The 284,735-nt window shown below is 39.5% G+C and overlaps 3 protein-coding genes and 1 long non-coding RNA gene across 17 annotated transcripts; 3 read left to right on the top strand and 1 right to left on the bottom strand.

The window, feature by feature from the left end:
• Window positions 1-82,685: 82,685 nt before the first annotated feature.
• On the top strand, window positions 82,686-108,594 carry LOC308070917. Its single transcript, XR_013930924.1, has 2 exons — window positions 82,686-84,761; window positions 104,399-108,594. It is a non-coding gene; the product is annotated as an uncharacterized lncRNA (long non-coding RNA).
• On the top strand, window positions 96,068-108,594 carry LOC308070908 (uncharacterized protein; the record flags this gene model as incomplete). 2 transcript variants are annotated; one of them, XM_080405627.1, is made up of 4 exons in its annotated part: window positions 96,068-96,167; window positions 98,404-98,940; window positions 99,452-101,383; window positions 101,895-108,594. In XM_080405627.1, the coding sequence occupies 3 exons, from the start codon at window positions 96,068-96,070 to the stop codon at window positions 100,120-100,122; spliced, it is 1,308 nt and encodes a 435-aa protein (XP_080261753.1). In that variant the 3' UTR covers window positions 100,123-101,383; window positions 101,895-108,594. The 2 variants fall into 2 exon arrangements, with proteins under 2 accessions (XP_080261753.1, XP_080261754.1); XM_080405628.1 differs by lacking the exon at window positions 96,068-96,167 and having other exon boundaries at window positions 98,848-98,940.
• Window positions 108,595-109,940: 1,346 nt separating this feature from the next.
• Window positions 109,941-156,132, bottom strand: AP2A2 (adaptor related protein complex 2 subunit alpha 2). Of its 4 annotated transcripts, none has more exons than XM_080405580.1 (23): window positions 155,941-156,132; window positions 142,202-142,270; window positions 132,814-132,956; window positions 131,991-132,184; window positions 128,130-128,259; window positions 126,993-127,094; window positions 125,773-125,881; window positions 125,120-125,270; window positions 124,521-124,689; window positions 123,265-123,402; window positions 121,985-122,167; window positions 120,839-120,936; window positions 120,439-120,670; window positions 119,375-119,548; window positions 117,323-117,486; window positions 115,561-115,638; window positions 114,585-114,667; window positions 113,719-113,808; window positions 112,768-112,891; window positions 111,877-111,993; window positions 111,619-111,688; window positions 110,868-111,002; window positions 109,941-110,092 (listed from the first exon to the last, which is right to left on the bottom strand). In XM_080405580.1, exons 1-23 carry the CDS (start codon window positions 156,005-156,007, stop codon window positions 110,015-110,017), a joined length of 2,898 nt encoding a protein of 965 aa, XP_080261706.1. In that variant the 5' UTR covers window positions 156,008-156,132; the 3' UTR covers window positions 109,941-110,014. The 4 variants fall into 4 exon arrangements, with proteins under 4 accessions (XP_080261706.1, XP_080261707.1, XP_080261708.1 ...); XM_080405581.1 differs by having other exon boundaries at window positions 125,120-125,267; XM_080405582.1 differs by lacking the exon at window positions 115,561-115,638 and having other exon boundaries at window positions 155,941-156,131.
• A 147-nt stretch (window positions 156,133-156,279) lies between these two features.
• CHID1 (chitinase domain containing 1) lies at window positions 156,280-284,530 on the top strand. 10 transcript variants are annotated; one of them, XM_080405621.1, is made up of 14 exons: window positions 156,280-156,656; window positions 161,260-161,334; window positions 164,769-164,911; window positions 166,319-166,468; window positions 167,251-167,383; window positions 168,356-168,400; window positions 169,680-169,786; window positions 171,230-171,291; window positions 180,582-180,674; window positions 211,656-211,757; window positions 214,141-214,296; window positions 279,748-279,828; window positions 283,120-283,162; window positions 284,263-284,530. In XM_080405621.1, the coding sequence occupies exons 3-14, from the start codon at window positions 164,786-164,788 to the stop codon at window positions 284,359-284,361; spliced, it is 1,197 nt and encodes a 398-aa protein (XP_080261747.1). In that variant the 5' UTR covers window positions 156,280-156,656; window positions 161,260-161,334; window positions 164,769-164,785; the 3' UTR covers window positions 284,362-284,530. The 10 variants fall into 10 exon arrangements, with proteins under 10 accessions (XP_080261747.1, XP_080261746.1, XP_080261743.1 ...); XM_080405620.1 differs by lacking the exon at window positions 156,280-156,656 and having other exon boundaries at window positions 159,739-161,334; XM_080405614.1 differs by lacking the exons at window positions 156,280-156,656; window positions 161,260-161,334 and adding an exon at window positions 161,400-162,086 and having other exon boundaries at window positions 164,774-164,911.
• The last annotated feature ends 205 nt before the right edge of the window (window positions 284,531-284,735 follow it).

The raw sequence follows: 284,735 nt of genomic DNA, 5'->3' as shown, positions 1-284,735 counted from the left end.
TAGAGCTGCCTTGTCAAACATATGAATTTATTCCAAATCACAGTATCATTTTTAGCAATATTAAATATTTCTAAGAGCTATTTTCTTCCTTGATGCAACATGCACTAGAAAGGAAAACAGCTAGGAAACCAAGGTACCACTCCTAGTCTAGAAGGCAAATAGATTAAATGTTACAAAAGGATTTGTGTACAACAGGAGTTTTTATTGAATCCTGTCTTTTCCTAACAGAAGTAGTGATTTCTCTTACTAGAGAACAGAAATTCTTTAGAAGATAGGCCAGAAAATAACCATAGTAGGAGAAAAAAAAATATTTTTTTTTGCAATAGCAAAAGATGAAGATGATGATATTTGTTCCCTTCCTATCCACCTATACCAACAAAAAATAAAAATTAACAATGTCTGATAAATATCAAGATGCTGTAGATTAGGGGTGAACATAAAACCTGAGCATACTTGGGAAGCTTGCCAAGGTACAAAAAGCACACATGCCACACATCTTCACAAGATTTTCTTGCAGTGTTTAATTTGAGAAAGCAAAACTACCAAGGAGACCTCTGCTTTATTGTACTTTGATGGTATCAGCCATACAGATACATCCAGCCAAACTGGTATGCTTCTCTCCCCAGAAGGAACACTACACAGAGGTGCTCCCAGGGCTCACAGCTGGTATCCCAAATGCAAGATAATGCTTCCTTCCCATTGCTGAATTCAAGATGCATCAGACCAAACCCAAAACCAATACCCCAAACCTGATCACTGCCCAAAATTCATCAACTATCCCTCAAAAAAAATAGTCAGTAAGAGAGCTCCATTTTAACACTTCAAAGTCGATAACAGTAAATTAGTTTTTACAGAAGGATTATTAACATCCTGAATGACAAATTGAGCTTTGTTCAATGTTACTACACACACTTTTGAAGAAAGTATTTATGTCATTCCAAAGTAACAAAAGGCACAATCATCCACTTTCTTCATTGCTGTAACAATGAACCTCCCAAACTCCTATAATTGCTTTCTGCAAAGTAATCGACATACTTAGGAAAGTATCAACACATGGAAAGAAAAGTAACACTGAAAATATTTTCCAAGCACATCAAACTAGAGATTAACACAGTAGTTATAGGTATCAATCTATCCAAAGACAGCAGTATCTACCTATGTTGGCTGAGCCATGTAGCCTCAGTATTTGAAAGTTTAAGAAATTTAAGGTACATTCAAACCCCAGCGCATTATTTAAATGCACTGCCTTCTTCTACCTCTGCAGCAGTATTTTAATTCTCTCCTCCTTTTACAGGAGGCAATCTGCTATCATTTAATTTCTAGAGCTTACCTTTTCTTATTTCATTTGCATAGGAAAGAGCCAGCCAGAGTAGAAAAAGGCTGGCAGCTCTTAGCCCCATGGTGGCTAAGGTGGGCGAACTAAGAACTCTGCTAAAAACTTTTCTTTATATAGTATCCGCTGATACAATTGCTTCTATCACAGGGGAGGACGTACAAAGGGAGGAGGAAAGAGGAGGGGTAAAAAAATAGGCGTGATATTTACAGAAGATAAGAAGTAAACAGACAGGTATTTTTCACCATAAATGAAGGAATTCAGTATACAGGAAATAGTATAATATTGATTCAGTAATCATGCAATTTTTTATTGCTCTGTATCACCTACAGGATGCTATGCTTTTAAATCTTTTTCACATGCTCATTCCAAGTTTAAACCTCAGTAACCCCTATAACAAGTAGTGAATTTTGGAATGGGTGAACAAAGAAATCCCTTGAAGGAAGTTTAGGATGAGATACACTCAAACAATGGCTTCAGACCCAAAGGATTTTTCATTTTTCACCATCACAAGAATGATTTCTGCAAAAACGAAACGATGCCTGTGAACCTCCTTGTAGACAGCAGTAACTCTTGCAAATAAAAATTATACAACACCTTGTATAGTAATATTATTTTGCAGGCAATTGTTGGATTCCTTTCATTTGTAAAGCTTTGGGGAGCATTTAAAACAAGGTAAGCCCATACTGCATATTGCGCCCAAAACATAATTGAGATGGGCAAAATGAGATAAGGCAAGCTTAAGGAATTCACAGCAAAAGAGATGCCCCATCAAACATTGTCGTGGTGCAACAGAAAGACCATTCAAAAGGTTGTAGAGGCTTTCACAACATATTAAGCTTTAGGGGGGGAAATAAATAAAGTTTAAATAAAAATAAAAGAAAGAAAAAGAGGAAAACATTACTGTCCACACTAAAAAACAATTGTTTTCAGACACACACGCACACACACAACCCCCAATAGTTCAGTCTTGCCTACCTTCTATGTGAATAAGAAATGTGCAGTCTACTGTCCCACATCAGATCCCACAAAAGCTGGTAAGGTCAGCTTTGTTTCGTGCAGAGGAAGATGAATATGGTCTGTGAGAGAAGAAGAAAGCAGAAAACAGAACCAGGAACCAGTTCAGAATGCTGCTTCAGAAATACAAGTTTTCCACGTGCATTCTACTGTACTCTGAAAGATTCCTTTGAGAAGGTGTTTCTGCATCTCTTCAGAAGATAAAACACAGGCTCCTTCACGTAAAATACACTTATTTCAACAGATCTTTTATCACATCTGCTTCATAGCACTAACAGGGTTTACTTCTTAAAACTCCCAGGCCAGGCTCTATATTTTCTCATCAAAAGATGCAGTGTCTAGAAATCTCTAATCCTCTTAATTGTTCAGAGTGTTCCTTACTTTCATTACTCAGATTACAAGTAGAGCTTTTATATTTTGCAAAAGACCAACGAAACTCTTCACTTAGCCCTTTTGGCTGCTCTAGTCAACTAGAAACACCCTTTTGTCACAAAGGCATGGTCTTTAGCTGTTGTTTTCTTTTATTTCCTATTTTTATCTCAACTACAGTCTAGCCTCAACCAGAACATCTTCCTGTTTTCCCTCACCAGATCTCAAAAGGTTTTAGACTTCCTGCTTTTCCTATTTGAGGGTACAGATTTGCACTTCTCTCCCCCTTACACAGAGTATTATTCATTCAACATTTAATGACTGAAATCAAGTACTCACCCTTTTCTCCTTTGAGGGTCTATCTCTGGAAGTACATAGAACTGATTTTCCTTCTTGGAAAATAAAAACAAAAACAGTATTAACCAGTTAGAAAAAAAACATTTAGAGAAAGAAGAAACGCTGTCTACAGACACCTCTCCCTGATGGATACTTTAGTGGATCAAACTTACGACACCTCAGAGATATCTATTTCTTGGAATTTATCTGTATTTTATGCCACCAAAACTCTTAGTTCAGAAGTGTTTTATACAACTACTTAGGAGATTCCTGAGGGACTTTATTTTGAGCTTTTCTTTTCCTCCTTGTGTTTTTCCAGATAGTGTCCTGTCTGGAACTCCCATTGCCCAAGAAGAAAGAGCGTCCATGGCTTAATTCATATAGAGCCTTTGCAAACTGTGACAGCAACTCCATGTACACAGCAGACCTGCCACCTTTATAGAATAAATTGGATGTGTATGCTCACAGGTGTAAATTGAAAACTTGCATATTTTCCATTCATATTTCTTTGCCACAAGACTTCCAGATTTGGAACCAGCCTCATTCATTTGCTGGGACTGTGAAAGGTAATCACCCTCCTTCACCAAAAGATGTATCATCCCTCAGTTCCATATGCTGGCATTTTTCTCCTGTGCAGGTGAGAGATGCACCTTTCTTTGGGTTATATGGATAGGTCTAAGCCCGTGAAGAGCTACTCTTCGCCAAGCATTGCCACATTTTAGTGACTGATTTTCTCTGCTTCAGCTCTGGCCTGCAGGGCCATGGTCCTACCATGATCCTACCGGGATCATGATTCCTTCTTGGGCTATAAAGTTAAAACAGAACTATTTTCCTTCTCCAGCTTTTTCGTCTCAGTGACCAACAACTTCTCATTGTCCCTTCTTCTGACATACAGGAAGCTGCGGCTCACTGACATCCCAAACTGGAGACTAAGAGAAAGCATCATAACTTTGAGCATTGAGACCACTCTTACAGAATTTGCACCCAAGTTTACATGGCTGTGCTGATCTGAGGACAGCTGAGTACAGATCTATATCTTGACAATCTGTAAGTACTTTTGCTAGCATTAGAAAGTGTCCTAAACTATACCATCTCTGTTTCCTTATTGCCAGAAGGTAATGATCCTGTCTACCAGCTGCTTTATATGCCTTTCAGAAATAATCAGTCTTTGAGGTAGACATCATAGCCTGTTGTATTTCATGCTCAGCTACCTTACAGTTTATTGGATTACGCATTTTAATCCAGAAGAATTTTACTGATAATGCACAGATAACTCTGCATCTCTATGGATGCATTTATTTATTTATTGTGAATTGTTTCGTAACCTGAAGTAATCAATGCATTTTGGAACAAAGATAATTCTGCTTTAGCATTAGCATCTTTGCTTTAAGCTTACATCAATTCTCTACGTCTGAGCTGACCTGTCTTTGGAACTTTACGCCATTCCTTGCTTCTGGTCATCATAATCAGAAGTCATCTTCCTTTTTCCAATGCCAGGTGTTCAATTGCCTTTAATACCAACAATACTTCTCATAACTCTGCACGCACTTCAATCTTCTCCCAAGTAAGGACAGTACAATTTAAACCAGATGGAATCCTAACTGAGTAAGTTATCACTGTGCAAGTGCCACAACCAGAACAAGTGATGAGAAGGTGTGCTTTCATATTTAGGTCCCACAGCTTAACAGAAGGATGTTTTTTAAAGTTCCTGAAGACCATGCATAAGAAATGCAAGTTCCCATAATCTTTCAAAATATGCCTGACCTAGGAGCCCCAACACCAGTGCTAAAACAGCCAATGCAGAAATTCAAAGTTACAAAAAAAAAAAAAGAAAAAAAAAAAAAAAAAAAGAAAAGTTGACTGCATGGCAAGTGTATTTGTTATAGCAGCAGATGAAGGACAGATAAAAAATGTGTTTTGAGTCATAGTTGTGTCAATGCATTGAGTGTTTTCCTACCCTTAAACTTTTATGAGATGATTTCTTATCATTCCATCAGTATAGCTAGCTTTTAATGTTCATATCAATTACAGTATACATTTATTTTGTAGTATACTTTCTGTTAAAAAGAAAACATACAATGAAGATTATCTTCATTCTGACTCACACTGCAGAAGAAAATGGCCTATATGGAAAATGTATATTACTTTAAGATAAAATAAAGCAGAGACCTGGCTAGGTTTATTGTTTTAGGAAGAATAAATAATTTTTCAGGAACCTGGGGTCTGTTCCTATCCATTAACATACCAAAAGGAAATTTCATTTCAGTCTTTTCAGAGTAATCCCAGGATGACCACTGTACAAATACCTCAGAAAGTACAATTATACCTGGTGACTGAAATTTTTTCCATATCTGCTTCTGTATTCCTGCTTGCCCCTGATCAGACTGTCAAACCAAGAAGCAATGTTCTGTCATTGACATTGCTCTGCAGAAGTAGCCATGGGAAATTTTTCTGCTACTCTTCTACCTGTTAGCATTTCACCAGAGCACACAAAGCTTTCCAGATGAATATCCAACTGCAACAATATACGCATCACCCCCTTTTGTCCAAACTCCCTAGCCACCATTCTGAAATAGCTCTGGCAAAACATAGGCAGATTATGAATTAAGAGATATTTGACAAGCAGTCACAGTACTTCCTTGACCAAGACACCAGGACGCACTCTATAGCACACCTTGACAAAAAACTAAGGACAGACAAGCAGCAGAAGGCTGAACAGCGTATGAAAGAAACTGTTAAAGCGATGACATAGAAGTAATGGAGGTACACTTCTTTTTGATATGTGTATCACATGATATGTATACTGTCAACAGATTCACCTAAAATTATCAACACAAAAGGAGCCAGTATTTATATGGATGTACAACTGGTACAAAATTGCTGAAATTATTGATTTATGGGGTTTACGTTAAAGAACTAAAAACAAGTGGCAAAACCCATGGCCATAACCAACTTATTGCTCTCTCAGACTTTCTAATGGGGAGTCACTAGTTACTGCTTTTACAGAAAGGACTTTAATACACAGGATGTCTATTTACATGTATTCAACAGTCAAGCTTTTATTTAAGGAAATTTTACAAAAAACTGCATACTTTTGATTGATCCTAGGTCAATCAAAATCATGTAATTAACTATCCTATCATTTTACCCTAAGGTATTTGGTTTCTGATTGAACTAATCTCAGCTTTACTACTAATTTCATCACTATGACCTTGAGCAAGTCTTTGGGTCACAGGCATTCTTCTTTATTCAACAAACACAATAGTGTAAGGTATCTGCTGATGCTAGATGGAGTATAACATTCTCACACGGCCTTCCTTAAATGATTTGTCATAGAAATTTTAAGATTAGCATCCAGTTTCCACTCATAATACCGCTTTCTTTTTGTTGGTAGCTCATACTCTAAGACCAAGGTTGCAAAATATTTCTTTCTCTGCCAGTTAAGTACAAATGGGGAAAAACGTGTGACACACAACTACTGGAGATTAGGAACAGATGTAGCAAGTAGTAACATCAACCAGTAAACTTTTTGGCTAACACTTACCTTCTAGAAAATGTGTGTCTCTGAAAATTCTCAGCACAACAATTCTGTATCAATATGCATAGAAAAATACTTGACAATTAAAAAAAATATTAGAACAGTTCTCCTTTGCTCAAGCATTTGTGAGGTTTATTACAGGGAAATGGACAGAGCCAAGAAGAGATGACATAGAAAAGGCATCAAGGGAATTACACTCCACATTCATTTCTCTCTGGCAATTTTACCCCAGTGGAGTGGGATTTTTCAAATCTTTTATTTTCTCTCTAGAAAACACTGGGAAGAAAAATACTGGCAAAATATGCATTATTCTTTTTCCTTTGTCCTCTGAAGAAGATTTTTTTCTGAAAATACAGCTCATCTAAACATGTGTTCTCCCAATAGAGCTCACATACCAAGGAGATGTTAGAGCTTGAACAAGAAGGAAGGTGAGCATACTTGCTTTAATTGCAATTTTCCTCTACTAATATTCTCTACCATCTCCTTGCCTTGAAATTCCTACTGACACTGAGGGTGGAACTGAGTAAATTTGCATTTACTTAATATTTTCAGGTGCCATATTCAAAATCAGACTCACCTTACTGTCACAAACAAAACTAGAGAGCAAACCTTTAACTTTCCCCTTCCTTTTGGCGGCAGTATACAGATACAGCTTCCAGGTCACCATTTGCTACAAGTTATTTTTTAGCTTTCAAAACCAACATTTTTGAATGACCCTCCAAATATTACACTGTATGCCTGATCAGTACAGTATATTCTCCTATTTTACAAAACATCCAGTCCAGTCACTTGGATGATAGATCAGACTTTTCCCATCTTGATAGAATGGCTTACTCAATGGATGTAGTCAACACTTCTGCTTACCTGATAGAATTTCTTAAATGTAAGATTTAACATCAAATAGCTGAGCTAAACAATATTCTGAGTTATTCTGTAACTATGATGATGGTCCCACAGGACACTACAGAAACTTGAGTTCATTTGCATGAACATTGAGCTAAGAATCTTTAGTCTTCCTCCTCCTCCCATCAAATTTTAAGATCCTGCTGATACAATTTACTTCAATTGCCATAGTTACGGTAAACTTTAACTGTTTTCTGTTATGTAAATAAACATTTACGTAATTAACAGTTCCTTCTGTTGCGTGTTAGAGGGAAAAACTGTCAAATGCAAGAATACATCTGACTCATACCCAAGTCTTCCAGCTGCCATGCACATTTTCTAACGACTTTATAATTAACTTTTGAATCATCACAAAGACAACACTGTCAATACAGAGTGCTGTATCACAGCAACATTGTGAATATAACAGTTTATATTGAAGATCACTTTAAGAGCTGCTACCTCCCACACAGCAAGGGACAGGGAAGGATGAATTAGACAACCTAAGAAATATTTTCCTTCACACACTTCCATGACTTGTTTTGCACTGTTTGTGTTTATTTTCCATGCATTTTCAAAAATTGTGTATGACCATTTGTTAAGGTGGCTTTTGAAAGGGAAGGAAACAAAGAACAAAACCAGGAGGTAAACTAAAAAATAATTTTGAGCATTCCTTAATGCTTCGCAGTTACTGCTTTTTTAAATGTCAATTCTCAGAAGCAGATCACCATAAAACACTAACAGTGAGACTGACAGTCCATGCCATTCAGTGATGCATTGCATTTAGTAGCATTGCTTACATTCAAATTTTGGAAAGGCTGAATAAAAACAAATTTGAAAAAAATAATCTGATTATAACTTTAAATTATAGGTAACTGATGTCCAGAAAACTGTTTCCAAAAGTGTCAGGATACCTCACAGTTTTGATGCATGTGTCTTCACAAAACTCCTGTCCCAATACTTACAACTGCAGAATTAAACACACAGGCAGCGATACAGAACCACGTAAGTACTCAGGCAATATACAACAAGGGCTCAAAACAAGATGTACACATCCAGCATTCTGAACAAGGAGCTGCCTGGACCAGGCAAGAGGAATGTCTAAATTTTAACTCTTTTCTGTGGATTGTGACTAATACCTTCATAGGTATGACTCTCTTTATGAAAATGAGTGCTCCATGCCTTTTAAAAAGTAGAGCCTTTTCTCAAAATTATGTCAGAGGAGGATTCTTCATTCTGCAGATCACTGAGTACTCATTAAGTGAGGGCTGACATACCTAAATCTTTCCTGGGGCCTCCTGTTCACACCTGTGAGAATGTAGTTGGACTAGGTGATTGTTGTAGGTCCCTTCCAACTGAACAATTCTATTCTAATACCTGAATCCCTGGGCTCTAAGGCTCCCTCCTCCTTTTGAAAGGTTTTGACTTTGCACAGCATACTTAAGAGTTTCATTGTTCCAAAGACAAGGAAAGCAGGAGTAAGCATGATGCTACAATGCAGAAATTAGAGGGACTCGCTGATGAGAAGAGGGAGGAGGGGCAGGGTCTCAGTTAATCCAAACATTTCATATAAAATATAGCTCACAACCTGAGAATAGGAACTTTGGTATGGATATAAGCCTAAATTGTGTAAGGTGATTTATGAAGATGTTTCTCAGTTTATGCAAAGAGAAAAATTAATAAAAATTAAATAATTTTACATTATCTTGACCTGAAGAGTGTGACTTAGTTGAACATACCACAGCAGAAGGTTGCTGATGTGTAAGGGCATGCAGAATGCGAATAACAGAGTAAAATAATCTTTCTCTGCCCAGTCTGAAGAACAGTTATTTTTCCAGCAATGCTTCCGTATGTTAGAAACATTACAGAGAAAAAGTATTTCATAACAACCTGTAAGAGATGTTTGCTGTAAGCAAATAGCTTAATAAAAAGGCTAAATCAAAAGCAGGTCCAGGAGATAAGTGATAATATCTTCTCTGTACTTCCCCAAGACAGAGGTCAGAGTAAATTTTCCAGTTCAAAACAGTACTTCATCAATAGTGCATTAAGTGTTGCTCTAGTCAGGCAAACCTGTAATTAGATAAAAAGAGTGTATTTCCTGCTGTGGTGGGTTAAGGTTGGCTGGCTGCAAACTCTCATCCAGCAGCTCTCTTAATAAGATGTTTCTTCCTCCCTCCTCTCTCTCACGGCTACACAGCATTTTACCCTTTCTTAAACACATTTCCACAGAGGTGCCACCAGCTTGGCTGATAGGCTCAGCTGTGCACTGTGGTGGGACTGCTGGAGCCAGCTGGCAGCATCCATGCCTGGCACAGGGCAGTCCCAGTCTCTTCTTACAGAGCCCCCCCCTGCAGCTCCCCTTCACCAAAATCTTGCCACATAAACCCAATACACTTGTATGTAAATTATTACAGAAATATCTCTTTACCATCTCAGAGAGCCACATGTTCCAAGAAGGATCTTCTTCTAGTATTTTATCCCAGACTGAAAACGCTTGTCTATAAACTAACAATACAATTAGACATTTACTCTACAGGTATTGAATCGAAATGCTAGCACTGTCTGACAAGAGGGAAGCATCCTTCTGTAAATCATCCATAATTCAAAAAAGGTGTTTAAAACAACTAAAATGGTAACAAATGGTCAACTTTTAATGCAGATTTATTAAAAAAGTGCTCAAGGTAACAGGATATTACGGCAACCGGAAGGCTTGAGACAGGCACATGAGCTCTTGAAGAGAACTATTATAATAAAACAAAACGTAAATCATACCTCTAGCCATCACCCAAAAAATTGTTTTCTGTTATTGTTACTTGCATTTGGGAGTAGAGCTCTTCTCTTTCTTTGCAAGAGATCTATGGAATACGGGTATGTCAAAGGAAAACCTATTTTCCAACTCTTCTCTTGTCCCAATCTCTTTGTTTTCATTTTGTCATCACAGGAATCTTTTCAGATTGCATCATTCAAATCAAAACAAAAAATCCCCCTGAACTGACCAAGGATGTATGAGATTTTAATATGCTACTAACTATACAAGGGACAGTATTGATTATACACAAAACTGTATCAAACACACAGAATATTGAACTGATTAAACATGCAGATCATGAAACATGGATTATCTGAGTTTTAATAGGAGCTACTAGCTCCTGTAGGAAAACTCGCTCTTTTGATGAAACCACCATTTTCATGTGACCCTGAACTTTCCAGGTCTCTTTCATGTAAGCTACTATGTGGAACATAGCCAAAAAAAACCCCTGTGAACAGGAAAAATCATTTTTAACTGAGGGAAATTCAGTGAACTTGGAAAGAGCAGCTCACCCCAGCCTAAACAGGGATGCAGAGATGAGATTCACATGCAGGTTGCAAGCAGCAATTTTGAACTAAAAGAATTTAGTTTTAGAAAGCTAAACAGTATTTGTATAGCTCTGTATGTTATCTTGACTCCTGTTATATAAATAATGTTAAGCACACCTGAATGAACTTGGAAGTGATTGATGCCTAATTTACAGCATTTACCTTCATAATAAGCTCTCTAATTGAATAAGAAGGTATATCCTCTTCATGTGATTCCTGAGAAACTACCACACACTCTGGTAACTCCCATTTCACAAAGTAAATCTGAAAAATATAAAAGGAGTCTGATGTGAACAGATTAGTGTATACTACTGAGTAACTGAGCCTAACTTAGGTAAATGTATACGCGCAGTCTATGTGAGTCTCAGTAAAAAGCTTTCTTATTTGATTAGCTGGAAGAGAACAAAATAGAGGCAAGGATACATTTCACATAGTGAAAATGAAAATAATAGAAGCTTTCTATATAAACAAATATCTGCATTCAATCCAGGACAGGTATGTCAGAGTAACAATTGCCCAAATATTGTCATTTGAACAGAAAAATGCACTGGGGTTTATTTCCTTCATATCTTTCATCGCCACCATTCATATTCTCTTTCCCTATGCCCCACGCAGTAACCACACGCATCTCACAAAAGCTACTTCGTGTCTGGAACTGCTTCAATACAAATATCACTCAACAGATAGGAGTCAAGAGCTGCAACAGAACAGTAAAAAATCAAAAGCTAATAAAAAAAATAAATAATCTGGTCAGTACTGAAAAATACCATGAATCATACAGCACTCAAGTTGCATTTCTGTTGTGGTTTAACCCCACCCAGCAACTAATCCCCACACAGCCACTCGCACACTCCATCCTGGTGGGATGGGGGAGAAAATCAGAAGGGTGAAAGTGAAAAAACTCGTGGGTTGAGATAAGAGTTTAATAGCAAAAGCAAAAGCCGTGTGTGTAAACAAAGTAAACCAAAGAATTAATTCACTACTTCCCATCAACAGGTAGGTGGTTCAGCCATCTCCAGGAAAGCAGGGCTCGATCATTCATAATAGTTACTTGGGAAGACAAAACACCATCACTCCAAATGTTCTCCCCGCACTTCCTTCTTCCCCCAACTTTACTTTTCTGACATGATGTCATATGGTCTGTAATATCACTTGGGTCAGTTGGGGTCAGCTGTCCCAGCTGTGTCCCCTCCCAGCTTCTTGCGCCCACCCAGCATATTTGCTGGTGAGGCAGTGTGAGAAACAGAAAAGACCTTGACTCTGTGTAAGCGCTCATTAGTAGTAACAAAAACATCCCTATATTATCAAGACTGTTTTCAGCACAATCCAAACTACAGCCCCACACTAGCAATCATGGAGAAAATTAACTCTATCCCAGCCAAAACCAGCAAATTTCCCAGTAACTTTTTTCTTGACTCTGGGGAAAACCTAATGAAAATATTCAAATTACCCTAAGCATTGCTAGTTGCAAATATATTTCCATGAGACACAGCCTGATCTTTCTCTAGCTCCCCAGTTCTATGACTAATTAGTTTGCATAACTCCTCCGTAACTTAAGTCACAGAGACACAGTATTCGAAAAGACAGATCTGGAGCACCTACAGGCCTAACACCTCTATCCATATGCTGCACATCTACTTCAGAAAGCTGACTCAGTAGCCTCTCTCTGTTGCAGGTTTATGGATTATCCTTGTTGGATATAGATTGTTCAACTTCTACAACAGCAGTCATTTTGAGTCAAGGAGTTATATTTATCTACATAATCAACATGTCTTTTTAAAGGTGACTTTTTTTGCTGGGTAGATTCACAAATTCTACTGTGGCACATTTATAATGTTCATTTATTTTTCTTTAAATGTTAGGAGGCAAGGCCTTTTGGGATGATTTTGGATTGCTTTTCTTGCACATCAATGTGAAATAAAAAATGTAATGGAGACTTGACCGCAGTGTCTGTTGTCCTTTACTTTGCACACCAACAATCCTGGCAAAACCTAGCAAAACTTGGTATCCCACACTTGATGCTTGTAGCTGCAGATGTGTATGCAAGGGGAAAGGAGTGAAATTCAGGGGAGGAGGTATGGAAGATGATAAAATAAAGTAATTTAGAGATCTTGTAAGTAAGTATCACTCTCCCATAACATTCCACATTTAATTTTATTATGTAAGTTCCCTTATAGTGTGATATGCCTCTGATTACAAACTGGGAGCAGTTGACGAGAGTTAAGAAGACCTTTTTAATACCTGTGATTCAGAGGCAGAAAGAGAAGCACAGTCATACACAACCTTTATATTATTTATTCACTCCCTGAAGCTAAACTACACCTTCGGATTCAGTTTTTATTTTCTTACACTTACTGTGTTTTTCTCATATTTGGAATATGTTTCCTAGAATAAACATTTGAACGCCTAACTTGTGGTGCTGAGGAACAAACCAAATAAGACACCACTGAAAAGGACATGACTAGTTCCTATTAGGTCTGCTTTAAAACCTGCAAAAAATCAATAACATCTTTCACTTTGATTAGGAGATTATAAATAATGCTGCAATTTACCCTACTTGCTGGCAGATCTAACTTACAGGAGGCACTAACGTGCTGTTAATGGGTGACTATCAGGAAGAGGAGGAAATTAAGCAGTTTCATGCTTGGCAAATCTAGCTCACCATATGCTACTGATCATCTATGGAAAGTACAGCCAGCAACATATCCATGGTAAAATTATTTTCTATTAGAAATGATTTATAAACTTGTCTTGTCTCTTCTGTGTCCCCTACCTTGTGCCCTGGCCGTGGTGCTGAAAACAAAAACTAGTTCAGGCAAATGTTCTTCAAGAGTGGAGCATAAATTCCTCACCCAGGGAGGTGCGGTGCCAAACTCTCAACCAAACTAAAATGGTAAAGTTCATTGGAATTAAACCATTCCATAACATGCTGCCTTCAAAGGCCTTAAGAACATTGTTCTGGTTTTGGCTGGGATGGAGTTAATTTTCTTTTCAGTAGCTGGAGCAGTACTGTGCTTTGGATTTATTATGAGAATAACTTTGATAATACACTGGTGTTTTTAGCTGTTGCTAAGTAATGTTTACACTAAGTCAAGGACTTTTTGGTGTCTTAGGCCCTGCCAGCAAGAAATTGGGAGGGGACACTACCAGGACAGCTGACCTGAACTGGCCAAAGGGATATTCCATACCATAGAACATTATACTGAGTACATAAACTGGGGGAGCTGACCAGGGCCTTACAATCACTGCTCAAGGGACTGGCAGGGCATCAGTCAGCAGGTTTTTGGATTTTATTCCTCTCTCCCTCTGTCTCCTTTTCATCACAGTTGTTGTTATTATTATTTTTATTATTATATTTTATTTCAATTACAAAATTGTTCTTATTTCAACCCACAAGTTTTACCTTCTTTATGATTCTCCTCCCTGTCTCACCAGGGGAAGAGGGGAGCGAGTGAGCAGCTGTACGGTGCCTAGTTGCTGGCTAGGGTTAAACCACGACAAACCTATATTAAGCACATGCTACTAGTCTCTAGTCAGCATTCTTCTGAAGGAAAACTTCAGAATGATGAACTGGCACCTAAAGAATAATACATTGCAAGAACAGAGGTAATACAACACACTCCAAGTACCCTATCTTGGCCATTTCTATTTATGCCAGCCCCACAGCCTCTCAAGAAAGGTGGTGATAAATATGGACACCCTAACAGGGTAACATAATATTTGAGACAGTCCTATCTCAGATAACAATGAGTTTTTTTGATCAATATTCCTTTCATCAAGTCTTTTCCTCTACAAGTCATAATACAGAATTGCAGTGTTTGCAGTACAGTCCCACAGTTAGTCTGACTGGCTTGAGAACCCAGCAAGTAGGTGAACGCGCCGCAGAAAGCATGTTTAGTCAGTAATTCATTTTTTCAAACTAATTTAAAAGGGGTTTATTTTTTGGGGGTGAGCGCAGGTTTTTTCAGGTGCATGTTTTCAAGAGTCTATTTTACCATCTTCGGAAAAAAAAAAAAAAAAGTGTGAGAAAAAAACAGTGCCAGTTCTTCTGAACATGTAACTGCCATGCATGTACACTGCTAAGGTGACATATACTCTGTTCTCTCAGACCTACCTGCTCTCTCTTCTTCTGACTCCTTACTCCACTTCCGTCTCTTCCTATGTTACTTGTATAATCGAAAGGGCATTAAGACAGTCCTAACCAGCATCTTCCCTAAATCAGGATAGGATTCTGTGTTCACAGCCAGTTCAGTGATTTCTTCTCAGTTTTAGACAGTACAGAAAAAGTTCTGAATTCCTCTTTGGGATTATTAGAAAATATATATTATATAGGAAGGGGAAAATACACCAATATTCAGCACTTTCTGCCAAGATCGGATATAGAGAAACAAAACCCCCAATTTGCCCCACAATTAGAACTACCAACCAATCCTCTCACTGAGGGCCTGACTGCCTATTACTGTCTCTTCCTATCAGTTTTGCAGTGACATGTTATGTAACATGTGAGTACTTGGTAGACTTCTTTTACAGGGTTCATTTCTTAGACAAGACTTGCCTTTTCACTTCTATTTACCTACTTCATTTAAATGTATTCTTTTTACAAACTAAACTGCTTATGTACACAATAGTTTTATAGATGTTAGTGCTAGTTCCTTCTTACGTCACTAAAGCTATTTCAAGCTATTGCAAAAAAAAAGAGTGACAAATAAAAGCCACGTTAAGAATGAGTGAATATAAATCTATATTTGATCAATCATGCACATGTTGATTTTTCCAGTCAAGGAATACAGACAAATGTGATTGAAAGATATTGCCTAATTTATTTGAATGACACACACTTATATTTATTGTCTCTGCTCTTTGCAGACTTACTTGCTTTCCAAAGTACACTTTTTATTTTCTTAAATCTAGCTGTAAATGACTCAAATGATGTAATTTCCAGGAGCTTCCACTATATAGTTTCCTTATTTTTGAATTCAGAAATAATTTATATTCCACTTCTTGACATCTATAAGCTTTGAGTAAGTGTGAGCAAGTGTTATATTTTCCTTGACAGCTATCTACAGTTCTGATTTTTCCTTATTCATGAGTTAATCATGTTGGTACACTGAATAGTTATGTCCTTCTTAAATGTATGGACATCTTTAGTGTGTGATAAACATGCACATTTTGACAGCGGCAAAACTAATAGGTATTGATAATGCCTGCATTGCAATAGATTGTCACAGGCAATCTAATATTCTTCATCAAAAAGAGAAGGAAAAACATTGATGACTGAACTACAACAGGATAGTTATAAGAAAGAAGCCCTACAGAAAGAAGCCCTGCAATCATTATATATGCATTTATATGCACATATTACATATAGATTGACCAGTCCCTTCACATTTGGTATCACCACCTGCCTTCTAGCCCATTGTACTGACCTCAATTTTTTAAAGCAACAGTTGAGGGGGAAGCAGAGTTTAAGGGGTAATAAATAAGAGCATGTCATTACAGCTTAGCATTTTCCTTTTATATGCCATCTTAAAGTCACAATAACATCACTGCACATCCAGTTTGAAAAGAAAACTTCACAAGTATGGCAACTTTTCTAGTAATCACACAAAAATGTAAGCATGATTGGAAAAAAGGTTAAAAGATAAACGCCAAGCAATGTTGCACATAAGAGCAAAAGCAAGAAGCCTGAAACGGGTATCATGATTTGCAGAGTACTGTACACTGTAGACCATTAATCTTCTTAATAATTGTTAATGAGATTCAGAGTGTTTTTATATCTTGGCCAAAAACTGAAAACAAACTTAGATAATGGTACTGAGGAAAAATCAACATACGCCTATGGAAGTGCTGGGTTTTTTTTCCTGGCATTCATCTGCCCCAAATCATAATCAAATGCAGCAAACATTCACATACTTTTCATTACTGCCAGTGGTCACCCTGCATCTGCAAAACTATGATGAGACAGGGTGAAGCAACACAAACTGGTACTGACTGTGTTGTATCAATTCTGTGGTTATATTAAGTGCTTTATGCCCCCAGGTGTAGACATTTCTTCTTTTCCTTAAGTACTTTTTTCAATTTAAAAATACATACTTTAGACCATGTTTCAGTTCATACATTTATATTCAGAACAGTGAAAATTAGAAAATGCACTGGGCATTCTTCCAATCCCACAAATACAGGCTGCTGCTTGTACAACTGTCTTACCAAACACCGTAACTCTATCCCCAGTGAAGGATTTCTGCCTTCCAGAACTGTATTGTAACAAGCTGCACTAACATGCGGCTCAACAGGTCAATGATATTTCATTCATCACGAACACAGATATGCACTTCCAATTTAATTGGACATAACACACTTATTTTTCATTAACTGGATTCTCAGTCAAAAGATAAGGCCATTAATAATCAGTGATTGCTCTTTGTGGAGCAAAGAGAATCTTTCAGCATCTCTGAAATTGGATCACTTTAGTACAGAGAAAACTCAGACCAGCTCTGGGGAAGAACAGTGAAGAGAAGCTGATGGTTATTAAGAAGTAGCTCTAAATTCTCAAAACTGAGATTACCATAGTCATACTGACATACTGAAAATGAAAACTCCTTTTTACAATAGAGAACGAACAACGCTCTCATTGAAGTAGCTGCCAGGCCCAAGATAAACACTCAGTGAGGACAGTCATATTTAACCTACCCAGTTTCTGAAGGGAACAGACAATAAATGTTCTGGGAGGAGCTGAAAAATTAACAACAGCTGCTTGCCATAGCTGATAAAAAAAATAATGATTATGAGATGGCATATATGTGGAGTTTGCACCCATTTTCACATTTGTGACTTGACTTATGGCAAGTTCCTGGTGCAAGGCAAGGGCATTCCGGTTTTGTAAACCAGTGCCCTTATGACTGTATGAATAAAGGATTCCACTAACCATTTCCTAAGAAAATTAGCCTCTTCCTGTAACATAAAAATAGACAGTTCTCATGTGTGATAACATAGTGATATTATGTCATGTTTGTATGCAAAAGAGCATGTCAATGAGTTTTGACTGTGACCATAGGTTAAAATGCCACATATTCTGTTGCAGTTATAATCATCATACTAAAATGAAGTGCCTGTTAAAGCATCTAGATTGAAAATGGGGCCACAAACAGAACTTTAAAAAGTGAAAAAAAACCCAACATTGTTTAGTTTATGTTTCTACATTTAGGCTCAATAGCACAATTTATTGTCTGCTTAAATACATTTTAATTAATATACTTAAGCATGTAGGTGTATTTTATTTCTCAACATTTACATGCCTTATTATTACTTTAAAATAATTTATATTATTAAATTTAGGGGAGATTTGCCATTATTTTTTAATGAATGCTTTGTAACTACATCTGTTGGGGACAGACTTAGACCAAGACAAAGAACTTTTAAAGATCTAACTTTCCCATTTTATAGCAGTAGCACATATCTGTCCACCCAGACATGAACCTGTTGTGCTAAGCACAAAATAAACTTTTATTCAATTATATTCCTCAACTCAGGGATCTTTTAATTCTATGTTTAAGTTAATGTCACATTTTAATTATAAATGTGAATTAATTAAACTTACGGCAAGTATCACCACTGATTAAAAAGAGATTTCGTATATTCCAAATACTCCACCAAAATTCTTATCTTTTTGTAGCACTGTTTTGCTGAAGTAGGAACAAGTGCTGTATTTTGCTTAGATCTATCTAAGGGATTTTAGCTGTTGTGGCCAAGACTGCCAGCTGAGAAACTTCATAAAGGATTCAGGATTAAAACAGCAAGAGAAGAAAACTGGAAATTCAAGGCCCTGTAAGGAGCTGTGGTAGCAATCTCCCTAACAAAAACACAGTGTATTTTGGAACTTCTCACATCTTATACAAAAAGAGCATTTGTCATTTGGAGGAGTAACAATTTTGGCAACCAAATATCCTCTTGACAAGCCATACACTGATTCTAACGCTTCGTTTCACCGCATTTTTAAAAAAGCTGTCAGTGACATTTTCAAATCTTTCTGCTACAGAATTTGGCATGAGATAGCATAATAGATAATTAAAATTCAGAGTGTTTGCATGCAATGTTATGAAATACCCACTAAAAAGGGCCACAGTAAAGTAAGTCTTACTGTTCCACAGCTATGCTTCTACTAAAGTCCCACTCAGGTGGGACACAATTGCTTTCAACCACCCAAAAAGTGTAATGCTAAATGCAGAGATCTAGTATGATCAAGAAATGCATTCAAGCTAAAAGAGAAATTAAGAAAGCTGTTTCAGATTATTTCTCATAAATCACAACGTTGACAGTTCAGAGTCACTTAGGCACTTGAAGTTATTGTGCATTACATTACTCTCACCAGGAGGGGTTAGATCCAAAAAACAATGTAAGCTTTGTGTTCAGGGTCTCCCCAGCTGACTGAGCCCTGTCTTTCCTATCAGGGCTCCCTCTGATTTACAAGCTGACTTTCTCACAGTTATTTAGCCTCAGCAGGAATTCAGGGATATCCACCACCACATTCCCACAATTTTGGTCATGAAGACACTCAATTTTTTTGTTTAAACTTTCTCAGGCTGCAGCAACACTTTGGAGTCCGTGTTCAGCCCAAGTCTGACTCACCAGAGTCAGATGGAGTTAGGCATGTTCAGAGCATGCCAAATACACCAGTCACTTCAAGGAGTTCAAATGCAAAGTCACTTATTTCCTAGTTTTATAGTGCCAAGGAAGGACATAGGACATGTAGACATCTTAAAGCAAAGTCACTGATTATGAGGCACGTAAGTAACATATCTTTAGATGTAAGTAACATATCTTTAGATCTTTAGGATGGCTGCAAAATAAATGACTCTCCAAACCACACAGAAATAAGGTGAATTGGATTTTAAATCAAGAGCTTTTAATATAAAATTAGGTTACAGGAAGTAACCTAGGTTACAGATGAGTCTGCCCTAGGATTCAGGGCACCCAGCTTCCTGTTAGCTCCCTCCCCCCCACGCCCCAAGTTTTAATTCATTCCTTTTGTGTTCACTTCAGCCACTCCATCCCCTCAAATCAATTATACATGCTTTAGCTTCCTGCTCCAACTCTGATGCATGTTCCTATTATCCTCCTCCAAACTCAAAGACCATCCATCCTTCTCCTGGGTCTAGGTATGAAATTGCAGGAGACAGCTTTGTCCCTCAGCTAGATCCAGGGCATCCCTTTTCCCCTTTCCCTTTCTGCTGTTACAAAACTGAGAGAATGGAGAAGCAATGGTAAACCTGATCCAGTTTCAACTATGTGGGGCAGGGAGAATTAGCTTTCTGTTTCTGCATTAATCTTTTTTTTTACAGGAGGTTTGACAAATACTTTCTCTCTAGTATACGCTCACCCAAACACTAGTTTGTTCATGAGGAGAATGTCAGATATGCTCTGTCATCTGCAGCAACCCTAACCAGTTGCTTCTTTCTGGAGATAGGGAAGGAAGAAAGCTTTCAATTCACACAATGCCTGCAAGTCATGCAAAGGCTGAGCTATGAGATCTCTCAAGATCTGGCCACACTGGCATCAGCATAGGCCTAAAGTAAAGAGGGTTCTTTTCAAATTCTTATCATGTTTCCTTCTTCCTCCTTCCTTCTGCTTGAACTTAAGCAGAGTTTACTACAACTTGGCCTTTAATTGCCAAAACCCCAGGAAGTCAGAATCTTTTCTCTCTAGACACCTGTTCTATTCTCATTCACCGTCCTGTAAGACAACCTTACCAGAAAAATAAGATAATTTCTATGTTATGAAAAGCAACTGCTGCCTCTAGTCCACAGCATTTTACATCCAAAACCAAATAAAGCACTTCTTAATAGCCTTAGCATAAGACATAGCATTTATTTACACAGAGGAGAAATTCATAGCATTCCACTTCCAATCAAAATGCACCATGCTTCATCCTGCAGTTGGTAAAGATGAACAACATCAGAAATACTGTTCTTTTCCTGAGAGAGTGGTGTCACATCACACACCCTTCAGAGCCCCTATGTGGTTGGTTACTCAAGAAAATGCATCCCCAGAGCCTTCAAAAGGCCTGGGCTTTCAACCACTGGCATCCTGTGACCTACATAAAATCTGTAAAATTAAGCAAGGTCAAAACGGGAAACTTCCTCCATCTGTCTCCTCAGGATCAGCAGTTTTCAGAAAAGCAGAACAGTATCTTCTTTTTTTGAAGACAAAATACAATTACTTTGTATTCACAAGGCAGAAAGCAAATAAGCCAAATGAGCCTATAATAATGTACAATGTTCCAGATAAGGAGAAAAGGCTGTTTACAAATCTTAATCTAGTAGCTCCTTTTCTTTTTAATATAGTTCTTCCTTCCAATGTTTCTTCAGTCTTCAATGACCAAAATCAATGAATTAAATGGGGATGGGGTGGGGGTGGGGTGGAGGGAATACGTGTGTGTGGTGTATGTGTAAGGATTTGTATCTCACCAGAGGAAGACACAAGCTTTATCAACAGGATCTCAGATCCCAGAAGAGGCCTATCCTCTGCCGGTAGATGGCATCATTATTTCTCTTTAGGAAAAGGGATCAAGGAAAAACATCTGTGTTACCAGCAAAAGCTATGGCCACTGCATAGATATTTTTGCTCGTTTATTTTCCCATAAAACAGAATTTTTTGCCTTAGCTGCTGTTTTTGTATTCCAGAGGACAGTGACAGACAAAAGTAAGGCCATACAGAACCTGACCACACCAGGAGGCTGACAGAAAGCAACAGAGAATATTAAATCCTACTGTAATGGCACACTAAAGGTCTGGTATTCTGTGCCTGTGAAAAAAAGTGCATAGAGACAACTTACAGAGACATTCCTGCATCTAATTCCAAAAGCATACAAACTTTTACATACTTAATAATTCATTACAACATTTTCACATACAAAACCTGTTTTTTTTTTTCTTTTAATCCTCCTGTGCAGATGCCCTGAATCACAGTATTTTTAAACTCCTCTTCTATTTCCACAAATAGGTGGTTAAGTGATGCATTAATTCATTAATAATCCCATTAAATAAACTACAGCCCCTACATAATACATATGGTATGAAGATGTGTCAAGGGAAGTTCAGATTGGACCTTATATTCACTGAGAGCGTGGCTGGTCACTGAACAGGCTCCCCAGGGAAGCGGTCATGCATATCAAGCTGGTCAGAGTTCAAGGAGCTTCTGGATGATGCTCTCAGTCATATAGTTTAGTTTTAGGTAGTGCTGCAAGGAACACACAGTTGAACTTGATGATCCTTATGGGTCCCTTCCAATTTGTGATGATTTTATGATCATATTTTTATCATAACATTCTTTTAAAATAAAGATTGAGGTTATTATGATTTATGATTCTATGGGATGCATTAATATCTATTTAATATGTAATAATACATATTAAACAACTACAGCTCTGCAGCTGAAGAAGGTGGCAACTATCTTCTAGTATAGGTTAATTTTAATTGGAAATGTCTAGGTTTGGCTCTGTATAAAACAATATTTTATAAAGAAATGCATGCTAGAAAGTATTTTTGGAAACACAAATGACACTTCAATAGAATGCATCAATGAAATAAAAGGACCTCAGAATCACTTGGGTAAAAAAACGTCTATAGTGCATAAAATACTTCATTGTCTCATTGGTTTGGAGTTTTTGGCCTAAAATGTTATGCTACTTACAGAAGACGTGGTATAACTGCAGATTTTAGAAGAAAGGTATTTGCCACTCAACCTGAAACTCAAAGATTTCTTATACCTAATAGATAGCAATTCTCTAATCTGTCCTAGGCCTTGTTCTGTACAATAGTATAATAGACTATTTAAAGTTGGCATATTGTACACAAAGCCATATTTTTTTGCACCATTGCAGAATCATTAGTCTGTTATTTCCTGTTTTATACACTATACAAAGTTAAGCAGACTTTAGTGATGTTCTGTACCACACCTTCAATATTCAAGTCCATAATGACAACTAAAGAAAGAGTAAGAAATATACTTGATTTGTGAGAAATAATAATCCTAAACTATCCTTGTAACCAGTGATTAGAGAAAAACGAACTATTTACAAGCTAGTGTCTGGGGTGGGGGAGAGAAGGCCCCACTTTTTTTTTTTCACTTCTCCACAAATTTTTGCATTCTGATTTTAAAATCCAGTGTCTCAACTGCCTTATTTTCAGCACCTACCACATCTACAGACCATCAGCTGACATTTTTTCCTGAGGTCCTTAGAGTTCTGATGTTTTATCCTGTATGTCAGAAATGACAACAGAGGATGACCAAGCCAAACACAGAGAATAACTGATGTCTTGTTTGGGACATAGCTTTACAGTATTCCTGCAGGAGCTGCTCCACAGCATTGCTTAAATAGCAAACATACATTGCTGCTTCTTACTCCTCTCCATCTCCAAGAACAGAACCCAGTGGAGACTAGCACATTTTTTACTACCTTATATTTAATCTTTCTCTAGCATAGATTGATCAGAGAAATTACTGGACCTGAGCCTGGGAAAATACAGAAAACCATCCTAAAACAACTGACAATACTGTTCTGAATCTGTTCCAATACTTGGCTAAGAGGTGTGAAGACATGGGCCTGCCAAATTCCCTGAAAGATAGAACAAAAACAAACTAGTAAGCCAGCCTGGATGAAAAGAGGGTGGGAGAACAATGCTTTTATGTCACACTCCGAAGAAAAAGATTTTGTATTAATGCCTGCATCTAATTTGATCTGATACAAACTACCAGACAGTTTTCTGTTTTTCAGCACTGAAACAACTTCTCAGCTGTACAATAAAGAAAAAGGCTGTACGCATGCATGCAGCTGAAGAAATGTACTTCCAAAGCTGGATGCACACAGCTGCAATGAATCTTTTTGCTTACTATGCCCCAACATTGGGTGGGGCCAATAAATTAAGCTACAAGGGAAATCAGAAGTCCTTTTTAGATTAGCTCCTTGATTACTTTTTTTACTTTACAAGTATGTATATGTATACATACACATATATTCCTGCAGAGATGTTAAGCGAAATCCATTTATGTACTATCTTTTCTCCAGATACCCGGAATTCCTCCAGTAGTACTGCAGCCACCACTTTTTCTTAGAAATACTAGGGTAACTATCAAGAAGGAAGACAGAATATACTGAAAAAAATCATGCTAGAAGTAATTCCTGTATTCTAAAAGGATTATCTACCCACCACTGAAACATAGTTAGATCTAGTATGAAGAGTCCAAGCTATTTAAGCCTAAGGAGCAATAATACAAAGAAGTTCTGGCAGTAATAAGAAAACATAGAGTCATCTGCAGGGTTAGTTCCACAGAAGAATGTAATGCCCCAGAAGACAGAATGCTACCAGGCTTATTTTTCACTACAGTGGGACCAATTCACTACTCGGAGAGAAAACATGTTATTTGTGATGTTTAATGATCATTCCAGGCCAAAGGTGCTTGAGCAATCAGTTCCATCTGTCTCCGCATACCAGAACTGGAGTATCTGCAGCTCCTCCACAGACTTCCTGGCTCCAGCGCTGAGCCACTTGAAGAAGGAATGGTTCTCAAAACCCATGCAGCCTCCCGACTTGCAAACTGAACTCTCCTGCCACTACCCTGGTTTCCCTCTGCAAACTGAGAGGACCCACACTGCGCAGGCGGAAGCAAGAACTGGGGCTTTCAATCCTGCTGAATAAGAACTAGAAGTCCCTCAGCAACTGCAGCTGAGCAAAGGGATCGTCATGTGTGGTCCATAAACGCCACGGTTTGCTGTGAGTAGCTGTGCTCAGTTCACCAATTCACTGCGGCACTGTGTGCTGCAGCAGCTGCTTCCAGCTTCTCACCGCGACAGCGCTCACTCCATAGACAGCTTTTCAGTCACTTCTGCTCCATTATGCTTTTCCATCTCTGCCCCCCACACCACCGGCAAAGCACAGATGCTAGGTGACAGGATAAACTGGTGAAGCCACAGTAACTGACCGATAGAACGGGCAGGTAAACCACAATAATTTATACAGGATCATAATTTATAAAGTAAATTCTACAAATTATGCAGTATTTTAAGCTAATCTGTTTTACCTTGCATTGCCTCAGACTAGAAACATGATCTTCAAAGATCAGCTGATGTGGGCAAATACACTAAATTGCTGAAATTATAGCCTTATTTCTAAAATGTAAAATTACAAAGAAGGAAGTTCTTCCCAGCTTGGTATCTAATCTCCAAGACCCCAGGTCAAGCAGCAATGTCACCTGATACACTCCAGCACTTACGTCTAGCAGCCACCTACTTTGCAGTGTACATGCCTCATGTCAATAGATACAAAGAAAGTGAGAACATGGAGCAAGTGAAGATGGAGAAAAAGGTTGACTGGAAGAAGACAAATACCAAAAGCATCAATGTAGACAGAAGCCTTAGTTTCAGCAGAGGATTAGCCGTGTCAGCCTTCTGGGGATGGAGTTGGTGGGTGGGGAGAGGAGGAGTTTGAAAGGGTTACACCACTATTTCCCTAAAGAAAATGTGAATTCCTTTCCTATAGTTACCGTTTTCAGAGACAGTTTTGTAGAGGTCTTTCTCTAGCAGTAATGCCAAGAAGCTTTGCAATCTTGGATGAGTCACTTCTCCATTTCTTACAGCAAAATCAACACCACTTGCCTCCCTACCCTGTGAGGAAGTGCAAGTAGCAGACAGCCTTTCTACTGCATTCCAAAGCTGAAACCATTTGAGTAAACATTAAGCAGTAGTATCCTCTCAAAATTCCCTGGCAACATATGGGGGGCTGAAAAAATATAGACATTGCAGAGGAAATGGAAAACAATAGGAAGGACCTTCCCCTGGTAGGAATTTATTGACCAGGGAAAGGAGGAAAGGGCAGGAAGTCTGCAAACAGCAATACCAGTCTCTCTTCATTATCATGTTTGCTCCCGTTATCCCTGGGTAAGCCGAAAGAATACAGACCCAAGCTTGTTCCCATAGGAGGGTGAAAGTTGCCAGTCTCATGCCCTGTGTGACCTCTAATTAGCTCCTTTGTCACCCAATAGTGCTGCCCAAATTCCAGAATACTGGAAAAAAAAGCAATAAAACAGTCTGTGACCTCCAAAAGGTTGCTATTTACTTTTCTGGAGCAATGTACATGAGCTGCTGGTTTCCCAGTGGCTTTTCATTGCATATGTTCTAGCATACTTCAAAGGGGGCACTCAAAACAAGACACTGTGAACTACTGCATTGTAAGGCATGCACCATGATTCAGGTCACTCACAATAAACTAACCTGAGAGCACTGTAACTTATTAACCAACTTTCTCTCCTGGCATTGTTCACAGTTCCACAACTACAGAACTGCTGAGAGCCTGTTGAAATCACCAGCAACCAGCCTAACCCAGGAAGTTACTCCGGGGTACTACCTGTAGGAAAAGCTGGTTTACACAGATTTCTTTGAAATAGAGTAACAGGATGGTTTCAAATATGGCCTATTAAGTATCCAGAATTAAACTTTTCAGATACTTCCCCATGCAATTATCTTTCAGATTCGGTGCCATAAGACACCTAATTAGCATTCATTGCGGATTCATTATCTAATTTGGAGTGTTTTCTTTAATTATATTGTTTAAGTTAATCCAGTGCATTTTTGCCCCAGATATATGGAAGAATAATGATGACTAGAAGGTTTTAAATTTCTTCTTCTACCTGACATAGTAGGCAGAAATACAGGATAGCTGTTTCCTAGAGAGGCGAACATGCCTCGGGGGAAAAAAGGAGCCATCAAACTGTAAAAGGAAATAATCCTTATTGTGAAAATTATGTGATGCTACTGTACTTATTAAAGGTGAGACTGACTTTGCTCTAAAACAGGAAAGAACTGCTACTCCCAGAGGTAAACAAGCAAGGGGTTTACTTTATGGAATCATGACATGGCTGTAGCAGTAACTCAATGACAATTCTAAAAGGGCAGAAACTCTACTGCCACCCAGTGAAGTTATAATTAAAAAGCATGAGAAAATTAGAAGCAATGTGAGCATGCAAAACTAGCTCAGAGAGTGAGCTGTAGAAGGCAGCAACATAGCTGATCTGGAATGAAGATGGAAAGAAAATGACATGAAGACAACTTTCTACCACACTTTTGCATATGCTGCTTGCCCTGCCTGGCATGTTACAGGCAGAAGTCACAGACATCACAATGGGACTATTTAAATAACACAGAACAAGATAATGTATTACGCGTAACTATCAGGAATAAGTTTTCCTTTTTGTCAGTCAGCAAAATCTGCCATGACAGAATCAAGATAACTGCACTGATTTAATTACACTCTTCATTTCTTACAATGTAGCCCTCAGAAACCTGAAGTTCTGATTTCCTGAGGTAGGGATTGGTGGAAAACAGACATGCACATAGAAGTAAACACTGCCTCCATTCAGGATCATCCACAATGAAAAAATGTCTGTAAACACACCTTCAAGTTATTAGCTTCAGGTTTTAAGCACTGAGATCTGTAAGCATTTAGCTTTTCTGTTTTTGCAACAAACACAGGAATATGGTCATGAACCTTGTCAAGGAACCTCCCTAGCATGATGTTACGCAAAGTCCACCAGGACATACAATTTAATCCTTTTTAAACTGCATCCAAGAACGTGTGAAATTATTATAATGCTGATGACAGTGTAACACAGACAGAAATTCCACAATTACTCCTGCGTTTAAATGACAGTTTAATATAAAATTACCAAACTAGAATTTTGCAGGGTCAAATATATAGATCTTTCTACCAGCCAAATGAGTGCCCTATCCCAGGAAGCCACAATACTGTGCTCCTTTTTATTTGCTTTATTTCTGCTCCCATTAGTCTTGCTCCATAGTGCCGCAGCATCAATAAGACAGGAAAAAGGAGTATTGCTGCACAGACTAGGAGGCAGCCTAATGGTGATCAATGCACCCTGGTGAAATGTAAGAGATGCGAATTTGTACTCCCACTGAGAAGGGAACAGAACTCTTTTTCTGATAAACTTCTTCAAGAAGACAGGAGTTCCTCAGATTTGCTTTTGGACACAAATCATTCAGCAAGGAGAAATTATTCAAGAGGCGTACTGAGAATTTATCTAATGCCAACATATGTACACCCTCGCAATTGTAAATGACAAGTGTTCCCATCAGTGAAAAACCAACAGAGTTATTCCATGCCCCAGAACAGATTGCCTGGCATTGCTTGACACTACAAACAGTCATTCTGCTCATCTATTAGGGGTACTTACAGTAATTGCATAAAATGATCTTTCTGTCTTTTCCTGCATTCTTTTTATTATTCCCAAACTACTATTGCATAAGAAAACAAGATGCTGGTGTGGATTACTGGCCCTACTAAACCACAGACAGGAACAGCAGCATATTGTTACTTTCATTATTCAGAAATAGTATTTACAATTAAAAACCTGTTCAGCTGAGCTGAAGTTAACATCAAAATGGTTTCTAGTCAATAGGTAATAGCACAATTCTTACTAGCTGACAAAAATCTACAGTCTACATTTTTCAGAGACTGTAAACTCCCATTTTTTAAAATGCCAAGTAAAAAATGCAGAGCATCTTGCTTGGTTCAGACTAAGTTTTCCCCATTTATTCCATGCCTATGGTACAGAGAAAAGTGTTAAAGCACATCTGTGACCTTTCTTTTCTAGGTACAGTAGGACTGCTCTTGGCCTAAATTTGGGAGTTTCTTGTTGTAAATTCCTTCACCTGCATTTCCAGCTCTGATAAATGAGCAGGGTATTTGCTGATCTGCCACATTGCTTGGCAGGGGAGAGCCCATTCCCTTTTTCCACAAAAGCATGCCACATAGAGTGTGCTCGCTCCAACTCTACACAGAACAAGAGTTTATCCATAAAGCTTTATCACTACGAAAACAAGTACAGTTCTTACATTTTCCTTTTTCATTTTTTCTATACATTACATCAGAGTTTGCAGGCTAGATGGCCAGGCTGATTAGGGATAACTGAAGACTCCTACCACATTGAACTCCAAGATTACAGAATGGTGCTTTCTGCTAAAGCGACAGAAACAAACAGGTAGGGAAGGGGTTAAAACCCTGTCTCAATATCAACTCCATATACCTAGTGTTTTTAAACTCTTGAAATGACAAAAAGAAATGCCTCACCCATGAGACTACTAGCATATTTTAAAAAAATAATTAAAAAAAAAAAAACACCAAGCCATATTTCTAGCTGGCATTCTTAATGCAATCTACATCTTGTAACACATGCCTTAATTTATGAACAATTACAAAGCTACAGAAAACCAGATATTAAAAATTTAAGAGCATGTGTTTGGAATCTAGCCAGGTTATTATGAAAGACCTGCTCAAACTGTGAAAAATGCTAACACAGAAACTTTCTATCTCCTGCATGATGGTGTGTACACTGTATTATAGACACACAAGTCTTCATTACTCAGTACTATGCAATTGTCTAGAACATACTTCATCCTATCTAGATAGCATTATACTGCCATTCTCTGATTTTTAGCCAAGAATCTAACAAATTCACCATGATAGCTCTGTAGCCCAGTTTCTGACAGGTTAGAAAGAAAAAGTAATAGGCATTTGGGTTTTCTTTTTAAAGTACACGTAGGCTTCAACAACTATTACAGTGGCTCAAAATCAGGTTTTATATAGTTGTTCTGCAAAAACAATTTCAGTGCTCCCTAAAAGAAACTTTTCAAGCACTGAAAAATCAGATAGAAATTCAGTACGTTAATATGACTTGCTTAATTAACATTATCATGTCTGCAATTCAAAGAGTATTTTTTCTACCTGACTAATGGAGATGATCTACCAGAAGTATATGCCAGCTTCTCAGGGCACTTTCTCACTTCATACTAAATGAGGTAATATCTGTATTCTACAACTAGTCATACACACATCCTTCCTGAAAAACAATGCTTCCTCAGAAACAGAAATTGCATAGGAATTTCCAAAATACAGTTGCCACTCTATTTGAATGACTGTGATTTTCTATCCCATCCCAAATAGAATTAACAGTCACCCTATAAACCCCATGCTATTTTAATACACTAGTAGATATAAAATCAGTAAATGGAAATGTTGCCTTCCTTTCCTTTGAGCTGACTGAGAAAAAAGAATATTTTCTTCTAAAGAAAAAAAGAATATCAAGATACTTTGTCAGTAGACAACTGACCCATTAAGTATCTTCCTAGCATTTGTTTTTTCCCAGGAACGTGAAGAAAAGGTTTATGCTTCTTCTGTTTAACTAGTTTCCCAAAAGTATATTATGACTTCAACTTTTGCATTCAAGTATTTAAGTATGCGATATTTCTAAGATTTGTTTAAGGTCTCATGGTTATAATTATGGTTTTGTTTTTGAATTAATGCTCTAAATTAGATACTGACTTTAATTTTCATCTGTATTTAGTCCAGGGAGGCAATGGAGAAGACACAACTGTTTTAAAAAGATAAGGCTAGCACCTTGCCATAAATGAACATTCTAGCCTCAGCATCTTTTATTTATGGTGGCATTTCATTTTGATTTGTTATTGCGTTTTGGGTTGGTTGTTTTTTTTCTGTATGGTTGGAAGATTTTGCATTACTTTTTTAAGCTCTACATTGTTTTACTTGTCTCATTCACTACAGTATTTTAAAGATGTTTGCTAAACATTTTAAAAACAGACATATCTAAATGTGAACAGAGGAAAAAAGTTTGTTAAGGTCATTCATTCTCTTAACATTACCTTTGACAAATTCTGATCCTCTGTTTCTTAAATTCACCACTTCCTCCTTTATCATCACCATTTGTCTCACCTTTGCTGTAACCATAGTTCTCCTTTTACAGCAGTGGGAAATCACCCTGGATGCTATTCATTTTGAGAAGGTAGTGGATTTATGAGAGCAAATTATGTACACCAGCAGCTGGATTTTGCCTTGATTGATCCCTCTGCCAACACAGTCCAGGCATGTGAGCTATCCTACCTGTTCATTATCCCAATGAGGTGACTGACCAGTAACTACATTCAGACTTCTAACTTCTGCTTGATCCCCACACTGCATTCATCAGTGTAGAGGCGTTTCAAAGAAGCACCCAGCCATGCCAATTCTTCAGAACAGGCAAGACAGCTTTAACCATAAGGCTGCTCTGCAGTCACTTTTTTCTTCACATGTCTAAGCTCGAGATTCCACTGCAGATTTGCTTTGTTGATTGCTATGCACCTTTAATTGCCACCACCTGGGCCCTTGGCTTGCCTACACTGTCCCTAACTTCCTTAGCTGAGCTTCTTTCCCCCATTGTTTCCAGTTTAAACTTCTGCCTACCAAATTGTCCGGCTTGCTGGGAAAGCCTTTTGCCTCATTCAGTCAGCTGGGTCCCATCCCTTACAAGCTGCCGTGGACCCTCGGGTACCACTGAAGTCCTGCTGCCTACACGAGCTGTGCAACTAGTTGTTAACCTGCAGAATCCATCGAGTAATCCTCAGACCCTTCCCCTCACTGGCAGAATCAAGGAGAACACCACCTCCATCCCCATGCAACTTGATCACTGGCCCAGTGCTCTTCAGTCACACCTGATACTTCCCAGGTCACCCCGGCAGTATTTTCAGCACCTACGCAGAAAAGCAGCAGTAGCTGCAGTGTGAGGTGAGCCTTGGTAGCTTCTCCACAACATCCCAAATCCAAGCAGCTGGCAAGCAGCAAACCTCCATAAATGACAAATCAGGTCAGCAGATGGAAACCTTTGTCCCCTGCACGACAAAGACTCCAATCATGATCACTTGCCACTTCCTTCTAGTGGTCCCAAGTGGCTGAGGGTCAGCCACTGGAGATGCTTCATCTGATGGCACTCCCAGCTCCTTTTCAGTTATGAGGGCAGCGAACCTATTCTGTAACTGCAAGTCATGAGGTGGAGCTGGAGCCTTCCTCCTGGTGTGAGGAGTCACCAGCTTCCAGCCTTTGCCTTGATGGGGGATTCCACCTTCCAGTCTCTCCGCTACAGATGAAGGTTGAGGTTTGTGAAGGTGCAGTCTCAGTGAAGCGTCAGTGGATTGCTTTCTCATCCTTTTGGATTCTACACAGTTTTCTGACCTCCTCCCATAGCTCTTTCACTTGGAAGCACAACTCCACAACAACCCCACAGCTCTTGGCAGGCCAAACCAAGTGCCCCAGCCCCAGACACCCTGTGCTGCCTTAGACTTGAGAAGCTTCATCCTCCTTTTGAAGCTCTATCTGGGTCCAAGAGTCCAATAGTGAAGGGACAGTGACTCCAATATTTGAATTTGGAAGTAAAAAAAGCCTTGATTCAATGCTCTTAAGTTTCCTTTTTGAAATTCCAGATAAAGAAACATGGGAATATTAAGACAACATTTGCTAAAATTATAATAGATCACACTAAGTATCTAAAATCTTAAAACACAGGAAAAGATAACTTTCACTGAAATTGTGTATTTGCTTTTCTTAAAAATAATTAAAGCAAAATTTTAAGAGGATTTACTTTTTCCCCCAACTATTTGTTTCCTTTTATCACCTGATTAATAATGGATACATTTAAATTAAGTAAGGTGAATTCGTTGAGGGCAAATTCAGTGATCTGGTGGTTAGATTTCTACAGATAATTTTCTTCATCACAAATAAGCAGGAATTCAAAAAAATCCAAGCACCTACCACTAGGCACATCTGCTCTTCAACTGCCAATAACACACAGAGTAACCTCTAGCTTACTACTTACTCATCAGGAACATACCAGTCATGTTCATGCAGTTCTTACATCAACAAATCTATCAATATGCATAAATATATTTTTACAAGTTGATAAATGTTGCTGTGTTACACCTGTGTAAATCCAGGGAATGACTCCCACAAAGTGGTAGAGCTTGTCTATGTATGTCAGCTCCAATTTTGTCCTGTGAAATGTAAAGCCAAAAGTGAGAACTTGTGAACCTTTTTTTCTAAATAATTAATTTGTATGTGGATTGAAGAATTATTTGTCTTTTAAACTCAGAAATGCCCAAATGACTTTGCACAATGTGTATGAAATATGGGTAGTGCTGTTACTGAGCTGTCAAATGTGACAGCCATTCTGTACTCAGCGATATTTCAAACACCATCCAAATGCAACCATACAAATGTCACCTCTGCCTACAGAACTTTATAAATGAAGCAATATTAATCAATTAAGGGACAGTGAAGTGCATGCAGAAGCAGCCAAGTCTACCTGAGAATTACAATAGAGAGTTCTGGGTGGGCAATCAAGTTTAAACCACAGAATTGCCAAGGCACACGGATTCTCTGTGTGATAAAACGGATTTCCGGTCCCACACTGAGGGAAACTGAAAAATCTTTGCCTATGGTTAGACACGAGAAAATGTTGCTATTACACCTTTTCCCAAAGTTTTTTACTTCTGCTAACAGAAATATATGATTAGGTATGTGGGAAGTCATCTACATATTTCCACTCCAAATTTGTGAAGACAGCATGTTCATATGAATTACCATGACAGAATGATACTTGTCTCCTAGGCTGCTTGGTAAGGGAAAGTGCTGTCCAAGACATTCAAGCAGAAATAAAGACCCCCAAACACATGAACTAATGTGAATTTAAGAGTCATTAAGTACCATTTTAATTACATATTTATCTTGTACCAAACAGAGCAGAAAAGCATTTTGCCCCTTTACATTCTATGTACTTGTGATCCTTAATTAAAGGATTTTTTTCCCATATTACCTCCTTGTCTGGTATATCGAATCTCCTACCCCTGCAGTTTTAGGGGTTTTCCTTTCATGAAGAGGAAGCAGCTGTACAGTGTTAAATATTCTTCAGAGGGGATGCTTTTCAGAGGGGGCAGCGCTCGCCAAATTAATTTCTTTCCATCCTAGCCTTCCCATACTGTGACAGTTTATAAGATGTGCAGTGCTCTAATGATATCAACCTTTTGTTATAAACTAGCCCCAAAGAAACAGGATAATAGGCTGCCATTCCTAAATGTTGTTGTTCAAAATGGCTGCCAGCCTCCTTATCTTTAAAGGGACCAATCCTCAAAATGATCAAAATTTCCTCAAAGTTGTTACCACATATGAAGATGTGGGAATTATTTTCTACAAGCATAAAGTTGTCCTCAAGACAAACAGCTGCAGCTCTGTGGTGCTTACTCAGCCTAAACAAATGCTTACACAGCAGAGATGATGCAAAGGTACACCGAGTAGGTGACAGAAGCAGAGCACTGGAAGAAACTGGCTGCTTAATCAGAGTTTGCTCTTGACATTGATAAAGCAGCTAGTCACTCAGAGTGACAGATTTTTAAAGTGAATAAAACAACCATAGACTCATATCTAGCTTTCTATAGTACAGGCTGGTGCAAAGGAAGTAGTTGGTTTGTGCTGCGGAATTGTTGTTAGGGGTACCCTGACAGACACAGGTCCTGCTATAAACTCTTTTCAGTCAAACCACCAGTAAAACCAGATGCAGTGCCAGTGCTATCTCCTCCTCTACTAGTATCCTCATCTTTGGGTTGGCACAAATAAGTTTCTTCCTGTCTGGCAGAACAGTGTTAACCATACGCTGCTTAGGAAGTACATTAATAATGGAAGTGGGGAAGAGAAGAGATTGAATGATAACTCCCTACTGTAAATAGAAGTCATCTTGCTGTGAAACTCATGGGAAGGCAGAGAAACCAGATCTTGCAAATTAGTCATAGCATTTTAGGTTTTGCAGGAAAAGCTCACCGTAACAGAAACAACCACTGTACCCCATCATTTCAGAGCTATGAACCCAGTCTAAGATCTGCAGGAGACCTCTAGGCCTGAACCTTCTACAGAATGCTGTTTACCACCTCTGACTGCCTTGAAAGTTTCTGTCCCTTGGACTAGAGAGATCAACTGTTCCTAATCGCTAGCCTCCCAGTGATCCCAGTCCTTCTGCCTGGCATTTGGGCAGAGCACTTGCACAGCAGGCAGCAGCAGTTAGGCCTTGGCACGTGAAAGGGATGAGGAGAGGGGACAGCTGAGGGAAGATTGCTGGGATCTTGGCCAGAAGTCATGTCCTCAGACAGCAGGAAGAAAAGATCACTAGAATAAAAAGCAATTAGTTTTAGCTATTTGAACAACCAATATTTACTAACTAAAAGTAATGATTATCTTTAAGGAACTACTTTTGTTATACTTACTGAAGAATACAAAGACAATTGACAGGAAGCATACAAAGAAATCAGAGCAATTTAATATAATTCCTGAAAAGTTTTGAATGTTGGAGATGCTAGTTTTTTAAGCAACACTTAAGGAATCAAAATTCTCCATCAAGCCACAGAAAGAGAATTTTAGGGGTTAGGCTTTTTCAGTAGTAAACCAAAGGTTAGCAAAATTTATTTGAAGTAACTCTTTGGAACTAGTAGGAACACTTGATATACAAGGTGAGAACTTGGTACTTCCTGTAAGGGAAGCTCCCAGGAAACTAGAGGCCAGTCAGACTCACCTCAATACCTGGGAAGGTAATGGAGCAACTAATCCTGGAAGCCATTTCCAGGCACGTGAAGGACGAGCAAGTCACCAAGAGTAGTCAGCATAGATTGACCAGCAGGAAGTCCAACTTGACCAACTTGGTAACCATCTATGATTAAATTACTGGTATGGTAGGCAAGGGGAGAGCAGTGGATATTGTGTACCCAGACTGCAGTATGGCTTCTGACACCATCTCCCATAAGATACTCATAGACAAGCTAACGAAGCTGGCACAAAATCTAGTTGGAAGCCAGTAACTAGCAGTGTACCCCACCGGTCAGTGGGTCCAGTCCTGTTTAACATCTTCATTAATGATCTGAATGACTGGGCAGGTGACACAAATCTGGAAGGAATGGCCGATACGCCAGAGAGATGTCCTGCCATCCAGAGGGACCTGGACAGGCTGGAGAAGTGGGCTAATAGGAATGTCATGCAGTTCAACAAGGGGAAGCACCAAGTCCTGCACCAGGGGAGGAACAACCCCAGGCACCCATAGGCAGTGGGGACCACATCGCTGGAAAGCAGTTCTGTAAGAGACCCAGGGGTACTGGTGGACACCAAGCTGAACATGAGGCAGCAATGCAACATTACAGCAAAGAGGGCTAATGGTATCCTGGCCTGCGTTAGGAGAAGTATTGCCAACATGTCAAGGGAGGTGATCGTTGTCCTCTGTTCAGCACTGGTGAGGCCACACCTGGAACGCTGTGTCCAGTTCTGGGCTCCCCAGTACAACCGACACACTGACATACTGGAGAGAGTTCAACAAAGGGCCACAGAGATAACTAAGGGACAGGAGCATTTCACGTATGAGGAAAGACTGAGAAAGCTGGGACAGTTTAGCCTAGAGAAGGCTGAGGGGAGATCTTATCAATGTATAAGAGGGGAGATCTTATCAAGCTGAAGGGAGTGTGTTAAGACCACCAGAGCCAGGATCTTTTCAGTGCTGCCCAGAGGCAATGAGCATGAACTGAAGAACAGGAGGGCCCATCTAAAAATAAGGAAGCACTTTTTTTTTTTTTTTTTTTTTTGCCATAAAGATCAGTAAGCACTGGAGCAGTTTGCTCAGAGAATTGGTGGACTCTCCATCCTTAGACATATTCAGAAGCCATCTAGACATGTGTAGAGGAATGAAGGCAGCGAGTTGCAAGTTCTCCTGCTTGTCTCAGCTATGTTGGGCACCAATTGTTGTAGTTGGAGCCCAACTCAGCCTCACACAGGGCACCAATTGTTGCAGCACAATCAAACTAGTAGACTGCAACAAAGCTTTACCGTAGGTCAGATTCTATTGTCTGTGCTGTATCTCCTTCCTCCAGAGGTCAGACCACACTACTCCTCCTCGGTCTGACACCACACACACCCCACCCCCCAATCCTCAGGGCTATTTAACCACTTAGCTGGAACAAGCTACACCTGCACATCATTCATGTCAATCAAGCCACTGCCTCTGAGGCAAAGCCACAGCTGCATGTTACCAATGCTAATCAACCCACTGCCTGCATTCCTCTACAGACATGGTCCTGGACAACCAGCTTTAGGTGGTCCTGCCCTAGCAGGGGAGTTAGCCCCCTTCCAAACTTTAAGATTCTGTGATTCTTAGGCAGTTTTACTCACCTTCTAGCATTACTTTTATAGCCTTTATAATAGGAAGGAAATGAAAGTGAAAAATATGAAAAGAGGAAGGAATGAGACAAGCTGAACTGAAATGAAGAAAAAAAATTGAAACCACACTGTTTAAGATTATTCACTAAGACCTATTTAGATAGCATGTTCCAAAGAAAATTTAAGATCATTCTCACAGCAAAGTGATTTTTTTAATCCCACTCATAGAGAATGGATCCCAAATATAAGCTTTCTGTTTGCTGTAGAAGAAAATGAAGTTTTCATCCTCACAAATCTCATACTAATTACTAGATAATGCCTGATAATTTGTAATATATATATAATACCATTATTTTTTTCCCCACTTATTTTTAAATGGAAGTAGAGACAATGCTTGGAACCAAAGAGTCCAAGTTAACTGGCAAGACCTAGTAAAAGTACCAAAACCCTGACACTTTAATTAGTTTTGTACCGGGTTTGCATGGCAAGCTTTTTTTTTTTTTGCTTTTTTTTTTTTGGGGGGGGGTGGGGTGGTGGAGGTGGGGGGCAGCCTGCACGGGTGGCTTCTGTGAGAAGCTGCTAGAAGCTTCCCTTATATCCAATGGAGCCCATACCAGCCTGCTCCAAGTCAGACCCACCACTGGCTAAGGCCAAGCCCATGAGCAACAGTGGTTGCACTTCTGGGGTAACATATTTAAGAAGGGGGAAAAGTTGCTGCACAACAGCAATTTCTGCCAAAGAGGTGAGTGAGAATCTGTGAGAGCAACAGCCCTTCAGACACCCAGGTCCATTCAGAAGGAGGGCAGGAGGAGCTCCAGGCACCCAAGCAGAGATTCCCCTGCAGCCCGTGGTGAAGACCCTGGTGAAGCAGGCTGTCTCTCACCCCACGGAAGTCCAGGGGGGAGCAAATCCCCATCTGCAGCCTGTGGAGAACCCCACACTGGAGCAGGGAGGCGTCCAAAGGAGGCTGTAACCCTGTGGGAAGCCTGTGCTGGAGCAGGCTCCTGGCAGGACCTGTGGCCCTGGGGGGAGAGGAGCCCAGGCTGGGGCAGGGTTGCTGGCAGGGCTTGTGACCCCGTGGGGGACCCATGCTGGAGCGGGCTGTTCCTGAAGGACTGCACCCCATGGGAGGGACCCACACTGGAACAGTTTGTGAAGAACCGCATTCTGTGAGGACACATGTTGGAAAGTTCACGAAGAACTGCCTCCTGTGTGAGGGACCCCATGCTGGAGCAGGGGAAGAGTGTGAGGAGTCCTGGCCCTGAAGAGGAAGGAGTGGCAGAGATAACGCGTGAATAACTGACTGCAGCCCCCATTCCCATCCCTCTGTGCCACTGTGCAGGAGGAGGCGGAGAAAATTGGGAGTGAAGTTGAGCTGGGGAAGACAGGAGGGGTGGGGGCAAGTTGTTTTTAAATTTTAGTTTTATTTCTCTTTACCCTATTCTGATTTCATTGGTAATAAACTAATTTTCCAAGTCAAGTCTGTTTTGCCTGTGACACTAATTGGCAACTGATCTCATGCTGTCCTTATCTCGATCCATGAGCCTTTAATTACATTTTCTCTCTCCCATTCAGTTGAAAAGGGAAGTGGTAGCTTTTGGTGGGCACCCTGCCACGGTCAACCCACCACAATTTCTTACTTCAGATAGGCAACACTTGAAAGCTCTCCTATAGAAGTTCAGTAATTGTCCCAAAGAAATGCTGCCAAAAGATGTCAAGCAGCTATTTTCTCCGTATCTGCTCTGCTTCAAACAATTCAATTTGGTCCTTTGAACAAAATCTATACAAATAGCCTGAAAATTTCTTTAGATACCATAGGTACAAGGTGTTAGACCAGCAGTGTAAAAGAACCTGTATGGAATTTGCAGAGATACCACAATCTGGTATTAAAACCATCCTTGCTGAATACAAATACCAAATAGTGACTCACTCACTGCTAGTAATATGTAAACATACTCTATCTATTGATTGCGTAGTTAAAGTCCTGGAAACTTCGTTAAAAGTAAACATTTTAAATTTTATTGGATTCCTTGATATAAAAGTGATGCTGGAGATTATTAACGTACTCAGAATCCTGAATTCCAGAGATTCCAAAGTGCCTGTTGACCCTTTAAGATTAAAACAATAATATTTACAACCAACAAAAATTAAAAATCAAACACACATACCCCCCCTCAAAACCCATTAATTATTACTGATTTACAAAATGAAAAGCATTTAAAAGAAAAATATCCTATTATTCAATTTCCTGGTTTTGGCCCAGAACATATGAAGTGAACTTATTTTCTTAGCATGCTAGATTTAAATTACATCAAAAAGATGATGCTTTTTGACACCTCACTGGCAACTGTATTTTAAAGGAAAGCTTATATCCTTTTTAATAAATTACAGTAAAGAATTTATGAAAAAAGAAGACTGAAATTTGAATAATCCAAACAGACTAAATCAATCTCATAGCTGAATACAGTTAGATAGACTGCATCTACATAAATGACTGTTGTGCTTTATTGGTTTTTCTTTTATGGTGATGTACTTCAACACAGAGTTTCAAAATTGCACACTACAAACAAAGAAAACATAGGTTCAAATTAAACTGGAGAAACAGGGCTGGGAGAACTTTTCACTTACACGCAAGAATATTGTGTCCTTCAAAGTAAGGATAGCTGTAAAGGCAACATGATCTTTCATAACTGTAATAATTTCTTTTCCACCAGCAGATACACAATGTTTTCCAAGTGCTGGGGTTTTTATAATCATCTAAATATGCTTATTATTCACAATATTATTATTTTAAAACCACAGTAGTAAAATTTGGTGTTAAAAATCAGCCAGGTTGCCATTCTCTGCAGTGGCAACATGCCCAACACTCAAGACTGAATCTATTTTCAGGCCTGAAACAAACTCCATCAGGTTCACACACACCAACATCACTAACTTTTATATTTCAGTATAAAAAAAAATCTGGTATTGCACATTGCTTACATGCCATTCCCACTTTGCTGCATGTGATAACCAGCCAGCCAGGGTGCACCGAGTTCCACCACACACTCCTTAAAGCACTTACAGGAAATGCCCCTTCTGAGTGATGGTTTCAGGGAGCGCTGTCAGACTGACCACAGCTATTGGGGACCACAGGGTGCTGCCTGACTCCCAAAGAGGCACCTGAGGAATACGCGGGAGGCCACGGCTGCAGGGAGGTTTCAGAAGATGGCTGCCCCATTCTGCTGACAGGGGAGAGCCTCACTCACCCTTCAGCGGCCACAAACTTCCTTCAGCGACTGGTGAAGGAGGCTCATGTTCAGGCAGCTCCCCGTTTCCTAAGAAAACATAAACCCTCCCAATGCAGAGGCACAGGAGGTAGATTTTAACACTAACAGTACCCCTGCTCATATCCCCAAGCAGCTCACCATCCAGGCTCTCTCTGGTATTTGCCTGACACATCACAGAACACAGCACATGCCACATCAGCCCATCTCCCCACTTCAAATAAAAGGGCTAGTACACATGTTGTCCACTTGCCTGCAATTTAGTGCGTATTTTATAGTATTTCGCATTGAAAGAGAGGAGGTGAGCAGTAAAGGAGAAAACCGCCTGCTGTTTCCTCACAGCAGAGCCTCTCGCTGGCGGGGCAGCCCTCCGGCAGGGCGGGGCGGGGCTTTCCCTGAGGGCGCCAGGGCTCGCTGAGGGGAGCGAAGGTTCCAGGCGCGAAGCGGGGCGGGCTGTAGGCGAGAGGCACGCCAGGTGCTGTGAGGAGGGCGGCAGTGCAGCGCGCCTGGCGCTGTTGGGAAAGGTAAGGAGCAGGTATTCCTTCCCAGCAGCGAGAGTCTGAGAACCAACACGCAGGGGATTGTGCACAGGGTGGCTGAAGCCGTGGAGGTTTGCTGCCCCAAGTTAACAGGCTGTGCTGTGAGTGGGCTGTGAGTGGAGAGCTGTGTTCTCCCATTCCCCCCCCCCCCCCCCCCCCCCCTTTATTTTATCAAAAGGATTCAGTGCCCTATTGTTAAAACACTAATTGTTCTAATCGGTTTTTCAGGAAAACTCAGTTTTATTGCGAAATCAGCTCTAAGGCCTCCCTGTAGTCTTGATTCCACTTACCACAGTGCAGTGTTGAAGGCTCAGATACATCTGGTTTTGGTTAAATTCCTGAGTACAAGAGGTGAAAGCACTCCAATACTACTAAATACACCACCCTATGAGTCACAAACAACTGCTGAAGGATGAGGAATGTTACAGCAGATGTTTGCAATGACACTAAATTCGTAAGTCATTTCTAGAAAGACCATGTTGCCAGGAAGCTGAGGTCTCCCCCGCCTCTAAAAAGAGCCTATGAATAGTCTAGAATTTGTAAAAGATCTTTAATCACATGATTTGGATCATTTTGTAGAGAAATGCTTAAAAGTTAAGTGATGTCGCAGCATCTTGAGAAGTAATTTTGTTTGTAATTTTCTGTGTGTTTGCAGTAGTTCTGAGTTGCTAGACATAACTTTTGGCTAACAGTTTCAACTTGCATGGTAGCTGGATGTGCTGCTTTTAACACCCTCCTTCAGCATAGCCTGCCACAGAGGTATTTCATCATGAGTTTATGAACTAAAATACTTTGATCTCACCAGATGGTTTTCTTAATCAGGCATCCCCTTCACACCTGCATGAGCCTACATTGCTGTTGGAACTTTGAGAGTCATTTTCAAGGCCAGAGTCTGTCTGAATATGCTCCAACAGAAAACACAGCACATTCATGATTGATTTTCTTTACTTGTAAGTAAGCCTGTAATGAACGATTGGTATTTAGTATAACATTCAATAGCATGAGGGGCTATAGATGGAATAGTTAACTAGTTGCTGGAGAGAGAGAGAGAGAGAGACTCTTTAGCACTGTATTTCACTCCATACAAACCACAAACAAGCCACTACTGCCATAATTACACGGTTAGGTTTGTTGTTTTGGGTTTTTTTAATTCCACTGATGAATGCTTCTGTTTCTGCTTCTGTATATTTTTGTTCAGTTAGCATCAGTGTTACTGGATAGTAGGTTTTCTGAGAACAGGTCCAATGTCATGTGTCAAAATGTCACAGATAATCATTAAAAGTCTTGTTTTGTCATATTAGAAAGAATAGAATCACATCTCAGTAACTTTTTACTGGTTTTGAATGCTTCTGCCTATTTTTTCATTGGTATCCATAGACCTTAGTATCAGAGAGGTAGGGGAGAACTTCAGCATGTTTTTTGTAATTCGAAATAGAAACCTGGTAAAAAATGAGGAATCAAAATTAATATACAAGCCTAATGTTCGGATTTTGTCTCCAGGACATTCATTATGAGTTGAGTTTATCTGATGTACTCTCAGGTAGATGCCGTATAGCTCCAAACTTCTTAAAGCTGCTCAGAAGTTTCTTTCTCAGATGATCCCAAAGTAAGGATATATATAAAGGATTGTACCATATAGGATTTTGGAAATCAGATTCCATGGAGTACTGGAAACAAAATCCTAGCTAAAATGGGAATTTTGATTTGGAGGTGTCTGTCTCAGACTCATGATTTCTTGAGCGTCTGCAGTGTATTGATGGTAAGTTGTTGGCATATTTGGACACTTGGTCCTGGCAAAAGCAATAAGAAATTGATTTGTTAAGATCACAGGTCACAGATACTTTGTAATTACCTGGTTAATAGAGCCTTTATAATTTCCACAAACTTATGCTGTTGTTCTGCTTTTGTATTGCTACATTGGATACTGTGAGTACAGTACCATTTTGTGTGGGTGATCAAACAGAAGTTCTCTGGTTCAATGCAGTATTCCACTCAGTAGAAATCTTTAGCCTCCAGTCTCAAGGTATGTTACTGGTCTTTATGCAGCTCATCATTATTTTCAGTTCCAGAGTTACCTTGATTATCTTTTATGTCTCTCAATGCTGCAGAAGACAGCTGCAGAAACATGTCTTTTTAAATCCCTCTTCTTTAATAATGTGTACAAATTAGATGCTGATACTTAACAGTACATACTTGAGTAATGATGAGAGTTTCTCATCCTTCCCTCCTTGCCAGTAGCCTTGAGTGAACATTTCCTTTGGCAGAACCAATAACCTGACTGCTCTAGATCCAGATGCTTCGCAGTGCACTAAATACATGGAAAGGCAACATGAAAAGAGCAGATAGGTTGCATCTTCACTGAAAATAAGCAATCAAAAACCTGGAGTCAACTTCCATTTGTATATTCTTATATTTGTATCCGTTAGAGAATGTTGCTGTAAATATTCCAAAGCCTCAAAACACTCAAGGATATCCTGATATGGTGAATGATGTTTATGTCATTCTTGGGATACCTGTTGAGTTTGATGCTTGCTGGCAAGAATTTTAATCATGGTCATTTAATAGCTTCTGCCAGTCTCTTTAAGATTTGATTCAGCAAGTAGACAGTATTAAAGTGCTAAATCTTGAACATCATACACAGTATGATTTTTCACATGTTGTTAAAAAAAAATCTTGAGCATTATAAGCTCAGTGGTGCAACTCTGTAGCTGTACATACAACAGTGTCCTAAGTGTTGTGCTGCTTTTATCTGTGAAACTGGAAAGAACTTTCATGCAGGGACAGGGTGTATGGGCAATAAATGTGCCTTCAGCAATCCAGTGGTTTCCCTGTCTGGCTTTTATGAAAGCAATTGTATATGAATGATCATATAAATTATGAATGTTCTTGGCACAGATTGTCAAGAGAATGGCCAAGATTGTTTATCTTGTTTGCTTAAACATAAAGATCTTTTCAAGTAAGAATCCCACAATGCAGGTTGTCTTAAGTGAGTTCCTCGATGTATTCTGGCCATATGAAGTTGTAGGAGGTGAAGGCTTTCTACTATTTTCTAACAGCAGCTGCTCCACAGTTCTTATTGCTTACTCTCAGTGCTCACACCCTAAACAGGATATGAGGAGAGAGATCTTAAACTGCATTCAAGTTTAGCCACTGTAAAAACTGCTGGAAAACACCATTTCCTCTCTCTCACCATCATTCATCACTGTTGCAAGCATAACAAAATAGCAGAAGATACCATTAGTACTGGCAAAGCCAGCAGAAGTGTTTTGACAGTTACTAATGTATTTCAGCTTAGTAACATTTCAATATAATTGTAGCTCACAGCCCTTTTGAAATTTTCCTTTCTGCAGAAAAACTACCACCCTTTCTCAGTATAGGCTGTAATGCATAAGTATTCTCAGATAGCAACTATTGGCTCCAAACAATTCTTTCTGTTGCCTCTCATTGAATATAAGGATATTAGGCTATTAAACATCTTTCCAAACCATGATGTGGGCTTTTTATTGCTTGGCTGGAAGAAACAGGTTATATCTGGACATGAAGTTTTCACTGTATGGGAAACAGCAGCCAGTGAAAAATGCTGCAGAGCACCTTCTCAAACAGTCCTTTACATGTATAGCATGTTTGTCCTTTGTTATCTATGCTGCCTTCCCACACAATTTCAAATCCAGTCCCAGTCCTTATCTTCAGCAGACTCCCTTATCTGAATTCAGTATTCTGAAGTCTGTTGAAAACGCTGAAAAAAAAGGCTGTAGTCATCAGCAATGCTCTTCTAGCAAATTGGTAGTCTTTTCAATAAGCTAACCACTAAGAGGAACAAGCTTACCTGAGAGTCAGAAGGACTGCCATAATGCTCACTACTTGTCATGCATCATGTGCAAGGCATTGACCTCAACATTTCTTTTACCTGTAATGGTGTTGATGTTTTATAAACTCTTTTAAAAAGAGTGCAGCTGCATACATCTTTCTCACCTTAGTGAAAGAATAAGTGATTGAACCAGTACCAGGCAGACGTGTAACCTTGTTTCTCAGTACGTTACTGGAAGAAACTTGAGCAAGATCATTAATGTGATACAACAGAAGATAGGTATAGCAGTAGTAATTAGTACAAATGCAATATACTGTTTGAAACTGAATTTCAGTCCTCAAAATAGATCTGTGTGGGAAGCCCACCTTCCTATATGAAGCCTAGCAGAAGTCAGTAAGGATGCTCCGAGAATTAAATTCTCTTGCACCTGTATTTGTGGTTCTTGCAGGAGAATGAATGGTAACACAAAGAAGGTCATTCCATTTGTTTCTGACTCTGTATGAAACATCTGACATTACAATGTCTGCTGCTTATTGAAAACCCCAAACCCCAGAGTAACCAGAAGTGTGCAATTCCTCAGTGAGGGCAAGGAATACCTGACCTTTCCTTCAAGCTGTTCATTTACATAGGCACCACTGCACCACATAATGAGGGGGTTGTAGTAATTCATGAGAATATATGTAAACATCGTAAGGTCTAGCTTTTCAGGTAAGATCAATGAAACACAAATAAATTTAGTTTTGCCTGGAAATGTATGGAAGAAAGATTAAAATGGTAAAAGAAAAGCTAAAGTTTCACTATTTTTAAATTGCCTCTACATTCTGGTGCTACTCAGATATGAATTTTCCACTGCTTTTGAGATTTGGGGAATATTACCATTAAAGTACATAAGAGTTTTATCATAGACGTCAGCAACTGCCAGCATTTATGAGTGTGTTGGTTTAGTTTAATTAAAAATATGTAAACACAGGAGCAGTTCAACTTGCCAGATTTCCCACGGGCAATTTCAGGTTCCCATATACTTTATATTCTCAACAAGCAAGTACTCCACTGATACTCTGTTGAGAAACTAAGGTAAGTATACTATATACAGCTCATCAGTCACAGGCTTTGGAACAACTGTGACATTAACTCGAATGGAATTACTGACACCACACCAGAATTACATCACTGAAACAAAACCTGGCCCTGCACTTTTTTCACATGCTTTGGTCCACGTTAAGTGCTTTGATTGGTCAAAGTTTTCAGTTCTGTGTAGAGTTGTCAGTCTGACAGCAGCATGGTTCTCTGGACTCACCAGAAAAGGACAAAAGAGTATTCATATATGTACAAGATGTATATGTATATACATTTGTATATGTGTAATATACATACAGTATGTGCATACATTTACATACATGGTAAGCATTATGGTGGAAAATATATTGAGACTTGTCAGAAAAGTGAAGTTGAATTAGATGCATTTAGCAATGTATGGTCTGACTTCTTAGGAAAATAGCATATTGTACCTTAGATAAAATATACATTTGGGGAATATCTTGTTTATATTGTATTGTAGGGACATAACATATGTACATGTTTTTGTTATTCCTCCCTCTGCCTGTTCTTAAACTGAAAAATGAGAAACTAGAGTTTTCAAGTCAATTATTGAAGTAGTGAAACGTATATCTGAAAGGAAAGAAAATCTAGAATAAAAAAGGTGGAGAGTACCTACTACTAATTTAGTAATCACTTTAACAAAGAGGACAAGGGAGTAGTCATACTCACAAGTACTGAAATTTAATTTGCACCCTACCTAAGCATTCTGAAATAGTTCTTTATATTTGTCCTGTACATATACATATAAGACACCCACTACCTGACTCAAGGGGAGAAAATCCAAACTTGAAATATTAAAGATATAACTACATGGCACAATGCAGCAATTCAGTGCTGTGTTATGCTTAGTTTAAAAAACGGAAAAGTGAAACTGCCAAATAAAGGCAACTGAATATTTAATTCTCATTTTCCAACTGATTCTTCATACCTTATTATTTTTAATCTTCCTTAGGAACTTTAGAGTGTTAAAAGTGCATGTGTGCTTAATTAAACAGAACTTTCAAATAGTGGGGTTTTTTCCCCATGAGAAAAACCGTTCTTACTGTAACAGTGTGACTGATAATAGCATATAGGTTTGATTATATTTAATCACACGGAAGTAAAGAGCTTTCAGGTCTGAATCTGTAGCATATATTAGGGTGAAATTAGGACAAAAATGTCAAATCTTTGTGAGAAAGCATAGTGCTGACAACTTTATTCTACATGAAAATAAACACAAAATGGCTGCCAGTGTCTCCAGGCAGTGAAGTCTTAACACATTAAATGATCAGCTGACAGAAAGAGACATGACAGAAACATAGCTGTCTGGACTATGAGGCAAAGCAGCCGTAAATAACAGTCGCAAGTTGCAGCTGCAGTTCCATTGTGTTTATACTAGTCAAAAGTAGAGATTCGCAGAAGTGATGCAAGTTGTTCATTTTTGCTGCAAGAGAATGTATGATCTCTGTGTATGCATTCTTCCTACGATTCTCTATATGTAGTGCTCTCTGGCCATGGAAAAAAATAGCCACACTCTCCTTTGTTCTTAAAACTGTATGCACAGAAACTACCTTCATTAATCCCTTCATACTTTTCACACCTTAACTGTGTTTCATTCTCTCAGTAACTTCATTTCTTTAGAACCGGAAACAGGTTTCCTAATTTCAGAACAAGATATAAGTCATGCTTTTCAAATTTTTCCTATCATGATTCAGAATTCTAAGGGGTTTGGCAAAGTGAGTATCTCTTTTGTAGGTTTTTGTTGTTGTTTCTAAAATCCAAATCAACCAAAATGCCTAAAAAAGAAAAGGATCAGAACGTATCAAGTAAAGGGTAAAAAGAAGTATATACTTGACTGTATTATCTTAGCGGATATGTTATATTAGCATCAATTGGAGACTATCTGTTCTAAAATGCACACACAGTAAAGGGCAAGTTAAACGTGATTGCCACTGACTTCCTGTTCCAAGATCTTAATATTTGTGTAAATACAGGTTTTATTTTACTTTCTTACCAGTAGAGGTCAAAGCCTGTACTTAATGGATTCCTGTTTCACACAATGTATTTGCTTTTCATTCTATATCTGGTAATAAAATCCACCTGATTATTAAATTAATAGACCTATGATGTAACAAGGGGCAAATAACTTTATTTTTTCTAAGTCCGGTTTGAACATTAATGAGAAACTACAAATTTGGCTCAGCTCAGCTGCATGGCGATTGTGAATAGAGCAATTAGGAGAACCTAGGCTGTTTCCTGTTTGTGTGACTCAGTGAACTAAGTTCTAAGCTAGAAACATTTGAGCCACAGCTGCTTTCATGTGTAATTCTTTCCATTTGTTTGCTATACTGCATGGAGTCAAAATGCATACTTCCCAGAAGAACTGTTGACATGTAATTCAGGTTAATTCCTGAACTTCCCTTAGAGAGGAAATACCAATTAATTGTTAAAGCCTAAAAGCTGGGGAAAAAAATTGGCCTTTGCTTTCCCAAATTTTTGCTTATAGGATAATTTCTCTCCATGCTAATACAGCCTGGGGAGGGGGAAAAATATTAGGAATTTTAAAAAATAGAATAATTTGGTATCAACATTTCTATTTGGGCAAAAAAGGAGTAATCCAAGTTTGGATTCAATTCAAAATGAAGTCTAACCTGTCTCTAGACTTTGATATGAGATCATTATGAATAGTCAAGAAATAGCAAGAAGGAATACCTTTACTCTCTCTGCTGGAAGCAAGTGAAAATGAAAGAATCAATGTCTTCCTCTACAGGCTAATTAAGCACTGGAAGATAAATTTGGCCTTAAGAGATACTACACAGATTTTGTGCACAATTACAGTGTTTGAGGGAAATTTTAATGGAAAAGGTCATACTCGAGTATCAAGAGAGAGAAGACAGACATGAATAAAGGACACATTCCCTCTATGGTTTCTCTTTCCTCCATTGTATCATCGGGTTCTTTTCTGTCAGCACTGCAGCTAAAATGACCAGGATTTAGGAGAAAGTGTTGTAGAACAAGCTGTGCAGTCCAGACTGCTCCAGAGATCAGCATGCAAGCCAATTTGAGCCCAGCATGAACAACACAGAATTCAGGATCAGGAGATGAGAGCTAACAGTTTGCCTTCCCTGTGTCTTGTGCATGGGAAGGACAACACAGTATCGTGTGTGCGAGCACACTCACGGTGGCAGGCCTTGCTGTTTGTGTAGGGCATTTGTTTTCACCCATGTTTTACTCCAGAAGTACTTCAAATATTTTGTCCAAGTTTGTCTTCGGGGCAGCAGTTATGCTTCAGAGAGCTGTGGGAGTAGCAGGCTTTCTCAGCCTCTCATGTTGGCAGGATACAGAGCGAGAACGACACCAAGCGAGGTCCCCACAGCTGTAGTATTTGAGATATTCATCAACGTGAATGCCAGAGGCATAAAGCCAACACGGGGAGGTCTCAGGCCATTGTACCCAACAAATTATAATTAAAAGGTAAGTGCCAGTTAATGAAGTATTTACCACTTTCAGAGCCATGTGTTTTAAATTTTTTTCTACATTATTTTCTTAACAAGTATATAGGAAAGGCTTGACTTTACAGTCATTTAAGTACAAAAGTACTTGTGGAACAGTGAAAGAGTGCTGTTAGTTATTTCTTAGTTTATATTCTTTTTCCAGCTGTATGCACTGAAAAACAAGAAATTAAATCCACCATGACACCTATAGCCCCTGTATCTCTGTATGTTGCAACAAAACATAATTTACATTGTTAAATGAAATTTTACATTTAAATAGCTGTAGTCAGATACTCAAGGACAGCAGAGCTGGCTCCAGGTGAATGACAGCCCTAATAGTCTACTCAATAGCATTTCTTCTGGTAGTGTGTGAGCTATCTTGTCTATTTTGAAGACTGTATCTGATAAATTTCAGAATTATGGACCATTTCCTAGGTGTTGAGAAAGAATTCTCTTTGGTTTGGTGACCAAAAGCAAAGGATGAATTATGGATTTCTACTAAAACCATAAGGTGGATTATTTAGTGTCTGATGGCACAGTCACACTGGGCTTTTAAGTACTGTTTGGGGAAGGAGATTTAACGGTACAAAAAGTATGAAGAGGTGGGTAGAAAGGCACACAGAATGAACATAAATATCAGAGGATTCTAAAGGTGGGACATAGGCTGAGGACAAGGGCCTAGCTAGTTATGGGGTTTCTTTTATTTCTCAGCTGAAAATACGGTATTTACCACAATTGGAACATTCTCAGAATATGTATCTGATTTACTGTCAGTTTCTTTGGAAAGCATCTTGGCAGCAGGGGCAGCCAGCTGGCTATGTGGTGGTTGCCTGCCAGCTACTCAGACAAAAAGGCAGGAGCCCCTGGTGCGTGCAGTGAGCTTAGCCTGGAGAAGCAGCAGTATATGTAATCCTTAGCTTCCTGGTTAAATTACCTGAAAGATAACAAATACAAACAAGCAGACAAAATGGGAGCTTGTTTTCTTACGTTTAGCATAGTAATGCCAGTTATGTTGACCTTTGGTTTATTTTGATAGTGTTATGGTAATGAAATAATCTTTTGCAAGGTGAAGCACTAATGCTTCCCCATTTCATTCTGACTTGACTAATAATTGCATCCCTCTTTTCCTTTCTGTCAGCTATTCACAGTACTGAATTTTCTGGCCCTTATTGAAAGTGTTTTATATAAAATGCCTAATATTGACTACTTGCCTTTCTTTCTTTAGTTTTTCACTCTAAGCTGTTTTTGTGAGAACAGAAGACCAGGACATAAAATATTCAGTATGTGTTACAGCATAGGAATAATTCCTTTTAGCTCCTTTCCACTGTAGGGGAGAAATCAAAAATACTCCATTTTATTCCACAATAGTACAGAGAAAAGATTACTCGGCTCTTTTTTTGGTTGTCCATGTCTCATTCATTTATTCATTGTTTAAAGCTTTGCACAGTCTGAAGCTGAATTCTGTTTATATTAATTACTTGTAAATTTTGCATGAGAGATGCAGTCAGCATATATTCAGTTGTGCCTATAGGAATTTAGTGGTTTTGCCTTATATGGCAGAGATACCACTGTTCAATGAAAATCTCGAGTTATGTGGACGTGCTTCTGCTCTTGTCAAATGCAAAATTCATTAAAGGAAGTGAGATATTTCTGATGATCTTCCCCATTTGTTACTATTGCACCCCACAGTATGATCTTACTAAGATTTTAAAATGGCTTAGAAACTGAAGGAAACATTCTATCATACCTGTTGTGAAATTTCTAAGGTAAATTTGCAGTGATCTTTTGAACAGGATACTGGATAAAAATTGGCCTGAAATCTTCATGTGGCAATCCTATCTTCCAGTTTCATGTTTGAAGGATTTCAGACTTCTTTCCAAGTCTGTGTTCATACCTGACATGTTAAAATACACATATAGTTAAGGTATACTAATAGAAAATAAATAGTTACTTTGAGACAGTCTGTACCAAAAAAGCCCCACAAATTTCCCTGGAATGTCAAGCTTTCCTACTGAAATTCTACAGTTCATTTGATTGCAGATAAAAACTGAGATTTCCCTGCCAGTCATAGTGGATGTCTCAGTCATAAGGAACAAAGATAATCCAGTTGTATTCAAGAGCCTCATTTTATCTAATTCTGATACAGCATTTCTAAGATACTAAATGTTATATTTATTGTACATAAATGATGCTACCATGAATATTCTAAAACATTTGTTTGAAGGCCAGTCATCTACAATAATCTGGAAGTTAAAGTATATATGATTTTAATAGTCTCATGTTAAACCAGTATATCTTACAACAATTTAAAACTTGAGCAAGACAGAAAATCAAATATCAGAGCTCAAAGAAAAAAAACAAAACACCAGATCAGCTGTTGTGTCAGATTGCTATCAAGCTGTAGCTAGTATCTTTATATAACAGAAGGAGCAAAGGAATCTTAGAGGCACAAGCTTCAAAGGTTGGAAATTACTTGAACACCCACAAGACATAGGGCTAATCAAATGTTGTATTTTGGTTTGACTCTTTATAAAGATATGTAGCTATTTGTCCAAATATATGCAAGGCTGCTAAAATCATACACAAAGATGGGGTATATTACTGGAAGTGGAATATTTTCTTAGGGATCTTTGTAAAACCATCAAAATATTCTATAATTCATACACCTGTAATTTTCTAGATGCATTAAACTGTGCAAGATGGTCTGTTACTTAAAGTGTTATGACTCTCTCAATATGCGTAATTTCTGGCTTAATATAAAGTCCTTTGAGATTTCAGAATCTTCCAGAAGTATTATACATGATCCTGGAAAGTAAACTATACCTTAAATACTGAGAAATTTTTACTGAATAATGTAGAGGGCCACAATAATCTCTGCTTAGGTTTACAATGCCAGTTTGTGACAGTTAATGATGTTACTAAGTCAGTTATAATAATTACATAGAAAAAAACCCCATTAATTAGAGGTGTCATTCTTTCCCTACAGCTGGATAGACAATTATCCAGAAAGCTTTTCCACATAAAATAATTGTCTGTGTACTGCAGACTTAGTCACTTCTCATAGACCTGCAGCAAATGCCTTTTTCTTGGTCTTGAGTCCTGACTTAAATGTAGTTGTAGATCAATGCTTTTGATTAACTGTATTTACGTCATCATTGTATGTCCTTATAAAATACCAAGCTGCCTGCTGAATTGTAAGTATTTAGGCTGATTCAGTGAAATTCTTTCCAGGATAGCTGAAGGTAAAATCTTCTCAGATAGAATGAGTGTTAGTTAAGAACATTGCTACAAATATGGAGAACTGAAAACAATATTTTGGATAAGTATTTGTAGTAACTTTTGCTACTATTTGCATTTAATGAGTTCTTGTTAAGGTTCATATAATAAAGACATAAAAGGTTTTGGTAAACGTAAATGCTACAGTGAGATGCTTGAAGGCATGGTAATGGAAGAGCAAAGGTAGCTGTTAGGTGCTATATAAAGGCTTTAGGACCTTCTCACGCGTTGACGGTGATCTTAATGCCATGAGGTGTCAGTCTGGTACCTCTGATAGCAAAAATGTTGCTTTCAGGTGCCCAGCTGTGGAAATGAGCAAGTCGTGGAATGTTCATTGATATCAGCTATTTTAATTTTTACTACTTGACAGAAAGATTATGTAAATACGTAACAAACAAAAATAAATACCTATTTGACAACAGTGATGGATTTTTTTTTTTTCATTTTTTGTGTCAGAGGAAGGTAAATTTCTGCATGACATTATTAGTGATCAAGTTTGAATTGTTAGGGAGCACTTCAGTTCCTGATCTTCACTGAGCAGTTATTTCTTAGAAGTGTGAAAAATGAAATTCTGTTTTGGATTTCATTAGTAAGAACTTAGAGGTGATTTGCCAGACATTAATGTGATATATACAGTTGTGAAATCTTAGTAATTATAGATTTATTGATCATCAGTCTAATTATTTTGCCTGTTTTGAGGACTTAATATTTTTGCATTTTGATCCAGATTTTCAGAAGTCATGAGGGATATGGGTTATTTGTGGTCACACCTTTTGGGAAAAGGTACTGTTTATTCAGAAAGTGCTGAGCAGTTATGATGCACTTTTAAAGTATATGAACTCCTGCATCCAAGAAGGGAGCTACATAAAAGTCACATAAAAGTTTAATTACTGGAGTCAAATAGTAATTCTCACATTATTACATTTAATTTTAAAATTTCTATTGTTTTAACTACATTAAGGTGAAATCTGTGAAAAGGTTCTGTAAACAAAAAAAATGTTGCATCAACTGTGACAGAGTCAAAGGTGATGAGATTGTTCTTGTCTTGTGGAGGTTTTTAGTATTAAATTTTCACAATCCAGTTGAAACCATGGGATATGCTAATGATCAGTATGTAGATGCATAAAATTCTTTCTTAAGTGTCTGAGATTTAACTAAACAGATTTTTTTTCTCACTGAAAATTTTTCTCTTGATTTTGTTCATTTACTTTCTTTTGTTAGAAGGCAGATGCAGATAATTTTCAACAGAAGTTTTGGAATTTAGGGTCACAATTCTTTTATCAACAACTGTATATTTACCCCTTAGTTGCCAGGGGTCAGGCATGGGGGAAGGGAAGAAAAGGCAAAATAATTAAGACAGACCTCAATTTCAATTAAAATTTAATGTTTTTATTTTAATCACAACCAAGTAACCAAGTTGAGCCAGGGCTTAAAATACATTAAAGGATGGTCACTGTCTCTCCTGTGCTTCTTCCCACTACTCAGAAGGGGTAACTCTCAGAACACGATGAGGAGCCAGTTTTAAGCAAAGGTGATACCAGATAATATATATGGTATGATATATATGGTAATGATACCAAAGAAGGATGAAACAGTAGGAATCCAGGAATATAATGAATTACATAAAATAAGTATTGCATAGGTGAAACAGAAAAGGCTGAAGAGATTCATATGGAGAGGTAATCCATACCTTTTATATTTTATGGGGAAAGTTGTCTTCTAATTAGACTTTTTTCCTGAAGTAATAAATGTGCTAGTGAAAAATGACAGGATCAAGCAAGTGAAGGTCTTAGGATCAAGCAAGTGAAGGTCTTGTATTGTGGCAGTGATACAGTGAACATATTCAGTGCATTCAGCTTTTAACCTCTGATGTGGAGAGAGCCAAGTGTTGTAACAGAACTGGAATTGATCTTTTGGTATGTTGGTGAGATGGTGAAGATCAACTTGTCAGAGTTGCAGAAGTACCGCAGTGCAAGAGCCTTTCCTGTTTCATAACACGGATTGCCCTGCGCGCTTGGCAGTGCTAAGGTGGTAGGCAAGAGCTTACTCAGCTTCCTTGCAAACTGAGGAAAGAAGCTGTAACATGGACAGCCCTTTTTGCTGAGGCACAGTTTATCATTTCGCATAAAAAGTCACACAAGGGAGAGATTAACACAATCGTTCAGAAGAGTAAATAAAAGTTAATGAAAGAAGATTTAATAAAAATCTGTGATCTGTAGCTCTATTCATTCATCCCTTACCATCTTTTATCCACATGTTCTTCCCAGCAGTTCCAAAACTACTGCACTTCATTCTTCCACTTTGTGTACAGGTCAGACATTAATCCTCTCTTTATCAGATAGTGATCATAATTTGTGTATTATTTGTCTTTTTGCGTATTGCTTTTGCATATAATAACAACTTTCTTCAGTAAACGAAGTTAAAAGTGTTTGAGCCGTTACAAACAGAAACCATCGTAAAAACCTTGTAAGAGTGATAATGAACTGGAGGACAGTTGTATTTTCTTTTTTCTTTTCTTTTTCTTTTTTTTTTTTTTTTTTTTCTAAATGGCATTTAAGAGTGTTGAACTTGATGAAGAGGAGATCCTGTTTGGCGGGCACTGCTGTTGCAGTTTCTGAAAGCCATGGGAATGAGGGAGGGCATTGCAATTCTATATATAAAGCATTCAAGCTTGAAGAGGTAAGCCTAGAAAGTAGCAGTAGCAGCACTGCCCATTTGGAACAGAGGAGAGTACGGAAAAACCTCTCCAGTTAGGACATGCATCATGTTTCCGATAGTAATACTGCTCATCTGCAGTTTTCTGCAATCAGCTGGTAAGTCTTAATATGCCTGTCTTCCTCTTGGTATATGATTTGAAGGAAAATACACATGTATTGAAACGAAGTAGGTGACTCCATTGTAATATTACAACCCATGAGGTTCAGGTCTTGTTCTCCTTTCCCACAACCATCAGCATTAAATCTACACATTTTATTCTCCCTCACTGCATCTTGAAACACAACTGCCTATTTAATAACATGACTGAAATAGAACTATTTCTTCTTAACTGTTTTTAGATATGTGGCTACTGATTTGTTGGATGTTTCCCTAAAACTGGTTCCCTAGGTACAAGGAGTATTTTTTAATGGACTTTTGTTGTGTTTCCATGCTGCTGAGTGCCTTCATCTTTCAGATGTTTATGATCTAGTGATGTGGTGATGTCATGGTGGAAGTTGTATGTCTTATGTGTAGAGTGATGATCAAAACCTTTTTCCTTTGTTACACAGACTGCAAAAAGTATTAAGTACCATCTATGTGAGGGCATTATTTTTTTGAGGAATGATGTAATAGAAAGAATCCTGTGCTGCAGAAAAGGCAAATTATTCCAGTCTAAAAAATTAACATGACTCAAAGTATTCCTCCATATATTATTCAGTGTAGTATAATTTGAATATTGAATATTCAGTCTTTTAAAGAGCTCTGTCTTCACTTTTTTGATCCAACCCATCTGACTATCAGATAAGTGTAATTTTTTAAAAAAGACAAGTTAATTGACTCTGTAGCTACTCTGCCTTCTTACTTATTCCTCTTCCTGTAGTGTTTTCAATGGATTATTTGAGAGTGAGCCTTTTTTGCCAAGGTTTGGCATTGCTTGAGATAATGGTTTCTTTTTATCTCTTCTGTGTATTCTCTGTAATTAGTTGTTACAGTTCTGATTTCAAGAACAGGCTGCAAGCTGATAAAAAGCATACTTCACTTGCTTTCATTGGAGAAAAGTTAAATATTTCTTCTGTATTGTGTTTACTACATTTAGTTGAAATTGGACGGACATGCATTGCTCTTAAATCACTGACTTAAACTTTAGCATTAAAAAAATTGAAGTCTAAGCAACTCAACCCTTTTGTATACTCTCAGAGCCAATTTCTGATCTCAGCTGTATTGTTATCAGGTATTACTCCATTCACTGTATTAGCACTATTGTAAACAAGATCAAGTCAAGTACCTGAACATAGGTCCTAACCCCAAATGTAGATGCCTGCAAGTTCTTAATCTACATGGCTTTATATGTTAGATAAGTGGATGTATTACTATAAACACTAATATTCACAATCAAATGGAAAATTACTGTTGACACCTACTCAGCCACAAGCTTTATGTATGAATTTGGCAGTTACAAGTAGGGCCTCATCTATAAAGTACTGTATTGTCTCAGATGGAACTTCAATTGGATTTTAACATAAAAAAAATAAAGTAGGATCTAGAAAATTCTTACAGAACAGTCTTCTCACTTTGGGATGTATCAACATTTTGGGGCCCTGAAATGCCATGCAAGATTGGAGACTGAAAACATATAAGAGTTTTCTTTCTGTGAAGTAAGATTTTGAAAGCAGACAATTTTTGGAGGTATATCTGAACAGTAAGAGGTTGATCTGTATGTTCTAAAACTGGCCAACAGGCAGGATGCTCATTGTTTCGAACTCTAGACCCAGGTCTTCTCTCTTCAGAATAATTTAAATCAAAGCAAGGACTGCAGTTCTCTCTTCATGGATCTACATTTCAGTTCTGTGCCTTGAGCCTATCTGTAACTAGAAATGTAAATATTAATTGTGAAGATATACATTTGGTGAGAAGTTTGCTGGAAACTGGAAGACCAGCTTCCTCTTTCCCTTGATAACTCAAGAAAAGCAGAAAACATGCATTACCCTGATTAAAAAAACTTACAGAACTTTAAGACCAAATTAAAACTCTTAGTTCTAGCTTTTACTTAGTAACAGATGCTGATTCCTTGATTAAATTGATGCTTCACCACTTCAGCTATTTCAATAGTCAAAACTGTGCGTGGATCCTTAAGAGACGTTTCTGTCCAGTCATGATATTTTTTTCTTACAAAGTACGCAACTAGAAAGTTACCTTGATTTATCCTGTTGAATCATCTTGTTTTGCAAGTGACAAAGGGAGTTAATTTCATATTGAAGAGAAATCATTGTGAAAATGTGCAACTATTACAGCTATGACGGTAGCACTACCCTTGCTGTTAAATTTCATTTTAAGCTTATATAATTTATTTTAACGATCTTTTCCTTTCCAGAACTTCTGACATTTCAACATTTCTTTTTGTCTTAAATGAGAAGATAAAAAGTGAACCCTTTACAGAACAGAAATCCTAATTTTTTTCTTTGGAAGTACACAAAAGGTTTCATTTCAGTGTTTTACATCAATCAGAAATGTTTTGTTTTCATTCATTTACTAATGTGAAATACTTTGATTGAAGTCATTACAACATAAGATTGTATTTTCCCATAGGGATATCTCATAGTAACTGTAGTATAGGAACAAAATTACTTCTTTCTTCACAGTAAGTGAGGTTTCCTGTCTGGATTGTATTATGGTCATGAACAAGAGAGGCTAACCATCCAGAAATTGCACTTTGAAAGATCTAATTCTCAAGGAAGTCAGGCCAACTAGAGCAGAGTAGGAATTGAAAGTAAAACTTCCTTTATCTAAGAAAAGTGAAAGTCTGTTTAAAGTTCTGTGGAGCTAATTAAAAATCAAGTATTTCATGTCAACTCAAAATCATCCTATTTATCAAAGGAAACCAGAATACTTGTAGCAATAGTAAAATGGCAGTGAGCAAGAGTTCAGTAGTTTAGAGATCTCATTTACCACTAGGATGGCCTTTCCAATGGAAAATTCCTAAATGGTTGTCAGATACAACTTCTGCTTTGGGGCCATAGTGCTTGCTGCATATATGCAATCTGCCATTTCATGTGGTTGTGAATGGTTATTAATATTGCCAGGATGATTTTACTAATCTCTTCAGAGTTAAGTGTGAGAAAAAGAATGTATATGCTGAGAATAATTACCATACTCTAATTAGTTTAATAGTTTGATCTGACAGGATACAGACTGGCAGATAGTCAGCAAATGGCTTTGTATTTCACTAGCTATTATTTGAGCAAATTGGTAAAGTGAGTTTCATATCTTTAGTTATTTTCAGCGTAACTTTTGCACACCTTCATGTAATCCAGGATGATTATTACCTTCAATTTTTGAATCTAAATACCAATCCTGGAGCATTTGTAATATTTTGTAAATGTTTGGCATGCTTAGACTTGTGAATTTTGAGTTTGAAAAGTTTACAGATAAGGTTTGTAAACCAAATTGTCTGTTGTCATCTAAGATACTTGTGCATAAAGTATTAGGCTTTTTGTTTTACATCAACCTCTCTAGATGGATCTCACTTGAAATGTTTTGGGTATATCTTAAATTCCTGCAAGTGAAATATCCTCTGAAGGCAGATGTTACACACTCTTAGATCCCATTACTGTAGTGTTTGTAGTTCGGGGTTAAACTGTAGTGATTGGAAAACATTTAAACCAACAATAACAGGTTATTGAACAAATAGAAATACCAAAATCAAGGGGTTCAAAAAAGGCAGCAGCAACTCTAGGTGTAAAGAATGTTAGCTTGATAGCCACACAAACTGACTCTTACTACGTTGTGTGGTGTACTTACTGTGATGCGTGGGTTTTTAGGAACTTGAAAGGACAGAGGAAGAAGCATGCTATTCCGCAGGTGCCTGCTGAGTTGCAGGCTAACTGTCGGGGTAGTATGGAAACGCTGGCAAAATTTCAAATAATTGTTAGCCAGTAATGACCAATTACAGGGGACAAGGCAGCGTGAGTAGCATCTACAATGATTTTCTAATGAGTGTGTCAGACAGCTGTGGAAGTTGAAGTGCTGGTCATGCAGTGAGTATAGCAGCTTGCAATTCAGCAGCTAATGAGATCACTTCATACTGTTTCTTTCTTGTGGAAATGTTCCTGTTTAGTTTATCAATACATTGTTATGCTGCTAACTTACTCCAACTTCAAAAATCTGTGCATTGCACTCTTGAGTTTCATTTTTTGTTTATAGAGCACCGTCCCATTGAAACAGACACTATCTAGGAAGCAGGATAGAGATAATACATCTCACTAAACTTCTGCCTTGGCATTTACACTGCAGATAGTCACCTAAGGTTTCCGCTACACCAGTGGAGAGAAAGAAATTTTTTGTGTATAATCCATTTTTTTGATGTTAGACACATATTTTGCAAATCAAATTGTACTCAGCGAATTTGTATTTACTTTCACAGCCTGTGAAAAGGGTCTTGACAACTGGCTGAGATGAATGTCATTTAAAGCTATTAGAACAACATTTGGGGTGGGAGCACTTCTGTCACTGAACTTACATCCTTGATTTATTTCTCTTCTGTCTAGATACTCATTGTATACAATTCCACCAGTGTGTAGTATTTCAGCTCTTAAAAGCGTAGCTATGTTTATCCAGATAACGTCTTTTTCAATAAGTATTATTTTAGTGAAGAACTGAGGCATGGACTAATGAGGAAGTTGGAGATGTCAGATCCAAAGCTGAAACTCTTATTCTCCAAATTGCCCCCTTGTGCCTTAATCTAGCCTCACATAAAAGGCAGAACCTCCCCTGTTTACCTACCGTCCTTGAGATGCAACATGTTGCCTCACATTCAGCAGCACAGCATAGAATTGTCTGGGGAGTCAATTACAATTGGTGAGCTCCTTAGAGGCTTTTACTCTCTTCAGTATATAAGAAAGCAACAGAAGCCTGCAGAGCTGTAGTGTGTGTGTGTGTGTATATATATATATATATATATATAAATATATAAGTAGACTTGGCCTAGTTTATATGATTAAAGAAACCTTCTGACATAACATTTTCTCTGTTGCAAAATATCCTAAACGTATAATGGGGAATTACATGTTTTCTACAGGATATTTGTTTCTACTATCTTAAGAAATACTGGACCAGACAAACTTTGAAAATGAGTAGCACATTTCTGAAGCGCCTGGAGTCCTTTTTCTTACAGCTTGCTTTGGTTGTTACCATCCAGCTATTGACTCTGTGAAAGCACACTCCACGAATGCACCACCTCTGTCCCTGCACAGCGCTCACTAAATGCCCTTTCCAACATCTTCTCTCTCTCTCATTGCACTTTGGGCAGGAAGCAAGTTGCTAGGTGGAAGAACCTTTGGGTATACATGAACACACAGTGCAGTTGTGCACATTGCAGTAGGGCTGGGCTTGTGACAGGAGAGGGACCATACTGTACTCCACATTTGCTAAACGTTCCTTGGCTTCACGTAACCAGAACAGGCTTTGTGAACAGGTGTGTGGAAGGGAGCAGGTAACAGCTTTCATCATTCTACCTTAATATGAGTAGCAAAAGCAACAACTAGGCCTGGGGATTTCCTGCTCTTCAGCTACGGATTCCATGATTCTTGTGAAGAATACATACAACATTTCTTTTCCTGTATTTTCCCAGTTTTGACTGTTCCCTCCACTGCTTCTTCCCTCATGGTGGAATAAGAATTCAGAAACGTGAGGAAAGATTTATCCCACATTTTTTTAATGAGGCACATAGGATGTGAGGATGAAGTACAAGAAAGCCCATATTGCACAGGATTTATTGCAGGTTTTGGTAACATTCTACAAGTTGCAGAAGAATTTTTTATTACAAGCTGAAGTACATGGTTTTCCACTATAATTTCCATTCAGTTCTGTGTGGCATGACACGAGTAATCTGTGTGGACCCTGCTTTGACTTGTACCATGTTTAAAAATAAACAAATAAATATACAAATACTCTACTTCCTTGCGTTCAAAGAATAACTTCTACCTGTTGTCTTTTTCCTTTCACAGCTTTTGATGGAAATTATTGGCCTCACTTTTTTCTCCAAAAACAGAAAGAATCTCTGCAAAAAAGTAAGTGCCTGACCTGGTGTTTAATGTTCATGTTGAACTGTGAGTAACATTCAGCATCAATTCTATATTGCAGAAGACACCACAAAGCACATAATAAAAATAAATCCTTGTCTCAAGGAGCATATATTTTTAAAGCATTACTTTCGAAAATTCAAAATGAAGTTTGCCTATAAAAAGATGGTAGAATATGTTGTCTCACTCTGGTAAGTTTTACATTAAATGGAAAGCGCTTTAGTGTGCCATGCTGATGTTTTGATGCCTAAGGATAGAAACTGTGAGCAGTTTAATAACCATGTAGATAAACCATGTAGAATAAATAAAATTCCACATGTAGAAATTTGCTGTTGAGGTCATTTGTGTGATCTTTTAGATTTTAATTCCTGCAGATCACTGCTTAATATTATCTAAGAATTTAGGAACTTGATTATTTGATGCTGCAGAATTCAGGAAATGAAATAAAGCTGATTCTCCATATAGGCTAGGTCTATGAGATTATTTTAAAGATTTCAGGTTAAAACAAATCTATGTGCAAGGGGAAGATAAGAATATGGAATAATTCTTCTTAACCTTTATAGCTAGCAGCCAGTGGGGAGTCAGGGTATGGATAGATCTCTGCTTCAACATCCTGCTGTGCCAGCTGAAGCTGTTGTTGCCACAGTCCTGTGGCAACAGTTACCCAGAAATTTTCCCTTAATACCTAAAATGGCTTGTGTACATGCACCCAAATCTATAAGCAGAATTAACTCCAGCCACCTACTTGCTGCAATTTTTTTGCTAGTCCTGAGTCTAAGAAATACAAAATATAGTAAGATACTACTGTCTTACTTGTGTAAAAATGTCATGCCAAAGCACAAAATAATTAGCATATTCTAGCTTCAGTGCTAGAAGTATTAGCTATTAGAAGTACTGTTAGAAAGGCAGATATCATTAAAATATTAACTCAAAGTGGTAGCTTTTGACAGCAGTGATTGTAGTATTTTCCGTTACAAAGAAATTTCACTTCAGTTCAAAAGGAGGCTGCACAAGTACTTGGAAGACAGAGCACAAGGAGAGTAGGCAGACAAATCCCAGTAGCCTCGCAAAATCCCCTGAACTGAAAATAATTGGAGACTGAGAGCGTATCTGTGGAAGAATACATGCTTGTCCTGACGGTACTCTTCCCTTGGACAGTCTCTTAACAATCACTGCTGCAAATAAAATGCCAAGCTACATCAGTGCTTGGTCAGAGAACCAATACCACTTTTCACACATCCTTTTCTGAAGAAATAAGAGGCATTAGCTTTTCAATTTAAATTTCATTGATTAAACATTTAGTTTTCCACATCCATGACAAGAATGAATAAAAGTCATCATGCTAAGACATGCTGTTCCTCTGATAAGACAGGATACAGAAGGCTATAACCCTTCTGAAAACATACAGTTTTCACTAGATCCTTTCTAAAATAAATATGGATATCAGTCCTAGTATTTTGAACATTTTTTCTGTCAAATTATATTTATAGTCATTCTTCTTAGTAATCCGTAATCTTGTTTTACATTAAAATACTGTGCTTTCCTGTTGCACACTGTTAAAAAGCAACTCTGTATACTCCAGAAGTTGCTGCATTTCAGTGGCTGACAATGAAATTCTTAGTCTAGTTTGGGGAAAATGCAGAGGTGTAGAACAATAAGAATGGTCTAAAATGCATATTTATTATAATGACAGGTATTTCTTTAGGCAGCAGAAGTAGAGTGTGGCTTGAACTGGGTGAATTCTCATTCAATGTAAGCATGAAAATTCTACATAAATTCATTCTAAAGGTTCAAACAGCTGAGTGCTTGTGATCAGCAAAAAAACCCCAAATTCAGTTCAGCAACTCACCTCTGTCTTCTGTCTGTTCTTACAACAAGGGGAACAGTAGGGCATGGATATACACAAATGAAAATAAAATCCCTACGTATCACTTAATAATAACTGAACTCAAAAGTCACTATATAATCCAGTTTTAAACTTTCTTGAGTTATTGACAGTCCCATCTGTTACTTTTCTCTGCTAAGATTTAAATAAAAACAAATACACTGAAGGCATTCCCGTATTTACAGAAAGGGGCACATATTGCACTCTGACCATTGCACAATGCCAAGCAAAAGCTGGGGTTTGCTGGTCAGTATCACTTAAACACAATATATTAAAGTAGCTGGAATTGGGCATGAAGAACCAATGGTAGCAGTTAGCCAATTCCTATTTTCCAGTCAGACATTCTGGACAGCACGGAGGTATGGAAGAGGAGTATTTTTTGCTGACAGGTAACAGCTCATTGAGAAACAGTATTTTCTACATGGCTTGAATAAACCCAGTATTCTGTAGTCATTTGATTGCTCTTTAAGAGTAAAAAAATGTTTTGGCTTTAAAGCAGGGAATATAAATTGCAGTTAGACTTTGCTAAACTAACCTGATACTTTGTGCTTCTAAGGTACATTCTTAGATACCCGAGCTTCATATAACTCCATAAGTGAAAATAATTTAAAAATGAAAAGTGGTGATCTGAGTCGGAAAATACATAACAAAGGACATGTTTTAACTTCAGCAGTTCTGTCAACTTCAGAGGGACTGTTCATATGCTTTAAGTAGGTATAGAAATATCTAACATTAAGTGCTGGAGTTGCATCCCTTTTTTATGATTCATTTCAACCTCCTAAAATCTGTCAAATCAGATAAAAATTGATTACTTTTTGAAAATGAAAACTGATTAAAACATTTCATGTATTTACAAGGCTGGCTGGAACTTTGTCACACAATCACAGAGCCAAAAAAGTGGGGACTTGCAAGTTAGGCTTTGAAGACTGTCTGTAGGTACGTAATGATCTGACTGTGCAATGAATCATGATGCAGTAATGCCCTAGCTGGCTTCATAAATGCTGTGCCTGAGATGTTGAAGGTCTCTCTAGTAGGAAGCTGTCACAAACAGATTGAGCAGACTGAATTATAAGAAAGTAAACCTTTATGTTACCCATGAAGGAGATGGAAAGGTGTTTCCAAAGCTAGAAAGCTAAGGAGCTCTCCTCTGCTTACAGGAAATAAGAACATTGCTCTGACTCTAAATTTTGTTTCACTTCCGAACTTCAGATAAAATTTTGATGTTACAAAAAAAAAAAAAATGTAGCTAGGATGTTGTTTACATAATTAGTCTGAGTAGAAACTTAGTAGCTTTTCCTGCTATTTATATTTGAAATAATGATCAGAATAATAGGAGACCTAAATCCATTTTTCTCTTTCACTTCTATAGTTTTGAGCAAGGATTCCTGTTCTACCTGGGGTGGAGGGCATTTTTCAACCTTTGATAAGTATCAGTATGACTTCACTGGGACCTGCAACTATATCTTTGCAACTGTATGTGATGAAACCAGCCCAGACTTCAACATTCAGTTCCGCCGTGGGCTGGACAAAAAAATTGCGAGGATCATTATTGAGCTGGGACCTTCTGTTATCATTGTCGAGAAAGGCAACATTTCCATCAGGAGTGTTGGGTAAGATTCTGTGATGAATGGGAAAAAAGTGTTTAAAGAAGGCAAGCAGTTGCACTAAAGATTAGTTTGTATCAAAAACGAATTAACAGATTACAGAAATTGGCACACGTAACTGGACTCTACTCCCATTTCTTCCCGTCAAGTATTGACACTGTCTAGGTGAGTATTTCACCTGCATTTATTTAGCTTAGAGTACCTTTGTGTAGGCAAAGGGATAAACTAACCTCAGCCCAAAACAGTGCTCACATTGAAACTGCAGTCTCCTAGATACTACCGGTTTGCTTATGCTTCTCTCTACTATGAGCACAGATGAAACAGCTTATACCCTTTAGTAGATATGAGCTGAAATTCCTGTGTTTTGCTTGAGTTCATTTGATTTGAGAGTTGAGTAACTGAACCCTCTGTGCTAAAGGTAACACCTGTATAGGGTAGGAGAGAGACATTTTGAACTACACAACCAACAGAGAAATATTGGAGGGTCTTACGAAGAAGTCCTTGTGCATGAGACCACTGACTGTTCACATTTCAAGGATTACTTTGTCCAGAAAATAGCTGTTTTACTGCCGAATTACACTGATGGGAAACTGAGTCCTGCATCATTCATTCATCTAGACAAATTGCTCCTATACAAGGAAATTTCTCAAGGGAAGTTTTCCGTATTTTTATCAGGTAGGCAGCATTGAATTTTGGTCTGTGAGTACATGCAGATACGGGAAACAATTCACTCTGAATCAACTGTATCTTATTACTCTTACCTGGGTACAATAACCATCATGCCAAAAAGACAACTTGCAGCTATACATTAATTTAGCAAACTGTATTTAGAAAAACTTCCTTTAAAAATTTATGTTCCAGGAAAATTATATAAATCCGTGAGCCTAACCCAATGAGCTGCATTTTAAGTTTTTGTCTTCCATTCAGTAGACTCAAATTCCATGACTGACCTGGTCTAGTGTTGACATAGCCCTGCTTCAGGTGGAAGGCTGGCCTGGGCAACATCAGAAAGTCCTTTTCAACCAGCTTTTCTATGGTTATGTCACATACTGAGTATTTAGCAAAATATATTTGTTCTTTAACGTTGTTAGTTTGTAGCATTAGAAGTCAGCTGCAAGGATGAAAACCTAATTCTGGCACAACATTCCCCTTACAAGTTTCTGTTACCTTGTCAGTTTTCAGTCATAGCAGTAATTCCTGTATTAACAGGCTGTAGTCCATAGAAGCTTTCCAGGGTAATCAACAATAGTTCTACCACACAAACTGTATTTTACAAGTTCTTGAAACATATAACTATACCCTAATAAAACCAAACCAAGTGAACATGCATTTTCATCTGCACCTGTGCAGACATTTTCAGTAGTATAATCACTATGCAACCATGTCCTGGTGATTCTTCTAAGAAACTGCTGACATTGATTTTCAACAGAAATTTTACTGTATCTTGAACTGTTAACAGTTACAAAGGAAAAAAATTCTATTTCATGTTGCTGCAAGTACTGAAGTTGTATGTGTATTATATCCCCAAAAAGGTAGCCAAGACCTGCATAATATTGGTATGAGAAGGTCAGTTTCTCTTCTCACCTTCTTACAGTGTCGTTAAGTTGCCTTACACCAGCAATGGGATTCAAATAGCACCTTATGGCTGCAACATCCGTCTGGTGGCCAAGCTGATGGAGATGGAGCTAGTTGTCATGTGGAACAATGATGACTATCTTATGGTTAGTAAAATGTTCTCATAAAGCAGAAGAGACTATTATCACTGACTTACTGAATTTACAAGCTCTCTTTAGACTTAGTGGGTAGGTTTTGTATTTGTTTACTATTGGATATTTATTCTTTTCCTGCTTCATCCCTTATTCTTGAAGTAAACAAACTTTGTTTTTTATCCCTACATGTTCCTTTCACTTCCAGCAATAGTAGTTAGCTAAAGCCACCAATGTTGACGTTTATGGATGGTTTCACAGATTTTAAACTTCCCTCAGGCTTTTCCAGCAGCTACAATGTTTTGCTAAAGGGATGTTGTAGTTGTGTAGGATTTAGTAGTGTGTGCCATAGTTTTGTCATTTTCACTGTGCTTTCCCTGGACATCTTTCAGTTTCAAACATACAGTGCTCCTACCAGCTCCTCTTTCTGATACTTTTCATGTTTTCCCTCCAAAATCTCTGACATATTTTAGAGAAGGAGATTACATTTTCTCATCATGATCTGTATATTAATGCCACAAAAGACACTGATTTCTAAATTGGTAAGTTTGCTAAAATAGGGGAAATTGTTATGCAATAAATTATCTGGGAGATTTACGAGCATTACTATCAGAGATATAACAGGAAATACTACTATGATGGGTACACACTGTGCCTCTGATCTAAGGTTTTAATAATAATTCATTGATTTTAGCCAGTAATAATATTATCGCTTTACTCTGCAGAGCAATAGATAATTGAATAACCTTCTGAAAAAAGCCAGATTTTCTTCCTGTAACTTTCAGTTTCTTAAGAGAACAAACCTGAAGTTCATGCTCTGTCAACAAAGATGTGATCAAGGAAACAGCATAATTTCCTTTTCTATTTTTTCTGGCTACTCAGAGTATTATCCACCCTCAATTCTTTGCAAAGTCTTAGAATCTTATTCTTTTATTAAATCAAAAAATCGCTACAATCACTATCACCTCCTTGGGAAAAGAAGTGACTGCTTTCAAAACTTTTCCTCCAGTCAAGTCACTTAAATTAATGAGAAGGGTTTCCTTTAATTGGATCCTTGAACTGAATTTGTTTGGGAAAGGTAATGCTATATAGATAATTTTACTTAGGGTGATCCTTTTAAATGTTTTGTTTTATTTTAGGTTTTGACTGAGAAAAAGTATATGGGGAAAACCTGTGGCATGTGTGGAAATTATGATGGTTATGAATTGAATGAATTTGTGAGTGAAGGTAAGATCTATGGACAAGTCAGATGGAAGGAGAACTAGTTAAACTAAGTCAAGGTGGAAATTTCATACTGTACTAACGTTGCTCTGACTGGTCACTCCGTTTCAGGATTAAGCACTCCCACAGGTCACCAACATGCTTATTTTATCACTATGCTACACACTATTATTTGCTATGATGACAATATTGTGGGTTCCTCAGACAAGTGATAAGGACTCTCCTATATTTTAGAAACAGGTGGTAAGGATCACACTGTCACCTAACTTTCAGAACAGTCTAGGTTCGTAGCAAGGCACAGTTAGGGAAATGATTGCATTAAGCAGAAGCAAGAATGAGGCTATAATAAAAAGAATATAGTGGACAAAAACATTAACAAGTAGTGTGTCTGAATAGGGGTGGATCTTTAGAACAAAATAGTTGGTGCTGAGGACCTGACATCTGCACTATATATGGTTTGGGGTGTTCAGAGTCACTCTAATCTGGTCTGTTGAACTAATGCCCATTAGCAGTTGGAGCTCATTACACATGCTCTTGGAGCACATCTTCTGGCTTAAGATCTTAAGCACATCTTAAAAGAACTCTGTATACCAAGACCACTCCACAAAGGAAATAAAATTGTACAGAGTGGAGAAGGTTGGAAGATGTGATTTAGAGGCACGCTGCTAATCTAACCTACAGTGCTAGTGTGGAGACATAAAATTGCACAGTACACTAATCGCAGATGAACACAGCCAGATGCAGTTTTCTATACACATCACAGAAGAGAGTTGTAAAAATAATACCATATATTTTGAGTTGTGATGATGAATGTAACCCCACACATAGGGGAAAATGTAAGAATGGGGGGTGAGGAGAAGAGGCACAGATTAGCTGGCAAAAGATAACACAGCTGGGAGCAAAACAGTAGCAGCTGGTCTCATGTAAGATAGTAGATGTGGTAGATAAGGAAATAGCTCAGAAAAATGATCAAGGTGATAAAAGTATGCTGTACTGAATAGAATCCAGTTAAAGGGAAAAAGAGGTAGCTGTTATCTGAAAGATTAAATAGTAGGGCCTTTCACAGTCAGAGTGGAATCTGAGTTTTGCTACATCACGGCAACAAGTAAAAAAATCCATGTGGACTTATTTGTGACAAATAACCCTTCAATTTACAGGTAAAATCCTGGATACATATAAATTTGCTGCATTACAAAAAATGGATGATCCATCAGAGATCTGCCTGTCTGAGGAGATACCAATTTCCACGATTCCTCACAAAAAATACGTAAGGAAGATCTTGGTTTTTCTGCAGCATGACTCCTAATAGAGGTGGAAAGATAGAAACCAACACAGAAGAGGCTGTGGTTTTATAAAACTGGCTTCCGTGAAAATGCATAAAGTAAAAATTTGTATAGCATGACATGGGAAAGAAGAAGAGTTCTTTGCATTAAGAATACATTTTTAAAAAGGCCCATGGTCATTTTTGAGGCTGCATTTATATTGCTCATATAAACCTACCAGTATTTAGCTCACAGCTTTCCTGAAATTCTGTCCAGGTCATCGTGGAAATGAGTGAAGCTTTAAAGAACTTTTTATTGATCAGCTAGGGACCTGGCGTTGTAAGCTGTACAGGCTTGAAGACATTTTGGTGATACTTAAAACAATTGCCAGATTGCTTGAAGACATTTCAGTGATACTTAAAACATATTCAGATTATGAACAGCATTCATAACAGGGCCAATCAACTGCTATCAATTCCAGTCCTAGATGAAAAGAAAATCAGCGTACCTGAAACAGGATGCATCCATGGTTGAAAGACAAAGCTTGGTAGCAGCAAAGAACAAAAGGGCTTCTATTTCTTAGATTTTGCAGATACAGGAACCAAATCCTAACTAAGATGATCCTGTTAAGTGTACCAGAGAAACTCAGATTTTGCATTCCCACAGAGATTTTACAGAATCACAGAATGGTTTAGCTTGTAAGGGATCTCTTTAGATCATCCAGTCCAACTCCTCTGCTCAAGCAAGGTCAGCGCAACTTGTCCAGACCTATGTCCTAGTAGGTTTTGAGTATCTTCTGGGAAGATCTTCCAGGCTAAGGAGCTGGAAACTCCATAGTTTCTCTCAGCAGCCTGTTTTCTACCTAGGAGGTCATAAAGTCACCATATACCTAATGGCAAGTATTCATTGCTGTACTCTAAAAAGCATTTCACTTCACGTAGAATGGTCATGCTCTTTGGTTGCATTTGTACTTCCTCACAAGAACATGATCTTACTTTGTAATTCTCATGTAGTTAATTGTATACAGTGTATAGGTTACAGAATGCTTTAAAAGTTTTCTCTTGAAATAGATTTTTCTTTACTTGTTTCATTTTATTTTTCTAGCAACCCAGGAATCTTAGTTTGAACATAGAAACCATTCCTCTTGCTAAAAAGTTTAGCTTTCATGCTAGAGGAAGAGGCAGCTAGAATCCTTCTGAGATTCTCCTTTTCCCAGAACAGAAAACCAGAGAAACATTAGTTTTGTAGCATCCCTTTAACACGAAGAGCAGGAATAAAGAATAGGAGGTTTTGTGGGCCCTCTGAGGAAGATACTTTCAGAAGAAAAGGGTTGTAAATATTACTTGTATTCACACTGAAAAATTACTTTGATCTGGTGGAGAACTTCTGTCGGCTGGGAGTTTTAACCTTTTTAGGTTGTTTCTCTTTGAGACCTACACTGCAGTAGGCACCATAGGCAATACGAATGCATCAACTGTTTGCTCAGAGGGGAACAAAGTGTTACCTTCATATTGGGGATGTTTGTCCTGGGACTGAATCTCCATGAGAAAATATATTCCCTGCCTGTAATGTTCTCGGCCATTTTTAGGGGGATTGATGGTACTGAAAGAATTACTTAATTGTCAGCTTAATGAGGAGCGAAACTAATTCAACATATCCAGATCCTTCTGTTATACAATGGACTTATATTCCCTTCTATTTGTGAATTTCTTATGCATTTTGACTTAAATACATATTACTAAATTGTAGGGGGAAAAAGGCAAACAAACCAACGAGAAAATGATAACTAGTAGTGAAATTCTATTGTGGTTTTCACATGAGGGAAACACGACTAGGAACAGTTTTCTTTCTTTTTTTAATTAGGTTATGATCTGCTCTCAGCTACTTAACTTGGTGTCACCAACCTGCAGTGTGCCGAAGGATGGGTTTGTCATTCGTTGCCAGCTTGATATGCAGGACTGTAGTGAGCCAGGACAAAACAATTGCACTTGCTCTACACTGTCAGAGTATTCAAGGCAATGTGCTATGTCCCATCAAATGGTGTTCAACTGGAGAACGGAAAACCTCTGTTGTAAGTTCAAAGGTTTTATTTATAGCAGATTGTACTTAAACCTTGCTGTATCTTACACAGAGGGAGAATGATGATTAACTGGAGTTCAAATCAACTGATAGAAAAGTCTCCAGTGTCTTGAATCAGACAATTTATTTTCTTAAGAGAGCAACAGTGGTCTTTGGTAAAGCATTGGGGAGAGTATAGACATCTCAAAGGAGAAGAAGGAGGCATGAAGTGTAGCTCCTGCATCTTGATCAGTGACCATAGAAGAGAGAAACATCCACCAAGTGAAAACTGTTGAATTTCTCTGACTTCCAACAGGAGGCTGCTCTCTCTTAGTAAAGCTTTTTCATTATTGTACTTAACAAATTACCCAGTGAAGAGAGAGAACTTTTAAATGGCCTCTGAAGTCTTTGAAGCTTTTTGCCAACAAGTGCCATAGCCCCTTTTAGTCACAGGAGGTTTTCAATAGTCCATTTTCAGATGCTCAACCCCCTTAAATACAACTAGGGATTGGAAGTAAATAGGAAGCAAGCCTTCCATTTCTCTCCAAGCTGTACGTGGTTAGGCACACTTTTTCTCAAATGCCTGCCTGTTATCAAAGCTCTGGTTTGCTTTTTGTAGTCTTTTTGAATCCACCTGAAACTTCGACCTGTAGTCAGTGTTATGTAGCAGGATTATAAAAGAACGTGCTGATAGTAAAAAAAAAAAAAAAGTCAAAAGTAACTTAAATTGATGTTGTTATTTCTAAACCAACTCACACACTAAATTATCAGAGATGCAGTTCATGTCAAAAAAGAGGAGCTTTCAAAATGACTTTGTTTCATATGGTAATGTCTTTCAGAAGCATATAATTTAATCATGTTTTTATTTATCCTTTCTATGAATATATGGTCATGGGTAGCAAATTCATAAAATAAATTGCTTTGACAGGAATATATTTCTCCTTATCCTTTGATTCTTATTCTGTTACAAAAATCTGTAATAGCGCTACCATTTAGATTTTAGCATAAGAATAGTGAAATCCTAGTTGAATTATATTCCTGAAATCATTGTTTAACTTGGCATAGTGTCATCATCTCGCCATTGCTACTTACAAGGCTCTGCATGACTTTTCCTGCCCTGCATCTCCGGTGCGATATTCTTCTACTCTCCTCTTGATCTTCACATACTGGTGCCACTCTTCATTTTTTGTTTTGTATTTAACATTGAGTTTTCTTTCATTCTTTTCTCATACTTACTGAAAACCTTTCCTACAAAACTCCATTATTATTTGTGACACTTTAAAATTGTGCTTCTTTCTAAAATAATTTTCCCCTTCCTCTTCTCCAAGGTTATCCATCTTACATAAATTGGTAGCCCATTTTCTTCTTTGGTTGGTCTGCAATTTGTTTTAATCCTTCAAAATTATAAACTCCTTGTGCATTTTATAGATTCAGATAAATACTAGTAAGGCACTGTGTGCTTTCACAGAACTGTATAATAACTCTTACTAATCACAGTAAAATAACAGCCTTGTTTTCTCCAAATCATAGCAGTTTTCATGTTGCCAGTAGACCTTTATTAGGAGTGGTAGTAAAGTGATAAAAGCTTAAAAAAAAAAGGGGGGTGGGGGTGGAAACCCTTGTTTCCCCAAAAACCAAAGCTGAGAATCTAAGAAATTACAAATAAATGCCAAATATACAAAGGTAATGAACTTTTATAGTCTTTATTGTTTCTTTCTTTTGGATGTGGCTTTGAGCAACCTGGTCTAGTGGAAGGTGTCCCTGCCCATGGCAGGAGGGTTGGAACTAGATGATCTGTAAGGTCCTTTCCAACCCAAACCATTCTATGATTTGTCATCTCTAACTATCTCTGTTTCCCTATCTGACTTACTTTTAGTCTTTCAGATAAGGAAGAATCTCTGCTGGAATTTGTCACACAATAAAACATGTTCTGAGTTCCATATATTAGAATTGCTAGGTAGCTGCATTCTGAAAAGCAGATAATGACTGAGAAGCAGGAGCTATACAGAAGATCAACAGCTATATTCTTTAAATCCTTCAAGTGCTACACAAAATCTGATTTGTGGTATTGTATTAGGCTGCAGCATAGCCTGTTCACCATTCTTCAGGCTTCTGGAAGGAGTTTCTAATAAATAAGGCATTAAAAAATAATAAAAACTAGAGTGAATATGGTGGTAATGATGAGTAGTCAGAATAATGAATTGAATGTTGAGGGAGGATAAGAGAATGTTAGTGCCAGAAATCACAAGGTCTTCTCCATCCTGTGTGGTAGATGTTAAGATTTTTGAAGTGTGAACAGAATCTCTCACTTTCACTGTTTGTTGCAGCCGTAGGAAAATGTTCTGCTAACCAAATCTATGAGGAATGTGGTTCTCCATGCATTAAAACCTGTTCCAACCCAGAGTACAGCTGCTCCAGTCACTGTACCTATGGCTGCTTTTGTCCAGAAGGTATCGTTTCTGTATTCATCATATGCTAAATGGCCCATAGAAACATTTTTGGCATATATCCAGTCAAGTGGCATGGACTTCTTAACAATGAACTACCAGTGCATTTCAGGGCCTTGTACTGCAAGAACTGCCATTTCTTGGATAACATCATATAACTGGAGTCCTAAATAGTCATGGTCCTTAAAGATCCTCTTTGCAAGAAGAGAACTGTGAAAGCATTTTCCTCAGAAGACTGTGATATGTTGAACTTGATCTTAAAAGTCTTTTCCAACCTAAATGATTCTGTGTTTCTATGCGATGGGGTATTTATATGCTGCCTGCTTGAAGTTCTATACTATAATATAAGTTGAGTAAACTTCATGAATTTCCTATCCCAAACAGGTATCTAGCCTTTCAGGACACAGCAAGATGTAGTTTTCTAATAATAGTAATTACAGAGAATTTATGCGATGTTATGAGCATTTTGTAAAATCCCTTTTAGTTCAAGATTAACTTCCTACAAAAATTGTAATTATTACTATAATTTGCATCATGTCTGTTTTTTCAGAACTGAAATATCCTCCAGGGTTACTGTGATGTGGGTATTTACATCAGCATCATCGCCATTTTACAGTAGTCCAAAGTAATGTGTTCTGAGCTACATATTTAAAACTAGACAGTATTCTAGGACATAGAATATGTCCATTCTTCAAAATTCCCAACTTAATTAGTGTCCTAGAAAAAAAAATGAAAAACTAACATTCAAACTTGTTATTTCAAATTGGGTTCAAATTTCAAATGAAGGCAGCTGTCTGCACTTTCATATAACAAAGTAGCCAAACATTGTTATCACTTGTAGAGTCCATTTTTTTAATTAAGAGAAAATGTCCTCCACATTATGTTGCTAAGTATGGGCACTGGCTGTGCAAGAATAGCATTCTCAAGCTAATTTTGGAAGGCATTCAAGCTACAATAACTTTAGTGCTAAGTAAAGACATGGAAAATAATTTATTTTGTTTGTCGTCTTTGGCAGGAACTGTTCTTGATGACATCTCAAAGAATCGAACGTGTGTTCACATTAAGCAGTGTCCATGTACACTGAATGGAAAAACATATGCTCCTGGTGAGGCAATGAAAGCTGCATGTAGGACCTGGTGAGTAGCAACGGGTACTTTCGTGAGAGGATGGAGAGTATCCTCGCCAAGTGACTGGGAAATTTAGTCTAACTTTTCAGAGGGTAGCTGCAGATGTGTCATACCATCTCTGAGGCCACCTTCTTTGAGTGCAGCAAATCATTAATTTATAATTGAAGATGTACATGTCTCATTTCCTGATTAATCTGTACAAATATAAATGCTCCTTCAGGCCACACAAAACTTTGTGGTTTTATTTCCTCTGTGAAAGCAGAGGTAAAATTAGTTCAAAACAGATATCTAGTATTTACAATTTCTTTCTGGCCATCTCAGCATTACTCATCATCAAATCAGTACTGAAAACTAAATTTCTGTTTGGAAACAGAAAATAATGACTTCAGACAATATTTTTTTAAATTGGAAATTTTTTCAAAAAAAAGGGGGAATGATGTATTTGTGTGTTACATGTCTTGCTATTCTAATAAAGAAAATAAAGGATAAATAATAGAATTTGATCCTCAGAACTGTAACAATGAATGCACTTTTCATGATTAATCTGTTCAGGAGGGTTTACTGACAAATCTTCAGCAGCCTTGAATTAAGATGAACAACTTCAACTGATATACACAGACAAAGAAAATCAAAGCATAGAAAGTATAAGGGGAAAAGTGATACAAATTACATCTTCCTTTACTAGGAAGTAGCTGATTCCAAAAAGTAGCTGAGTCTAAAAGACTGTAAAGAAAAGAAATTTCAAAGCAGTGGAAAATAAAATTCAGAATGTGTATGTATATTACACTGTGTTCACTAAGCAGTTTTGCATGTTGACCAGCTACAGCAAAACCCCCAGGCAGGAGGATCAAGTTGTTTGCTGATCTATAGTGCCTTAGTATGAGAATAACCTTACACAGTATTTCTTGTTTTCCTCAGTAAATGTACAATGGGTCAATGGAACTGCAAAGACTTGCCCTGCCCTGGAAGGTGTTCACTGGAAGGAGGGTCCTTTGTTACCACGTTTGATTCTAGATCATACAGGTTTCATGGGGTTTGCACTTATGTTCTTATCAAGGTAATTTCCTGCAGTTTAAAAACACCCAATACCAAATCGATATATTTCAGTCTGTCCTTGGTTTCCTATTGGAACACAAGCTGAGGTATTCCTATGCTCTGTTTACTCTACAAATCATCGTTAATTTGTCACAGACTTCCCTTTTTGCTATTTTCCTCCAGAGTTCCAGCCTGCCACACAATGGAACCCTAATGGCTGTATATGAAAAGTCCGGTTATTCTTATTCTGAGACATCACTTAGTGCTATAATTTACCTCTCTGCAAAGGCAAGTATTCCCTCCACAGGTTCTATCCAGCATTTCAGTAACCAGTTTAGCAAGTAAATACTTAAAGTCATTGCTACTAGCCTGAACTGAAAAATTATGGGGGATAGATACTAAAGGTATGTTCCAGTTCATGCATACACTGTAAAGATCTCAGTTGCCACATCAACTCGGGAAGTTAAAGTATTTTCAAAGTGAAAACTGAAAGCAGTGTGGAATAACATGTGAGAAAAAGCTTGAATCAATGTTTTCCTGTTATATAGGTCATTAACAATATAGTTCCTGAATACTGTATACTGAATAAATATAGTTCCTGAATACTGAATACTGTATAAATACCGACAGTACAGATATGTCTTTTCTTACAGGACAAAATCGTGATTTCTCAGAATGAACTCCTTACTGATGATGATGAACTTAAGCGGCTACCTTACAGATCAGGTAAAGAAAAGGGAACATGCGTAAAATCCAAATGACATTAAATGTCTGCTTTACACAACCCAGCATCTTTTCTCTTGCAACTGGCAATAGCAGAGGTTTTATAGGAAGGTTAAAATCTTTCCCATTGCATCTGTCCCTCTGTGGAGAGTTGTGTGTGGAAAGAGAAGACTTGTAGACAGAATACTGGAACACTTATATCTGCATTGAAATCATGACTTTGCAATATCCTATGTCTCAAAATCTCAAAATCTCTGTTTCTAAATTTCTGTGTTCTTTCAGGAGACATCACTATTTTCAGACAGTCCTCAATGTACATTCAAATGTATACAACCTTCGGGCTGGAACTTTTAGTTCAAACATCACCTGTGTTCCAGACCTATGTGAAAGTGGGATCACAATTCAAAGGCAGAACCCTAGGTAAGAAACCTAGTGACCATACAAGGGAGAAAATGTATGGAGTGTAATTTTGAAAGCTTAGTACTCATCCTTTAAGGAATAAACTTCCTTCTTTGGATTCAAGGGGGAAAAAACCCCAAGAAAAATGCCTGCATTGGGAAATTGATGTGCTAAGAATTTGGGGTTTTGCTAATAATTTTAAAATGACTCAAAGAAAATAGATGGGTGACATTTTTCATGTGTAATACAATACTGTTCTTCACATGTTTTGTGTGTGCCTTTTTCAGTATGTGCTTTACTACACAATGAAGGGGCAATAAATTAGCCTGTGTGGTCTCTGCATCTTGGACGTAGTTCTTGGAATGCAGTGCACAATCACTGTAAATGCAACGAGCCTAAGAATCTAAAGGCTTCTCAGCTGATAAGCACCAGATGGAGATGTTTATGTTGATTGCAAAGCAAAGTTAGCCACAAAGGCATATCCTACATTCTAATTATCTATGGGGAATTACAGAGAGGTTTTAGCTTTTAAAAAAATGTAAATGTCATTATAGACTTTATATACATAAAAAAACATGTAACTGCAAAAGAATTTCATGGCCTTTCTGTTACATGATTTCAAACCACCGAAAAAGTCTTTTTTTCTAAAAACAAGACAAAAACTTCTGTATGCATTTTTCATTGAATAGAAGTGGACAGTTGTAACTTGAGAAGGTGAAGGCTCAGTGACCGAATGTGCACATGATCAAGATTCTCTGGGTGTCTGACCTATAGTTTTCATTGACACCATGTAGAATGTTAGAATCAATTTTCTCACTGTTACAGAAAGAAACATAGACTATGGGATACACAATCTTTAATTTTCAGCCATCCCTTGCATTTCTGATGTTAGGTTTGTGTGGCAATTATAATGGAGACACTACAGATGACTTCATGACTAGCATGGATATCACTGAAGGAACAGCCTCCCTGTTTGTCGATTCCTGGAGGGCAGGAAATTGCCATCCCGCTTTAGAGAGAGACACTGACCCTTGCGCTTTGAGTCAACTGAACAGTAAGTAGATGATCCTGGTGTAACTGATCTCTCCAGCTAGTTTTGTCTGACACTTCCATAAGCCTATACCAGGGGATTGAAAGAGTTTGAGAGAAGCAGAGACTGAAAGGATTGAACATCACAAATTCTGTCACCAACAAGGCATTTTTGATTTCTAGAATACAAATCTAGTAAAAGCTTATCAGATCCCATTCTAGAGATCTGGGATTGAGATGATGAATGACAGGGTTTTGGTGGTATTTCCAGTGAAATTGCAATGTTCATGGATGTCTTAAACTTGCCCAGCAGCTCAATGGTGCTGTGACTGATATCCAGGCTTTGCCTTCTTAAGCCTCTATTGCTAGTGGTCTTTAAAAAAAAATGTTTGAACAAAAGTATAGTCTGAAGCTAACAAGCTAAGACATTGTCCTTTTGCTCAATTCATCACTGCAAAAAGCTCACCTAGAGTAATTTTGTCCAGGTTTTTTTAATTTCTTTTCCATTTTTTCATTTCTTTTTCCTAATTTTCTCTGTTTAATGTCCATGATTTACTTTCATTAGAAATATCTGCTGAGACTCATTGCTCCATTCTTACCAAGAAGGGTACAGTGTTCGAGAAATGCCATGCTGTGGTGAACCCTATTCCTTTCTACAAGGTAGGAAATTATGGTAGATGCTGTACAGAGGGAGTCCAAATATGGACCAGAATGTACTTGTATACAGGATCCCACTCATTTGAATCAGCAGTGCATAGAAACTAAGGAACAAGTGTGGTTTTGTAAATTGTGTCTGCACCACAGTACAAGTCTGATTGTTCATAGGCACAGTCCCATCCCTATGAATCAGAAGTTATTTTTGCTCTTGCTGCAGTTCTCCATGTCAACAACTTCCTATGCAAAGGATTGATTTTCCCATGTGCATAATTGAGCTCATCATATTTGCCAGTCTCCACAGAACATTTTGAAAATTAAAAGTGAAAGCAATGAATAAACAAACACAATTTTAGGTACTAAGTATATTTTATTCGTCAATCAGGCATTTAATCTGATTTTTTTCATCAGTTTTAGTTATGCAATAATATATGTTTTGTATGATTTACCCCTACAATTCAGCATAGAGTCATAGAATCGTATAATCATGTAGGTTGGAAAAGACCTTTAAGATCATTGAGTCCAACTGCAAACGTAACGCTGCCAAGTCCACCACTACAGCTTTTAAATATTTCCAGGGGTTAGCACCTCCAGATGTCTGCTTCCCAGTAACAGTACACTCTCCATGTATTGGGTTTCAGAGATGTGTCTACCAAGCCTGTAATTACGAAGAGACCTTTCCTTATATTTGCTCTGCTCTGGGATCATATGCACGAACATGCAGTTCAATGGGTTTAATCCTTGAGAACTGGAGAAACAGTATGGACAACTGTAGTAAGTAATTAAACCAACTTAATAGTCTTAATAGTCTGCCGTCAGATGAATGCATGCATATGGGTCTGTCTGTTTCCATTTAGAATATCCCCATGTTTGATTCACCCACGACAAGGCTGAATAAAAGCAAGAACATATTTTAAAACTACTTGTCAGTCATTAGAAAATAAGTACATATTTCTATCAGGCAGGCCAACCAGCAGGTATAAAAGCCATATTCCCAGGAGCTGCTGACTTCACAGATGTGTCATAACACAACAAAAAATGTAAATGGTAAAGCAATATCCTAAGCATTGTCCAAATAATCTTAAGAGTAATGCGGGAATTAGGGAAAAAAGAGGAAAGCAGAAAGAGAAAATTTGAATATTCATCTAGTCTGTTTCAGAAAAGGATAGTTATTTTAAGACTACGTGGGAAAGATTACTCATAAGCTTTAAGGTGAGCATGTGGATGCTTCCAGAACTTGATAATTAAGTGATGGAATAGATAGATAAAGCTATACTGTACCATAACATAAGAAATGGGAAAACCTCTGGCTGCAGATGTGATTTTGCTATTATGCAACTTAGGCATAGGTGCAAGTTCACAGTTACTCAAAAATACATTGGTATTTCTGCAAAGATTCTCTTTGCATCATTTTATTCCAAGACACAAAAAGACGCAATAAGATATTTAAACTTCATAAAACTTCCAAACAGCTCCATGGTTGGTGTTAAGCCCTGGTCTGCAGTATTTTGTGCTAGAGCTCCACATCCACAGGAAAAGAAGCAATGGGAAGCATTAGGTATTGAAGCTATTGACACAATATATGCAGCACATTATGAACACAGTTATCTTTTACCAGGAAGAGGATAAGTAAACCACGTTTAACATACCCTCTTGTCTTGTTTTATAGCCATTACTTGTACTGGCAATCAAACATTCAGCTACAACACTCAGGCGTGTGACAGGACGTGCTTGTCGCTCTCCAACCGAGCCCTGGAATGTCATCCAGCTGACATCCCTATTGAAGGCTGCCATTGTCCTAAAGGAACATACCTGAACCACAAGAACGAGTGTGTTCGTAGATCTTATTGTCCCTGCTATTTAGAAGACAGAAAGTACATTTTGCCTGACCAGTCAACAATAACTGGTGGGATTACCTGGTAAGTGTTTCAAGTTTAAAGATTAACAAACTGAAAATGGAGGCGAGGGGTCTTCATTTTTCTGTTGAGGCTTAACAGCAGTAAGCAGCTAAGCACCACACAGCTGCTTGCCTACTCCACTTCAGGCAGATGCAGAAGAGAATCAGAAGGGTAAAAGCAAGAAAATGTGTGGGTTGAGATCGAGACAGTTTCATAACTTTCTTATTAAAAAGCAAAAATAAGCTTATTTAATAAGCAAAGTGGCATGTGCAGTCAAAGCTAAATAAGGAATTAATTCACTACTTCCCAGCAGCAGGCAGATGTTTAGACAGTTCCAGGAAGCATGAATTTGTCATGCATAATGGTTACTTGGGAAGACAAGCATCATAACTCCAAACATCCCTCCTTCCTCCTTCTTTGCCTGAGGTTTTATTGCTGAGCATGATGTTGTGTAGTATGGAATATCTCTTTAGTCAGTTCAGGTCAGCTGCCATGGCTGTGTCCCCTCCCAGCTCCCAGCTTACTCGCTGGCAGAGCACCGTGAGAAGCAGAGAAGGCCTTGACACTGTTCAGCAACAGCTAAAACAACATGATATTATCAACACTGTTTTGGTCACAAATCCAAAGCATAACACCATCAAGCTGCTACGAAGAAAATTAACTCCATTCCAGCCAAAACAATACGGTCTCCTTTACTTCTAATAGCAAGGTTTATTTTTTTATTTTTTAAGACATCTTTTTGCCCTTTCCTAAAACACAAAATTTTTTAAATGAACAAAAAGCATTTCACTTACCTTAAGCTTGGAAATGTTAAGGAAAATATTAGAAAATAATAGATAAGATTGATTATTCCTAGTAGGAGATTTTGTCAACAGCGTCTGGACCTGTTTGAGAAACCTCAAAAATGACTAGATAGGCCATCATAGTAGTGAATGGCCTACTATTCACTTTCAGAATGGATGTAGTGTATACACTACAAAAAGCAGAAAGACAAATTGACTCATGCTTCACTATGAAGCATGGGGAGGAGCTAGTAACATAAATGAAATCTTTCCAACGCTGAGAAACATGAAGCCATTTTAAAAAAAAATATTTTTTTTTCTTGTGAGAGAACTGCATTGAAATTCCTTTGTTTTGTTTTTCCCCCCCTAGCTACTGTGTTAATGGGAAGCTAAGTTGCACAGGCAAACCTCAAAATCCTGCAGGTATGGGCCTTATATGGTTTACTGAGAAACATATTCTTTCCCCTGATGTTGTAAAAATGCTGCTTCACAATCTCTCCAATGTTTATTTCTCTTCCTTTTTCCTAGAAAGCTGCAAAGCTCCTAAGAAATATATATCATGTTCTGACAGCTTAGAAAACAAGTATGGAGCGGCGTGTGCCCCTACCTGTCAGATGCTGGCTACTGGAATCGAATGTGTGAGTTTCACAGCTCAGGGATATTTATCCTCTTGAGAGAAAGAATGTTGTGGTTGTTACTTAGAACTTTACTACATTGCTTCTAGTGAAATGAAGGGAGATACTTCTTCTAACATGTTACGGTTAAACATTAGACTTCTTTCCACAGACTGTGGACACAAAAAATGTGCATATATTCAAGAAGTGATTAAGGAATTATATTGTATGAATTAATTAATTAATTTATATTAAATATATAGAATAAAAATCCATTAAGGATTCTTAATTGCATGGCTATCACTTCTGGCTCATGTACTCCATAAACTGCATGTCACTGGAAACTGGTAGAACAAGTGGCTTACGCTTCATGTTCTATTCTTTCCCAACTCTCTGCTGCTGATGGTCACAGGATGCAGGAGACCTAGGCTAGGTGGACTTCTGGTCTGTCCTTATAGGGCTTTCTTATGCCTTTGTATTAAGGAAACAGACTAATTGGAAGAATTTTAATAAGCTTCCTTGACATAAAGAAACTTATGTTGTACTTTGAAAGACTGGTAGCAATGAAAAATAGATTTTTCAGTCTTCAAGTCCGTTTAGTATCTCATGCAACAGGTATATCTTACAACTTCAGTGAAACTAGTTCAATTGACTAGTATATCAGTATAAGGAAAATCACAGAACTGATATCAAGTCAAAACTAGAACTTAGCACGGGTTCACTCTTGACACCATTCATGTACAAGAAAAAAAATGCATCTCACATTTCTTTTCATTTTGCAATCGGCTCCTTACCAGATACCCACTAAATGTGAGTCAGGCTGTGTCTGTGCTGATGGGCTATATGAAAATCTTGATGGCAGGTGTGTTCCAGCTGAGGAGTGTCCGTGTGAATATGGTGGTCTTGCTTATGCAAAAGGTGAACAGATCCAAACTGAATGTGAGATCTGGTAAGAATCATACAGTTTTCCATTGCGGAACCTCTGTTTTGCCAACCTGTACAATTGCATAACAAAAGCATTTAGTTGACAGGAGAGTAGGAAATGGCAACAGCTGAGTGGAAGGAATACAGTGATAAAGCTTAGAGGTAACAAAGGGAAAAGTCACGGTACTGACTTCAGGTATAATATCTGCCATGTGCTTATCCAGGAAGAAGGGCATACAGTAGGGCCTGTAACTGTATAAACTACATAAGGTCAAGGATTAACAGCTCCACCTAAATAACGAGGGCACAATCTTCCTTCTTTTTTGTAGATAAAAGCAAACTCCCCAAAAAATTGTTTCCAACTCTTTAGCAGAATTCTCAAAGTACTTTATTCCCATTGCAGTTACTAATCTAGTATTAAAAAACCACTACCCAAAGTACACAGAACAGTGACATCTGTTCTCATCAAGAGCAAAAATAAATGAGCTTTATGTTCTTTCTTCTGTGAAAAAAAAAAAAAAGGAAAGCAAAAATGACTTAAGATTTCTTCTTTATCATGAATTAATTTTCTAGGCAGTCCATAACTTGTAGTTATGGTTCTTATATTAATTGTGACTTGGTCACAGTGTACACAAGTCAGTTAAATTAACATCTTATCTATAAATGTGCGTTGTATATAGAGGGAAGCAGGTCGAGGTGGGATTTCTTTGAAATCTGAATATGGTTTCTTTTCTCACTCCCAGCACTTGCACAAAAGGCAAATGGAAATGTGTTCAAAAATCAAAGTGTTCCTCAACGTGTAATCTGTACGGAGAAGGCCACATCACCACTTTTGACGGACAGCGCTTCGTGTTTGATGGCAACTGTGAATACATATTAGCTATGGTAATCTGCCTCTTACTGCTTATTTTGGTAATATCTTAGCACCAAGAAAGAGCTTTAAATGGCTAATGAAAATATCCTAGGATATCTCTATAACCACTTTGAATTTTATAAACACTTAATGTGTTTTTGTATTTTCTACTTATTTCAGTACTTAAGATGAAAAGGCTTTACTTCTCAAAGCACAGCTTTTTCATGCAATTACAACCAATTTTAGATTTAGTAACATGTTGAAATAATCATTGATAGCTATGTATTTTGTACCAGCCAACTGTATCTTTTAGGGAATTGATGTCAGTTTGACTACCAAATCAGAGGTCATCATCTCCCAAAACAGGCAGAATCAGAATCATGACATTTTAAGTTTTCTTTACTTATGCTTTTATGTTTTAAGCTGGAAGAGTCCAGACACAGTCTGTTGTGGTTTTGTGCTTTTTTTGGTTTAATTTGTTTTTTTTTTAGGATGGCTGCAGTGTTAATAGACCTGCTTCCTCTTTCAAAATTGTTACGGAGAATGTCATCTGTGGGAGATCAGGGGTTACATGCTCCAGATCCATCAGCATTAACCTTGGGGTAAGATCTTAATTCTGCTGTTATCCAGCTGAATAGCTATTTTAAGCTCATGTTTGCTTCCCTTTTGGAAGCTTTAGCTGTGTCTTTGAAGTGATGTCTTGTAAGTGAAATTATGTGCTAAATCTAGAGCCTCAGTTTTAGTAGGAATTGCAACCTTTTTTTTTTTTTTTTTTTTTTCCAATTCTCATCTCAATGTTTCAGTCCCCAAACTTCTTGCCTACATAGAAACTATAAAATTTTTAACTTTACTGACTCAGCAGTGAATTGCTCAGTTAAAAATACTGATTTCCGCCCCCCTGCCACCCCACCCCACCAACTCATGAAAACAGTAGTGTGAAACTGGGGGATTCTCATCATGGACAATGAGCCAAGTGTCTCCAAATTTCTCTAAGTCCAGGTAATATCTACCATTCAAAATATATCCAGATATTACCTGATATATCCATGAAACTACAGCAGTGAGCATTTATCCTCATTTCCACTGCTGTGTGACAGCTTCCAGAACTGCGTGTTACTGTTCTCAGTTTCATGGGACAGTAATGCCCAGTAGTATCAGATCATCTTAGAGTCTTTCATTGTCTGACAGATAGAATAGTATAGACAGATGAGACTTTATCCCAAGGAACAGTCACTACAAGCAGTACGCATTTGCCACATTTCTGAATAAATACTGGCAGTTTCAGCAGGTCTGTTTGCTTAGGATCCAGCTTCATAAATGCACGCTCCAGACAGATCTTTCCATTGATTATCTAGACACTGAAACACTGCAGCATGGCAGGAGTAAAGTTGTAAGAGTACATGTGAGCATGGGAGATAATAAAAGAGCTCAAGATAACTGTTTTCTCTGTAACTTTTTGATTATTGATAGGAACACATGAAAACATACTTCTACTCTGCTGGCTGCATGTAGATGATGATATTATTTCCACCAAATGCTGAGTGATAGTACACCTAACAATGAGAGTGGAACAATCTCAGATATTTTTTTTCCTGTTCAGGATTTGTGTATGCATAGAAAATAATCCCAAGGGGGTAAAAAAGCCTATAAAATAGAACCATAGGATAGAGTAGAATCATATAAATGTTTGTGTTGGAAGGGACCTTTAAAGGTCATCTGTTCCAACCCTGCTGGAATGAGCAGGGACATCTTCAACTACATCAGGTTGCTCAGAGCCTCAACCAGCCTGGCCTTGAACGTTTCCAGGGATGGGGCACCTACAGCTTTTCTAGGCAACCTCTGCCAGTGTTTCACCACCCTCATCATAAAAAATTTCTTATATCTAGTCTCAGTCTGCCCTCTTCTAGTTTAAAACCATTACCCCTTGTCCTGTCACTACCTGCCCTTGTAAAAAGCCCCTCTCCAGCTTTCCTGTCGGCCCCTTTAGGTGCTGGAAGGCGGCTGTCAGGTCTCCCCGGAGCCTTCTCTGCTCCAGGCTGACCAGCCCCAGCTCTCCCAGCTGCCCTCACAGAGCGGGGCTCCAGCCTCTGCCCATCTCTGTGGGCCCTCTGGCCCTGCTCCAACAGGCCCATGTCTCTCCTGTGCTGAGGACCCCAGAGCTGGACGCAGCGCTGCAGGGGGGTCTCACCAGAGCGGAGAGGAGGGGCAGCATCCCCCCTCGCCCTGCTGCCCACGCTGCTGGTGACGCAGCCCAGGACACGGGTGGCTTTCTGGGCTGCGAGCGCATGTTGCTGGCTCATGCCCAGTTTCCACCCACCAGCACCCCCAAGTCCCTCTCCGCAGGGCTGCTCTCCATCCTTCACCCAGTATCGATACTGGGGGCTGCCCCGACCCCGGTGCAGGGCCTGGCACTTGGCCTGGCTGAGCCTCAGGAGGTGCAGGAGGGCCCACTGCTGGGGCTTGTCCAGGTCCCTCTGAACGGCATCCCTTCCCTCAGGGTCGTCACTGCGCCACTCAGCTTGGTGTCACCTGCAGACTTGCTGGGGGTGCGCTCGGTCCCACTGTCCGTGTCACTGGTGAAGATATCTAACAGTACTGGTCCCAGTATGGACCCCTGAGGGACACCACTGGTCACTGATCTCCATCTGGATTTTGAGCTGTTGACCACTACCTTCTAGATGCGATCATCCAGCCAATTTCTTACCCACCAAGCAGTCCACCCATGAAAGCTGTATCTCTCCAGTTTAGAGAGAAGGTTGTGTGGGGGACTGTGCCCAAGGCCTTACAGAATCCAGACAGGTGACATCTGCAGCTCCTCCCTTGTCCGCTGATGTAGTCACTCCGCCACAGAGAGGCCACTAGGCTGGTCAGGCAAGACTAGCCCTTGATGAAGCTGTGCTGGTTGTCTCGAATCACCTCTCTGTCCTCCGTATGCTTTAACACAGCTTTAGGATCTGTTTCGTGATCTTTCCAGGCCCAGAGGCTGACAGGTCAGAGTTCCAGCGGTCCCTTTCTGCCCTTTTTAAAAATGGGTGCGATGTTTCCCTTTCCCCAGTCACTGAGGCCTTCACCTGACATGACTTTTCAAAAATAATTGGAGATGTCAAGAGAGTCTGTAGTAGCACAGCATCTGACCTTCAGCAGTGTGACACAGAGTAAGGAAAATACTGAAACTTGGCAAGTTATAACACCCAGATAAATTTTCTTCCAGAATTTGACATTCATACTGCGTGATGAAACCTTCACTATTTCCGGGGAAAACCCTGGAGTACGATACAGCGTGAAAAAGAATGCCCTTCACCTGATGTTTGATATTATTATCCCAGGAAAATACAACATGACCCTTATCTGGAATAAGCACATGACTTTATTCATCAAGATCTCCAGAGAAACCCAGGTATTGCAGAATAACTTCCTCATAAAACTGCCCCTCAACTCAGAATGAACTGCATATTTGATGGTGGTTGTCTTGACTCTTTGTGATGGCAAAGTTTTTTCAGAGATGCTACTAGCAATTAATTTTCATCATTATCTCCAAAACAGCAGAGATTTTCACTAGTGGCTGATTTGTAAGTGATTACCATACTGCATTCAGGAAATTGTTGAGCTAACTGCTTGTATTTTATACAACTGCATGGCTGAGTTTGATCTCTGCATTATGACAGTTTATAGTTTTGAGGAGAAACACATTCATCCACTGATGAACAGAACCTCGTGCACAAGACACCAAGAATATATGAGAGAGTATTTGTAGATTTACATTAGCTCCTAAAGCACGGGAGACTGTCCGTCATTGAAAGGGAAGGCAAGTACTTGTAACTTGCTGAATTGATATTCCTGCTTTCATTTGATCTAGGAAACTATATGCGGTTTGTGTGGGAACTATAATGGCAATATGAAGGATGATTTTGAAACTCGAAGCAAGTATGTGGCATCAAGTGAATTGGAATTTGTCAATTCATGGAAAGAGAATCCTCTGTGTGGGGACGTATACTTCGTAGTGGACCCCTGTAACAAGAACCCTTATCGTAAAGCATGGGCAGAAAAGACATGTTCCATCATCAACAGCCAAGTCTTTTCTGCCTGTCACAATAAGGTAAGAATTTATTTGGCCTTCTTTTTATTTTTAGGCATAACCTGTATTTTTCCAGAGTGCTCACATTCCAACACTTAATTTTCTCTTCCCCAGAATGTAAAATACATGTAAAATGTTTTATGGCTTTTATTTATGTTAGCCTTCTTCCTTTCTTATTTGCACTTCACCAGCCCTTTTGTAAGCACAAAAGCTAAGTCAGCTGATGAGTTAAAAATACCAGAGTGAAAAAAGAATGAAGACTTAAATATCAGAAATTAGTCAGTCTGTTGATGATGTCTGATACCGATCAATGCACTGGTTACTCTTTTGAAATCATTTTGCCTTTGTCAGAAAATCAAACTTCAGAAAAGCCTGAAAACCCTGGTTCTCATCAGTAAGTCAACATTACTTAGAAGGTGCAGATCAGCCCAAGAGTAAAGGTATCATCAACCTTCCTATCTGATTTAAGTTGCCCACTTTGTGGAAATGAAAATACTGCAAGGTTGATCAGAACCAGGCCTTCTGAAGGTAGATCTCTGTTTTCAGAAGGTGAAAACAAATGAGAAATGTGGATAATGCTGCAGAGCTCATGCAAATCCATGGCAGGTGTAGAGCTGACAAAGAGACATGTGTCCTGAATGGGTGTGAGGGTTTTAGGGGTTTTTAGCTGGCTATACAGAATATGTATACATAGGTGTCTCCACATCAACAATAGAAACCCATGATGTTTTGCCACGTGTATGTCTATTGTTGATGTGAAGACCACCTACATTCTTGCTAAAAAGGTTTGTATGAAGTGGGACTGTAATTGCTTTGACAAGTGTTCAGAGGAAATGCTAGTTACTCTTGCTTAGTGGAACACATGTTTAGCCCAGGGAAAAACACCTTCTTAACAAACAGGTAGAAAAAGATCCTAGAAAATCCATTACTTCATTTCCCAATGCAGGTGAATCGTATGCCCTATTATGAGGCCTGTGTTCGAGACTCTTGTGGTTGTGACATTGGAGGGGACTGTGAATGCATGTGTGATGCCATTGCAGTATATGCCATGGCGTGCTTAGATAAAGGTATCTGCATTGACTGGAGAACCCCCGAGTTCTGCCGTAAGTTTCTTTAAGCTCTCTTTAAAAAGGTTTAAGATACTATTATTGTTGTTGTGAGTATATTAACATGGCAACGTAGGTCATTGCTTAATAAGCACCTCCTAAGTTGCATTTTCCTCTATGGGAAATAGTTAACTTCAGTCACCTGGGTTTTGAAATCTGTAGTTTTCATTTGTGCTAAATTAACCAAAATATTATATCTCTTCTTACCGTGGAGTAATGAGAGAAAATAATGTGTTCACAGAACACAGACTGATTCTTTTGCTGCCACTGTATAGTGAACTGTCAGTTTGTCAGCAGAGGGAGTATGAAATTGTGAAAAAATATGTTTTGTTTTAGCTATGATGGAATTCCTTCTGCGTGGATGTCAAGGAAACAGACAGCTGTGTTGGCTGGAACACTGTAAAACAGGAAAAAGATATCACAGTGTTACAGAACACTGTATATGGAGGAAAAAAAGAGAATGAATACGTTATAAATCAACGTTAGATGCTAGAGTTGCTATCTTTGATAGTTTTTTTCAACATTTCACTATATTATGTATTAAAAACTGTGGAAGTGCCTGCACAGTGCGTTTGCAAAAAAGAAACGGACTTCACTGGAGCATAAATTCCAGTTTACATCAGAAGCTAATAACTTCAGTGACAAAATTGTTGATTGAAACTGTTTATTGATTTTGTACTCCCTTTAGTCCTTTGAAAATAACATGCCATTAAATTGAAAATATCTGATTTCTCTCTTCCTCTTACCTTTTTTAGCTGTCTATTGTGAATATTATAATTCTCATAAAAAACCAGGAAGTGGTGGTGCGTATTCCTATGGCTACAGCAATGACAACTGCACCTGGCATTACAGGCCTTGTAACTGCCCAAATCAAAACTACAAATATGTCAACATCGAAGGTAATAAGCTGTACTAGTGTAAACTGGGAAACAGTTACAAAATAATACTTTTCAATGCTGTTTTTTACATCACTTCTACCACAGTTAATGGTTAATAGTGGTATTCTAATTGGTGCTAACTTTAAAGAAGATTTGCTGATCTTTACCTTACTATTACTGCTTTAAATACATAATAATTCAGTACCTGTACTATACCTAGCTTTACATTGAGCTCAGCCTGTCTTGACGATAAATTTTCTGACTTGCGCCAAATCAAAAGAATATGCCTTACTTCGATAAGAAAACTTGGAGAGAGGAGGTTTGAAGATTATTTTTTTTTGACAAATGGGTATAGTTGGAGAAACCAAAAAAATCACTACATAGGCAGACCCTTCTTCTGAGGGTGACATTGGAAATGCTTACCTGAATAGATGGTGTTGCGATTGATAATTTTTTATTATTATTGCAATTGCAATTGATTTAATTGCAATTTTTTAATAACAGAAACACAAGATAGGAGATTATAGATAGAATTAATGAAATGCTTTTTTCTGAGAAATGTATAAAAAACTTATCTTGCCCTTTCTGCAGGCTGTTACAACTGCTCTCATGATGAATATTTTGACCATGAGAAGGGCAGATGCATGCCATGTGGTAAGCTATATACTCATTCTCTTTCTCTACAGTAATGGGAAAACTATACTAAAACATTTGTCTATTCTCAAAGAATGTATTTTTCCTGGTACCTCTCAATTTATAATAAATGTTCATTGGAACAGAAGTTTCCTTCAAAATAACCACATTACTGTACTGCTAGTATGTAAAACTTTGGTTGTAAGTAAAGGATTGAAAAGAATCTTAGTAAAAAAAACTAAAAGAAAGATGAGGGTAGGGAATGCTCAAATACAGAAGCTGGATGACCCTGGCTGGTTTTAGTCAGCAGCATGAAGTTATGTTCATTGTTAAATGTAAGTACTTTTCAAAATGTGGGTCTTCCTGAAAGTGTGTTGGTATTCTGATCAGTGTGAGGGGCTGTCCCAGCAGAGCTGTGAGTCTCAGGTATGTCCAACACCTTCCATAAAAGAAGAGAACATACAGAAGAGGATGAGACCTAGCTAATGAACTCTACTTAGCAAATCTCTTTTTAGATACTTTTTTTAAAACTTATTTTACCTTTATATTTATTACCATATGGTTTACTTCTGTTAAATAGTGTTTTGGATAGACTCCAGCTGCACAGTTTGGATTTTCATGCAGATGCAAAAAAATTCAAGGACAATTTTTGTCATATTACAAAATTCTAACTTGTGTAACTGGGATCTTGGCTAGTATCTTTCCATTGTCCCTGAAAAATGAGGTGTCCTTAAGCATAAAAATCATAAGAAAGGTAGCAAAAAATTTACTCATGTTCATTATTATGAGATGTATTGGTTTATCATTAAGTCCTTTGATGTGAAGTTTACCACTAAAATATTTAATACTAAGCATTTTTAGGAGTATCTCACTAATGAACACAGTCCTTTGAATCCAATCTGAAATTTGCCTTATTTGAAGTATTTTAATATGTTTTGATTCACAAATTTAACTTGTTCTACTTTTACATTACAGGACCTAAAATCATTAGTACCACACCTGAAATATCTTCACCTTCAACAGGTTAGTTCACATAGTTGACCAAACTAGTACTTACACACTTATATATTTCAAGTATGTGTTTATAAGGTAAGCACTATCCTATTTTGTGCGATACAGTAGCATCACCAGTTTCACATGCATAAGATGTAATGATGAAAAATAACCTGGTATCATAATTATCACCAAAAAAAATCCCAGAGATACTTCTTAGACATCCTAATTAAAAAAAAAATTACTGAGAACAGTGTTTCCAGAGTATACTTAGGCATTTCCAGATATCAGTAATGAAATATCTCTGCTAGTGAAAAAGGACTTCTGTTTTGTCTCTGGTGGATGGTGAGACCGAGCGTGCCCCCAGCAAGTCTGCAGGTGACACCAAGCTGAGTGGCGCAGTGACGACCCTGAGGGAAGGGATGCCGTTCAGAGGGACCTGGACAAGCCCCAGCAGTGGGCCCACCTGCACCTCCTGAGGCTCAGCCAGGCCAAGTGCCAGGCCCTGCACCGGGGTCGGGGCAGCCCCCAGTATCGATACTGGGTGAAGGATGGAGAGCAGCCCTGCGGAGAGGGACTTGGGGGTGCTGGTGGGTGGAAACTGGGCGTGAGCCAGCAACATGCGCTCGCAGCCCAGAAAGCCACCCGTGTCCTGGGCTGCGTCACCAGCAGCGTGGGCAGCAGGGCGAGGGGGGGATGCTGCCCCTCCTCTCTGCTCTGGTGGAGACCCCCCTGCAGCGCTGCGTCCAGCTCTGGGGTCCTCAGCACAGGAGAGACATGGGCCTGTTGGAGCGGGGCCAGAGGGGCCACAGAGATGGGCAGAGGCTGGAGCCCCGCTCTGTGAGGGCAGCTGGGAGAGCTGGGGCTGTTCAGCCTGGAGCAGAGAAGGCTCCGGGGAGACCTGACAGCCGCCTTCCATACTTGAAGGGGGCTCACGGGAAAGGTGGGGACAGACTTTTTAGTAGGGCCAGTAGTGATAGGACAACCGGCAATGGTTTTAAACTAAAAGAGGGCAGATTCAGACTAGATACTGTCGCGACGGAGGGAAGACACAGTCACTCAATATGAGTGATCAGCAGACTTCGTTTATTGTGCCTTACAGTCACCTTTTATGCCTTGTTATAATTAGCTCATACATATTACAAAAGTTAAGCTCATTATTGGTTAGTTGCCTAAATATCAAGCCCGCCCCTAGTTTCTCTTCTGTAGTTATCTGTTCCCACCTGTAACATTCTTTTCCCACCGCGGTCTTCCTGTTACTGTATAACAAGAACAGCCAAGGATAGTGTATTTTTGCTTTACTTCAGATAAGCTGAGAGTGATGTGCATTTTTGTCCAGCCAGCTGGACTACGTCTATGTGACTTTTTTCAGCTAGCCAGTTATCCACAAGATACAAGAAATTTTTTATGATGAGGGTGGTGAAACACTGGCAGAGGTTGCCTAGAAAAGCTGTAGGTGCCCCATCCCTGGAAACGTTCAAGGCCAGGCTGGTTGGGGCTCTGAGCAACCTGATGTAGTTGAAGATGTCCCTGCTCATTGCAGCAGGGTTGGAGCAGATGACATTTAAAGGTCCCTTCCAACCTAAACCATTCTGTGTTCATATGATGTACAATATCCCACAAAAATGTCATTACATTTCTTAGTGGTGATGGCCATAAAACACTTTAACAATTTTAGAAGGTCCTCATGGAATGGTATGACTGTCTATACCCAACCCCTACAGCCTGATCCAGGATAGAAATCTCTATATACTGATCTTGAATTTATTAGAAATTCCATTAATTTCCTTGAAGAAATATGGTATTGTGAAAAAGTTACACTGTCAGCTGTGGGAATAACAAAATACAATTCCATCTCTCCTGCTATGCAGAAGTATTTATGCCATATTCACTTTAAAGTGATGCAGAAGAATGTATAAAGCTTCTGCAAGATTTCCTGTTTAATATAATATCTGCATATAATAGCAAAGGAATAGATGGACAGCTTTTATCAAATGCTTTTTTCTAAAAGATAGTGGGGTTTAGTAGTTGTTACTACTAACAGTTACTTAAGAGAGAGTGGTTTTGCTTCAAAAATAATTTTCAACTTGTATAGGATATTATAAATCGATTATCAAGAACTATTCCTTATTCTTTAATTTTGCCTTTTTTTTTTTTTTAGTGGCAACAGTGCAGCCTAAAGTAACAAGAAGCTTTACCACAAGTACCCTGCCCACAGTACCTCATATTTCTTCTTCTGCAGCTGCTGTATCAACTGAGACTACAAATCCAACAATAACCTCAAAAATCACAGTTCCAAGGACCTCATCAGCATCACCCCTTGTCATAGTAAAGTCAACAACTGGTAGGTTTTTAGTGTTACCGTCTAAAATAAATTACAGTAAACCCTCTCTATACATAGCTGAGATAGCACTCTACTAGGGAAGCATTGCAAACTGTCTCAACATCCAGGCATAAGACTCCAGACCATGCCACAGGGAAAGCAGGCTTCTAGAAAGGAGTTTGTAAACCAGAAACTTCCAGAAGTATAGGTTGAAAGTGCATGTAAAGAGAAAGGATGTAGGCACTAGGTTAAAAGCACAGCTAAGAATCATTTGTGTGACTTATCTGAGAAGCACGTTAGAAGTTCTGTCAGCAGTGAGCCAGCTCAGCTCTAGTTGGCTTTATTAGCTCAGCTTCAGCTTCTTTTCCACAGCTGGTTCAGTTATGCAGTCATATTCAAGGAGGACCCAACCTATCAACTCTGATGAATGTAAGCAGGCTCCGAAGCCAAATCACACAGGTATCAGTGTAGCAGCTTTGTCTAGGATTACAGAGTCCTGCTGTCAGGAGAATGACTTCTCCAACATAAATTACTTTCCAGTTCTGTGGCTTGTGGAGAATCATAACATGTAGCTTCCCACCAACATGCACTTCAACTAATAAGCCATCCTGGACCCAGGCTGTCAGGGAAAGCAGCGCTGAAAAGTCCCACAGGAGTCAAACCACAACTTCAAAGGCTTCATTGTGACTCCTAAGAGCTGTGCATTGGGACAAGGCAAGTCCTATAGTGTGATGCTATTTAGCTTTGTAGTACAAATTACAGGAAGCTGAAACTGTGGCAGATTTGGAACATAAGAATAGCCAATGAAATTGTCATTTGGGCAAAGCCCATACAGACCACTCTATAAATGACAGCAAAGCTGACTTCTTAGAAAAATTGTATAAAAAATAATCTAATACAGGAAAAATACAGAAAAAGAGAACAAAGAAAGATATGAAACAATAGAAAACAAGTAGGAGTAGAGAAAGATTTGGAGAGCTTAAGAGAATATGAATACAAACAATTACACGGAAAATATTCAAAAGATCAAGGGTGAAAACTGGGTCTGTGGAATATGGGTAGCTTCTTCATATTTTATCTATTTTAAAATATTCAATGAATTGATTACTCGCATTATATCATTTACCTTTACTCCAAAAGAACATACAATGTCAGTTTTTACCACACCAAACGTGACTACAACCATCACTGTCCCCTATATAACTACCTCAACAAAAAGAACCATGACCACTACACCAAAGCCTACGGCTGTTGGCTCCTCAACTGCTGCTTCAACAGAGACAGAACAAGTAAGGTTCACCACACCACTCTTCAAGACCACTATCAAAAAGGAAACAACCACCTCAATACCTACTCAAACCACATCTCAGATCACAACTTTCAGCAAACCTAAACTAACAACAGTAGGTAAATACCACTTTCTAAACTACCAACAGGAAGTAAATATCACTTTTTTGGTATCTGCCAGGTGAAGCCATCACTCACAAGACACATGTCAATATACTCCTTATAAAACCCCCAAGCATTCTTACTATTTGTCTTAACATTGCAAATAGATAGCAAAGGACATGGTTAACTGAAGAAGTGTGATAAAAATAATGGAAATGTATGTGTCTTGCCAATGGAGCAAGCATCTGACATCCAAATATCTTAAACATAACATTTCTCTTCAAGGCCATACTCTACGCTGCCTTCAAATACAGGCAAAATCTCCATCTGTACTTCAAAGTGAGTTCTTGAAAACTCACAAGTGACAGGATGTATGTTCCCACTAGCCCTTGTAACAAATTCTCCCAAAAGTAAATATTAAAAAAAGGAAATTACACTGTGGGATGTCAGGTACTCCATATGCCAAAAAGGACAGTCCTCTGAGGTTGTGGCAACATGAATTGCTAGGTTCACAACTGACACCAGAGGCTGGGACAGTGTGTGGGGAGCAGTCTGCTGTAGTGGGGGCGCAGGCATACACTCCCAGTCTATGTGTTTCCCACAAAATACTGTTGGGGTGCACACATCTGGGTTGTCTTGTGCCAGCAATTACAGCCTCCTCCGAGGAAGTACCACAACTCACTTTAATTAGGAACTTTACCAGCTCCCAACCATTACTAATATCCGTTCTTCCTTACTTTACAGAAAGTAAGGGAACCCAAGCGACCACTCTGTACCACCAGGTCCCTGTAGGTGAGTAAGAGGGAGCTAGGTGGTACCCTTGGCCTAAGACTGCTTTACTTAGCCCAGCTTTTCCAGATGATGTTCTTGCCCAGTCTGGAACACCTTGGAGGGAAGACATGCACATACAGAGAGGCTTTTCTTCCCTCGGGAGCTCCAGGAAGAGGCAGGGGTTGCTGAATAGTCACAGGGCCCCATATTTTTTTTTTGGGGGGGGGGAAGCCACTGGCCCATTTTTCCCGCTTGCCCAGTAAGACTCAGTGGGGTCTGGTCCTGACTTTCTTACCCCCACCCATTCCCTGGGGTTTCCACCAAGAAATTTCCCACCTCCTTTGCCTTCCCCTCTTGCCCTACTACCCTCAATCAACCTGTACTTTTCTCTCCCTAGTTGTCACCCACAGAAGGTCAACAAAGCCACACATTGTCCAGCATCTCATCACACAGAAGACCACCTCTGCCATATCTGCCAGCAGCACCTCTGTCCCAAGAGAGGTCAGCCTTGCCAGCAGCCCAGAAGCCCCACTGACAAGGATGTTTCCAAGCCCCAGCTCTTTACCTGCCACCTCAGCGTCATCTCCTTCTTCTCCCTCCTCAACTGTGTCCTCAACACAGCTGAGACCATCATATCCTGGTAAGGCTCCCTCCTGCTCCTCTCCACACTCCTTCAAGCTCCCACTGTTCTCTTCTAAGCAGCACAACCTTCACAGGCTTCAGTTTTGGTACTCACTCTCAATTTCCACTAGTCCTGCTAAGGGAGTCCTGGGACCCAGGGGTCCTGGGACTGGCCTGCACATGACCCTGACTGCGTCCTCCTCCCTTGCCACCGCAGGGGTTTGGCTCTGGGGCACAGGCCTTTGTCAGGGTACAGACATCCATGAGTTCCTGCCCTACAACTGACAAGCAGAGACAAGCTAATACACGCTCCCTCCCCTTACAGTGGTGCGTGAGAATGCACAGTGCGGGGAACAAAAGGCAGTGAAAGTAGAAACACATCTCCAGTTCCGATCTAAAGACAGTTTTGGGTAAAAGACAGTAAACAAGGCATGTCTCCACCCAAAGGATGGCCGGGCCCAGGCACACCCATGACAAGTGTGGGTCAACAAATACCACCTCCTTGGCCAATGCAGACCCTGGGAGTAAAAGTCACCAGGGAGGGTGGGCAAGAAGGTGTACGCTCAGCTCCAGGCTAAGTTCTCCCACTTAGACCCATCGGGCTCCACATACTTGGGTTGCCTTGGTGTTGAACAGGACAGCCTGCTTTGAGGAGATGCCACAACATGCTTTGCCTAGAATCCTTCCCAAGACTCAACCATTCTTTTCTCTCCTCCCTTTCTTTGTAGCAAGGGAGCCAACCAGAGCTAAGACTCCAGCTAGTAAAGTAGTAACAGGTGAGTGCTCTGGTCAGGACAGAGCTGTGAGTCATCCATGGCCAATGCATGTCTCCCTTCATTAGCCTCGACTCCCCTTTGGATCCTTTACAGCGCAGTCTGCATCAGGCAAATTGTAGACTATCTGTAAACCAGTGGGATTGCACATGAAAGTAGTGATAGCCCTTCCCTTCTCAAGAGCTCCACAAAAAAGGACAGAAACAAACTGCGAGAAGACCAATGTCAAAATGATCACCACCCTGCAATTCCCAGAAGCTGCAGAACGGGATGGGATATACTGGGGGACGTGGACCAATACATTCATATTTGAAACAGCAACAATTACTGGGACCTGGTTTTGTCTTCCTTGTCCGTATCATAGCACGAAGAGTTTACCCCAGAAATGCCCACATTACACACCTTCGCATCTTACCCAGTCATCCTTAATTGACCTGTGCTTCCCTCCCGGCAGCCTTCACCCACACAAAGCCCACTATGCCACACATTATGCCACCTGTCACCACGCAGAAGACCACCGCCGCCACCACCCCTGCAAGCAGCACCTCCAGGACCTCTGTCTCCAGAGGGGCCACCCCCACCAGCTCCACAGAAGCCCCTCTGACCGGGATGTCTCCAAGTCCCAGCTCTGCACCAGCCCCCAGCAGCGCGCCCAGCACCCGGCTGCCATCTGCCACCACTTCCACAGTGTCCTCCACCACTTCCACAGTGTCCTCCACCACTTCCACAGTGTCCTCCACCACTTCCACAGTGTCCTCCACCGCAGCCCCAGCCACCAGCCACCAGCCTACGCCTACGACCCTGAGGCCCAGGCCCTTTTCCCTGACGACCAGAGCTCCAACAGAGTTGCCTCCACTGCAGTCCTCCGCACCCTCCACGGCCAAAACCAGCCCGCTGCCGTCGCCTGAATCTTCCCCCTCCTCGACTGTGTCCTCAACTGTGTCCTCAACATGGCTGAGCTCCTCACACCCTGGTAAGGCTCCCTGCCTCCCTTCGCACTGCTCTGCTTGCTGTTCCCATCTCTCACACTCAGTTTCTTCCATTCTTCCTTCCTAGACGCACACGCTGCTCAGGCTGTTGTCTTAGTACTTGCTCTCTGTTCCCACTTACTTTGGAAGTGGCACTTTGGGATGGCCCTGGAGCACAGGCCTGTCCCACGGGGCCGGGCTGCCAGTCTGGGAGGGAGCAGAGGGTGCGCTGTGCCTGCCCTGGGGGGGGGACATCCATATCTGGGAGCGCTCCTTTTCCAGGGAGAGGCAGAGGGCGCCGGCTTGATGAAGGAACCCGTTAGACACTGTCCCTAGCTCCTTCTTCTAGGGGGAGAATCTGGATGGGGATCCTGCGGGCAGGAACCGCCATCCCACTGCTCCCTCTTGCCCATCAAGACTCAGTGTCCATGTTCCCTGCAGGGCGCATCTGCCCACCTCCTTGCCTTCACCTCTTGCCCTCACCCTCAGATGACCTGTGCTTCCCTCCCGGCAGCCTTCACCCACACAAAGCCCACTATGCCACACATTATGCCGCCTGTCACCACGCAGAAGACCACAGCCACCACCCCTGCCAGCAGCACCTCCAGGACCTCTGCCTCCAGAGGGGCCACCCCCACCAGCTCCACAGAAGCCCCTCTGACCGGGATGTCTCCAAGTCCCAGCTCTGCGCCAGCCCCCAGCAGCGCACCCAGCACCTGGCAGCCATCTGCCACCACTTCCACAGTGTCCTCCACCACTTCCACAGTGTCCTCCACCACTTCCACAGTGTCCTCCACCACTTCCACAGTGTCCTCCACCACTTCCACAGTGTCCTCCACCGCAGCCCCAGCCACCAGCCACCAGCCTACGCCTACGACCCTGAGGCCCAGGCCCTTTTCCCTGACGACCAGAGCTCCAACAGAGTTGCCTCCACTGCAGTCCTCCGCACCCTCCACGGCCAAAACCAGCCCGCTGCCATCGCCTGAATCTTCCCCCTCCTCGACTGTGTCCTCAACTGTGTCCTCAACATGGCTGAGCTCCTCACACCCCGGTAAGGCTCCATTCCTGCGCTTCCTGCTGCTGTCACCTGCTCTTCCCACCTCTCACACTAGCTGTCTTCCATTCTTCCTTCCTAGACGCACACGCTGCTCAGGCTGTTGTCTTAGTACTTGCTCTCTGTTCCCACTTACTTTGGAAGTGGCACTTTGGGATGGCCCTGGAGCACAGGCCTGTCCCACGGGGCCGGGCTGCCAGTCTGGGAGGGAGCAGAGGGTGCGCTGTGCCTGCCCTGGGGGGGGGACATCCATATCTGGGAGCGCTCCTTTTCCAGGGAGAGGCAGAGGGCGCCGGCTTGATGAAGGAACCCGTTAGACACTGTCCCTAGCTCCTTCTTCTAGGGGGAGAATCTGGATGGGGATCCTGCGGGCAGGAACCGCCATCCCACTGCTCCCTCTTGCCCATCAAGACTCAGTGTCCATGTTCCCTGCAGGGCGCATCTGCCCACCTCCTTGCCTTCACCTCTTGCCCTCACCCTCAGATGACCTGTGCTTCCCTCCCGGCAGCCTTCACCCACACAAAGCCCACTATGCCACACGTTATGCCGCCTGTCACCACGCAGAAGACCACCGCCACCACCCCTGCCAGCAGCACCTCCAGGACCTCTGCCTCCAGAGGGGCCACCCCCACCAGCTCCACAGAAGCCCCTCTGACCGGGATGTCTCCAAGTCCCAGCTCTGCACCAGCCCCCAGCAGCGCGCCCAGCACCCGGCTGCCATCTGCCACCACTTCCACAGTGTCCTCCACCACTTCCACAGTGTCCTCCACTGCAGCCCCAGCCCCCAGCCCCCAGCCTACGCCTACGACCCTGAGGCCCAGGCCCTTTTCCCTGACGACCAGAGCTCCAACAGAGTTGCCTCCACTGCAGTCCTCCGCACCCTCCACGGTCAAAACCAGCCCGCTGCCGTCGCCTGAATCTTCCCCCTCCTCGACTGTGTCCTTGACTGTGTCCTCAACATGGCTGAGCTCCTCACACACCGGTAAGGCTCCCTGCCTCCCTTCCTGCCGCTCCTGCCTGTTCTTCCCAGCTCTTTACTTCTCCTTCCATCCATCTCCATTATTCCTTCCGAGAACCATTCTCAGCTTTTGCATTTGTTTTGGTACTCGGCCCTCCCTTTGCGCTGCCCTTGGCCAGCCTAAGACCTGGTGCAGGCCTGGGCCTGTGTCCTGGCTCTGAAGTGGGATGGAGCCAAGTGTTTTCCCAGCAGGTTTTCTGGTGCTGTGTTCCAGCTGTGTGTCCAAGCCAGTGTGGGTAGCGCACAAGCGCTTTAGCTTTTGCTGAGGGTTGCTAGCAGTGTCCAGGCCTGCTCTCTTCCTCCTCCTGCCAGCCAAGGAGTGGGCAAGAGGTTGGTTTGGACCTAGCCAGGATGGCTGACGCAAAGGGAGTGACCAAGGAGACGCGCCACCCCACAGAGAGCCATGCTGAGCAGGAAAATGGGGTGGGGGCAGTTTTTCCCAAGTAGCCATTGCTCAGGGACTGGCTGGCCATTGGCCACCACTGGGAGGTGGCGAGTGGCTGCCTTTCCGTCTCCTGGGTGGGGTTTGGTGTGGTTTCCCTTTAATTTGTCCATACCTGGGTGTTCTGTGGGTTTTGTGCTTTTGCATCTCTGACTCTCTCTGTTTGTGCTGAGGGGGCAGGAAGCGAGTGGCTGGGTGGGTGCTTGGCATCCAGCCAGGGTCAGCCCACCGCTGACTGGCACATGTTGGGCTGTGCTGGCACTAAGGGGGATAAGGAGGCTTAAGGAAGAAGACAGAAGCCAAATTTTCCTTCTTGCCCTGCAAGACTCAGTGCGCCACAGGGCTGCGTTTCTTGGTCGAGGCCCTGCAGGGCGCATCTGCCCACCTCCTTGCCTTCACCTCTTGCCCTCACCCTCAGATGACCTGTGCTTCCCTCCCGGCAGCCTTCACCCACACAAAGCCCACTATGCCACACATTATGCCGCCTGTCACCACGCAGAAGACCACCGCCACCACCCCTGCCAGCAGCACCTCCAGGACCTCTGCCTCCAGAGGGGCCACCCCCACCAGCTCCACAGAAGCCCCTCTGACCGGGATGTCTCCAAGTCCCAGCTCTGCGCCAGCCCCCAGCAGCGCACCCAGCACCTGGCAGCCATCTGCCACCACTTCCACAGTGTCCTCCACCACTTCCACAGTGTCCTCCACCACTTCCACAGTGTCCTCCACCACTTCCACAGTGTCCTCCACCACTTCCACAGTGTCCTCCACCGCAGCCCCAGCCACCAGCCACCAGCCTACGCCTACGACCCTGAGGCCCAGGCCCTTTTCCCTGACGACCAGAGCTCCAACAGAGTTGCCTCCACTGCAGTCCTCCGCACCCTCCACGGCCAAAACCAGCCCGCTGCCATCGCCTGAATCTTCCCCCTCCTCGACTGTGTCCTCAACTGTGTCCTCAACATGGCTGAGCTCCTCACACCCCGGTAAGGCTCCATTCCTGCGCTTCCTGCTGCTGTCACCTGCTCTTCCCACCTCTCACACTAGCTGTCTTCCATTCTTCCTTCCTAGACGCACACGCTGCTCAGGCTGTTGTCTTAGTACTTGCTCTCTGTTCCCACTTACTTTGGAAGTGGCACTTTGGGATGGCCCTGGAGCACAGGCCTGTCCCACGGGGCCGGGCTGCCAGTCTGGGAGGGAGCAGAGGGTGCGCTGTGCCTGCCCTGGGGGGGGGACATCCATATCTGGGAGCGCTCCTTTTCCAGGGAGAGGCAGAGGGCGCCGGCTTGATGAAGGAACCCGTTAGACACTGTCCCTAGCTCCTTCTTCTAGGGGGAGAATCTGGATGGGGATTCTGCGGGCAGGAACCGCCATCCCACTGCTCCCTCTTGCCCATCAAGACTCAGTGTCCATGTTCCCTGCAGGGCGCATCTGCCCACCTCCTTGCCTTCACCTCTTGCCCTCACCCTCAGATGACCTGTGCTTCCCTCCCGGCAGCCTTCACCCACACAAAGCCCACTATGCCACACATTATGCCGCCTGTCACCACGCAGAAGACCACAGCCACCACCCCTGCCAGCAGCACCTCCAGGACCTCTGCCTCCAGAGGGGCCACCCCCACCAGCTCCACAGAAGCCCCTCTGACCGGGATGTCTCCAAGTCCCAGCTCTGCGCCAGCCCCCAGCAGCGCGCCCAGCACCCGGCTGCCATCTGCCACCACTTCCACAGTGTCCTCCACCACTTCCACAGTGTCCTCCACTGCAGCCCCAAGCAGCAGGCCCACACGTACCTCTGTGCCCCTCACTACTTCCACATTTAGATCTGCTGAGAGTACTCCATATTTTTCCTCACCAAACACAACATTTATTCCATATGGTGAAATACCTTCATCAGTACCTCCTACCACTGTCTCTGCCAAGTCCACTCCGGTGTTGATCCCCACTGCTTTAATTACAACTACTCTTGCTCCCGGTGTTATTACTACTGTTTCTATGGAATCAGCTGAAACGACTTCATTGCGAGCAACGTTAACCACTACTCGCACCACATCATCTTCTTTTTCCACCTCTGGACTTTCAACAACTTCATCTTCTGTTGGACCATTTATAGTGCCACAAGGTAAAGTATATCTGTATCATTTCCCTTGTTTTTAGCACATCTTTTCTTGCGTGAGTGTATGAATTCTCACATTGCATATTCTTTGTCCATGATACTATTTGTATGCACTGTCTCCATCTCCTTGTCCTTTCTGCAGTTATTTTTTGTAAAGTATTTGTCTGAATTCCTTCATTTCGTAACTGGGTCCCTGCTACATACTGGTGTAAACATGAAAAAGCATGAGTTAAGGAGGCTGACAGGATGCATATGAGGAAAGTCACAGAATCGTTTGGTTTTTAATCTTAAAATCCCAGCTCAATATTGTAAGAGAGCAAGATACCAAATAAAAGGTATCTTAACTTACCCTGCTGTTGCCCTGTTAGGTCTCTTAGACTTTCTGCACACTAGAGCATTGTTCAGTTTCCCCTCTGCAGCAAGCCTTTTCTCTGTTTTCAGGACACACTGATGTTTTTTGGCTCCTGGTGTTACTACCTAGTATGTTCTGGCTAAAGGAACGCCGCATCCTCCATTTTCTGTAGAATGTCACGTAAAGGGAGGCACACAAAGCAACATCCTCCTTACTGGTTTTAAATGGAAGCATCCTAAGGATGATCAGTATAGGAGTCAGGAACACTGATGCGGACACACAGGAGACATCTATACATTGTTAACTGTGTTCTCTATAGGTGGCAGAGACCTAGTTGCTAGCCCTACTTGGAAACCAGGAGGCAGACAGGTTTTCTTCAATGCTCCCTATAATATGGATTAACCCTTCTAAGAATAAACCAGAATGAGATGTGCACTGTGAATCTCTGAACTGAAGGTAGATTTCCTGCGTGGTTATGTTTTACTTGCTGTGTTTATTTGTTTTAACCACTGTTTGAGGACCCAGAAAAGAGTTACGCTCTCCCTTTCAGCTACATTGTTGAACTTTCAGTCCAGAAAGAGAAGTTAAATACTAGCCTAGCTCCTAATTTCTAAGATACTGGTATAGCACCTTGGTCTGGGGTCCAGGCATTGCCGTGTTTTCCAACGGCAAGTTCCCAAATTCCTACTACAGTATTAACTGAGCCTTCCCCGTAACAGTGTTCAGGTTTACATCCATAACCTGTCTTCAAGCAGGGAACCCAAATGTGCTCAGAAGAGCATTGTACGGGAGCAGCACGAGAGTACATAAATTGCCTTCATAGTATTCAACATCTTTGTTCTCCTTAACATAAACTTCAAACACGGTCTTTAAACTCGTAGGAAAACCTGTGCTTTCAGCCAGCGCTTTGCCTCATGAAGCGCTTAGTGTCTTGCTTCAAGTCAGGAGAAAATGCAAGACACAGAATCATTACCCACGACGTAGCTCTCGCCTTTCTATCCACTCAGCAAGACTTGAGTCAGGCATTTCAGTTGTGATCTGCTGGCTGCCCGAGTCAGTCCTTAAAGAGTATATTTAGCGTTTTTAAAAAAAAAACCCACAAAACTATTACAAAGTCTGTGAACCAGAAATAACTCCAGCAGAATCAGCCAGCTGGTTGTTTTATTTGCATCTTTGTGTTCTCATCAGTGGATTAGAAGGTTTTTTTCCTGCTGGACGGGGGGTGCGCTATATTCCTTAACAGGAATTTTTTTGCCCATTCCTAATTCCTGTGACTTGCCTTTTCTTAGCTGCCCTGCAGGGCAGCCCTCTCAGGTATCTTCAGTGCCTAGTTTAAAACCCACTCATGCTGTTACTTGTGACTTACTGTCTCATGCAACAGGAACAGTTTTCCATGAAACAGAGTATGGAGGATTTTGGCATCCAGCAAAGGTCACTTGAGAAGACTTTAAGATAAATTTCTGCTCTATTTTTTTTTCTTTTTACATTTGACAGAGCGTTGTGAAGAACACAAATATGAAGAAAAAATAACTTACAGAGGCTGTTCTACAAACGTCACTTTAAGCCGGTGTGAAGGATCGTGCCCATCTTCCACAAAGTAAGGGGGAGCTGACAGACTGCAGGGAACTGAACTGGTTTCTTTTTCCGCAGGTGGCCAAACAAGGTAGTGATCCATTAACGACCGCTGCTTTCTGGTGCAGGCAGAAATATGTGGTTGGCAGCCACCCTGCAACAGAACGTTGCAGTATAAGCCAGCTAACTCGAACCACTGCTAATAACATCTTTAGTATGTTGGGATTTAGAATTTAAACAAGAAATGTTGTCTCAGTTTAAAAAAAAAAAACAAAACCAGACACATTATGCTGCAGGTTTTTGGGCCTTTGCTGGTTTTGGTTTTCTTTTGGTTGGTTTTGTTGTTGTTTTTTTTAAAGGGCAGTTAGAGTACAGATACTTGTTTTCAAATAGCCAAGATGACAAAGTAAGAAATTTCTCTCACCTAAATACACGATGTTAGTTCAGTTGTTTGTTTTCCCAACAGCGTAACTCAGGGATGGTGTAGGCCCAGGTGGGCTGCCAGCCTGTGCACTCCTGCTTGCTCAGCAGCAAACTACCCGGGGAATCAAGGCCTCAGTGAAAACTAACTCCCTGCAGTGGCCTTACAGAACTCAAAATCATTTGGGAAAAAAGTTGTAAAAGTTTCCAGCCAGGTCTGAGGCCTAACAGCTACAAGCCCTTTGAACATTCACTCTGAGAGGTGGGCAGCAGCTCAGTGCGCCTGAACTCCCACCGCCGTCATCGTGAGGACTTAAAATAATCCCTTCCTGCACTGTCTGTGGTTCTCTAGTTGACAGAACCATTAAGCTCTTAGTAGTTGCACTCCTTCCTGTAAACTTCCACCAGAAGACAAAAATAAACGTCCTAATACTCGAAAAGCTGTGAGCCTGGAGTGCCATATACAGCCTCCTGAGCCTCCCTCTCTTCCCAACAGGTGGGACACTGAGAAGATGCTGGTCAGCACCGCCTGCGGCTGCTGCAGGCCACTCCAGCTGCTGAAGAAGGAATTCCAGCTCCCGTGCCAGGACCCAGATAACCCCAGAAAAAGGCTTGTTACAGAAATAATTGTATTTAGCAGCTGTGTTTGTGACTTTGACAGTTGCACACACTAGTCAGAGCTCCAGATGGCCTCAGCTACTTTTTTTTTTAAAAAAAAAAACCCAACCCTTAAACCACTGATCACAATTTAACACTTCCACAGTGGCAGCTCACTGCTGGGAGTTCTCTGATTACGCAGGATAGTGCTGCGGTGAGGCTTCCCGAGCAGCGGCGATGAACTTAAGGGTAAATTATTCCTTATCAGGAAGGGTGGGGGTGCAGGGGAGGGGAAAATCAACCCCAAAACCACCCACCACTGGGCAGGGTGGGAGGGAAGACCAGCTCAGAGGGGTCTCGCCTTGCTCGGGGTGATATTTAACCAGAGGCTAAAAACTGGCACCTATACTGTGTGGTAACAGAAATCTGACTTTCAAATAAAGCAGAAGGAACTGAATGTGTTAACTTCTCATTATTTGACCAATTATTTCAATCGAAAACTGTCTGTTGATTTTTACTACAGTTGAACCAGCGACAGAATTTACTGTAGAAAAGAAAAATAAGTATCTACAATGAAAAAACAAGAGAATTTCAAAAACAGAGATAACAGTTAATCCTTAGGAACAGTTAACAAACCATGGCCTTGGGAGAGAGAATAGACACCATAAGTAGGTCAAGCCAAGAGGTAAGGAGATAAGCTGAAGTAGAACCAAATGGTTAATGAGACTAATCAGAAAATTACTTGAACTATGTGTGAACTGCCCTAACTAGCACACTAAAAAGATCCAGCCTCCAGCAGCGAGCCCCCTCGCCCCCTGGCGACAAGGAGAATGCCCTACCCGGACATGGAGACCAAGCATGGAAGAACCAGTGAGAACGAAGAGTGACTAAACAGAGTTTCTGCACCTTCAACAACTGTTTACAAGGTTTTACTATGTGTTACAGGCTCACGCGCACCAGGTGAACCCAGGTTTGGGGTAAGTCCAGGACCTGTGGAATCACCCATCGCATCACAGAGAAGCGGCCGAGGTGGCCCGTTCCCTCTCCTGAGCTCGGGCACAGCACCTGAGCTCAGCACCACAGCAGCTGCTGTGAGAAAGGCAGGTGCTACAGAGCCCAAAGCCTTCCTCCACGCACCCTCGCTGTGCCAGGACAGTCCCAGAAGCAGGTTAGCATGGACAGGCAGCAGCTCTTGGGCAAGGCAGAGATTTGCAGGGCATTTTCTCTGCAAGCCACCAAAGGGCCAGCGTGGCCGTGGGCACAGGGGCTGCTCGCTCCCAAGGATCTGCCCTCGCGGCCAGCAGGCCAGTTCTTCACTATGTTAATGGCCGGTCATTTCAGGAGGTTGTATGAACGCACAAAAGCTCACAGTGCCCAGGTATTTATTTCTTTTAGCAAGTTTTAGAGAAGTACTAAGAACATGACGCATACATTTAAAGCTTGCGGGAGGTTATTTAGCAGTCTGATACTTCCTTTACAGCAACATCTTTTTTTTTTTTTTCTTTTTTACACAAGTCCTGCCTGCGGGTAATGCTGGTGTGTGCTTCAGTCTCAGCCACACCCCGCCGTTACACCAGTTCACTGCAGCATGTACTGTTAATATACTCACTGTTGTTAAACACTACAGGAAGAAACATTTCACAGCAAGTTGTGGGTTTGGTGTTTTGTTGTTGGTTTGGTGTTCCCCCCCCCCCCCCCCCCCCCTTTTTTTTTTTTTTTTTACAGCAGCATATTTGTACCATGTGACCAAACACACCAACAAAAAAGCCACTAAGGAACTCCCCGGGGCAGCAGAGTGCTGCAGGCAAGGGAGGGCTCAGCTGAACACAACCCAGCAGGAGTTCCCAGTGAGGAATTTACTGTTACACATCAAGTGTTGTTCCATAACAAGTTGCAAGTATTCCCCATGCAAGTATTCTTTACACTTCCATGCCCCCAGACAATAAAAGGACAGTTTGATTACTGTTCTAATCATTTATTTAATCTTAATACGTTCTTCTGATGAATATAGTCTAATATATAGTCTTCTATATGAAAATTCTCCACTTAATTTGACAGAACTTTGTTTTATACAAATAAGACAATCACCATAAAAGTTACATACTGGAGTGTAGGTCAAGAATGAACATATGCTACCTGTTTCGCTATTCAGTTATTTTCACATGTCAATGCCTGAAAATACTGTACTTAAACAATAACACTGTTTACTGCAGAAATTACTTTGTCTGCTCGACAGGATACATCACTTTGGTAAGTTAACCATCATTCACAAAAAAAAAAAAAAAAAAATCAAGTATTTGTCCCTAATTTGTTCACTTTTCTGCTCATGACTTCACTACTGAGCTGACATTTAATACAAAGTGTGAACAGTCATAAGCTTAACAAAGTCACCACTGAACAGACACTTCCCCTCACCCCCGCCTCCCCACGCTTGTAACGCACATTTTAGCGCAGCTTGAACCAAACCAAAGTGACCTGGAGTAGCGCAGTGTCTCTTTCGGTGAGGGCACGCAATGTTTTCAGGGGACAGATACACCACAAGAACTGGAAAAAGTCCAACAGAAGCTCCTCCCCGCTCCTTGCCGAGGCTCCCTGCAGTTCAGCACATCAGATTTTTTAACCATGCTGGTGGCCACTATGGTAATGTAACAGGACTAATAAATAAATAGACATACGGCATCCAAGGGACACAACAGAAGGTAGGCCGTTAGCATTTTGCCAACTGCCCAGCTGCTCATGATGGCTGTGTTTTCTTTTTTTCCCCAAAAAAAAGTGTTTGCGATCAGTGTCTTGATTAGCTACATGAAAGGCCATAAAAGGACCAATTGTTCAAGAGAACTTTTGCAGACAGACCAGGTCTATAGCCAAATTTTAATTCTTAACATCCATAGTCACCAGCCATTTCTGAAAAAACCACAACACAAATATCTCCCCCAAACCCACACACCACCACCTTTGCTCCTCGTTTTTCACCGGCACTCAAGTACGACCACTAGCCTTCAGCCAAACCAAATCACAACCACCCAGCTCCAACACTTAACACACTGAAGACTGACAGCAGGGCAGGCTGAACCGCGTGGAACCCTGTCCCCTGCTGCGCATGGGGCAGCATGACAGCAGCCTCACTAAAATGTATTTTCACCATCACCACTACCACTCAAAACCTTAATTTCATGGGCATTCATGGCTGCAGGCATTATGAGACACCAGTGCCAGGCTTCCTTCAAATAACCTCGAGGAAATAGTGATCCGAGGCTCGTTCTCATGTCAGCAGTGGCTGACTTTGTTCCTTGTGACCTGCAGAACTTGCTGACAACTGCCCGTGGTTTCTAACTGCACTACCTTACCTGCCTGGTGTCCGCGGCCTTTGCTGTGCCTCAAGGCTGGAGGAGCAAGTGCCAAATTTGTGACCACCTACACCTGCAGAGAGCCCGCAAAGAGTCTGCTGATGGGGAGCAAGTTACAAAGGCCTTGGTTGTGAAAACCACTAGAAAAGCTGAACATTTGTGGGCCTTCCACTCTCAGTCTCAACACAAGTCTTCTACACCAGGTTGGATATTTTTACTACCACTGACAGACAGGAAACTGTTTACATATCAGTTAATTCAACCTCCTGGAGTTTTAACATTAGTGTACACTGGGGAACAAAAATAATGTTTATAATTACATTTCCATCTACAAAGAGCGCATGCCTTACAGCCCTTCAAGGGCCCATTTCTTCCCAGGTCTCCTTTCCCACCATAGCAGGCTCTGCACTAGTTTTATCACATCCTGAGGACCATTACTTGCTAAGCCTGATGGAAACAGAGAACACTGAACAGAACATTTAACATCACTTTAACAATGAAGAAGCATGTACTCATTCACCTACCTCATTATCTGAGGTAAGCAGAAGGATTAAGAATAGCTTTTGTGTTCAATCCACCTTCCAAAACATTAAGATGTAAAGGATTACAAGATCAACACTTTACAACTCTGGTCCTGTGGCATTTTTCAACTCTAAGGATAGGTGACACTCAACATAAATGTTCACTTGAATCCGATTCAAACGTATCTTGGAATCTGCTCTCCCACCCAGTACAAGCCTCGTGGCAATGTTCAACTGTACAAAGTTCTGACTCTACATGAAGATCCGAGTCCCCCTCAGTGAGCAGCCCTGCACTGGTTTCAGCTCAGAGCAGAGGGAGTGCCTGTTAAAGGCACTAAAGCAGAATGTTACCAGCCCTTTCCAGTTGAAATCCTTGGTTACCACATCAAAATCAATTTCCCTTTAACAAGTTTAAAAGCCTGACCTCTGGGGAAAAAAAAAAAAAAAAAAAAAAAAGCGCACAAGACAGCCTTCCCAGCCTTTGTGTAACACACTAAAAGCCATTTTTAATGTAAAAAGTCACTTGCCTGTACTGTACATTTTATACCTTAGTTTCAAACAAGGGTCAAGTCCTATTAAGGCAGGGAGCTGGTATTGGTTAACATTGCAGTACTCAAGACAGTGATGTACAAGACATTTATTTGCAGTATGATGACAGTGATATAAATGGAAAACCCCAGACTGGCATGGTTAATATTAAAACTGTTCTGACAGCAATTCACATAACCTCTGAGATACAGCTTCTTTACTTGTTCGTAGTGTGAGCCTATACATCTGAAAAAGAACATAAAATGTTATTGGCTTTTTAAACAGTTTGGCATTAAATGAATGCACAGTCGACTAGTGAAAGCTACCAGTTACCTTTTGTTTTGTTAGATTTCATAGGAAAAAGACCTCAAATTAAAACATTCTGAGGCAGCCGTCCACTGCGTTAATATGGCTTTTTCAAACCACAGGCTGGAGTACATCTTCCAACCCTTGTTCTAACATTTTTAGTCTTTAACAGCAAGGTGTTGGCCAAAATTTTTCTAGCAGAAGATGTTGTGGAAAAGTCTTAAGACTCTCTACCACCACTTCCTCAGAAAACAGGACTTACCACCCGAAACTTATTTTTAGTCCTCAGTCAACTTTCATAAAACCTCGATCAAGATGCCCGAGGAAAAATATTCTTAACGTTATGTTCATTCGCTTATGTTTTCTTTTTGCCATTTTAAATAAATGAAGGAATGATTGGCTAAGAGAATTGTACTTGATCTTCTCCCCGAAGTGCACAAACCAGAAACATTAAATGTTTCAAACCTTCACAAAAAGATGAGACTCTGTGGACAATACAATGACCTCTTCCAACAGGAAAGGGAACTGCTCTGAACAGCAGCTTACCAAACTGGGCCAGGGCCCGCTGCAAGCTTCATTTCTTGTTGGAGTCCAGAGTCACAATTAGCTATTGCCATAGTGATTTTTAATAAACACCTTCAGGAGTTTCAGATATACCCAGATATTTGTTTCAAACAAGAACCTGTACTTCAGCTGTAGATACTTAAACAGCTACCTGTGCCTGGAGGTTGGGTTCAAGGCGCAGCAAACATCCGATCTGAGTGGTTTTTGTATGTATGATGCCAGCACCAACAAAGTTCGCGGGATTGGGATCCACCTCCTCAAGCAGGGCTGATCCAAAGCCAATGATCTATGGAAGAAACTCAGAAGATTTAGATGTGGGGACAGCAGGACACCAATAGCAAGCCTACCCAAGCACAGCCACTGTCAATTAGCAAATCAAATAGGATACTTAATTTTTACTTGTAGTGCTCAAGTAAAGAATTATCAATATATCAATATATCAATAAAGAATTATCCAATACCAATTTTATTACAACAAGTTTCTTAAGTGACAGAGTGACCCTGATAACGAGTTCTTCCTGAAAAAAGGTTCTTCTCAAAAATTACTGAATGAGTCTCTCCTGGTTTTGGTATAGCCACTCCTGTCTTACACTAGTCACTTCTGTTGTGCCCAAGGCAGCCAGTTGTACAGAGTTACTTGTTTTCTGACTAGTTGCTCTAGTGTAAATGAAGGCCTGAAGTATCTTCCAAATCAGTTTTAAGCACCAAACTGGTATTTTCTTAAATAGCTTCAAGTTTTCAGCTGCTAGTGAAGACTATCTAATAGAGGCCACGCTGAGAAGGAGTCTATTCAGCCCAGTTACACAACATGGACTTGGAGATCCAGCCGCCATACGAACCAAGATGAAGAAAGTTTGCTTATACCACGACCCTTACGCTACAAAGTAAAATCACAACACTACCTTTGCCTTTGTGATCTCTGCATCCATCGGGTGTTTTGCTTTAAAGATATTCTGTACTTCTTGTTTTGGGCTGCAAGACAAGGCAATACATGGTATCTAACATGTGTGATGTACAGCATTGTTCAATGGCAACACCAGGAGAGTTTATAACCCACAGGATTAAGCATGGGATGTGGCACCACACCAGCCATGTTCACACCATGCCGTTTCCACTCCCTTGGCCCACCACAAGAGCCCCAAGGATAGGTAGAGCCTTACTTGCTCAGTTGCTTCCAACGCTGAAAAAAGTCTTGAGAAGACATCTCTGTTGGCTGGAAAAATTTATTGAGTGTGATGGGTAATTTTACTGAAAGATTCTGAAACGTTCCGCCATACCTGCACAAGGAACAGAAACATGACCGGGTGCAGCACGGGGTCAGCAGTCTCAGCCCAAACGGACCAAGCAACTGAGGATGAACACTAAGCTGCAACTGTTTGTGATAAACAGTTAAGCTACAGAGAACGTTATTTCTAAGATACAGTTTTAATCCACCGTTAAAGAAGTTTATTTGCTCTGCCTAGACGGCATGTGAAAGTGAACTGGCAGAACTTCCAACAAGGAACTCTGTTTTCAACATCCGTCGCTACCTTTCTAGCTAGCGCCCATCACAAGGGTGAACACACATCCCTGTGAAAATATACCAGTAAGAACCAGTTTAGACTAAAATAACAGAACATAGCCCAGAAATAAGGATTTCCTAAAGGCTGATGTTGAGTGGACATAACAAGATTCTATTTTTGGTGCCTGCATTTCCAGTCCAAGTTGTTTGCAGACGTGTTCTTGGTTTTGAGAAGGGACAGGTTACTGCGTATATTCCTGTCAAGATTTCTTAAACAAACAGGAAGACTGCTGTTTTATATAGATAGTGGAAAGAGAAGTTAGAGACATTTTATCAGTAGCTACTTCATTAGTTTTTTTTAACCACTTTGTTCCAAGTGGATTCCCTACCTCCTCTAGTAGCCTAAAGCTTAGTTAGATCCATTTTTCAAGTCAGTCATCTATCCAAGACAGCTTTACGTGTCCACATTCCACACTTCAGTCAGAGAACCAGGAAAAATTTAATATCTTTCATCTAAATAATTCACCAGCATTTGAATCCTGTCTTTTACCTGAATTGAATGTTCAGTATGGGAGCTTCCATAAAGTCTGACACACATTCGATGTTCACCACCTGCTGAACCTGTGCACCTCCATCCACCGTGGGGTCAACAGGTTTCGTCTGAAGATTCAGGCATAAGAAGTGGTTAAGGAAACTGATCGGGGAATTCGTAACTTTGAAAAAAAAGTAATAGCAAATCCTCCAATAAGCCACATGAGGAATTAGCATCATGAATATTCAGTAGCACACAGAGACTGAGTGGACAAAGCTCAATTCTTGTACAGCAAAGAAGTTGTAATGTTTTGGGGTCATTGCGCCCCACCCCCCTCCCCCATATGACACACCTAGAAACAACCACCCCTGCAATTCAAGTTATTTGGATATTCTTAAAAAAGGATGCCCTCAAAAATGTATGAAGGCACAGCCAGCCTTCACAGTAAACCACACTGGACCATCTCATTTTGATGTGAACATTACATCAAACACCACTGATTACACAGTCTCCAAGAAATCCTGGATTTGCAATACCAAGCATTAAGGACAAACTGTAAATAAAAGCCTATTTTAAAGTATTATAATCTTTGTGTACACGTATTCTACCACCTCCATCTCAAGTCTGATGTTATCTGCTAACGCAGCACTTGAAGGACACCACACCTATGGCTCTGCTACTTCATGACTGCAGAGAAACAGGAATTACATTATATATTTATTCAGCCTAATTTCTCCTTATTTTAACAGTAACATTTGTGTTTGCAACCAGAGCTTTCAGGAAAGAATCTTCCATCTCTGCTCAAGACTTATTCTTTCTACAAGAACTTTAGAGAGTTACCAGCAAATTTCTCATTTCTTCATGTTCAAGGACACCACACCTTGATCCAGCAGCTTTATTATAACTTTGTGCAGCATAAACCACAAAACCCAAATGAGAACAGACACATGCTACTGCATTTAAGGATATTTGACTGTAGGTCATCTGAGCAGATTACTGTTGGAGTAAAAGTCAAGAACTGTGTTGATGTCTTATTACCATAGAATATGAACATACGTCCTAGAAAGAATAAAAAAGCATCAGAATTTTTAGGTACGTCACATGTAATCATCTTTAACTACTTGTGCTTCAAGGATCTAATACATTGTCTTTCTACCTTTCTTTAAAACAGCTTTTAAAAACAAAACAATTTACACTGTTTATCCTACAAGGATATTCACAGTTCAAAATGAAGTAACAGATTAAAATAGACCATCAGACTTCTCCCACAGTAGCTGTAACACAGGCAGTTAAATAATTAGAGGAGGTCTTTCAGCTGCCAGAGAACACTACTTTTACTTAAAGCAGCTATTATGGTACCAAAAGCAATGCAGAAGGGGAGTAGCAAGCAATCCTAGTTGTGGCCCTTGTTCGATTCCCAGCTCTTTCCTACGCATTTTCAGTATATTGTGTCTATCATAACACATTAATGCACATCTGATATGTATTGTGTATCATTACAGTAAGCCATACTGTAAGACATGAAAATGGAGGAGGAGAATGGTCCTTTATAACCCTGGCTGTACCAGCCTTACAACTGGGCAGCAACAGCTGGGAGCTTACAGTGCCATTCAACGCTCCTATTTCATTGCAGCTAACACAGCAGCCAAAAAGTTTAAGGAACCAAGAACCCCCGAAGAAGCCAGGGAGACACAGACAGTGAAGAGCCTAAGACAGGTTAAGCCTGAAATCGCATTTCCCTCTTAAGCAGCTGAAAAGGCAGCCCCATCCACATAACATGCTGGCATCAGGGTTCATAACGCAGACAGGCAGCCACCTGACCTGAAAGATCTTACCCAGGTTCTGTCGAAATTCAGATTTCAATCCAATTTGTAGCAACTGGTTTTCAAATAAGACTCCATTATTTTTACACACAAACCTAGGGGAAGAGAGGGAAAACATGTTTTAATTGGAGTTGTATTAAGAAATATTTAGAACCACAAAATTCAGGGTTTATACAGAGGATGAAGATTGTGGTTAACCTAGAGTGCAGTCTGGGAGGCCTTTGCAGAGAACTGCAGAGTTAGAAAAGACAGTTTCACAACCAAAACCACCACTTGTAGGACACTAAAAGAACTGAAATTTTTATTTGATAGGATGTCTGAGAAACTATGAAGGAAGCAACAATATGCTATACACACACACACACTGCCTATAAAGGACCAGGCAACAGACTAGGATTTCTCTTATTCATATTCTTGAAAACTTCTGAAACTCATTAGGTTGGTGCAGAATTGAAAAGTTTGAAGCTTTGACTGTTTAAACCTGAAAGAAAAAATTCCCTTGTTTTATCCGTTCAGTACCACGTAAGTCAACTGAGAGCTGTATTCTTTTTTTCCATTTTGAGAGAGGAAGCCCATTTTGCAATAATTTCAGTCCTTTCTGTCACCCTTCACTTAAAAGTAGAAGAGGTGGTCAGCAAGTGTCAGCCTTTTGCATACAAGGCATTTAGAACATACTCCCAAATATCATTCCTTTTGACAATTTACTCTTATGTTTTCCTTTTATTTGTATATTTAGTTTTGCAACTACTCACAACTGGCCTTGCCTCATTTTAGAGCAGTGTGTGATAGCACTGACTTGTAAAAGCAACTCTAACCTGTGTATTCATGAGCTTGCCATAAAATCCAAATCATCTACAGGGCTGTTCTAGTCACAAGTCTGACAGTACTGGTCTAGTTTTGCTGGTATTAAGTTAACGCACAATATAGTTTTGCTTTATAACTATATTCTGGAAGTTGCCCAGCCTTGCAAGGTTTTAGTATTGCTTACTTGTGAAAAAGCTCATCAGCATCATGCACAGTATCAGCTGGTTCCTCAGAAACTACCTCAGATGAAGCCAGGTCAGGGCTAGTTCAGGCAGCACAAAGGAAGAAAGGCGGTAGCGACAGAGATAGCAGGAGTTAGTAAAGACAGCTTAGTGCTTAGTTCTTTCTTTTACCTCCTTCCTCAAAAACGGCACTGCTGAGTTTAATGCATGAAAAAATTTATTAGCTGCCCTAGCTCAGTACACCTAGAAAGGTTTTAGGCATTAGGCAATGTTTCCCCCCCCACTTCTCTCCCCCGCCCCACCCTGATTGTTAGGAACCAGCAATTCTTCCCAAACACGGCTGAAGGCGTTCATAAGTAGCTTTACCTTATACCTCTTTAGTAATCAAGTTCTTTTAGGTGTTTAGTTGTGACGGCAGAAAAGTTTCAGTTCAAAACCATAAATGCAGAGACATACCAACTACTACAAATGCACGCATTGAAGTGGAGGTCTCATCAACCTTAGTGGCACTACAGCTGCCCAATCGATTCTTAACAACAAGTATGTATTAAATAAAGGCACAGAGGATGACTTCAGTAAAAGATCAGAAACAAAAGTGACAACAGCACTAAAGAGAGGCAGAAAACTGTAAAAGGCAACTTCTCAGTATCATCAGAGAAGTATTTCATCATCTACAGACAGATCAAGGGTTGGACAACACCGTACTTTCTTCTGCAGAAAACGAAAACTTTTTAGGCAACTTGCTTATGAAGCTACTAGTTCTGGTTCTTTTTCTTCCTCTTTAAAAAAGATAAAGCTTGAACAAGCTTGTGTAGCTTCTTAAAAGTCTTGGTATTGTGTATCATGATTAAACATCGCTTATTGCCTTCTAACAGAAACAGAGGATCAAGTCTTAATCATTGCAAATCTGCAACAATTGCCTAGCATTTTGATGAAAGTCTCAACGATCCAGGAAGCTTACATTCACCACTTACATCTTTTATACTAAAATGCATTGCAAATTTGTCACGCCATCATCCAAAACTTGGTCCTTGACAATAGTAACACATTCTTTGGCCAGTAAGATGATAGATTTTTTTTTAAAGGCATTCTGTGATCTCATACTATTTTGAAAATTTTAGCCAAATAAAATTTTAGTGTAGCCACAGTGGCACTGAATACTGATGGCCTTAACAACATACTACACCCACACTACACTTGGTAATGTAATTAGGAAGATATTTGTATCAAATCCCATTAAAAAAAAAAAGCAAGCACCTGTTGGGTTTTTCCCCCCCTTTTCACACCTGTGTGTCAGACACTTAAATAGTTCTGCTGGTGTATCTTGAAATTCTGAGAACCAGTATCCCTGGATATAATCCATCTCACTGTTCCAGTATCAGCTTGCCGTAAGTGGAGACACAAGAATACTTCATGGAAATAGGAATAAATGTGTTCATATTGGGCCAGATAACCCCTAAATTCAACATGTATTGAGATACACAAGAAGCTTTGTTTAACAAAGAAGCAAAACCAGCATGAAAACCAGGCAATACTGTGTGGTTAATATCCTCAGGTTGATTCCTACAGACTCAGTTTTTCCAGGAGCACGGGTATTCTATAAAGACAGCACATCCAGCACAGAGGTCAAGAATACCTCTCTTGCTGCATAGCTAGTACCCAGGAATGCATTCAATAAGCTGGAACAAAATCAAAAGTTATTGTATATCTCTTGTTTTAACAGATGATTTTTTCTTCAGATTCCTTACAGCATGACTTGATTACCTCGCAAAGTTGTCATCAGAACCAGGAGCAAGAGGTGCAACCGCAGAGGCTGAATCTGAAAATACATCCACCAGCAGGCTACCACTAGAGGACGGTGGGGGAGCCGAATTGGTGAGGGGGGCAGCACCCAGACCCAGCAGATCCGCAGACGGAGAAGGAGTAGACTAGGGAAGACAAGATGCTTTGGTGTTACACTACAGTAAAAGGAGAACAAAGCCATCTCTTCTGCACAGCCAGCTAAGCTATGGTGAAGTGCCTCTCCCCACCCCGCACAAAGCTTTGAATGGACATCGGAGGCTTCACGAATGCAATTACCACGTTGCATTTCAACTTAAGGTAATTTACAGATGTGGGTTTATTTCCTTTGAGGTGAGTTATGTTCATCTAACTATTAAATAAAAAACCCAACAAATTTCATCCACCTAGAATCTAATTTTGCAGAAGACAGATGACAATGTCCCCCCCCCCTTCTCCCCTCTTCATTTCAAGGGAAATGAAAATACTGCAAGGAGTAAATTTCAAATATGTTGCTTTTCTTTCATGAAGAATCCAGCAAGAAAAGCACTGGCTTTTACACAAACCTAAATTAAAACATCACCACATCTTTATAATTGATAATCAGTTTAGTCCTGCGTTTTTGAAGCTTGGCAAACCCTTAGAAACATAGTAAAACCTAACCAGCAAAAAAGCAGAGTCTGTCACTAGTTCAAGCTGCAAACAGTAAAGGTAGAGGCGAGACCTTGAATTTCTGCCCCCCACCCCCAAGAGAACAAATCAGGTAGCCAGAACACAGAATCATGCAATACAGGCCACATATACGTGCCCAAGTCACATGCAAGCACAAAGCAGACTTAAAAACAAAATGTTCACATATTAGACATCAGCAGCCTACAATATGCCAGATACAGTGAAGATGAGTCATGAGATGCATTCGGATTGAGCCTGAAATTGTAGGTTTTTTTAAGCCAACCCAAATTTATCATATACTCCAAATACTGAATTTGATGCAGTCTAACAAAAAATTCCCTGGCGAAAAAACTTTCAGAAGCCAATCAGTAAGTACTACTGAAAACAGTTAGAACTCCAGTTTGGAACATATTGTTGGCATCTAAGCCAGGGTCACACCAAAGCCACTAATGAAGGTAATGTAACAGAGCTTCTTACATGGCTGCAACCCGTAAGGTGAAGCTCATAAAGCGTAACGCAGTTTTAACTGCCAGTCACCTCAGTCAGTCTGGCATGCAAAGAAAATCTGGCAGCTTTTCTGCTGGTAAGGTATTTCTGTCCATTCAAAGATGTTGCACTTGGAACATCTACTCTTACATGCTGCAATGACTAAGAGTTCGAGGATTATGCTTTAACAAACTGGGCAGGGAACGTGCTACAACATTTCCTCCTCTTCCATAATCTACTACTACATCTCAAATGTAATTACAAGTTACATTAGTCATTAAAACCAGAAACAAGGATTACATTATGGGAACAATTCATACTAGCAGCTGTAACTCACGATAAAATGAGAAGTTTCAGCTCAGAAGAAACAAGACACTGACCTTGTCTACAATAATTGAACTCAAACAGTACCATCAAATAAACAGTAACAAAATTAACAAGATGTCCTTAAATCAGTAAGTGTTGTCCAATTCTAGTAAAAACAGTAACAACCTGAAACAAGATGCAAAATATCTACCATGTTAGACAAAGCAGAACAGCTGATACTTCGAAATTCAAGTTACTCCTTTTATGTATGTTAATTTTATCATCTCACCTTCACTGAAATTTCACCAGCAAGGAAATTCCCATTTCTAAGTTTACAGCAATATTTTTAAAAAGCATCAATATTAACAGAATTTTTTTAGGCTGCACTTTGTCCCCATTTACATAAGCTTTCCAAAGCAAAATAGCATCCAAGCATACAGCGGGGGTATAAACACCCGCTGTTTTAAATTGGAGATTAGAAACTTTACATCCCTAAAAAGCCACTTTAAGGAAACCATTCTTCTCTCATTTGCACGTCTTCTAAATTAGTGAAATAACAGCTTTTAAACTCACAACAGCACTGGCATTGACAGAGGCAGGTTCAGCACTTCCATTCATATCAGAGCTCCTCTCCTTTTTGATCTCTTCCAAGTCAGTAACTGTGCCTGGGCCTTTCTTCTTCTTGAGTTTAGCCAAAATAGAAGATTCCCTCTCTGGAAAGGGAGGCATTTCTTCCAGCACTGTGGCCTTATCACAGGAAAAAGTGTATTAGTTAAACTTACAAGAGAAGTCAAACCAGCTTCTGAGTCTTCAACAAGATACTCATTTTCTGTGAGAGTAGTAACTTCCGCTCTTGCCTCTATAAGGGTGTATGCAGTTTATTGCAGTGATAGATGGACTGCTTGCTTTTTTTTAAAAAAAAAAAACACACCACAATTTAAAGCTTTCTGAAATCCTCTCAAAACAGTTGTTTAAAAGAACAGAGGCATATAGGTTCTCTGGTATCATACTACGAAATAAAATAGATAAGTGAGAATTAAATCAGCAGACAATGGTCCTTGACTCAAGCAGGCCTAGACTGAAGCCACAGAAGATTACACCAGATCTAGTCTGACCTACACATTTATTAGCTCTTAAGACTGAGTGTGCCATGCTCTGGCCAGACCCAAGAGCATCAGGTTAACACACTGAACTTCTAGAGGGGAAAAAAAAAAAAAAATATATATATATAATATATATATATTACTAGTCTCAGCACAATTCCAAGTTCCCTGCCCACCATCAAGTCAGCCCTCGAAACAAATCACTAGCCTTTTGGTATATGTATATGTATATATGTACATGTATATGTATACTGTAGCACCCTGCACTACACCAGGTGTCACTGGCTTCCCAACTCTGGATTAGCATGCTTTAACGGTTATTTGTCCCACTAGAGCAGTAACAACTTTCATTTTAGCTCTATATTAAAGATGACTGCAGATTAATTAAATGGACTAAAAGAATCAGCACCCACATTGTGGATCTTTAATCCTGCATTAAGATTTCTGAGCCATCAGGTAAGGTTTAGTGGATTTTACTTTTTGACAGAAGACATAACTAAAGAGTTCTGCATAATAAATAATCTTTATACCTACCAATATATCAGTACTGGCAATAGTACTGAGCCTCAAATACTCAACAGCTCTCTGCTGCAGCTCAACATCAGCATTCTTTAGCTGACTGTCACTGCGCAATACATCTTGAATTGTAGTTTTGATTTCTGGAAACAGGTTCACAAACTTGATGTAGGTAGACAGAAGCAGAGCTCGGGTAGGAACACTACACAGATGAAACTTGGAATGTAGCAAGTTGAACTGGATGAGAGGACTTAAATGGGAAGAAAAATAGTTTGTTCAGTTCTTGTAGACATGGTAACTCTTAGTGCATTACTAGCAAGAGCCTAATTATTTGTTAACTGGCCTTTAGGAATATTAAATAGACAGTAGATTCTTTACACAAAGCATTACTACTTCAGTATTTTAGAAGGTGTTTTACCTTGATCTTGGATCACCTGCTATCAGATTTCCAAATTCTCCCAAGATGTAGCCACCTACTTTTACAAGATTCTCATGGCAAGCTGGAGCTTGAAGGGCCTGTAAGAACACATTAACAGTCTGTAACGTATCAAATTTGATACATTACATCTGTAATGTATCAAAAGTGATCTCTGTCACTTCCATGTCCAGTTTCCTAGTCTACCTTCCTGTAAGAGCAGGACCATCAGTCTAAGTACTACAGAGAGCATGCTTACGAAAGAGGCATAATAGGTGGTATGACTTGATAGAAGAATCTTTAACGTAAGTATTACTTGCTTAAGAGCACTCTTAGGTGCATCTGGCAGCACTGTTGAATTTTGAGGACAGATAACAGGTGCTTAGGTTTCCTTTTACATCTTTAGAAGTGTCGGAAGGATGTTAATATACTCTGTTTAAACCTTGCAAGAATGTGTTGAAGTTGTCCAAAATAAAAATACTCTTTATTGAGTATGAAGAAACACATAGCAAGGATGAGTTCTGGAAGTCAGCTTAAATGTTCAAGGAAGGAAGTAAAAAAAAGTGGAAAGCCCATATGAAGAATCCAAACAGAGTCAAAGCAACAAAGCCGGACATTTGAAAGTGTTTTCCTTCAATAGTTCAAATTCCATATTTATCAGATCCTGAAAAGAAGGAATGGATATGCGCTTCCCAGAGGATCATCAAGTTATTTTGACTGTTGTGTATTCCTGCATGCAGAAAACTCAAACAAAAAGCACACTCCCCTGTAAAAAGTTTTTTTATGACATTTCAGTAGTTTTCCAGGTGATGTTATTTCCTTACTAAGCCATTCATTCAATGCCATCCACAAAAGTAATGAAAAATTCAGCATAACCCACCCTGCCCTCCCCTACCCTACCCAGAACAGTACCAGGCATATTTTACATTGCTTCAGCCAGAGAAGCTTCTCATCAGCTTAACACAGTTTCTGGCTCTGAAAAATCTATGCTACTAGATTTACAGAAAGCTTCAGCAGTGTTCTGTTGAAATATTCAGGATTGTATTTTTAGTCCTCCCTAGCATGGGGAAGTGCACACACCTGTTAGATCACATGGTGTTTACTCAATTCTTATGCCACTTTGAAAGTTAATTGAAAAGTCATTCTCACCTCAAAAACAGTCTTTGCTGCATACCCTTGAACATCATCCCTGTTGATAACAATCTGAATAACTCTGTACCACACTTCTTCACTGACATAGTCACCAGCAATGCGAATCAGATTCAAGATCGTATCCACATACCAGGTATAATCCACTGCATACTTCTCAGCTAGAATTGCAACTTTCAGAACCTGAACACATAAGAAAATAAAGAAGGTTGACTAGCTTCTACCATGAGTTGTGTATTAAGATTCACTTAATACACTTCAAGTGAATACACCTAGTGATACCCCATGGTAGCCCAGAAGCCTCAGTTTCAGATACATCAGCTTGCTCACTTGCTCCTGCAGCTAGAAGACAAACATTGAAATTCTGTGCCAGAACGCGCCAGTTGCCAGGTACGTAATGCTTTCCCCGTAATTCAATCAAATATTGTATCTGTCACTTTTCAACTGTGTACCTACGCAATCACGAGCAATTTATTAAACTGGTTTTGTTTGCTATAAAGACACCATCAAAACCATCACACCACAACAGAAGCAAGCAGGAAACTGGAGACATCTAAAAAACAAAAAAGTGGGAACTCAAACTAGCAGAGACAGACCAGACTCACCAAAATATAGCTGACTTTTCCAGGTCATACTAAGATTCCTATATCCTCAAGCAAACAATCAGCATAGGAAGAGACCTCCACATCATTTGTTATCAGTTGCATTTATACTGACCTGTTCTTTTAGAAGTAGTGAATTTAATTTACATTATCTGCCAAGTCAGGGTAGACTGCCCACAGCAACAAGACAGTGCAACAGGTAAGTCAGCTAACACAGTATTAACATTAACTTCTCTGAGCAAAAGACTTTAGCACTTAACTAAGCGAAGTAATTTCCATAAGTACAGGTTTTAGCTACCATTCTAGGAAGGTCATTACGAGTATTTCAGCTTATGCACTCTTTTCCTGCTGGAAGATGGAGATAGAGATCACGCCTCTCTTAGCTGACGAGGTGTTGGTTTAGGGAGTCCTTAGAGAACATTCTCACAGCATACACAGTATGAAGTTCTACCTACAAATAATTACTTATCTTACTAACTTCTGATGCTTCTAGTTTAACCCAAATGAAGAACATTCTTCGCTATTAGACTACAAACTTAGGTCTTAGGTTACTTTTTTTTTTAAAAAAAAAGAACCATGAAAAAAAGATTGTTACAGACTATGCAGCATCCCGATTGATAAATGACGTATACGATGCCAAAGCCAGCTATGAAAAAATTAAGGAAAGAAATTTCTCACAATTTCTTCTCTAATGGAATAATCAGCAGTCTCCAAGTAATTGAGCATTTCAGCCACAATCTGTTGGGCATTGCTTCGGTCACACATTGCGTACAGGAGATCTACAGCTCTTTGTCGTACACTTACATCTCTTTCAGTCTGCAAAAGGACACACAGCAAAAAGTCAAGATGATTTCACCTTCATTTGGAAAGCACATGCAATTTACTGAAGAGATCAAACACTGTAATCTATAATCAAATTTAAAACAAATGCATTTTCATCTTTCAGATGCAGAATGAACTTGGGTATTTCCTTCACAAAAGCTATGAGTTTCTCATGTTACTCTCACTTTCACCTAGAAAAAAAGTCACTGGAGAGTCAAGCAGCTTCCTGCCTTTAGATATTATTACAAAAATTCAAGTCATCAGGTTTTGTTCCTGTAGCATAATATTCAAATCCGTGCAAGTGCTGAAAGAATGGAGAAGTTTCTACAGAATACTCCACTACTACCCTACATGAATGAGTTTGTGGTCTGCTGTGCACTGGGTAACTGGTACTACTGGCCACAAAAACACTAATAACTGGCTGACATTGTCAAGTTGTCACCAGGCCAGTGAACGATTTAGTTACCTGCAGGTTTAGTGTTGGGCTTGCCTTGTATCAACAGAAGCCCAGCTAGAACAGGTACATACTTGAAGGTTAGACACATGTATTAATATGCTACAGCATGAGCTTGGAAGAAAAAAGTACATGTAAACACTGAAGCGTGCAAGTAAATTTACATGCAAATCAGTCTTCCTCTTTTGACTCCTTTTTCACATGAAGATGGCCTGGGCATGTGTCTTTCTGGTTTCCCGACTGTCTGATTCTGCAGCGGAAATTAATCTGCTCCACTGCCCCTCATCAGCTACTGCAGTAGGAGTAGTGTCTGACACCAGCAAGACAGTAGCAAAACAAAATCTTCCCAGCATAAAGAGTTATCCACCTTCAGCCTGCAGCTTGAGGAGTTACCACAGCATCACAGGGGCCACAGCTGCAAGTGTCAGATTTACTAGTAAGCTGCAGAAAAACTGAAGCTGACCTATATTGTTGCCAATACAGCAAGATTTTGCAGGATTAAAGAAAAAACCTAAAGCAGACTCCTGAGAATACCTCATTCGGTCTCAAAGTATCATTAGCTTAATTAGGGATAGGGGGCTTAGGGCAGTGGGGGAGAGGGCATTGAGGCAGGGGAGAAGACAACACTCAAAACAGAATTGCACACTTAAATATTTACCTTCAATGCATTGATAACTGTTTCTATGTGTGTTTTCACAGCCTCATGTGAGAATTCAGAGCTGGCAAGCGTGCACATGCTTTCCAGTGCTAGGTAACGCAAATTAGTTTCTCGGTGCTGCAAGAACTGACCTAGCTGGTTACAGGCACGGACTAGTAGATTTGGCTCACTGCACAGAACAGGAGAGAAAGTGAAAGGGTTAAAAGCAACAGGTTTGAGAATACCCAATATAGAATACTATTTCTGCAGTGGAAATTTCTTAAAATGTCTCAGTGTCTGCCAGAACGCCTCACTGGTGAAATGAAAATTCAAATACTATGAGCAAATAATGTCAGTTGGACTAGAGTGGTAGGGTCAATACAAAATACCAAAAACACCTAGAAGCAAGAAACAAAGCAATAAAAAAAAGTATGCTGACAGCACCACAGTTCATTAATACTGTTCAATTTCATTGCTGTGGTTGCGTCCCAGTCTAGCAAGCAACTTCATATTCTGTTCTCCTCCCCTTCCCTCCCAGTAAAATTCCATTTAGTGTTCAAGACAAAGCCACAGCTTTTCACTTAAACATTCCTCTCAATAGAGGTGTTCTCACAGCTCACCTGTCATGATGTATAATTAAGCTTATTGCCTCAAACAGCACGGCATTCTTTGCATTTGAGTGTTGTACTTTTTTTGACTTTGGTGGCTCCTGTGCTTTGTTAAGAATAGTTTCCAGGCATTCTGTTAGACGACCACGTACCGCAGGGTCTTCTGGAGAAGAACAAGCCGTTGGACAACTTCGCTTTGCTCAATACCCTAATCACTACCTCAGGCCTTCCACCTTGCTAAATCTGAATAAACTGCAGTATTCTGATCCATCAAAAACAGCTCACCCTCCCGCAATATAAAGTTGGCAAAAGAATTCTAAGTCATAGTTCTATTGGGGTGAGAACAAAAGCCAAACGCGATCTACACCGTAATAAGTTTCAAGGCTTTAATACAGTTGATAACATTAAAGAACATTTAAAACTGTAGTTGCAATTGGTTTGTAAGATGCATACCAGTTTGACACCTTGCTCTAAGCTACGTGGCCTTTTGAATTACACTGTGTTTAATTTTAACAAGCTGAAACACTCAGGAGTACAGACGTCAATATCCTTGTCTTAGGACAGTGTGTGTGCACTCCAAGTTAAGGTAACAGCACAGCACAGTAGCTCTTGGGAGACAGCATACCGAGTAAGAGAAACGGCCACTGTTGTGATTTGTGCATTACCTGGAGGCGGATAGCACTGTAACAGCCTCAGGAGCTTCACAGATAACCAAGGAGCAGGAACAAAGTAGTATGTGTAGTCCTGAAGATCTGTTGATGCAGAAGTCACAATCTGTAAAATAAGCAGACAGCATGATGTCAACTACTGGACTTACGTGATGCACAATGACGAGGGGGACCCAAAGAACACAGCAGGTCACCTTTGACAGAAGCTTACAAGACTATGTCACAAAACTACTCTTTAATTTGGTAGATTAATTAGGTGCAAGTTGTCATATTATATCATCAGGGTCCTTACTAACAGAAATTCATTTTCACAGATACAGTAGTCTAAGTTTACTTTGCTCAAATAAATGCTAATTCTTGCTGCTCCATTACAGTACAGCTGTGCCCTTCTCTCAGTACTCTCTTGCTTTTAAATATTAGACAAATCTTCACATTTGAAAAGAAATCAAATTTCTCTGGACTACAAGTAACCTTACGTGTAACACCACATAAATCTGGGTCTAAATTACATTTGTTAAGTAGTATCCTTCCATGTCTTGCATACCTTCCAAAAGACAAAACAAAACCCAACAAAAACAAACAGAAAAGTAGCCTAAGGTTTCCAGCACACAATGCTAACTTACAGAAACTTCTTGCCACTCCTTGCTGCACCCCCTGCCCCTGCTTAACCGCTACACCCATTTACAGGGTATGAAATACTGATGATTATTAACCTAGCAGCAGCTCAAAAGGGGGATCAGGAAGACAACAGATCTTGTAAGAAGCTTTGATATAGTTAAAAAGTATGGGCTGTATTTTTGAGCGTTCTGTGCAGAAGTTTGCAGAATCAGTCTTTGATCCAGCTACTCTTTGCAGTTATAGTAACATAAAACAAGGATTAAACACTCAACTGCATCACGAAGATTCTTTCAAACAGAGTTGCTAAGTAGAAAGAGAAAGACACCTTTTTGATGCATAGACTTGGAACCATAGCAAAGATTACAAAAAGAGAGCCTGGGCAAGACAATGCAGTTGTCTGTCCTGGTAAGCAGCAAGTGTTAAAAGAGGTTAGTTGAACAAGCTATACAGTCAAACTGAACCACCTTTGCTTTTAATGGTACACTAAACTAATCTGACCTAGAAAGCTGAATAAATAAGCAACAGTAAGCAAACCTGACCTAGAAAGCTGTGTAAGTTAAGCAACAGTGAAGTATTATCAGGGTTATCATCAGACTCACTCTGCTTAATCTAGACACTGCCAAGGAGACTGAAGTTTTAAACTCTTCTGGGTTCTTCTGTGCCAAAGTGGTGATCAGACTTGTAGCTGCAGTAACCACACCCTAGAAAACAACAAAGCAACACAATCAATTTTGTAACAGCCTAAGATGCTGCCAATTAACACCCTTCACTTCAATTTTGTTGTATATTTAAAAAAACCTTAAGTTTATCCCCATGACAAAGCCCCACGTTAAAAAGCCCTTTATTTGGCTAGCAGCTAGACCAATTAGACATCTTCAAAATACAACAGGATTTTCAACAACATAATACTGCTACAGCTGCAGAGCATTTCATGCTATTTTTGTATAGCTTTGCTTCGTACTTGTACGGTACATCTAAAATAAGAGAGCTAATATTAAAATAAAGTCTGGATGCAAATTGCCTTATTACACAAGAGAAGCATAAGCAGAAGAAAGAAGATGCAGCAGATCATCCAGGAAAGGGTTCTGACAACCCAACATGAAGAAAGTGCTTTGCATAACACAAACATATTACTGCAGACTAAAGCATTCTTTATTACTGCTGAAGCACAGGTCTTAATAGCCTTACTTTCATAAAGTAAGTATTACAGGAAGAAAAGTAGAGCCTTTTATCAAGACCAATAGGTTTTTCTGAACTAGCAAGGTAAGAATGACAATGTGGACACCACAGAACAAGGAAGTCCAAGCACTGACAAACCACGCCTTGCATTTTTAGTGCAGGTCTGATGTTAAAATGCCTAGGAAAATGAGTACGACACCTATGCCATATGACTTAGGATCAATAAGGCACAAGATTGAGAGGAACTTTTTATAAGGGCACATAGCAACAGAACATGGGGTAATAGTTTTAAGCTGAAAGATAATAGATTTAGGTATTAGGAAGATATTCTTTATTGAGGGTGGTGAAACACTGGAACAGGTTCGCCCAGAGAAGCTGTGGATGCCCCATCCCTAGAAGTATTCAAGACCAGGTTTTGTTTCCCAAAGCTTGAAGAAAACAGCAACCCACTTGCTTGAAAGACTCAAGAAGAAATAAATCAATAGCATATTTAACAGCAGAAGCTGCATCATTCTCCATACAGAGTAGGCCCAAGAAACATAATGAAGCCGATTTACCAAGTGCTGATCATTAAGCAGATGCACCACTCTAGATGTCCAGTCTCCCATGGGGACAAGGTCAGGCGAAGTTCTGTACAAACGCAGCAAGCATAACGCAGCACTCTGCTTCACACTGTCCATAGTATCTCTGCAAGACATAAATATGGACTTAAAAATACAGTGATTAAGTCACAGCAATCCTTGCAGGCCAGCATTACGCTAGTCTGCACTGACTCAGCATCCCTAGCCAGGCAGCATCTTTTCAAGAGAAGTTGTAACAGCAGTTCACTAATTCTTCCTATGTTACAGTATTTGCTGTTCTTAATTTTGTCCAGTAAGCTTAACCAATCAAGTTTTCAACCATTACATATGCCGAGTAGCCTCTATTATGATTCTCTGCAACTCAGAATGACATTTCACAATCTTCAAATCAGAATTTAAAGTTCACCATTAGACAAGCACAAGCTCATCTAATCAAAAGAACAAGCCTGACTCGAACAGCTAAGGTACACTACTATGCTTTTAACAAAAGCTGGATCTCCTGATAGGTCCTGCATATTAAATACAAATCATTAACTATTCAACAGTGTCAGTACCTACAGCTACCATGCAAGTTGGCTAGCTATCACCAAGCATGCAACCCACAAATCTCTTCACCTTGCCATCCATGCTGCTGGCACAGAAACGGAATATTTTAAGATCAGCATGCTACTATTCTAGTTCACTGAACTCCCTTTCATAAAGCAGTCAACGAAGCATTTTGTGTATTGCACAAACAACAGCCAAAAAGTGTACAGAGCATTAGCAGTCACAGTTTTAAGAGGCAGTTTATATGTGCAATCTTGCTTAAATGTTCAGCAACCTCCACATACTCAGCAGAAATTAAGTCCACCCATTCTTTACGAATTTACCAATTTTCCATAGATCAATTTGTACCTTGGTTAAAAAAAAGATGCACCAAGAAACCCAAAAACCTATTCCTCCCCTCCAATTTATAATTCAAGCCAAAGGAGCTACACTGAAGTTGCAAGTTTAATTGACAGCGCTCATTCTGCACAGGTCACTTACGTTGTACATAGACATATATATATATAAAAGTGTGTGTACATTCTTTTAAAAATGCAAGAGGAATCATGCCCTGAAGACTGATCTTGGAATATAAACAACACTCAAAAGTTCAAACAAGTCTGGACTAAAGGTGCTGTGCTCTATCTGTATTGATCACCCCAAGTGAAATTTATGAAACTTTTTTAAGGTTATCTCATTAGAACCCACAACTCATCAGCGTTGTCTCCACTATGCCACATGGAGAACAGCACCTGGCAAGGGCACTGCAGGACAGGACAGCAACAAGCCAGACAGGGGGCCCAGAATGTGCCATCCCTAAACATGCACCTTTACATAGGGAATTCCATGTCTGAGAAAGGTGGAGGTACACGATAGATTCTCCCCATTTCCTCCACTAGACCAGACCCATACTGAGCATCATATGCCAGCTGCTTATGATTCTTTCTGGCCCATACTACATTGCAGCTCCGCAAAATAGTAACAGTATTCAAGCGTGGCATTATAGAGACACTATTTCAAGGCACTCGGAAGTATTTCCTAAGACTCTTGCTACAACTATGTATCACGTTATATCCTTCCTCTTGTCACCAACTCAGACAGTGCACATAATACAGTCAAAATTAGTGTTGCATAAGCAAGCACATTTCCAACACTTGCAAGCTCCAGTGCTTGACATTTGGAGAATTAATACAGTTCTTGTGCAACATGTTGCTTTTTTAATATTAATGTAACACATTAGTTTTTTTATAAAACAAGATCCATGCATACTCGAAAAAAAACATTTCATATCCATAAGACAGTTTAAATGCACTTGGACATTTTAAGTTCCAAAATAAATTAGCCCTGCAATCACAAGTTTCATTTTAGATTTACTTAGTTCCAGACATTTGCCAGGTCTGTTTAGAGACTTCTAGCTATACAAAGGGAAAGTTAGAAAATTAGTAGTGACCATTTCTCAATTACAGGAATTGGTGTTTACATGGCTAGTAGAGGAAGCAAGAAAGTTCACATAGCAGAATATTCTCACATTCCTCATGAAGTCAGGACCATTTAAATAAGAACTTCAGTTTATAACAAAATTTGTAGCGTAGACCTATTTTGGTTCATTTATTTCTTCTTTTCATCAGGAGAGATAAGGGAAAGTAACACACATTTCAGGAGGGTTCACAGCCACAGAACTTCATCACAGCTGGATCCACAGAACAAAACCTGGATCACAACAAAGCTTTAAAATCCTATGCAAGATACCGACAGAGTCTTTGTTTCCATATTGTACCTGTACATGTATATAAGCGCCTCCATGCTCAGGCACATCAAAGTATCTGCAGTTACTGGAAATTGCCACTGTTGCGGTTTAACCCCATCTAGCAACTAAGCCCCATATGCTTGCTCACTGTCCCCAGGGTGGGATACGGGAGAGAATCAGAAGGGTAGAAGTGAGAAAACTTACGGGTTGAGATACAGTTTAATAGCAAAAGCTAAAGCCACGCACACAAGCAAAGCAATACAAGGAATTCATTCGCTCCTTCCCATTGGCAGGCAGGTGTTCAGCCATCTCCAGGAAAGCAGAGCTCCATCACACGTAACAGTTACATGGGAAGACAAAACTCCATCACTCCAAGCATCCCCTCCCCCAACTTTATATGCTTAGCATAGCTTCATAGCTGGTGGCCAGTTCAAAAGTGGTGTTCTCTCAGGGCTCAGTACTGGGACTAGATCAGTTTAGTACCTTTATCAATGACCTGGACAAGGGGATTGAATGCACCCTCAGTGCATTTGCAAAGGACCTGGGGGTGCTGGCTGACAGCTGGCTGAACATGGGCCAGCAGCATGCCCAGGTGGCCAAGGAGGCAGATAGCATCCTGGTTTCTACCCAAAATAGCGTGGCCAGCAGGACCAGGGCAGTGATTGTTCCTCTGTGCTCAGCACTGGTGAGGACACACCTCAAATCCTGTGTTCAGTTTTGGGCCCATCACCTCAAGAGCTGCGTAGAGGTGCTGGTGCGTGTCCAGAGAAGGGCAACAGAGCTGGAGCACAACTCCTGTGAGGAGCAGCTGAGGGAACTGGGGTTGTTTAGCCTGGAGAAAAGGAGGCTTGAGGGGACCTTACTGCTCTCTACAGCTACTTGAAAGGAGACCGTAGGCAGGTGGGGGTCAGTCTCTTCTTCTGTGTAAGAAGTGACAGGGCAAGAGGAGGCAGCCTCAAGTTGTGCCAGGGGAGGTGTAGATTGTATATTAGGCAAAATTTCTTCACTAAAAGGGCTGTCAAGCATCGGAACAGGCTGCCAGGAAAGCAGTGGAATGACCATCCCTGGTGATGTTTGAGGAATGCATAGATGTGGTGCTTAGGGACATGGTTTAGTGGTGGACTTGTTTGTCAAATCCAACTGTTAACCCACGACTATCTCAAAGGCCTTTTCCAACCTCAATGACTCTATGATCCCTTTGGACAGTTGGGGCCAGCTGTCCTGGCTGTGTCTTCTCCAAGCGTCTTATGCACCCCCAGCCTGCTTGCTGTTGGGGTGGTGTGAGAAGCAGAAAAGGCCTTCATTCTGTGCAAGCACTGCTCAGCAATAATGAAAACATATCTGCATTATCAACACTGTTTTCAGCACAGATCCAAAACACAGCCCCATACTTGCTACTACGAATAAAATTAACCCTATACCAGCTAAAACCAGCACACAGTCACTATTTGTACTGCAAGCCCAGGGCTGTATAGCTCCTAAGCATAGATTAAGCTGCTGCAATGGAACCAAGTAACTGAAAAGGCTTATTGGTGTTGTATTTGAAGGACACATGCCATACCTACCCAGCTACAAGTATTTTTGGAATTTCTCCAGCAAATGCTTCCGCCATCTCCCGGCTACCCACATTAGCAATACAATGCAGAGCAAGCCCCATGAAGGTGGGGTTGCGGCTGGCCAGATCATTCTTGATCGCATTGTTTATTAAACGAATCAGCTCACTGTTAGAGTTCACTAGTACGGAGATGAAGAGATATCCCTGTGATTCAGAAAAAGGAAAATGAAAATTGATTTTAGCTGACTTCTGTTAATGCCACAAGTCATTCCAAGACATATATTTCTCCTCCAATCCAAAACATATGGGCAGAAATAAATATTCAGATAGCAGAGAAGAGGTTATAAAGATTAAGTGAAATAAGCAAAAATGATTAAGTTTAGTGATACCCTAATTTACTAAGTGTTTCATCAATCTATTTCAGCATATACTCAAAAGATCATTTTAGATGAATGGGAGCAAATCAAGAATTCAGCTTATTCAAACACTACTAACTTACATGTGCCTGATAAACACAGCCTCACCTAGGAAGATTTAAAGAGATGTTCTGAAAATTAAGAGGTTACTTACCTTTTAATGCAAGACTCAAGGCAGTTTCTTAGCAAGAATAATAACTTCTACACAGAGTACACACTTTAGCTTTTACCATTAGTACAAGATTCCCTGTACACAAAGGTGTTTAAACTTCAGAATCACTATTGGATTCAAAATAAGGCTTTTAAGATGGGGGGATGGGGGCACACTGGAATGAAGCAGAGTCCTTTACAGACTACACAGCCAAGACAGGATATTAGAAAGAACAGCTTATCTTATATAGAGACAGAGTTACTCACAATTTGTTTCTCTGTGTATCTATTGGAACTGAGCAGGTTTACAGCCTCCATGTGACCAAAGTCAATGTCATGCCCCAGAAGAAAAATGAAAAGCAATTTGCAGACATATTTTTTCTTACTGTAACCATCCAGAGCCTTGTCACCTGGAAAGCAAAGAAACAAAGAACAATTAAGTCTATGTTGCTCCTATATCCCGTTCTCCCTCCTCCGCAGCTCCACTAAGGTACCTCATCATACCTTAACAGTAAGAAGATTTACAGTTGGACCTAGCAATTAAGATTGACACTTGATTCACTACATATCACCCTACAGTGGAGGGACAAACTGAGGGTTCAGCTATTGCAGTATCTGAATTCCACAGATTTTAAATGTGCTAATGATTAGCTTCTATTCACTCTACAGCAAGCAAAATACTAAATATACCCACTTATCCCCGATTTAAAGGGCTATAAGTCTCTAAATTTTGTGCTGAACACACGAAAGTTATCACAAACCATTATCAACAGATGTCAGACAAACAACTCCTCAGTTTTAGACAAAAAATATTCTCAGTCATAAAACAGGTAGCTTGTAGCTCTTCCTAATAGTTCGAGACAGGAAAATTCATCACACTGATTAAGTGATAGCTCATCTTTTTCAACAAGACATTCACATAGTACTAGTTTTAAATATTTCTCCAAGTGTGAAATTCATTTATAAGGGGAAAAAAAACCCAAATATTTTAGTGCTAATTCCACCCTAAAGGGCAATCATGAAATAATGCTGTCATCTAGTCCCTGAATTATCCTGCTATGTCCTTGAAGTATTTTCCTGCAAAGAGACAATACATATGCATTTATTAGAATTTGCTTTTCCTGCTTCTGCTAAGAGCAGCTGTATCTTCCATACACATGCCCTCTTGTTAAACCAATTACAAAATCTTTATCACAGTTAAAGGTCTTAACACACCTCCTGAAGTACACTACAGTAGAGAACTAGGTAGCAAGAAAATAAAAACAGCGAGTCTTTTTAGAATGATAAAGTGAAGAGATTCATATATTTTTTCAAGGCTTTGGGATGTAATGAGATTACCATGAAGTGTTTGTAAAATCAAAGTATTCGTAAGTGTTTCAGTTTTCCAAGAAAAATGCACCCTAAATAGATTTGGTATTATGTTGCAGTACTTCTGTATTGTAGAAACTTGTAAAAGCTACATGGGACAGTACAGCAGCTTACAGCTCATCAGCCAGACCACTTTTCCTGAAGGGCTACACATGAACATACACTCTCTGCTGAACATTCCTTCCCTATCCCAAATCAGGAGATAAAGGAGTGCCCACTAGATCAGGCAAGCCTGAATGCTAACAAGTTCAGTCAGGGTAGCAAAATTTTAATAGACACTGCTGCCTAAAAGGCTACATAAACTCCTCAGCTTCTGCGTTCTAAGCCCAGAATAACTAATCTGTCATACCAGTGTGTATTCCTTAGTGATGGGCAAGTTCAGCCAGAACAGCATTGCATAAAGTAAAGCTTAAATAACATATCCCTAACTCATTGCCCTCATGAAAAAAGCTCCAAGCTGCATTTTTTTAAAAAAACTTCAGATTTACGTAATAGGCAGCTAAATATATAATAAAGAATCCTAGTATAGAAGCATCTCCTACTTCCTTCTCATCCACTGGTGCAGAAGCAGGTTAGATTTCTCATGCCACGTATCTACAGCTCCCATAGATTTCATGCTACACTCGCTGACCACATGAAAGCAATGAAAACCTACCAGTATAAATTTAGCTTGTGACGGAATGAACACTACCATCAATGTGTGAAGCCATGTAATATTAGCGAACCAAGAGAAAGAATACTGGCACGCTTAAGTAGAAGATGATAAAAGGTTATGTCTACAGGCTGCAGCTATGCATTTTGGTAGGTTGGTTTCTATTTTTACTCTAGAAACTTATTTAGTTTTATTTCAGCTGAGAAGACAGATTTAAGCACACAACGGTTATGTTAATACAGAAAACGATACCTTAAAAAGTGTCTACAGATTCAGATTTGAACTGGCACAGACAGCTTATCACTTGCCAACAAAAAGCAGCTTTACCTTAAAGCTGTTTTTATGCTGCACAAAGAAAAATTGCCTTCAGGTCTATACCACAGAAGCCAACACAACATCACATTAATTGGATACATGAAACAGCATTACCAAATATACTCATGACAGTGAAATCCCACTACACTGGATCCTGTAAAGATTCTCTGACAACAGCTAGTTCTGCAGAATGCTGTCCAAAGATGTTTTCTTCACATCACATTTACAGTTTCCTGCCATAAGGCTATTTTCCTGCTGAATCAGCAAACAAATCCAGGGCAGTTTGCTTTACTAGAAGTCCGATTTAAAGAACCAGAGTGAAACATCCAGACTAAGAGGGAGAAATGGTTTTTTGTTTTGTTTTGAGGTGGAGTTTTTTTTTGTGTGTATGTGTTTCTTTGGTTTTGTTTGGTTTTTTTTCTTCTTTGGAAGCAATATGGCCAGAGGGAAAACTAGATATTCAGCCATGTCTGTCTATCTGCTGTGGCCTTCAAACTATGGCTTGAACAGCCAAGGAATAAACTCATCTGTACTTACAACAAGGGAAATGAGTACCATCTTCTTGGGAAAGTAGTATAATAGGAGGTATTTAAGAGCTGAAGCTTCCTGCCACCTCATCGTAGCAGGGAGATGCAGATCAAAGATGCCTGCCTTCCTTAAGGGAAGCAAGAGAAAAAAGCCACAGGAAAAGGTAGAGCAACAGCTTTAGTTTTTATGTATATTTCAGCTGCTTCGGAAAAGTTTCTGCAAGCTCTCAGGATTTGTTTTTCCAATTGCTCTTCTGCATGAGGTATGAAAGAGAAATAATCTGTGAATAAGCCAGGGGGGCTTTATACTGCTTTGTAAGAACACACCAACTCATGACAAGCCAGCTGTTTCCAGGTGACTGTACAAAGGAACAGGTAATGCTGAATACCACTACCACATACTATTAAGGTTCACAGAAGGGGAAACTAAATTAGCCGAATCCATCTTCCTCAGTGCTCCTCTAGTGGCAAACATCCACATAAGTGAGGACTTGCTGTGGTATTTAATAGCATTACTGTAATTAGTTGCTTCTCTCAGAGATACAGATACGCCTACAGGCATCAGAAAGTAGCCTTCACGTAAAAACATGACCATAAGTGAAAAAACTCTAACTAGTCTCCAAGACTCGAGCTCCTGGGAGTCCAAGAGATTGAACTGCAGCTGTCTGTTACTGTACGATCCATCAGCAATACACAAAGTCACAAGTATAAACCCTATTCTCTCACCTTCCCAAATGAATCTGGTGTTGACTTTGTGAGACCAGAAGGGAAGAGCGAGTACAGAACATTGTAACTCATTTAATGAGGAACATAAGCAGATGAAAGTATGTACACTCCAAACCACACTGATGTTCACAAAGTATAGCAGTTGGGGTTTTTCCCCCCCAACAAGTTTAGGACCCAGCTATTTAAAGCGTTACATCCTTCCAAGATAGCAGTACTTTAAGAGCTCAGATTAGCAAAGTCCTTGGATCTTGGGGTATTTGAAGCATTCCTGATAGAAGCTACGCCACACAATCAAGCTCAAAACACGCTGACGTTTCCTTAAAAAGCAGCTTCCTTCTCCATCATGTGCTATCAAAGAACAGTATTTTAAAATCAGACCTGAAACACTTTAAGACAAAAAATACAGTTCACTGGCTGCTTTCAAAAGCTTTTGGGCCTTGTTTGCAGAACTGCAGTCGATGTGAAGGTTCTCAGTAACAGGCAAGCCTATAAACTAAGGCAAGTAACAGTTCGTATAACTCTTCTTTAAAGCCTTATGATGTTCTGTTATTGCTGGGAACTATTTTTTTTTAAATTATATTTTATTAGCTGAGGTATTTGAAAGTAAGAGCATTGCAGTCAAAGCTCTCACTGTAGTTGTCAAACTCTAGCTGTGTTTTGAAGAAGTCTGATTCAGATTCTTACTGAAATTTCAAGTTTAAATACTCAATTCCTCTCCCCCCCACCTCCATGTAGCATTTACAAAGTTATAAAAGTTCTATTTTAAATGTTACTAACAAGTCTCATTGCTTAAGTATATACTAAAATAGCACAGCTTCCCCCAGCCTCAAGCAAACATCCAAACAAGAGCAGAAGGAAATTTCACATGTTCTGTTATCTTTATTGCAATACACAATCATTTCTTTTAACTCAGCTCATTTTAGAATGCTTTCGGGAACATTAGCAAGTACTGCAAATCAAGTCAGCAGAAACAGGAAGGATTCAGAACGCACGTCAGCAGGTTTTAAGCACACTGGGCATTTCAAGGGCTACTTGCTTTCCCTGGAAAGTTTATTAGTAATTTTTCTAAGCTGATCAGCAAATAGTACTATTATTAAGAAAGAATTACTGTTTTCACATTTCTGTGCATCACCGCTCTACCATTGCAACAGAGAAGTCTTGGTTTTCATTGCGCATAGATCTCTTTCACACAGCCTTCCAAAAAGGAAGAAATAAGGTAAAAAAGTGTTATGAGACCCTTTAGTTTCCAGGCAGCACCTTCCATTTCCAATTTGGATCATGAATTAAAAACCAGCACCTGCTTTTGAATCTAATTCAGTACACTTACAAGCCAGCCTGCTGCACAGTTACAGAGCCTGCTACCAACCAGAGAGGACGACAAGTCCTGCCCCCAAGTGAAAATCTCACAGAAGGCCTGACAAACCTAGTCTCACCAGCACTCAGAAGTTCAATTGCCATCTCAAAGACAATACAATCTTAGCTTTTAAAACTGCAGTAATGGCTTATGCAAAACAGAATGAGTAACACCCTTAAGTGTGTCTCTGATTCAGTGTGCATCCTTCCTAGGTTGTTGTTCATGCAGTTGACAGCAATCCATTGCTATACTGTATAAGAAAGTCTACAACTAGCTTAGAGGCCAAGAAAAATGAAGTTGCTTTTTACAAATGTATTTATACTTCCAAGACAAATTTCTTTCAGTAAGAGTGACAGTCCAAGCCTTCTAAATGACAAGCCAAATATTTGTGGCAGATAAATACTAGCTTATGGATTTGTATGGGTTACCACACTACTACCACCAGAACAGTTTTACTAGAGTAGCCCTACAACTCTGGTGGTATTTGAAGCCTGGTTTTACTTCCAACAATACACTTTGTCAGTGAAGACACTTTATTACTGTATGATTGCCTTCATACATCTCTCAGATGACCAGAGGACACTGTGACTAATCAGACCCACCTTAAATACAAAGACCATGCTTTCACAGCCTGCCAGGAAAGCAGTTTACTGTTACAGTAGCTTCTGTTTAACACAGGTATTTAGAGGCTTATCTTGAACTTCCTGCAAAAGGTTACTGTGTAGTTTGGGACAATAGAGAAGACTTGCTCAGATTTGGGAAAACAAATGAGCTGAAGTAAAAAAAAAAAAGAAAAAAGAGATTATCAAGTGACACTGTCATGCTTCTACACAAGCCAAAATTAAGATACATTACATGTCTGAAACCTTGTAGCAAACAAGCTCTAATAAACACAAACCCTATTAAGCAATTAGAACAAAACTAAAATCTAATGCCAGATCTGGAAAACAGAACAAGCAGAGAACAAAGTTCCTTCGACCACACAAACAACTTACAGATTTGCAGGCAGTTTCATTAGTATGCAAGTTCTGCTCAGAGAGGTCAAAATGACACAACAAATAAACCAGATTTTTCCTCACTCATTTACAAAGCAATTACTATTCTGACAGACTTTAGTTTGGCTCAAGCATGGCAGCAAAATCAGCTTACAGTCTGAATATGTAAAAATGGAAAAGTGTGGAGAAACGCTGAACTCCTACAGCTTCTGCTTTTTTACACTGGTGTAGTTTCTCTCTATTACACACATCTTATCTCAGTTAATGCAGAAACATTTAAAGCAACCGTCAAGGACACACTGACCTCAGCAACAGAGCTTCCTCATGCTGAAACAGGAGACAAAGTCCCCTTAAGTAAAGGGATTCTAGATTCCTCCTGAGCTTGCAGCACAGAAGCCAGATCAGAACCCAAAGCCATAGCCTTACGTCCCATCAGTTCCAGAAAAGTATGGCTTCTCCAGAGACATACAGCCTCATCCCAGCCTATTAAGTACAAGGGTATTTTAAATAGCAGGTTACCCAAACCTAAGGCAGGTAACAGGCTTGCCAGCTACTTTCATGATAGAACAAATACTTAGTCTCTGTGTGTAACAGTGTAAGAATGTATCTTGCAAGTTACATAGGGTGGGGGTCTAGGTACTGTGGAAGAGCATAAATATCCAGAGCAAAGAAAGGATACTTGTCATATACCAGTCTCTTACGCTACTCTCAGGCAAGAACGTATCTGTGTCAAGAAACAGTACTGTCAGCCTTGCTTCTTAAAGTCAGACCTCACCCTGGTTACAGCAATACAGCCAGCCCAACACCTGCATCTCCTCCCCAGGTAATTAACCCAGGGCTCCAGTATTCCCCATAATTATTTAGCAAGGGACTCCATCTTAAGTTCATAGGCACACTGTTGTCTTCATCCGTACTATGTAAACACATTTCTAGAAGTCAGAGGTACAGAAAAAGAAACTAGGCTAAACTGAATGATCCCCACTAAAACCAAGAATAAAACGCATGATGAGAGTGTGTTTATTTTTATACAGTCCTCTGCAAGCAAGAACCATGCAGCACAAAGCCCACACAGAACTTCTGCAGCAGAAAGATAGACAGCTATCACCTCCTCACACTCTCAAGGCCTCAAGCAGTTACACAAGAAGTTGTCCAAACTCAGCTTCTTCCAAATTGTGACATTTATGTCTAGTTTTTGTTCAGGCTACATCAAATTATTCTCTTCAGTTAATTAAGATTTTTTTTCACCTGAAACCCATGCAACTGCAGTAATATACTAGCCATAGAGGATCAGTTCATGGGAAGGCATAGTCATCTTTCATTCAAGCTACTGAAAGAGCACACAGATATCTATTAAAAACTATTTAAACCGTGCTTATAAGATGCTACACAAAGTACACATGCTGAACTTACCGCACTAGTTTGCTGAAACCAACTCTGTTCTCTCATCGCTGCCTGACTGTTCTACACAGCTCAAGGTCCCTATAATCTTTTCTCCCCTACATCACAATTAACCAGTTTGCTGTCTACACACTTCTAGCTATTTTTGTACATAAGCCACAAAATACCTTGCAAGTTTTTATGAACTGTGCCATCATCATCTCTAACCTGTGATTACTCAGTGATACAGCACAGCTACCTCTGTTAACCAGAGAATGGTATTCTCACAGAAATAATTTCACTTAGAGCTTCATTACTGCCAAGTTTTCTTGAAGTTAGTAATACAGTGGGCTATACTGTTGCTTTTAGAAAGACATGCACAGGAAAGAACAGTGAAGACTAGCTCTAGCATGTGTTAAGCAGCCTGTTACTAGAGGTGATATTAGCAGCCTTCTAAATACATGTTCATAAGCTCTTCACAGGGCAAGACTCAGGATGACCGATGCTGACAAAATATTTAATTCTGTGTCAGCGTTCATTCTGTGATTTATTGCACTTTACTGGTAAGTGCACTCAAAGCATAATCATTATTAGCATGAATTTTAAAGGATGCATTGATTGCTGTGGTACCCAAACAATTCAGATTCACTTCTTTCACACTCTTAAGTTTACAGAAGTATGCAGGTTAACGGGTGTGGATGGACCCAAATGGAGTTTAACTTGTGTTAATCAGAACACATAAGCCATCATTTTTTCTAGATTGCTTAGCTTTCATACGGAATAGGTTTGAATTTAGTTTCTTCATTTCAGCTCATAGTTTAAAGTTTTTCTCATCAGGTGCAAAATCAAGGAGTTGGAGCTAGTAAGCAGCAAGTGAGGTACCAACTGCTCCTACCTCAAGACTATTACTCAACAGGATTTGACCACAGCCAAACAGCAAGAATGGGACTATATCCCTCCAAGTTAGTACTTCATGAACACCTCTGCAATTCCTTATTGCACTCCTTTACAACAGTATGTTTGACTCTAGCAGTGAAGCAAGAAGGTTTGACAGAACCTCTTTCATGCTTTGTGCACACTGGAACATACAGCTGGCAGTGAGGTTCTACAGCAGTTTCAGTAACTTTCATTTTTTTATGCCTTTTGAAGTTTTCAGACCTTCACTGCAAACTGATGACTTCGTCTGAAAAGCTTACAGGTCCATTAATGAAAAACTGATTAGGTTTTACAAACTAAAGCTTGCCCATCAACTAAATCAAGACAAAAAAGGTGGTGTAGCCTGAAGTCAAGCTGCTGAAAGAACTAGATTTCTGTGGTAGTATGACTGCAGGAAGGTTTCCAGCCAGGCATTAACCTCTAGTTGTTCATAGAAGGGCATAAGTGAAGTAACTGTTAATATAGCTACAGGGAAGGTAACATGCTGCTTTCTCAAAACATCTGTTCAGTCTGAAAAATTAAGTAAGAAATTTAGGTGTTCAAATGAATTTCCAGCAACTGACAAATAATAATGCTGCTGACAGCAAGTAGTTTTACAAACACAGACCAAGAGAAAACAAGTAGTCTTTGTGGCTATACCTTCCAGATTAATGAATAAACTAGTTGAAAGACAAAGTAACAAGAAACTTCGACTAACTTAAGTGTACAGAAACTTCTTAAACAGTTTTTCATCAAACTCAGTCTCTTTAGCTGAAAGATACACTAATTTGCCTAGCATAGATCTTGCTTTTATGTTCAACTGCTTTACTTAAAAGTTACAATTTTATGCTTAAATTTACTAGGCAGTAAGATCTACTTTCATCATACAGTTGGAACTATGAAAAATGGCTGCTACTCTTGTATGCAGGTTGCTGGTAGACCCTTGAACTATGTGTGTGGTAAAGATACTGCTTCATCAGCTACATATTTTCATCTTAATTCTGCTAGAAGACAGCTTAACCCATTACTCTCTAAAGGGGTGGTGCATAAGTTTAAACAGATTCTATTTTACCGGCAATAATTACATCTGCCCATATTTCTTCAGACTAGTTCACAGCCCTCTGGAAGAAGACAGGCCGAGTAGTCACATAATTAAGAGGCAAAGTATTAGAAATAGTTTGTAAACAGTAGCTCAGTTCTTTGATATAGGAGGTATTTTCCTTCTGTTATGGCCAAGAGCCACAAGACTGGCAGGAAGTTCTGTAGTTAAGAGAACATTTTCAGTAGTTATTCTAACAGCCTGCTCTAGCATTTTGCTTGCATCAGCAGTTGACAAAAAAAGTCTAAGCGTGTAAAAACAAAAGAAAAACCCATAGAATGTCATGTTAAGAAAACATGTATAGTTTAGTATGATGAAGTGACTTACCTTTAAATTTTGACCGAATGTTTGCTAGTTCTTTATTTATCCTTTTTATCTCCGCTTCTTTACTTTTGCCTGAAATCAAAAGAACACACATCAGGATACAATGCTTTGGACAGCCCTCTGACATCCTAAGCTTCTTTCCACCCAGCCATGCTGCACAAACATACAGATGTCAGGAGGAATTTTTACTCTCCCTTCCCAGTGTTAGGACTAGTTGAAGGCAAACGTCACAGAGGTAACTTGAGCATCACTTCATAGGGGAATCTGAGAAGCTAAGATAGATAGTAAGCTAGATAGTATCAGTTGTATACAATTAATCTGTGAAGCCTTTATTACTGACTTCCACAACCACTTCAGTTTTTCTATTTCTTAAGCTGGCAAGAGAAACCGAATTCTATTTCCAATTTGATTACTAGGTTGACAGGGCTCAGAAGGAAAACATCTCCTAAGCACAATCTTATAAACAGTTTCTGTTAATCCTCACCTTAAGGACAAGCCTGTTGTGTAAACATCCTTACTGAATGGGTCATTCAGATCAACAACTTTAAAAACATTCTTAACAGACACTGAAGAGGAAAAGCAGTAAACTTATAAGTAGCCACAAGACTCGGAAGACCTCAAACATAAGTACATGCATAACTCCAGACTCTCAATATGCCCCATGAAAGTCACTTAAAACCCAGAAATTTTTAAAATTCACGTTTTATCAGGTGACTTTATCACCTTTGGCTTCTCAGCACAGTCTATATTTCATATCAACTTTTGAATCCAAGAATAGGTTATTAGGATTCCTAGTGGCTATTCAAGTTAGATATTCAGGGAAATAAGCTCCAGTTTAAATTCTGATAATGCAAAGTTATTCAAGTAATACTTGCACTGTCCAAAGCAGCCTATTACTCTTTAGCATTTTAGGTTTTGGTGACTGAGATTCTATAGAGGTCTGGGTCCATTAGCTCCTACATGAGTGAGCATGGTAGGGTAAAACATGCAACTTGGGCACTATGTTCAGTTGCTTGAAGCCTGAGGGAAACAAATGAAGTCTGCTTTAGCAATGTGGAACAGGCCATTTAGTTGTGTTGGAAATTGAGACCTGTACCTATGCAAACTTTCAAGCAGCTTATCAACTAGCAGCAGCAGATGACAGCTTTCTTTACTCTTCATCCCATTTATTTGGGTACAAGGTTATGAATATAAGTCTCCTGGTCCTGTTTGAAAATGGTCCAACCTTACAAGTTGCGGGCATCAGATGTCCTGCTTTCACTCCCCACTCCAATCATAACTACAGCCATGTCAGTGGAAGAAAGGTATGCAACAAGGCTTGAAGAGCAGATTAGGACCAGCATTCCAGAGCACCTCCAATCTCACTCCTTTCTTCCACATAAGCAAAGCAACAACTCACAGCATTTAAACATCCTACTACGTTTGCATGTCCAAGTCTCCTGTATCATCCAGTAACTGTTAATCACCTCTCTACCATTCCAAAGATGATCGGACAGCAGGCCAGATGAAAGGCGATTAACTCACTCAAGGAAACAAGTGCCTTGGGAGAGGGTAATAAGCAAGCATTTAAAGAATAAGGGAAAGGCCACACTAAATAAATATTAATCCAATTTTGTAGTTTCTTGATTTAGGCTCAAAAAAAGAAACTGAAGTTACGCACTTCCAAAACCAACTCTTGCCTAAGATGGAGAAAACTGGTTTATATTAATATGCCTATGATTACGGCCACAAGAGTACAGACACATAGCAAGACTCACAGACTGTACAAATGGAAACAAGTTAGGCCCAAAATAGACGCAACTACTTCAGTTTGCCTCGTCACTTTAACAAAACACCTAAAAACTTGCTTAAAATGGAGTCTTTCTGTTCTACAACAATTTTATAAGGCACACTGCCCAAAACACTGAAGTGCTGGGTGCCTTGGTAAGCACTCCGCATAGCAAAACAAAACAACCACCAGCCAACTTCTCCCATACCCAACCCCAGAACACTACTTACTTGTACCTATTTGTCCACTTACTGCTTTTAGAAAGTTAAGCATTTTCAGACTCAAGAGTTCACAATACCTGTTCTGAAACATAAGGTGTAGTTGCTATCTGTATGCATCTTGGTTTTCAGATAAAGCAGGAGCTATGCCCACAGTTTTAATTTGACCTAGAAGCTTCAAATGACTTCTAGAATGACAGAACTAGAGATCACAGTATACTTCCCTCCATTTACAAGATGCATTTGTTAGGATCACAACGTTTAACCAGTTTTCACTAATATATCATGCAACACAAGTTTTCTTCTAATTTAAACTTGCCAACCTTAAATACACTGGTTTTAAAGCAGTAACACTATTTACTGTATAAATAAGCAGCAGCTCATACAATCTAAGGCTTAAAGCGTCTCCTACTATAGTTTTTAAATTTGTCTTAATTGGATTAGATTATTTGTCCTTCACACATGGCAGAGATACTAAAATGTTCACATCTAAGATACTTGCCAGCATTAGAAATTCACTACTAGACTGAAGCAACTCTTTTGCTCCTGGGTCCATACTCTATGACCACAGGGCCACACTAACATATGCCAACAGGGTGCAAGTGTTTCTGTAAATAAAGAACACTCCAATTTGTAAGCCATCACATTAGCACTTTTTAAAGACTTGAAAACACTTCCCTTATTTTCAGCAATTTATCTGCTCCAGATAAATTTATAGTTCTAGAAATTAAGACTTATTTTTCCCTTTTACCAAGTTAAGGGCACATCTCATTAAAACATTACCAATGAGTTGGGAGATTTTAAACTTCACTTAGATTACCCGGGCAGAGAACACTGACCTTAGTCCAGTATACTGCTAACTTGAGTACAACATTTAGCTACTTCAGTTTGAAAGCTAGGTCCTTGCTCTATGTCTTCAGGTTCTGTCTATAAGGAAAGCACATTGCAATATTTACTTTGAATTATTATTAAGTGTTTCTCTAACCTCAAGCATGGCAATAATCACTGATGTACGTGCCAGCTTGTTTTTCTTAACCCAGGACAAAAATCAAGGCCATCATTTTTTTGTTAATCACCAAAGCCTCTCAGCAAACCTTTCAAGCAGCATTAACTACCTGTTACGCTCACAGGTTATCAGTTACTGCTAGAAACTGAGTTCTTCGTGTCCTAAGCAAGTAACAGAGCACTAAGGGAAGCCTGACTAAAATACTCCAGGAATTTGTGAAGTCAGCACCTTTGGCAGAAATGGACTGCAGCCTCAGCAACAGAAAAATCAAAATCCCACCCCCTGCACACACAGCTATAGCAGTGAGTTGACAGGAACATCCACATTAAACAGGAAGCTCACATCTGAAGGTTTGTTCTCTCAAAGTTAAAAACTTGCATAGCATATGAACAAAATCCTGTTTTGAATAATTCTGTCAGGCAGTTCTATTTTGAATACAGTACATAGTCTCATCTAGACCCTCATAAAGCACATATAAAACAGCAACTAGCTGGTGATAAAAGTTTTCACTCCACTCATTGGAAATCACGTTGAAATTGAATTGAAATCAAGTGACAAGACAAGAGGAAACAGCCTCAAGTTGTGCCAGGGGAGGTTTAGATTGCATTTTAGGCAAAATTTCCTCACTAAAACAGTGGTCAAGCATCAGAACAGGCTGCCCAGGCAGGTGGTGGAATCACCATCCCTGGAGGTATTTAAAAAACACACAGATGCAATGCTTAGCAACATGGTTTAGTGATGGACTCAGGAGCCCTGGGTTAATGGTTAGACTTGATCTCAAGGGTCTTTCCCAACCTAAACGATTCTACATTGTCTCCTTATTATTGATTACAATTTCAGGTACATATACACTGTAGTTTTAGGGACCAGCACCAGCATATTGGTGTTAAATGTCACTGAGGACAGTCACATAACAATGCTTAGGATAACTCATGAGTTAAAACCAGGCTGAAGCACCTAAAAATATATTTCCTGAGCTCCAGTAGTTATACCATACACCTTATTCAAACTTAATTTATTGTTTACACTAGGGGATGACAAAACAAAGCAAAACCTCACAGCAACAGGTGGCTTCAGTTTGTTCCACGTACAGTGAAAAAGAAAAGTATCAAAAAACACAGAGCATTTTTTAGCTGCACTTCTGTTCCACTAAGCTGGGGATGGGGGATATTAAAGAAAATTTGTTTGATAAACATCACATTACTCAGCCATCATAACAGTTACTGAAGAAATTCTACATACGATTGAGTTTTACCATCACTAGAGTCACTTAAGTAATCTTAAGGATGGTTAAAAAGGTAAGAGCACTACTGATGACAGTCAAAGAAGTGCTGCGCTGCAGAACTAGAGGCTTACATTTCAAAGCTTACAGAGGCAACTGCTCCACCTCACTTCCAGGCTGTTACACAGCTCCCGGTTTCAAGAAATCACCAGAGCTGTATTCCAACAAAATGTGCTGCAGCCAAGCCATTCAACTTTGAGAGGCTTAATAAAAAGTTATGTCATGTATATAAACAGATGGGTAGGACAGTATTTAAGCCTGAGCACAGTAAGATTATGTTCCACATTAGTTCAGCTACCACATCCTCACTTTCACTTATTCAGGCTTTTTCTAGTTTAGCAAGATTATGATTAAATATCCATAACAAGTTTTTAATAGAGGTTACTGCAAGCCAGTAAATTTTGGCTGGCTATTTTGCCAATAAGAGCCCTAGTATGTGACTGCTGTTAGTCTTCTCCAAGACTAGTACCCGAGCAAACAGATACCCAGCCACAACATCCTCCAAGGTGCTTATGAGCGATTACTTATCTGGCAATTTGCCACACTTCAGACTCCACTGTCCTGCCTACTGCCTTCATTAGGCAAGGTAAATTTAGTCTGCAGTGCACTATTATCTTTAATTACCATCTTGTTTAACAAAGACAGACTAGGGAACATCCAAAGTCACCCAGCTCTTCAGAGAACCAATTATTATTCTTAACTCTCCTAGTAATCCAGGCTACAGCCACAGCTTGAGTACTACCTGAATAACACCTCCGTATCTCAGTGTGGAGTTTTGCATTACAGTCTACAGAAGAATGGTATGACACAAGTTACAGGAAAGGGATCTATTGATTCTGTTCATTTGAAGAGAACATTTAAGATACTTGTTTAGTAATAAGTCTACACATCTATTTCCCAAATGAACAGAGAAGCAAGCACTCTTCTACACAAGTGCCTACACAAATGCAGAGCAGAGCAGATTTCTGCAGGCAAGCTCAAGAGACAGGTGCATTGGCAACATTTAAAGCAAAAAAATATAATTGCTTCACAGAAGTTTAGGTGTTTCCCATACTCATCTGGCTCCAATTTGCTTACGACCAGCAGCCAGTGTAATTGAGCCCACCCAATAATTCACTTTTTTTGAATTTGACTGCTGTTAGTCTTCTCCAAGAAGAGTACCTGAGCAAACAGATATCCAGCCACAACATCCCACAACGTGCATAGCACAGGTCAGAACTGTAACACTGTGTTACCTCAGCCTTACTTGCCCCATGGCCATCTGACCATCCTATGATTATACATGTGCCATTATTAGCATGAAGAACTATAAACTATGTTGGGTAAGGGACTACTAGCATAAGAAAAAGCCCGCCAGCATTCTGTCATGCTTCTTGAAGGCTAGTAGTAGTGTCTGTTACTATCTGTGGCACTACCATTTGTCTAACAGAACATGCCTGTCTGTCCACATTCAATTATCAAACAGGCCCTGAAGACAGGACAACTTAGTTTTCTGTTCAGGAGAGCTGCCAAATACTGCCAAGGCTGAGAGGAGCAGCTTCTCCCCTGAATTCTATAGTGGCTAAGAATATCTGCTTGGGAAGAACACTGTTCTTACACAAAAGATAAATTCTCAGTTTTAAAGATGTTTTAGATGTTTACCTCGAAAGCTGTGAATCATTGTTTTCCAAACATAAGAATTTTTCCATTTTGTTATGTTTTTGTTAGTCTCTATATCAGGAGCATCTAAGCTGATTGCTGAGTTAGCAGTTTGACTGTGATGTCTGTCCCACCTACTAGCTTCCCTTCAGTAAAGTATGTTGATATAGTTTCATAATCAGTTTGATTCAAGGCTATACTTCTTAACAGACAACTCCAGATTGTTTCTTAGCACTGCTCTACTCCTGGCATATACGTTCCTGTTACTACCTTGTACCACTGCAGGTCAGTTAGGGAGCCAAACAGACAAAACCAAATTGGTTTATTTAATATCCAAAGTGTACGATATCAGCTTTACTACAAGTGATGATGCCAACAGAAGAACACGTGACCAAGTAGAGACCAAGTTCACCACATTCACCATCCACACACACTTTAGTTGATATAAAGCAATCAAATTACCCACTTGCCTTTCCTATTGCTAGAACTGCTTACAAGCATGACACTAAGACTACACTGCATTCTTAAACCCTACTGTCAGGGGACAGAGAAAAACTAGTTGAAAGAGGAGGCTTGAATCAAAACAAACACTAGCACTTCTACCGTAAAAAAAGTGCAAATACTTATAGGAAAATATTCACGTAGAAGTGATCAGTGCATCTGTTCTTGCTTTTGTGAAACAGTTTTCATATCTCATATCAGCAAATTAAGCCACTACTTTTACCTGCCAGCTGGTCAGATATTCATGTTACAGCTCTGGAGTACAGACTAGCTATGTGCTGTGCAGATCATTGAATTCATGAAGTAAAACACCAGATCCACCCTCTACCCCTCCCTAATGTCTCAGCTGGTTATTATTTAGCACAGCAGGGAAGAAGGACAAAAAAGGAGGCAGGGTACAGAACAACACATTACGGTGGTTTGTTTGGTGTATGCCCGCCCTCACATTATGTGAGTTTGTGAGAATTCCTTTATTTGGCTGAACCATCTAGAGCACTACAATAGAGATGCAAGTTCCAGGTCCACCTGAGCATGTCTGAAGGAGGATGCTGGTGCTATTGCCTACAAACTCACTGCGCAACTAATCCAAAGAGACTACTATGAAATGCTATACCTTCACAAGGTGTTAGCGTGGCTTCAGTTTTGTTCTGAAACTGACCGGTTGAAGGCTGAAGAACAAGAAGCCTTCTGCTAATGATGTATCAACATCCTTTTATGTACAAAACCATAAGTGCATGCTGTCCTTTTGCAAGATGTTTTTGATCAGAGGAAAGAAACACCTGTGTCATGTTGAAGATCATGAATGCCACAAAGGCAGTTGAACATTGTTGTGCCTTGGGACATCTTGTTGTGATTAGGTATGCATTACTACAAAGAAATCAGTGACCTACTGATCACATTTAAGAACTCTGTAGAGTTCATGTTCTAATATTCTGCACATTAAGTGAACAGAACTCACTTCTTCCTGCAGTACGCTGCTAGAAATTTGCCTCTGTAACACTTCCCATGAAACAGCAGGGAGACGCAGGCTTTAACGTAATCTAGTAATCCAATAACTGTCCTTATAAGAGAAGGGAAATAAATGTAAAAGAGCACACAACAGCTTCCAAATCCTATCACAATTCAGATACTCTAATTGCAGTAATTACATATAAAAATTATATTACATAATAAAATACAAGAGTAGTAATTTTAGGTGCCTACCATGGATGCTTTTTTCTAACTAGGCGCCACAAATTAAGAAAAACACTACAGCTCAAACAGAGTTTGAGGAGTAACTAGGTAATAGGGTCTAGCTTTCCCCAAATTAACTGAAAAGCTTGGTGGAAACTCATATCCAAGTGACTTTATGCCATATAAAACATCCATTTGGCAGTTTAGTTGACAAAACAACATCAACTCCTACCAAAGGAGAAGCTTTACGCTAAAAAGATATGCAAAACCAGAAGTGCAAGGTTAGGCTACTTCATAAAGCAGCTCTTCCTCCTTCCTTGACCGAGCAGCATTAAAGTAGTCATTTCCTTGAGCAGTATAGCGTAAGGTTGTATTAACACCAGTTTAGTACAAGGCACTGTGGATTCTCTTCAACATTAGCTCACGTTCAGATAATAGAAGAACAGTTTTGAGACTTAACCAAACTCTCCTAGTTTAACTATAACTTCAAAACTACTATTTCAGGGGCCTTAAAAAAATCCTGTATGAGCTTGTTAACTGATGCAAGTATGTAATAGTCTCTGCAACAGCCCTTAACTTCCTCTTACCAGTCCTGATGGGCAGCCTTTATCCACAGGATTTCCAATTCAGCAGATGTTATGTCTTCCAATATCTCTAATGGAGAGGTTGATGTCATATGGAAGACTCTAGCTCTTTACTATCTCTCATCTATTAATTATCATCTTCACCTACTCTCCTCAGCCAAACATGCACAAATTCACTAAGTGTAAAAAACCCCAAACAAATAATAAAAAAACCTCACCACCAAAACCTCCAAAAACCCAGCCCCTCAGAGTTCCATGAAATGACCTTAAGAAAGTCAAGACAGAAGTCATGGTAGAACAGTAGCTTCATTTTACACATCCTCCTCAGATTAATCTCATGCTAATTGTGTTTTCCTTAAATCTCTCTCCTGCAAATAGTAGCAAGTGATGCAAGACTTAGTACTTATTATAGCTCTAAGCAGCAGACTCTTAGGGCTTTTTCAGGCCAGAAACTGCCCATATTAGATGAGTGGCCATAGCCTTGCAATAGAAATAGGAAAGCAAATCAGGATTCTTTGCCTTCAAGTTTCTTTGAAGAGATAAGTAGCCTAACAATACAAATAAAAGTCATTAGTTGTCTACAGAAATAACTCAAGTCCTACTTCAAAACTATATCCAATGCCAATAAGAACCTACACCTCAGAGGAGCAACGTAGTAAGTTTAGCTTACACTCTGAAAGCCACGTTACTGACATATAGTACTAGAACAAACTGTTTATGCCCAACTCACCCTATGTGAAGTTTGTTTTACTGTGTGCCTGTTCTCACAGAGAAAAAAATAACCCTATACATACCCATGTGGTCATTTAATTCATACACATGCCCCTCCCACATACACAGGTAACGCACTCCATTATCTACCATACAGTCAAACGGGTGATCATCATAAGATCAATTTCATGAACCAGCCTTTTTTTAATCCCCACTTGCTTATCCGTAAGCTGATGCACCGGTCCCAATGCAGTGAAGCAAAGCTACTGAAGTCAGAATTCAAAAGGCTTCAGCCTCTGGACACTCTCTGTGTCCAGTACAAGGAAAAATTAATGCGGTAAGTTCTAGGAGAAGAGACAGACCTTTATTTAATACATCTGTTTGGTTTTATGTAAGGAAAAAATATAGCCTGTGGAAAAAGGAACAGTATCTTGGAACAGAACATATACAGAAACATTTGGAGATCAACCTAAAGGAAATCTTCCTCCCTCTATCCAACTTTTAAGGTGACACTGAAAAGGTAAGACAGTTACCTAAAGTAGCAAGTAAACAAAGAACTGTCTTGTCCTCTAAGCGCCTATGGCAAAAGCAGCTTTTGCCTCTGTGCTGACATATTTCATCAGCCCACGGGTAAACAACTTCCCGATTTTACAGTGGAGGGGGTGACCAGTAGTATACTTAATACTGTAATAGAAACTATTTCTACACCACCACCTCCAAAAGAAGGAGAAAAGCAAGCTCACCTAGTTTTCAGGCTGAATAGCAGATAATACTGTTGTTGCAACAGAATTGGTTGAGTGACAAATGACTTTGAAATACTTCATCACCAGATAAGCATAAAGCTATTCTCAAAAAAATGAAAACAGATCCCTGATGATACATCTGTCAGCCAAGACAGCTGGAGAGCTTATAAAGCACCATCTTGCATAAGCCAAATCACTTCAGCAGCTCTGCAGCACATACACAAAAAACAATTTAACATACTATTTAAGAATAAGTACTTCTTGCAGGAGTCCATATGCTTATAACATATGCAGAATCTTGTTGGGGCTTAGTTCACGAGGCACTTCAAGCAGTGACAAGGACTCTTCCTGACCTGAACTCCTGAGTGGCACTTCACCAAGCCACAAGATTCAGAGCTTTCCAGCTTCACCACCACCAATTATTCCACAGTATAGTCACACCTTACTATTTTCTCAGCAGGTCACCTTAAGTGCTAATTAACTAGGCTATCTTAACCAAGTACTTCAGCTTTCAATTTGTAGTTTTCTTGTCTCTTCTCTGGTGTCCACAAAAGATAAGCTAAACGAAATAGCAGAGCAAATAGCCTTTTATGTTATAAACAATCCAACTGAGAAAGTTTCTAGAAAAGTCCATATCTCTACTGGCAAGTTGTCAGGCATTTAAAAAGGCTATTTTCTTTAAAACCCTCCCTGCCCCCACCATCTGCACTAGGACCTCTATATGCAAAATACAGAGCCTACAACAAGAAGCTGCCCTGAAACAAAGTTCTGCAGAGCTATCAGGAGCTGCAGGATAACTAATTTTCTTATACCATTGGATTTTGAAAATTGACTTGATACTTGTATGAATAAAGAACATTTTGCTTTGAAAAAGTTACTCTAAAATATTAGTTTCACAGCAACTACAGCAAAGTCAAAGCATCAAGAACACACTACAAGCAGCATGTTGACTTTTTTTATGAAAAGCTTTGGAGCCTTTTGAGATATTGTCATATTTTAAGTGAACTTTTGAAAGTTGGCTAGAAAGTAATTCTTACATTCAAAGTCATATGTGGCATAGAAGCATTTAACACACAGATCAAGTTAAATAGATAACCCAAGTGCCGAAAATATGCCTGACAATTGACAAGCATCCTTTTAACTATTTAAGACAGACTGGCAATGTGAGCTGTTCATCCATTCACTCATAATCAATTAGAATTGTAAGCAATGAAAATTGCTATCAATAAGACTTTAAGACTGCAATGGACTGGTAAAAACAGATAGGCAAGACAAGCATCAATCCCAAATCAGTAATATAATGAACTTGTACGAGAAGGATGCATTATTTAGTGCTGCAGATGTTGTAGGTACAACCACCCAAGAAATGAGACTTGATGTAAAAAGATTAGGCATTTCCAAAGGTAGATAGTCTAAATTTACGTAAGTATCCCCTTAAAGTTTAGGTTATTACTTTGAAATTACATGCTGTGCATCCACCTAGGCACAGTTTGCACACAACTGCATTTTCATTCTTCAACACCTGTAACACAGATTCCTTATCTGTGCAAAGTCTTTCAGAAGAAACACCATACACCATGTTTCAACAGTATTCATAATCTGGAAGACCTCTAGGCAAACTAGAAGTGTCAGGCCTTATGGTAGTATTACAAAGGGATAAACGAGTCCAACAACCAAAATTAAGACTGAAATTCAGAATGCCAGCAGGCAATTTGTACATCAGTGTAACTGCCAGATATTTACTCCAACTTTAAAGCTAGAAACGGAGGTTGAGCTGCACTTGGTGCCTAGCTTCCCTCCCATCTCAGAACAAGAACATTTTCTTAAGATTTGCAAGTCAAGAAATTCTGTTAACCTAAAGAACTGTTACTTTTTGTTCTTGACAAATATCTAGCTCCCTGATCTGAAGAGTGAAAGATGGAATTTAAGCCAACACCAGTGCCTGCAAAACACAGAATTCTCTAGAGAGTGCTCTGAAGTATTTTTGGGAATCTTAGTCAGCACACACCAGCCCACGGTTAGCTGGCAACATTCAGAGCTCACTTAAAGGAAAAAAAGATTCAAATGCCATTAGGCAAGTATTTGGAACCTACACAGGTCACCTACTAATGGGAGCTATCTGCTCTTTCGGAGCTATTTGGAAGATGTAGTTCATACTGAAGATGAGAGAAATACAAAAGTAATTATAGCTCCCAGATACCTGCGTGGACAGGGACAAAACATTTGAGAAACACCAGTATTTTTCTAAACAGTGAAAGTGTTAATATTTGTTTCACAAGCAAGTTACATCTTTGTTACTCTTGCAAACCCTGAGAGCTGAGAGGTTTGTTGTCCAGTCTGGACAGAGAGGTGGTTGTTCCATCAGACTTCCCACGCTGCCTACACACTGGCAAGCTTGTGGAGAAATCAGTTAATTTGTTCTATCCTACTACCTTAACTCTTGTTATTCCACCTCTCTACACACAGGTTTGGAACCTACGAGCTTGAATGTTTCTCTTGTATTCCCTTCTACTAAATTCCACTGAAAACAAGAGTGGACAGATGTGTTAACCAACTGCAAGACTTACGACAATGAAGAATAAAACCATATTACTTATAGCTAAGTGAATGAGAACAATCATTAAAAAAATAGTGGGTAGATACAACAGCACATCTTAAATGTTACGACAGCAGGTGAAGCTACGTTACATGTGCATTTTGCATAGAATACCAGGACACTGGAAAATTTTCAGTACACAGCTGGATCAACCACACAAAGCACAAAAGCATTGATGTAACCTTGAACCAATCAATACAAAACACATCTTGTAAGCCTTCTCCTACACATACACGAGTGAAGTCTCAAGAAACCTAAGGACCTGCAACTCTTGTGGAAAAAAAAAAAAGACAGCTTCTGCTGTAAGGATGCTAAACCACCTTTAATTTTACATATGAAGACCCTTTTTACATAGTTAGAAGTCCAAATCACCTGAATTTAGTTTGTGTTTTTAAACAGTCTCATTTTATCAATACAATTTTCTCATCAGCTCTTTGTATTAGAAGTCATCAATGTGAAGATTTTTCCAAGCTGGTGTGGTTATCCCAACATAAGCCTAGTTAGGTCATCATGATTTGCAAAAAAAAAAAAAAAAAAAAAAAATCCACTTCTACCTCAGAGAGGAAACCTTACTGCCATTGCTTTTAAAGTAGCCTCAAGTAATCCAGAGAGGTACACGCAGGTGGACAAAATAGAGCTGTTTCATCACACCAACCACAGTGACCTTAGCCCTTCCCCAGGCAATTCCTGCCACATCATACTTAGATTTCTAACTCAGATTAATATTAAACTACTATCACATGCAGTTTTCAGTCAAAAAGGAAAACTGAGCACTGAAGTGTGCCCCCAGACACACATCTTCCCCGCCCCCCCAGCAGCAGCAATTTGTACCCCTCCCCCCTGTGCTGCACAGACGTGCTACCTGCTCTCCCCCCAGGTGAGCACCCACTCGCACCCCTCCCCATCCCATTTTTAATCGCACAGATCCCAAGAGTTGAATTCTGTCAGAGCAGGATTTTCAAGCCAGTGTAAGCACAGCCTAGCCATCCGCAGGGAAGGCCCCGCTCGCAGGCACCCTTACAGAGGCCTGCTTTCCATCAGTGACGTCTGGCACAGAAAGAAGCTTACAGATTTGGAAGGGGACCAGAGACGATCCCCCCTGGCCCACCACAAACCCACCCGCGCCCGGACACCCGCTTCAGCGCCTCATAAACAAGGACGATGGCGGGCAGCAGCCCCCAGCACCCCCGCTCGGCCACCACACCCAGCGCCCCTCCGCAGCGGGGGCGGGGGGAAAGGGGGAGCTGCAAATACCCCGACCAACCCCCCAAACCGCACAAATCAACCCAAACCCACAGCAAAAAAACGTTAAGCTGCCCCCCCGCTCGCTCGCCCGCCCCCCCGCCGCCCCCCAGGGCGCGTCGCCATTTCGTGAGGCGGGAGCGCTCCGAGCAGCCCGCTGCAGGGACAGGGAGAAGAGAGCGCTAGGGAGGGGATGGAGAGAAAAAAAGCCCCCGAACCCGCGGGGCAACGGGCAGCCAGGCCCAGGCCGCAGCCCCACCGCGCCTCAGCCGCCACTCACAGTTCCGGATATCGGAGATGAAGACCGCCAGACCCCGCATCCCATCGCCCTTCGACACGGCAGGCATGGTGGCGCGCAATCCGCCCAGCCACACACCAAAGCACCGCAACTACCCCCACCGCCGCCCGCTCTCCCCGCGGGGCTCTTCAGGCCGCTGCCACCGCCGCCGCCTCTGCAGCGCGCAGGCGCCGGGGCGGCTCCGCGCCCCCGCGGGCGGCCGCGCGCGCGCGGCTCTGGCGCCACCTGCCGCGCGGAGGCGGGAGCGCCGCGGCCCGCGCCGGGCCTCCCCTCCGTCGCTGGGGCGGGCAAGGGCCGCGGCCTCGCCCCCGGCTGCCCTGCGGTGCCGCAGGAGCCCGGGCCATCCTCCGCTCCGGGGGGGTGGCAGCTTGGGCCCCCAGGTCGGTGGTGCCGCTGCTGGGACGCCATTAGCAGGCACCGCCGCCAGGGCAAACGGGCCCAGGCCGACGTGAGGGGCTGCCGGCGGGCGGCCCTTCCCCGTGAGGGGCTGGCAGGGCGGCTTCAGGCGCTGGATCCGCGGTGAACCCACTGCGTGCTCCCTGCTCAGGAACGGCCCGATCTCCTACTCTCCCTGAACGCTAATGATCGAGAAGTTTTATGACTTACGAAGGAGAAACATCAATCTTTGCAGGTGCCTCAAAGGATGTACCTTCTGAGGGAGAAGGAGACGATGGACGGCAGATCAGGAGACAAGATCAGTAAGCTTTGAGTAGGATTTTATTTCTAATCTACTCTAGGATCTTATTTCTAAAATGTGGAGAGCGGGGTACAGATTCGATGGTACAGGTACATAAGATCATGCTTTCCCCAGGGCGGACTGATGGAGCCCATGCCTCAGTCCTCCAGTTCAAAAGGGGCCCCAAAACAGGCCACGGGATCTACTTCACATACCCTGCATAGTCAGTCTGAACATTTGCAAGCCCAAGAGCCACTATACACAGAGCCACCCTTTGTCTCATGCCCCTTGTGAGCCTGTCCTCCGCTGGGTGAGGCAGTTGCTCTGCATTACATGTGGCGCCTCACGTGTGTGCAAACCCAGGGCTATGTGTTTCTCATGCAGGCTGCAGATCTGCAGAGCAACACAGTCCCATGCCATATCCACTCCTGAGACTGAAAACATTTCAAGGTTAAACTGCCTTAAACATGCCAAAGACGTAGGACTGCGCAGAGCATTTAATCTCATCAGCTGAAATGGTGTCAAAACTGGCCTAACTAAACTAACTAACTGTCTGCCTAACTAAAAGTATGTTGACAGTTTCAGTCATAACACAAGCGATTGGTATACTTAGTGGATCATAATGACTTGTAGAAAGATGGGGTTTGGGGTAATGGAGATCAATCAGTCACTTCATCTGTTTTCCTGTATACTTGAAGTCATTTCATTTCACCTGTTTGGTTTTGTTGTTGGTAGTTTTCCCACCCCCACCCCCACCTCCCCCCACCCCCAAACTTACCCCAGTATCTAGCTTTTAGCTACAGCCTATCTTCCAGAAAGGCACTTAGTCTTGATTTGATGCCATCAAATTTACTGTTCTCCTGGGCAGTTTGTTCCCATGGTTAATTCTACTCATTTAGAGCTTGTATCTTACTTAAATTTATCAAGCTCCAGTGCCTTGAAGTTAATATTACATTTTTCTCTCATAGATAAAGAACTCTTTCTGATAATGGCCATATGCCTCAGTTAGGTCACCTCTCAAATATGTTCTGCATGTTTTCAGCATATACTGTTACATGAGTGCTTTTTAGTTGTGTAAGTATCTATTAGAAAGACAAGATGACAGTGTGGGGTGGTCATGCATCTGTTTCTTCCTGGATCCATTTTGTACACCAAGTGCAACGACAGGCAGTCACACACAACTAGTCTTATATTCAGCTCAAATTCTCCGCGTCTGTAGGCTTACATGAAGAAAATTCTCCCTTTTCATAGCTTTGCAGACAGATTTTGATGCTTAACAATAATTTCCATCTACCTTTGAAGCTGAAAACCTATGATGTCACTGAGTAGGAGTTTCTGTTTCAGAAAAAAAATACCTTTTTTGAGCTAGCCGAAATGTTGAGCTTATTTCTACTTTCATGAGCACAGTGACACCTAAAGGCTAAGTCTTTCAGTCCTGTCTGGCGGTATTCCAGTCAATACTGCAACTGCAAGTCATGCAGGTACACACTACCTTTGAAGTGGTGGCTTAAATACTGCTAACAGAATAGCTGTGGTAATATAAAGCTAAGCATGGGCTGCAAATTCTGCTTGAGAACTGGGGTAAATATTCAAGTAGTTAACCCATGTGGCACTCTCTAGTTTTGTAACTATACTGCTAAATATTTCATTGGAAGTGGCTCAGTTTGCAGTACACATACCCCAGTTATTTTATGTCATCCTCCTTTGACTGAGTTTTTTTGAGGCTTTACTATATTCATCCTTGCTCCCTGTCTTCTTTTTGCCTCCACAAAGGCTTATGTCAATTATGGTGAATGTGTAGGTATATACCTGCCTTTACTGCCTCCTAATTTAGAATTTATTAGCCCATTTCAGGCAGTTTGGTAGGGAGAAGATACAAATTTTACGTAAATAGTTAGCTGGATGAAAGAGAGACTGTAATGGTATCTAGATGCACCCTGGCTGAAAGAAACATTGTAATGTGAGCTCAGCTGTTACTATACAGCACAGAGTTCATGCCAGGCACAGCCCTTTACAAATGCACTGAGTTAATAAATCTGGAAAATGTTCTGGTTTGAGCTTAAAATCTATAAAACACCAGTCTGTGAAAGAGCAGACTTCATTAGGTCCATCCATCCGAAGATTCTGAGATTTGTAAAGTGATTGCTAATTACTGTAAGATCAGCAGTAAAGGGGAAATAGTCCCAAATGCTTTCCTACTATACAAAATATTCTGCAGCACATTTGTTTGCCAACAAATCCACGATTGTCTGTCCCTTCTTTCCCATGTCATAGTTGCTTTAATAATTTGCAGAATTTTGTCGTACTTTGGTACAAAGACTTGAATAATTACACTGACCTTCATAGAACTATTACCATTAAACTGAATGGATTTGTGGGAACTATAAAAAGGTAATTGTTCCTTTCCCTTTGTTACTGTTCTGTCAGATTTGTTCTGCAACCCATCATTTATCGCTTTCTTCTGCTCCTCGTGGTCATTCTAACCATTACTGGAAGCAAAAAGAGCTAAGCAAAAAGAGCTAAGGAGAAAACAGAATCAGCGTCTCCTCCACATGTACACCCCATTGTGTTTCTCTACCTGTCATCTAACATTCACTATCCATTAACAGAGAGCACAGGTTTATCAGCAACGCCTTCTGCCATGTGAGAGTATCAGATGGCTGCTTTCAAGATTAAGAAACACAAAGTTAGGATAATAGCACTATCATAAAACCCTAAACTTCCAGAAATTTGGGGTGGATCTCCCTTCTGACTAGATCTTTTCTTTGCTGTGAGCTCCTCAATGACCAGAAGGGGTTTACATTCAAAACAACAGGTTTATATTACAATGTAGAATAGAATACCTAAGCTTTAAAATAAACTCTAAGAAAGTAGATGAGATAAAATAAGGGTTAACAAAGGTTGTACAAACAAGATCTCCTTTGCCACCTGCATGCTGGCAATGTCAGCCAGCTGGTGGCTTTGTGAGTTGCAATAAACTCTGTATAATTCCTTCTAGTTCATAGGAGGAGTTTGTGTTGGTTTTGGGGTGGGTTTTTTTGGTGGGTTTTTTTTTTTTTCCATTTACTCTCTGAGGTCCTTCTGCTGTTTCTCTTAACCTTCTTTCTCCTTAATGACAGGCTGCCACTCATTTCTTGCTACCACACCATTTTTATTTTCTGAGTATGCACATTTACTTGCCAGCAAAGCAGCACACTTTTACTCTCCCCCAGGTGTCCTATCTTACTCAGGTACTGCTTTTTTAAAGGAATAATAGTGTACAGACTGAAAAAACAGAAATAAAACCGATATGGTCTATTACAGGCAACTGTACCTCATTTTTAAACAATTATGCCTCTTTGACATGGACACAAATGCATAGAATTAAAGCAAAAGACTTATTGTCAGTAAAAATAATAAAAATCAGTAACTGCTAGATTATGAGGAAAAAACAAACAGAAAACTGGTCAGTATTTTATGTGAAATACCTTTGAAGCTTGGGGCCTTTTCATTTCTAGGAAAAAAAAAAAGTTAAGAAGCATGAGATACAATTCCAGGGAAAGCGAAGTGAGATTTAATGAGTTACAATAAATTGCATAGGGGAAATTTAGGTGCTGAGATGCCCACTGTTGTCGCACCCAGTCTTCAAGTACCTGGCCCAAAGAAAGGAATTCATAGTGCCAAGTTCAGTTACTGAATCTGGTAAGCAGTTAATGGGGTGGGCAATGGGAGTTAAACAAGACACATTCACGATTCCAAGAACAGATACAGAATCCTATCTCATTGGGGAACGTTGAAAATGTAGAAGCATAAAGATCCCCTTATCTTTTCGTCTTGCTTAGTGGAATGCCAGCCAATGGTGGGGATTGCCCAGTACTTTGCAGATATGCTAACAATCTGTGTGCATCCTTACATGTCAGAAGTAAGAGCTGTGATTCCCTTACAGGTAGCTGCAGGTCTCCTTCCTCAGTGGCAGCATGCACCCTGTCAGCTACTTGCAGCAAACCCTTGGATCAGTCCCACTAAGGCTACAAGAGAGTCAACAGGAGAATATGATGGGAATGCAACACAAAAAATTATAGCTTCAATTACAGAGACACTGGAAACAAAACTGATTTTTCACACCTTTGTTCATGCCTTATTTCTGTCATTCCTATTTAGAAGTGTAACCTGGAAGCATTTAAAGTTTGTGAGAGATGAACAGCATGTTAGGAAACAACAGAAAATCTGGTACCACATTGGTTGTAAATTACTTTAGGCACTGTAGTCATGTACCTTTTAAATTTGGGGTAGCTTATATATGAAAATGTACTGTATTTCAAACACGCCTATCAAGCAGTCCTATGAGATTTAAAAAAATCACCACTTCTTGAGCGAAAGCTGAAGGATTCAGAGGTGTCTTGGTGATACTAAAAAAGTGGAATGAGACATTCCTTTTTCCTGCTCTTTCCTGTAAGTGTGTGGGTCCAAATATACTAGTGAACCTTTCTACCAGTTTCCTTTCTGAAGTCCTTGCTAGAATTTAAATCTGGGTGATTAAGTGCACAAAGTGTATACACTCTTAGCGCTTGCCCAGAGGGGCCATACATCCATTTCACTGTCAAGATTTCCATTCAGAGGAACAGCATTTCTATTTTTCTTTTCAGTGCTAAAGAATGTTCACGAAGATCTTCATTGCACAAGAGGGAATGAAAGAGGAGGCCAGATCAGGAGAAAATAAGGTAACTTTCCAGATCAGCTTCTGGGAAGTCTCAGCAAGCTGTGACCAGCACAGAAAGCAGGACACTGAAAGGCTTCTGTTGGGAAGCACGCTGCCAGGGTGTGTCAGGCTTGCCCCACACAACACATCTGGTTTTATCAAGTCTTTTGATACAGCATATAGTGCCTGCAAGCTGCCCATGAAAGAACACGGGCAAAAACATGGGCAAAACCCAAAGCTCCCGCTGCGGTAAAAATAGTAGCACAGCCATGTTGCACCTAAAACCACAAACTGTAAGGTCAAAAGCGAAGATAATAAAAATCTCAGTTTCAAACATAAAATTTCATTTTAAAGCCTGTTAATGGCTACGTGACCTCTCCTTTCTGCACACGGGGGGGGTTAACAATATTGCTTGCCGCTGTCCTGTCATTTTGTCCCCAGGGCAGCGCACATACTATAGCCCAGGCTCCCTGCTTGACCTACACTCTTGGCTGCGGCCTGAACACACACACCGAGAGGCCCTTCAAGGGAATGTACGGTTATCCCGCGTGCATCGTTTGCTTCCTGCAGGCCCCGGCGGCGCCCCTGCCCCCGCGCCTCGCCCCCCGCCGAGCAGGCGCCCGGCCGCGGCCGCTGCGGAGCTGCCCCGCCGCCATGTTGGCGCAGCCCGCTCCTGCCCGCCGCCTCGGCGCTGCCCGGCAGCCGCGGGGCGGGGCCGGCCGCCTCCCCTTCCCGAGCGGCGCGGGCGGCCCAGGGCCGGGCTGGAGGCGGGCGGTAAGGTGCGCTCCGCCGGCGCGGGGGGCCTCGGCCTGCGCCGCAGCTGCGGTGGGCGGGTGGCAGGGAGGGTGGCACAGCGGCTGCGGGGGGGACAGGGGCTACAGCGGGGCGGCAGGCCGCGGCGGGGGCTCGCCCTGCGGGACCCTGCTGGCCTGGCATGGCCCGGCCCGGCCTGCTCGCAGGCTGCAGATGGTCGCTCAGGGCAAGTCTCTGGAAAGGGTTGGCATCTCGAGAGCAGATGAGTATGGACGGCAATTCTAACGGTCAAAGTAGAGTGCCTTACAAGGGGAAAGAGTAATGTTTACACAGGTTAGAAATGGGTTTATTTTCACTATTTTTACTGAATCTAGCTTTTGTTTTTTTAAAGCACATCAGCAGCATGCTTCCTGGGCTTCCTTTACAAATTGTAGTAGGCTTCTGCAGCCGTAATTTAGAATCTGGTTTCTTCTTTAGAAGTAAAGTATAAATATTAACCCTGTTCTCCACAGTTACTGTGCCAGCCTCCAAGACTACTGAGTTTCTTTGATTACTTCTTTTTAACAGCCTAAATCTATGCCAGCTTTTCTCTTTTTAATAAAAACATCCATCTGAAACAGCTGACTAAACGTATGTTACTTCATGTGGAGGTTCAGGTTAAACCTTGGGCTTCCAGAGGACAGACTGGCCTATATAGGAGCCTGGTCGACAGAGTCCCTTGGGAGACAGTCCTGAAGGGCCAAGGGGTCCAGGAAGGTTGGACATCCCTCAAAAAGTGAATCTTAAAGGCACAGGAGTGGGCCGTCCCCATGTGCCGAAAGGCGAGCTAGTGGGGAAGAAGGCTGGCCTGGATGAACAGAGAGCTTTGGCTGGAACTCGGGGAAAAAAAATGTTTATGACCTTTGGAAGGAGGGGCAGGTAATGCAGGAGGACTGCAAGGATGTTGTGAGGTTATGCAGGGGGAAAATTAGCAGGGCCAAAGCCCAGCTAGAACTTAAATCTGGCTACTGCAGTACAGTACAAGACAATAAAAATGTTTCTATAAATACATCAAACCCAAAGGTGGGCTAAGGATATCTCCATCCTTTATTGGATGCAGGGGGGAAACACAGTGACAGAGGCTGAGGAAAAGGCTGAAGGCACTGAATGCCTCCCTTGCCTCAGTGTTTAATAGTAAGCCCAGTCTTATGAGGAGCGGCTGAGGGAACAGAGCTTGTGTATTCTGCAGAAAAGGAGGCTGAGGGGAGACCTCAGCTGTCTGCATCTACTGAAAGGAGGTTGCAGTGAGGTGGGTGTTCATCTCTTTTCCCAGATAAGAAGTGACAGGACAAGAGGAGATGGCCTCAAGTTGTGCCAGGGGAGGTTTAGACTGGATATTAAAGAAAACTTCTTCACTGAAGGGATGGTCAAGCATTGGAACAGGCTGCCCAGAGAGGTGGTGGACTCACCATCCCTGGAGGTGTTTAAAAGCTGTGTAGATGTGGTGCTTAGTGGAATGGTTTAGTGGTGGGCTTGTTAGTCATGGGTTGGCCCTGATGATCTTAAAGGTCCTTTCAAATATAAATGATTCTATGAGTCTAAACAACATTTGTGATCTGGGTTTGAGAGAAACCTGGGCTTCAGATCAGTTCGTCAAAAGATGTTTTAAACCTTAGGTTGTCCGTAGTACCAGTTGAACAAGGACATAATGAGTCAGTCTTCGATTTTGGTCACATTTTGCAGTGACACAGGAAATAAACAAGAGTGCCAAGCTTGTATATTTCTACTCAGTTTAGTTAGAGGAGAATTAAAAGAAAGATGAAGGAAGGTTTGCAGAAGAAAAATTTTATGGGGATCTAGTTATGTAAAGCTTGCCAAATTCATGCTTATGATTTCCGTAAAGAGCATTTAAAGTCTGACCAATTCATCTTCATGTAGTAAAGTGATGCTGTCTACTTAATTTTCACTAAACCAATGTTAAGGAAAAAATTATTAAAGTAAGGTTGCAACCAAGAGTCAATACTGGATTGTCACTGGCAGAAACCGTTTTGTCACAGGGTCAGTGCTTCCTATAGATCTAGGAGTGAATGTTGACTTAACACTAATTGCCAGATGGATATGATCATGTCAAGGAAATGAGCACATTCTGATATCTAATTAGAGTTCAGTGATATTTTTAAAACTTCTGTTCTTAAGCTGTTAAACGTTAACTTCTCTTCAGGGAAGTGGATGCTGTTGCTAATTGTTTCTGAAAGTGAAATTAAACACTTCCAAATCAATATATACCAGCTTCTGGAAGAATTGATATCCTGTCCAAATAGTTAAGACTTGCATTGACTCTTCAGGCTCTCAATTGTTCCTCTCTGCAGCAGTTTATAGATCCTGCCAGGCTAGACAGCCCAGACAAGATGCTATCAAGAGCAACCTGCTTTGTCCTATTTTTTAGGATATGGAAAACAAAAGGGTTACCAGTGACCTTGAAGTCAAAGTAGAAGCACGATACCTTAACTATTATTAATAGTGAATTTCAAATGGTATAGCAATTCAGCTTTTACCCTGCCATCTGGATCCAAGAAGTGTTAGAAGACCAAAAGCACTGTTAAAATAGTACTGCCTTAGTAAGTCTGATTCTAGAGGGCAGAAGATAAGACAATTGCTTGACTTTTCTTAGGCAAGAAACTGCTATATTCTTCCGTTCAGAGATCTGAACCCTTATGTTTTCAGGGCAGGAGAAAGCTGACATGGGGAAAAACATCATGAAGCTTCTCTATACTTCACTTTCTCTTACTGTGATTTGCTGGCTAGCTGAAGGTACCCTGTCAAAAACAGATACAAAGAAAAGTGCTGCAAAAAAGCTGGAAGAAAAGGTAAGAGAAATAGCTGAAATGCTCATCTTTTCTGACATGTGCAGTGAATTAATTGAACTTTGGTAAATGGACTCTCATTCTGTCAAAACCGTGTTAAAAGTAACCATGCGTTTGTGTTGAAGCTTATGTTCACAATAAGACTACCTGAATTTGCTCGTCTTTAGCTTTTGTGAGTTTCACAAATGATTCAGTCCTTGAACCAATATCGTGTAGACTTCTGGAGCTTTAATCCCCCATGCAAGCTGCAGAAGCAGGAAGTTTTTGTCCCCTCTTGCATAGCTAAAGGAGATGTGTTTCCATCCCTTTGGAGAGAGGGGTGGGGAGCAGTAGTTTGGGCCAAGAGCACTAGGTCATTTACTGGTGGAAGGAGAGGTGTACTCAGCCTTGCCAATGGGAAGCCTCTATCCTCATAGAAGAGTTTGAAGAGCTTTCTAACCTGGAGTTCCTTTGCAGGCAGAAATGATTCGGAGTTCTGTAGGAATCTGAGCAAATGGAGCCAACACGCTGAATTCTCTCTTAACTTGCTGAGTGTGTTCTTGTTTGCTTCCTGTTTTCTTTCAAAACTGCAAGAAGGCACAGCAGTGCAAGAGAAAGGGTATGCATGGAGAGGAAGTATATTTACTAGTGCATATACTGAGTATATATACTTATCATTGCTAAGCTCATTAGGTAAAAAAGTAGACATGTTAAAATCCTCTCCCTTAAATTACAAGTATCGTTACTTCTTCATTATGCAGATACATCTCATTGTTTGTAGTGCTTGCTTGCTCAGTGTCTACTAGCAAGAAAATCTAGTCTGCAGTTAGTGAGGGTAATGCAAAGTCTTAAGACAGGTCTTATCCCTAAAGTCCTTATCCTGGATCAATAGATGGTTTCTACCTACTCACCATGTGCACTTTATAAGGCCTTCTCACTCTTGCCTGCTAAAACTGTTTGTGCTGTTTTAGTCAAAGCAGATCTTCCTTCAAGACAGGTGTTCAGAACTTTGGCCTTCAGTAATCACAAGGCAGCATACTCAATTTGAAATATATCTAATGTCAAGGTCATCTTCAAATTCTTGATTAAGAACTCCTAACCCCTTTTTTATCATTTTGGAGGCAAGGTGCCTGAAAGCATTGAATAGAGAGCAGTGCACCGTCAGCTGTGGTGAATGATGTTCTTTAGTCTTACCACGCCTTGGTTTGCTTTGTTTTGTTTGTATGCTTTTTGCCTTGCAAACTCAGTAAATTTACTGATGATGACAAATCATTTCTGAGCACTTTCCAGTTTTAAATCAAACTGTTCTGCATCATTTAAAAGGAGTGCTCAGAGTTTAATGCTGTGACTTTTTTTCTCTTTTTGAAGTATGTTGCTACTGAAAGTGGCTGCTTCATATAGCTGGTTCTAAAAACTGTCTTCTCCCCCCAGACGCTGCATTCTGATAAAAATGTGCAGGACCGGGGGCTAGTAGTTGTGGATCCAAAGGCAAAGGATATAATACTGGAACACAAAAGTTACTGCTCCAAGAAGATGAAGGAAAGACATTTCTTGGGAGATGTTCTGGGATATATTACACCTGTAAGTTAATACAATGAATACAATTGGTGCTTAGAATGAATATGCAGCAGACTGTGCTAATCTGAAATCTTGCATCCCTGTTTTAAAAGCATTCTATAATAATAGGAATTTCTGGTCAAATAGCCAGAGGATTATTTGAGAACTGGCTTGGGATTCAGGTGGTCTCAAACTCTTGTTCTCCCATCCATCTCTTATAGGATATCTATCTAGGTCATATTGGTTTCTTCTCACATAAAACAGAGATGGTAGTATGATCTTGTCCTTGATGAGCAATCCGAAGTTGTAGTAAAGTCTGAACAGGAGAGTTACCAAGTGTCCTCATACCATGCAGCTACCAACCTGAACCTTCTAAATAAGCAGTAAAAGTTTATGCTGCTGTCAAACTAATCTCTTTTGTTCTCCAGTCTTACTGTTATTCATAACATCCTTTCTTGAATAATAAATGCTTATTCCTTTTGTTTAGAGGATGCTTTTTACTTGTTTCACAAGTTGTCTTGAACATAAATGCAGAGCCTGAAAATTCAGTACTGTGTTAGAATCTGTGTGTAAATTCCTGTAGTTCACCTGAGCTTACATGATTTGAAGATTACCTTTCATGTAGCGATCACAGTTTCCAGGTACTTTCTTATTTAAATAAAAATAATGTCTCAGGATGTTTCCTTGAACTAACAAGTGGGGATCTAGCAAATGATAACATTTGTGCTAAAGAACTTGTATTGGTCAAAAGTATATTTTTTGCTTTTGAGCCTCTCACTTTTTTTTTCTTCTTCTTTCTTTTCAAGTGGAACAGCCATGGCTATGACATTGCTAAAATATTTGGAAACAAATTTACGCTAATCTCACCAGTCTGGTTACAAGTGAAAAGGAGAGGGAAGGAAAGGTTCCAGTTCACTGGGCTCCATGATGCTGATAAAGGTATTATTTTCTTTTTCTTTGAATATGCGTTGAAAGTAAGATTACTGGTCTTGTTGCAGACTATGTAGCTTTGGTGATATATGCATGTGGGTTTTCCTGGCTCTGCCTTATGGTGAATCTTCACAGTGAACTTCTTTCTGTCCCCACCTGCTTCCACATGTGAACATAGTTTATTTGTCCAAAGAGCAAGTAGAAAGATCGGCTTTTCCACCAGGCTGTCTACACATCCCCTCTTGAAAAAAAGGAAGGAACAAAGAATCTGTACAGGCAGAAACAGTCTTTAGTGTTTGCACTGTGCAGTTGTATACCTATCGTAGGTTTGGGTTTTTTTTTTTCCTTTTGCAAAAAAACCTTGGGGTGAATTTGTTTTGGGAATGGAAAACAAATTTCATCTGAAAAGAATTTTTTCCTTCACTGTCAAGAAACTGGCAGCAAGTTCAGATTTTAGCTAGTATGTTCTCAAATAACTAAGTACTTAATAGTTTTCAACTTGATTGAACATGGATCTCATTTGAAACAGCTGTAATTCTTACTGTGTTGGCGCTTACTAACAAAACTTATTCTAGCGCAATGACTGCCAAGAGTAGATGGGACACTTGAAAGTACCATCTTTAAAAAAAAAAAATTAAAGAAAATTCTTCCCAGGTGATGTTTGGTGACTACAGAAGTATTCTAAGTAGGTAGTAAGATAGTTTCTATGATAGGGCAGAACTGTAAGCAGTAGGGAGGGGCTGGGTAGGGACTATTGTAAGGTTGTAGTAGATGTTGATTATGCTGTGGTGGAGGTGAATAGCTTCAAACTCTGTGGATCACAGGATGTTTCATCTGTTGTGGTTGTGAACTAGTAGTCTATGGCAGGAAGATATATAATGAAACTATGCTCCATTACTTCAAGAATGGTTAAAAATAAGTTGTCATTGTCAACATCACTTAATTTTAACAGTTGTTCTCTTACATCATACTGTTTGACAGGCTGGATGAAAGATGTCAGAAAAACTTCCAAAACCATCAGAATAGGTGAGCCCCTGTTTTATGTTTGTTTGGTTTTTATCATCTTTAACTACTAGCAGACCAAAAGAAGGCTTTGTTCCAGGTGTATATGGGAGAAAGGAAGGTTACCTTAGCGTAGTTGCATACAGGAAGAGTTCTGAGAAGAAAAATAAAACCAGTGAACTGTAGTTAAATAACTGAAGTGTTCATCCTAATGGTTGGTGCCCTAATGTTTTGCCTCAGTGTCTTGTCCCTGGTTAAACCCTGGGTCACAGGGCCCTCTCTGGAGGGGTGCTTTGTGTATAACACTAAGGGCTTACCTGGGGGGGAGCATCTTCAAGCTTGTTGCTCAGGGGTTCTGCTTCGTTAAAAAGGAAAAAAATAATAATCCACATATAAGTCAATCAGACTTTCTTGCATGACGGTTGAAAAGTCTTCCATTGGCTCTTCTCCCCTTGAAGCTGGGAACTCAAGGGTTGTGCCATGGTGTGTGTCTTTAGGCAAAATGACGAACACTGCTGTAGAGGTAAAACTGCTAACATTTGTCTATAGCAAGAATTCTGTGGAACTGTGAAACCCTTCCTGATTCAGAAGGGAGTATGAAACCTGGAATGCATTAGAAAAATTGAGTGCTCGGATATTTATTTCAGCTGCCAGATGATAAAGCCTTTGAAATCTCTCAATTCTTCTAACACTCTTCTACACCCTTGGTAGTTAGAAAGGGCTTAGACATAGCTCTGTATGAGTTGTTGGTTTTCCAGTGTGCGTGATTATCAGCTGTTCCAACAGTAGTTTTTCTAACTATTGTCCATTCATGAAATCACACGAGCTCAAGTGCCTGTGTCTTCCAAAGTTCGTCATAGGGTCTTGAGACGAGTAGAAGAGTGATGTAATATAGGGCTGTGTACCAAAGAGTAAATCAGAGTTTGAGGTGAACTATTCTATCCTCCTCTTGTGGTAGAAAAGATGCACAATTTACAGAAAGATTGCTTTCTCCTGTTGGTGTTCTTTTTAAGACTTTACTTGGGGCCCTAAGTGGTAGTTCAATTAAGATGGTTCAATTGAGTGAAGGTGTCTTTTCTTAAAACTTGCATCGGTGTTGACCTTTAACTAAGCATAAAATGAAGAAGAATGTTCTACAATGTCAATTTATCTGTGCTGCTGAAGTTGGTCAAAGAGCAATGATCTTAGCCATGGAATATGTTCATCTCTGCTTGTGTCTGCTGTATTCTGTTTCTGCACAAGTATTCTGGTGTAGATAATAAATTCTTGATTTTCAGTACTGTTTGACAACTTTGCTTGATAGTGCCTCGAATTTTGTTTGATGGCTGGACTTACCAGGACTTTGAGAGTGTGTTTGGCAGTGAGGATGAGATAGAGGAGCTTTCCAAGAGCATGGTTCTACTAGCCAAGGTAAAAAACTTTTTTCTAATGATTATGAAATAGTTTGATATTTGATTCCTTTTGTAATGGGTGTTTTCTCATTTTCAGTAGTTTTATGTTCTACAAAATTCTGCTCAAAACAATAATTAACCAGGATTCTTAATAGTGTGTCCTAGCACGTGTTCAAATCCCGTAAATACAAAGTAGCAATGCTTGAGTGCAGTCTAAAGTCATGCTACATAAGTCTGATCAACATCACCTTATTAAGTTATTGTTGGCAGCTGCACTGGTGACTTTTGCCTGCTATAAATTGTGATTGATAAAACCTGTTCCAAACAGCTGACAGGCTGAATGTGACTGAGGCAGTAGTGGGTACCTGATAAACTTCACATGGAGGTTGCATAGTGAGCAGACTGCTTTCTTTTCATGCTTCTATTAAAATAATGAATCTATTAAGCAGGGGCTAAACTGGTTAGTGGCATTGTTTGATAGAGAGGAAAAGGGTCACAGGCGCAGTGAGTGCTGTTTGCTGTGTTACAGGAGTATGTTCAGGCTCAGTGTGCTGGAGCTAAACACGCCACACAATACCGAGACTAACTCACGGAATGTCTGTTACTGTACAGTTTTGCTCAGGTCTGATGAACCAGTTTTCTTAAAATGTTAAGAGGGTGGAGAGAGAAGAGGATTTACCATAGGGAATGATCACTGTTGGCTAAGGTTTTCTGGGCAGCCCCTTAGCTAATGGCTATACATGTGTAGGACTAGAGAAGTTGCACCCGAAAGACATTCAGCTTTAGTGGTTGATGCATGGCAGCCTGCTTAATTACTGTCAGAATAAGTTTTCTCACTTGCTGCACAGTGTAAAGAAATCTTAAGGTCCTCTAGAGGAAGATGGGTGTAGAGGTAAACTGAATAGTTTCTTAAAATTTGTTTTACATCAATGTTGGGTCCTCAGTAACAGCTGGCCTCTTAAGGAAAGAGTACACAAGTACAGCAGTATCCTGATCATGCTAAACATAAATTGTCACAAGTGAGATTAATCGTGAGAGATGTTTGGAACCATACCTATGCCAAGTTAGCATTTGTGTCTTTAGACTCAAGAGCTCATGAGGATTTTTTTTCCCAATATACATGTAAATGTGTGTCAACTGATTTGCTTAACAACCATCTCTCATCAGTGGCTGAATTTTTCTGATCTGATATTGTTTTATCCTGTAGCAGTAGAAGTCATGGATAAATAACAGAGATTTTAAACTTTTACATGTCTATTAAATAATTTGTGCTTCTCTATTTCATGCAATGCTGCATTAAAGACAAAAGCTGGTATAAGAATACAAAGTATGTTCAACCTGTAATAATACAAGAAAAACTACAGTAATTGTGTGCTTTTGATACTGTATTATCATCTCTGATACAAGCATAATGAGTAAGCATGGTAATTAAGTGTATTTTGTTTCAACTCCCTTTATTTAGAATGAAGATTTTGATGGTTTTGTAGTTGAAGTTTGGAGTCAGCTGGGAAATCAAAAGCAAACGTGAGTATAAGTCTCTAGGATGCAGTTCCTAAAAATCTGCTCTTTTAAAGCGTGTTTCTAATTTGTCATTATAAATAGAGACACTTCATTCTAGGACAACTAAAGATTGTTCCAGTTATCTTAGAATGAAGTAGAAGAGTCTACTCCACTCCACATGAGCTGAAAATTACATAGTAATCTTCATAGTAGACCTGGCAGACCACATTAGCCTTTCATACTTGAGTTCTGTAAGACGTTACTGTTGTACAAGGGTGAAGAGAATACCTCAACTGCCTGCTTACTCAGATGTTAACACTGGCCTTTGTAACATTGATTGGTTTGGGTTACTGGGTGAAGCATGGAAGTATGGGATACTTTCAAGACTACCAGATTTGAGTTGATTAGGAAACCTTCCAAACCTTTATATGGAGATCTTTTAGAGGTACTAAACACAAATCTCCAACCTGAAGCAAATCTAGGGAGCAACTGGCTTCCAGTTCTTGCAAGCACAATGTATTCTGAACGCTGGAGTAGCTGATCTACCTATTGGTAGCTCCACTATGAGGTTTCAGTGAGTCTGCATTTATTGTAGCTGCTAAACTTAAAAAGCTTATCCATGTTAAGCTGTTTCCTGACATATTCTAATCTGTTTTCCTTGAACAAAATCCGCTTGGCTGGCTTAACACCATGGATAGAGTCAAGGTGCTTCAGGAAGAAAAGGCAGAGCATGTGGTGAAATGAATGATTCAGTGCAGTGATACCAAACTTTTTGTGTTAGTTCCCTCAGGAAATTCAGGCATCCATTCCCTAAAGCACAGTATGCCTACCAGCTCTCTATTGCCTAAAATGTCTGGGGGAAAAGTAAGTTTAAAAGAAGGCTCCACAGGATACAGACTTCATTATGGAAGACTTTCATCTTTCTGAAATGGCTACTTCAGGTTATTCTGTTTAGGGCGAGTGTTACTGATTGATGGCATGTAATAGTTACTTCTGGAACTGAGTGTGCTGTTAATGGAGTCTTACCTTTTCCCTATAAAATGAACACTTGAGAACAAAGAATTGAAACTGCAGAGTCTTTGTAGCCTTGTCAGGGGCTCCACAATTTGTGCTGGAATGAATATTCCTTAAGCTATACGCTCTTGCTCATAATTATGTAATTTGTCAGGCAGTTCCTAAGAGTTGATCTCTCTACTGAGCTCTGAACCTATTGCAATGTCTTAAGATGGCTAATAAGGTGATTTAGGCAATTAGTAACTGCCAGTCAGAGGCTGGGCGCAGCGGTCAGTTTGTCTACCTGTGCTTACTGTATTTCAGTAAAATCGATGCTCTTCCTATTGGTTAACTGACATGAAAGACAGACTGTATTATTGTAATTTTAAGACTTGCTAAAGATAATTTAAGAACAGTAGCATCAAAGTGCTGTATTGCAAATGACAGACATGAACAATGCACAACACGTACTTTTTTTTTTTTTATTAGCTCCAGGATGAATTTACTTGTGGCATAGTAAAATTTTACTCTTTGCCAGGAGTAAAGCTGATTCGAAAGAGTATTGCTTGTCCCATTTTGCGTGATAAGAGCTGTTTGTACTAGAGGAGGTACTGCTGCGTAGTTGCTCTAGCCTTCAGTACCTGAGTGTTACTTCAGTGGTGCTTCTGTCCTTCCCCTACATATTGTGTCTGTTACCGATAGACAGGAGTGGGAAGTATTTTCAATAACTTCAGAGACGGAGAAGTTTATTCTCCTGGAACAGAATGGTAGCTGCCTGCTTTGCTCTGAGTCAGTAAAGTTTGATCATATTTGGCCATCTGTGAACAAGACTTCAGGATTATCCTAACTAAAAATGATGTTTGGCAGAAAAACATGAATAGAAGCAGAAGTTACAAACTGCAGATTTTCTTCCTCTTCAAGACGAGTTTGGGTTTTTTTGGTTTTGATTGTTTTTTGTTTGTTTTCGTTCCCCCCCCCCTTATTGCCAGTCCCCTAGAAATGGTTAGGGTGTTTAACTTGCAAAACACCTTGTGTTGGGCTTGCCTCCTGAAGACAAGCATTCTGAGTAAGGCTAGTCTTGGCAGCAAGCTGAAGCCTGCATGTGGAGTAGCCGTTGTTTTGTGAAAGTAGAAGTGCATCATTACGTTAAGATTTTGTCTCATGATGCTTGTAAGTTATGGGACCAGTGTCTTCGTTTTGAGATTAAGTCAATTTGTTTATCACTTGTTCTAAAGCTGAATGTCTTGGGTATCCAGTGCCCCAGGGGTTTTCCCTATTAATATTTTTTTGGAGTGAACAGGTGCTTTGAACAGACCTTCAAGGGGAAGAATTAGGTGAACTTAGCACCTTGGCAATCTTGTATTTTTATTGCACAGAATACTGTTTTTGGGATCTGTTAATTTACTTTTGAATAGCAGAGCGGAGTTATTCCTGATAAATGGGTAAGCATGGACAGGCTCTTGCTTCACTTATCTCTGCCAGGAAAGAACCGGAGCAGCCCATGAGCTCTTTAGCCCACAGAGTGGCGGTGTTGTAACGCGAGTCATCCCCGACAGGCCTTGTCGAGTGACGTCTTTCGGAGGTGACAAACACCGGTAGTAAAGCATGTCCTTAACCTTGGGAGGTGGGGGTCAGTTGACAGGTAGGTGTTGAGACAGTGATGACCCCTAATCCTTTGGAGATGTGATGTGCTCATAGAAAAGCAATTGTGCACACTCCATCTAAAGCATCAGTGTTAACTGTTAGGTACGCAGCATAGGCTTTCATGATTCGGATTCTTCAAGGTCAAACACATGAAAGCAGCTTAACCTACTTTTAGGTAAAGGAACAAAAGATCACAATGGTGCTCCTAGGAACAAATAGTCTGCCTTCAAATTACTTCCAGAGCTATCTTCACAATACAAGCAGACCTGCCTAGCTAATACAATTTGTTCCTATTTAGTGTGAACATTTTCTAGTTTATAAAGAAAATTACAAATCAGTTGATTATTTCTTTCTGAAATACAAGGAATAGTCTCACATAAGCAGTTAGCAACACATTATTGAGACTCAACATAGGTGCATAAAAATATCTGGGAATATGCTGCAGCTGCCAGCTTGCCTTATGAAATGGCAGAGAGGCGGTATGGATATAGGGAAAATATTTCACTTAGAATCATGATGGCTTTCATTTTTCAGAACCAAAATTAAATAGATACCTAGCTGTTAAATTAGTAAATAATAAAATGGCACTCAGTTATTCTAGTGTATCTTTTCATGTACCTGTGTTGAGGGGAAGGCTGTGGAAATGCTTCCTGTTGAGGGGTTTTTTGATAGTGTTATGGAAAAGATCTATAATCGCATCCAGTGCACTACCTTAGGGGTGCAGGAACACTTAATATAGTACAGGTTACTTTATCAGTCCTAAAATGACCAGAGAGGGGGGATTTGCTTGTGGGACACCTCAGCTTGGTGTGGTGTTTGAGCTACAAAATCAGCATCTTCTTTCTAAAAAGTGTTTAGTGGTACTTTCCAGCAGAGTACACCAATATTTCTTGAGGCAGGTGAGTCTGCAAAAGAATCTGAAAACTTGCAAATTAGTGTCCTAACTTACTAATGAATTGGGTTATTATTTAAGCACTACTTCATATATCAGAAAGCTGGATTAATTGCAGCTGAAATTCTACTCAGCGGAACTCAGCTGAGCAAGTGTCCCTTTTTCAATAGCTGAACATGTTTTTTTGTTGGATTAAAAAGGCATGATGACATCTTCATAACACATGCTCTCCCAGTTATCTCTATGTTGGGGCTTGAAACACAGGTTGCCTAAGGACCTTATGACAGTTAATTTTCTAAGTATCTCCATATAACAGGGTAACAGTGCAAAAGCTGTGTAAGTGTGCAAAGGTTCTGTAACCCATATGTCCTGTGACCAGCCTCTTTAAGAACCTGTGATCACTGAACTTTAAAATGAGGCAGATTTAGACAAGCCCTATCAGCCCTTTAGTTGTTTCTAGAAAATCTTGGTTATTTTCTTCTTTTTTTTTTTTTTTTTTTTTTGTGTGTATGTGTATGTATGTACTTGCTGCAACATTAGAAATGAGTGAAAAATCTTCCTGCAAGGCCTGACGAGTTATCTAAAAAGAGCTTTCAGTTTCTTCTTTGTCCTAGCTGGCATTACAGATAAGGTGAAATGTTGCTAAGAAGTTATGTGGCTGGTATTCACTACAACACAAAATTCTGTGGTTTCAGGCTCACCGTGTATCTTCTGTTTTACATCTTAAGCAGAACTAACTTAATCTGGTTTTGTTTGTTTTCAAGAACAAAAAATTTTCTGATAGTTCTGGTTTGGGATTAGAATTGCCCTGTAACGGTCAGCAGACTGAAGTCTTAAATTCTGTCAATCCTTTGTGCTGCTTTCTTTGGCGTATTCATTTAAGCATTAATTTTACCAACAGCGTAAATTTTATATAAGAGAATTACGTGCCTAAATATAGCTGCTTGGTTTCATGTTGGGTATCTTAAGCAGCCTGGTCTCTGGCTGTTCATGAAGTACTACCTCTATCTGAAGAACCTGAATTGGCTTGATATGTATGTGTGGACCTAAGTTTTAGGGGATTTATGCTGAGCAGTTCAGGCTCCTGTAGACATCTAATACAGATATTTGAAGTACCCTCTATAGTACTGGTGTCCCTTTCCTGTGATTTCTGGGAATAGAATTATTGATATGCAAATCACAGTGAGGTCCAATTTAATGTGACATGAAAGACTGCATCTAAATGATGTTGCCTTTTCTCATGCTGACAATCATTGTGTGGTGAAAAAGTATTCAGCTTCCCATCTTTTATTCCAATGTACAGGAACTTGGTCTCCTAACAAAAATCTAAGTCAGCCTAGATATCCTGTGCAGATGATACCTCAATTCTAATGTCTTTTACTGCATCTTATAGTTTAAACTTGCTTCTTAACTAAATAACTGTCTTTTATCTAAAACTTTCTTGACTGATTTTGCAATAAAATATTCTGAGTTATTCATCCTGTGGCATTTAAGTTTAGAAATGTACTTGGCAGAAATATTGAGATAACTGAGCAAGCAAAGGTTCTCCTGCTTATTTAGTTAACAGCTAGACATGATGATGTCTCTCTCGCTAATCTCACTTGTGGGTTTTTTGGGTGTTGGTTTTTTTTTCCCAAGAGACCTGTGTCATATTGTGAAAAAGGCATGAATATACCATCAGAATCTCACAGCATACATAAAAGTGCACGTTATTCTGATCAGTCTGGCGTTAGCTGACAGATGGCACTGCCATCACACAGAATTCATCTGAAAAACGTGATTTTTTTCCTTTTTGTCACCACGTGCTGCAGGCATTTGATATCATGTAGAAGATGACCTTCAGACATCTTATTAATGTTGGTAGGAGTGTAGGAGCAAAAAGCTCTTCTGGCAGTTCTATCCTTCATGTTAGTCCTTGAAAAATTAATCTATTAATCAAAGATTTGCCGTAATTCACTCCGATTTCTTGGTATTAACTAGGCAATGAAATGGCACAAAAGGGCAATTTCTTCTTGAAGTAGACAGCTTTATTCTGTCCAATTTTCTTGATAAGGCATAAATTTCAGGGAGTACTGACTACCAACTTGTGCAAAAAAAGTGGCTGAGTTGGGAAGTTGCAGAGTTCTGAAGGGTCACGTAACTGAAGGGAAGGATATAACAGTCTTATGTGTCTTCTGCAAGGTTTTTCAAACATACCTACAGCTCACTCTTGTGCGTTGAAGTAAACTGTACTACAAGGAGTCTCAGACACAATAGACTAGCAGTGCTGGAAAAAGGGAGTTCTGAAAAAACAAGCTTCCTGAAAAACTTGGGTGATGAAAATTTGGAGGTCTGCACACTTTATAGATGGCAGGATGCTTTGAAATCATGAACACTTGGAAAATTGACCGACCAAGTAGTGATAATAGAAAGCCTGAAATAGTAGGAATGAAGTAGACCTTAATTAGCTCAAGATAGAGTCTTAAAGCTGCCAGTGTTTTAGTAGCTACTCTGAAGTTAAATTTGACAATGGTGAAATCTCTGGTAAATATTTAACAAAGCCTTTTCAGGAAGATTGATTTTATTCCTGCTTGCCTGCACCTCATTATAGTGTTTAAAATGTCAGTAGCTTTTCTTTCAAAATTACCAGTGGAATATGGGAGAATATTGCATTTAAAACACTGGAAAGTACTGTTGGGACACAGTAAAGTTTTAATTTCTAGCACAATAAATGAGTTTTCTGCTATTGCTGTTTGGGGGAGAGGGGAAGAGTTTGCATTTGATTTACATAATCTTTCTTGGCTGACAAATGGATAAATAAATCTTTGATCATTAATCCTGTCTGATTTGCTAGAAGGTTTTCAGGGCCCAGAATCCTGGTTTGACAGGTTAGTGAGTAGATGTTAATCTGGGTTTCTTGATCAAGCATCTGCAGTTGTTCAGCTACCCCTTTTCTTCCCGACCTCCTCCAGGTTGAAGCTAATTAATTTTTGGCCAAAATTAAACTGCTTGGATTTGGTGACAGGAGGGGGGGAAGTGGCCATTTTGGTGGAGTCTGTTTAGTTGACTCCTGTCTGCCAGCTACAAAATAAAACCAGCAATCCAGACTGTACTCCTGCCCCTTTATCAGGCCACAAATCTCTATCCTTTACAGTTGTAAGTTGTGGTTCTATGCTGTATGTCTTTCTAGTTTTAATATATAACAGCTTTTGTGCAGCTACTGGTTTTGTGGGTATGTCCTGGCTTTTGTGGATTCATTTTTACCTGTGCTGGCTAACTATCAGTGTCTGATATTGCCAAAGAAGGGAAAGCTTTCAATTTAATATTTGCTTGAATTCTTCTTTTTTTTCTCTGCATCTGCTTCAAAATAATCCCAACTGCTTTTCTTATGCTTCAAAGCATTGCTGTCTGGATAGCAAAATTTTAGGCTCTGAGGCAGATATGTGAAGTTGCAAAGTTGGAGCAAGGGTGTTAGCTTTGTTTCTAATTGAAAAAGATGCTGTCTTGCTCTGAACCTATGTTAGGTTCTTTTGTTCTATCCTGCCCCTCCTTCTGTCCCCTTACTTTCTAAAAAATGTAAAGTCAGCAAATGTTTTGCATGGTGTAGAGGTCTCAGTTCCTACAGCTAACAAAGGCAGCCAGGCAGAGAAGAGAGATCACTGCTGATAAACAATGTAGAATGATCTCAGTGCCAGAGGATTTGAATCCTTGGTCAAATGTATCTTATATGTAGTATCTTTGATGGCTAATAAAGGGTACAACCATACTGTAGTTTGGGCATAATTAGTTAAAAAGGTCACTTAGCCGTGAGATACAAAGCAGTGGGAAAGAAGGCTTAGATAGTTTTAATATCATGACTCAATGGGAGGGTTGTCCTGACAGTTTTGTCTGACCCTGTCCTCTGTGCAGTAAACGATCAAGTGTATCTTGCCATTGAATCTTGTTAAACAACTGTTGCGTTGTTTACTATCAAACTTGGTTAAATTGCTGTTTTATACCAATAAACATATTGCTGCCTCTCTGAGTGAAGTGTGTCACTTCATTCCATGACAAGTTTTTGATAAGATTATATCATATGGGTGCCATGATGAGTATGTTGGAGGCAATAAATGTCTGTTTAGTTTAGTGTTGTAATTTCTAATGCGTTCATATGGAAAAGGATTTTTCTTTGCTGTAATTGATTTGTTTGAATAGTGACACACTTAATGTGGAATGCATATGATAAGGAGACGGGAGGGAAAGCTGTTACTTTCCCAGAGCAAGCATGGTAGAAGTACCTGCTGCACAGATGAAAAGCTGATTCCTGTAATCTCATGCCTCCTTCTGGAAGAGAAAATGTAGGTGGCAGTGTGACAGTTCTTTGTCAAGAGCTGTTCAGCACAGCCAGCTCTCAAAATTGTAAGCACAAAATACTGATGGTATTGGGAAAGTAGTAAAACTTGCTTTGTTTGTTTGCCAGGATTTTTAGAGTAATGGCTTCTGTAGTACCCTTAGGAAGCTTTCATCAGGCATTAAATCATTTCAGGGAAAATGAAAATACTTGGTTACCTTTGGATAGTGTCTACAATGTGCAAGTCAAGCATCATTACTATGATGGATAATCATATGGGAACGTCAATGATTTCAGAAGAATATCTCTAGGATGATAATGCCTTGAAAGGCATGACAGTACCAAAAGTTGTTTCTGAAATTTCAGGTCTAATCCAGTTTAAGTGGAACAAACAACCTGGAAGATTGCTTATGTATATCCTGCTTTTCCTGGTTTAGCACATTTAAACTACTGGAATGGGTCATGAAGTTGCTTTCTACTTGGTTCAGATTTAAGCATAATTCTGAACAGATCTAGAATTCTGTGCTAACAGCTGCCTGACTGCCTTTGAGGACCCACCAGTGCGTAAATATGAAAGTTGACTTTGTTCTGGAAAATCAGATGACTTAAGGAAGGCACACAGAAGGGCCATATTTATAGTGCAAATTTAAGGTAATATTTGACTCCTAAGATAACGATAGCCATTAAATGTTTTTGTTTCAGCAGTCTGTCTCTGAAGGATTTTCTATTAACATTACCCTTCAAATAACAAAGACTAAAAATGGTTTGCATGAGAATTTTAGGATTTATTTTCCTATTGATGTGCTTAAAATATGGATTTGAAAATCAGCTCCTGTGAAAGTTTTTAAGTTATGCATCTGGAAGGTGATACTTCCAGATATGATGTTGTCAAACACTTATTTTGTAGCTATTCAGTAATGTATTGAGAAACAAAAAGATTATACACAGGAAAAAACAGTAGCAGAAATATCTCTAAACACAGGCCTCAGAAATATCCCTGAAGATTGCATGTCTTGCTGTGAAAGCATCTTTACAAATTCTAAGACCTCATGTGTAGTAATACAGTGGCAACTTCAATCTATTCAACAGCTGCTTGTTTCAGAACAGTGTTTGGTTCTTCTGTTGAGCTAATTTCTTTTACTTAATATGATCTCAAGAAGTGACCTGCTTTGATAAGATATGCTGGTTTTACATGCTAACAATGCATAGTTAGATGAAAATAAAACTAGGAAACGTTTTAGCCCCAAGGTGATCATCAGTTCCAATAAAACTAAGACTGTCTCCAACAGTTCAGTGTTCTTAGTCCTTGAGGAGGGTAAACCTCTGATTGGTCTTCTGCTATTGTCATTTGCTACAAACTGTTGGGCTCTCTTAGCAGCTGGGTCTTTTCAATTATTTCTACTGTTAAACTTGTTCTTACTGATATATAGCACCAGTTTCACTTCCTTTCCCTCTGACAATGCATTTATATTTCAGGGAGTTGATTCACTTGCTCATTCACCTTTCTGAAGCTCTGCATGAAGCACAACTTAAACTTGTACTGGTCATCCCTCCTGCAGTTGCAGCAGGGTGAGTATTCCTATTTAGATGGCAGGTTCTAGATGAGAAATACTTCCTTCTCTCATATACAATAAATCCAAAGCTTTGTTCATAGCTGTGCAGTTTAAATGAATAAGAAATGGTTTGAGTTTGATTGGTAGTCCAGTCTATGCATGTTGCACTGAATAGTACCTATGTGCATTCATATGTACCTCATAACTTCTGACGTCAAAATAACAGAGGGACCTCCTGTTGTGGTGCTAACCCAAAATGTCTGGTAAGAACTTTCAGGAGAGCAAGAGCAGAAACCGTTGTGGAGCTTAATGACTTGTTGCCAAGAAGTGAAAAGGATGTCATAAAGGTAGCATATAAAAAGGACTTTCTGAGCCTCTGGGCACAATTTCAGCTATGATAGATAATAGTTATTCTTTAAGTAAGAAAAACAGAGCTACAGGAAGGAATTACATCTATAGTAAAGCTGTGGGTTAAAAAAATTACTTGTTTTGACTTGATGGTTTGTATGTACAGAAAATGCATTCAGTAAGAGGATAATATTCAGAATTGTTAATGATTCTGTTTATTTGTGCAATTACTTGAATCTGATGGATGTACCAGTTTATATGCTCTTCTGGCTGAACAGCAGTAAACATCTCTTATTTTTCAGTTTTTATAGCTGAGAAATATTTACTGCCTAAGATTGTACTTGTTGAAAAAACAAAACCCATGTGGAAAATGAGAATATAATTTCATTATATACGGAAAGGATTTGAATCCTCTTTTTACATTTTTAGAAAAAGATTCTACATTGTCTTTAAGTAATGTATAGTAAAACTGAAAAATCTCTATAGTCTTCTGGAAAGAAAATGGCACTTTAGATTTTGCTATTTTAAGGAGATTGTGTTCTAGTCCTTCCAGGTTTTGAATGATGAATCAGTGATTACATCCATGTGAGAGTCAGCAGACAGAACTGAAGACAAGGGTGGAAGGTGATTCAGAATACCAGCATAGTGATGGGACTTCATTATTGTAACTTCAAATTGAAACGTGGGCTGTGCCAATGCTATACATATTTATTAGCAAGAGTTTTTCTCTGTCTGCCATTTGGTAACATTTGTTCACATTTGGATGCCCTTCCAGGTCAAAAAGATGCATGGTATCCTTGCACCGTGAGCATAGCTATCCTTGTGGAAACATGTTTATGGTATACAGTAGTGCTACAGGGAATACATCATGCCTTTCAGAGAACTGCGGTGATAAGGGTTATTTTATCCCAAAACCTACCAGGTTCTCAGTCTCCGTATTCCACTCTCCCCTTTGCTTGCTTCTCAAAGGTAATGAAAGTTCCTGTTACGTTGTGAATAGGCCAAATGTTAAAGTTATGTACATGTCATGGTTAATGGCCTTTTACTGTCAGAGTGAGAAGCTCCAGATCCCTGCTAGTTGTTTTTAAGAGATTTGGTGGGGACTATTGTCACACGGGACTGCAGAATAATGCAGCATAACCTGTTGTACAGGATTACATACATGGAACAGTCTTCATAAAGTAGTTGAATATGTTGCAGTGGGTTCTGCTGACTGCGGAATAGGTGACAGATGAGACACACGTGCTAATCCTGTGTCGTGCTTTGCTCCTTATCTCTGAAATTTACCTAATGAAATAGGTACTTTGTTCTGGTTATGCAGATATTTTTGGCTTACTGTGCTTGACTTGCTGGTAATGATAAGTGGGAAAGACTCATAATATATAGTTGGCAACACAAGATTATTTTTTTTTTCTAAGCTTCTTTTTTCCTTCAGGATGTTCAGCAACCTTATGCCTGCACATGAAAGTTCAGTAATATAAGTCAATCTTTTTATTATTAGGTATTTTTCAGGTGAGAGTTAATAGACAGCTAAAGAAAAAATATTACAATGTCTTATTTTTCTCACTTCGGGCTGTATAACAGTATGGACAGGCTCACAGCCACTGCAGTTTGACAGTTTAACAGCACAGTTTCAGGATGGTGTTGTACAACCTCCTGAATTTCTTGTAGGCTGTCACAGTCTTTCAGCGTACATTCCTTTTCAGGGCACCAAAAAGGCTGAGACAATGGAATGCTTGAGTATTTGAGCAGGCTTGTAAATGTCTCTTCTGCAGCCGGACTTTTCTCTGCAATGGTCACAAGTTTTTGCTGAATTTTGTGGGAAGGTCTGATAGCACGAGGGGGAAACAAAGCATATCTGCCTGCAGATATCTATGCAGAGCTCACCTCTTCTGTGGGTTAGTGATGTAACCCCATCCAAACCAATTCCTGAATACAGGATATGTGCTTTCTGCCATCTGAAGACTGGAGGGCCAGAATAATATCTACCTGTAACTGATTTTGGTTTATTTTCTGTAAAGCTATGTACTTCAGGATGGTTTTTGTGCTTTATATTTTCATCTATTACATGGTATAACTTTTATATCCTTAAATTGAAGTAGCTAGTTTAACACAATAATCCCTTTGCTTCCATGTTTGGCTGGCCATCAGATTTTGATAGGCAGAGAGGGAGGAGCAATGTGTTGAAGATTATTGCAAAAGCAGACAAAATAAATGCCATGTAAATTGGTAACGTAGACAGTCCTGTAAAATAATACTTGTGCAGAGCCGTTTCTTTAGGACTGAAGGGTTCTGACAGCCTAGCTTCATTTTTGAGGAGATTCTTCCCTGTCACTCTAGCCCCTCTGTTTCTACTTCAGTTCTGGTGGTTTTTGCAGTATGTTTTGTGAGATTCTCTTTGTGGAACAGTACTGATTTGTAGTGCATTATGGCATTAAGAGAGTAGATCCAAGTCTCAGAACGACACTAGACTGTTGTTTCTTGTTCTCTAGATGTGGTGTGGCTTGTGCCTTTTTCCTCCCTGGGCTGTGTGTTTTCCATGGTCTCCCTGTGTAAGAATACGCACCCTATAATCCTGAGGCAGTTTGGCCTCCTGCAACACCCAAAATCTTGTAGTGCACAAAAAGGAATGCACTAAGTGGAGTCAAGAATTTATTGTTTGCCCACTTAATATTTTAATTGTCTGATAGTCCAAATTACCTAGTTAATACAGAAAAGCCTCATGAAGATTATAGCTAGAATTGTTATGCAGAGCCTTCCCACTTCCTACTGCTTTGCTATGGTGTTATGCTTACCTTTCCATTGTTCCTTGTGGGTCCTGAGGTTGACACTCAGTATTCCTTGAGCACAACGATGAGTCATCGGCATGATGAGGTCTTTCTCAGGAGCAGTGTGATATTCATGCTGGAGGTTTTTTTCTTAGTCAGAATTTGGATTTCATTTGGGGCTATTTCCCATGTTTCTTACCACAGCCTGCTTTCTCTCCTTTGGCTGTCAGCTGAAGGTTAAGGTTTGTTCAAACCCCTCAGGTCAGTCAGACCTTTTCCATATGTGGTATTCCCAGAGCTAGAGGCAGTAGTCACTTGACCACCATGCAATTATTTGAAAGGAGGTTCAGGCCATAAGATGCAGAGGATTTTAATCAGCACTGTTTCTCAGGATGAGGCATCACGTGTTGCAAGTTATCAGAGCTGCAGGGCAGGGTATGCTGTTCCTTCCTGTCAAGGATGTCTTTGTGTGGCTGTTGAGAGCGACTTTTGTGGTTGGTAATACTTGATTCTTATGAAGCCAGCTTGTTCTGTCAAGAGAAGGTTGAGAGTCATCCAGATATGCTTGCGAATATAAACACTTAGGAGCTTCTTCTGATGCATGGATTTCTTTGTTGATAAAACTTTATACTATAGGGAAGGTTCCAGGAACCGAACCGTGCTTTTGGCTATGGACCCCTGAAATGCTGGCATGGGTCTCAGTAAGCCAGTGTTACATGCCTTGTTTTATTAGCTCATTGCACCACAGAGCAATAACTGCAATACTTCTTTAAAAATAAAGACATGGAAACTTAAGTCCTTAAATTCCTGGCTCACAAGATAACAGTCTGTCAATGTTGCAGAGGTTAATACTCTCATTTCTTGCAGATTTCTCTGGAAAATTGTGGGCTGGTATGCCTTAGTGTCACATGGATGTTCGATGGTGATAAATACTCTGAGATTGTTATGCTTTAGTTTTAGTTAAGTAAAAAAATAATGAGAAATTACTATGTCTTCTCTCCTGTCTGTCACTTATTCCAGTCTTTCACGCTGCCCTCTTATGATCTACATTTCATCCCAGTTGATAGTTCCTTTTTAAAGCAATCTTCTGTTGCTATTAATTGTGGTCTATTACAGATAAAGCAAAGGAGAACACTTCAAAACTTTTTTCTAAAATGCTTTATCAGTCACTTCATCACATGGATGCTTTTTAAAATGCTAATGCATGCTCTGGTAGAATTTAAGTAATTGCTGTAAACACTGTTAAAATGCGTTTGCTCCTTTTGGTGGTAGGAACAAAGTGGAGATTAGTACAAACTTTTAAGATTCCTGTTCATCGGGATGCCTGTTGGCATTACCAGATTCAATCTTATAGCCAGAAGGACCTAAATCTGTGCTTTTGATTTTTGGATTTTTTTTTTAATACATAGTCATATGGGGTTTACAGTGTAGTTTTTCTAAATCCCCAAACAGGAGTTGAAGCCACTGTAATGCCTCTGGATTTTTAAACACATTTTGCCTTGGCTGGAATTTGCTTTAAGCCAGTTATATCTTTCAGGAGTATTTTGCAGCCTACCACCACACTGAGGTTTGGACCTTGTGTTGTCGTTGCTTCTCCTGCTGCTGTTCAGCATAATGACAGAGTAGTGGGTTCACAGTTCCAAAACCTTTCTGAACTGGGATTTGGAGATGCCCTGTTAGAGCTGGGAAGAGCTGCCTGTCTAAAATGCAATTTTAAACCTGAAATATAATGTGCCTGTCCCTAAATGGCCTTATCTGTAGCGGGGTAGTGAAGTATTTGTGTTTTCCAGCTGCGGGAGATAACACCTGTAGTTTATATGAAAGAATCAGAAAGTTTCATTCCTCTGAACAAGTTATTCTGTTTCTTTATGCATTTTTAAAGTTTCTGGGATTTATTCATGAACCTTAGTGCCCAGGAGAATGCATTAGTCACATTCTTCTCACTGTTACATAAGCCACCTGTCTGTGTATTCCATGTATGTCTCCTATTGCATTAACTAGAAAAAAAACACTTGTTGAGTAAATAGGTAGCTGAAAGTACACTCATAAGTTAGGGAAATATCCTAAAACATTCACAATGTCCATGTACGCTTTAAAGCTAAGAAGGACATTGGATTTAGTGATATCAGTGTTATAAATGATAACAATCAAAACAATTTTATTTTGGGTTCAATCGATTTAGGTTGAGAAACAATAAGCAAAAACAGCGCTGGGTGTGCGGAGAACTCAATTACTTCCATCACATGCACACCTGAGTCCTAAAAGCAGCGTCTTTTATCCCCGGATCTTGACCAATCTCTTCTTGCTGGATGTTCGTCCTGCTCTTTCCTCACTGGATCGTTAGGGTACACCTTCTCCTCCTATTGGCTCTCCTTTGGCGTTTTTCAAATCTCAAGGTCTTTGTCTCCTTCAGTGGGCCTTCCCTCGTGTGGTTTCGCTTTCCTTGTGTCCTTTTGGCGGGCTTTTCCAGGCAGCGATTGCCTCAGGGGAAGGGGAAGCCATCACATTGTCTTAAAGGAGAGCCACACGTGCCCACTCACCACAACTGTGATACAGGTCCCAGATTTACACAGGGTACAACAATTACACTTATCACAGTACATTCTATTTTTGACATGAATCATGACTGCGTTTATCACATCAGTAAGCAGAATCCTGAAATTTCCTTTCTGCCTTACCTGACTTTTTAGACAGTAGCTGTACTTTGAAAAATTTTGGTTTATAGGATAACAAGGCTTCGGCTGAAAAGTGCTTCCCATTGTGTATTAAGTATCTCGTGTCTTAACTCACTTTGGGTTTTAACACTTGCACGTGGTTGAAAGTGTCCTTTAATGCATCTTATATTCTTTATTTGTTGGAATCCCTGTCAACTGTTAATCAAAAATACAGCAAAAGGCATGGAAATAAGCACCATCAAGAACCAAATAATATTTTAGAGTTCAGCAGCTGGCAAAAGATGATAAAGGAGACATGAGTTTTATGTGGAATACCCTAATCAGCTGGGATGCTAGGAGCTGAAACATAGTTCCTTTTGTGTTCTACCCTGATTAAAATTTAAAGAGAGAGCATAGTTAAATGTAAGCAGTTTACTTAGCAATTCGTAATTTAGACTCCTTTGATATGCATTAAGATCAAAGCAGTCTGGCAAAAAATGCTATCTGAAAGGAGACACTTTTAAGAGCTAAAAATACTGGTTTGTTTAGGGGAAAACAGTCTGGAAAATACAGCGTTGCACATGAGATCAAGTGCATGATGCAGGAAGGAAACATATTGGGTCATCTGTTTAACTTTTCAAATTAAGCTCTTGCAAAAAAACCTGAGTGAGACTGATCCTCTAGCTGAATAACTACGCCCTACAACTAAATGATCTAGTGAAGCCTTTGGTTTCTTTGGTTTTTTTTGTTTTCTTGGGAAATGTTCTGGGCTAAAAAAATACTTCACTTGATATTTTTTTTTTTTAATCCAGACATTTTATATATTCCTTTAAAGCATTTTTCTAATGTATCAGTTTACAGCATTGACCAGAGACAGTTGCACTGACATAATCAAGGCGTGGGAATGTGTGTGGAGGCGGATCGGGAGGCAGCAACCTCTAGCAAGCTTTCCTGTCACAGAGAATGCATGTGGAGCTACCATGGTGGCAAACAGATTGAGATAGTATTTCTATCCACCTGATGTCCAGGAATTGCATGATTTTCCTGCAGACCTAAGTGGTTTGCAGGAGAGGAACAGCAGGAGCCAAAGCTATGCTCTAAAAAGTGTATGTACTGTGATTCTCCTTTGGGACAGGAGACTTGTGGTTGTGTATCTTGAAGAGAGGTGCTAGGATTGCTGTGTTATATAAATGGTTGCTAGAGCAGATGGTTTGCTGAAGACTTCCATGCTGTCTTTCAACACGTCTCAAAATGTTAGTGTTACTGCTTTTAACATGCATGGATATGGATGCATGTATAAACTCTGTGAGTACCATTTCTAAACCAGTAAATGGATAGCCAGGCATATTCTACTCATTGGTGACAGTGGGTAGCTCCATTTGTGCTGACTAATCCTGGCCTTGATTAAATTCCTGGCTTAAATATGTTCACTTCAGCAATTATTGTATTGCAGAAATCATGCTGGTGAAAGCTGTGTGGATGTTTTTATACTGGTATCATAAGCCTTTTCCCGAATAGGGTAGCTGTGCTGGAGTGTGAACTACCTTTATGCCTAAATACACTGTTGGGAGGAAAACAAAAAGGCAAAAAAAAAAAAACAAACCAGCAAGTGGGACTTGAAATTTGGTTGCACCTGTTCTCTTAAGTCTGTAAATCACAGGGATTGAGTTGGTTATTTCATTTGTTTGCCTGTGCTTCCATGCTTTATAGTGTGTCAGGGATGCTTTTTCAAAGGCAAAAAAGTGAAGCTTTGAATTTGAGTAGTAACTCTTTCCTGTCTGCAGGTAGATTGAATTTAATCTGACTAGATTAATACATATTTTGTCTGGGGTCAGCAACCATTTTAACCATGGTGTTTCCCCATTACAGTGAAGAAAGCAATGAGTAAAGAAAATTCTTAAGTTTATTTGGATGAGGTATCACACAGTCACAGAATAGTCAGGTTTGGAAGAGACCACTGGAGATCATCTAGTCCAAGCCCCTGCTAAAGAGGTTCTCCTAGAGCAGGTTGCACAGAATCATATCCAGGTGGGTTTTGAATATCTCCACAGAAGGAGACTCCACAGCTTCTCTGGGCAGCCTGTCCCAGCGCTCTGTCACCCTCAAGGTAAAGAAGTTCTTCCTCATATTCAGAAGGAACTTCTTCTGTTTCAGTTTGTGCCCATTTCCCCTTGTCCTGTCCTTGGGCACCGCTGAAAAGAGCCTGGCCACATCTTGACGCTCACCCTTAAGCTATTTGTAGACGCTGATAAGATCTCATTTCAGTCTTCTTCAGGCTAACAGGCCCAACTCTCTCAGACTTTCCTCATACAGGAGATGCTCCATCTGCTTATCATCTCTGTAGCCTTCTGCTGGCCCCCCTGCAGTAGTTCCCTGTCTCACTTGAACTGGGGAGCCCAGAACTGGACACAGCACTCCAGATGTGGCCTCCGCAGGGCAGAGTAGAGGGAGAGGGTCACCTCCCTTGGTCTGCTGCACATGGTCCTCCTAATGTACCCCAGGATCCCTTGGCTTGGCCATGAGGGCACACTGCTGCCCATGGGCAACTTGCTACAGGCCTCCAGCTTGACTCTGTGCGGCTGATCACCACTCTGAGCTCTGCCATTCAGCCACTTCTCAGTCCATGTCACTGTACCCTCATCTGTTCCATGCTTCCTGAGTTTACGTATTAGGATGTTATAGGAGACTGTGTCAAAAGCCTGCTGAGGTCAAAGTAGATAACATCCACCACTGTCCCCTTGTCTACCTAGCCAGTTATTCTGTCATAGAAGGCTCTCGGGTTCATCAGGCACTATTTCCCCTTGATGAATCCATGTTGAATGTTCCTGATTACCTTCTTTTTCTCCACACACTTTGAGATGACCTCCAGGATGAACTGTTCCATCACCTTTCCAGGGATGGAGGTGAGACTGACCTGCCTGTAGTTTCCTGGGTCCTCCTCCTTGCCCTTTTTGAAGATTGGAGTGACACTGGCTTTTCTTCTGTCCTCAGGCATCTCTTCTGTTCTCCATGACCATTAAAAGATGGAGACTGGCTTGGCAATAACATCTGCCAGCTCCTGCAGCACTTGGGGGTGCATCCCGTTGGGGCCTGTGGATTTCTGGGTTCAGGTTTGCTGAAGTGATCTCTAACCTAATCCTTTCTCCAGACTCTCTCTTGCCTCCAGGGTCTGGGAAACCAGAGGGCTAGCCTTAGCAGTGATGGCTGAAGCCAAGAAGGCATTCAGTAACTCTACTTTCTCCATGTCCTTTGTCATCAGTGCACCCACCTCATTCAGCAGCAGGTCCACATTTTCCCTAGTCATCCTTTTCCTGCTGATACAATTGAAGAAGCCCTTCTTGTTGACCTTGACATCCCTCACCAGATTTGATTCCAAACAGACTTCAGCGTTCCTCATTGCCTCCCTGCATGTTCTGACCATACCCCTATATTCCCCTTAAGTGTACTGTCCCTTTTTCTACATCCTGTTAGTTTCTTTCTTCTGTTTGAGGTTTGCCAGAAGCTCCTTGTTCAACCATGCAGGCCTCCTGCCTGCTTTGCTTGGTTTCCTACTCCTGGGAATGCACATAGATTGAGGTTGGAGGAAGTGATGCTTGAATACTAGCCAGCTGTCTTGGACCCCCTACCTTCTAGAGTCCTAACCCATGGGATTTTTCCAAGTAGGTTGTTGAAGAGGCCAAAGTTAGCTCTCCTGAAGTCCAGGGTTGCATTCCTACCTGTTGCTCTGCTTCCTTCATGCAGGGTCCTGAACTCCACCATCTCATGGTCACGGCAGCCAAGGCTGCCCCCAACACCTTCATATCCTCAATAGCTTTTCTTTGTGAAGACAAGGTCAAAGAGCACACCTCACCTCCTTGGCTTCTCCACCATCTGTGTCAAAAAGTTATCGTCAATGCTCTCCAGGAATTCATTGGAAAGAGCATCACTAACACTTTTGTTCCCTGCTGTCCTGAGAAAGAGCAAAGGCAGACAAAAATCTCTCAGGAGCTGTAGATAAGGTGTTGTCTTCACAGGGATTCTGGATCTAGCCGTGGCAGCGTAACCATGGCTTTTCTGGTATTTGTAGCTTCTTACAGACATAAGACATATGGTGTGACTGTGTTAAGGACCAGCTTGGTATATGCAGGTTTATTAAAAGTTGTCAATTTTGCTAAACGTGGTGTTAAATAACTCTGTATATACAGACAGGTTGTTAGTGGTCACTGTTCTTGGGCTTTTATTGTTCCCTGAAGTATAATCCTTTGTGCAAAGTAGCAATAAGAGAATAGCGTTGGGTGTGTCGCTCCATAATACAGCACTGCCCTTTACTTGCATTTTGATGGTTATGATATGGACCAAGCAGTTTGTCCTGTGTGATAGCTATATTTTTAAAACACCTGTCTTTGGTTACAAGAGAGTAAACCACTCCTTAAATAGCAGATGATTCTTTATTTCTTCAAGTTGTATCGAATCTGTAAATGAGAAAAAGTAAAATCTGGAGTAAACTCAGTTGTCGAGGCGAGCAGCTCTGGTGTCAGCACAATCAGCAGCAGAGTGCTCCAGTGTGGTGCACAGGGTGTTACCCAAACCAGAGGAAGCTCAGGGGAGCCAAGAGTGCTGGCAGGAACCCGCAGCTCACACCACAGCAGCCGAGGAGAGCTGGGGTAGGCCAGGAGCATGGTGGCCAAGCCCCTGGGCAGCATGAGTGCCCTGGGAGGACAAAAAGGGCCTGGCACAGCAGTTTGTATGGAAGGTGCACAGGAAGGGAGCAGTGGTATCCACCTGGTAGAAAGCTGGGACATCTCTAAGCTCTGCACGCACCCCGACTGACACAGCTTCCCAGCCATGCTCGGGTTGCAGGCTGTGCCCCTCTTGTGCCAGTAGCAGACAGCAGCCATGAGCACGGCTGTGGGAGTGCGCCTGCGTCCTGTTTAGGGGCCTGATTGACAGAGTCCCTTGGGAGACAGTCCTGAAGGGCCAAGGGGTCCAGGAAGGTTGGACATCCCTCAAAAAGTGAATCTTAAAGGCACAGGAGTGGGCCGTCCCCATGTGCCGAAAGGCGAGCTAGTGGGGAAGAAGGCTGGCCTAGATGAACAGAGAGGTTTGGCTGGAACTCAGGAAAAAAAATGTTTATGACCTTTGGAAGGAGGGGCAGGCAATGCAGGAGGACTGCAAGGATGTTGTGAGGTTATGCAGGGGGAAAATTAGCAGGGCCAAAGCCCAGCTAGAACTTAATCTGGCTACTGCAGTACAGTACAAGACAATAAAAATGTTTCTATAAATACATCAAACCCAAAGGTGGGCTAAGGATATCTCCATCCTTTATTGGATGCAGGGGGGAAACACAGTGACAGAGGCTGAGGAAAAGGCTGAAGGCACTGAATGCCTCCCTTGCCTCAGTGTTTAATAGTAAGCCCAGTCTTATGAGGAGCGGCTGAGGGAACAGAGCTTGTGTATTCTGCAGAAAAGGAGGCTGAGGGGAGACCTCAGCTGTCTGCATCTACTGAAAGGAGGTTGCAGTGAGGTGGGTGTTCATCTCTTTTCCCAGATAAGAAGTGACAGGACAAGAGGAGATGGCCTCAAGTTGTGCCAGGGGAGGTTTAGACTGGATATTAGGCAAAATTTTCTCACTGAAGGGATGGTCAAGCATTGGAACAGGCTGCCCAAGTCACCATCCCTGGAGGTATTTAAAAGCTGTGTAGATGTGGTGCTTAGGGACATGGTTTAGTGGTGAACTTGGCAGTGTTAGGTTTACAGTTGGACCTGGTGATTTTAAAGGTCTTTTCCAACCTACGTGATTCTATGAAATATCTCAACTTACTCGATATGCCATTGAGAACTCTTTTGGGGTCTTTTTCAAGGAAGATCACATTTAAGATACTAAAAGTTTGTTTTATCATACCCTGAATATATGGTGAAGCTCCAAAGAAGCACTGGTTACTTTGTCACTGTTAGGAGTTTCAGAATTACAGATGAAAAGCCTGTTAAAGTAGTGATTACTGCATTTCTGGGGGAAAAAATTTTAAAATATCTGCTTAAAACCTCCGAAACTTTGGAGTTTTGTATGTGTCAATCATAATTAAAATGCATGGTAGACAGTTTTAAAACCAGATTTTTTTCAATTGTTTAAGAAGCCTCAGGTAACACAAGGCAGCTTTATACTTTAGTAATTTTATCAAATCTACCATGGTAATGCTAGATGTATATTAGTCCTTGGTCCTTGGTCCTTGGTTTAAGTAATAATATGTATAACAGCTGCTGTTCTTACCTGTGTCTTAATAATACAATGCTTACAATATTAATTAATAGTACATTACAATACTTCACAAATACAACGCTTTCCAGTACAAAGCAGAGACCATTGAGCAGTGTGTTTTCATTTGACTTTATGGGACATGGTCTTTGGGATTATTAGCAAGAATGAAGCACATTGTAAACAAATCATTGGAGCTATCAGCGTCCTCATGGAAGTTCTCAAAAATACCACTACTGGTAAATTGCATACAATTTAGCTAGAAGAATTCGTTATCTTCTGGCCAGTTTCTGATACTGTATATCAAAGTAGTACTTAAATTTAAAAAACCCCGCATGTTTTTTAAAAGGTGCGCTTAACCGCACAGTTTCACATCTGGCAGAAGGATGAAGAACTAGTGGAAATACGAAGTATGGTTCCTCATCTCTAAAACAAAAGCTCTCAGTATGAATTTGGTGTAAGTGCTGGCTTTCTTAAAATAGTGAGCTCTGCAGATGTGCAGCTTTTGGACTAGGATGTTATTTCGGTGGCATGCATCAGCAAAGATTGTATGGAATAAATAAACCAAAGTCTGTTAATGACTTTATAGGGTCATATCTTCTAGTCTTTGGATTGTTCTTTGGAGTCTCTCTAGATCTCCTACAGCTTCCTTAATAGATGGTTCCCTGAACAATGTTTCTATAGGCACAGCTCTTAGTTTTTTTCAGGAAGAAATATGTGTCCATATGTATAGAGCAGAATGTATAGGACAGCACAGATAATTGTATGGCAGATGCCTGGCAGGTCTAGTATATTCTGAATACATTAGACCAGTTATATATGCAGTATAAAAATCAGTCTTTGCTGATCTTCTGCAGAGATTGCTGGACCTCTAAAATCTGGGCCAGAGAAGTGATAGGGCAATGTATTTCATATGAAAGTGACCTAAAACATTTTCCTAAAACAGTAAGGCTAGTGGATTGTTTTTAGTTTTGTGGAAGATACCAGGTTGGTAAGTAAACTTTTAACAGGAGCTGATCAGATCTTGAAGTTATTCTAGAAACATTAAAAACTAGCTGGGACTTATGCTGTGAGATTAAGTAAAGGCAGATATAAATTACAAATTTAAAGAGGGAGAAGTAAAACATGGAAATGCCTGGAAACTTCCTGAGCAGACCTGTGTGAGAAGATGATCAGACAGTTTCAAAATGCCGAGGCAACAGTGCTGTGAGATGTAGGGAAAGGGACACTTTTTATTTTGAGATGATTGACTGGGAACTTTCAAGGTGACAAAAGGTTATTAATTATTCTGCTCTTTGTGCTAGGCAGGTCTCATGGAAAACTGAGTCTGGGGTGCTATATTTATAAGAGAATGTAGCAAAATAAGAGTGTTTAGAGGAAAGCAAGAAAAATGCGTAGAAGTATAGATAATGTCTCCTTTGAGGAAAGTTTGAAGAATTCAGTATATTAAAAAGAGGACAAATTGCCAGGAGACATAGTAAGTCTTCAAATGTGTCAACAGTGGCTAAATAAGTGACAGTGATACATTGGTCTTTACATCAGCTTGGAAGAAAAGGATAAAAATAATCATAGTTCATGATATAGAGTGTTCTTAGGTTGAACACTAGAAAAAGAGTAATGTCAGATGGCAAGACACTGTAGAAACACCTAGAAAAATTTTGATATCTTCATATGCATTTTGAACTTGATACATATCTAAGTAGCAGGTGATGCACAACTGTGCAAGGATGAAATGGAGAGAAGCCTTTATTAATTTCTTTGGATGGTAGAAACAACATTCTATAATGCCTGTTCAGTAGAAGAGTGCAAAGAAGCAGAGCTGAGCCAGTGAAAGAAGATAAAGACTTGTTGTGAAACTTTCTTCCTCTGTCGCAGGAACAAATCAAACATTCACAAATACACCTTCCTCCTGTTTCTCTTGAAGAGCTGTGGGCAGCATCTTGTGCAGGGAACACACCTGAGACTCAAAGGCTTTCTTTGTTAAGCCTCCCTACTAAAGTTTTAGGTAAGCTAGAAATCTAGAGAAGGGATTTAAAAAGGGTAGGTGGGGCAGACATAGCAAAGGAATGGAGAGAGCTGAAGATACTTAAGTCAGGTGTTGGCATTCTGTTATTGAGACTTTATAAGCTTGCTTTTAGCCTCTGAATTTAAATGACAGGTAAACATTTCCATAATGTCTAAAACACTAAGAGGCCCATACTGTTAAATTTATAAACTTATGTGAGTTTTCATGAGTTGCCTAAAACTGGCAAAACATGCCTATGACAAAATGCTTTCTGTCAGATACTGTGCTGGCTCTTTTCTCCTTGCCTTGAAAAGTTTGCCACATATGTATGTGAAGCACAGCAACACTGAAAATGTGTTTCTGCTTCCTGTCCATTCTCAGCTAAGTCCAGTTACATCCCAGCCATAATTTGTAACTGCTGCTTCTTACTGTGGCTGATCTCTTGTTTGATGGGGAAAAAGGAAGCTGAAAATCATAGCGCTTCTTACATTTCAAACAGTCTGAAGTCTTAAGATTTGGTAATTGATTTTGGTTATGCTGAGGTTAAGTGTTCTTGACAGTATGTTTTTTTCAAAGTGATGAAAAGTTGCTGGAAGAGAGTATTTTTGGTTTACATGTACATTATGAGACAAAGGACTTCAAGAAAAAATGAAAATATCTGAAGGGCCATTACTGTATCACTGTTTTTACAGTTGGCAGATTATAAAGCCTTGACAGTGTTTTACTGTGATTCAGCAATTTTCCTCATTTCAGCCTCAAAAGTGTTTTTCATTTAAGCCATTAAAGAGAATGCATTTTATGTTAAAATGGTGCTTAGCACTATTTTGAAAATCTTCATTGTAGTATGCTCATTGTTCTAGGAGCTGGATCTGTTGACATTCCTGAACAAGGTCAGAAGGAATATTCTGTACTGGTTTTGCTTTAGTTTTGTAGTAGTGGGGGCAGAGGGTAGACAAGATTGATTCTAAATTACTGTAGTTTTGTCATGAAAAGACTAGTTGTCTTGGTAGCTTTGAAATGGCATTTTTTGTTTATTGAACGTTAGGGTTTGCTATAGTGAGATGTGAATATATGGACCTAAAGACCTAGCTTCTTTTAGGAGATCACTGGGGAAAAACAAGAGGCAATTAACAGATTCCTATTTAGTGTCATGCTGTTTAGGCAGAGTTATTCCAAAATTGGTAGAAAGCTGGACAAGTATTTAGTCTTTTCTAAAAACATATCACTGAAATCCTTCCAGGACTGTATGGGGGCTGTAAAGGTTAGAGTATACTGATCCTTTCTTTAGGAAGGAAGAAATTGTATTTGCAGGAAAAAAAAGATGTTATCTTGTTAAAAAGAGTTCTTTTAGTGGAGTAGAAAGTGAATAGAAGACTTTTCTGGAGAAACTGTGAAGCTTTTTCTAGTGTCTCTGCTGTTTATGAAGAGAGATTTATGTAGCAGGGTTTTCTTCCTTTAGACTGCTAGCTGACTGTTCAGAATATGTGGATGTTTCTTTGTGTTTTTCATTTGCTGTAAGAATCAGCTGTTTCTTAGGTTTTATGGATCAAGATCCACCTTTGTATTAGGGGGAATCCTAGAATTGTTCTGTATTTTGTCAGCAGGTATGTAACAATGGATTTGGGGAACAGACCCTGTAGCATTGTGAAGTGATTTATCTTTTTAAAATGTTCTTGCTAAAGTTCAAGTTATTACTATCTTTGTTACACTAAACTTAGTATGATCTCTTAAGATGAATATAAGAAAATGGTTGAACAATATGCATTTTCTGTCTGAACTTTAAAAGAAAGCCAGACAACTACATTAATGAAAGTCACTCATTAAGCAGGTGGAAGCAGAGATGGCTGAAAAGTAGAATTTCCAATTTGTGCTAAAAACATCCTGCAAAGCAGAAGTTTTGATATTCAGGTTCTTCAGCTTACTCTACTGTAATGCTGGTTTATTACCTCTTTGTTCTTAAGAGAGTTTGCAAAATACTTCTCTGCTAGGCACGGGTCTTGCTCACAACTTGTTACTTATGAAACATGTGCAGTGAAATCTGTAGTTGTGCATGTCTTTTGTTTTTAACTTTTTTAGATTCTAGGCTTTGAAAAGAGCATTTTAAAGCTACTGCAGTCTTGGCAAATAATCCATATCAAATTTGTCTGTATTTATTGGCTTCTTGAGATGCACAGCAGTAGTGCAGCTGCTTTCATCTGAAAGCTGCAGGAGCCCAAACCACTTCGCTCTCTTCAGGTATTTGACTATAATGTATGTTCCTCATTCAAAATACAGCAAGCATCCCTAACTTTGGATGTTTATATTTGCATATGTAAGAGTAAAAAAACCCCAAACCCTACAGCCTCTCTCCCTGTTATTAAAGCTTCTCCAGGTCCATAATGTCAGCATATTCAAATCTCTAAATTTCCACTTCTCCAAAAGCAACATTTTTACCTACTCAGTTTATTCTTGCTGCAAAAACATTGTGGATGTAAAGGACTGTCTTAAGTAGCTTCAGCTCTGTCTTTCCAGAGTTTCTATGCAATGAAAATTAATGAAAGTCTTCATTACTGTTATCCAGTAGCGGTAGATACCAGCTTAGTTTTGCTACCGTGCTGCTTGGGAAAGATTGGCAGCAGGGCAGACAACTTGTCCCTCCTTTTACTTTGTACTGTCATGCTCTTTTCTTCCTCACCTATAAATACACAGACATACTTTGCTGAAAAGTAAGAAGAATACATGATAGAAAATTGCTTGTTGACCTCATGGTGGCCCAGCTCAGCTGATGCCACAATTGGCCAGTGTTTTGCATATATGATAAAGGAAATGGGTGTTTTAGTCTCTTAGAGTTGATTATGAATGGGTACTTGTAATTATTAAGGTAATCGATGTCTTTCACCAGGAGTCTGACATCTTCACAAGTTGCTGCAGATTCAGTTGCCTTGCCATTACTTTGTGTATAAAGAATGATATGTTTGTGGGTTCACTGTGCTGGTATACATGCAGTTTTCCTTAGAAGCATTTCTAGCAAGTAGTATTTATGATGCAGAATATGCAAGTAAATAACGGTAATTTTTATGATAATATATGGTAAACAAATTCAAATAAATTTTATACAGCTTTTAAGATGTCTCTGTTTTTTGAGTGAAATGGGAACTGTCACTTACTTTTAACATCATTCTCAGACAGGATTATACAGCAAAATGTAAAGCCTTGAAATTTTGTAAGTAAATGCCAGGGACCAAACCAACAGGAAATGTATTGCTTGTTTCAGATGAAGTTTTAAATTATCAGATTATGTCAAGTAAAAGCATACTAGAAAAACAGCTTCATAGAGTGGTGCTTATTAAGTAGAATTCTGTTTTACCAGTAGCTACACCTTATGAAAGGTTAAAAAGTTTGTGAAAAACCTACCCATAATAATCTTAGTTTGTTGGAATCAATAATACTATTGCTGCACTTTTCTGATCTTCTACACGTCTGATTATCTTCCTTATTTTTCCTTCTGATTTGATAAATGAAGTCACATAAAAGCAAGCAATTCTAAAAATGATCAGTGTGTATTCACTGAGGCTTAGCTAGTATATACACCAAGTATGCTTTCTTATGCTCTCTGTTGCTAATAAAGAAATTTGATGCTGAAAGACAATCTTTTTGGGCAAGTATTTTACAGAAAATGGGACATGGGAAGGAAAACCTGAAAACTATGATTGTACACAGTTTCCTGTTTGTTGTGCCTGGTTGATGACAACACATTGTCCTCCATTATTCCTGTAGTTGTCCATCTTCCTGTGATTATCCTAAAAAAAAAAGGCACTGTCAGGAATATGGAGAGTACAGTTACATATCAAGAGATTTTGAAATCAGGTTCTGTGCATAAAACTCAGCACAGCATAAAGCGTAGAAATGACTCTTAAGTGGGCTGTCCAGGCTAGCTGACTGGCATAATAGTTTTTTATTGCATACTAGAGAACCTGTAAAATATGAATGACTTGGATGACAAGACACAGCTTGAGACATGAGTTTATGTTGAGGGGAGCAGAAAACTGGGCAGGAAATGACTACTGACTGCTTCTGAGTAACCGTTATTGGAGAAAGCTTAATAACCTCTTCAAATTACAGTAATACTATTGAATTGTACTCAGAGTCATACTGTTGGGCTCGTGAGTTTTGTTTCTTCCCTGTATAAAGGCTTGAAATATACGTCTGTCAGTCACATCTCTTTTTAGACACAATCCTGTTAGCTATAATAAACCTGGATGCTTGTTAAGGGCTCTAAACTACATATATTTCCCTTACCAATGACCTACCTGTTTTTGCTGCTATTTATTGGGCTCAGTACAGCATGGCTCTGGCTGTGGCCATGCAAGGCTCAACACATTTTATATATATTCAGAAAGGACTTGAGAGGAGCAAAACTATTCTTAGAAATGGCTTTTTAAAGACTATGCCTTGCTACATAGAATTAATGCAGCCACGGTCTGACTACACTGACACCTGCTGAAGCAGGTGTACACATCAGTTTTTGAATTCCCGCTAGGGAGAATTGTTCAAATAATCTGTAGGTCAACTAACAACGGTCAAAGAGAAGGAAGAGTGAAATGTATTCCTCCTCATGTCTGGCGTTTGTGGCTCTACCAATTCTGAGCCAGCTGCTGCAGAGCAATTACTGCATAAGTTTCAGTGTGAAGCTGGAAAACTTTCAAAAAAAAAAAAAAAAAAGAAAGAAAAGAAAAAAAACCCAAAACGATGAGCATTTTAATCTTTGCAAGGAGGAATTAAGCCTACATTTGATGTGTTAGGGTTTTTAAATTAGGCTCATATGCTCCAGGGTACAAGCTTGTTTTGCGTGATGTTCTGCTATTGGAGCGTGGCTTGCCTGGGCATTAAGCCCTGGCATGAAAGGCACTAGAGTAGTTAGGAAATTAAGAGAACCAAATGGTGACACAGTGGATGTTCATTTATGCATAGTCTTGCTTAAATGACTCTTCTGAAGAGGCTGAAGCAACATAACAGAAACAGCGTTAAAGAAGAGCCGTTAACCTCCCCAAAAATGGAAGCAGTCAATACAATGACAGGTATCAAAAGAAACTTTCTTCTTTGCTATTCACATTGTCTGGTTTTGGCGAACAGGTGAGTTTCTTTTGTTGGCTTAAGAATTTCATATAAAAATTCATAAGTAACTTGAAAAATACAGTGTAAGTGGTGCAGACTGGTCTGCCAGCATGCCTCAGCTCTGAGGACAGCACTTCTCAGGCTCATTTGTCCCTAGGTGTCTGCTGGGATTTCATGCTTTCTTTTCAGGATATATAATTCTTGGCATGTTTCTCCTTCTTGACTTCTGTTACTGGTTTAAACCAGATGGGCCACAGGTAATTAGTTTGGCTTCATGAAAACTGTGTAGGCTACTCCATGACAAGAACAGATCCCATGTTTCTCCCTGTTTGGAGAGCAAGTACTGCAAAAGCAACAGCTGGGATGGGATATGTATATTAAGGAAGAGTGCCAGCCCTCAGTGTTTTGCAAAAAATTCATTTGGTACATAAATACCATTTTGTTTCCTGATGAAAATACAGCAAGTTTTTACTTGTCAGTCTGTTATCATTTACAGTCCTCTAGTGATACGAAGCACTCGTATTGTGTGGAGTAACCACTCCCAGCTCTTCTGTATTGTAAGCCTGTAGCACTCTGTTACAATTTTCTTGTTTGTCAAACTAGCTAGGTTTTGTTGTTGTTTCTTAAATGCCTATCCTAATCTAATCTCAGAATTTGGTAAAGAGATCTTTGCCATTAAGAAAACTTGAATGTGGTAATGCTAATAAAATCAATCAGATTTATGTTTTTAGGATGCACTTGGTAGAGAATGATTTATTTTAAATTTTGATCTTTTCTGTGGACAACTGACAGATAACCCATATGCTCTTTGAATGCATCTGAATTTTACCATTCTTACAATGAAATTAGTGCAGCAGCCAAAGACAGTGCACAGACAGGCTTGCAGTTTTTTATTTCTGAATTTAAGCTACTGTTCTGAATAGTAGAAATAGTATTGGAAGGTGCATCATCCTAAGGCAAAATAAACTACATGACTTTTGATAGAAGTTTACCTAACAAGCTCTTAAAATGTACCAGTGAATGTTGTTAGAGTGCTCCCAGACTACCTGCACCATTAGAAGGTTCTCCCTAATGTCTAGCCCAGGCTGGCTAAAGTAATTACCTTGGGATATTCAGGCTATTCCAACTCGTTATAAACGATCTGCTAAATTGTCATGTTTCCATTAAAATTCCCCTTTTTTTCACTTGCTCATTCTTTCTTAATTTTTATCTGCTGGGATGATATTTCTCTGACTTATTAACAATAAGGTGTAGTCTTTCATATTACATGACCAAAATGTGATTTGGAGATGTTAAGAAGGTGTGGGTTAGTTGGAAGGGGAAGGAATCTCCTGCTTCTGTCTCTGCATTCATCTGTCCCAACACTTTTAGCGTGTGGAACCGGGAGAGTGTTCTAAGAGTAGAACCAAGATGAAAAGCCATGACTGGTAGAGTGTATGTGAGCAGTGGTGATATGCTGGTTTTATGGAGTTACCTTTCAGTTTGATTTTTATTTCTGTTTTAAGAGGAACGGGACTTTGATATAGATTGTGAAAGAAAGAAAAAAAACAATTAAAAATTATACTAACATGGAATTTGGGTTACTTGTTTATCCTGCAATGGACTGACCTCAGCACTATGGTCCAACAGACTAACATTTTTCAGTGTGCAATGTACAGCCCCTGATTTATCATATTTATTTGGTTTTGTAGGCCACAAGATCAGATACTATGTTTAAGCTCCGATTTAACTGAGATGTGGGTTGTATCATTGTATGCAGTTCTTCAGTGCTTGCAACTTTTTGTCCTTAGAAAGGAAATAGAGGAAAAAAGAATAATCCTGTATTACAAACGCTTGTGAATGTATTTGAATACTAAGCATGCGTGTTTTCTGAAATGCTTAATGAGTAACATGCATCTCTGTAAAAACCTTGATACATTGTCTGCAAGGATGTGCTCGCTGAGGGAGAGAGGTCAGAGGTGGAGATCATGCTGTGCTTCTATCAACTGCATGGAATTCAGTCCCCTCTGTGTAGTAAATCTATTTTCATCTGTCTGAGAATCTCTTTTTTTGACTAATTCAGTATGGTCATCGTCTTTTTTTTTTGACAGCAAGGATTAGATCTATAATTATTGTTTATGGCTTTGAATAGTGGTATCGTGTCAAGGTCCTGTTGTTAACTTGCCTGTTTCATCCCATACTATTGCAGACAGACCTTAATTCTATTTTTAGCACAATTTCTGAGGTAACAAGGTGTCTGTAAGCTTTATCTCTTCTGTTCTTCATCTCTCTGGAAAAGCTTTTTTAGCATTTGACCGGTTTCAAACAAAATTGACACAGACATGGAATTTTAATGGTCAGGTCCCTGCCACTTCATGAAAATAGAGAGCTGGATAGACAAAGTTGACCCATCTTTTTTCCCAAGACCCAGCAGTGAAAGGGCATTGTAAATAGAACACCTATAAGACACCAGAGAATCTGGTCGCAAAACATCCACAGAAACCAGGATCGATGTGTAACTGTTTTCTGAACACTTGAGAGTGGAGATTTACTTCAGTGAGCTCTCATCCTTACAGACTTTTGGAGAACCTAAAAAGAGGTGGGGTAGTTGCAAAACTGCCAAGAGGATTTTTCCTGAAAAGAAAATTGTTTCAGATTATCTTGTTTATACCTTTGACCACTTCATTATCAATTCCTATAATTGTGTGATGTACAGGGTAGAGATTTTAGCTCTTCCTCCTGTTTGCTAAAAACCAGACTGGCTGCAGGAAGAGACAATGAATTTTTATTCAGTGATTGTGCGTTAACTGAATTCAATGTTCTGTGTTCATAAAATGCAGTAGCATTGTACTTTAATGCTCATAACTGCAAGGAGCTATGAAAACCAATAATATCTCATGGTGAAGAAAGATGGGAGAAGCAAAGATTTGCAAACAGTTGCTGTAAAGAAAAAAACCAGGATTATACACAACAAGAAAATTAAGTCATTACGAAGAAGATTTCTGAAATAGATACATACAGGGAACAGAAAATCAATCAGATTTTCCATTGTGAAGGACTACTCAAAGACATGAGGATACAGAAAACTTCTCTTTTGTAAGGGAGGGAGAAGGTGGTAACCAAACAGAAATGCAGTTTTTCTTACTTCATTTTGAGAGTAATCATAGTGAGACAACAAGTAATTGAGAATGTAGATTCATTTGAAAGTAAATGAAAGTGGCTTGCATGGTTGAAGTATTTTTCCCAGTCTTTCATTACGAAAGACTACAAAGTCAAAACCTCATAGAAATACTTATCAGTAAAACACTAATGGGAATTTTGATACATATGACCATATGCTGTTTGGAAGATTCAGGTAGTAGGCATTCTAGGCTATGAAGCAGATTCCCCTGCAGTTATTTTAGATGTGAGAGGACAGAATGGTAGGAAGGGACTGTGAAATTCTAAGCTGTGTATACAGAAATACCAACACGTGACTTTGCCGAAGTCAGTTGTCCCTATAATGGTTGCTTTATATACATACAGCAGCGTGACTTTGGGAAACACTGACAAATTGTCAGGAATGTGTGCAAATGAGACCTGTGCTCTCAGGGGAATAGCTATTCCTCTTTCACTGTGTTGTCTAGCAGAAATTTGGGTCAGGAGTCTACAATAAGTCTCTTGACAAAGTAAAGGAGCGCCTTAGTCAAGTCAAAAGTGTCATAGCTAAGAATGGGAAGAAATTAGGACTGGGTCATGTAAACAAGGCTTCAGTAGGAAAGTCAAGATTTTATCCAAGAAAATGCATCTCTTCAAAGCGTGTGGTGGAAGCTACATCACGTCTCAAGAAAATGGGCTGGTCTAAAGCAAAAGTGTTGATGTGTCTCAGGGACAGCTGTTCTCTGTACAAGAAAAGGGCTGTGACACTTACTAGAAATATTTCTGTGTCTTCAACATTATGTTCAAACTGTATGTTCAAAGTGCTTTTTCTCTCAGTAACTCAGTGGTTCCCTACAAAGGGACAAGAAAGATAGAACATTTTCAGTTGGAAGGAACCTACAACAATCATCTAGTCCAGCTGTTTGATCGCTTCAGGGCTGACCAAAAGTTATTGTTAAGGGTGTTGTTGAAATGCCTCGTAAACATTGACGGGCATGGGGCATCCACCACTTCTCTGGGAAGCCTGTTCTGGGGTTTGACCATGCTGTTGGTAAAGAAATGCTTCCTCATGTCCAGTCCAAACCTCCCGTGCCACAGCTTTGAACCATTTCTGTCACTGGATCCCAGGGAGAAGAGCTCAGTGCCCCCCTCTCCACCGCCCCTCCTCAGGGAGCTGGAGGGAGCAATGAGGTGGCTCCTCAGCCTCCTTTTCTCCAGACTAGGCAAACACCACATCCTTAGCCGCTTCTCAGAGGACATTCCTTCCAGCCCTGTCACCGGCTTTGTTGCCCTCCTCTGGGTGCATTCAGGGACCTTAAACTGCGGGGCCCAGAACTGCACGCTGTCCTCGCGGTGAGGCTGCACCGACGCTGGATGCAGCAGGATGCCCACCTCTTCGGACCGGCTGGTTCTACTGTGTTTGATGCACCACGGGGTTCGGTTTGCCCCCCTGGCTACCAGGGCTCACTGCTGGCTCATCGTGAGCCTGCTGTCAATTAGCACAAGCACCTGGGATACACATCATGATGGGCATTTTATCCAGACTGCAGCTGAAATGGATGATTTGTGGTATATATAGAATCAGAGGTATGTTTTACTGTAGTTAGTGCCATAAATTGATCTGTGGTGAATTTCTCTTCATGGAGGAACTTTTACAGTCCATATAGATGCAAATTTTGCTGAGGTTAGATGGCCATTTCCAAACCTGAACAGTTGAGGGTTTTGCTAGTATTTAATAAGTTTCAGAGTTAACTGTATTGAACACTGATATCAGAATCATGTAGGAATGCGAGTACATTTGAGCAGGATGTTAAGGAAACTGAATGACATTTGCTTAAGGTATTGAGTTAGAAACATACAAATGCAAATATTATATGAAGTGTCTGGCTCTTAGAACAGCAATAAAAAGTGTTTAGTATAAGCTGACTTAAAAAGACTACCCTGTTCTGCTTAAATTTATTCCTTGAATCCAAATTGTTCGGTATTTATAGTGCATGTTGCATAATTTCAGTGTATTTTTAGGCCAGTAGGAGCAGGTTTCTTTAAACAGCTTTCTTTTGTATTGAAATGTTCAATTTCACTCTTTTAATGAGTACATTTGTTGGATGCAAAATGAGATGTGATTTTTGAACTGTGTCCTATGGTGAACTCAAAGATAAAGTAAATGAAGCGGTTCAGAGTTCAGGGTTAATTCTATGCAAAGAGATTTTTCAGATATATTAAATCATTTGCTTTTCGGATTATTCACGTTCAGACACCTGACTTGTGCTCTTTCACATTTATGATGTTGATAGTGAACAGATAAAATCACCAAGGGTTTAGTTATCTGACAATTTAATAACGAGCTGTCTTTAGTATTTATGTTGTATGGTGCTGATAAGTGATTATGAAGTTTCTGCCACTTCACTGAATATTTTGGAAATGGTGTTCAAGGCTTAGAAGAATGACAAGGAAACTTCTGTTCTTCTGGACTTTGCATGTTCTCTGCAAAGTCTCTTGACTTTCTCTGTGCTGGTTTTCTCAATGATGTAATCAGTAGAACATACCTGCCCTTCAGTTACATTTATGATTAAATACCAGAATGATTTGAAAACCTCAAATGAGTTGCATAATAGCTGTTGAAAAATACTTAGTTTTTATCTTTGAGTGCCAATTTTCTTGACTCAGCAATTCTCAAGGCATGAATCGAATAGCCTTTGGTTTTTGCTCCAGTGGACAGTTTCCTGAAGTGCTTGTCTAGAGTAGAATTGACTGGTGGTGCTGCTAGAGCTGGTGCGTGGTGCTTGCTTTCTGTGAAGAGTTGTGGTGTTTTAACGCTACCCATGAATGGACAAAGCATTTTCATTGCTGCTGGGTTTGTTCCAAGTTGGAAATTGCTCCTCAGATGGCATTCCATTGTAGTGGAAGTAGTTCAGTTATAAGCTTGCTTTGAAGAAAATGACGACAATACCCATTTTAACCAAAGTGTGGGAGTTTTTTGGGGTTTTTTTTTGTTTTTTTTTATTTTTTTTGTTTGTTTTTTTGTTGTGTTGATGGTTTTGGTTTTTTTCATATTACTTGACAGTATATATGAAAATGGACGTATAGGGTTATATTTGAGGTTAGATGGCCATTTCCAAACCTGAACAGTTGAGGGTTTTGCTAGTATTTAATAAGTTTCAGAGTTAACTGTATTGAACGCTGATATCAGAGTCATGTAGAAATGTGAGTACATTTGAGCAGGATGTTAAGGAAACTGAATGACATTTATATATTATATATATATATATTTACTGTTATACATAACATAGATTTGATAATTATATATATCATTATATATTATATGATATGCATATACAACAACACATTTGGGTTTATATAATATATAACAAATTATAATATAATGGCACACGTTATAATATATATTATATATAGATAAAATTATAGACATTATATAATATATATGTAAACATATAAAATATATAAATATATATATTAAATGTGCAGATTTCATTAAAGTACTACCCAGCTTAATCTATAAAGCGATCCAACTTGCCCTAATATCTAATACACATTATAATTACTTTTTTATGCTTTCCCTGCATGAGTAATCACAATCAATTTACTGAAAATGTATTTTGCTGGAGTTTGCGTTGGGGAATTATTTTGCCTACAGACATCTGAGTTGCCATGACATTATTTCAAAGATGTCTTTCATTTTCTTTTTTCTTGTAGAACAGCTGTAGTTTGCAATTGCGGTAAATGACAAGCAGATAACTATCCAAAAACTGAGGTCCACCAATACATTCCAGAAGTGAAGATTGTTTTAATTTGTTAAAATCCTGGAAGAAGAGGGATGGGATTTCTCCTTATTATAAGTAGATTACTGGTTCTGAAAACTTGAGACTTTCAGGATATCACTATGCTTTATATGCTGGATTATGTAGCTGTAATCTGTATGTCTGGTCAGGTTCATTGACCTGACTTGCAAATATCATTCATACTTTGCTCCCTTATTGCATGACAGGCATGTTAAATGATTTAATCTGCCCCGCTCTGTAACATGTATTCTGTTGAGCTCTTTCCTAATGTGCTGGAACAGAAAGTGTCCTTGCAAACTGATAAATGAATGTTGTTATGCTCTGGTGATCCACTCAGCACATATTGTTGGATGGAGAATTTGCACACTGATCCAAAAGTGATAAGGGTCAAAATAAGTGATTTTTCAGTTTATTACTTGCATCTGTCACTAAAGCACCTTTTTGGTTTTTACATTTAGGGTGGAACGTGAGGGGTTTTAATCATGGAATCATCATAGAATGGTTTGGGCTGGAAAGAACCTTAAAGATTATCTAGTTCCAACCTCCCTGCCATGGGCAGGGGCACCTTCCACTAGACCAGGTTGCTCCAAGACACATCCAGGCTGGTCCTGAACACTTCCAGGGATGGCGCATCCACAGCTTCTCTGGGCAACCTGCTCCACAGTGTCTCGCCACCCTTACAGTAAAGAATTTCTTCCTAATATCTAATCTAAATCTACCCTCTTTTCAGTTTAAAGCCATTCCCCCTTGTCTTACCTCTACATGCTCTACTAAGAAGTCCCTCTCTGGCTTTATAGTAGGCGCTTTTTAGGTAGTGGAAGGCCACAATAAGGTCTCTCCAGAGCCTTCTCTTCTCTAGGCTGAACAACCCAACTCTCTCAGCCTGTCCTCAAAGGAGAGGTGCTTGCTGGATCTTCTTTGTGGCCTCCTCTCAACTCGCTACAGCAGGTCCATGCCCTTCTTACGCTGGGGGCTCCAGAGCTGAATGCAGTACTGCAGGTGGGGTCTCATGAGGCAGAGTGGGAGAATCACCTCCTTCGATGTACTGGCTACACTTCTTTTTACTCAGCCCAGGATTCAATGGGCTTTCTGGGCTGCAAGTACACATTGTCAGGCCATGTTGAGCTTTGTGTCTACAAGCACCCCAAAGTCCTTCTCCTCAGGACTGCTTTCAATCCATTCTCTGCCCAGCCTGTACTGATTTTGGTGGTTGCCCCATCCCAGGTGCAGAACCTTGCACTTGGCCTTGTTGGACTTCCTGAGGTTCATTTGGGCCCACCACTCAAGTATGTTAAGGTCCCTCTGGATGGCATCTCTTCCATCCAGTGTGTCAACCGCACCACACAGCTTGGTGTCATTGGCAGACTTGCTGAGGGTACACTTGATCCCACTGTCCATCTCACCAACAAAGATGTTGAACAGCACTGGTCCTAGTGTGGACCCCTGAGGAATTCCACATGTCACCAGTCTCTACTTGGACATTGAGCCATTGACTACAACCCTCTGAGTGTGACCATCCCGCCAATTCCTTATCCACTGAGTGTCCACCCATCAAATCTATGTCTGTCCAGTTTAGAGACAGGGATGTTATGTGGGACAGTTTCAAAAGCTCTGCACAGGTCTAGGTAGATGACATCAGTCACTCTTTCCTTGATCCATCAACCCTGTAACCCTGTTGTGAAAGGCTACCAAATTTGTCAAGCATGATATGCTCTTAGTGAAACCATGTTGGCTGTAACCAATTACCTCCTTATTTTCCAAGTGCCTTATAGTATCCAGGAGAATCTGCTCCTCGATCTTGCCAGGCACTGAGGTGAGACTGACTGGCCTGTAGTTTCCCAGGTCTTCCTTATTTCTCTTTTTAAAAATGGGGGTTACGTTTCCCCTTTTCAAGTCTGTGGGAACTTCACCAGACTGCCACGACTTCTCAAATGTGATGGATAGTGGCTTAGCCACTTCATCTGCCAGGTCCCTCAGGATGCACGGGTGCATCTTAGCAGGTCCCATGGACTTGTGCACCTTAAGGTTCCTTAGATGGTCTCAATTCTGATCTCCTATAGCGAGTGTTCTTCATTTTCTCAGTCCCTGTCTTTGCCTTCAGTGACTTGGGTGATATGGCTGGAGCTCTTGCTGATGAAGACCAAGGTTAAAAATTTAGAGTACATCAGCCTTCTCCATGTCCCAGGTACCCAAGTGTCCTGTTCCCAGCTGGCGAGGGCCTGCTTATTGCCTGGTCTTCCTTTTATCACTGATGTACCTGTAGAAGCTTTTCTTGTTGCCCTTGACATCCCTGGCCAGATTTTATTCTGTCAGGGCTTAGCTTTCCTAACCTGATCCCTGGCTTCTCAAGACAGTTTCTCTGTATTCTTCCCAGGCTACTTGTTCTTGCTTCCACCCCCATAGGCTTCCTTTTTGTGTTTTATTTTGTCCAAGAGCAACTTGTTCATCCATGCAGGCCTCCTGGCTTTTTTGCCCAGCTTCTTCTTTGTTGGGATGCATTGCTCCTGAGCTTGGAGGAGGTGATCCTGGAATATTAACCAGCTTTCTTGGGTGCCTCTTCCCTCCAAGGCTCTATCCCATAGTACTCTACCAAGCAGATGCCTGAAGAGGTCAAAGTCAGCTCTTCTGAAGTCCAGGGTAGCAACCTTGATGCATGCCCTCTTTGCTCCTCTAAGGATCTTGAATTCCACCATTTTCTGGTCACTGTAGCTAAGGCTGCCCTTGAAATTCACATTCCCTACCAGCCTCTCCTTGTTGGTGAGAACAAGGTTCAGCATGGCACCTCTCCTTGTTGGCCTCTCTATCACTTGAAGAAGGAAGTTATTGTCAATGCATTTCAAGAACCTTCTGGACTGCCTGTGCCCTGCTCTGTTGTCTCTCCAACAGGTATCAGGGTGGCTGAAGTCCCCCATGAGGACCAGAGCTTGTGAATGTGAGGTGGGTCCTCTCCATCTGTAGAGGGCTTCATCTACTTGGTCATCCTGGTCAGATGGCCTGTAGCAGACCCCCACTATCATGTCACCTGTCCCTGCCCCTGCCCACCCTTTAATCCTGACCCATAAGTTCTTGGTCAGCTCCTCATCCATCCCCAGGTGGAGCTCCATGCACTCCAGCTGGTTGCTGACATAGAGGGCCATATCCTCTCCTCTTTTCCCCTGCCTGTCCTTCCTAAAGAGCTTGTATCTTTCCATTCCAACACTCCTGTCACAAGAGTCATCCCACCATGTCTCTGTGATGCTAATCAGATTGTAGCCCTGTAGGTGTGTGTGCGTGTCTCTAACTCTTCTTGTTTATCTCCCATGCTATGTGCATTTGCATAGAGGCATTTCAGTTGGGCCCCCATTGAACCTGATTTACTGGCTGGAGCAGCTGGATTTCCCTTGTGCTGCTCTTCAGGTGCTCTCCTGCTGCCCTGGGATTCCTCTCTGGGCTCTAGGCATGCCTTGCTGGCATTGGCACCAAACTGGTAGGAGTGGAATGGATTGAGGTTCTCCCTGGCGACTTTAGTTTAAAGCCATCTTAGTGTGTACCTTGTCCAGACAGGGGTTGCCTACTAATTTCTAGATAAAGCAACATCTTCTGATATTACTGGGAAGGTCTGAATTCTTCAGTCTCTCTCCTCTGCTCTCTAGAGGAATCTTGTATGTCATCTGAGTCTGCATCTTGAATGGCAGAGGTGCACCACAGACTTTGTGACTGTTAAACCACCTTTTTTCTTCTTCTTCTTCTTTTTGTTTTCTTTTATAATGTTCCCCTATGTACTCTGTTCTCCTAGGCTATTTAGTACAATATGCTGCTTCTCTATCTGTCTGTCTCATCTTAACATGCTTCAGAGCCCTCTGGCTGAGGACATGGTTCCCCTGGCAGCAGCTCCTCCTTTTTAGTTCAGTCCCATTTTGCAATGTGATTGTGGCTGCCTTATGTTCCCTGCTGTGCTATGTGGGCTGCTAGTTTGAAGTTACAAATTCTCTTTGAAACAGATTCAATGTTTTCAGGCATCTCATGTGCATTAATTGTTTCTGAGATGAATGGTTGAAGGAAGTCAGTAGTCTCTATGAGTCCAAAACTGTCAAAAATACATCCCCTTGCCCATGATGCTAAGGTAGGTATTAACCCAGTGCTAGATTTTGTAAATCAAGAATAAGCAAAAAATGGGGAAATAAGAGTTGTGTTCCATATTTCATGCAAAGATATGCAGAAGTGCAGAAGGCATAACCAGACTTTTGCCTAAAGGTTGTAGAATTGATTCCCCCCCCGGCCCGCCCCCCCCCCCCAAAAAAAAAAAAAAAAAAAAAAAAGCAAGTAAAGAATGTGGTTTTGTCTAAAGAAAATTATGTGTTTTTGTAAAAAATGTGTTTTTGTCTTTTGCTAAAAGCAGGCAGCTTATTGGCCTTCTGCTCTTTAGGACTTTTTTGAAAGGGAATGGAAAGAAACTGAAGTGCTTTTCACTAGTGAGAGAAAATTGCTTAAGTACAGTACAAGACAAACTTACCATTGTTTTTGAGATTAATAAAAAAATTACCTTTTGTTTATGTTTTTGTATCAACAGCTGCACCCATCTATTTATTTAAGTATGGCTTAGATAACTTAGCTTTATAAGCATCAAAAACAGTTTGACAGGCTAAGCAATTAAAGGTTTTGTAAAAGCTTTTAGAGTTCAGTTGATTGCTACCTAAGGCAATTTGATTAGTCCACAGCCCTCATAATCACTATTGTGTAGCCATGCTGGAAATGCTTATTTAGTAAGTATGCTGTGGAAGTCTGATTCTTCCCACTGGCAACAAAAGTAGCATTGAATATTTTTTTGTTCTTAGACATTATTATTATAAGAATGGCACTGAAGTATCTTTTTTTGCCACCTCAGAATGAAAGATTTTTCTTACCTGGTCAAATGATATGAAACCCAAAGAAGAGAATAAGCCAGGTTATTGTAGTAATTTATCTCTTTCTGTTGTTTTTGTTTTGCTTTGTTTTAAAAGGACTAACCGGCCGGGAATGTTCACAAAGAAAGAATTTGATCAGTTGGCATCAGCAGTAGACAGCTTCAGTCTCATGACATACGACTATTCAACACCACAACGGTAAGACTCCATCTAACATCAGAAAAAGATTGCTGAAGGAATAGATTCCCAGCTAAGTCACTGTTAAATCTCTACAGTAGAAGTTCATTTTTTTAGTAAAGTGGGTAGTTTGTTTTAACTGTATCAGATACTAAAGTTTTGGATTTGTAATTAGGATAGGTGATATTTGAACAAGCCAGTAACTCAGGACATTGTTTAACAGCAGTGTATGTTTGGCAGCCAGGTATTGTGACAGGCTTCACTACTCAAACTAAAAAATTATTCTTTTACTAGTTCCTTGACACTTAGTCTTTTCCAGGCCAGGTTCTTTTTAGTTATTTAGCACAGATCTGCAGGTTAGGTACATGAATAATCCAGAACGTGCCATTCTTGAAAAAATTAGCTTTAAAGTTACAATTGACAATTCATTTGCTTCACCCTGAGGCAGGAGACTGCCTTTTGGCAGCACTGCTAATGTGGACACGCGCAGATATGTTTTTCCATTTTTCCACTAGTCTCTCCCTTGTACCGGTGTAGCTGCTTGTGCAGCAGTTCATCAAACCAGATCAGGGAGCTGATCTGACTGAAAAATAACACAAACCCCCACTCTTGGACATGAATATTCATTTTCAGGAACTTAATAGTTTTAACTGTGTGAAAGTAGAACAGCAATGTAGTTGAGATGTCCTTGAACTCTACGGAGACTATGTTACTGTTCTCCAAAAGCATGGTTCGTTTAATCTCCGGATTACAGGTAAGGATATACTTTTGGAATTCCTGGGAGATTCTGTGTATTGCTTCAAGGTGGCTGTCCAGAGTTAATATTTGTGGTAAACTGGCAGATTGAGAAAAGCTATCTTTTTTTGTGTTTGTTACATCACTAGAACTTTTGTCACCTGTAGTATATTGGCATTTTGATAATGTCTAGACAGGTTTAACAGAAAGGAACTTTTGTCTTTTCTGAAAAGATTTTATATATCTCCTTCCTATCTCTCCCCTGGTCTGTCTGCATCTTCAAGCCTAGCAACCTAGGGGAGTAGGTGAAGTAGGCTAGTGAACATGGGCAGTAAGGCGTACTGAAGTTACAACAGTAATTACAGTATTTTGTTACTCTCTTGCTGGAATATGCAGTGTAGAGGTATCCAGTTTAGCTTTCCTCTAGGTAGATCTGATGTCTATGAAGATGAGGTGCTAAGGGCTTTTGTGCAGGCTATACAAACCCATCTGGAACCCTGAATGCATTTTGAAATACTGTGCCATAGACCACATCTTCCCTGTGTATCAAAGCAGCACCATGCTTTATGCCATGTTAAAATCACAGGTTCTTTCATGGTACAGTCACATTATCAGTCGTGCTTTAAGTTACTTAGACCTCTTGTGGAGCTGCTAATCTTTTTTACTTGAGAGGAGGAGGAGAAGCATTCTTCAGTGCACACCTATTGTGTCTGAAATATAGTTTCTGAGATGTAATGCTTTTAGTCTGAGGAAGGATTTTATAAAAAGAATTCAAATCTCTTTCTCTTGGGTTTGCTTTGATTGGTCTGAGTATATGAAATATAAGAAATACATAGGTTTTCCTCACAAAATTTTTTCCTTTAAATATGAATACCATTTCCAGCAACATTCCTGTACTGTATTAGCACACTGAGTTTTAATGGCACAGATATCCCAACGGCTTTGAGACAGATAATTAGTAGGGAGTAGAAGATACTAACATTTGTAAGACTAGAGTGTGCTTTTCCTTTTATCATGTTAGTGTTTGTCATAAAGCCTGCTCCTTGAGATAGGAATGAAATGAGCTGATGAAATATATCCTGATGCTATATGTATGACAATTCAGTAACTCCGTGTATTAATGCTCTACTCTTTTTCTTGATGTAGCTTTTTGTTAGGTAATTGCCTATTTAGGGTTTTATCCATAAATAAGTGGTAAGCAATCATTGAAACCTGTCTTGCTTACCAGTCACTGATTTTAGAGTTCTTTCTGAAAGTAAATGGTGGATTTTGTCCCAATACGTTGTGCCAGTTTATAGTAAAAACATCAAGGATGGTATTGAAAAATGACTGAAGTCCTATGAGTTTTGAATTACTGTGTGGCCATTGTGTCAGGCCCGGTGACTGAGAAAATGTTCTAGGTGGAAACCTTTTATTGCTCACTGTGAGAAGTTTTGTGTCCCTTCACCTTAGAGGTGAAACATGAAGTCAAGAGTGGGGCAAGCACGTTTTGTGCATCAGTACTTCAAGACACTGAAGAATGTGCATTTAACCTTCATAGCGCTGTAGGTTAACCTTCACTGATTTTTGTGTGCTGTAGTTTGCTCTTCACAATTACACTAGTCAAACAGACAGGGCTGGGAATGTGTACATTTTCTGACAACCTGCTTGATTTTTGCTGACTTGACAGACCTGGTCCAAATTCCCCTCTTCCCTGGGTACGAGCCTGTGTTCAAGTACTGGATCCTGATTCAAAATGGAGGAATAAAATACTGCTAGGGCTGAATTTCTATGGCATGGACTATTCTGCTTTGGGAGCCACTGGGGAGCCAATACTTGGTAGCAGGTAAGACTTCTCTGGATAGTAAGTACTTATGTATGATATATTCTCACAAAACTCAGAACTTTACAAGTATTCTGGTTTAGAAATATGGATGTGTTTGTAACACAGAAATAGCAAACATGATAAATCTTCACGTGAAATAGTAGCTCACTAGTTAGAGTAAGAAATTATCTTCTCGTCGCTATACAGAGGTGCAGATAGATGGCACAGTTATCCTGTCAGAACTCCTATGGAAAAATGATTTGTGTCATTTTCCCTCTTTCCTCTATCCATGTTTTTACATGCAGTTTTCCGTCTTTGTGTTAAAATGTTCTGCAGTTTTCTGTTACGCTCTGTATCGTTTTAGGGGTTCGTGCAGTTGACCTAAAGATTGTTTCTCTCGGCTCCTGAAGTTGTTACCTGTTACTTTGAAATTTGATACTGGTTTCAAACAGCAATATGCCACCAGGTTTCTTTTGAGTACAAAAAGCTGCAATAAGCTCACCTGGAGACAAAAATCTATAACAAGATAACGGGAAGTATTCCAAAGCCAGCCTGAAATTTTATATTGATTCTCAGAGGAAAATGGTTGTTTCGGTTTTGGATAATAGCCACCTACAGTAACAGTGAGCTTTGTAGAACTGCAGTCAGGGTACAGTACGTCAAGGCAGAAGAAAAAGCAAGAAAAACAATGTGAATTTGGCAGGAGTATCAGGTTTGTTCAGAAGTTTGTTACCGAGTTAAAAAATGGAACCGAGCCAAATGGAAACAAACTTAAGGCACAAGAGGCGACTGTTCTCACTTTCACAGGTTCCTAAAGTTCATTACACCAGGATATTTCAATATGGTAACAGATTGCTTGTTAGGCGTTGAAATACTATCTGAGATGGATCGGATAAAGTAAGGGCCTGAATTTTTTGCGTCTGTGCCTTCAGTTAGACAAACACTTTGTCATCATCGTGCTTGCCTCTGCTGTCTTCCTGCTTCACCTTGGCTGTTTGCAGGGGTATAATACCATAGACAGTTTTCTCCCAGCGCTGAATTGTGTCTGAATCTGACTGAGAAACCAAATGGCTACAGGGTGGGAAAAATAAAACCATTGTCTACAGTGAAGGGTATATAGTAAGTACATCAGAATGGCTTCTGTAAAGTTAGTTGGTAGTGGCTGGGAAGGAAAAATACTCAATAATCAAAGTTGACTTACAAGCCTAATTATACAAGCTCAGCACAATTAATGTAGCTTCACTGTAATACTAAGTTTCTTTTGCAGGTAGGAGTATAGTGTTACCTAGCAGAATAAAAGGATCTTGCTTTTTTTCCTGAGCTGCAACTTTTGGAATAAAGTTTCCACTTGAAAACATACTGTACACTAGGATGACACCTACTTTTACTTTTCATAGGTTCTTCTGGACTGTATTATAGTATTAATTCATGTTGCTTTTTAATTACGGCAAACATATCCTAGCTAATTGTCTTGTGTGATTAATCTTCTACCAAAAGAGGCTATGTTTACCTGTATGTAGGGCACTGGCACACAGTACAAGACAATATGTTTTATACAGAGAATGGTCCTGTTAACGTATTGTTTGTTGGCAGACCATGATATTGTGGTTTTTTTCAGATATCTACCAGAAGCAAATTTCTGGACAAAATCTTTAAGAGACTTTGAGTTTGTAGGTAAAACACACTCATTTTCAGTTTGCAGCCTTACATATTAAACATTGGTCAGCATCAGATTTGTTTTTCCAGAAATATATTTTTGAGCATTACTCTTTTCTGTGTATGTCGTGTAGTAATGTAATAGTAAAATAGGTTCAAGGTAAACCTGCTTCAAAATAGGCCAAGCTTCTGACATAACGAAAACAGAAAAAAAAAATTATTAGTGTAAAATAAGTTTTCTGCCCCTTAATTAGTAACAGGCTGTTTGTAAGGAAGTCCTGCTTTGTGGCATCTGTGAATCTTTGAAAACTGTCACTACCACATCCAATTGAATCCCAGTATGGGCACAGCTTGTTCAGAGATGCTCTTCTCCACCTCTGTCTAAAAAAAATAGCTTCCTTCTTATTCCATTATTAATACTCTGGCTACATACATCAGGTTTTTTTGTTCTCTAATAAGACACATGGCTGAGGCTGATCCTATTCCTTCTCAATTTTGTATCTACCACATACGACATAGAAAGGCTGCTCAGAAGCTGTGTCCAGTGGATGGTTTGATTATTTATTTTTCTCACCTTGGCTCCTTAGTGAACTTGAGCTTCCAGTTTCTTGGTTACTGTAATCCAGTGTTAGTCATGACCTGTGAAAAGTGTTGAAGGATTGAGTTATGGCTCTTTTACGGCACCCTCCATATGGTGTGGTGGTAGCGATGTTAAGCTAAGTTATTGGTATTAAAATTAATTCAAAATCTATTCAGTTAGGTGCAGTATGGTGGGTATCAGCTTTTTTGTTGTAGATTTCTCTTCAGGTTTTTGCATCTGAAATTTATTACTTGTCATCGTGGTTTAACCCTGGCCAGCAACCAAGCACCATGCAGCCACTTGCTCACACCCCCTCACCCAGAGGGATGGGGAGGAGAATCAGAAAGCAGTATAAAACTCAAAGGTTGAGATAAGAACAATTTAATAGGTAAAGCAGAAGCTGTGCATGCAAGCAAAGCAAGGAATTCATTCCATACCTCCCATGGACAGGCAGATGCCCGGCCATCCCCAGGGCAGCAGGGCTCCATCACGCATAACGGTTACTTGGGAAGGCAAACGCCATAATGCCAAAATGCGCCCCCCCCCCCCCCCTTCCTCCTTCTTCTCCCCCAGTTTATATACTCAGCATGATGTCATATGGTGTGGAATACCTCTTTGGCTAGTTCAGGTCAGCTGTCCTGGCTGTGTCCCCTCCCAGTTTCCCATTCCTCTCCAGCCCTCTCACTGGCAGGGCCCAAGGAACCAAAAAGTCCTTGATCTAGTATAAACATGACCCAGCAATAACTAAAACCATCAGTGTGCTATCGACATTGTTCTCACACCACATCCAAAACACGGCACTGCACCAGCTACTAAGAAGAAAATTAACTCTGTCCCAGCTGAAGCCAGGACACTCGTACAGGTCTCCAGCGTGCCAGTGCTCCCGTGCACACTGTTTTGTTGAAACATACTCATTGGAATCTAATCATCTTTAATAAGAGAGCTGGACAATTGTAAGCTTCAGTGGCAAACTATATTCTCAGGTTGTTTGAAGTAAATGTAGTATGCACTTAAATTGATTATTATTATAGTTTATACATAGGATTACATGCAGAGTGCAAAAGCCTTTGATGGTCTTGTGCTTGTGTTTTTCTTTAGGATAGGAATTATGTGATGGAAAGAGGCTCTGAATGTAGGTCGATTTCATTCACTGAATATTTTTTCAGTGCAGAAGTTCATAAAATAACTTTCAATATAATTTCTATTTCCAGATAATATTATCATCTAGCAGATAAATATCTGGCAGAATAATTTTATTGCAGGATGTAACTTAAAGACAGAAGTACTTGGCTAACATTTTGCTGAAAAGATACACAACCTTTCCATAAATATGCTTTTTCCTTCATATATGCCATGAGAAGTAATATGCATATGTGTATGTGCTTGTGTATGTGTATATATATTGGGATTAAATGAAATGGAAAAAAAATTCTTTTAGAGCACAATGTAGTTTGTCGTTGGGTGTTGTTACAGTAGGAACTGCAGCTTCTATTTGCAGTAATAATGTGTTTATCTTGCAGCTCCATCACAGATATTGTTAATATCAGTCAATCTCAGAGATTATAGCACATTCTGTTGCTTTAATCAAACAAGTACCATTGTTGTTCAGCTGCAGGGAAGCTACATTTCTGTGTATACTTCGTTCTGACGTATTTTCTCTGAAATGCTAAGCCTGAAATAAAGGTGTTGTGCCTGTGATTCCCTAGATCACCTCTAGTGTTTCTGGCAATGTTTTCTGCCCTCTGGCTGTCAAGGATCAGGTGTCTGAACTGCTAGGATGCAGCCATTAAAACTTACCACTATATTAAAAACCTGTCAGAATATAACCATCTGGTGTTGCTGACTTGCTGCTCTAACGATCAGTTTGTTCCAGCATGTCCTCTTGATACCACAACCTGACAATATTTCTTCTTCACCTCAAAAGTGTATGTGTTAGGTAAATAATTCTTCAGTATACCCTGAAGCTTAAGAAATTGTTTATCCTTTCTGCAGAATCTTTACCTTTGAGGCCTTTTTGAGACCTGTAGTTGGTCAGCACGCCCTTCAATTTCATGAGCTTCTTATTTCTGATGTGCTTTTTTGCCTTTAGTTATCTGCTCTTCAGAATCTCTCTTAATCATTGGGACAGAATATTTCAGTCGTGGTAGTGCCCATTGTTTTCTTTTGCCTACTCATGGGAAGTTAGGCAGCAGTGCACCGGTGTTTTCTATTCTGTGCCATCTAAAATCTGTAGCCATTATGACCTGGGCCAAAATGGAATTCATAAACTTCATTGCTAGCTGTGAACTAAAAGCAATGTATATCAAAGCCTATCATGTGGCGAGGGTGCCACTTAGGTTTAATAAATCAGCCTTCTTTATTGACTGCATTCCTGTTAAATTTAATGTGTTAAAGATATTTTGTCCTTCTGGGGTGGGGGTGTGTGTAGTGCTGAAAGAGGGAAGATACATCTCTGGTGTTCACCTGGCTGTGTATAACTTTTGAGTATGTTCTGCTTTTGTTCCAAATGTAGCTGTTGAAAATAGATACGTGAATAACTCTATTGTTGTGAGACAATGCTGTGTGTGCTTGCCTTATATTTAAAGGAATCTGAGTAGGGATTTTTATGTTAATTTTTACACATTTAAGAAGATTGATATAATAAATTGCCAGTTGAAGCAAGGGAGAAACTAATTTGACAAAGCATTGTGCTGTTCAGAGATAGAAAATAAGATGACTTGCAAGCTATGTGAGAATGTTCTACTGAGAGTTTTATTGGCTGCCTGCCATTCTGTAAATAGCAGGTAATAAAAGTGGTACTTAGAAACAGTTAGAGGTGAGTTTTTTTCCCTGAATTACCATGGCAGTGTCTTTATTAGCAGCAATTTAAGAAGATTTGGGCCAACTGTGACTCATGATTTTGTCTTACAGAAGGTAGCAAAAAACTTGTGCAAGGGATGCTTTTATTCTTCAAGCTTCAAGGCTTTTACGGCATTTCTCTTCATATTGTAATTCTCTCAGGATTTCCATTATTTCTCTGCATTCTGTCTTCTGATTTAATCCGTTTTGCTCATAGTTTATGTAACACTGGGGAGATACCAATGTTTCAAATAAACCGATGGATGAATTCTCTCTGTAGGATTGAACACCCTCTCGATCTGTTGTCCACCTCTCTGCTTCATTGGAGAAACTGTTAAACTCTTTCTTCTTAAATTGTACTGCCAGACCAGATGATAAAATCATGGCAGTGATAGGAGGAAGCTACAGCTGGGCCTGGAATTGGAAAGAAGTTATGTCTATTTTACAAATATCTGAATAATTCAGGACTTTTTCAAGAAGTTTATTCCATTAAATTCCCTCTGGGATATTTTGTTCTAGGTGGTTTCCATTGTGTATCTGTCCCACCCTCCCTTTAGGAAAGGAAAGTAGGCGTGAGCTGTTAGCTGAAAATTAGACTAGTTAATTCATATAAAGTAGATAGAATGTCTTACAAAGTGAAATTTTATAGTATTTCAGCTTGTCCAGGTTGTGAATATGATGTTAAATATAAAAGCAGTTGTAATTGTGTTTCATGTAAAATGCATTCCTTATTTCTTCTGAAATGAGGGAAAGGTGGCTTGTGTTTATTAGGCAGACGATTGGTTCTGAAGTTCAGTTGTACAGTGGCATATTGGCTGTGGGTGAGCGTGCATATCTCAGTGCATCTGTTTTAAAAAACAATGTAGTCAGTTATGTACATTTTAAGTGGTGGGCATATGGCTGTGAAATGTACTCTTCTCTGTCTCTCAGGATCTTTTTTAACAGTAAATTTGCTACAGGCAATATTTAGGCAGTCAAATGTAGACAAAATAATAATGATACAGTTCTTTACTGTCTTATTGTTGTACTCTAATGATTAGAAGATAGCATGTTGGAATTGGAGGAAAAATATTTCTGTAGTTTGAAACAAAGGGAAGAGCCAGAAACCTTTCCGGTAAGTTAAATTTGCTTACATTTATAGACTTGCATGTGGGTGTCCACACCCGGTATAAAGTAAAAAAAAAACCTCATTGCTTTGGAAGCCTTATTTGGGCTTGTGAGGTCACTAGTGGTGGTGGATCTAAAACTACTACTAGCCCTCACTGAATCTCTTCAAATACACAGTGATTAACAAAGAACATAGGTAACACTGTGCATATCCAGGTTCCTCCACTCTCAGTCCCTTGGCTCCCATTGCCCCATCCTCTCTCATGCTCAGTGCTGAAAGGATAATGCTTAATTTTTGCCTGGTGTTGACTGTCCACTACCAGGTGCTCATTGTGTTCAGTCACACTGCAGATCAGCTGGGGATGAGTGTGAAAAGGGCCTCCTGAAATTGCTTGGTGTCTTTATACAAGTTAGCCTAGAGCTGGTGAAGTGCACTGTACTGACTTGCTGGATCATGTGCAGTATAGATTCCTCCGGGAAACTTCTGATTCTGAAGGCATGAAGTCCTCCTCTTCTTGAACCAAAAGACTGGATGAAATTTATCAATCACCCTGGTACCTAGCCCCTACTGACAGGGATGCATGGACTAAAGCGTTGGTTCCAGGCAACTGGATATTTTTGCTTGTTTCCAGCCTGGGAGAGTTTTTGACCTTTTTCTAAGATCCTGGGGTTTTGGTTTGTTTGTGTTTGTGGTTTCATTTTGGTTTTGTTCTGTATTGTTTGTTTTTTCTTGCCCCTCCCAGCTGTTTTATGTCTAAGTTGCTTCCTCCTTTGGTTTTGATGAGGTGGAACAATTCTTTGTCGATTAGCATGTCTGATGATTGAAAAATCAGGCTGTCTTGAAAATAATTGAATACATGTTTCTGAATACAGATACCGTAAGATAGGGCTTGTTTATCTTGCAACTTAAACAGAGCCAGACCCTGATTGTCTGTTCTTTTTACTAGAAAATTGACATTAATGAGATCATTTGTATTTTGATGAAGGAGGGGCATTGTTTGATGTGTTGCTTGGGTTTTTTAACAGACAAGCTTTTAAGCCTTAAAAGAAAGCAGCTTGGAGATATTTGTATCTTAAACTGATTTTGTGATCCTTATTACCTAATTTTAACACTAGTCCGTTCAGTGAATTGAATTGCCATGACTGTGGCGAAGCAGTCAGAATTAAAACCAAAATATGACTTTTTATATGTCTGTTGAAACTAATCTGAGTATCATCAGTCTAGATTTAAAAGTTGGAATGAACTTTATTTCTCAAAGGAAGTAACTCAAATGTAGAAACATAGAATCACTGAGATTGGAAAAGACCTTTGAGATCATCAAATCCAACTGTTAGCCCAGGACTGCCAAGTCCATCGCTAAAACATGTCCCTATATGATATAGTTTCAGTTGGTTATAATTGACTTCTTATATATTCATACTCCTTCATTTGCTAAAGCTTTATTTAGCAAGCTCTGAAACTTAGAGTAATTCCCGATAAAGTACAGTTCTTTGCTTTTTTTCCTGACCTGCTGAAGTCATGTCTTCATTACTTGGTTATGTGTATGCTGTCAGGCACAAAAGTGGTACTGAGGACCCAGTGCTTACACAGTGAGTCCTTGGGGCTTTTTTTCTTTGGGATGACTCTAGTCTGGTCTTATGGACTGAAACTCATTGGAGTTGGAGTACCTCTTCTGCTGTTATTTCATTCAGAAGAATCATCTATTTCATGTACTCTGAGACTGCTCCATGATGAAGACTAAAGTATGGTGTTAGTTTTTCTTGTAAAAGCTCAGTCCTGATGTGGGCTGTAAGTTTGTTATAGCCAGAATCAATCTAAATGCCTCCTTTCGTTTTGGCACAATGCTTTTAAACAGTACAATTTAAAAAAGAAAGTGAAAGTTACAAAACATATTCAATACTGTTTGCATAAGGCAGTGAAAACATTTCTATAAAAATATTTTAACAATTCTCAAGGCTGTTTTTTGTGTGCAGTTGTTTCAGAGAGCAAAAATTTTATGTGAATGTTTACTACAGTTTTAGAGAAAAGTAGCAATCACAGCAACAATGTGTGCAGAGTGATGTTCTGGATGGGGAGGACTTGATAACCCCCAGCATGGAAATATGTAAGACTTAGGAATGGGCTCAAAGCCTTGAAGTCATACTTAAAGAAAATAGTAATGGAGCACATAGCTACATACTCTTTAAAGTAATAGAAGTGCAAGTATGTTCCACAACATTAATTTTGATCTGTGCAAACAGCTTGTTTGCAGTTGGAGTTATACAGCAGGTGATTGAATGAGATTTCTGTTGATAACATTCAGTAGCAGTATAAGGTCCAATAATTTTTTTCTTTACATTTTTATGAGCTATTTCAGTATATTATTAACACAAGGCAGTAGAGGGAGGTAGGGTGCCCCCCCCCCCCCCCCCCCCCCGATTAGTTCATGCCTATTGTAGGAAAATGGATCTAGAAATAGAGTAGTAAATTTTAGGTTAAATAGTTTTTTGATTTTGTGCTCTAAAATAGGAGAGTTATATTTCAGAATGTTACTGGAATGTAGTGCTGTTCATGTCTAAAATGGAAATTGAGGCAGACTGATACTTAATCTACTTTGAGGAAAAAAATACAGTATTATGAAAATTATTAGAAATGAGTTATTTGGAAACTCAGTGAAATTTACAAGATCATGCCCAAAATGTATCTATATATCCTAAATAGTTACCTCTTTCTGACAGTTTTATGTATGCCATTTCCATGTTTAAATCAAATGTTAGTTTTGTTACCCTGTTTTAGAAAGAAACCGTCTGAAAAAAGTAAGGAGCTCTCCATATACACATCTTTGTAAACCTTTCGTAGATAGCTTCTGCTTTTTGTTATTTACCTGCCCTTAAGGTTGGGGAGGGGAAAGAAAATTTTTCGAGAACAGTATTTTCTGTGAAGTTCAAGGTAGCTGTGCCGCCAGCCTTAGAGCAGGTACATGCAGTTCCCTGTTTGGGAGCGAGAACGTTGATCAGGCGAGAGGGTTAAGATGGAGTCTGTAAGTTCTGTGACCCACTTTCTGTAAGATCGGGGGATAGTCCTACTGCCAGCCTCAAATACTGGGTGGGAGTGTGGATGGCAGATGGTGCTTACAATCTTGAATATAAAATTATCTACTGCAATGGTTAAAACCCAGAGAAGGTCATCTTACCGTTAGTGTTTCCTTGTATTTACCAAAATTTAGAGACATCAGTGTTTTAGAAAATTAATTTTTTCCTGTTTGAGTGAAAGCAGAATTTCTCTGAGTCCTGGGCTTTGAGTCCCAGTAATTTATTTTCTTACAGTGTTTCCAGCTGAGGATTAGTTGTGGGTTAGAGGTCTGTGTTTAATATGCTGATCACTTGGAGCCATAAACCTGGAAAGGTAAAAGTCGATGAAGCTGTCACTCTCCATATTCTTACACTGATTTTAATAAGTTCTAATGGATTTAGATATAGCTACATTTCACTGAATTCTACATTTTAGTGATGAGGCACTAGACAGTTTGAGAAAACTCAATATAGAAGTGGAATATATTTTAGTATTGACAGTGCAAGTGAAGTTATGATTGCTATTGGGAATAATAATCCATAGAATTGGTCCTAGATTTTGGCATTTGTGGATTATGAGCATAAGGAGAGAGATCAATCAGACATGCATTCTTAGGGAGACCTTTATGTACCAAACCTGGGAAACCGATATGATCACTGCAGACTGGCATAGCTGAGCCCTCATTACCCAGTGAATACACAATGGAAGTGTCTCTGCAGTTAACACTGAAATTTTAAGTTATAAATACGATGTAGCTATCTTGTATTACCTTGATTGTTGCTCAGTTACAAAATAAACATCTAGTTTCTTCTGTGTTGGGATTGCATTGTTTCTAGTAATGTTTAAAATAATATTTTTTTTTGTCATCATGTTTTAGCTGGGTCCAGGCATTCTGAAGTGTTAGGTTTACCGAGGGTTTGTTTCTGTACTTGAGTTTGCACATTGAAGGCCACCTGAACAATTGCTTTTTGGTGATGTGTGCATCCTCGGGAAAATGAATTAGAAGAGAGGGAAAAGGGTGGAATAGTTAATGTTTGTCATTTATAATTGCTCTTAAGTTTGCCTGGTAAGCAGTTTTATAAGCATCTGTATGTGTAAAGTGAATATTGTGTTGCAAAGGTTTATATCTTAAGTGTCGGTGTCTCTGTAAGCTTTACTTGAAGATACCAATTATAAGATTTTTAGAACTATGAGTTGGTAAGAGCAGCAGACACAGTGCTTCCATTTAAAAGCATAGACAAGTATAGCAGTATTGTGTGATACTTCTGATTTAGAAACAGTTATACTCAGGAATATTTAGTTCTTTTCATTCTTCCGTGCGGATCTAATAGTGAAAGAAAACTGATCAGTCTGGTGAAGGAAACTGTCAACCAAAACGAGCTTTGTATCAAGAAAATAAATTAAAATTTGAGTCAGGAGAAACTAAGGTGCTTGATAAGTGTAAAGTAAATTTAGTCTCTCCCCAGATTAAAAAAAAAAAAAAAAAAAAAAAAAAAGCCCTGTAACACTGGTGGTAATATGTCAAGCTTACAGAGGCCCAGCAATACATTTCTATCAGGTCTGAAAACCTCTTCTAAAATGAAGAGTTTTCTTTCTGCTCCTTACCCCTAGAGTCTTCCTTGAGAAAACCTGTAAAGGGAATATCACAAGATATTCTTGGAACCCTGTAGTTGACTGGCAGCATTTATTTAGCAACTGTATTAAGAATAATTGAAAATCTGTGGGTTTTTGAAGAAAAAATCTGATACTGAATCATGAGCTTGCCAAAGTTAAACACTGATAATTTGCAAAGAAATTGCTTGCCATTAGTCTGTTGTGAAATGGTCATCATCAAGCTGCATAATAGAGGAGTGATGGCATGCATTACTATATACAGTAAGACCTTCCAGGATGAGCAGTATTTTGTTAGAATCTGTTTTATAGAACCATGAGAAAGAAGTGTATAAATAGGAGTATATTAGGAACATAAATGTAAAATCTTCAAGTGTATTAGTAGCTACATTTAAGCATTAGGGAGTCTGTGGCCACAGGTGGAGCAGTTTGTTCTGAAGGTTTCCTCAGTGATCTTGAATAGGAATATAAGTTCTCTTTTAGCTGCAATAAGGAATAGCAAATGTCTTCAAAAATAGTAGTTTTAGAACATGGAGAATTTTTTTTTTTTCTAGAGCTGACATAGAACTATTTGTTTCAAATGACAGTAATGTGCATATGTTGACACATGCAGTTCAGAATTACATTCTAAATAATTTCTTTTCCATTCACTTTCTCCAAGTTCACTGCAGCTAGTTACTAGAATCCCCTTCTTAGCAATGGACATAATTTAAGATCACACTCTGCTCTGCCACATGTTGATACCTTCTTATTTGAAATTAGAGTGTTTCTGTTCACATGGGAAGCTATCTTAACAATGTTATTTCTCTACATTGTGTGTAGAAAAACCACTGAAGCTGTCTGATACCTATAGAGGGTTTAAAATTTTAAGAATGGATATTTAAAAAAGTATTACTCTCTTTTTTTCTACCTTTTTAGTATCCAAATTTCAAAATACACTCACAGACCACTAGAGTAGTATTAGGTAATCTAGTTATATTTTTTTATTTGGCTGTTTATATTTCAACCACTGTTCTGAATCTTTCTTTGATTCCAACATTTGTTTGTCTGCTCTACAAATGTCTTTGTCCCTTCTTGTGTGAGTTTGGAAAGTCTCTGCAAGTAAAATATTTCGGCAGCTTGAATTTATTTTGGTATCTGAATTATTGTAATTGGATGTATACTAAGCTGAATTTTTTTAAAAAGCTGCTGATTTATACAATAAAAACTTCTTGTTCACAGGATAATAAATTTATTTTCAGAGCTTGTTTTCACATTAAATTTTCAGCTTGAAATCTTTGTTTTGATTGTTATTAGGAATGAGAAACACATTTGAACATTTATCTCTTTTAGCATATTTTACACTTAAAGCCTGCAGCTCAGATAATCCACATCCATTGAAAAACTACTGGTTCATGAAAATGAGTCCTCAGCCAGCACAAAATCAAATGTAAAGGCAAGAAGAGTAATGGGAGAGAGAAGGCTTTTGAAATTAACCTTCCCACATTTATACAAATGCATAATGTGAAAAATGCTAGTATATTTATTTATTCAGTACTATTATGTCAGTTTTAAAGCTGATTTTACTTTCCCCAGTCTAATTGTATTCTCTGGTAGCCAATAATAGATAAGTTGAACTAGCAGTATTTGTAGAAATACGGGGAAAAATATCCTTGCAGAAATAAGTCTGAGAGTCGTATTATAAAAAAAAAGTAGGTTGACTGTTTCTAGGCAGGTGCTGGGTGTTGAAGAAAGCAATAAAAAACATAAAATTGTGGCATAAGTGATAGAATTATATACTTATTTACTGCAAAATGCTCAAATTCTGAATTTAACTTATTTATAAAGCTGTTTGGTTTAGTATGTGGAGCAATGGTTTTCTGTATATAATATTTCATAGCTGTTAAAGGCTGGAGCATCTTGCCATTTAATACGACTATCTTTTTAAGGATACATAAACCCCAAGTAGTTTTAGTATTAGGATGTTAGGCGTAACATATGTTGTAGCTGACCATGTTATAATGCTCTAATGCAATGGCACAAAATGTCCTTAGTTTCTCTTGTTCCCTTTCCATTAGTGGCCTGCCATTTTAATCATTGTAATGTACTGACTAATTTCTGTAGGCATGCTTTCAAGTTTAATAGAATAATAAAGCAATCGTTGCTCAGTGGAATCTTTATCTGGAATAACTGTTCCACTGCTTTAACAAAAATGAGCGGCTTCAAATAGTCAGTTTGTCCTGAAGTAGCCATATAATTTAAGGTTGCATTTATGGCCTTTGACCAGAACTTTCGAATCCCATCGCTTGAAACTATGCTTTTAATTAGGTGACCTACCTGCCTTTTGCACCTCCATGAAATGGTTCCTATTTATGATTAAATACAGCTTTTATTGTTCTAAGTTTAAGCTGTCCCTTAACCTGACCTTGTGACATAGGACTTTCCGCCTTCAGGATGTTTTTTTGCTAGGACTGTCCGACTGAGGCCTGCGTCTTTCAATATGGGCTACTGCCAGCAAGGTAGCTGAGGAGAACGGTGCTGTGTAAATGCTTTCCTTTCCTTTGTATTTTTACTAAAACTGTATTTCCAGTCAATATGCTTGATAACCAACAGTGCTGTGCTGGGGGCAACAAAGCCCCTCATCCCTCCTCCAAAGCCAACTGTAATGGAGGACTAAAATTCGTGTGGAGTTTGGAAAGCAAATGGTAGGAAAGCTTATTCAAAACACTCAGGCATCTGTGGAGAAAAAGCCTTGTTCTTTTGACTAGAAAGATAAAAATTCAAGGTTATGTTTCTGAAGGGTGAGGAAAAGAATATGATGATGAAAAGGCAGAATTTTTAGTAAACCTAAACCTGCTCTTCTTCATTTTCTTTCTCAGTTGTGCTCTTGACTTCTCTGTGAAACCATAGCAGTTTGTTTAACCTCTTCCCCGTTATTTGAACTATCAGAAAAGCAGACATGTATGTATTTTAGTTCTAGGAGTATTGCTGGTAAGAGATCTGCATTTCAAATTCCACAAATATTGAGATTTTTAGTAGAGATGAAACAGCTTGGAATTAATTTCAATCTGCAGTTTGTGCTTTTGTAGCACTTCTGTGTCTAAATCTGAAAAGATACCACTTAACATAAAAAGGCTGTGGTAAATTGTTCAGAGCTATGGTGTATATAGGTAATGCAAAATTCAGGAACAGTGGGCAGTAATAGCATAATAAATATTTGGGTGTCAGCTAGAGACCTTAACTGGACTATGCTATTGTTTTGTTTGGGGTTTTTTGTTGAAGTGTTAGAAGGAACATCTGATCTTTTCGCTGAAAGCAGAGATGTGTTTTGCCTTACTCAATAATAGCTTTTCATATTTTCCAGTTTCTTGAATTACTTTAATCATATATGTTTAATGTTATTTAATGAGTCCTTGGCATTCTCTCTTGTTCTTGATTCCTGATGCTTCTGATTTCTCTTAAAGGCCCTTCCTATTACCCTCATTTCTGCCTTGTATCCTGCATCTTCAGACTCTTGCTATTTTTTTGTCTCATTTTATTGCTAAATATAATCATCGTGAATGGAGTCACTTTGCCTTTTCTCTCCGGACAATTTCTCCAGAGGATAAATTTTTGACAGGGAGAAAAAATGGCAGATGTGGAGTCTATTAAAAAAGCAAAACCTCCACCAGGATTGCTGTAAAGTTGGGGGGTGGGGTGGGTGGAATTCACTCTCATGGGAAATGAGCTGAACTTCTGCTTCCTATACATGTGTTATACTAATAGTGGTTCAGGTAAATAATTTTTATCATGCAAGTAATGGTACAAGAATCAACTCCTGAAAAGAGCCGGAGAACTCATCTTTTCTCCAGCCCTCCATTGCATAACGGTCCTGCCCTCTGTTCCCTTTGCTTTATGGTTGCCAGAGCTACTGGGAGAGAATAAATAAAATAAAGTCATAGAATATTTAGCCTTATTTGATAGCCTGCTGAAGGGGAGCTGCTTTGGCTATTTTTTACAGCCTTGAAAAAAATGGAATAAGTTTAGAGTTTGGCGAGTGAGTTGCTTTATTGTGAGGATTTTTTGGCCTTTATTAAGAGTAAACCTGGAATACTGTGCAACAAGGGATCTTGGTTTGGATTTTGGAAATGTGTTCTTGAAAATGTTGACATTTGATATCTCTACCTTCACAGTATTAACTGGCAGCATTTTCCTCCATTACAGCTAAACAAGGAAGGTCATTTTATAGTGTCCTCTTTGTAGTAGAAGATTGTCTCAAAGCTCTATGTTCAAGGATGGTCTAGGGATGTCATAATACTTTCACCTGCTTTGAAATGACTTTGAGGAGATTCCAGGTGACTTCCCCCCCCCCCCATGTTAGTGTACAGAGTTAAAGTTTTGAATGTTGTTCATTCAAGAAAGAATATCTTTTGTCAGAGAAGGATGTATGATACTGTCTTGTAGCAGTACCAGAGGCCCATTGTAATGGGTTTCTTCTATGCTGGAAACAAATAACAGTCCAATAACATTACCAGTGCTGTAAATCTCATTATACTTGCCGTGTTTCTCTGTTTAGGCTTGTTATTTGATGTGTGATTTTCCAGCTATTTATTAAAAACCTTTTAATACTTCTACTACATATTTTTTATTTGTGTCTTCACCTCATGGAAAATTCACCATACCCATATTTTTAAAAAGTTATTCAGTTTATAATTCCAAATTCTACATATTTTACAAACTTCGACACATTGAAATAAAAAGTTCTCAAATAAGAATGCTTTGAGCTGATATTTAGTGTGTTGCCTTCCAAGAAGCTTAAACCTTCTCCCAGTGCTGCAGCACCAAAAAGGGACATTCCTGGTGCCAGAGTTGGAATTTACCTAACCCAAATAAGGAACCAGAGTTCCCAAAGAAAGTGAATTAGATTAAGATCTGAAATTCAAGTCAAGATCTAGTGAGGGTGGCAAGAGAACACGTTAATCTTAAAATAAATTTGAAATATAAGTTAAATATTTGAATTATTATTACAGGAATTTTGATCACTTTGACCTGCTAGTATTGAAAAAGAGCTGTATTGTAGGCAAGAAGAAATCTAACAGGAAGCTAAGCAGAGAGGGATGAAGGAAGGATGCTAATCATTCACAGCTGTGTAGTAGAAACAACATTTGAAAAGCAGCAAGACTGGCTAAATAACTTGCATAAAATGTGTTTATTTACCTATGATATGGCACTGTTAAATTGCAGAATTGTGCTTCCAATTGCTAGGAAATGTAAAATATATAAAAACAAATTTCAAGTATTCATTAGTCTGCAAAAAAATTACTGTTTTGAGGACAGAGCTAAAGTAAATTATGTATTCAGATGCCAAAGAGTGAATTTTGAACTAGCAATGAAAAATAGTATCTCTTTATGAACTGCTTGAAGTTTCACTGAGTTTTATTTGCTTTTGAGGTGCTTGTGCGTGTTTCATATATGTTAGTATTCAAATACATTGTTTGGATTTACTTTAAATTTCATACCTTGAATATTCTACGCTTGGTCATCCAGATTATTACTATTTTTCTTGATTTCATAAGAAAAAAAGTTTTATGACTCGTATTGTCTCTGTCAGTCAGCTTGTCCGTGCGGTTGTTTTCTGTAGTGCCTTTTTGGTATACAAACTACGTTAAACCAAATTTGACAAAGACCGAAGTTCTTAAAGATAGGAAAACTGAAGTTCTCAAAGATAGGAAAACTCTTCTGAGTATAGGTGGCTTAGCAGAGCTGTAAATTATAAATCATGGTTGTGAAGAGGGTAAGCTTCCCTACCATAAGCTGGTCACTGGTTGCCAGAGCATCCACGTAAATCTCAGCTGGGAAAAGTTTGCGTTCCGTTAGGTAGAGGGAACTGAATTAGAGCAGCAGTGTATGTTCCTTAGCTGCCTCCCAAGATGAGCATCAGAAGGCCAGCCACCTCGAGGTTGTGCGTGACTGTGGTGGAGCTTCTTGCACCCCTCCTGGGAAACCGGCGTGCTTGATTACCTCTCTGAAATGCCTGTACGCTAACGCATGCAGCATGGGGAATAAATGAGAAGAATTATAGATCTGTGTGGATTGCAGAGCCATGATCTCATTGGTGTCAGTAATCACATTTAAGATGACCTCAGAAACCTCCTTTATTAGCTGCTGTATCAGATACAGACTTCATCTTTCAATGTCTATCACTAACTTGTTTGATTTCCTGAGGAAGAGTCCTTATATGTTACTTCTGTCAACTCTTCCAGGTACTCAAGCTGAGCAGTTTATTCACATGAAAGGTTCAATAGTGAATAAAAATAAAATTCTGTTCAATGTTAACAATTCTGCTTGAAACAAGCCAAATTATTCTACAAAGTTGTTGTTAAATTATAAAGCTTGTTGTTAATGTAGTATTGTTTTCACATTTGGGAATTAGGTATTTAAAATAGATTATTTAATAGATGCAGATGTATTTAATAGATGTAATATTAGGTAGACTTCTAATCAGTATATTTTAGAGGAAACATTTAAAATTTATGCTTGCCTTTTGTTTTTCTTTTGCATTGGTAGTGCTGGTCTTGTTTAATTTTTGTCTCAATAAGCACTAAGTCTTGCTTTTCACCTTGTAGTCTTTCAGCTTTAAATACCACCAAAACCTTAAAAAAATTTTTTTTTAATAGAGCAGAAGATTTTTTGCCAGACTGCTATCATACATTGTTTGCACTACAGTAGCATGTAGGAAACCCAGATGTGGACTCCATAAGCACAGTACAAATTAAAAAAGGCACTGTCTTCCCATTAGTGATTTCGGTCCTGTAGAGATGCTTCATTATCTCTAAGTAATCTTTCAATTTTTTTCACGTTTTTTCCCACAAAGTATCTACCTTACATGACTGCAAGCTGTTCCTGAATTTTACATTACTTAAGGAAAGGATTTGGAAAAAGTAGAGGGGTTTGATTCCGGTTTTGAAACAAAAAAATCAGGAAAAGGAAGACTGAAAAAGGTATTCTTATCACATTCAAATGCCAGGTAGACAAATGGAGGTGTCAGTGAAGAATGGTACTTGGCTAGGTTACAAAATTTCTATTTATCAAAGATACTGTTCTCAGAGAACTAAGGCTTATTGATGTTGTAGGTAGTTTTCTGGGAAACATAAAACGTGGTAATTCTGTTTGTGTCAGACTACTGTACTTGCCCTTCTTTTTTTCTTCTTTTCCTTCTTCCTTTCCAAACTGTTTGACAGATGCTAAGGTTAATGAATTTCAATTTTAATTTGGCCTTTTCCTTGGGTTGCTGACAGTTCCTTCTACACCGTGGGGACCTTTCTTTTCCAACTCACTTCATGTTTCAGTAAGAAGTGGAGCATCTGATGGAAACTTTTTCGTGAATAAGTGAACTCAGCTGGAACACAGCCAAATACTGTCAGAACTGACTCCCTGAATCCCAGTCTTGTGTTTTACCATGGTATAAGAGATTAGATTCATTAACCTCTCATTAGAAACATGTCAATGCTAAAATCCCACAGTATGCAAGATTCAGCCTATTAGAAATCCCAAAAGGCCAGTTAACATAAAAGAATTAACATTCTTATTCCAGAAGTTAATAGTAGATTCCTCATTTGACTCTGTTCCATTTAATTGATATGGTAACTTGTTAGGTGCTTTAGAATTAGCAGAAATGTTATTAATCCAGACAGAACTGTTTGATAAAAAAGCTTTTGTCATAGTGGAAATACAAGCACTTGCAGTATAAAAGTGTTTATTTCATTTTTACATTCTAAACGTATGTGTATATAAAGTATTGCATATATATAATAACATACATATTTAACCTATAAATATAATAACAGTTGCAAGAGTTACTTCTGTACCAGTGATATCTTAACTTAGACACAACTTGCTATTTATAGAAGCATATTAAATCCTATTTGAGCAGATCCAAATGCATCCAGATATTAAAGCTCTGTGTTGAATTCCAGGTAGAGTTTATGAGGTGGACTGAAACATCTTTTCCATTGCTTTTTGACTTGAGGAGCTTTCTCCTCTAATGTGAATAAGCCCTGCAAAGTAATTTGAGTAAGATGGAATTCATTCTGCGTCAGTCATATTACATAGCTTCTGCTCAAGCTTGAAGCAAATGCTAGTCAAAATCCATGAAACAAGTAGCAAATGACCCTTTACTAGCAATATATTTTTGTGTGCATTCATCTGCTACTGTGAGCAAAATAAAAGAAATTTCTGGTTTGTGTGGTTATTATAAGGAACATAAAAATAATGCTTTTGAATCACTTAATGTCATTACTTGAAATGGAAAACAATATTTTCAAAGACATTGCACTTTGTTACACAGAGCTACGCTTATCAGCCACCTGACTGCTATTTCAAAGGATGTAAGAGTTGAACACAGGGTCATTAGTAGGGAAATGAGAAAGATTTAGATTGGTGGAACTATGCTCTGTCTTCCCTGAGACAGGAACAGACACCATCAAAAAAACCAGTCCCAAGATAATGGGGATCCTGTGTACTCCCCCTGCCAGGCAGAAGGAGTATCTTAAATAGAAGGAGTGAATGGATGTGAATAAAGTCCATGCTCAGGATGGCAGGTGAGCCCCCTCTCCTTGCCCACCTAGCCTTCCCGGGTGCTCGTATCAACAGCTGTGAGGCTCTGGCTGCGGAAGGTCAGTCAATGGATGATGTGGATGATGCTCCATCTACGCCAGAGGTGTTGCCAAGGTCAGAAAGGACTACCCCCAGTATCGTGACTACCTCCATGAGGAAGAGAAGACAGGTTATAGTGGTAGGTGACTCCCTTCTTAGGGGAACAGAGGGTCCAATACGCCAGAAGACCCTCCTCTTAGGGAAGTCTGTTGCCTCCCTGGGGCCTGGTGAAATACCTCAAAGAAATTAAGGTGTGTTCCTCTGAAGGGGTGGAATGGCCAACAGTGCCTCTGCACCCGTGCACACATGGGTAACAAATGAGGAGTTGGAAGCCACTGTGCTTCTAGAAAGCTGTGACCTGCTTGCCGTTACTGAAATTTGGTGGGATGACTCTCGTGACTGGAGTGTGGCTATCAATGGCTACAAGCTGTTCAGAAGGGACAGGCGAGGAAGGAGATGTGGGGTGGGGGTTGTTTGCCCTCTATATCAAGAAATGGATAGGTTATGAAGAGCTGTCTCTGAAGAATAGCCGTGAGCAGGTTGAAATCTTACGGGTAAGAATCGGAGACCATGGAAACAAGGGAACCTTGTGGTTGGTGTTTGCTCCAGGCTGCCTCATCAAGGGGATCAATACAGAAACATCGTGGTAGAGAAGTTAAACTGCCCTTGCTATGTATAATGGCAGTCATTGAGGTAATAAGAACAAAATGATCAATGTATGGAATAAGAAGTTATCTAGCAGCATGATTTCTTTAAAATACTTTTTCAAAAAATGCTTGAGTGATTCCAGAATAACACTCAGTAGGGAAGGAATGTTATAAATATGTATCTCTGAGTTACACACTGTTGTCAGTATAATTTCAGGATTTTGTTATCGATTTAAATTAATGTTTTATTTTGAAGAGATGGATATTAGCATATTAGAAGCTGAGGCTATGTTTAGGGTTAAGATATTAGAGAAGCATTCTTCAAAGAAAATGCAGGGCAGGAAATCAGTTTGTTTTGTAGATTACATCAAGCAACACACAGTTGTTTTCTGCAACAGAAAATTTCACCTGTCTTAATAAAGCAAAGTATGAAAATACATCTCAGTTGCCTTGGTTGTTGAGACGTATTTGGGCTCTATTGTGCACAGCTCAGAGGATTCATTGTTCAGTAGTTCAGGGTTGTTTTGGGGTCTTTTTAAGGGTAACTTTACTAATATTCTTTACAAAAAGCCAAGAAGCTTTTTCCTAGAATGTTAAACTGAAAAGCAGCTGTTTGGTAGAATAGCTATAAGGGAACGGCTGTCTTCTGTCTGCTGGTGTTTCTTACTTGCCTGTATGCTTTTCAGTATGTAGAATTCCTGCCCTGCATGATTTGAAGGTCACCTGTGAGATGTGCCTTTGTACGCCCAAGTGGAACTACCATAAAATTTGTGATGAGTTTTAAGTCAAGAGATTTTTACTTTCTCTGGTGTTAAATACCAGAGGAAATATAGCATATTTCTTAAAAATAATGACATAAAACCCATACTTGTCCACACTATAATGCTTGTCTACTTGTATGTACAAATAGAAATTTTGGTTCACTTTGTAACTTTCTAGAAAATCCATTTTACCAGGAGCTTCCATCATACCTGAGAAACAAAGCTCCTTTCTGCTCTACACAGAGTACCTTGTGGCATTATGTGGGCAGTGCTTGTTTTTCCCAGGGCTGACATGATTATGTATATTACTCTGAATGTTCTTTGCAGAGATGTGCTGCATTTCAGAGTGGTATTTTATGAAGCTTTTTGAGATTTGATGTTGAATGGCATTATCACCAAGAGGGTTTTAAGAACCTTAAGTCTCAAAAGTCTTTAACTGTAAATACCTGCTGGTGCTCTACCTCTGTGTTTTCGGCACTGAAGATATACTTTTGAAGTTGATGGGCTTCTCTGTTGGGTTATAGAAGTTTAGGTTTTTTACTTTTTCATACGAAGCAAACCGGTGTACCACTGATTATTACACAGCTTGTTTCTTAAATTGCAATGAGTATTCTCACAAGGGACGGTGTCTACTAGTGATACACTTTAAAAGATAAAGTAAATGTCTGGGTTCCTGAATGCATTCTGAAAAAATAATAAAAGAAGAAGGGAAAAAAAAAAAAAAGCCAGTTTTATATTGCATCATCTTCAGGGGTAAGTTCTGATTACATTCTGTGTATTTTGTTAGGAGGCCAGTTGAACATGAAAGAAAGTTGTTCCTGACCTCTCTGCTCAGTCACAGTTCAGTTTTAGTTTTATATTCTTTCACCTCTAGATAGCTTGAACTCCTGGATACAGCACTGATGGTGCCACAAGCTGATTAAATTTGCCGTGACCTCTGAATATCACAGGGCCACATAATTTTATTTCTCCTTCTAGCACCTCATTCTTTTAGTGGCATTTTGTGGCAGCTAGGAAGGTTCTTAAACTGATAGTGGTGAAACAATGATCAGCGTAGTCTGGTGAAAATACAGGTTGCTGATCATGTACTGTATGTGCTGTTACTGATTTCCATGAGAGCTGTCTCCACATACATGCAAGCGGGCATCATGAGCCCTTCTATAACAATTATTTTGAAAGGTTTGAGAAGGAAGAGTTGTCCTCTGGAAATATTTCTTTAGTTTAGACAATTGGTAGATCATTGGGGTTATTATACACATACTCTCATAAGTATTAGGCAATCCTAGACCGTATTGATGCTAACAGGCATAACATTTAAGTTAGTTGCACAGAACACTCTTGAGTCACTGTATGACTGATCCATACTAGTGAATCCATATATGATATTGAACACTGGTAACTAATGCTAGAGAAGAGGTTTCCTAAGGGAAACTGCAGGATACTTGACATTCTACCTGAAATAACAGTATGCACTTTGTTAAAGATGTCTTTGTCAGGGCTTGTGTGTTAGCTGCTTTTCTGCTTCTATTTTTGGTCTTGCTGAGTGATTCTGCTAACCTGATCTTACTTCCTTTACTTGCAGGAGAGCTTGCTTTTAAAGTGAGTGCTGGGTAATCTCCTTGTGTACAAACTGTGATTGCTTAGCAGGCCTCTGCAACAGTTTTTTTTTTGCCTAGCTGAAAGAGGTTGAAAACTATTGTTTACTGTCCTCTAGCTCTTTGCTTTCCAACTTTGGCAAAATAATTCTTGCAACTTTGGAGCTTCAAGTTGTCCAGTATTTCTGTCAGCGATGTTTACTGTGTGATTGATTCATAACTTGGCAATTGTTGCTAATCCAGTGGTTCTGTACAGTTTCTGAACAGCTTTTTTACTAAGCCAAATTAATATATGCATGCAGTAACTGTTTCAGTAACCAGGTCACATGCAGTGTTTATAAATGGGTACAGATCAGCTCTAAGTCCTTTACAGCCACTAACCAGCAAATACATTATTGTGTATTTTTAGAGGTCAGGCAAGTTCAGCCTTTCAGTGGCTGCCTACAATCTCATTTTCAATTACTTTTACTTTCAATACTCATTCTTCATAATAGAAGCTTATGTAAGCTTTCTACTTTTGTCTCATCTTAGCTTTGGCATATGAGTAACTTCTAATACTATCTAATAGCAGTGTAATTGCCAATACACATTTCAGGGCATTTTCTTACTGAGTTTTGCTGGTGTTTGCAATTCATAAAGACCTCAGTGGTCAAACTGACTCTTCCCCTCCTGTCATTCCGCCCTGTGTGGTGAATTGACATTCAGAAGCTTGTAGCTAATTACACTGGATAATAAGTATACTTCCTTTAACAGTGGCTATTAGCAGAGAGTATACTTGGCATTTTATATGTTCTTTCAAGATGATCTAATTTTGAAGTGGTATCCAGGGAAAGATGGGTCAGCATTTCTTAAATGTTGTTAAACAGATAGTCCTTGAGCGCTGCCAAAGAGCCAATACTAGACGGAAGGGCATAATCCTTGTGATGGACCAACAGAAGCATAACTGTTCCACATCAAGAGAGTGTTTCAAGATCCAAGAGATATTATTAAGGCATAATATTTTGACTTCTTTAAAATGAGAATTAGCTTGCCTTCAGGTAATAAGTGCTTTACAGGAGACAGCAAGTTCTTGTGTTTGAATCACCATCTTGAATAACACCAGCCACAAAATTTTATGTACACTTTGTGTGTGTTAGGACATTTTGACTTCCGTTGTTCATGTGTCTGAGATGCTTGTTAGGTATTTGAAGTATTTGATGTGGTCACACAGTGGTTCTTGTAAGTCAACCTTTGTAACTGGAATTGTTCATAAAAAGACTCAGGAGACAATTACCCATTGCCTTATGATCTAAGGATGATGCTTCCCACCAACAAAGAATTCATGTATGCTACATCCCTGTAGTTGCTGTGGTCTATCAGTATTCTCAGTGCCCTCTTGGCTGCCTTGGCAACGATTGTGCAGTGCACTGATGCTTGACTACTTTTCACCAGCATCCCCATCTCTTCTGCTCCTTGGTGTTTTCTTTCGAAATCACAGGGCTGCTTTTTTTTTTTTTTTTTTTTTTCCCCCCCCTCCCCTCCTCCTTTCAAATGTCATAGATACAGTGAAGGATGTACCAGTCATCTTGGGGCTGAGGACAAGTGGCAGAACATGCATGTCTAGGTTTTAAAATAGATTCTTAACCAGCCTTTCTCACTGAGAAGCTGGGTAGGGGATGCTGGATGCTGGAATGATATGCACTCTATTAACCATGCATAAAGGTGCTGCATTGATGATGCTGAAGCATAATGTTGAAGGGCTGAGGAATTGTTTACGGCCATTCTTAAAAGTGGACTGCTCTACATTTAGTTTGTTTACAGGTTCATTTGCAGTATCAGTTCAGGGTAGTGCATGCCGCTTCCTTCTTTTTTAAATACTTCTGTTGGAGTGCTGTGACATTGTTGTATTTCAGCTATGTGCAGAGCGTTTTTTAATCTCAGGTCAAGTTAGTGTTCCCCCTGTCTGTAGCTCTGTGAACTATTGCAAGAGACAGACACAATCCCTCCTGCTGGGCAGAAGACTGTAGTTAATTCTTGCTGATGTTTCTTCAGCAAATTTGACTTTTTCCATCACACAGGTTTCCTGTAAAACATCTCCCTTGTCCATCCTCCTTTGTACCAAGTGCTCATAATCAGTGAGTCTCAATAAGCAAAGAATATGGAGAAGTAGACCTCAAATCTGGTAATATTCGAAATACAAGCTCAGGGAGGGAGTGTTTCATGAGTAACAGTCTGCTGTTTCATTATTAATCCAAGCTGGCTGTTGCAAACACTCAGTGATTTACCTTTTTTTTTTTAAACAGGTGTTCCTTAATTGCTTTATGTATTATATTACTCTGTAATGGAGTGGGTTTTGCAGCCCACGCCGCTGGCAGCAAAGCTTAGTTGTTTTTTCTTCTTAATGGGAAATCGCTTCATAGAATGACTGATTTCCTTGGCAAAAGATATTCTTGGATTGTTTATTCGATATGTATGAGATGAGAACTTTGTGTCTATTCTGTATTTGAAATATTGCATACTATCAGTGCAAAGACAGAATTTGTGAGAGCTAAGTTGAATGCTGTAATAGCAAATGTCTGTTTCGGGTGTGACTGGGACATTTCAGGTGCTGAATACCTCTTTATGATAATCCGAGTGCTTTTACCAGGTAGCACGGTAGGTGTTTTCCAACTGTTCTGTGATATTTCAGTGTACTTATTTTAGAATTCATATGAGTGGTCCCATTCTTTGATCACTTAAAAATACTAATGAAATGACCTATCTTGTACCAATTAGATATGAGTATATGGAAAATATGCTTGTATGGCAGTCTGCTAGACTACGAAAATGTAAACCATTAATTTGCAAATTTATTGAGGGAAGCATCTTCTAGACTTTAGTGTAACACATCAACCTTTTGATTTTAAGCCAGAGAAATAACAGTTCACTGTCTCATTCTCCACATAGAGCCAAAAAAATAAAGGGGTGGGCAGGAATAAATTCATTGCTTTTCTCCTTAGTTGCTATTGAAAAAAGCTGTATGAAGTCATGGGTAAAATATAGTTTATTTATTATTTGGGATTAGTTCAGCTTTCCGTTTAAAGATGTCCATTATTCTGAGCTGGGTGTTCAGGGTGGAACTACTGATACCTTTGACTTCGCATCTGGGAGTCTGTCTTACTGCTTTACATTAATTGGCTGCATTCATCCTTGGGTGCCAAAAAGATCATATTCATAGGAAGATGTATCCATTTCACTGGAATCATGTGCACTGAGCTGGGACGGTCAGGCGTGGAGTCAGGACCATCCTTTCTACTGTTCTGTGACAGCTGTAAAATTTTCTCTGAAGTGTGTATCCAGCTGGAGACTTTTCATTATTTGTGTGCAAATGAATGGTCAGAAAAGGAAAGGTTGACTGGCAAATAAAATGATTCCCAGGCAGTAATGTTCATGGGACAAGGGGTACAGGATGTGTATTAAGAATGCATGCACCAAGTTAATCCACTTTCTGGGATTTAGAAGATAAAACCTATGGAACAACACATAAAGGGGTGAACTTGAGCACTTGCTTAAGTGGAACAGGCAACCATGCAGTATCTTTAAGAAGAAAATAAAATAAAGACTACTCTGTTTTTATAGATTTTGATGTCTGCTTTTTCAAGAAGCATAAGGGGCTGCACTACTGTCAGATTGAGTGTGTGCACGTATTTATAAATATTCTGTCAACATAATTTCTGTGCTTGTATTAGAAATACATGTTGCTTGCCCTGACTTTAATGACTTTACTGATTAGTAGTTTAATGAATTCAGCGAGGAACAGGACTCTGCTCATAATTCTTTTATTGACTTGTATAGCCTTTGGCAAATTGCCTAATATTTGCATTTCTAGTATTTGAAAAATGTTGGTACTTATCCTTGTATGATGCTTCTAGGGGAAGCTAGCTTTAGAATGAAAAATTGCTGGATCAATTCATGTTTATTTCTAGATATTAAACCCATTGGTCTAACTCATAAGTCTAAAGCCCTATGTTCCTCAGGCAGATGCTCAATTCTGTAGTATCTTCCCGCTACAGTTTCAGAGAGTTGATTGTGGTATTGAAAGTCAAGAGGAGGTAGAAAGCAGGGGATTGCATATTTCTTTTCCACATACTTTTACTTTCCTCCCCAGTAAAGCAGAGTTTAGCTCCAAACCCAGTGGTACTTCTGTTCTATAGCAGAATGTCCAGACAGGCATGTGGCAATAGAAGGAAAAGGTGATGTGTTATGACTCCAGAAGCACACTGAGAAACATATTGGTTTGGAAGTAAGAGAATACCGTTTTTCAAGGAGGATTTTAAACCAAATATTAAAGGCCTTGGATTTTTAATTGGAGTAAAATTTGGTCCTCGTGCCTAATCAACAGTCATGGAAAGCAACTGACTTCTTTGCTAGAAAAGATGCTTATCATTTTATCTACGTGAGAGAAACAAGAGATGAAAAGTCTCTGTAAAATCCAGTTTTTCCATGCTTTCTGAACACTAAATACCTGGATAAAGGCATGCTGGTTATTTACATCATGAAAGTTAGTTAGTCTGTAGTGGTAATAATGCAAGTACTTCAGTATTTTCACCATAGTGTTTTGATTTTGTTTTCACTAGAGTTATGCTATTTCATTTAAAAAATTACCAATCCAAAAAATGTATAATGTACATACATTAAGATGAGAATGTAAATGAGAGATCAGAGAAGTTTTCAGTGCAACACCATGACAGTTATATTTTAGTGTTACAGACTACTGATGGATGATGTATGCAAGAGATATGCATAAATCTATTAAACCTGACATTTCTTTGAGAACCTTTCTTTTCAGATTTCCTGATGCTTTTCTGTTTAAAAACTATTTGAAATCTCATGCTTGATGAAAAACTATGACACTAGTTGAAGTACCTTTTTGCAAATAAATATAATACTAACTTTGTGTGTGTGCCTGTGATCTTGTAAAAGAAAAACTACAAAATTCTATCCAGTATATGATGAAAGGAGTGGACAGGTTTAAGAGAGCTTAATTATCCAAATGAAAGTTTTATGTATAGAAAGTTATTTCTGATCAAATAAGTAGCACATAGGTTAAACTGTTGAAGGAAGATTTAAATGGGTGTAGCAAGAATAATGTTCTACAAATTTGAGTCTATAATAAAAGTGTGGATGATAGTGATGATAGTGCTTTTATACAGGTTCCACAAGTGTATTATCCACAGCTCTCTGCGGGCTTGCCAGGCTCTGCATTCTTCTGAGCGCTTGTGAAGACAGGCTGTGATGTAACTATTAACTATAAGTATGTTTTATTCTGATGTAAACTCTTTAAGTATTTACAGAAATACAAGCACGCAAAGGCATGGTGCAGTTCAGGGCTCAGACTTGTACGTCTGTGGGTACATGCAAGCGCCTGCCTGTGATCTGTCTACTTAAAGTACCATTTTAGTAAGCGAAGCCACGGGAGGACTGCTGGCAAGATCAGCAGTCCTGTCCCTGAGGGGCAGCCTCCTGTTGCCGGCCTTCTCCGGCAATCTGCCGTGGGGTGGTCACGGTGCCAGCATGCAAGGATAGGTGGCTCTCCATCTTTTTAAAGGCTTCCTCTGCCCATGAACCAAATTCCATCGCAATGTGCCATGACAGTTGATTACTGTATGTTAGCAAAAAATAATAGTCTACTAATAACTAAAACTAGTGAAGCAAAGCAATGGTGCTCAATGAAACATTTATTTAAACAGTAAGAAATAGTAGGAGACACACCCAGGCACATACCTGACTCGCACGTGACTCGTTACAGTTATGCGCTGTCTATAGCCCACGCTATGGCTGCTCCAGAGGAGTTGTACTCCCACGCGCCTTCCACGACAGCTGACTGCAGGAGGGCACCCACCTTGGCCGAGATAACTGATGAGGATGGGGTCGTGCTGACCGCTCGGCTTACAAAAGTACTTCAGCCTAGGTCCAACAGAAGGGTGAGACTTCAGTGCTTCTGCCATTGGGGTTTTGATGCTGTCTCCCTTGAGGTTGTGTTTCTGCATGTAGGTTGGCCTGCTGGTAGCTGTTCCTCCAGTTTTTTGGGGAAGGATCTTGGCCAAAATAATATAAAAAGTTTGCCTAGATTAAGCAATTCATCTGTCCGTGTTTCATTCAGGTTTTTGTTACTGCACAGTTTGATGCCCTCTGATTAGAGGGCATTTTTGATCTGTCTGTCTGCAAAAAATGGAACTGTACATGGCAGATACAGACAGGGGTCACCTTTAGTAGCAGCAAAATAAAATGTCAAATTTCTCTCAATCAGCTGTTTCCATCAAAACCAACAACTGTTTCAAAAAAAAGATTGCATTCTCTCTGTTTTAATTTTTTTTTTAAGTATACAAATCTCATTGCATTCAGATAATTAAAATGCTGTAACAGTTTTCACATTTCATTGCCTAATTAACAGCAATAAAGGCCACACTAAATCAGGATGAATCTGTAATTTCAGCACTAATCACACAAGTGTGAGTGTCAGCATCATAATGAGATGCACAAATCTGGAGGTAATGAGGCTGTGGCTGTCTGGGAAATTAGAGCAAGTGCTGGCACAAATTGTACAGCAAGGTTTATTCCCATTTTATTAATTATATGCTTGCACAGGGAATTGTAACCAACTCAAATAACTTTAATTTGTGAAATTCATGCTACAGATATGAACTTGACATCTGAGCGTGAAGTTGGGTTCTCCATCCTTCCCTCAGTGCAAAAATGACAACAAACCTCCCCAATGCCCTGAAATTTTTGTTTAGATTTCAAACTTTGACATTCTAGGATGCGAGGGTATTGCAAAGCTGATGGCAGCACTGTTGCACAAGGATCATTTTGTAGTGATGGTGCTGTCCCACTATATAGAATGTCAAGGCTTTCTGAAGTGGAAAGGGGTTTCAGTAATGCCAAAGTTAAGAGTATGACAAATAAAAATATTTGGGGCACAGATAATTACTGATGTAATGTAATTTCATCCCTTACCCGGGGTACTAAACCTCTTCGATGAACTGAAAAATACAAGCTTGACTGGTTTTGGTTAAGGAAAAGCATAATTTTGCATTCTGACAAAAAGTGTTGCAGTGCTCCAGACTAAAAAATACTGATTGATACAATGTTGATTTGTTTTATCAACAAATCATGCAATTTAATCTATGTTCTATATCAAGGTGATGAAATTCTTTGTGCTGATTCTGTCCTGAAACTGTATAATAAACCTCTGGGTAATTTGGACATTCTTACAGTGCCTGAATTAACTTTATGAAACATATGCACATTTTGTAGTGATAGGCAAGGGTGACAGTGATCTTTCTCGGACTGTAATATTTCACAATCAGTTAATATTCAGCACTGAAATATTGTACCTTAAACTTTTGTTCTAAATACTACTAGAATGGTACATGGAGAATTTTCTGTAACATGCTCACAAAATGACTATTCATTGTATCTGTAATCAGGTTTTATGTTGCATTAATGTTTCTAACCAAAGAGTTGATAACAAATCAACTATCATTACGAAAAGGATTGTTCAGAAGGGGTTGAATGAGTTCTATTTCTTGGGCTCTGTTTGTCATGATGTTCAGAAGTTTTAAAGGTGCCAGTGAGACTGATGATTATCTTCAGTAGCATGATAAGCATTTTATAGGAAGAACGCTGACAATCCCATAGTGGATAACAATTTATTTTCTTTCACTAGATCAAGGTTACTAGCAAGTAACTTCTTGTATCAGGAGTTAATAGCTAAAAAAAAGTTATTCTGAACCCATGGATTCTTCTTTAGTCATATTGAACACAGTGTTACTTTTTGTACCAGCCAACCATTCTATATTCATTAAATTTGAGAGAGATATACTCGGATAGTCACCAGGAAGAGCTGTTGTATATTACCTTATATATATACCTTATAATGGATCAAGTTCCTGATAAAAGACTATGTGAACAGCCGACTTGTGTGTGAAACAGCTCTATATTGTTTCAGACGAGAGATAGCTTTCAGTCAATCACATCAAAGCCCTGATGCATTTGATTGCATCTTTTCTTCATACTAGCTTGTGGTTTTGCTCATGTTTCCAATCTTGTTAGGTGTTTTAGGTCTTTGTATTAAAGGAAAACACTAGCCTTGTAAAAGCTACAATGGTACAAAAAGTTACTCCTCTATCTGGGATTTCTTAATCAGCCCAGCTGGACTTGCTCAGTACTCTGCAGATAGTCTGTGTCGTTAGCCAATACATGGGGTTTATCAGGGTACAAGTGAAAATACATTAATGATTGCCAATGTAAACCCAGTACTCACATCTTCATCTGGTATTAACAGATGGTATTAGAAGAGGTTCAGTATGGTCTTTCCTAAGACTTGCTGACTGCTACTTTAGAAGAAGATTTTCTCTGCTTGGTTTCCTGTTTGGCAAAACTTGCTCTTAAGAAATTTGACGTAAAACTTGAAGTTTGACAAAACCATGATTCTGACACATACCATAAGGCTGGCTGTTCTGTCTCAAGATACCATCTGTCAGGTTCCTTGTTTTTAGGTGTCTGTTCCCTGGTAGAAGATTTTGGAAATCACAAAGCTCTCAAAGTTTTTGGCCTAAAGGGCAGGTGAAGGAATGCAGTGTAACCCATATGGACATTGGCTCTACACTCTGCTCTGAGGTTATCCATAGTCTTTGATGCATAGCAGGTATGTCCTCTTGACTCTGTTTTAGAAGAAAAACTTTCAATAGAAGCTATGACTTTTTTTCTCAATTTTTATTCTTCAGATTTCCCCACAATGCATTTAGATATTTTCTGAATTCAGCCTCGTTGTATAGATGTAAATCTTCTCTGATCCTTTACTCTGGCTTTATGAATGCTCTGTTGACCATCATATGGCTTTGGAATTTATTATTTGCATCCTAGTACTGATGTGCTTTAATCAGGAACTGAGACTCAGATTTGTTTGGGTTTTTTTAAAGTTTCGTATGTCTGTGAATATCTAGAAGACTTATGAGGCTTGTAAACAAAGCACAATGGGACAGGAAACTTCAGGATATGTTCTATCTTAATATTTATTTTGTATACTGAACTAAATTCTTTATGTAATGTAATTTTTTTCAGTTATTTTGGTTGGATAGAACAGAGGATGTTGGTTGGCACAAATATCCCAAAAGCTTTCCAAAAGTGCCCCATGGCACTGGTACCATGCACAGGATGAATTACATCTAGCCACCATCACAGCTCCTAGGACCTTCAGGAGTTTCTGTTCTATCTCAAACATGGAACTGAGATTCAGGAATGTGAATTATCTCAAATCTCAGAGAGGCAGAACTGTAGACAATATTCTCTTCCCAGGTTCTGATACGTTGTGTCTATGCAGAATTAGTATCTTAAGGCTATTAGTAAATTTGTACACTGCACTGGTGGAATTCTGGGAAATGATCAGAGAACAAGTAATAGTATAAGAGGGTATGGAGTAGAAGCAGCAGCTCAGCGCTAAGAAATGGATCTGGTTTTTTATCTACAACTTACAGGTGGTGGTGCTAATCATATATCTAATTATTACACCTTTTCTACCTCTTCCCTTTCTGTTCTATGTAAGTAGGCTTAAAAGATGCCTTTTTGAAGGGTAAAAACATCGGAACAGTATTAAACATTGAATACTTACATTTATTGCTAGAGATGATCTAAAGTAATATCTATAAGACTGTAAAGCAATAATATGAATTGCAGTTGACCTAGTTTTTTGTGACCTGATAAGCTCATGCTGGCTTTGAAAGCATTCAGGCTTTTGTACCATAAACTATTATTCTGAAATGTGATTATCCTGTGCAACTGTCATTAAAATTCATTGTTCAGAAGATGGTAGCCTTAACAGTAACTTAAGATACATGTCAGGTTTTTGGAATGCATTAATTCACTTTCCTCATTGATCAACACTTGATATATAATTATCAAGCAGATTTAGCAATCTGCTAGGACGATACTCTCTATTGCATAACTATTGTGTTCATCTCACAAAATCCCAAACAGAGAGAGGCAAGAGAGAGCTTGTAACTGCGCTGTTGTTGTTCAACAAGCAAAGATACTGCATTGCTGAATTTCAGAATGTAGTAGTTGTGCATTGAGTTAATACCATTTGGCACTGGAGGGCAAAGTAAAATGGAATATGCTATGTGTAACTCTGGCTTGAGAATTTGAATGTCAGGAATGCATGGATGTGCTGCATAAGGGACATACAGTTTAAAAATGAACCTTAGATGATCTATAAGAATAACTGAAAGTAGATCTCTCTTGTGTGTGTGTGTGTGTATTTTGCTTTCTTGCAATACCCTTCAACAGCAGGATAATTAGAAGATCTAGAGCTACTTGTTTCTAGAAACACCTCCCTCCCTATATTGAGCGTGCACACTTATAATTGAAGAAATTCACAGGCATAACAAGCTGTTCTCAGCCGTTGTGCTACTGCTTTTCCCTCAGAACGTTTAAGGATGAGTACTGTAGGAATACCTACATTAGAGCAGTGCTTGAGGGTGTCATCCATTCAGGCATGTAACACTTGAATATCTGCAGGAGGAATAGATGAACACTATATGCATTTACTTCTTAGGAATTCCTGCAAGTATAACCCCGTTTCAGAAGAATCCTTGGTCTGTGCACTTCGCTGGTGAAAGCCTGAGCACTGCTGCCCAGAATGCCGACCAATATGATAGCTGGACTTGGGTAGTGTAGGTTGGAAACCCTGGAACAAATATAGTATTCAACAGATTCTAACAAGCAAAATCTTGATGATATTCCTTATGTTGTATTGACTTTCTACGTTGCTCTGAGAACATTGGAAGAGTTGATAATCTCATACGGACATCTGCAGTACAGTATGGCAGTCAGCTGTTCATATGCCACCGTTAAGAGCTGTTTTAGTGATCAATAATACACGCTCCATGTATTTAAACACAATTTTCGTATTACAAGCAGTTAGAAGAAGTTGTTTATGGAGAAAATGAAAAGTTTCTGCACATTGAATATGATAATCTTTTCTCGTGAAATAGAATTCAAATAAAACTACGTTGTATCTAATAACAATTGTGAAATACCATCATTCTTATAATTCCAGCTGGCCGACTGTTTGGGTGTTAGATGTTTTTCATTGCAAATACTTGCTTAGCCATATGAGATTGTGAAACAGCTGCAATAAAGGCTTGAACAAAGATGCTGTAGTAATCCCTAGTCAGTCCATCAGAGCACTGACTTTCTGAGGTCACTACTTATCAAACCAAGACACTTGAAAGGCTATTAGTTTTTATTTTTTTTTAATTTTCCACACATCTTAAAAAGGTTCTTCCGACTGCAGCTCTAACCTAAGCTAGCATTTCTCATAGGAACGGGTAAGAGGTAAAAACTGCTGTGTTACCACAGAGTGCAAAACTGCAATAAGAGTCTCCTGTAAAAGGAGTATCAGGCAGGCAGTGTTCAGCAGTAGAGGCTACTGTATACATGGGAGGAATCGCAAGCATCACTGAAAGCAGCAGCTGTAGCAATTAGCCAATTAAACAGATTTTATTGATGTTCTGCAATAGCTAATAAACTTTTAACAAGCTATAAAACACTCCATGGATCAATCTCACTATTAACAGGCTGGATCATAACCAATACTTATTAATTCTAACTAACATTATTGTTTAGAAATGGTAGGAGTAAGTGGACTGTATGCCAAATGTAAGAGTGGAGACATTATTCCAAATAAATTCTGGTAATTTAGGGAATATTTGTAATTTACTTCAGCAGATAAAGCAATCTCTTTGAAAAGCAGGGTTTGGGGGCAACTTTTTAGCTTTCCATGTCATTAAGCCAAGAATGAGACTTCCAGCTACGGAGGTACAGCACAATCACAGGAAAGCTGATAAATAAAACCAGGCAGGTTTGGGGGAATATGGGGGTGTTTTCTATAGTTCCATATGACACAAAGCCATCTTTTAAGGAAAACACTCTTCAAAAAGACATGCCATAAGTAACTTCAGCAATTCCTTGCCTGGTACTATATTTTTATCTGATGGGCTGAATGTTATTTTTCACAACCAAAATGGTTATTTAATGTTACACACTGCCGTTTTGGTTTTTAAAAGATAAATATATAGAAGGCTAATAGGGAGATATTTCAGGATTAAGAAGTTGTAGAAAGTAAAATGTTGACAGATAGGTACTGCTTAAAGTTTCAAAATGCCATATGTTGTAAAGAATTCAAGAAGTATTTAATCAGTCTTGTTGTCACAGGCTAGATTCAGTGTGATTTGTAGAATTTCAGGTGGGTGACTGATAGAAGATGTAACTGAATTCTTGGAAGGTGTTTGCCAAATTTCCAAGCAATGTCCACGTTAATAGTTTGCATTTTTTAATTTCTGATCTCACATTTTCTTGTAGTTAGTCCAGAACTGTAATTTCATTGATACCATTACTGAAATGTCAGTTCAGATGAAAATACAGATTGTTTTTCAGGGAAATTGCCATGATTCATGAGTGTATATGCACTTAAAGACGGAAAATAATTTTGCTTAAGTTATGTCCTCTTTTCAGTTCCACACATAAAAAGTGCTTACCTGAAGATAACATCAAGCCCACACATTAAGAGTTCAAACGTGAAATTCTTGCACAAAAATGTAGACTTCATATGTAATGTATGATGTTTCTCATACAGAGTTGTTTCATGTCCTGGAGGGGTTTTCTTCTATCTTTGTCATTGGTACAGCATTCTAATGGAATTTTTCTGCACCTAAGGTAATTGAAGGTCTCAGAGTATTTTTTGTAAATATTTGCTTGAACACTTTATAAATATTTGTTACAGTCTGCAAATGTTTGGAGTTGGCACTTAAAATATTTGTAGGTATAGCTATCAGAGAAAACACTCCCATGTAAACTATGTGACAGACACTGTTACACAAAAAACCCTTCACTTACCAGGTGGGAAATGCTGCAACAAGAGAAAAATCACACCTATAACCGTCACGGCTGTCTCAGCAAAAGGACTACAACGGTTGCTAGAAAATTAACTCTGGTTTCTTGGCAGTAAGTTAATTTAAGGTATAAATAAATAATAAATAAAGCCACTGTACTAACAAAAGTTTGGAGTGAAATCTCATGCTACAACTTAAGACTTACCTGGAGGATGAGCAGAACCAATACAGAGACCTCAGGTAAACCAGTAAAGTATTGGCTTCAGCTGACTTCAGTGGGTCTTTCTTGTTCCCAAGTTCACTATAAACACAGTCTAACTTGGAAACAGTGAAGCGTGTAGAATTGCACTTGGCGGTAATTATGGTTCTGTCTGCTGTGCAGTCAAGTACTTAAACTTTTTCATGTGAGCAATAGCCAAATCTTTTTATCAGGTGCGTGTGTTCCAAGAAATACTGGGATGAGTGGCTAGATGGGGTAAAAAAATCAACCAACCCCAAACCATCTCTAATAGCCTGTTCCTATGAAATCGAGTGAGGACACAGATAATTCTCCATAATAGCTCACCTGACTCTTTGAGATAAGTGGAGATGTTTATTTTCCACTTGGAGCAGTTCTAATTAATGTGCTGAGGTTTCCTCAGGGATTTCACAGAAAAATTACATTTCTGCAGTTGTGACTTACGCAGGAAACTCTTTGCAGGAGCTAGAAACAAAAAGCTTGGGCCAGCAATGAAGTGATGGCACTGGCACCATGGTTCTGTTGCTGCACATTCATAGCGCTGGGTTTGAAGTTCACCGTCATCCCTGTGCTCCTACCTTTGCTAGGTCCGGGCTGATTGCAGTGCTGTCGTTCTTGCCTCCCTGACCGTTTTCCTGGAGGCAGATCCTTGTTTATTGCCTGGTGGTGGATCGTGCTTTGCAACTGGCTTCTCTAAGTTCCCAGATAAGCATGGATCCTGCAGATTCACTGTTAGCCCACACTCTTCCTCAGCTCCTGTTGTACAGTTCCATTTTGCAGTTTATCTCGTCCGATATTTGTGATACTTACAGGAAAAACTAACAATTAAATACCCACTGGGACTTGCTAATGGGTCAAAGGAAATAAACGCTCTTCACTTTAGCTAGAACGAGAAATATACAGAGGCCAAAATAATAAATGTCTGTGTTTCTTACGGCTTTACTTTGCTCATTAAAATTAACATCAGAGCCTCTGAAGGTTCATTATTCCCCTCCTGCACATAGGTTTTACTCTTCTGCTTAGGGAAAAAAAATAAAATAAAATGCCCCTTTGCTATTTTCTCCCCAAAGAGCCATTAGGTACCCCCCTCCTTTTAGAATCCTTTGTCTCTCTTTCCCAGCCAGCCTTGTCTGAGGATCAAAGTTTATACGTATATTTAGAGCCTGTTAGAATTTAAAAGTGAAGTGATTTTTGTCTTGTGTAATGAGCCCTCCTCCAACGTTATTCCCTCTGGAACGTAGCTGGGCAGCAGAGGTTCTTTATTGCACCTGAGCTGGGAGCCCAGCTGCCGCTGTGATGGAGAGCTGCACAGTGCGCCCACCCTGAGGCCATAAGTAGCGCGTGTTTTCATACACGTGTCTTCATAAACCTTAAGCAAAGCTTAAGGTGTGTTTTCATAACCTTAAGCAAAATTCATAACTTAGTGGCATTCTCTCCGAGTTGTCAAAGGTATTTGATGGAAATGCATCTTGAAGAAATGAAATTTAAAAGATTTATTGGGGGATATGTTCAATGACCTGTACTGCAGAAGTAATGAGAAAATGTTCTGAAACACTTATTGTGATGTTGCTTTTGGAGAGAACATGGATGGAATGGCAATGCAAAAGCTTGTTAATGCAAGTGAAAGCAATATGGTATTTGCAAAGGCGTGGATGCGAAAGAAGCAAATGAAGGCATGTCTCTATTACTTTCACAAAATGAAGTTTGTCAATGCAAGGATTCTGGAATCCGTTTCTGTTTAAGACTTTAAATATTGCACTTCATTAGGAGGAGGCAGACTGCATGCATTGTAGTTTTAACATTGCTATTAAACAGCAAAATTTTGCTTACAAAAGCAGAAAAGAATCATGAGATACACTGGATTGTCCAACTTTTGGTTTTCATTTGGATTACATTTGTAAATCCTATTTTTCTACTTTGGAAAATCTTCATTTTCTATGTTTACGTAGTTAAATATTTTGTTATTCTTTTCACTTGCACAAAATGACAAGTGGCTTCAAAACACTGGGGCTTTTTTACACCTTTCTAGTGAAATGGAGAAAATTAATTGCATTTAAATATTTCAGTTTTACAGTTAAGACATAATTTGAGTTTGTTCTTTTTCCTTTTCTATCTGCATTGCACAGTCTGCACAAATTAGGTAGGATTGATGCAAAAATGGTTACTCCAGCTGATGTTTAAGATGTAGAATGTATAGACTGGTATTTCCCTAAAATACTAGGAAGAATAATGAGGAAAATTATGCTTTTAACAAGCAAAGCCTTATTCTGACAAACCTTGAGTGCAGATTCCTTCATTTTTTTGCTCATTTTACTTATTCTAGTTAAGTAACTGATTCAGGCACTGCCACTAAAAACTGTGTCAGTCCTATAGGTGTGTTTTCATTGTGGAGGGATGATAAAGTGAGGTTAAATCGTGACTTACTGGTTACTTTGAGTATTTAAATATATACCATTTGATAGATTAGCCTACTCTTCTTGACAGGGAAAACACTTTTAATATTTTGTGGGTTTACATCTCACCCAGAAAAGTTGCTTGCATTAACGATTGCAGTAAGCTGAAACTTTGTGGGATTGTACATTTACAGGAACACCAGGATTATCCTATGCTATAGCCCCAAACTGTAAAGTAGCAGTGCACATCTGATTAAATGTGACCCTTAGCCTGAATGTTGCTGTATGATTTGTTAAAATGCACCTGACATACCATAGGCTTCCAAGCACCAGAACTGAGAACTGCATTCAGAATACTTTATAAAGTCAGTGCAACAGTTTGTAGTTCATGTTTCTGCAATTCCTTCTTGCTAACTTCTAATACTCTGTTTGACTTCTTGCAACTTTTGAGTGCTAGACTGATACTAACGGAGAACCACCTGTAGAAACACCCAGGTCATTGTTCTGGGTGATAACAACTCATTCAGAACTAATACTGTACTTCCCTCATAGTTACTATTTTGTGTTTATTGGTATCAGATTTTGGTTGCCATTTTACTGCCACATTCATTACTGTGAACTTCTGCAGCTTGTTTCAGTCAAGTTTGGGTTTAATTGGCTCTGAACATTTTTATGTCATCAGCAAATTTTGCAGCCTTGCTAATTGCTCCTTTTTCAGTTTTTTTTATATATATATATATATTTATTTATATATATAAATTGAACAGCCTTGCTAATTGCTCCTTTTTCAGATTTTTATATATATATTTATTTATATATATAAATTGAACAGCAAAGATCGCAACACAGATATTTGTGAAATGCTGTAGCTTACTTCTTTCTGTTGTGAAAACAACAACTTACTATTGCCGGATAAAAAGTCCATATGTCTACTAATTTGATGAAATGCCTTACTCAGTGCAGAACTATGGATTCCTACTGGTATCTTCTTTCCATCTTGAGAGGGTTTGAAGTCAGAAAAAGCCAGGCTTCCGAGACTTTAGAAATACAAAATATGGCAAAAGTTCATACAATGGCTGTTCTCTCTTTCAGTCATGCACCAGTGTGCCCAGCATTACTTGCAGTCTGCCTTCGCACTGCCTTCAGTAGGAGATACATGCCTACATCCTTCGGTCACACACATTATTCTCCTTATGCTAAAGCAGTTGTTGCCTTCCGATTCTGTAATTTCACTTGCTCACAACTAAATTTACGCAGCACACTCTGCTCCCATTTACCTGCTGACAGGAAACGAGTAGCAGAAAATTGCAGGCTGATGGGCCCACACATGACATTTCTTTGTAAGTGACTTTGGGTACCTGCTTGTGTGCTGAACCTGGGAATGCTCAGATCTCGCACAATGCTTGTGCAGCTCTCGCCTGTCTAAGGGCTGGGCTGAGAAGCTTGGAGAAACACTGCTGACCCATCGTGGCTTTGCCATATCCTTTGTGTTGATCTCTCTGTAGGCTGCAGGTAACGTCTAACTGGAAGTGACTGGACAGCGTGCAGGTATTCCCCAGTGTTCCACTGCCAGCAAAAGCAAAAATGCAAGATTTCAGTTTGAAACACCTTCATTCCTCCTCAGGCTTAGTGTTGCGGAAGGGCATGAACACCAGCAGGCAATCTTTGAATTAATGAATTTTTTTCATGAGTGAATAATGCATAAGCCCAGCTCTTACTGCCACCAGCAGTCCATGTTGTTTTGTAATGAAATATGCATTTCTTTTATATTTGAAAAATGTAAAGTACATTCATTTTGTGGGTAGTGCAAAATTTATGATCTTAATTATTCATTTCAACACTTCTTAAAGTTTGTAGGTATATTTAAATGACATGATAGATGACCACCCTGTCCCTTACCAACCCTTGAAATAAAATATGATAGATTTGGAACTGTTCAAGCCTGAGCCTTCTTTTTCCCCAGTCACTTTAAATACGAGCTCTAGAGTCTGCAAGCAAGGTTGCCCAAAGCATTTTGGCACTTAGTTCTTGCTGAAGTCTCACTTAGTTCTTACTAAAGTCTTCTGGAACAAAGGATTTTAATAGAAGTGAAACCTGTGAAAATGTTTGAGGATCTGTGCTTCACCACCTGCGAGGCAGTGCTCAGTGCATTAGAGGATCACTCCTAGCATGGAAGTTTTGTGTTACTGTGTCATGTGCAAATCAGAGATAGGAGCATTCAATTTGTGTTTCTCAGCCTTGTATATATACCTTTATAGTCAGTATTTATTTATGTATCTTGATTATGAGAATTTGTTAAAAAGAACATTTATCTTGGTAATTGACGTGGAGGGAATAGACATTTAGGTTTAAGAAAACCCAGTAATAAATCATGATGTATCAGATCTGGATTGTTACTTCCAAGTGATAAAGAAGAATAGCTGTATACTACTTCTGACTTTCCTTCAGGTCTTCTGTATGAACACAGCTCTAGGTCCTTTAACTTTGTTTTGTGAAATTGATGTGCTTTACAGGTTGTATTTGTTGATGACATTCTAAATAGGATACTTGGAGAAAATCCACAGTGCCTACCATTTTGAGTAATCCAGAAGTGAGATCAAGGGATGTATTTTTGGTATTAATAGGGCTTGAAGTTTTTCCTGAGAGAAATCCTCGCATATGCCTTTCAGACACTGTTTTCTAAATGTTTCTATTTAAAAGACTCGATGTTTTTGACAGTCAGTTCTTTGGAGGCTGTGCACATTGGTTTTAAAGCAGTGGGTTGCAAACCGCAGGATGCAATTCTTGCAGCTGGCTGGACTGTCACCGCAGCCGCCCCCACTGCTCCCTCGGTCCTGCAATGGACGAGCTTCCCCATGCGCATCCTCCAGCAGCTACTCAGCGGAGACCTGTCCATGAGGATTACAGTTGATTTGCCTGAACTAACTTAGCAAGACTTTTTGCTGGATTTAGGGGTCTTAGACAGTGCTTTTACTTTGTCACTTACTGGTTTTGACAAGGTTGTATTGTTTTCTGATTCAAAGTTGCGAACTGCGCACACCTTCAGTTAGCAAGATTCTTCCAGCATGCCTGTGTTCCTCTCTCTCCTGTGTTGGACTGCTCGCTGGGCTTTGAGAACCTATTCAGTTGTAGATTTCTGTATTCACTTATTCCTGTACATCTGATTTTATGACATAAAGAGATACTGAAACCCCCCATTTTTTTGTTTTGTTACAGGTTTAGCAGTGTTCCTTTCATTCAATGTACTGCCACTATAGTAAGGGAGCTGCCAAGTGTTTTGCTATATGGATAGCTCAAATGCAGCAACAATGCTGTCACAGCATGAGAGTTTAACGTGGTGTAACCACCAGACTACAGTGTGCCCTCCCAAGTAGTTTCTTATTTCCCCTGAAATCATATTTAAATTCAACCATTGTCCTGTCTGACACATCAGTCTTAACATACCACATATTTACTTTTATGAGGTCCTCTTCTGCATTTGACCTGGTTCAGCTAGGGAGAGTTCCAAAAATCACTTAATTCTCTTTGCTCACATGCCTCACCGGGATGGCCAATGCCAGAATGTCACTCATCAGCATTTTCTTTGTTGTATTTAATGTTCTGCTAGTGAATTAAAGCTGAATTTGACCTTCAGTGCATAATGAATCTCTTGGGGGCCACGCTAAGCACGGTAACAAGGCTCTTGCTGTCCAATTCCATTTTGCATCATCTGGGAGGCTTGATGAGCATCGGGCTTCCATCCATCTGCTCTGAAAGTGAACTAGATCAGACCCCTTTACTGTTCAACTTCAGCTGTGAAAGGCTTGATCAAAAACTGGTAGCTTTTTTTTTGAATGCTAATTTTAGAGATTATCTAGTTGGCTTTTTGTGGCCAAAGACAAACTGAAAGGCTTTACAACCATCAAGTATCTTACTATTAAGCATTACCTTAGGTGCCTCATAATTTTTGCCTATTTTGTGGGGTATTTAACCTATTCCTAAGACCTTTGAAAAAAAGACAGAAGGTAGCACAGTTCAAGCAGATAAATTGTTAGATTTAATTTGTATTTTCTCTTAAACCTATACTGGGATTCTGTTTCAGAACTTTGACCAGAAATAGTTCCCGTGTCTCAGTTATCGGCTTAACTTGTCTTTAGAGTTATAATGTGTTCATAACTGGGAAGGCTGGTCTGTGTCCAGTGTTGTTCATGTTCTTTGTCTTCCAAATGTTTCCTCAGTTCTTTCTAAGAGGAGATGGTAGTGCTGGTGTTCATTAGACAGCATGAGTTTCCTGACTGTTGATTTTTACAATGTCTTACTTTACCTTTGAAATTTTCCCCAAGTTTCAAGGAGGTAGCTGTTATTTCAAGGTACTAAATCATGGATTTATTGAAGTGCAAATAAAAATTAATGTCTGCAACAAGGTAACTAAAAAAAAACCCCTTGTATAAAGATCAGGATCAGTCACGTTGTTTTTATAGACTATGATCTGTGATTCATTTAGGTTGGAAAAGACTTTGAGATCATCAGGTCCAACTATAAACCTAACATTGCCAAATCCACCACTAAAACATGTTTCTAAGCACCACATCTACACAGCTTTTAAATACCTCCAAGGATGGTGACTCCACCACCTCCCTGGGCAGCCTGTTCCAATGCTTGGAAACCCTTTTAGTAAAGAATTTTTTCCTGGTAGCCGACCTAAACCTTCCCTGGTGCAACTTGAGGCTGTTTCCTCTTGTCCTCTCACTTGTTACTTGGGAAAAGAGACTTATCCCCACCTCGCTACAACCTCCTTTCAGGTAGTTGTAGAGAATGAGAAGTTCTCCCTTCAGCCGCCCCCTCTCCAGACTACACAACCCCAGCTCGCTCAGCCGCCTCTCACAGGACTTGTTCTCGAGACCCTTCACCAGCTTCGTTGCTTAGTTGAGATTATATTCTAATGGTTGCTGGCTTGCCATTTACGTACTGCAAGGAATTTGAAATCGTTTGAGTTATACAGATAGAAGAACAGGATGAAATTAGACTTCCACTAATCAAGGACTGCTGCTAAATCCTTCGTGGTCCTTTCCTATGTTAAAAAAATTGCAGAATTTCTTTATGACCAGGACATACAAGTTAGACCTGAGTCTCTTCATGTAAGCCTGTAAAAGAACCTTGGAAGTACTTCATGTGGGTGTGATACTCAGTCTGAAGTTTCAATGTGTCTAGTAAAAGCATATATAACCTTGTTTAATGTTGGATATATTCCGTGTTCATAAATGGTTTGCCTCTAGCCACAAAAATGAGGTGGGAGTAGCAAACCAGCAACAGCGTTTAACTCTGGTAGCTGTCCTGTGTGCTCAATGCTAGGTCCCACTCCCTCAGGATTTACTGAACGGATTTGAGCAAAACTTACTCTCAACATCTAGTTCAGCCTTGTAAAGTCATCATGAACTTCAGCAAGTTTCACACATACTAGTTACTAATGTTTCTTATGAGTAGTAGTGAAAAAAGTGGTTTATTCCCGTCTCTACAAATACAGTTCATGATGTAAGTTGGATTATTTTTGTTCACATCTGATATTAAACAGAATTTTAAGAGTGATGATTTTGTTTTATGTTACATTTTTAATACTTTTATTTGTCTTTTTTAGTACTAATATTTTAATAGCCATGCTGATTAGTATTTTAATTATTCTTCAATCCTAATATTTCTATGTTGGTCCTTAAGTCTTATATACAGTTCATCTGTCCTTAATCTCTTCTGAGTTCTGAAGATTCTTAAAATTTTCAGTCTCCCAGTTCTATCCTTTCCTGATCTCTTTCTTCTCCTTCTCCTGCTGTACGTAATCTCCCTCCATGAGTTTCTTCTTTCCTTGAATACAGGCTAGTAATCCCTCCTCGATTACTACAAATGTAATGACCTTGCTTTTGTACTGTGCTTTTCTCTGTGCTTGTTTTATTTAAGAGCACACATTTTTTTTCAAAATTAACTGTGTGCAAATTTAACGCAATTCAGTCACACTGTTTTCTAACACATGCTTGGTGTACTAATGATCTCAGTTTGTAACTTCTTCCAGAGGTTTCCCAAGACATGCTTAGTGATTTGTGAATTTTGGCATAAAGAATACGATAATTTTAAACATAAGGTTGAAGTGTCACACACTTTGATGTATTTTCTTTAAAACTAAAAAAACACTGTGAGAAAAATCCTGAAGAGATTCAGCAACATTCGTATGAGAAGAAGCTAAAATTTTACAGAATGCTTTAGAATGTAGCTGGAGTTGTGAGAATCAAATCTGACTCTCTTTAAGAACAGACAGAAGGAACAGGAGAGACAGAGAAGTGTACCATTGCAATGACATTTTTACCCTGCCACATTTCACTGTTTTTTTTGCAGAAGACTCAGACTAAGCACTGCGAATAGTGATTTGTAGAAATAAAAAGGATTTCTAAATTCAGCAAAAATACTTAAGCATTGCAAAAGTAGAACTTGGTGACTGAAAGCTGCAGGCATCTTAAGAACTCAGCATAAATGAAGGAAAGATGTGTGAAAGCAAGCATGTATTAAGGCCTTTATCAAATGAAGTTAATTTGCAGGCTGAAGTTAGTAACTAACACATTTTGGCCAAATTATTTCTATCCATGAGTGGATAAACTTAATTTTGAAATCAGTGGGGGATGCACTCATTTATTTTACAGTTAACCATATCTAAAATATATCCTACCACTGCCCTTGTCCTAGATGTTTAAAATTTCCTAGAAATCAGATTGCCTTCTTGTAAGTACAAAACTACTCTTTGAAATTACTCTTTGACTCTTTCTGGCTTTTTTTTTTTTTTTCTGAATTAGAAAGCTTGTGTCTTTCTGAAATCAGACAAGCAAATGTCAGGGCCTACTTAACTTTTTTTTTTCTATGAAAAAAGCGGAATATATATTTTTGTATTGTATGTCAGCACATGCATTCTCTATGTAATTTCTAAACTTGTGGAATCTGAAAGTGTTATGAGCTACTGAAGATATCCTTCTTGTTTATGAATTAATACAGAACTTTCTGGAGTGCGAAAAGCAAGTAGTTCAGCTGTACTACTGTATCTCCATTACTGTGTGTTTCATGGTTTCAAAGGTGAACATTTGTCTCACTTTCCTGTAATGCAGATAAATTTGACTTTTCAGCTTTGTTTTGGAGGTACCCTGTGTTCTGACACCATTTAGCAATACAATCGAGATCTTACATGTGTATATTTAGGATACTCATCTCCTGGGATACAAGTTGTTATTCAGGTAATAATTCCTTTTAAAAGTTGTAACTCAGTTAGACTTGACACTTGGCATATAGTGTGGTTGTTCATAACGGACTTTAAAAATGCAGTAAGGGGAAGAAAGATAAAGATACACTGCGTATAGACTGTAAAACAACTAACCAACCAAAACAAACCCCACTGATGGTTCTTTTCATGAGAAACATTTAAAAATAGTGTGGTGTATTTTAGTGTGGTTCTGGAATACACTTCTTAAGTCAGTCTTCCATATCACAACATATAGTACTGGCTCATGCTACATATATCCAAATCCATATCCCATTTCTGTTACTTTAATTTACATTGCAGAGCAGTCTTGGAATATACCAAATGAATTCCTTTTGGACAAGACTGAAATGGGAGCTGAGCGACATGGGGGCATTTAGTTCACTGTCCGTATGGAACCTGAGTCTGTGAAACAGGACTAGGGCTAGTGCGAAGTGACTCCTGAAACACGCCGTGTGAACGTCCGCGGCACCAGCTCTCTGCCTGCACATTCACATAGGGGAAGGAAGAGCCTGGTTTGTTCGTTGAAGCAACTGTGTCCAGCGTGTTGATGTGTTGGTGACAATCCTAGTAAAGAAATCTTTTTCTCAGAGTGTGCGTGGAGATGCAAGAAAGCCAAGAGCTTTAGTCTGAGGCTCTTTGCCTTTGAGCTTGTGGCAAGAACAAGGTGACAAGGCATTTGGAGTCTCTCACAGCTGTGCTCTGGAACATGATAGGTAGAATTCTAAATTACTTCACATAATCTTCTACATATGTCAAAGCAAGGAAGCCCTTTGAGGCTCACGGATTCCAAGTAATTCAAAGATTGGTATGTTTCCCCCCGCTTCCCCTGCCCTTAATACAGGATTCCAAAGAAAAGTAATGTATGGCTGAAATAACTGACTTCACATTTACAGCCCTTTGTACCTATAAAGCAAAAACTTCAAATACTTGTTAGTATTTAGAATTCCCCGGCTTCTGCAGTGAATTTGCTTTACTACATCTCTTTATTTCTACTGTATGTATTTACAAGTTATTATCAAAGCTCTCAAACTTGCCCAAAGACTAAGCAACTTTAAAAAAAATTCAAATCCACCTATAAACTCTTGAAATTTCCATGGCACCTATTAAAGTTCATCCTCATTTAGTTTCAACAGAAGGAAATAAACTTGTTCTCTAAGTTGGAGTCTAGTTATAGCCTTGGTTTCTTGATAGTCAAACTGTAAGCAAACTGGGGATTAATCAAGAGTTGTGCTGCTTGTAAATATTGAAGAAGAAAAATGTTATTCAAGTGGGCAGTTACTTTATTTTTCACTAATTGTGTTAAAAATAGTGGATTAAATGTGCTTCAGGTACTTTTGATAATAATCATTTACCAATACAGACATACCATTTTTTACATGGGCAGGCTTCTGGTCCTGTGATGATCTTGAATACATTGCTCTTGCTGGTGACACAGGTTAACATCTCTGCCTTTTCCTTCATGTGGAAGATGAGCTGCTCAGAAGTTTAATTGAATAATGCCAGTGAGGCATTTAGAAGATGTCAGAACATTATGAAAATAAGGGTTATTCCACCTGTCCTTGAAAAAAATCTAAGGAGACCTTTGACAAATAATTATTTGCACTTCTGATTTTTTCATAATTTTATAGAAAATTTTGGAATGAGTAAAGTAGTCTTTATGTACCTTGAGATGTATTTTATGGCGTTTTCACCATTAGTGAAAACTTCTATTTCATGTTATGAGAAAGCAGCTTCTTAATGACTAACTGTCTAACCAGATTAGCTTGCATGATAAATCAAAACAGCAAGGTTCATTAGCCTTCGTGATGCTTTGGAATACATAAATTATGGAAGTTATTAGTATGTTCTGCATACAGTGATTGCGAAGTTATATTAAAATACACTTTCAGTGCAGTCAAAGTTAAGCAGTCAATTAGTCAAGTTTAAGAGGTGCTGAAGTTAAATTATTCTGTGTTTGCTTGTGTTAATGAAAATCATCATCTTCACTATTTTCAGCAAAAAAGTTCATGTAAAGCTTCAGTTTCAATTTTTCAGTACTGGCTCATGCAGAAAGATTCTTTCCATACATAAATACTATATTATTCAGTGTATGTGGGGGTGGAGTTGAGCGGCATCAATAATAGCATCCTACCCGTAACAGATCTCACCTCTTGAGATGTGACTTTCATTCTCGACTAATGAATATATTGTTTTCTTAGTAGCTGTGAAAAATCAAACTAACCAGCAGATCACATAGCCTTCTATCACCCTTTGAAAATTCTTCAAGAAACAAGTGAAATCGTAGTTGATGCTTGTTTAAATAGTTGTGGAAATCCTAAGCCAGCAGACTTCAGTACTGTGTGGGCAAATTGAAGGTGTCTGTATTATATGGAGCTGTTTTTCCCTTCCGCAGAAAGGCAGTAACATCAGAGGTACAACATAATGTCCCATATGCATCTCTTTCTAGCAAAATCTGTTTTGTGCGTATGTTGGTTTTCATCCTAATATGTTTCTGTCCTTTTAAAATACTTTTTTGATCCTCGTAATTTAGTAGCCTTTCAGTGTATGTGTATTCGAATCATACGATTAATTCTAACACACTTGTTCCATCAGCTGTTCTTCCATATTAATGCTGAATTGGTAAAGATGGTGATATTGCCCCAATTTTTACCCCCAGAAGTTCATACAATATGTACTCCTAAGAGCTTTCATATGAAAATATTCAAGTATGTTGTACTGAAATATTTAATAGACTTTAAGATATGAATCTTTAAGACTCCATATTTGTTTTAAGAAATAAATAAGATTATATTTATGTTAAGATTTTAAATCTTTTGAAAACAAAGCAAAACCTTGGAAATGTTTTTCATTACAGAATCAGAATATTATGCTTAATGCTAGGCACACTGTTTTACTTGTAAATTCCCTGAGATGCATCTGAAAATCAAAACAGACAGCAAAAAAGAGCTGTTGTGATTTACACAACGAAAGAACTGATTTTGACTACTAAGTAAACATTTTGGATTTATTTCTATATTTTTGTGTTTCCTTAAACGTTACTAAAATATCTTAATGTTTTGAGTAGTTTTGTAATTTATGATTTAGCTAAATTCTCTTTTGGAAATAGTGTGGAACCAAATGCAAGTATTTGTGTTCTGCTGTCATTGACTAGCAGAGGAATGGAGGTGGGTTTTGCCTATTTATTCAAGGAAGGAGAGAGATGTTTTGATACTGACAAAATGCAGGTGTGTGTGGCTTTCTGAAGCGCTTGTGACTCCTGGTTTGACTCACAAGTTGGTTTGACTTGCTAAAGACATCGTAAGGTCAAGAAGGAAGGTTTGGTGGTGAACATGAGTATCAGACGCCAGTCAAGATTTTTTTCTTCTGTCATGTTTGAGGTTGTAGTTAGTGACAGGTAATACACTTAGAAAATTATAGTGACTTCCATACATTTTAATTATTAGAGGTGAACTATTTCAAGAAATGTTTTAGCTTCTGGGTAAAACCAAACACAAATACTCCATGTTGGCTTCACATTTAATTTTGAGTATCCAGTAACTCAAATGAAAAGCTAAGAAAACTTGGATATATTACTTGTATTTTTTAAATAAACAATATAGATCTATTTTCTGGAATGAAGTGATATTTCTGGTTCTGGGAAGCTGGTGTATTGTCTTTCTCCACTCAAAATTGGAGAACCGGTTCTTTATGAAATGATGTTTCTGTGTCTGAAAAAATGGAGCACGTTTTTGAATTAATTTTGAATTACTCATCCTTTCATTGTGTTAAAAATAAAATTTGCATCTAAGTAATTGACCAAATTCAAATGGCTAACAGTGTAATTTGTGTTAGCTGGAACTTAAACAACCTGGTCACATAACATCCCTAAACTGCTCTTCTGTTAACGTGGTAACTTCTTAGGTGCCCCTTCCCTTCTGTGACCAGGCATTCTTTTGGGGGACACAATGAAGATCTGTCTGGAATGTGTGGAGAAATTTCAAGAGTTTTTATAATTTTCTGATACCTGTCTTAATTATTTTTTTTCTAGCCGCCTGCTAATGCTGTTGCAATATTTTAGAAGAAATATTTATACATTGTGGCATATTTAGCTGCTGCCCTTGTAGGGAGAAGTCACAGTTTTATTATACAAAATCCCCACAGTTACTGACTGGGTTGGTAATTGCTTTCGTCTAGTTTTATTTGTAGCATTATCACTGACTTCTGTCTTTCAGAGGAAGAACTTGTTTCCAAATAGATTCTTTATTTTTATCAGTAGTTTTCCCACCTCTATCTTAATTGCTTAATGTTTATGCATCATCCTGAAGTGTGAAATGCTGTGACAATTGATGGCTTTATGAATTCTTTCAGCAGTCTTCTATTCAATATGTTCTCATTTTGTTGTAGGTACAAATTGCAACCAAGATGGTAGGTTTGAAAGCGGGGATACAGTTCAAAACTTCTGCCATAGAAGAATCTGTAATACCTGCCAGTCAAGTTCATTAAGTTATGTTGTTATAGCAACTGGTTAGCTTCTTTGAAATTTAAAATATCTTGCATCAAATAATTAGTCCTGCTTAATTGTATTTTATTGCAAAAGAGGCAAGTAATTAAAGGGTTCTTGCAATGGCTGTGGGGCCAGAAAGGGTCAGAAACTACTTGTAATTGGAATATATTTTGTGAATATAAATTAATAGGTCTAATAATCTTCATTCCCCAGGAACCAAAAAAGTATCTGGCATATTAAAATTGCTGTTGCTTGCTCAAAAACATTAATGGATAAAAATTAGCTCTTGGCCCCACTCTTTTTTTTCCCTCCTTTGTCTTGTCCTGTCAGCATTAGAAGCCTGGAACATGTGTGATGTATTTAGAGCTTCCCTGATGTGATGTCCACATAGACAGATGGCCCAATAACATCTGTTTTGGCCTTTTCATTGTGCTTCTCTGTATTTTGATGGTCAGTCATGTGGTGCTGCAGGTTCTTTTGTTTTTCCTCCTAGTTAGGTCCTCTGCATGGAACCTCTGAGCATTTGATCAAAGATAGCAGTCATCATAGTCCACAAATGGAGAGCTTTGGTGGGGGGAAAAGATTACTGACAACATAATATTTGGGATTTCAAGTCAGAATTGCCAAAGCAGTGAGAAAAACTAGTTCAACTGATCCTAGTTATGGACTCGGCGGTTATTGAAAAGCCAAGAACCTGCATTTTTTTCATGGTCTGAGGAAGTAATTTTTATATCTCTTTAAGACTTCTGGATTTGATTCACCAGCCATTTTTGATGCTGAGTACAGAATCCATCATCCAGCAGTAATAGTTCTTTGCTTAAAGAGAAAACTGTGCCATCCTGAAGGGAGTGAGGGAAATAAAAGAGCTGCTGAAGTGGTGCAATAGCTGTGTTGTGGACTGCAATGTGTGTAAAGCAGTACTGAGGTTTATTGCAATAGCTGCAATGGAAAACGAAAGAGGAACAGAGGACAGCCCTGCGCCTTATGTAAAAGTAAGCACAGTTAAAATATACCCAGCCAAAGCCCTACCAATCCTGAACATAGGTCAGTCAGTCTGTCGGTGACGGCAGGTGGAACTTTTTCATCTAATCCAAGCACTATTCTCCACGTTACTCATGTTCTTGCATAGTAGGGCTTTGCAGTTCTACAGCTGACAGACTCATCTGTTTCTCTTCATCTCCCAGCTTTGCTATCATCCTCTTTTTATGTTTTCTTTACTTCACAAGGGCATTCATACCTAGCTCTGTGCATAGGACTACATGTAGCAGGAGCTTGTGATAATTAGGTATGTGGGGCACAGGCCATTATTCCCAGGTAGCACCTCTGCCATATGGTTTTGAAATGGCTCTTTGCAAAGTAAAGTAAAGCTTTACTTCCCCCTCAGGCCTGCCTTAAGGTAGAAAAGTTGACTTATTTGTGGCAATGAACCTATTCCCTATCTTGCCAGATTAATTCATTGGAATATTTTTTTTTAAATTAAAACAAATGCTTTTCTTGAGCCTTTGAAAAAAGCAATGTTCTCTGATGAAAGCAGAAGAAAAAAGGGAAATTACAACCTTTTTTCCCCAACAGTTGTTTCTAGATTGTGCTTTTAAAAAAAACCAAAACAACAAGACTGTGTCATCATTCTACACCCTATCAGTCTCTTCCGACTTATGCTTTTAGTAATTGATGCCTTGCAGGATTTTTTGCTCTTCAATTTTGCTTTGGGCTTTCTGGATTTGCCTTCTGTTACATGCATATCATAGTGTTTGTTAATATTTAAGTTGGTTTTGTTAATATTTAACTTGTTTAGGTTTACAGTTACTGAGTGTTTAAAGGACATTCTTCTATTAATTACACAGCTGTAGTGGTGATTACTCTGTGTGTTGGATGACTTGTACAGGGAATTCAAAGGGATAGTATTTTGAAACTGTTATTGCAATTTAATATATTTGCATGTGGAACCACTTCAGATACATAAATGCCCTATTGGTTTACCCTTATCAGTGTACTCGGATAAATTGTGTGTGAATTTGCTCAAATATTTGCAAAAAGCAAATTTCTGTCATTCAAAGGCAGCTAAAAGATTTATTTTCTAACTTCCCCAGATGTTAACAAAGCTTTAGAATGTACAGTGATCCCGCCTATGGCGTGAGTATAATTCCCATTTACACTCTTCCTCTAAATCAACTATTTCTTCAGCAAACCAAAGTTCCTTTGTATACAGAGTGCTGTATATCTGGTAGAGGGCTATAGTTATGGTTAATGCAAAAGCTATTGCTGTTTAATTTAAATATTAAAAAAAAATTATATACATACCTGTTAGAGGCAAAATAGTATTGCATTTTGAAGTCTTCCGGTTAATACAAGGGGAAAAAATGTGGTGGCCATCATTTTGTCCCTTGATTTGCACTCCAAGCATTGCCATTTGATTTAAGTAACAGTTCTTTTGGAAGTAATTTCGAATATATATATGTATGTTGGTTTTTGCTTTAAAATTTAGTCTTAACCTTAACAGATTTTACCAGCTGGCACAGATATGTTTGTTCAGCAGAAACCAAACAGATAAAAATATGCAAATATTTGTTGGAGTTACAGCAAAGATACGGAAGACATTCAGCTGTTTTTTCAGGATGAGAAGTGCTAGGCTTTTCCTTAAAACTGAACACTACCAAATGAATATGTATTAGTTTAACTAAGTATCAAGAGATTTAAAATTGGGTTCCCAAGTATTTACTTAACTGCCATGATGATTTCTTAAAAAGGCATAAATCTCTACTCTCATTGTGTAACATATAGTGTATTACATCATAGGCCATCTTCAATTCAATTCATGCCTAAAATGGAGGAATTATATGCCACCCAGATTATTCTAAAGCATGTTAAAAATGTACTAACACTGTGAGATTTGCATTATTTATGAGAGATTAATAGTCATTTGCATGAATTTGTCATCATTCTGTCTTTTCAAAAAACAAAGGCTGAAAGTCTTATATTAGTTCTATTGGTGTAAATCCAGAATAAATCTCTATAACTGTGACTAAAACACGGTCAACTGAGAAGAGAAAAACCCTCTGCCAAGTATAAAAATTAACTTGAAAGTCAGCAGAAATGTTCTTCGTTCTTCGCTTAACTTGGTCCCAAAATATGGAAAAGCATATATAGTCCGTAGCTTCATAGGACACTGGAGGTCTGCAGAAAATCTGCCGTAGATTTTCCTTTAGTGTATTTTCCTTCTTTAGTTATAATCCTCCAGTCAGGGATTGAATTTATGATCTCTTTCATATGAAGGCAAAATTATCTGCTGTATTGCGCTTGCTCATTTAAATCTCTTACTGTGCATCTGTAACTACTTCATGCCAAAAAACTATCCCTGAACTGTGTTTCTTTGGTCTTCTAGAAAGTGTTTGGTGGTCAGGTCTTCAGAGGTTGAACTTAAGACATGGCAGGTGATAATTACAAGACATGGGGTAGCTTGGAAATATTTTTCTGCTTTGTGAGAGCTAGATTGAAATACTGAAATTTAATTGACATGCCAGCTAAAGTAAAAATTGGAACAAACCCCTGAAAATTATCAAAAACTATGTGTGTGATAACCTGGAAGTCCTATTTTAGTCAGATTATCAGCGTGAGAATTTAGCAGGTTAACCTCAGAGGCAGGAGCAAAACTTACTGTGTTTTGCTCTTTGCTACCTCTGGAAGTCAGAGAATACTGCAATATGCTTCCATTTAGGAACGTAACCTGAAATAGATTTTGAATGCATTAGTTTTAAGAGACCATGGGTAACATTTATCAGAAAACTGGAGCAGCACAGTAAGATACATAAAGCTTGAGTAACTCTGTAATTTCATAGCTACTTTTAGATAGTTTATCACAATTGCTTTTATGGAATTGAATTTATTTTTTGTAAGGAATTACTTAAATACCATTATTTTAATAAGTATTCTTGCATTATGAAAGCATTTACTACCTAGTTTTCAAGTGAAAAGAAATAGGTACAAGTAAATGGTGGATATTTTGTCCTTGTTCGTCATAGCAGCATTGAAAATTACAGTCCTAGGGCTCTGGTACCTGGGAGTATGGCAGTGTCCTGGATGGAGGAAATAATACCATGAATTAATTTGTTGGGCTGACATTAAGACCATTCTCAAAGGCATTTATTTGTTGCATTCAACAGGTTGCTTGGAATTTCAAGGGTCTGCAGCGGAGCTGCACAAGGCAGTGCTGAATGCAACCTTCCTGCTTCTTGGACCGTTCTTCCTGCAGTGTATGCTGAAATGCAGGGCCGCAGCAGCAGAGGCTGCCTTCAAGAGATTGGGAGGATACGGATATTCACAGTGCTTTGAAGGGAGAGGGCTGTTCAACAATTAGGTCACTTCTATGGTTTAGCATTTTGTTTCAACTTGCTTTCACAGGTCACCTTTTACTGACCTGTGAGTAATGAGGTCGTGTGACTGATGAGGCCAGGGAGAAGCAGGCAGAAATACTGGTAGTGGAAGCTGCAGGCATGATACGATTGTCAGCAAAGGAACCTGAACACTCTTCTGAGGCTACTTGCAAGTGGAGATCTATTTCCATGCCTCATTCTCAGCATCTTGGGAAGCAGGTGGGATCCAAATAGCAGTCACCGTCCTTAGGCTGAGTCTCCTGCTGCAGTTAGTTTTGTTCGTCACCTGAAGTTCTGGTTCTTGGAGACACACACTGCTGCTGTCTGGCCTAAACTAGTTCTGTTTCTGGGGAGAGGACAAAGCCAGTATTTCTCTCCTAAGGCTGTTGCTGACCTGGGTCAGTTTTACATCCCGAGTCCTTCAGCCTGCAAGTTAAGTGCTCTCTCTGCCTGACTAGAGAAGATCACCTGGGAGCTACGCTGCTAGCAGATCTTCCCCTTCAGCATCCTTCTCCTGTCCTTGGTGCTTCTCCCATCCCACTGCTTGCACCCAACAGATGTGCGCTTTTATTCTCCTTTGCTACCAAGTGTAACCTTTCAGAAACTGTGCCCGGCATGGGGCTTGGCCCCTGCCCATCTGTCTCAGCCAGGACCACTTAGTAACCCTATGGAAAACAGCAGGCTGGAGCACCTACACACCTTCCGGCAGCTGCAAAGGTGGTCCTCCAGTACCCCAGACCCAGGTCAGACAGGGCTGAGGTTGGGCCTTGGAAGAAGAACTGTGCTGCTCCTTTCCTGACACAGGGTGAGGAAAAGATGTTCCTGCTGGCTTTTGTGGTTGTTACATCTGGTGGGTGACACTGCTGCTGACCTTGTGTTTGTATTGGGATGGTTTTAATTCAGGAACAGTTGAAAGGAGATGCAGCAAGCGTCTGGAAGAGTTAGCAGTGATGTTCACTGGCATTAAGGTCACCTGACCTTTTAGGCAAGGATGGAAGAGAAATGTGACTTTTTTTATATCTGCCTTTTTTAATGAAGTAGACATGGAAGAATTAAGAATATCCAAGTAGGTGACTCAGCACTCAACCTTCATTTTCATAGCTGGAGTGGGTTCAGTTTCATCTCCAGTACGCTGAATTAAGATCAACTCGTATCTGACCAGGCTCCAAATCCAGTATACAATAGTTTTCGTAGCTAATCTTTGTAGCATGTATACCTGTTTTGTATATTTTGAGCAAGAGAAAAGTCTGGAAAGCTTTTTTGATGTATGTAAAAAACCTCACAAACCCAACAAACCCAACCTGACATGCAACAGAACCAGCAGAGTTAGAGTTTTTGTTATCTAGAGCTGAAGCTGAACAGCAGATACATTAGTGTATCTGAACTTTGTTCAGCCATGCATCCAAAGATATGCAGCCTCACTTTTCCATGTGCATTGCCTATTATGTCAGTTCTTGGAAGAATCAAGCACAGTATTGTACTTAATGAATTTGAAAACACTTCGACCTCAGTTGAGCATTACTTAAGCATTTCAGAAAATGTACCCTTAAACTAGCAGTTTTTATTTTCAAAGATATTTCTTTTTAGGATGAACCTGCTGATTCTTGAAACAAACCTATAGGGATAAACAAGCGTTGGTTTTCATCACATTGAGAAGTAGTTTTAAGCAGAGAGACTATGTCTTGTCTCAGATTTTGTAGTAAAACAGATTATTGGGTGAGCTGAATTTAAACTTTTATGTTGTACAGTCTAGGAAGGACTAAAAGTTCTACCATTATATGATGATGCTAAAATCTTGCATGTGGAGATGATTTGTACCCTGGATTACGGTGGAAACTACGTTAGTATGGTAGGGGTAAGCAATAATTTCACTGCTCAGAGCATATTCTGACATTGCACCGTAGCATCTTCTGGTATAATTATTCTGAAACAGCATTGTTAGTCTGAGGCTTGTCCCGAAAAAGTGTGGTTATCCATGACTACAGGGAGGCATCTAGAAAGATTTCAGTTTGATACAGATCTCCACATTCTGTCCTTTTTTTTTTTTCCCCGTATGCCACAAAAGATCCAGATTACAAATGCTATCCAGAGATAGGAAAGTAAAGAAACGTGGGGTACCCCATGTATATATGTATGCAGAGATCTAATGAAGCAAATGAACAACAACAAAAAAGAAAGTAAGAAAGCTGTGATTGTCTCTTTTTTCAAAATGGGGAGGTTCTACTTAAATGTTACAGCCTGCAAGAAAGTTAGGTACTTTACTGGCAAAGTCTTTTTTGCTGAGTATTCTCCATCATGCTTTTTTTATTCTAATACTTTTATTTTAGTAAAAATGAGATATTCTACTTTTTCCTGGTATCATAACAAATAATGGAAACATTGCATTGATTTTAAAATAAAGTATAAAATCATTGCAGCATTTTAATAACTAAGTACAGATTATATGATTTGACATAAAGTGGTATACTAAATACTGCTGTTGACACATCTACATATTTTGTTGAAATTGTCTTTTCATTAGTAATGTATAGTAATGTTTTCAGCTCTTACACAGGACAATTTGCATGCATGCAGACATTTCGTATCCCACAAAATAGCACTTGGCTTTTGATTGACCCTGCTAGGAATAACTGCATTGTGCTGGTTCAATCGAACCCTTGAACTGCCATTTTCCTAGGTAGTGTAAACAAGCGATATTGTAGGATTTAGGCAGTATAGAACAGGTGAATCAACTTGGTAATCAGCAGAGACAGCATGCAGTACTGTGTGTGTTTGTATAAATAATGGTGCGGTTATCAAGCCATGTGGACCAGTAAACCTCTGTGGTGCAATGTTTTTAATAACAGGTATAGCCTTTTCTTATACTCTTTAGGGATGATGGTCATTGGTGTGTCCTGTAGGTTTTCTATTAGGTTTAACATATCTGTGGTTTGTGTTGGTGATTGGTGGATGATATAAATTTGGAGGAAAATCAGTTTGTTTTCACAATTTTCTGCATTTTAGAGCTGCAAAATGTAGTCTGACAATCTGTTTTAAAGGAGGCTTTTCAAGTTGTCCCTGATTTATGGCAGATATAGTTGTGAACATTTTCAATTATGAAATAGGAAGTGTGAGAGAGGGGAGGATCAAATTAATATCAACTTTCAAATTATTAAATTATTTATATTAGACTGTTTTACACATCTACTATTTTTGCTCTTTTGTACTTAATTTCAACTTAGAACTGGGAGAAGGGTGATGATTCTTGATTAGAAGTGAGCACATAGGGAGAGCTTTTTCTGATGTAGTTCATAACCGAAGTGAGTTAGAAAAAATGTTAACCTTGAGGTGACCTGTTTCCTAATTTGAGAGAGAATGTTGTTCCTCTTTGTTTGCCCAGTAGCATGACTACTTGGTATTATTTCTGTGATGAATACCAAAGACAATATTTTTGTTGAATAGTCATATGTTTTTTAAAGTGTGCAAAGGCAATCAAGACCAAATGAAGATACATTTTTATCAAAGACTTCAAATTGACCAATACATGGAGTTTATTAAAAAAACTATTAAAAAATAATAATCTGTGGAACCTCTAGCCTCTAGCTCATAGTCAAACTAAACTTTTTTTCGTATGACTGAACTATGACTAGTTACTTGAGCTAGTCCATAACGGTATGCTTTATTTCATTCTGTTCTCTTGTGCTTTTTTGTTTATGTGAGCTTATCTGAATCCTGCTTTTTCTTCTAGCACAGTAAACTCTTCTGCCATTAACTTGTCTTCTGCCTGACAGAAGGGTGCCCTTCGGCCAGAGCAGAGAGAGAAGCCCAGATGATACAGCAGGCTTTTAAAGGCAATGAACTCATTCATGACAGCAAGAGCTGCTGAAACCAGCCCCCACTATAAATAGTGACCTGTCATGTGCTAGATGGGATAAATTGGAAAGAAAAAAATCTGTCTAACTGAACAAACGCAAGCGAAAAGATTGCCTCATACTTCAGCTGGAAAGTTGAGTCTTGGCAATGGTCAGGAACAACAAAGATTTCTGATAGAAAGTATGCAAAGTTGATGCATATGAACAAGAAGTAACTTAGGAAACAGTTGCTTTCATGAATAATTTGCACTGGGAAAAAAAAGTTCACATTATGTAGTCCCAGGTGTCTTGAAAAATAGAACAGCAGCACAAAAGACAATAAAAATCTGTATCATTACAAAATAAAATGGAGCTGCTGAACAGCGGTGTGTTATTGAAGGTATACAGATATGCAAACCTTCTGCCTCAATCTAGTTATGTTTCTGTTGCCTGAGAAATATTTATTGGCATAGAAATAAAGATCTAGTTTTCTTTAAGGAGATTTTCATATGTTCCTCTCATATCTGTCAGTTTGAGTCAAAACCTTAAATATATTAACGTTCCCACCTTTTCCTGCCTTGTGTGTGATTAATTCTATTCTTGAATCAATATCTGACTGCAACTTTGTTTTCTTTTTTGTAGAGAACCCCCAGTTTGGTTATTTTGAGAAAAGTTAGCATGCACTGGAGTACTTTCAGCTGTACTTGCAGTTCCCTGGGGTAATTTGCCAGCGTACCATTGTGTACACTCTCAGATGGGGCGCTTTTTTCAATAAAGCCTCTGTGAAGTTAAATGAGAATAAGGAGCACTATTAACATGTAAACCCGTATGCATGGAAATACTGTAATGTTTGTGCTGTCTTCTGTAGCCATTGTAAGGGACTGAAAGGTTTTGATGCTTGCTGTGTCCCTGAGACGAGCAAGAAGAGGACGCTTCTAAAAAGCTTGCTGTCATCTTCTGTGTCTCCGGAGTTCTATAAAATAGGAATACTTGGCTGCCTTTCAACAGTTGTGTCCACTGAAGTATTATTGTTTCTGAATTACTTTGAGAATGCTAAACAAGGTGCACTTTTGAAGAGCCCAGAGTAGTGACAGAAATGTTGCTGAGGTTCTGCTTATTTTCATTGGGCTGGTGCACCATGGCAGAAGGTAGAAGGTCAGTAGGTTTGTGTGAGATGGTGGAGAAGCACTGAAAAGTGCTGTCTGTCAAGTCAGCGATGAAGTATTGTGGCGAAATCAGTGAGAATGACTTTATAAAACTTACTGAAACCAACAAACCCACAGAGAAACTACTCTGTTGGAAACCTGTTACTATAGTAAAAATAGTACTATTGCCTTTTAAAACTGACAGAGCAAAGGTGCAGGCGACAACAGAAGGAAGATTAATAGAGAAGGATGGTGCTTGCTTATAGGTTTTTCATTTCTAGGCTGCTGTTTGGATACTTCAACAGCTTTACCCAAGACACCCCACAGCAATGAAAGTGAACAGATTGGTGTCTCTCTGCAAACCATATTTAGTTTGAGGTTATTTTACATGAAATAATCTGAAGAATGTAATAGAACTACTTTTGAATAACATAACCTGCAGACAGAATAAATAAGGCTTCCAGAGTGTACTGGTTACTCAAATGCATAAGTCCTCAGAGTAAAAACTGTTTTAATGTTAGTTGGAGTGTTCTTTTGATCCTCTAGAAGATACGTGCTAGCTATGTTTCCTTGGATAACCTGTTTGCTTTTGAAAGAACATGTGGGATTTGTGTTATTAAAATCTGGATTCTTTAATGTGCAAGAAAAGAATATAGTGATACACAACTTTGCCACCTTTTAAAGTCGGAAGTTTATACTTAGATATTGTAAATATGCTGTTATTATTATTATGGAATGGTGAGAGGAGATGAGTAAAAAGGTGCTTAAGTCATCCTGATGGGACCAGTGTGGTGAAGGCTTATTTCATTGTTCAGACTATTACCCACCTTTGTTACTGCATACTATATACACACACAGACACACATAGGCTTTTCATAAATTTATGCATGCTCATAAAAGTATTTTGAAGGCTAATACATAGAGATTGTTAAATTGCAAGGCATCTCTACCTTTTGCAAGCTGTAATTTTAGGGACTGAGTGAGAACTCTAAATCTCTGTATAATCTTTTTTCTTTTGCAAATTTTATTCCTTTTCTGTTTCTTATATTAGCATTGAAGACAGCCCTTATCAAAACTCTTAGTTTCATGGTTGAATTATTTAGTAGCTTGTAGTACATTCACCAGTTTTGCAGCTTTTCTTTAGAAATGATCTTCTAAAGAGCAGAGAAGGCCAGAAAAATTCTCACTTTTAAAACCTTTTCAATTTAAAGTTTAAAAATGTCTCCAGAGTATATTGTTTCTTGACCTTTTCTCTCACCAAAAAGGAAGTAGTTTAAGAAAAGGTTAAACAGCTAAAATGTGAAATTGTCGTGGTAGCTGAACTTAAACATTAAATAAAAGAGGTTTTGACTTACAGGTTACATATATATGCCCTTTGAAAAATCTTGTTTTGAAGATGGGTATTTGCCCTTTCACACGCTGTCCTGATGTACACGGAGCAGTGGGGGACTGGCCAGTCCTTTTCGGGAGACATGTACCTTTGGAGGACTGCCGTGAAAACTGTTGGGGAGGTATTTCTGTATTTTTGTTTTGCAACAGAAATCTAAACTCTTGAGCTTTAGAATACAGCTTTTTAGGTAATTTCTCTTACATTTATTAACAGATATGGCTCCCTGAAAAGGGGGACGATGGACCCTAGCCAGTTGAGTCTAAACCAGCTGTTGCTATGCGTAGGCGCTATTTATGGTCAGTGATGGAGGTGCAATTCCTGGTAGATTCAGGGTTTAATAACTGAGTTAAGTTTTTAAGAAGCACACTGAAAAGAAAATGTGTGGTATAGATTTTCAAGCTGAATAGTATTTTTTATCCTTTGACTGAATCACTCAGTTTGCCATAGTGGAAGATAAGTGCAGCTTGCTGCAGCAGGAGCAGATGATCCTTCCTTCTGATCAGAGACCTGTCGCTTCTAGTCAGTTTGGTTTGTGTGAGAGAACCGAGGAGAGAATGGAAAGTGTTAAGAAAAGAGCATCAAAATGGGATGTGTGTTCAGTAGCGGTTTCCCTTTCACTAAAGCATTTTTGTTGAAGAGTGACTCAGGACTAGTAAAGCAAAGCACCTGAGGATTAAAAAAGTTACCCTTTGTAAATAAATCCTACTCTAAAAATTATATGTGAAGTTATATATTTTCCTAGAGTGTATATTTTTGGTGCAAAAAAATATACTAGAGGCTTGTTTCTTTATATCCTTGGTGAAAAAGCATTATCCATGAAGATAAATACTTTCATCAGGGCGACTACAGATCATGGTTTTTACCTTAACATATTCCAGTGCCATACTATTTTTCATGTTTTGGAAGAAAAGGAACAGCAGCCATAAATGCTGAGAACCTTTCTGCTGAATCCTTTATTTATTAGTTGAATGTGCAGCAAAGTGCAACAGTGTGTAGGTGTAGCCATATCAGTGTTGTTTGTAGATACACATCTTTGGCAGAACTGACTGTACAGGTACTTCTTAATGTGTACATTTTGGCTTCTCATTTACTCTGCAGAATTGAATGCTTGTTTTAGTCCAACCCTGCCCAGTGGGTTTGTTATCAGGAGTATCAGAGTGATAAGAATAACAGTCGGTGTCTGTAGACCAAGAAGCGTCTTTTTTGAACAGAGGTATGGCCATAAGTTGCAGTAAAACACTGCAGGTTTGAAGCCTTGTGTGAAAGGTGGCAGGCAGACTTCACATCGTTTCCACTCACTTTTGTGTTATGTGGCTGTGTTTTTACTAGGTCATAATTTTTAAACTTTCAAAGGCCAGTTGTGGCAACTGCATTGATACTTCACCTGCTCCACTATTAGCAAGAAAGAATGTTCTGGGGAACAAAAATATTGCTTTGGCTAAGTTAAATCAAGGCCTGTTTAAAGGAGCCAGACTGGCAGGTCTCTGTTTAATAACGAGTATTTGCAAGGTAGATGCGGAGGTGACATCTGCCTTTTGTTGCTATTCCCAATAATCCATGCAAATTTATCATTTACACATGCTACATTGGTGCATTATTTGAGACTTGCATCAACACTTCAGGTACTTCATCCGTGCTTGAAAACAAAACCTTGTTTCAGGCTAGGACCAGAGAAACAGCCTGACTTTCTCTGCAAATGGTCACCAGCTTCCCAGGAAATACGTGGTACAGGGCGGTGAAGCTGAGTTTTCAGCATTTAATGTACTGCTGAGGCAGCTTGGTAAAAGAATAAAGCTGGGAAGTTAGGAGCTGACGGATGAGAAGGCAAATGAATTAGTCTGGACAGGCATATAAAACCAAATGTAAACTGGGACAGTGGCAGTCGAAAGAGGGATAAATTAGAAAGAGAGGAGAGAAAACCAGCAATAAATGAGTTGAAAGGAAAAGAGTTTGGTGGGAGGTGGCAAGAAGAAGGAAGGCTGGCTGTGATTAGCTGCCTACCAGTCAATCCCTTTTCCTCTTTGAAAACCTGGAGGTGCATATAGATCTCTCGTACCCCCAGCATGCCAATATCCCATGCTTGTCTAGTTCAACATGATGAAATATTTCTCTTTCCAATTTTTAAATTTTTTTTTAAATAACTGCATATCAAATATTTGTCAAGTACTGCTTCAACGAGGAGCTAAAATGTTCAGAGTGCTTGGGCAGGCATTAGTTTGAGTCAAGTAAATGATATGTCATTTATATATGTATATATGTAAATGAGTCAAGCAGTATGATAGAGATGCTGCAGTTTTACACGGGAACCCTTCTGCTTACGAGGCACATAGTGGGATAGTGCGGAGGTAATGGGAAGTGAGGCCTGCCTGGGAGATGTTGCCTGTAAAGCTCCTGGATCTTTTTACGGCAAAAAATTGAATTGTGACTGGGGCAGATGACTACAGAGGGGGAATGGATCGTTCCCAGATTAGGGCAGTGGAAAGCCTGTGTGAACAGCTCTGGTTTGTTGCTGCATCTCTTCCAGACTCTTCACAGCAACTTGTTGTCTGGTTGAAAAATGTGAAACTTGACTTATGGAAGTGTTGAGTATGCAGCTGCGATACAGGAGCCTATTGTTTTGAAGGTTGTACTTTGAATTTTTGTTGTCCTTAATACAGAGAATGTAAAAGCCAAGTTAATACGTTTCAGGTAGGTTCCCCAAAATTAATGGATAGTAGTGACAGTATTGGGCCTAATATTTCTTTTTTTCTCCCACTCAAGCTTGGTGCTAGTCTCATCAGCATAGATGTGATTTGAAGACAAACTTGTTCATTTTTGCTCTTACATACTGTGGTGCTAAAAGCCTAGAGGCAGGAGGAAGGGAAATAAATTGTCTGCCTGGCTGGGCTGTGTTCTCATTAAATGCAGTGTGTGCCTGAACAGCTTTAAAATAATCATATATATTACATATAATAGGCTATAATAATTGTTTCAAGTTGCATTTCTAATTTTAAAGCTTGCTTGTATGTTTGTTGACCACTCTTTAATTTTGTTGGGACTTTGAGCTTGTGAAATTAGGATTTCCCATCTGAAGCCATACCTTCAGGAATAAAGCTGTGTGCCAGGATGTGTTGTCTGGTACTTCTTGTCTTCTGGGCTGTAACATCTTGGTCCCGTGTTCTACATGAGGGTTGTTTCCTGTCATGACTGGACTCCCGATTCTGGAATGGGGCAATGTGTTAAAAGCTATCCTTAAATTTTAAATACACAATACTAGATCTCTTTGCATATTTCTCTAGTGGAGCAACGTAAAATTTTGTGTATCTTACAAAGGAGTGGGCAGGTTCCAAGGTGTAACTTGCATTATTTGAAAAGGTGCATTGTTCCAGGGCATGTGTGTGTTGGGGAAGAGTGCAACAGCTCTGCCATGTGTTTGCTTATGTAGATGTTTAAATAGCATGCCTGGCTTGCGTTCATTTAATTTAAACACGAAATGAAAATCTTTTCTAAAACTGCTAGTAGTAGGCAACAATTTAACAATATATGAATGAGCAAGCCACAACAGAAGAGTCAAGATATTCCCTGCAATGGTGAATGTTGTAATTGTTTAGAATAATACAGAAGGAGAGAATAAATCTTTCTCAAACTAAGAATACCAATTTTTCTATGGGTTTTTTTGGTGTATATAGTGAGGTGGAATTTCAGCACTGATGGAGGCAGGATAGTGGCTGATGGAAATCAGTTATAATATCTTTTACATAGGAGATGGAAATTTCTTATTTCATAATAAGATGATTTGAAGGCAACTTTCTCCATGCAAATCCTACCATGAACAGAGATTTTATTGCAAGAATGAGACACATTGTGGAAGAGATGGTTTTGATAGATGTTGCAAAATTAAACAAAGAATTTTAATGGTACCTTATGATCACCGTGTTTGCCTGTGATAGCTTTTTATAATCATGATAGAGTACTGATAATGGAACTTGGAATTAAAATTCCTGATACAATCCCCAAAGGAAAAAAGGAACTGATGGTACTTGGCCGGTGGCCAAATAAACCCCCTAATGTTTAGTCAGGGAAGCTGGCAGCAGAATGAAGTTCAGCCTTCTTGCTGGCCAAAGATGCAGGTTAATAAGAGACAAAGGAGCATGTGATAGAGACTTTTGCTTTCTGTGACACCCGCGTGGCTTCTGTTGCTGGCAGTAGCTTGCCATCTTCTGGCTTTCTCACATGAGGCAGCAAGCAGCTTTGTTTCCCTTGTGCAGTCAAAAATGCAGACACAAGGAGACACTGTCTCTACACTGAGATGATCCTGTGAGCTAGACAAGAACATGAATTTCCAACATACTAACTATTCCACACTGGTTCCCTATGCAGTTTTTTGGGGTTCAAGTAACATTCTCTCCTCACTTTACATCGAGTAGGGATGAGGTAGGTCATTCCGTGTTCAAAGTGTCCGTGCAAGAGAAGAATGCCAAGAAGCAAGCGGTATCAAAATTCCATATGCAGAATTATTTAGCAGTAATTTTTCCTTGAAAACAAGTTCTTTTTAAATTTCATTTTTAGAAGATTAACTAAACCCCTTTTATAGAACATTTTTCCTGATCATATAATAGTGGTTTATAATTAAGAATTTCATTGATTAGCCTTGGAGGACACAATTAAGTACAGCCTAAGGATGACTTCAGTTCCTGTACTTGGGCATATAGGAACCAGACTGTAGAAATATCAAAGCACTGCCTTCATGTGCCTTTATAGATTTGTCAATTGATAAACTTAAATTAATTCATTGCTTAAAAAAAAAAAAAAAAAACACCTAAAAATTTGAACATAGCAAATTGTAAAGTAGCTCAGGAAATTAATTGTCAGCCAGAAGATATTTTTGATACAGTGTTCAACATCTAAGCATGGTAAAACTGATTTTTCAGAAACTTCTTCAATGTCATTTCATAACTGCTTTTTAGAAAAGTTAATTCCATATATATGTTTTTAATTTGTAGGTACATTGAAACCTTGAAGGAGCACAAACCAAAAATTGTCTGGGATGAACAAATTGCTGAACACTACTTTGAATACAAAAAGTGAGTTACATTTATTAACTTATCATTCTGCAAATATTTTTGGGCATGGCCCAGTACACAGTGAATTACCAGCTAACTGTAGTATGCAACAAATTGAGCAAATGGAAATTCTGCTGTTTGTGATCTGAATATCAACACTGAACTGCAGCAGAAAAGAGTGCGTCGGGTGAGAGAAGTAAATCAGGGAAGGATTAATTAGATACCGTAAGCTAAAACAATCGTTATAAGAGAAGTCTGATGAGTCATATCTTTAGAAGTTATCCATCAAAGTTATCTGCTGAGTATCAGTTAATCAGAGGCTCTGAGATTAGTACTGGGAGCAGTTGGGTGATTACCAACAGTGCGGCCAGAAATAATTCTGGGAAAAATCTGTGAAACAGGAGCCTAATTTTACAAGTCCTAGCGGTAAGGTTGGTCAGGCAACAGACTTCCGCTAAACAGAATGGACTGTAAAGAAATGTCATGAGAATAATAATATCAAGTGACTTCCAGGTCAAGTTTCTTAAGATGACTGAGAGCATGAAGAGGAAGAGTAATAACTTTCTTTGTCCTCCCTTTTTCCTCGTGAAATGACAAGAGGATTCCTGATGCTAGGAAGAACCTGTTTAAAACAGATTTAAAAAGAAACCCAGCGACATCTTATTAAGCCTCTGATAATTTGCTATTTTTTATGGAAATTTACAAAAATATGGTAAAATTATACAAAGGAATTCCACCTACTTCCACAAAAGTATCTTGTATATAACTCAATGCATTGTTGATGTGAAGACACGCCACTGAAAAAGAGTAAAAGACCTTTTAGAGTACTTTAAGAAAAAAAATAAGTCAGAACTACTTTATTTCCCAAATACCTTCTTGGTTTAATTTTTTTAAGTTAACAAACACTCAAAACAAAGAAACAAACAAAAAAAGCAACCCTGAAAAATGTCCTGCTTTTATCTTTTTTGTTTAATTTTAAACGTTTCTCTCAGCCAGTAATTTTCTCTGGACTTCTCAGCAACACACATTTCCTATCAGGGAAAAAACGTAATTTACTTGTTGGTCAGAAGTGTTTCCATTTATTTTCTGTGTCTGTATGAAAGGGCTTGTATCTGTGTTCCTTCATATTTAATTCTTCGGTATCCTGTTACAAAATTCCTTTGTGCCAAACAATTAGAAGGGGTTTCGTGTTAACTAAAGGAATAAATCAGAAGTTTTGTTTTACCGCTCTTCAACGTACAATTCAATTGGAGAGACAGTGAGCACTGGGTGAAAACTTGCTCTCAAAAAGGTAAATCTGAGGGCTGTTGGAATGGCATGCTTTTGGGACTCGTTTTTGAAACACATTTCCTAAACATCTCCTTGCAAACTGACTGCTTGTCAGTAGTACTGCATCATTTGCTTTGAAAGCCAATTTTTGGAGATTCTTTTTTTCGGGCTTCTGGAAGGAATTCTTCATGCATAAAGCACACTGGATCTGAAAATCACTCCAAACGTCACTTGCTGTGCTCTGCTTGGCAGGCAGCCGCGCGGCTTAGCGTGTCTGCAGTGGTTGGGCTGGCTGCAGGGAGGGTTATTTAAGGGAACTTTTTTGGTTACCGCTTTGGTTTGCAAGGGTTCGGTTACACGGGATGGGGATGGAAGCCAAGCCTGAAGTATGCTTCACTGGTAAAGCATCTCATCTGGAAATCTTGCATCTCTGCAGTTGCTAAGAAATCATCATGAATCTTTAAGCAAAGCACAGCTAATGATTTTGATGTAGCACCCAGAGACTATTACAAGTAGTTACAGAAACCTGTTGTCTCTGAGTGCTTGTCCTAGTGCACTTTACAGGTGAGCGTGCATTTATGTAAGTTGGGAGATTTTAGGAGCAATTCCTACTTGGTCTGTCCACGCACTCTGCATTTCCTTCCAGTCTAACCGGTAAAACGGTGCTGTGAGACCACTTGTAACTCATCCTTCTCATTATTAGGGGTTGAAAATGCAGCCTTGGTATCTGTGCCCAGTGTGGCTTGCCCTGTCTGTATATTTTATACAGCTAGCATTTAATTGAACCTGAAAAATAGTTATTTGGGGAATTGGGGAAAATCTTTCACAGTTTTCATCTGACAACAAAATGTCTTCATCTTTTTCAGATGCGCATTTAGTAGGCTCAACTGTTTTACTAGCTGACAGTTTTGTAATCCAGTTGCAATAAGATATGTCAGCGTGTTTACTTAGATCTGGTATCAGACCCTCTCTGCTGTGAGATCTCTTCTTGGATCCTCTATTTTTGCTGTCAACCTTTTTACTTCTCCTAAGAGCTGCCCTCCTTAAAGGCCGCTAGTATGGGGCACATAAGTACCTCCTCTGACTCTGCCTGTACTGTATTTCATTGTAACCAGTTCTTAGGAAAAATGTTACACCCAAAATTTGGGACTTTAATCTTAATCATGAAAGTTACCTGATTTCTTCTCAGACTTTGTGCTAGTGGTAGGAAACTCTGCTCTGTTCTTATGGTGTTTTGAAAGGGCTTGCCCTGAAGTCTTTTAAGGAATCCTTTAAACAGCCAGGGATTTTTGTTCTAGTTGTGGCACGATGCAGTTGCTGTGCAAAGACTCCTCTAGCAGGTCTTTGACGGTACACAGTCATGTTTTGAACTTTCTAACTTTCCAGCAGCTAGCACTGTCAAAGTCCATTGAAGTAGGATGATTTTGTCAGGAGGACCTTTCTGACAAATATTCCTGTAACTGAAACATGCAGGACAGTGTCATGGTTGCATATTTGACTGTCAGATGTGTTGTGTACCTTCTTTTAACAGCTTTTCCTTCCCCACCACTTTGGATTCATGTGCTGTGCTGTATTTCTATCTACAGTAGAAAAAGGGCAGGAGTAGAACTTCTTGTCTAGAGTAGAAGAGGAAGAGAGGTAGAGAAGACTTTGGCCTGACCCTGCCCCTGCCCTCAGTAGACAGAGTAGCCAGGTGCAAGTATGGAATGAATGGCAGAAGTGTCTGATTTCAGAGATAGAGTGACTCAGGTTCCAGTGTGGAATGAGCGTTGGGTAAGAAATCTCAAAGTTCCAAGGTACTAAATGGCAAGTAGTGTCTGTCTTTGATATGGGTTTATTAATGCTCATGTGCTGAACATACTAGCCTATCTTATTGTTAATAGCAGTCACTTCTTCAAAATAAAATCAGCAGTTTTCTTCAGCCCTGTCTTTGTTTCCTTGTAGTGGGAAGGAATAAACCTGATTTCAATTTCTAATCTCAGATAAAAATGCTATGGGAATCTATCAAATCTGTTGTGACTATTTGGTTTTCCTGTTTTGCAGAAATAAAGGAGGAAAACATGCAGTCTTCTACCCAACGCTGAAGGTAAGTGCCACTTTCGTCAGAGGGCTGAAAGAGGAAAGAGATGTTTACTTGACTTGTTGCATTATTGAGACACTTCAGAAAATATTGAACTGGGTTTAGGCTTTTGTGAACAAAGTTTACCGTTACGTAGTTGTTATGATTCAAAGCTTCAGCTGCTTGTACAAGAAGATTGGTTTTTTCTGTCTCATGCATAACGGGGTTTGGGGATCTTTGAAGACAAGCCAAGTCTAGAGATAAGGTACACCAGGACAAAGCAGTGCACAGTTCATGTGCTAATAGACATGCTGCTTGTCAGGGAAGAGACTGAAGAAATTTTCCTTCTGATAGTGTTGGCTGGAAGCTTGGGGAACTTTTGCCTTCCTCTGTAATGGGGTTCTGATTCTCCCTGTCAGCCTACATCACCCTGTTTTCTTCAGTTCTGTTTCTGTGGAACATATTTTAGTGTTTTGAAAACTTAAGCATTTGGCCTTGGCAGGCCATACAACTTCTGTCTATACAATAGGCTGTAATATACCAGAATGCAGGATAAAGTGGTTACTTGCAGCCTTGGTTCCTAGGAAGCTATATTTAGATTTTCTCAAATTAAGCTAAAGGCAGTACGTTAAGCCTCTGCTGGCTTTTAATATTGGAAGGGAATTGCTTCTGTAGTGGAAGTATATCATATTTACAGAGAACAGAGACATTTAGTATGGTTAAACATACATATTTGTATTGTTGTTCTAAGTGTCTTCAGTGATAAAGTTTTATTTTACCCCCAAGACATTTCTGGGATGAGTTAGAATTTCTGTACGCTGTGAAATGATAGCCTGAATAAGAATAGTCCTTTGCGTAGTTCATAAATCTGATTTATTTCTGTGGCATTTTGTCTATTTAGATAGTTATCTTTTATTAGGTCATTGAATTAACTGGTGCAATTAACTGTCTCTTGCTGAATGATTGCATGCTAACCAGAGAGTATTTGAAATACAGACTAGGTTTTTCAGTATCTGGTTCAAGGATAGATGCTTTTAAAAAAACTGATAATGGCATGAAGAGCTGGCAGCATGGAGTGTCTAATGTCTCTAACTAAAAGGTAGTTGCTTTATGTGTCTTTGTCTTAGTCCATCCAGTTGCGCATAGAGCTTGCAAAAGAATTGGGCACTGGAATATCCATCTGGGAACTGGGACAAGGCCTGGACTATTTTTATGACCTGCTTTAAAATAAGAGATGATCTGGAAAAGACTTTATTTGCTTCACTGAGACTCCACCTTCAATAATTTGGGTAGCCTGCAGAGGTGATTTTTAAAACATTTTTTGTAATTTATATTGTATCTGTATCAAACTTTCATTTTTTCCAATAAAAAACCTTTTCTGATTTGCCACACAGACATGTTTGTTCATATCTGGTAAAACTGAGAGAAAAAAACCCAAAAAATCCAGAAATTTCTTTTAAAGCTCCTGAATTCAGAGTCATTGAAAATAGACCAGCATAGCTAGGATGGTGTCAGAATTGAAAATATTTTCTGAAATGTTTTCTACAAGAAATAAAATGTACAAGTTGGTGCCATCTGATCAAGATTTCAGGCAGAGACC

The sequence above is a fragment of the Falco punctatus genome, assembly GCF_963210335.1.
Source record: "Falco punctatus genome assembly, chromosome: 10".
Classification (NCBI taxonomy): Eukaryota; Metazoa; Chordata; class Aves; order Falconiformes; family Falconidae; genus Falco; species Falco punctatus.
This window is presented reverse-complemented; position numbering and strand designations above follow the sequence as displayed.

What these genes read in the sequence shown, in the direction of transcription:
- CHID1 (XM_080405614.1), top strand. Translation starts at nt 161,844, where the DNA reads ATGTACGGTTATCCCGCGTGCATCGTTTGCTTCCTGCAGGCCCCGGCG. An exon ending in TTCCAAAACCATCAGAATAG is followed by an intron (nt 168,401 to 169,679) that starts GTGAGCCCCTGT and finishes TTTGCTTGATAG; the next exon opens with TGCCTCGAATTTTGTTTGAT. An exon ending in CTGGGAAATCAAAAGCAAAC is followed by an intron (nt 171,292 to 180,581) that starts GTGAGTATAAGT and finishes TTTATATTTCAG; the next exon opens with GGAGTTGATTCACTTGCTCA.
- AP2A2 (XM_080405580.1), bottom strand. Translation starts at nt 156,007, where the DNA reads ATGCCTGCCGTGTCGAAGGGCGATGGGATGCGGGGTCTGGCGGTCTTC. An exon ending in CAGTGTCTAGATTAAGCAGA is followed by an intron (nt 125,882 to 126,992) that starts GTGAGTCTGATG and finishes CTTATTTTACAG; the next exon opens with ATTGTGACTTCTGCATCAAC. An exon ending in CAGAGATCACAAAGGCAAAG is followed by an intron (nt 111,003 to 111,618) that starts GTAGTGTTGTGA and finishes TTTCTTCCATAG; the next exon opens with ATCATTGGCTTTGGATCAGC.